The sequence below is a fragment of the Aedes albopictus genome, chromosome 2 (genome assembly GCF_035046485.1).
Source record: "Aedes albopictus strain Foshan chromosome 2, AalbF5, whole genome shotgun sequence".
Taxonomy (NCBI): domain Eukaryota; kingdom Metazoa; phylum Arthropoda; class Insecta; order Diptera; family Culicidae; genus Aedes; species Aedes albopictus.
The window spans coordinates 447,144,595-447,432,952 of NC_085137.1; the positions used below are offsets into that span (position 1 = coordinate 447,144,595).

Here is a 288,358-nt window from a genome sequence, read left to right on the forward strand (position 1 = left end):
GAAACGACTGGTACGACGGCGAATGTGAAAAGCTGAGAAATAAGAAGAATGCAGCATGGGCGAGAATGCTGCAACACCGTACGAGAGCGAATGAGGCACGTTACAAACAGGCGCGGAACAGGCAGAACTCAGTCTTCCGGATGAAGAAGCGCCAGCAGGAAGAACGAGATCGCGAAGCGATGGAAAAGCTGTACCGCGCTAAGGACACACGAAAGTTCAACGAGAAGCTGAACCGCTCGCGTAGAGGCTTTGTGCCACAAGCCGACATGTGCCGAGATAATCACGGGAATATTCTCACGAGCGAGCGTGAGGTGATCGAGAGGTGGTGGCAGCATTACGATGAGCACCTCAACGGCGACGTTGCAAGTACCGAAGGTGGCGTGGTAACTGATCTAGGAGTATGTGCACAGGACGTAAGACTTCCGGCCCCTGACCTCCAAGAGATTGAGGAGGAGGTTGGCCGGTTGAAAAACAACAAAACCGCTGGAGCAGATCAACTACCAAGCGAGCTTCTAAAATACGGTGGAGAAGCACTGGTGAGAGCACTACACTGGGCCATTACCAAGATTTGGGAGGAGGAAGTATTACCGGAGGAATGGATGGAAGGTATCGTGTGTCCCATCTACAAAAACGGCGACAAGTTGGATTGCGGGAACTACCGCGCGATCACACTACTGAGCGCTGCCTACAAGATACTCTCTCAAATTTTATGCCGCCGACTATCACCGTTTGCAAGAGAGTTCGTGGGGCAATATCAGGCTGGATTCATGGGTGAAAGCGCTACAACGGACCAGATGTTCGCCATCCGCCAGGTGTTGCAGAAATGCCGCGAATACAACGTGCCCACACATCACTTGTTCATCGATTTCAAATCGGCGTATGATACAATCGATCGAGAACAGCTATGGCAGATTATGCACGAATACGGATCCCCGGATAAACTGAAACGATTAATCAAGGCGACGATGGATCGAGTGGTGTGCGTAGTTCGAGTATCAGGGACACTCTCGAGTTCCTTCAAATCTCGCAGAGGGTTACGGCAATGTGATGGTCTTTCGTGCTTGCTGTTCAGCATTGCGTTAGAAGGCGTAATAAAGAGAGCGGGGATAAACACGAGTGGGACGATTTTCACGAAGTCCGTTCAGCTGCTTGGTTTCGCTGATGATATTGATATTATTGCTCGTAAATTTGAGACGATGGCGGAAACGTACATCCGACTAAAGAGTGAAGCCAGACGAATAGGATTAGTCATTAATGTGTCGAAGACAAAGTACATGATGCCAAAGGGCTCCAGAGAGGAATCAGCACGCCCGCCACCCCGAATTTATCGACGGTGATGAAATCGAGGCGGTTGAAGAATTCGTGTACTTGGGCTCACTGGTGACCGCCGACAACGACACCAGCATCGTGTTTACTTTGGACTCCGCAGAACTCTACGATCGAATAAAGTTCGCCGTCACACGATATTAACTATCTACAAAACGCTAATTAGACCGATAATCCTCTATGGGCACGAAACATGGACCCTACGTGCAGAGGACCAACGCGCCCTTGGAGTTTTCGAACGGAAGGTGTTGCGTACCATCTACGGCGGAGTGCAGATGGAAAACGGGACTTGGAGAAGGCGAATGAACTACGAGCTGCATCCGCTGCTGAGAGAACCAACCACACTGCGAAAATCGGGAGGCTACCCGACTAAAATGGTTCTCGAGAGTCATCCGACCGGTACAAGAAGACGTGGTGCACAGCGAGCTAGGTGGGTTGATCAAGTGGAGGATGCTTCGGACCCTTCGCAGAGTGCGGATCTGGAGACAAATAGCCATGGTCTGAGTAGAATGGAGACGACTATTACGTACAGCAGAGGCCACCCCGGCCTTAGCCTGATCGGTAAGGCAAGTATGCTTTAAAAAATATTTTGAATGTATAAAAAATTTGAAATTTTCTATGAAGCGTTACGTAATTTATGAAGAATCCCGGAGTGATTTCGACAGAGGAAGAAAGAGTATTAGAACAGAGCGTTATCTAGTGCTAATGAGAGTGGGAGAAAAGCGAAACTAGAAACAAAGAAAAATGGGATTTTTGATACTCCTAGATATCTCTAGTAAACCATAGCGTCTTCTGACAGTCGATTTCTTATTTTTCTTGAGTAGTTTTCCTCTTTTTGACATACTATAAATGTATTGCACCAATATAAATCAGAATAAGGCAATCCATGACGACTTTTCGCGATGGGGGTGACAGCCAAAACTGTAAACACAGTGTGAGTACAACTTAACAAAGTTTCGTCAACTGTCGTCGGTGCTCAACAAATTCCTCTGTGTTCAACTGTCACCCCGATCATCGAATGTCAAAAATACATGGTAAACAAAAAAAAAATCAGCTGAACGCATCTGTCTCATGGATTGCCTGATACAACAAGAGTCGAGAAGCTGTGCTATAATCAGGGAATGAAATTATCATGATCGCGAACAGAGAAAACTCTCTCACACGCATTATCGGCGAAAAAAGACGTGCTATAAATTCAGACCCAGTTTTCTCCCGAGAATGAATTCTCGGTTGATCCGCTGCGCCGAAAATAGATTATCACCAGCAATGAATAGCCGACTGGTTTGTTTTTTGCTCTTTGTTGGCCTTTCCGTATTACCGTCGCCACCGAAAGTAGCAGAAGTTGTTTATAGAGAAAAACGCGAAGACTGAAACCAACGGTTTCAACCTCTATTTTAAATAACTTCTCTGGTTTTTAGCAGCTTGTGTGGCCGAGTGGTTATGGTGTGCGCTAAGACATATTTTTGTGGACGGTCTATATTCGAAACCCGTAGGCGGCACAATTTTTGTTTTTTGCCTTCTGATAATTATCGCGATAACTTTGCCAGCAATAAAGTTGGATAGAGAAAATGAAAAAAAAGGTCATCAGTTTTTGGCTATCTTTGATCGTGAACAACAGCAGCAAGCGATAAACATTTCTCGCAGAAAAAAGAAATTAGAATTGTTTGGTTGCTCGAAAAACGCCGATTTTCGTTTTAATTTGCTGATAATTTCATTCCCTGGCTGTAATGGAACTCGAAAAACTATCAGATGTTGAGTTCCCACATTGAAGATCTTTTTGGAATTACACCATTGAAATCTAATTTTGTCGTGAAATCATGTTTATTGTATTAAAACTTTCCTGATGATAGAGTAGTAATACTAGACGGAAAATAGTAAATTTTTAAAGATATTCCATCTTAAGCAAGCACCCAAAAGGATGTATTCTATCAATCACCAGCCCCTGTAGCACTGGAAATTAAATAATTACGCAAAATTTCACATTTCAATTTTTCTGTGATTGCACTAATGACTTCACATTTTTTCTCGTTTTGCGTATGACATAGACAACCGCATCTAAGCAGTAACTAGCCGAATTGTTTTTCACTTGGTTTTTCATCACTGTTCAATCTTCACTTCGCCAGATTCACTTAATAAGCTGACCTTCAATTCACACCTCACAAAAGCTCTGTGGCATTTCAGAGTTGGATTTCACTGCTGCAGAATGCAGCAAAAGCTTTTCAATTAATTAAATAAATCACTTTTTTTCCGTTGGTAAAATGTAAACAACAAGTTGTCTTTGTCTAGGGAAGATTCAAGTAAATGTCTTCTTCTTCTTTATGGCTCTACGTCCCCACTGGGACTTGGCCTGCCTCGCTTCAACTTAGTGTTTTCTTTGAGCACTTCCACAGTTATTAATTGAAGGGCTTTCTTTGCCTGCCATTGCATGAATTTGTATATTGTGAGGCAAGGATAATGATACACTATGCCCAGGGAGTTGAGAAAATTTTCGCGACCGGAACGGGAATCGAACCCGCCGTCTCCGGATTGGCGATCCATACCCAGTAAACATTTTGGTCCGTATAATTTTTTATATACATCATTATATAAGAACTAAATCATTCGTATAAAATGCACAGAAAAGCTATATACGTACCAAAGTGGAGGCCATATACACACTTCAGCTGACATTTCTCGACTTTGCATGGCCCATAATACGATGTCACATTATTTGTCAAATAAAAAAAAACATGGCAATATACCAGACTCGAACACAAAACCTCGAGATCCGGAGTTCAAACCTTTGCTACTGTACCAGCCACTTCTTCTTGTAAGGTACAGGAAAATAGTCGTTGGTGTTTTTCTATAAACTCTAGCCATCAATTTGCATCCAGGACTCATGCAAATTTGTCTAAGTCATTATGATTTTGTTTCAAACTCCTCTGTACTTATATGGGATCTGTCAAAACAAACGACAGCGTTCGGTAAGGAATTGAAGTGGTGCAGCTTTGAAAATTATCACCAAATCGATCATTTATCGCGAAGAAATTTAGTGCCAGGATGAAAATAATTGAAGTTCCGTCCGAGGAACTGTGCAAACCCACCAAATCCCCCCAGTGACAACGGAAACCGCTACAGCGTGCTGAGGAAGAACCAAAAATAAAGTGCTTCGGGAGCGGGTGCGAATCGCGTATCGCGAATCGCGGCTCAATTTCTGTGTCTGGGAAGGATGAACCAGTTTGTGATCTGTTTTCCGTTACCAGGAAAAGAATTATTACGTAAAATACATGAAAAATACCATCAGAGAATTAAAATTAGTGAGTGAAAGTGATACGCATTGCATTGGAATCCGTAGAGGCAGCAGATAGTTAAAAGTGACCGATGGGGTGTACGGTTGCTGAGCAACACGGATGAGAAAATTACGTCTCGTAATGCTAAGGCAGGTTTCCGGGGCGATTGTTTAAAGATGTTTATGTGTTGCAAAGTGGAGCCCGCAGTCGGTCTTGTTCGAAATGTAAGTTAAACGTTTAAATAAATTCATCATTCTTTGGTACTGTGAGGGGTTTGGTTGAGCTGAGTTTGAATCGCGTTATTTGCGATTTGATTTACCTATAACACGGGTGGTTGTAAATGAACCGTAAAGATGATTTATATAAAATTTGTTTTGTCGTTCCGGCATTCATTGCTTTGTATTATAAAAGATTCCGATTTTTAACGAATGGAAATGCGATTTGCGATGTACATTCATATACGATATGTGGTTTACTGGGTAGCCTTAACCACTAGGCTAACTGGAGGAGCATTTAATTAGTATGAAGCGACAAAGAGAACTCCTATGAAACCCAGTGAAACATCCCCTAAGACCTCATGCAGCCCAATGAAACGCCCCTGAGAGACGCCAAGACTCCATGCAACGCTCCTGAAATACTTGGAAGTCCCCTGGGTCTAAGGGGCTTCCAAAACCCTCTGAGACCTCCTAAAATCCTCCAGAGATCCCTTTGAAAGCCCCTGCGACCTCCTACAACCCCAAACGTCGAAAGTTGAAATGGCGCTTACGTTGTAGTTTGCAGAATTATGGGATCATAGTTCCTACTCTGTAGCGGGCGACTATAGACTATTTCAGAAATTATAAATACACTTTGTTTATTAAATAAAATGAACTGTTCTGATAATATCTACCATTTTCTTTTAGAATACAGCATATCGTGATCCATATTTTTGTGTTTCCTTTCAATTGGTATGATATTTTGAAGAACATTCGAGTTCTCTAACAATTAATTTCATTTTCCAAATTTTAATTTGCACAAAGGTGTTTTTCAATGATTTCAACATTATGTATCATTAAATACCAAATTTTATCTAACATTTTTTCATATTCGCTTTCTAAACAAATTGTCTAAGATATGCGTTCATCAAAATCTGGGAAAAATCGATAAAAGCATTCGCACAACATTTTTTTCTGACATCAAGTTTCTTATTTTTTAAGGTTTGCTACGGAATTTAAGAACTACCGCACAGTTTCTTCGCTTTTCTGAACACATTTAATTTAAACTAATTATTTTTTTCGGTTCATTCAATCCTTCTGATGGCAAAGATCATCATACTATAAAAACGAATGCAGTTAGAAGTAATTAAGGCATTCGTTTGCTTAACGTTTGTTGCTACCTGTGTTGTTGAAAAAAAATGAAACAAAAGTTTTTGTATTGACAAAGCCCGTAATGACTGTTCTTGATCAAATATTCTTGTGGAAATTACTTTAAATAATCGAGAAATGTCTTTTTTTATCCAAACAGTAACTTTCATTGTGTTTGTAATGTTTGTTAGTTAAATATTTTATTTGTGAGATTTTTTCTTCTCTATTATGCTACATTTTTTTACCACTTTGTGCAACTTCAAATTTTAATCATCTAGTTTACAGAGCCCTATCTTTTAACTTTTACAAGAAACATCAACATAGTTGATATTATTTGCTTCATTAGAATGTTTACTATAAGAGCTAGAAGAAATTTTTTTTGGATCTGATGCTCGAATTGAAATGGCAGTCAATCGTTAGTGCATTTATAATTTCTGTAATTTCTGAAACAGTCTATAGATGCATCAAAAGCTTTCACTCCCGATTAACAGTTTGGGGGCCACTTGCTCAAAGACACGATTTTTTGAGAGCCCAGAAAAGTTGACCATACGGTGGCACAGTCTAACTTAGGCTGACACAAATGTCGATTTTCTCTTATGTCAACCAACACTTCGTCTGCGATCCGAATACTTGATTTTGATCCATCCAGCGTTGCGCGTATCAGTCTGATTGGATCCGCCATGTTCTGACATTATCTGCCAAAGCTCATTGCCTTTCACTGATTTTTTTTGTCTGTATTAACGAGATCTCACTGAATATTATGCTGCTTTAAAATCAATGAACAGATGGTGAGTCTGCAAATTATATTCCCGAAATTTAGCTAGGATCGTCGTTGATCGGCCCTCACGAAAACCAGCTTTATATTCCCCGACGAAAGACTCCTTAGGAGGTCTCAGTCTGTTGAACAGGACACGCTACAGTATTTTATATGCCAAATTTCAAAGGGTAGTCCCTCTGTAATTAGAAATCTCTAGTCTGTGCCCGTTCTTGTAGATTGGTCAAATAACACAATGCAAATTGAATTTTGGCTCCGTTAAGCATAAAACATGTTTGAGCCTTGAACTAAATGTACTTGATGACAAAAAAAATACTTCAAGAGTGTGCCTGATGGCATCAATTGCAAATCGAACATCAGCTTCTGAATAATTAACACCTAATTAAATCCGATCCGTGTCTTTTTACAGCCAATTGATTCCCTCACAAGCTAATTTCCATCAATCGAAAATCCCTGCTCAAAGCTTCCTTCCTGCACGAACATGACACGCCGATGCTGCCACACCACACCACTGGGCAACAGGTTGGCAGTGTGTCAAAACCATTGTAGTCCATCATCATCCGTTCGTGCCTGCCTTTGGCCATAAATATTTTATCTAGAGTAGGTATTATACAGCGTCAGGCAGCGTGTGTCTGCGGATGGGGACGATAATCGATTAAACCTGTTGGATACCGGCCCAAACCAGACCATCCGTGCCGCGCGCCGGTGGTGGTGATGCGAATAAATGTTTCGAGCTTTTGTCGGTTGTAAACGGAAAACAGTTTAATCGCATTACATTGGAGGCTTTGGGGATGGAGGAAGTGAGGCAAAAGCTTGTCAAACAGTGCGTTACAGATGCTAACATTCTCTGCTCATAGGTGTTGACATGTGACGTCGTAATTGCGATCGGAAGTAGCTGAAGCATGTACAATGTACATTGTACATATTATCGCCCCCTTAATGCTAGAACTAGGTAACTCGTTTTGGAAAGTACGGGTAAAAATGGCTGGTAAAACTTATCCTGCTACAAAACAAACACTTTGTTGGTCTTAAATGAAGCATCATTATGTGTTTTTGTAGTTTTAATCGACAAACTTTTGTTTATTGTGGTGAACGTTCAGATGTAAACAAATTGCTCGCGATTTCGCAAAACCAGTTACCTAGTTCTAGTATTAAGGGGACGATATGCTATTCAGTATAGTGTACTGAACTAAACCATTAAGAAAACATAGCATAAAAAATATGAATTAAAAAGTAAAATAAAATTAAATAGACTATCAAAATAAAGAAAAACAAGCGAAACACAAATAATAAAAAAAAAGAAATACTTACTGCAAACATTCAGAGAAATAGAACAGAACAAACAGTGCTAATGCTTATAGGTAGAACATTCTGGCACTGGTTCTGGCCCAGTGGAGATGTTAGGCCGTAATATAGATGAAGAAGTTCAAGATAAAAGCACACACACAAAAATTAGTTAAAACTTTCGATTGCGTTTTGAATACATTCGTTTTATTTCAACTGGTACGAAAGGCGGGGTGCCCCGAGGTGGCACATGGGACGTGCCACCACACGAAACAAACATGTCCAGGGTATTAAAAATCAAATTAGATTCAGCGCACACGAATCCCACATCTCGGTCTCATAAACTTCACACTCGGAAGAAAAACACAGCTCTTTGCCAGCAGAAGTCAAAACAGAACGGGGCACTGCGGGATGGAAATACACCATGAGGCGTCATTTTCACACGTCTTTCAGGTCGCTCGGTTCGGTGTTGTGTCGCTTTCAGTTTTCCAGTAACTTGGCTGCAAACGGTGCACGGTTGGTTGCACTTCATCGTGGCTGGCAGCATCAGCATACAGTTGAGGTGGGCTGCTTTAAAATGCGAAAACAACGGCACCAGACAGGTGAAAGAAGGTATGAATGTTCAACTGTAGGATTGTTTGAAAGTTGAGGATGTAATTATTAAATTTACGATTGAATATTTTAAATGAAAGCACAGGCGATGTTAATGAAAGATAAAATATTGAATAAATAACGCAGAAGAAACATGCCAAAAAAAAAAAAACAAAGACAAGATAAACCACATACCACAGAAGGTGAACACTGAAAATAGATGAAAGAACACAAACAACAGACATATGAAAAACTATAAAAGATAGAAAAGATAGCCATCAACAGATAGAAGCAGACGATAGAAAAAAGAGGACAAGAGAACAACAGAAAAAATAATACAAATGATGATAGAGAAAATATAAGGAAGAAGACAATAAATAAAATAAAATACATAAATCAATTAAAAAACAAACTAAAAAATGAAAATAAAAAAGATAGACGATATTAGACAGAATACAGAAAGCAGACAACAAAGTCATAAAACATTAGATAGAAGATCGAAAAGAATGCAAATGACAGAAAAGTGAAACAAAAATCATAAGATTGAGGATTTTTTTTCCTCCCCTGTCTGGGAAATTAAGCCAATAAGTTGAACTATTGTGGCAGAAGATTGAGGATAGAAAACAGAAGAAGTTTGTTTACTGTATAATAAAAAAACGAGGTATGATGAAGATAAAAGGAAAGATAGAAGATCGAAGTCAATAAATGGAAAACATGAGGCACAGAGATATGGACCACAGAGGATGTAAGACTGAAGGTAAGATGGAAGTAAGAAAATAGAAGATACACTAAAAATCAAAACATTAATAAAATAACTCCAAAACCTGAAAGCAGAAAACGAACGATTGAATACAGAAAGCAGTATACAAAGCAGCAATAAAGGATAATATGAAGATGGAAGATAGAAAAACGGTAAACAGAGGACAAGGCAAAGCACAAATAATCTATGTAAATAAAAATGGAATGATGTTTGTATGTCGCGATTTAACCCTTTGAAGCCGGAATTTTTCTAAGCGTTATTATGTTTTTTTTTCTACGTTTTTCTATAGTTTTGGTGGTCAATAGTATAAAACCGGTAGAAAATTATAAAGAATTTTTTTTTCTGGATATCCTAGGTCAATCCAAACTATTCTTGAGTTTGGATCCTTAAGTCTATGGGTGTAACGGCAACTTTTTTCATTATACAAAGCTACGATTTGTAATCTGTCATGCCCAGTAAATCTTCTGAAAGTTCAACAGACAATATCAGATCAGTTGGGATATCCTAGGTCATCCAAACTGTTCTTGAGTTTAGATCCTAAAGTCTAACAATGTAACGGTAACTTCTATATAATTATATAAAGCTGTGATTTGTAATCATCATGTCCAGTAAGTCTTCTGAAAGGTTAATAGACAATATCAGATCAGTCGGGATACCCTCGGTCATCCAAACTGTTCTAGAGTTTAGATCCTAAAGTCTACGGTTGTAACGGAAACTTATTTCAATATACAATGCTACGATTTGTAATCTATCATGTCCAGTAAGTCTCCTGAAAGGTTAATAGACAATATCAGATCAGTCGAGAAATGCTACGTCTGAGTTTGGATCCTAAAGTCTACGGGTGTACCGGTAGCTTCCAACATTATACAAAGCTATGATTTGTATTCTATCATGTCCAGTAAGTCTTCTGAAAGGTTAATAGACAATATCAGATCAGTCGAGAAATGCTACGTCATCCAAACTGTTCTTGAGTTTAGATCCTAAAGTCTACAGGTGTACCGATAACTTCTTTCATTATAGAAAGCTACGACTTGTAATCTATCATGTCTAGTAAGTCTTCTGAAAGGTCCAGTGGTTGTTTTTATTAACTAAGCTCCATAACAGTAAGGAAGCCCAACATATCCCAAAAATATATAACAACGCTTATTTCTTCTCTTACTGCTTTGGTAAGTACAGTGGATTATGTACCACTACTTAACGTAGTGGCAAAAGGTATTATCGCAAATGTAGTCCTGAAGATATGGTCTCCGGAGTGGTGTTGTTGATCTGGAATATCTCAAAACTATCTTAAAATGAATCATGGTAATCTAAGGGGATTACAGATTTAAGTTTAAAGTTCAGTCACAGTCACCAGTCCAGTCACCGCGATTGATTGTGAAACGTTACTCAGTATGTTAGATATAGCTGATGTAGACCTGAAGTTCTGAACTCAAAGACAGTTTGGCTAACCTAGAACATTCATATAGTGTCTCTAAATGACATTTGAGATTTCAAGAGCTTCACGGATCTCAGCAGATTATTCTATGCTTACACATAAACACAAAAAGTTTTTCTAGTAAATTTGAAGGACTTCATTATAGAATAGTTTGGACGTACTTGAATGTCCCAAAGGTATAATAAAAAAGTAGACTTCAGATTGCTCCAGTAACTGCGGTTAATTATGCAGTGTAAAGTACCCATTAGACTGTTTGTCATTATGACAAACTAGCTGTCCCGGCAAACTTTGTCTTGCCGTCTTGTGGTGGTTTGACAACTGTTGAGCTCAAAATAGCACCGCACTCTAGATTGATTTCATTTCGGCCGTGTTGATTTCCTTCCCAGATCACGAAAATCAGTATTTTAGCAATTTTCTTACTTTTCTAGTTTATTTTCATAACTTTTTATACATATAAACACAACCACCATGAATACGAATCGAACCGTGCAAGAGTCATGCTGATCGGTTCACCCGTTCGTGAGTTTTGTTGCCTCAAAGGTACATCAAACTCATATTTATATATATAGATATATAGATATAGATAGATATTTGCCGTTGAAGCCCGAGTCATCCAAGGTTGCTATGATTCACGTTGTGTTGGTCATTTGTTGAGCTTGTTTGACCAAATATTTGTCATCATAACAAACAGTCTAATGACACCTTACTCAGTTTAACATATATGGATACTATTTTGAGTGTAGACCTGAAGTCCTGAATTCCAAGGTAGTTTGACTGAACTGGATCATCCCTGTAGTGTCTTTAAATGACGGATCCCAGCAGATTATGCAATACTTTTAATTATGGCGAAAACACAAAGTTTTTCTTGTAGATATGATGGACTTCACAATAGAGCAGATTGGACGACCCTGAATGTCCCAAAGGTTTATAATAAAAAAGTAGACTTCAGATTGCTCCAGGAACGGCGGTTGATTATGCAACGTTACTCAGTATAGCAGATATGGCTACTGTTACGAGAGTAGACCTGAAGTTCTGAAATCCAAGGTGGTTTGGCTGCCCTGGAATATCACTATTATGTCCATACATGACATTGTAGATGTCAAGAGCTTCTTTATTTATTTATTTATTTGTCTAATCAACAGGCTATATGAAGCCCCAATGATGTTACTTAATTCTAAGATTTAAAGTACAAAACTTACAGTCACATATGAAACTTACATACTAACAATGGATAGTCAATTAATACAATACAAATTATAATCGAAACTACACATACAAAAACAAAAAGCAGCACACAGAATAAACACTAAGTAGACCTTGAAAAAAACAGACTGAATCTCCGACGAAGTATTTGACGAGACACGTTAAAATCAAACAGTGAAGAAACTCTGTTGAAATTACGCTGCAGCCCATTGACACTCCCGAACATGCTGTAGTTCGCCCGGTTCAAAGGCAGCCGCAGCATGTAGTTGTTGCGAAGAGCACGAGGTTGGACATTGATGTCTATTTGACCTAGGAGAGCGGGACATTCGATGCGTCCCTGTAGAATATCTGTTACCAGTAAAGCCCTGGCAGTATCTCTACGGGTCGACAGCGGTTCCAAGTGGATTAGCTGACAGCGGCTTTCGTAACTTGGTAAACGATATGGATTGTTCCAGGGCAAACGTCGAAGAGCGTACCTCAGAAACCGTCGTTGGACGGACTCGATCCTTCCGACCCCATTATTGTAGAACGGGTTCCAAACAACCGAGCAGTACTCTAGTATGGATCGAGATAGGGCACAGTACAAGGATTTAAGGCAATAGACGTCCGTGAACTCTTTAGCTGTTCTGAATATGAATCCCAGTACACTCGAAGCTTTCCCGACGACATAGCTGATATGCTTTTTAAAGGAGAGCTGTTCGTCCAATACTATACCAAGATCTTTGATATGACTAACACGTTCAATTTGGGTACCTGACAAATTATAACTGAACAGTACAGGCCGTTTTTTGTTTGAGAACGATATCGCCGAGCATTTAGATGGGTTGACTTCCATTCGATTTAAGGTACACCATTCAGCAAATGCATCCACCTGTCGTTGAAGGAAATAGCAGTCTTCAATTGAGCGAACACGAAGGTACAGTTTTAGATCATCCACAAAGGATAATCGCGGTCCTTCGATCACCATGTTTACATCGTTGAAATAGATCAAAAAGATCAGCGGTCCTAAGTGGCTGCCTTGTGGGATACCAGATGTTGCGGCAAATGAAGAGGACTGACAATCACCTATAACAACAGACAGGCGCCGACCAGTGAGGTAAGATTGAAACCATTGCAGCAGGGGGCCATGGATTCCCAGCCGATCTAGTTTAGCTACAGCAATACGATGGTGCAATTTGTCAAATGCTGCAGTCAGGTCGGTGTAAACAGCGTCTGTTTGAACGCGCTTCGACATGCTCTCGATGATATGGGAGGTAAGGCACAGCAGATTGGTGGCCGTAGAGCGACCCGGCATGAATCCATGTTGGTCGGAGCTAATATACGGTTTGCAGTGAGCGAATAGCGGGTCCATGATGACGATTTCAAACAGTTTGGCGATGGCACAGAGCGAAGTAATGCCGCGATAATTGCCAACCTCTTGTCTGCTCCCCTTTTTGTGGACTGGAAACATGTGTGCAAACTTCCAGAACGTTGGAAATAGGCCAGTGGTTGCGGAGAGTCGGAAAACATGAAGCAATGGTGACAGAAGGTTGTTGATTTGCATCTTAAGGAACGCTGACGGAATACCATCGGGACCCGGATTGTACGACGTTTTGAGTTTTAAGGCAGCCCTGGCAATCATATTCTCGTCAATGTCAACGCTGCTCAGCGATTGCCCAAACTGTGGAACTGTGCTAGCGGCACGTGCGACGTGATTATCATCCAGCTCCTCGTCGACGAAAACACTAGCAAATTTGTCGGCGAAAAGGTTACATATATCTTGCGGAGAGGAAGCAACTTTGTCATTGAGTGCCATAGAAGCTGGCAAACCAGATTCGCGACGCTGTTCATTCACGAATTTCCAAAACTGTTTTGGATGGGATTTGAGCTTTCTCTGAATGCCGCGTTGGTAACGTAGGAAGCATCGCTTCGCAACTCGTTTATACTCGTAATTGATCCTCACATAGTAGTTCCGGAGTAACAGTGTGCGGTGTCTGGTGAATTTCCTCAGGGCGGCCCTCTTACCAGATTTCAACGAACGGAGCTCACTTGTTTCCCATGGAGGACGCGATGTATGACGGTGTAGCTTCTTAGGAACGTGTCTGTCAATAACGTACGTCAGCACATTGGACAGAGTGCGAGCAGCAGCTTCGATGTCCTCGGTATCTAAGATATCGCCCCAATTAAGACCGGCTAACAGTTCGCTGATGCTGCGATGATCAGCCTTGCGAAAATCGTAGGAAACGGCAATCGGAGAAACAACGAATTCAATTGGCAACTTTGAATTGATGGCTAACAGCAAAGGAGGATGGTGGCGTGTTAATTTCACTAGAGGAGTCGGAGCTTCGCATAAGAGTGGGGCGATGTCCTGTGCACTAACGAAGCAGAGATCCAAGCTGCGGTTGTTTTGGTTGAAAACGTGGTTGATTTGAGAGAGCGCTGCAGCACTGTAGTTGTCCAAAAGGCAAGACGCGGAAGAGTGAATGACGGAGCGGTCTACGTCGGGATAGAGAAAGCCATTGCATGTTCTGCTCCACGTGATTTCAGAGAGATTGAAATCACCCATCACAACAATTTCATCCCTGGGTCTAGCGATTTCCAGAATAGAGAACAATGACTGGCAATGTGATTCCATAAGTGATACTTCACGTTTGCGATCAGGTGGAATATACAGCGCACAGAGAAACAAGGTGCGATCACCCAGCTTGATCGATGCCCACACTTGCTCTAAACCAATCCAGGAGGGGTTATCAACTCTTCTCGCTTTGAGCCTACAATTAACAGCTATTAAGACACCCCCGCCTGTTAGTTTTTTGCTGTTCTCAATGCTCCTATCACACCGGAAAACCTCGTATTCGTCACCAAAAATTTGGTGGGAAAGCGTTCGTGCATCCAACCAAGTCTCGGTGAGAACGATGATGTCGTAGCAACCACCGGAGATAGCAACACGGAAATCCGCGACACTACTGTTCATACCGCCAACGTTCTGATAGTAAACGGTTGTCTCTTGATAACTGCTGGGCGAGGCAGCTCTAGATGACGACGGAGTTGATGTGACGGTTGGACCATCAGTTGGACAACTGGAAACAACACGTATTTCAGTGCATGAGTTGCTCAAAGGGACGTTGTACTTGCCTGCACAAGAGTTTCGGAAGACCTCTTCACCGACACCACACACAGGACCGGGACGGCTGCAGGTCGCTGGCGGGAGGGGCTCGACTGTGGTGGGCGGATTCAAGGCTTCCAAGGTACTGGGAGCAGGCGTGCGTCCCGGTGGCTGGAGCGAGAAGAGATGACGGACGTTGCGCGATGCGGGTGTGCTGGAAACATCATACACTTGAGAGCACGAATAGTTCGTTAAAGCGTTGTACTTGCCTGCGTATGAATTTTGGAAGACCTCATCGCCGACACCACACACAGGACCGGGACGGCTGTAGGTCGCTGGCGGGAGGGGCTCGACTGTGGCGGGCGGGTCTGAGGCTTCCAAAAGGCTGAGGGCAGGCGTGCGTCCCGGTGTCTGGATCGAGGAGGTGCTGTTGGAATCACGTTTTGCAGATGCACTGGAAGGTACATGGATTTCAGGGCGCGAATGGTTGTTCATGGAAGAATGGTACTTGCCTGCATATAGATTTTGGAAGACCTCATCGCCGGCACCACACACAGAACCGGGACGGCTGTAGGTCGCTGGCGGGAGTGGCTCGACTGTGGTGGGCGGATCCGAGGCTTCCAAAAGGCTGAGGGCAGGCGTGCGTCCCGGTGTCTGGATCAAGGAGATGCTGTTGGAATCACGTTTTGCGGATGGTCTGGAAGCTACAGAGATTTCAGGGCACGAGTGGTTGTTCAAGGAAGCGTAGTACTTGCCTGCAAATAGATTTTGGAAGACCTCATCGCCGGCACCACACACAGGACCGGGACGGCTGTAGGTCGCTGGCGGGAGGGGCTCGACTGTGGTGGGCGGATCCGAGGCTTCCAAAAGGCTGAGGGCAGGCGTGCGTCCCGGTGTCCTTTGTGGATCTATTGTCTGTCGAGCAGATTCTTCTCTGCAAACACTCTGACGACTTTCCGTTGGTTTTTTGACTGATTTTCAAACTCCCGAAAATAAACGTTATCAGGCCACGTTTCCTTGGACAGCGCGGTTTCCTTGAGAGTTTTGCTCAATCCAATCTTGAAAGTGACGAAGCTAAGGGTTGCTGGATCTCTATCTTTAGGAACCAGTCTAACCACTTTTGGCACTACATCGGCAGGAAGATTCATACAACTCCTAACGAAGGAAGTGATGTCATCGTCAGAAGTACAAGGGTCGAATGCTGACAAATAGAGCCAAAACAGTTCCTCTGGTGGTGGAACTGTTTTTACCATTTCGGACGCTGCTTTGGAACCACGAATTGTCGATGATCTCTCCTTGGGTAGACTCTCCACACGTTTCCGTTTCGGGGTGTTCGGGACGTTACTCGGAGTAAGCATGCGATTAAAACCGGACCACGGTGTAGACACCACCGGGGTCATCGAATTCCCGTCGACCTTCGAAGACAAAACTCCAACTACCTTCTTCAGCTCGGCGATTTCGTCTTTAAGACTGCTCAGGCTAGTCTCGTCGGATACATTTCCAATAACGCAGCGTGAAGAAATATTGCGGAAGGGGTCGTTTTCAAACAAATCAGAGCAATCATCGCACATCCAATACACGTTTTTTACGTGTGCTCTCTGATGGTCTTGGAAAGAAAAATCCATTCCCACACAGCAAAAATGGAACGATTTTTTACAATAACCACGACAAACAATTTGATCCGATTCGGAGGTCGCATTTTGGCACTTGGCGCAAGCCATCCCGGGCAGTAATCCGTAAAACCGGAAGAAAAACTGTACTGCCGTAGTTTTGAACTGAACGCAAGGTCGAACAAAATGTAATCGCCTATCGGTATACCGCACGCGATACAAGGTGTAACGCTCGATGTTGTATGCAAGAACCAAAAAAAAAAACAATGAGCGCACGGGATGGCGGGAGGTGGGTTCTTTTATTGCCACTGATCACTGAGCAGATTTCTGAAAAATAGCACTTTATCTGGGTGAATGCACAGCAGTTCACAGTTAAAACACAAAGAATCCACTTATCGAACGTAAGCACTGTACAGAACGAATATAAACACGATGGAACACGAAAAAACATAAATAATAATGCGCTCGATATCGTTCACAACCGTAATTGAACAGTGTTGCCAATTATTATTAATTCTTGAATCTCAGTAGGTTATGCAATGCTATTATTTGTGGCGAAAATACATACAATTGTTCTTGTAGATTTGAAGGACTTTACTACATGACAGTTTGAAACACGTAGAACATCCCGGATTATATAACACCTTTTGCTATTCTTGACGAAGGCTAGTTAAGAATAAAAAATTGAAATCAGCAGACAGAAGTCAAAAGACAACAGACAGACAAACGAGAAAACACAAAAGATAGAAAATACAATAGAATACAGAAGACAGAAAACAAATGACAGTGGAGGGAAACTGACAATGTAAGATAGCTAGAGAAGATAGAAAACAGATTACGTAAAATATAAGACATGAAAAAGAATATTGGAGGCAGCATACAGGAAGATAAAAGAGAAACGTCTTAGATTAAAAAAACAAAACAAAAAAAAACAAATAGAGGATAAAAAGTAAGAAAAGATGATGGAAGATAAAATGCTGAATACAGAAAACAAAACATCGTAGTTAAACTGGAAACAAAAGACAGAGTACACTAGATAGTAAAACAGAACTCATAAGACAACAGACAGAGGCTGCAAAAAGAAGAATGTAGAGATAATAGAGAATAAAAATTCGAAGATAAAAGATAAAAGAAAGACAGAAGATAGAACACAATTAGCAGTAGATGGAAACATATAATAGAAGTAATGAGCAGGCTAGATGAGATGGTAGAAAACAGAACTTTCAAGATAGAAGACGGAAGGCATACGGTAAATAAAAAAAAAGTCCAAGAGACAGAAGACAATCAATAGACGTTGATAAAAAGACGTAAAGACGTAAATTAGGAGACAGTTAATAAAATAATGTAAATCGAAGTCAAAATAAAAAGCAAATTACAGACGTCGAAAAGTCGGAAGATAGAAGATAGAAGATAGAAGATAGAAGATAGAAGATAGAAGATAGAAGATAGAAGACAGAAGACAGAAGATAGAAGATAGAAGATAGAAGATAGAAGATAGAAGATAGAAGATAGAAGATAGAAGATAGAAGATAGAAGATAGAAGATAGAAGATAGAAGATAGAAGATAGAAGATAGAAGATAGAAGATAGAAGATAGAAGATAGAAGATAGAAGATAGAAGATAGAAGATAGAAGATAGAAGATAGAAGATAGAAGATAGAAGATAGAAGATAGAAGATAGAAGATAGGAGATAGGAGATAGAAGATAGAAGATAGAAGATAGAAGATAGAAGATAGAAGATAGAAGATAGAAGATAGAAGATAGAAGATAGAAGATAGAAGATAGAAGATAGAAGATAGAAGATAGAAGATAGAAGATAGAAGATAGAAGATAGAAGATAGAAGATAGAAGATAGAAGATAGAAGATAGAAGATAGAAGATAGAAGATAGAAGATAGAAGATAGAAGATAGAAGATAGAAGATAGAAGATAGAAGATAGAAGATAGAAGATAGAAGATAGAAGATAGAAGATAGAAGATAGAAGATAGAAGATAGAAGATAGAAGATAGAAGATAGAAGATAGAAGATAGAAGATAGAAGATAGAAGATAGAAGATAGAAGATAGAAGATAGAAGTTAGAAGATAGAAGATAGAAGATAGAAGATAGAAGATAGAAGATAGAAGATAGAAGATAGAAGATAGAAGATAGAAGATAGAAGATAGAAGATAGAAGATAGAAGATAGAAGATAGAAGATAGAAGATAGAAGATAGAAGATAGAAGATAGAAGATAGAAGATAGAAGATAGAAGATAGAAGATAGAAGATAGAAGATAGAAGATAGAAGATAGAAGATAGAAGATAGAAGATAGAAGATAGAAGATAGAAGATAGAAGATAGAAGATAGAAGATAGAAGATAGAAGATAGAAGATAGAAGATAGAAGATAGAAGATAGAAGATAGAAGATAGAAGATAGAAGATAGAAGATAGAAGATAGAAGATAGAAGATAGAAGATAGAAGATAGAAGATAGAAGATAGAAGATAGAAGATAGAAGATAGAAGATAGAAGATAGAAGATAGAAGATAGAAGATAGAAGATAGAAGATAGAAGATAGAAGATAGAAGATAGAAGATAGAAGATAGAAGATAGAAGATAGAAGATAGAAGATAGAAGATAGAAGATAGAAGATAGAAGATAGAAGATAGAAGATAGAAGATAGAAGATAGAAGATAGAAGATAGAAGATAGAAGATAGAAGATAGAAGATAGAAGATAGAAGATAGAAGATAGAAGATAGAAGATAGAAGATAGAAGATAGAAGATAGAAGATAGAAGATAGAAGATAGAAGATAGAAGATAGAAGATAGAAGATAGAAGATAGAAGATAGAAGATAGAAGATAGAAGATAGAAGATAGAAGATAGAAGATAGAAGATAGAAGATAGAAGGTAGAAGATAGAAGATAGAAGATAGAAGATAGAAGATAGAAGATAGAAGATAGAAGATAGAAGATAGAAGATAGAAGATAGAAGATAGAAGATAGAAGATAGAAGATAGAAGATAGAAGATAGAAGATAGAAGATAGAAGATAGAAGATAGAAGATAGAAGATAGAAGATAGAAGATAGAAGATGATAGAAGATAGAAGATAGAAGATAGAAGATAGAAGATAGAAGATAGAAGATAGAAGATAGAAGATAGAAGATAGAAGATAGAAGATAGAAGATAGAAGATAGAAGATAGAAGATAGAAGATAGAAGATAGAAGATAGAAGATAGAAGATAGAAGATAGAAGATAGAAGATAGAAGATAGAAGATAGAAGATAGAAGATAGAAGATAGAAGATAGAAGATAGAAGATAGAAGATAGAAGATGATAGAAGATAGAGGATAGAAGATAGAAGATAGAAGATAGAAGATAGAAGATAGAAGATAGAAGATAGAAGATAGAAGATAGAAGATAGAAGATAGAAGATAGAAGATAGAAGATAGAAGATAGAAGATAGAAGATAGAAGATAGAAGATAGAAGATAGAAGATAGAAGATAGAAGATAGAAGATAGAAGATAGAAGATAGAAGATAGAAGATAGAAGATAGAAGATAGAAGATAGAAGATAGAAGATAGAAGATAAAAGATAGAAGATAGAAGATAGAAGATAGAAGATAGAAGATAGAAGATAGAAGATAGAAGATAGAAGATAGAAGATAGAAGATAGAAGATAGAAGATAGAAGATAGAAGATAGAAGATAGAAGATAAAAGATAGAAGATAGAAGATAGAAGATAGAAGATAGAAGATAGAAGATAGAAGGTAGAAGATAGAAGATAGAAGATAGAAGATAGAAGATAGAAGATGAAAGCAAAAGATAGAAAATAGACGGCAGAAAACAGAAGTAAGATGATAAAAATGGAATAACAGAAAACAGACGACAGAACCATAACTTCCAGGTTCCATAGAAGATGGAAGACAGAAGCTATAAAACTGAAAATTGTAAAACAGAATAAAAGGTTAAAAACTGAAGATGAAAGATAATGTTTTGTCGATTTGAATTTTATGAATTTTAAAGTCTTACTTTTCTTCCATTCCAGTAGCCAGCGTTACTTTAGGACCACAAATAAAGATTTATTTTCTTAGCAGGCAAAATGGAAGGAGCTTACCCAGGCCGCAGGATTTGAGGAGCAATTAATTTCAACGGCCGGTGTCCCCGCACCGTCGGTCGTCTGTTCGAGGTTCATTATTCGGATTAACACATTCAGACACCGTAGCGAGACCGCCACCAGACAGAGCTTAGCGTACACGTACAGCAATGGAGAGATGATGATGGCGAAGTTAATGAATAGCTGCACCCGGATTAACAAGGTGATGCACTGACGACATACAACAGCCGGTCACTAAGTATGCCTATAAGGGACCGTTCATATACCACGTATACTTTAAGGGGGAAGGGAGAATCTGGTCAAAGTCACATTTGGCAGGTTTTCACATTTTTGTACGGACTAAAGTCTAGCAGGGAGGAAGAGGGGTGGGTCTGAAATGACCAAAATTTGGTCTACCTAGTTTATGAACAATCCGTAAGCGCCTATGAAATTGGTTTCGGTAGCCTAATAAGCGTCGTCGCGTCGGACGAGGGTGAACTTGTTTGCCCAGAGCTGAAGAGGGATATTTCAGGTGGTAACGGAGTTAAACAGTAACACAAAAAATACATGTTTTTAAATTTATGTATTAACTGACTTAGTCACTCGATATTCTAACTGTTGCATTCGTTAGTTATATTCAACGTAACAAAAGCCACATATAAGTTAATTAAAATCTCAGGGTGTAATTAAACAAACAATTTACATACACCATGGAATTTAGTTATCTTTGATACAGTTACAGCCTATCCGGAGACGGCGGGTTTAATTCTAGTTCCGGTCAGCAAAATTTTCGCGACACCCTGGCCATAGTGTATCATTGTACTTGTCACAACAATCTACAGATTCAAGCTATGGCAGGCAAAGAAAGCCATTCATTAATAACTGTGGAAGTGCTCAAAGAACACTAAGTTGAAGAGAGGCAGGCCAAGTTCCAGTGGAAACGTAGAGCCATAAAGAAGAAGAATGATACAGTTATACACGTACGCGCACACCGCCGTGTTCTAATCGAACCAGTAATCGCATTCAGCTGATTTTCCCGGAAAAGGCACCCCGTTTGCTTGCTAGGTAGGTACAGTAAGCAGCCGCCAGAACAGGGAAAAGCCAGAAAACGCACACCCGTGAAAGCGTGTGGGTGTCCTTTGATCAAATTTTACCCTGTTCGCTTAGCAATTTCTTCTGAGTGTAGTAGGGGAAAGTGGGGTAAGATGCCACTTTTCAAACTTTCATCGTTTTCAAAGATTTGTTGCTCATTTGTTAGGCTCTTGAAGTGGTAACAGCAACTACAGTATGCGGCAGGAAAAAATGCGAAAGTGTTTTTCAACTTCAAACCTCATTTTCGTCCATTTGACATTAACCAATCTATGTTTCAACGTTCCATGATCTATAATAGGCTAGTTTTCTGAAAAGTTAATTAAAAAATTTCCCATTTTGGTCACTAACCTTCACAGGGCGGCGCCTGAAGATGAAGACAACCAGAATTTTCAAACCGCAGAAAATCGCACAGGTCGCTAAATTTCGCATCTGATAAAACAAAATTATTGATTTTCTCTACAATATCATCAAATATATGTACTTATTTCATCTGGTATGTGAAACTACATGGCTCTGGATCAGTGTGGTCTGGTTGTTCATCGAATTTGAGCTAATTTTGTTACTGTTATAGTCATTTTGTTTAATGACCATTGGGCGCGCAGTTTATTGATATCCGCTAATTAGGCCTACATTATCACATGTTAAACATCAAATGTGTTCATTTTTATTTTTCAGTGCTAGAATATAGACATTGACAGATACACTGTCATGAAAAAATACACATATATATCCTATATTTAGCGTGTAATAGTGCCTTGAACTTTTCGCATTTTTTCCTGCCGCACCCTGTAGACAATATTTGCTCGATGCTTCAGCAAAAATATTCACTAAACTATTGCATTTTCATCGATTTTCAGCGATTTCAAAAACTGGTTCGTAAAACGGAAGTGGTGCAAAAAGGCCATCTGCCATGGGGTAAGATGCCACTTCATGAAAACATTCAAAAATTACGTCCATTAGTTTTTGAGCATTTCAGACTTCCTTCCTTTCCTCTGTCCCGCTTGTTTCATATACTCAATAAATGAAGTGTCGCCCCCTCCCCGTAAAACGATGGTCGTCATTGTTGGCGCGCCAAGTTGGGCTGGCAACCCTATCAATAACTTAGCGCAAATAATAACTCAGTAGGCACAACAGTGCATTGTTTCGAAGTAGTTTAGCGGAGAAGATCGAAGTAGTTTGTAAATGGTTTGAAACCTACCGGAATAGAAACACTAAGATTTGTAAGTGAATTTACATTAGTTTAGGAGAAATAATTAATGATGAATAAACTTGATTTCAGTTTGAGCTGATCAACCAAACAACGGTTTTATATCTGCTACAAAGAATTAGTGTCGTGATTGAATCACTCCCCGCGCTTCAACAAATTCAAAAAATCTTATTTCAACCACCGCAAAGCATTGTATCGATATGGATTGTAATAAGAACGACACGGCGAAGAACACTCCGAGAGGCGACCCCAGCGATGCGCGAGCAGCGAGGATAATAGAGCTCGAATTGGAATATTTGCAGAGAGAATGTACGATCAAACTAAAAGCCATAGCCGAACGAGAAGCTGTTGAGCTAGCGCTTGCCCGAAAAAGTTATAATCTGATGCGGTCCCGATTACAACTTGAAAATGCCGATGATTCTGATAACGAAACCAGTTGCAGTACGATCACATCAGACGGGGAGGCTGTTCTAGACAGTGCAGATGAAATTTCAGCACCAGCTCCCTTTCAGTTTGTTCCATCAAATTCACCACTGCCGTCGAAATGTTCCCCAACGCCCGAACAGGTATGCGCTCGCCAAGTGATGACAATGGATTTACCTACCTTCGCGGGGAATCCTGAAGAATGGCCTGTTTTCTTCAGCCAATATAGGAATACAACAGCAGCATGCGGCTACAGTAATGCTGAAAATCTGGTGAGGTTACAACGATGTTTGAGAGGGCAAGCTCTGGAGTATGTACGAAGCCGTTTACTACTTCCCGAGTTGGTGCCGAAAGTGATAGCTACGTTGGAAATGTTATATGGGCGCCCTACCGTTATCATAAATTCATTGATAAATAAGACCCGAGCAATGCCGTCTCCTGAGATCGAACGTTTGGAAACCGTTATCGATTATGGAATGGCAATCCAAAATCTAGTGGATCATCTGAAGGCAATGAATCTACAAGAACATCTACGAAACCCAACTCTCTTGCAGGAGCTAGAGGGTAAGCTTCCGAGTGAAATGCGGCTGAAATGGGCAAAATATAAACGGCAGCACTCTCCATCTTCATTGAAGACTCTGAATGAATTCATGGCAGAGATAGTAGAGGTGGCGTGCGAGGTTACTTTTACTGGGTCGAACCTATCAACTGTGCAGGTACAGGACGATGAGTTGCAGCTAGACGCGGCTTCGGAATCGAATTTGGCAACAGAAAATCAGACACGAAAATGTTTCATTTGTAGGGCCCGATATCATAGTGTTCAGGACTGTAACGAGTTTAAGTCGTATGATGTTTGCCGTCGATGGACTCTAGTAGGAGAATTGAAATTGTGTCGATGTTGTTTAGGTCGTCATTCCACTAGAGTTTGTCAAAATGCGTAATGCGTATGAGTGTGGAATAGAAAGATGTCAATTGTTGCACCATCCTTTGCTACATCAAAGCAGAGACCGATAGGGTAACCAGCGATGTGCACGCTCTGGAAATTTGTAGTAAAACTTCATAGAATATGTAGTGTTACGGGGGTGGGAATGTTGGCGCGCCAAGTTGGGCTGGCAACCCTATCAATAACTTAGCGCAAATAATAACTCAGTAGGCACAACAGTGCATTGTTTCGAAGTAGTTTAGCGGAGAAGATCGAAGTAGTTTGTAAATGGTTTGAAACCTACCGGAATAGAAACACTAAGATTTGTAAGTGAATTTACATTAGTTTAGGAGAAATAATTAATGATGAATAAACTTGATTTCAGTTTGAGCTGATCAACCAAACAACGGTTTTATATCTGCTACAAAGAATTAGTGTCGTGATTGAATCACTCCCCGCGCTTCAACAGTCATATTTGAATGACGCCTAACATGGATAGCGTAGATATCAACAACCATGCGCCTCCATGTGTGCCTCAATCTTCTTGGAAACACTTGGCTGATAATAAAATCACCAGAAAACCTTAATTGCAAGCACGGAAAACCGGAAGTTGCCAATTTTCGTTGGGAAATCAAAAGATTTTCCGTGGGTTTGGCGACCTAGCTTCTAGAAGAATGTTTTATGTAAACATATCTTGACACCGTTCACCTATAGAAATGGTCAAGTCCCAAGCAGGAGTGATTTTATGAGTTGGGCCATTTTACCCCATCTTGGCATTTTGGGCTCTGTTCCCCTACCAAGCAGCGCCAGCATTGGGGGGGTTCGAGGCTGAGAAAAAGCTAGGTTCATATTTTGTTGTGTAACATAACATTCCAGGAAGCCGGTGCCAAACCCTTTGAACTCCTAAAACGCAGTGGAACCGGATATGAACACGAAGCCGTTTTTTGTTGTTACGATCATTGCTACTGATGATAACTAGTCTGGGCGATGATGTTTCACGATGAAGGGGGTTCGTACACACAGCGTTTTTAGTTCGATTGGTTGGGTTTTGTGCTTTTTTACTCTCTTGGACCTAGGAGCTATTTACTTGGAGTGCGCTTATTGAGTACGGTTCTGCTGGCTCTGGTACAGTAATCTCCCGTGGTTTGAGGTTTCAACTTGGTTTACTTTCATTACTGATGATTATATATGCACGAGTTGGAAAATGTGAATAACTATGGACTATGTATAACAATAATAATACTTTTTGTTTCATCCTTTTTGATTCCTCCAAAGATTCCTTCAAGAATGAATTTAGGGATTCCACAAAAATTTTGTACAAAAAATCTTTTAGGAGTCCATCCAATTGTTCCTTCAACAAGTAATTAGTCTAAAAATTAGTGCAGATGTGGATTTCTTCAGGTTTTTTTTATCCAGGTATTCCTACAGAAATTCTTCCGGAAATTCGCTAAGAAAACTCTTGGAATTCCTCATGGAATTACTTTCGGGATTCCTCATGGGGTTTCTTCAGAAATTCCTCCGAGAATTCCTCCAGGAATTCACCCGAGAATTCCTTCGGGGTTTTTTTTTCAGGATCTCAAGACTCTCGCGATTATTTTAAAAATGCCCCCAAGCACTCTTTTTGGGACTCCTTCAGCAATTCCTTCTGGAATTCTTTCAAAATCTCCTCCAGGAACTGCTTGAAGATTTCCTTAGGGATTCTTCTTGGCATTGCGTTTGAGATTCCTCCTGGGGTTTCTTCAGGAACTCCTCCAGGGATTCCTTCAGCAATTGCTACAGGGATTCCTCCAAGAGTTCGTCTACGTACTCTTTTCAGGATTCCTTCAGGATTTCTTCAAGAATTCCAACTATTTCTTCAATACTTCCTCCTGGGATTTCTTCAGAAACTCCTTCTCTGGAATTCCCTCAGAAATTGATCCTTAGGTTTCTTCCTGGGATTCCTTCGGGAATTTCTCAAGGGATTGTTCCAGGAATCCTCTGAGAATTCCTTCAGGGATTCGTTTAAAAATTCGTACAGGAATTCGTTCAGGAATCCCTCTAAAAATTCCGCTAGAGATTCCTGTAGCAATTCTGCCAGAGGTTCCTCCAGATATTTCTCTGGAGATACCTCCAGGAATTCCTCTAGGGATTCTACCTGAAAGTTCTCCAGTGATTGTTCAAGAAATTCCTCCAGACATTACTCCAGAAATTCCTCTGGAGATTTTTCAAGAAATTTGTCTAGAGATTCCTCCAGCAATTAATACAGGTATATCTACAGAAATTTCTTCCTCTATGGAATTCTCTAGGAATTCCTCCAAGAATTCTTTTGGGAATACCTTCTTGCATTATATCAAGAATTCACTAGGGATTCCTGCATGAATTTCTCCTGTGAGGAATTCCTCCAAAGATTTCTTCAAGAATTCCCCAGGAAATCCTCCAGGGATTCCTTCAGAAGGAATTGTTCCCTGATTTTTTTTTTCCAGGAATTATTAAAGATATTCCTCCAGGCATTCCATCCAAGCATTTCCTTAGAGACTCTTCCAGGAATTCCACCAAGAAGACCTCTAGAATTGCTACAGCAATTCTTCGGGGATCTTTTCCCGAAAATCCTCCAGGAATTCCTTCAGAAGTTCGTTCAAGAATTTCTTCAGAAACTCCTCTAGGATTTTTTCTAGGGATTCCGCCAGGGTTTCCTCCAGAAATCTACCCAGGAGTTTCTCCTCCAGGAATTCCTTCAAGTATTCATTCAGAGATTTCTCCAGGAATTATTTCACGGACTCCTTCAGAAATTCCACCAGACAGTCCTCCAGGAATTTACCAGTAATTCCTACAGGGTTCCCTGTAATGACTCTTCCAGAGATTCCTCCAGGAATTCTTCCAAAGATTCCTCCAGTAATTCATCCAGATATTCCTCTAAGAATTCCCTTAGGAATTTCTTCAGACATTTCTCCAGGGATTCCTGATATTCATCCAGGAATTATTCTAAGATTAGTTCTGCGGCAGTGATGATGATGGTTTCCATTCATTGTAGCACGGTACAAAGCCCGATAGCAATGGGCTGTCCATCCAATGTGATTAGATCAAGCAGAACATTATAATTATACAACCAAAATCATACAATTATATATAGTGCAAGCTTTTGCATTGGAGGATGCCCCAATGAATGTGAAAAAGAAGAATCTGTCATTCTCCACATAAAAGTTATAATAAGAAGTTGGCATCTCCACTCTTCCCAACCATTATGTTTCGACTGACAGCTCTTATTTCCCTCCACTCTCAAAAATAGTTGTTTTATACCAAATGTTTTATAATATCAAAAAAGTATCATATCATAGTTTTCCCTCATAACCTACCTATTTTTCTCGTTCATGAATGGAATACTTACTTATTGATTGTAAGTATACAAAAACTAAGACCCATCTTATTTTACAAAAAAAGCAAGCACAACAACATAAGCAGGAACGAACTCACCGGAAATAATATATGAAATGCCAAACAGAGGAATAGTTCTGCGGCAGTACCCCAAAAATTTGGCACTACCCCATTTGGCATAACGCTATTTTGCAAAATGCCATTTTGCATAATGCCATTTAGCATATAGGCCATTTGGCATAAAGCCGTTTGGAATCATACGAGGAACAGCCGCCTTGGTAAGAATGTGCATAATCCTTGTTATGCCAAATGGCCATTATACAAAATAGCCGTTATGTCAAATGGATTTTATGCCAAAATGCATTATGTCAAATGGGGTAGAGCCAAAAATTCCTCTAGGGATTTCTCCATGAATTCTTACTGGAATTCCGCCAGGAATTTGTCCAGATCCAGAAGTACCTGCAGGCATTCCTCCAGAAATTTCTTCAGGGATTTCTCCAGGATATTTGTTTCAAGAACTCTCCAGGGATTCTCCCAAGAATTTCACCAGAAGTTTCTCAAAGAATTGCTCCAGACATTTCTCTAGAGGTTTCTTCAGAAATTTATCCAGGGGTTCCTCCCAGAATTCTTCTAGGGAATCCTTCAGGAATTTATCCAGGGCTTCCTCCAGGATTTCCCCTAGGGTTTGCTCCAGGAATTCATCCAGAAGTTTCTGTGATTTGTCCTGGAATTCCTTCAGAGATTTCTCCAGGGTTTCCTCCAGGTATTCCTGCAGCAATTCTTCCAGGAATTTCTTTAGGAATTCCTCCACAGATTCATCCAGGGATTTGTCTAGAAATTTATCGAGAGAATACTCCAGGAATTCGTCCAGGAATTTCTCCAGGGATCACGTCAGGAATTTGTCCAGAAGTTCCTACAGGATTTCCTTCAGAGATTTTTCTAGTAATTGCTTCATGGATTTTTAAAGGAAATCCTCCAAAAATTTCTCCAAGAAATCCTCTACAAATTTCTCCAGGAGTTCGTCCAAAAATTGCTCGAAGGATTCCTCCACAAATTTGTCTAGGAATTCCTCCCGGGATTCATACAGCGATTTCTTCAGAAATTTCCCCAAGGATTCCTCTTATATTTGCTCTAAAGATTCCTCCAGGAATTCATCCAGGGATTCCTACATGTATACTTCCAGAAATTCCTCCAGGAATTCCTACAGGAATTCCTCTAGGGATTTCTCCTGGAATTTTTCTAGGGATTTCTCCTGGAATTCGTTCAGGGATTGCTCTAGGATTTCTTTCAGATTTCTCCAGGCATACCTGTAGTGATTCTCGAAATTCTCTCTGGAAAAACTTTTTCAGGGGCTCGGTCAGATATTTCAGAAATCCGTTTATCTTGTTTTCCAAGGATTCACCCATAAATTTTTCCATAGATAACTGAAGATGTTTTGAATTACCTGAAGGCTTTCTAGAAGAATTCCTCCAGCGATTTGTTTTGGAATACTTAAAGATAATTTTATAGGGATACGGTAGTCTGGAAATTTTCCAAGAAGTTTTCCAGGATTTTATTCACAATTGTCTCCGAGAAATCTTCAAGAAGTTCGTCCAAAGATTTATTTAGGAATCCGTCCATGAATTCCTCCAACAATACCTCCTGTGGCTCCTGCTAAGGAGTTTCTTCAGAAATTCGTCCTGCAGTTCTTTCAGGAATATATCCTGTTATTCTATTATGGTCACTGTGACTTACTTTAAATATATAAGTACTTACATGCTAGAAGCTCTTTCTGACATTTCTTCAGGAAATTTTTCAGGAATTAACCCTGAGAAGACACTTTCGGATTTCTCTCTGAGTTTCCTCCCGAAATTTTTCTAGAAAATGCATCATAAATTCCTCTAAGAATTGATTTTTAATTTCATCCGGACTTTTTTTTATACATTCCAGCTATTCGTCCTGGAATTCCATGAGGTGAATTCTAGGAGTTTTCAAAGAATTCCATCTCTCTAGGGATGTCTCTAGGGATATTCTTTCAGAAATTCTTACAAGGACACCTCGAGGGTTTCCTCCAGTAATAGTTTCAAGGCTTTTACGAGAATACCTTCAAAAATTCTTCCAAGAATCCTTCCGGGAATACGTCAATTGACATTTGTCTAAGATTATTTTCTGAGATGAGTATATAAAACGCTTTTCGAAAAACTCTGGCAAGAATATACTCGGGACAATACAACTGATGGTTTATTCTTAGATGAATAGAGATCCATATCCATTCAAGATTGCTAATAAGACTTGGTATTTATCGGCTTTCAATCGCAGAAAAGCGTTGATTGTTATAGATCATTGCCAACGTTTCGATCCTGTGGTTGAGATCTTCATCAGGGCTCGATGTGAATCAACTTGTTGAGAATCGTGTACACGGTGGAATGTTGTTTTTTGTTTTGCACCGCACTTGTTTCATTGGAAACTAGCACCGCGATTAAAATGGTGGGTGGGTACACAGTTCGGGTCACAATACTTGGCACTTTGGGAACACATCTGTTCGTGCTGGCCGAGATGAAGTTAATTTGTTTGAAAGTTTGGAAGCTGATTCACTTCGAGCCCTGATGAAGATCCCAACCACATGATCGAAACGTTGGCAATGATCTAAAATAATCAACGCTTTTCTGTGACAAAGCCGAAAAATACCAAGTTTTACGCAAACCCATTCATACCCCGTAGAACATTGCTAATAAGCTTACTGAAAAAACTTCAGTTAGTCATAAAAAACATTATGTAGACATTTACAAAAAATCTTCGAATGGGTTTCCACCCAACTAACAATGAATGCTGAAGAGTGAGATTATTAGCTGAACAATATTTGTTTAATGATGTCATAGGCTGTTCAACCTTTTAATCAACAATACTTAGATGGCTGAATATCAAGCTGAATAGTATGTTATTCATCTGGGTAACCAGCTTTGAAACAAACACCAACATGCAGAATTAATCTGAATTTGTTGTTCGACCTTTAATCAAATATTTTTTGACAGCTGACTCAAACATGTTTTCGTGAAGTCCACATCGCTTCTTCTGCCTCAATACAGACTTAATTCAACTTATGTTCTTGACTATTTAGACTCATACATTCCTAAACATCTCTTCTGGAAATAGACGCAGCTAATAGTAAAAATAGGCTCACGAAAGTGTTTTAATTTTATTATAAACAATTAATAAATTTAGCTAATTACTGATTAAGCGCATATCAAGCTTTAAATCAGCTTTCCAATGAACCTCAAATCAGCTAAAGGTTGAATAGAATCACCAAATCTAGATGTTCAGGAGCTGAATAAAGGATTGTTCCTCTTGTGCTCAGCTTTTGTTCAAATGAAGGCTGATTTAAAATAGTTGGAGAAACGTTTGTACAGCATCAAATTTTTACCTGGGCATTGTGTTCTACTGGATAAAATTTTGAAAGAAATCGTGCAGAAAATTCTGGATTAGTCCTAAGCAAAGTCTGGATTAGTCATAACTCAGGTACGGAGAAAAACCGTATCTTGAAAATTTTGCAGAATGTAGCTTATAAAATTTGCTTTCAAAAATATATTTTTTTTTTTGGGAATTTTTCCAGACTTCGAAAATAGTTTTTCCGACTTTTCCTACCGATTTTCCTTAACAGTGAAAAAATTGAGGAAAACAATTTCTATTTTGTATTTTTTTTTAAATTGCTGAGACAATTTGCTTATGATTTCACAAACAAAACAGAAATGTGTCTATGATGCTTTATTCTTGAGTTATGGTTTTCCAAAGTAAGTGGTGTCTGTGGAAAATGTTTGTTTTTAGGCGACCCTGATTTTTTTTTTCAATTTAATTTATGTTCTTATATATATCCCAAGTAACACACTTGTCACCGAAGAGTCACGGCGGCGCAGGTTTTTGTTACGCAGAAGTCACTGTGACTTACTTCTAACAAATGAACTTACTTGCTAGAAGTAAGTCACAGTTACTTCTGCACAACAAAAACCTGCGCCGCCGTGACTCTTCGGTGACATGTGTGTTATTTGGGATGAATCCCACCTATGGAAAAAAAATCATTAATTCTGAGAACCTTCGTACCAATTTGTACGATAGTAAAAAAAATATCCCCACAGGCATTAATTCTGGTTTATCATATTTCCAAACAAAAGTAACAGACTAAATTACATATACCATTTTAGGCAATGATCTTGTGAAGTGTGACTAGTTGAGAATAGTCTCCAATAACTATCAATTGACATGACTGTACTTCGTTTTTGATCAGCGTCTTTGGAATAAATAGCTTTTGTAAAAAAATCTAACTAATTCACCTAGCGGCAATGGCACCTTTTCTCGTGCCTTTAAAAACCCATTTCAAGTGACATGTTGATGAATATCGTGCTTTCCTATGATAAACAAAATCGATTTCATGGCACTAGAAATCACATCGTTCATCTGGCTTTCGATGTTTAGGCCTGAAACTCTTAGAAAAAGCCACAATCTTGAATTTTGAGCCGCCATTTTGGATGCAAGTCCGCCACCTTGGAAATTCTGGTCGTTATTTTTTAACTTGCCCATATCAAATATACCCATATTTCATAGTTTAAGGGCCTAAAACTCCATTGATCAGACACCATCTTGAATTTTGAGCCTCCACCTTGGATTTTAGACCGCCATCGTGGATATTATGGCCACCATTTCATCTTCCTCATACCAAATACACCTATATTGCATGGTTTTAGAGCCTAAAACGCAATTAAGCAGCCTCCATCTTGAATTTGGAGCCGCTATCTTAACCCTCTAATACCCAAATTTTTGATTTTGATCTAAATATCATTTTTCGTCATCTAAAATCGATTTAAATATGTTTTGGAAGATGATTCTTTTTAATTCTCGATTTCGTGAATTTCAGTTTTTGATTTTTCTAATTTTTATTTTTGAACATCCCCACACTTTTATATTTTTCCTGGAAGCCAATTTGGGAAACGGATTTTTTGAGATGAAAACATTTCGAGATTTTATGATTATTGTTGAAATATTATTATTTTAAATTTTTTTCACAGAAAATTTTATTTTCCGTGTAGTTTTAAGGAAAATAATTTTAGAGTGTATTCAATTCCCTTGAACTATTAAACAAGGATAGAATGATATGGGAAAAAATTAAAATATGTTAATTGTAGCGATTCAATACAAAATAAACAATGACTTCTAAACGGTGACTAAAACATCAATTTTTCAATGATTAAAAAAAAATGTAAATACGCTCTAAACTACACCAAAAACCATTTTGAGATATACAGAACAGTCCTAAATATTAGCCAAAAATATAAAAAAAATGGTTTTCCACGAAACAAAAATTACAAAAATGCTCAAACTATACCCCGTCTAAAGGCGGGATTGGGTATTAGAGGGTTAAATATTAGGCCGCCATTTTGAATTTTGGGCCAATATCGTGGAATTTCTGGTCTCCACTGTTGATTCCCCCACAAAATTCGTCAACAATGCTGAAGGTTACACAAATAGCCGCAGTTTGATGGGGCTTGGTTCAGTTTCATATACGATCAGTTCTACCGGTGCTGGTCCAGATCACTGAAACGGCCATAACTCCGGAACGCTTTGACCGATCCGGACCATTTATTTTTAATAGCAAACAATGCGGTAAAATTCCGGTTCGATTCTAGCTGTAATACGAAAAATCGGTCAATGGAAAGTGCCTTAAAAGTGAGCGACTTTTTTGTACACAGACATACATACACACATACACACACATACAGACACCACCTCAATTCGTCGAACTGAGTTGACTGGTATATGTGACTTGACCGTCCGAGCCTTCTATCGAAAATTCTTTTTTTGAGTGAACATGTAGCCTTTCAGTTCAGTACACTTTGGTGTACAAGAGAGGCAAAACGTGTCTCGAAGATAGTTTGACAAACTTTCGACAAAAATATGGTATCTGCATCTGCAAATCTAGAAAATAGATCATTAAAAACTTTAAGTCAAACTTTTCCTCTCAGGAGTTTCTAGTTGAATGCCAACAGAACAAGTGAAATTAAGACTGAGGGAAATTGATGTTGAATCGTGTAATAGAGGGATTTCTGTAGAGGTCCAGTGAGGTGAATACGGAAAATGGTACTCATTGGCGTTTTGTGATCTTCTTCCTTGGTGGATTTTTCTTTTGCCTTCTTTTCTGGCGTTACATTCCAACTGGTACAAAACTAGGCTTTTTGCAATGGAATTTCCGCTAAACTACGTGATTTTGTGTATAAATACCGTGCTGAGGCAGGCACTGGATAAAACTCAACCTCTGCCAGGTCTAGTTGAATAGTTGTACGATTGGCCTGTTTTGGTTATAGACGCCCCTTTTTCCGAAGTTGTGGGATTACCAAGAAACCCAGGAAAATTAACATTGTTGTAATAAATGACCTTATGACTTCGAAGAAACTCTCATGCAAACACTGTACTGGTTCCACCATCCCCTACACCCACACTCACACTTTGAATGTGTGCTCCTTTAAGGTAGGTGCGTACGATACCTTGCGTCTATGGCAGAAAAAATACATCCAAGAGAAACTAGGAACGAGCAAGGAATCTTGGAAGAGCGACCAACCCAACACCATCAGCCAGCCCCCCATCAGCATCTTCATCATCAGCTCCACTTCACCGGGATGGGTTGAATCTCTTATCAGTAGCTAGATGACCGTCGATGAATCTGCATACGGAGCCGCGCTAGTCCCGGTCGGTCGGTCGGTCGAGTGTAAGTTTCGCGAGTGTAGTTCTTCAAGCATAATGATGACCGATAAACTGCGTTATGGGGAAAAGCTCTGTTCCAAGGCGCCACCAGTAGACGGATAATAATCGGGGCGTTGATTAGTTGGCGCGTGACGAGCATAAGTTCTGGGAAGGTTCACCGCAGAAGAAGGGTCGGAGAGTGTGGGAGTTTTGGGCGAATCATGTAGGTAAACAACTAGGCCTCCGTGTGCTTTGATGCGAAACGGGTTCGGCGTATCGGCGTCGGTTGTTTGTTGTACTCATACGGTGATGATGACGATGATGACGGTTGATGATGGTGATCATTGATGATTATGATTTCATGGTGCAATGGCAGTGGCAGTAGGAGCAGCAGCACTAGCGGATTCAGTGATATCTCGTTTATTTGGGATAGAAGATAATTAGATTATCGTGGTGGCCTTCACTTTTTGAACGCGAATGGTAACTTGTGTTGTACTTACGCCCAGTCGGGTGGTGGATAACGTTGCTGGGCAATGTGCGTTGTGTGGATCTTGGAGATGAAAAAAGACAGATGGTTTGAAAAGGGTGTGGTAATTAAGTGAGATATAGTTGACTCGGCAGTGATAATGGTGCTAGTGATTCATTTGAAGATGACTGAATGAAAAAAAAAAACTTTACTCGGATCTCCATTCAAGACTTTGATGAACTAAGGTAAATGAATATTTAGTCATATTTAGTCTAGTATTTAATTTGTAATAGCCAATCGTACTACATAGTATGCACTTTTAATTTGGTTTTGTTGAACTCAAATGGTATTAGGTAGTACGTCTGCAAGTTTTACTTCCAAAATGTGTCCACGATCATTCTCAGGATACAAATCTGATTAGTCGTTGACCAGTCCTTATAAAAATCAGTCTGATATTCGCTGACGAAGAACTTCTAGTTTTATGGACCAAGAGGTCTGAGCCAGAAACGGAGAGAGAAGAACTTCTCAAGTGCAGTGTTGGTAAAATCACACTCAAAGCACACTCATAAACCGCTCCTGCGTGAGTAAACTCGCGCGCGATTCTGAATCATTTAGTATGCCACAATACACGGTTCGTGGCTGCCGCTCTCCATCCTCGGTCGCGCCCGATGCTCGCCAAGTCACGCTCCACCTGGTCCGCCCATCGTGCTCTCTGCGCTCCACGCCTTCTTGTGCCAACCGGATCAGTTTCAAACACCAGCTTTGCAGGGTTGTTGTCCGGTATTCTTGCAACATGCCCTGCCCACCGTATCATTCCGGCTTTGGCCACCTTCTGGATGCTGGGTTCGCCGTAAAGTGCAGCGAGCTCGTGATTCATTCTTCTCCGTCACACACCGTTCTCCTGCACACCGCCGAAGATCGTCCTTAGCACGCGTCGCTTGAAAACTCCGAGTGCTTGCAGGTCCTCCTCGAGCATGGTCCATGTCTCGTGTCCGTAGAGGATAACCGGTCTTATTAGCGTTTTGTACATGGTGCATTTGGTGCGTGGGTGAATCTTTTTCGACCGCAGTTTCTTCCGTAGTAGGCCCGACTTCCGCTGATGATGCGCCTCCGAATTTCACGGCTCACGTTGTTGTCAGCCGTCAGTAAGGATCCGAGGTAGACGAATTCCTCCACCACCTCGAAAGTATCCCCGTCTATCGTAACATTACTACCCAGACGGATCCGGTCGTTTTCGGCTCCGCCTACCAGCATGTACTTTGTTTTTGAGGCATTCACCACCAGTCCGACCTTTGCTGATTCGCGTTTCAGGCGGATGTACAGCTCTGCCACCGTTCCAAATGTTCTTGCAATAATGTCCATGTCGTCCGCAAAGCACACAAATTGACCGGATTTTGTGAAAATCGTACCCCGGCTGTTGAGCCCGGCTCGTCGCATCACACCTTCCAGAGCGATGTTGAAGAGTAGGTATGAGAGGCCATCACCTTGTCGCAGTCCCCGGCGAGATTCGAATGAACTAGATAGTTCACCCGAAACCCTTATGCAGTTTTGCACACCGTCCATCGTTGCTTTAATCAGTCTAGTAAGCTTCCCAGGAAAGCCGTTTTCGTCCATGATTCTCCATAGCTCTGGGATAGCACTTTATAGACAGCATTCAAAATAGTGATCGCCCTGAAGTTCTCACATTCCAAATGGTCGCCTTTCTTGTGAATGGGGCAGATTACCCCTTCCTTCCACTCCTCCGGTAGCTGTTCGGCTTCCCAGATCCTGACTATCAGCCGATGCATACAGGTGGCCAACTTTTCTGGGCCCATCTTGATGAGTTCGGCTGCGATACCATCCTTACCAGCTGCTTTGTTGGTTTTGAGCTGGTGAATGGCATCCTTAACTTCCCTCAGCGTGGAAGTTGGTTCATTTCCGTCCTCCGCTGCACTGGCGTCGTCGTTTCCTCCGTTGCCGTTGGCTCCCGTGCCTACGTTCTCCACGCCGTTCAGATGCTGATCGAAGTGCTGCTTCCACCTTTCGATCACCTCACGTCCATCCGTCAAGAGGCCTCCGTCTCTATCCCTGCATATTTCGGCTCGCGGCACGAAGCCGTTGCGGGATGCGTTGAGCTTCTGATAGAACTTCCGTGTTTCTTGGGAACGGTACAGCAGTTCCATTTCTTCACACTCCGCTTCTTCCAGGCGGCACTTTTTCTCCCGAAAGAGGCGAGTATGCTGTTTCCGCTTCTGTTTATAACGTTCCATGTTCTGTCGAGTTCCTTGCTGCAGCATCGCTGCATTCTTCTCCTCCAAAACCGTTCTGCACTCTTCGTCGAACCATTCGTTCCGTCGATTCCTTTCCATGTACGCGATGGTGCTCTCGGCTGCATCGTTGATGGCTGCTTTCACTGTACTCCAGCAGTCCTCATCGAGCTCGCCCTCGTCTGGCAACGCGGCCTCGAGATTCTGCGCGTATGCTGAGGCGACATCCGATTGCTTCAGTCGCTCTAGGTTGTACCGTGGCGGTCGCCGGTACCGTACATTGTTGATGATGGGGAGTTTTGGGCGCAGTTTGACCATCACCAGATAGAGGTCGGAGTCGATGTTGGCGCCACGATAGGTCCTGACGTCGATAATGTCGGATAAATGCCGTTCGTCAATCAGAACGTGGTCGATTTAAGATTCTGTTTGCCGTGGTGGTCTCCAGGTGTAACGATAAGGGAGGCTGTGTTGGAAAAAGGTGCTACGTATGGCCATATTTTTGGAGGCGGCGAAATCAATGAGTCGTAGGCCGTTTTCGTTCGTCTGCTGGTGGGCACTGAACTTACCAATCGTCGGTCTGAATTCCTCCTCCTGGCCTACCTGAGCGTTCAAATCACCTATGATGATCTTGACGTCGTGGCTTGGGCAGCGATCGTACTCGCGTTCGAGCTGCGCGTAAAATGCGTCCTTTCTTTCGTCGATCGGCCACCAACCGATCACGCGCCTCTGCATATCACCCATCACGATGAAAGCTGTTCCCAGCTCGCGTGTATTGCCGCAGCTCTGGTAGATGGTATGATTACCTCTAAACGTTCGCACCATGGATCCTGTCCAACACATCTGCATCTGGATCCTGCAGCGCTACGATGCCGAACCCGCGGTCCTTCAGTAGATCGGCGAGTATGCGGGTGCTCCCAATGAAGTTGAGAGATCGGCAGTTCCACGTACCGAGTTTCCAATCGCAAGTCCTTTTTGTTCGCTGGGGTCGTTGCCGTTGGTCTCGGTTCGTATTATTCTGTTGCTGATTTTCCATTACAATGGGTTTTTACGGCTGGCTCGTAGGGCCTGACACCAACCCCCTACTTTCCGGAGGACCATAGTGCACAGTTGAGCTTAGAGTCCTTCCCTGGCACTCGGACGTAGATCAGCCGCCCCTAACATGGGGATCAGACGCTGTTGTGAGCCGCTCCTCCTGGAGAACAGACGCTCAGGTTTACCGAAGCAAACCCCCCTTCCCTGTCAGCCTACGACCAAAGTTTCCACCGGGGTTGGTTACCCGATCTTCCCTAAAGTTGCTCATAGTTTCCGGCCGGTACCGCGTGGAGGTAGGGATAGGAGTTGCTGGGCAGAGGCTAGTGGATCACGATGGGATCTGAATTGTGCAACATACCCAGCCTTTACCGTGCCAAGCCTTTACCCGACCAACAAACAGAAAATCAAATCGAACACATTCTAATCGACGGTAAATTCTTCTCGGATATAACCAATGTCCGCACATACCGCAGTGCGAATATAGATTCGGATCACTACTTAGTCGCTGTATGCGTGCGCTCAAAACTTTCGACAGTTATCACCACGCGTCGAAGTCGAACGCCGCGGCTCAACATCGAGCAGCTGCGTAACGTAGAAGTGGCTCAAGACTACGCGCAGAAGTTAGCAGTGGCCCTACCAACGCAAGAGCAGCTTGGCGCAGCTACACTTGAAGATGGCTGGAGGGACATCCGATCCGCCATAGGTAGTACCTCGGCCGCAGCACTAGGCTTCGCGACTCCGAATCACAGAAACGACTGGTACGACGGCGAATGTGAACAGTTGAAAAACGAGAAGAATGCAGCATGGGCGAGAATGCTGCAACACCGTACGAGAGCGAACGAGGCACGTTTCAAACAAGCGCGGAACAGGCAGAGCTCAGTCTTCCGATGAAGAAGCGCCAGCAGGAAGAACGAGATCGCGAAGCGATGGAAGAGCTGTACCGCGCTAAGGACACACGAAAGTTCTACGAGAAGCTGAACCGCTCGCGCAGAGGCTTTGTGCCACAAGCCGACATGTGCCGAGATAATCACGGGAATATTCTCACGAGCGAGCGTGAGGTGGTCGAGAGGTGGTGGCAGCATTACGATGAGCACCTCAATGGCGACGTTGCAAGTACCGTAGGTGGCGTGGTAACTGATCTAGGAGTATGTGCACAGGACGAAAGACTTCCGGCCCCTAACCTCCAAGAGATTGAGAAGGAGGTTGGCCGGTTGAAAAACAACAAAGCCGCTGGAGCAGATCAACTACCAAGCGAGCTTCTAAAATACGGTGGAGAAGCACTGGTGAGAGCACTACACTGGGCCATTACCAAGATTTGGGAGGAGGAAGTATTACCGGAGGAATGGATGGAAGGTATCGTGTGTCCCATCTACAAAAAGGGCGACACTACTGAGCGCTGCCTACAAGATACTCTCTCAAATTTTATGCCGCCGACTATCACCGATTGCAAGAGAGTTCGTGGGGCAATATCAGGCTGGATTTATGGGTGAACGCGCTACAACGGACCAGATGTTCGCCATCCGCCGGGTGTTGCAGAAATGCCGCGAATACAACGTGCCCACACATCACTTGTTCATCGATTTCAAATCGGCGTATGATACAATCGATCGAGAACAGTTATGGCAGATTATGCACGAATACGGATTCCCGGATAAACTGACACGGTTGATCAAGGCGACGATGGATCGAGTGATGTGCGTAGTTCGAGTATCAGGGACACTCTCGAATCCCTTCGAATCTCGCAGAGGGTTACGGCAAGGGCATGGTCTTGCGTGCTTGCTGTTCAACAGTGCGTTAGAAGGTGTAATTAGGAGAGCGGGGATAAAAACGAGTGGAACGATTTTCACAAAGTCCGTTCAGCTGCTTGGTTTCGCTGATGATATTGATATTATTGCTCGTAAATTTGAGACGATGCCGGAAACGTACATCCGACTAAAGAGTGAAGCCAGACGAATCGGATTAGTCATTAATGTGTCGAAGACAAAGTACTTGGTGGCAAAGGGCTCCAGGGAAGAATCAGCGCGCCTGGCACCCCGAATTCATATCGACGGTGATGAAATCGAGGCGGTTGAAGAATTTGTGTACTTGGGCTCACTGGTACCGCCGACAACGACACCAGCAGAGAAATTCAGAGGCGCATTGTGGCAGGAAATCGTGCTTACTTTGGACTCCGCAGAACTCTGCGATCGAATAAAGTTCGCCGTAACACGAAGTTAACCATCTACAAAACGCTGATTAGACCGGTCGTCCTCTATGACCACGAAACATGGACCCTACGTGCCCTTGGAGTTTTCGAACGGAAGGTGTTGCGTACCATCTACGGCGGAGTGCAGATGGAAGACGGGACTTGGAGAAGGCGAATGAACCACGAGCTGCATCAGCTGCTGAGAGAACCAACCATCGTCCATACCGCGAAAATCGGGAGGCTACGGTGGGCGGGTCACGTCATCATTATGTCGGATAGCAACCCGACTAAAATGGTTTTCGAGAGTCATCCGACCGGTACAAGAAGACGTGGAGCACAGCGAGCTAGGTGGGTCAACCAAGTGGAGGACGATCTGCGGACCCTACGCAGATTGCGAAACTGGAGAAAAACTGCCATGAACCGAGTGGAATGGAGACGGCTACTATGTACAGCAGAGGCCACCCCGGCCTTAGCCTGATCGGTTGGTTGGTTGGTTAGTACCCTAAGGAATTCCACTCAAAACATGTAGTAAATGCTACTTTTACTCATACCGAACATGTTCCCCAACTAGGATTTCCTACCAAAATTGTAGAAAACTCGAGTTTACTACTTTTTACTTGTAGGTCCTATTTTGCTAATCGAGGTACCGAGATATCTCGCTGCAAAGATACGATATATACATAGCCAATCTGGGTGTAAAACAAAATCGGAAGGGAGTAGCAATGTGGAACTAGTTGGTTTAGATGCTTCTTAGCCTTGTTCTTAGTGAATTTCACGACATGCCGATCGGTCTTCACTAGACATTTCTAGGTTAGTGTCAAATTGCGTACACCATCTTTAAAAGATTGAACAAAGTTTCAGATTTGCTTCATTATTTAACCCTCAAACGATTTTAGGTTTGGCGCACCGTGCTGGCATAGTACGCGTCTAGCGTGCCTGTCTGGGTTATATTAACCCCAACATCCTACTAGGGTTAAACAAATATTGCCGTGCAAAGTCAATAATTTACGAATTTAAAATGTTGTTGTTTAAAGAGGAAATTGACGTGTGAATTCGTCAGAAGTAGTATGAAATGAGCACATTTTTTTTGAATCCGATTTTTACTACCATCGAAGCACCTCAAGTAACAAGGAAATTTGTCATTTGATTGGAAAAGTAACAAATTACAGAAATGAACGAACATGTGCTGGCTTCCATCAAAGATAGATACCATTATTATACATAAGACTCAAATCGTAGATACCTTAGGCACACATTATATGATTAGGCATCCCAAATTTCTTCTACTATAGTACCTCGATATGCACGAAAGTGATTATGTAAGAGTTCCGAAAAGATGTGTATAGCAAAATCGGTCCAAATCTACCAAAACCGTAAACCGATTCCGTTAATTTAGTGCTAATGAATGTCGTTTCGATATCCAGTTGAACTAACAGAATTCCAATCAGGTGCTAACATCTGCTAAAAGGCATTTAAATAGCCCAATAGTAAATAGGGGCGAACGCGTAGAAGCGTACCGGCTTCCATATCTAAACAGGTTAAGCTAATAACATGCATTTGAAATAAGGTTTAATCTTCTGACGCGCTTTGTTACGGCACCCAAGCGAACGGTCGGACATATTTGTACCTACAACAATCTGTATTTGCACAAAGCTTCAGAATCGGAAATTAAATCACCGTTATCAGTTGTAGAGTCCATGCGCAAACAAATCAGATTGCTTTTATTTACAACTAAAGATCTTCTTCTCTGTGGACAACGGTTCCTCTTATCAGTACTCTCGCCACGGGAAGGTATCTCTCTGTATCTTGGCCGTGAATCTTTGTATACCTCTTTCAAGATATTAGCGACGAATCTGACTGTCATCGGTGCTTCGCGTATCTATAAGTTAAGTACTACACATGCAACTATGACATTTTCCCACCCTGATAAGAATCAACATTTAATCGATCACTGAATGACGACATGCGGAAGCTGGATTCACGAGACAAGATAACGATGGCCAATCAGTGGAAATTGTGACGCTATTAGGTAAGGTACGCGTGGTTCGGAACAGCATACAGAACTGTGAATATTTGGGTATACGAAATATCACAAGCTAAAAGCAGCTTGACAACTAGGCTCATGCTAAACGCTACCACCCGTTTGACGTACACTGCAATTTGTCAGTTGCCTTGCAAGCAACCCGGGTAGAGGAAAAGAGCTCGATAATAGTATATTTTGATATTGAGATCAAAATGTGATATTGGTTTGATTGATATAAGAGATAAAAGATCTGAAAATAATATCTAAAATTTACTCCTGAAACATCATCATCAGATCATAATTAGATCTTATAAGATCTAACCAATAGCAGCAAGCTATTCGCTTGATCTTGGAATATCAAATTTTGATATTGTTCAGATGTTCCAGAAACATTTTTCAGATATCATTTTCAGATCTTTTATCTCTTATATCAATCAAACCAATATCACGTTTTGATTGTCAGTATTTCACCTCTACCCGGGAAAGGTGCTGATTTTTTGAGCAATGTTATTTAGGGGAAACTAGGGTAGGTAATCATGAATTGAACCAAATTGCGGCTTTCTGAAGCAGCGGCACTTTTGATCGATTTTTTCACCCACATGGAAATAATTTACTACGGTAAGGTCTCGGGTATATGAAAGCCACGGGTATGAGCTTTCCGTAAAGCATGAGCATGAGCATGAGCATAGATGACCGCACAATTCGTAGTTGCTACTCCGTGATTGACCAGAGTAATCGAAATTGCACAAGGAACCAATGAATAGGGCTTGGGACTAGCTTACTATTCTCAATGTACACAGGTCGAGAGCTCTCAACTTTAATAAGGTCAATAACGGCGCCGGCCACGTCCTTACGGTCATCGAGGATGGAAGGGAATGTTAGTAAGACAAACGTTGTTAAAAAGACCGCGAATCGCTGCATCTCCACGTTTGTCTCAGGAAGGAATTTTTTGTTAGTAGGGTAAGGTACATTGTCAGTCCGGGAGTCACCTATGGTTGGTGATATGATTTGACAATGGATCAATATACACAAACCGCCGTTAACAACCGACCACTTTTCGACGCAAGAACTAGCCAAAAAGAAAATTCTATCGCGCGTCTCCACTCCACTAGGGAGCAGAAACCTTTAGTCTATTCCACACAGAAATACACTGAACGCGACTCACTTGTCGGCTCCCGGATTTTTTCTCGACCGGCGAACCCGAAGTAACATTTTTCACTCTTTTGTGTAAATGCAAAAAATGAAAGAAAATATTTATTATCAACTAAAAGTGTATTCGAAACTAGCGCCGAAGGGAAGCGAAAAATTCGGAACCGACTCGAACCACGGCGCGCGCACACTCGTCCCGTCGTCGGAGCCCCGCAGAGAGAAGAGAAAAAAAAATCGCAAAAATCTAGTAAAGCGAGCGCGCGAAACTTTGCTGCTGCCGAACTACCGCACACTACTGACTGCTTGGCGTCCCGTCGTCGGAGCCCCGCAGAGAGAAGGGGAAAGAAAATCGCAAAAATCTAGCAAAGCGAGCGCGCGAAACTTTGCTGCTGCCGAACTACCGCACACTACTGACTGCTTTGCGTCCCGTCGTCGGAGCCCCGCAGAGGGAAGAGGAAAAAAAAATCGCAAAAATCTAGCAAAGCGAGCGCGCGGAACTTTGCTGCTGCCGAACTACCGCACACTACTGACTGCTTGGCGTCCCGTCGTCGGAGCCCCGCAGAGAAGAGGAAAAAAATCGCAAAAATCTAGCAAAGCGAGCGCGCGAAACTTTGCTGCTGCCGAACTACCGCACACTACTGACTGCTTGGCGTCCCGTCGTCGGAGCCCCGCAGAGAGAAGGGGAAAGAAAATCGCAAAAATCTAGCAAAGCGAACGCGCGAAACTTTGCTGCTGCCGAACTACCGCACACTACTGACTGCTTGGCGTCCCGTCGTCGGAGCCCCGCAGAGAAGAGGAAAAAAAAATCGCAAAAATCTAGCAAAGCGAGCGCGCGAAACTCTGCTGCTGCCGAACTACCGCACACTACTGACTGCTTGGCGTCCCGTCGTCGGAGCCCCGCAGAGGGAAGAGGAAAAAAAAATCGCAAAAATCTAGCAAAGCGAGCGCGCGAAACTTTGCTGCTGCCGAACTACCGCACACTACTGACTGCTTTGCGTCCCGTCGTCGGAGCCCCGCAGAGGGAAGAGGAAAAAAAATCGCAAAAATCTAGCAAAGCGAGCGCGCGGAACTTTGCTGCTGCCGAACTACCGCACACTACTGACTGCTTGGCGTCCCGTCGTCGGAGCCCCGCAGAGAGAAGGGGAAAAAAAATCGCAAAAATCTAGCAAAGCGAGCGCGCGAAACTTTGCTGCTGCCGAACTACCGCACACTACTGACTGCTTGGCGTCCCGTCGTCGGAGCCCCGCAGAGAGAAGGGGAAAGAAAATCGCAAAAATCTAGCAAAGCGAGCGCGCGAAACTTTGCTGCTGCCGAACTACCGCACACTACTGACTGCTTTGCGTCCCGTCGTCGGAGCCCCGCAGAGGGAAGAGGAAAAAAAATCGCAAAAATCTAGCAAAGCGAGCGCGCGGAACTTTGCTGCTGCCGAACTACCGCACACTACTGACTGCTTGGCGTCCCGTCGTCGGAGCCCCGCAGAGAGAAGGGGAAAAAAAATCGCAAAAATCTAGCAAAGCGAGCGCGCGAAACTTTGCTGCTGCCGAACTACCGCACACTACTGACTGCTTGGCGTCCCGTCGTCGGAGCCCCGCAGAGAGAAGAGGAAAAAAAATCGCAAAAATCTAGCAAAGCGAGCGCGCGAAACTTTGCTGCTGCCGAACTACCGCACACTACTGACTGCTTGGCGTCCCGTCGTCGGAGCCCCGCAGAGAGAAGGGGAAAAAAAATCGCAAAAATCTAGCAAAGCGAGCGCGCGGAACTTTGCTGCTGCCGAACTACCGCACACTACTGACTGCTTGGCGTCCCGTCGTCGGAGCCCCGCAGAGAGAAGGGGAAAAAAAATCGCAAAAATCTAGCAAAGCGAGCGCGCGGAACTTTGCTGCTGCCGAACTACCGCACACTACTGACTGCTTGGCGTCCCGTCGTCGGAGCCCCGCAGAGAGAAGGGGAAAAAAATCGCAAAAATCTAGCAAAGCAAGCGCGCGAAACTCTGCTGCTGCCGAACTACCGCATACTACTGACTGCTTGGCGTCCCGTCGTCGGAGCCCCGCAGAGGGAAGAGGAAAAAAAAATCGCAAAAATCTAGCAAAGCGAGCGCGCGAAACTTTGCTGCTGCCGAACTACCGCACACTACTGACTGCTTTGCGTCCCGTCGTCGGAGCCCCGCAGAGGGAAGAGGAAAAAAAATCGCAAAAATCTAGCAAAGCGAGCGCGCGGAACTTTGCTGCTGCCGAACTACCGCACACTACTGACTGCTTGGCGTCCCGTCGTCGGAGCCCCGCAGAGAGAAGGGGAAAAAAAATCGCAAAAATCTAGCAAAGCGAGCGCGCGGAACTTTGCTGCTGCCGAACTACCGCACACTACTGACTGCTTGGCGTCCCGTCGTCGGAGCCCCGCAGAGAGAAGGGGAAAAAAATCGCAAAAATCTAGCAAAGCAAGCGCGCGAAACTCTGCTGCTGCCGAACTACCGCACACTACTGACTGCTTGGCGTCCCGTCGTCGGAGCCCCGCAGAGGGAAGAGGAAAAAAAAATCGCAAAAATCTAGCAAAGCGAGCGCGCGAAACTTTGCTGCTGCCGAACTACCGCACACTACTGACTGCTTTGCGTCCCGTCGTCGGAGCCCCGCAGAGGGAAGAGGAAAAAAAATCGCAAAAATCTAGCAAAGCGAGCGCGCGGAACTTTGCTGCTGCCGAACTACCGCACACTACTGACTGCTTGGCGTCCCGTCGTCGGAGCCCCGCAGAGAGAAGGGGAAAAAAAATCGCAAAAATCTAGCAAAGCGAGCGCGCGGAACTTTGCTGCTGCCGAACTACCGCACACTACTGACTGCTTGGCGTCCCGTCGTCGGAGCCCCGCAGAGAGAAGGGGAAAAAAAATCGCAAAAATCTAGCAAAGCGAGCGCGCGGAACTTTGCTGCTGCCGAACTACCGCACACTACTGACTGCTTGGCGTCCCGTCGTCGGAGCCCCGCAGAGAGAAGGGGAAAAAAATCGCAAAAATCTAGCAAAGCAAGCGCGCGAAACTCTGCTGCTGCCGAACTACCGCACACTACTGACTGCTTGGCGTCCCGTCGTCGGAGCCCCGCAGAGGGAAGAGGAAAAAAAAATCGCAAAAATCTAGCAAAGCGAGCGCGCGAAACTTTGCTGCTGCCGAACTACCGCACACTACTGACTGCTTTGCGTCCCGTCGTCGGAGCCCCGCAGAGGGAAGAGGAAAAAAAATCGCAAAAATCTAGCAAAGCGAGCGCGCGGAACTTTGCTGCTGCCGAACTACCGCACACTACTGACTGCTTGGCGTCCCGTCGTCGGAGCCCCGCAGAGAGAAGGGGAAAAAAAATCGCAAAAATCTAGCAAAGCGAGCGCGCGGAACTTTGCTGCTGCCGAACTACCGCACACTACTGACTGCTTGGCGTCCCGTCGTCGGAGCCCCGCAGAGAGAAGGGGAAAAAAATCGCAAAAATCTAGCAAAGCAAGCGCGCGAAACTCTGCTGCTGCCGAACTACCGCACACTACTGACTGCTTGGCGTCCCGTCGTCGGAGCCCCGCAGAGGGAAGAGGAAAAAAAAATCGCAAAAATCTAGCAAAGCGAGCGCGCGAAACTTTGCTGCTGCCGAACTACCGCACACTACTGACTGCTTTGCGTCCCGTCGTCGGAGCCCCGCAGAGGGAAGAGGAAAAAAAATCGCAAAAATCTAGCAAAGCGAGCGCGCGGAACTTTGCTGCTGCCGAACTACCGCACACTACTGACTGCTTGGCGTCCCGTCGTCGGAGCCCCGCAGAGAGAAGGGGAAAAAAAATCGCAAAAATCTAGCAAAGCGAGCGCGCGGAACTTTGCTGCTGCCGAACTACCGCACACTACTGACTGCTTTGCGTCCCGTCGTCGGAGCCCCGCAGAGGGAAGAGGAAAAAAAAATCGCAAAAATCTAGCAAAGCGAGCGCGCGGAACTTTGCTGCTGCCGAACTACCGCACACTACTGACTGCTTGGCGTCCCGTCGTCGGAGCCCCGCAGAGAAGAGGAAAAAAATCGCAAAAATCTAGCAAAGCGAGCGCGCGAAACTTTGCTGCTGCCGAACTACCGCACACTACTGACTGCTTGGCGTCCCGTCGTCGGAGCCCCGCAGAGAGAAGGGGAAAGAAAATCGCAAAAATCTAGCAAAGCGAGCGCGCGAAACTTTGCTGCTGCCGAACTACCGCACACTACTGACTGCTTGGCGTCCCGTCGTCGGAGCCCCGCAGAGAAGAGGAAAAAAAAATCGCAAAAATCTAGCAAAGCGAGCGCGCGAAACTCTGCTGCTGCCGAACTACCGCACACTACTCCACGGGTATGAGCTTTCCGTAAAGTGGTAAAAAGTTAACATTTGCACCAAATTTCATTGAGAAATTCAATTATTTGTCAATAGTGATTTTAATCTTAATTTGAACCATCGTAATCATAATTTGAACCAATTTTAATCTAGATTTGAACTAGTGGCGGCAGCAGCTCGAGCAATTCCGCAACAGCCAATTTCATGCTAAACAACTAAAAATTACATGGATCTGCTAATTCTCATAACTATTTTTCATTAGGCAGTGGAATTTCAGCTCAGAATGTTCGGAATCCTTCAGGAATTCGAAAACTAAATTTGGAATTTTCCATCGCCCAAGAGTAAACAAAGCAACCACTAGCGCAGTCTGCAGGCCAACACTGGAAGCTCGCCCCCATTCACTAGTTCAAATCTAGATTTCAAATGGTTCAATTCAAGATAAGATTCTCCAAGTAAGAATTACTTAAATTTGATAATTTTATGGCAAATAATGCGGAATATTATTCGGTTGGTCGATTCTATGATAAATAAGCTTTCATTTGACGTGTTCATATATTGCGTGTGATACAATGCATGAGCTGTACGAGTGCACCGAAAATGTGCTTTCTCTGGGGGGAAATGGGTGGAATCACAGTGATTATTCAATTGCCTGTTTTCCATGACAAAAACGCATTTTTCAATGCTTTTAAAGTCCATGTTATCAGGTTATATTACGGAAAGATGTTTAACATCTTTTTCGGGACAATATTTGCCTAAAAAGTCCGTCGTTTTAATGAATTTCGAAATGGTTCAAATTAAGATTACAATTTGACTAGTTCAAAGTTTGATTTCTTACCCTATGAACTTTTCACATAAAAACAATTTGTTGGGTTTTATTGAAAACCGGACTTAAACTCCCCACACAGAGAAAAAAATGAACCTCTTTGCACCTGTCACACGAAAAACAAAATAAAATATGTTCAATTCTAAAATAGTAAATATAGCTTATTTTGGGTTATGAGAAATTGTTGCTCTCATCGCTGCCACGCGCGATGATCATTGTTCAAAGACCCAATGTAAACAAATCATCATATCAACAACAGTTTCGATTCTCGCGCTTGATCTACTGCTGCGGGCAAACAACTCAACCCTTCACAGAAAACCGGTGGCGCGGTTTCCAATTGAGATTTATTTGCACTCTGCCCGGTGCGCGGATGCTGCCGACTTGTGTTCGATGCACTTATCAATCGGCGTGCACAGTTATTGATTTACATGACGTAAAAATGTTCAACTGCACTCGAGCCGATTCCTACAGATTCAACCAAGTGCATCAATGTTGTTCCCGTATTGCCAACAAATCAGAACCCCCGGTTGAAGTGTGCCGCCTTCTAGCTCTGTTGACGAGGGAGGATCATTCCTTCTCCGTACGGGAGTCTCGGCTCTGACCGGGGCTGTCAGCAGGAGCACCACTTGAGCACTTACTATCAATTACACTTTTCTATTATTCACACAGCCTCTCGGTCTCGGTGGCAGACGAACAGCTACATTCGACTGATTCGATCCGAAGTTTATTCCACACATGCCGTAGCAGTGGTTGTCCAACAGAAGAGCCTACTTGCACAGATCGAGAGAAGCATGATTTTTTGGGACAATGAAACACTAAAAGCGTAAGATTTCCCATCAGGATTTTTTTTTCTGTTACAAATCAAGCATGACTCAAAGCGACGTCATACAACATAACTCAAATTTACATGATAATCATCATGACTGGAACTTTGCATGACGACTACACAATTCATGAAGAGTATGAATATGCTCTGCTTCAATCCACCTAAACCGTCAAAATGACATCCTCAACTTGTACACTTGATTTCGATTCATCCATCATTGACCAATGCAAATTCCTGTGTGGTAGTGGTTTGTGTTCAGATTTCCCGTGTTAATCCATCTGTAAGAACTTTGTAAACATCTTTTGTTCTCACGTATATGGATAGGCTTGCATTAGGTTTCGTGAGACATTTTTTGGACAACTCAATTGCACGATCTGTCTAATTAGCCTCGTTGGAAAACCATGCACTCATACTAGGAACCGACATATTATCGATCTTGAATGAACCTAAGATTTTCCTTCAGAGGGTCTCCTCTGTTTATGGCCTAACATTTCAGAGAAGCCTAAGTTCAAAATATGTTATCGATGAAAAATCAAACTAATGGCGTTTGGAAGATTTTGAACCAATTTACAGTATTTTAGAACATTATTTAAAAGATTGATTTTGCTTAGACGGAGTCTTTAGTGTCTCGTACCTTTAGAATTTATTAGTACAGTGGTTTTTCGATTTTATCACGGTCAAAAAAAAAATTTACCGTGATATAAACGAAACCGTAAATTTAGCGAAACGAGAAATAAATGTAAATTTTTTATCCAAAATCGTTTCGCTGCAAAATATATAAGTCGTAGCTTATATGTTTTCACTGTTTTGGTGGACTGGACCATGCTGAATTGATTTTATATTGATTTCGGAATGTTTTAAAACAAGTGTGATAAAAACGAAATGAAAATCGTGATATAATCGAACAGAAAAGCGTGAATTTGGGCGAGTAGTGATTAAAACGACTAGTGATAAAACCGAAACGCCACTGTATTATGTTGGTATTGTAAACTGAACTACTAAGTTATTACTTTTTGGATTCGAATTTACCTTACTAACTATGCCAGATGCTACATTTATATCTACTCGACGCGGTCGTGCGACAATAGTAGTTTACGCAACAAGGTGCAGAGTGACGATTTTTACAGCACGAGTCGTACATTTATCCAACGAGGCTTGCCGAGTTGGATAATTACAACGAGTGCTGTAAAAATCGAGTTCTGCACCGAGATGTGTATAACATTTTTTTGCAAGTTCATAAATTACCGCTTGAGGATAGTTTTCAACCTTCCGTAACTCGCGCGGTTGGCTACCTGCGTCAGCACCATGCTAATGCTGAGTACAAAAAGCGAGATTTTTTCAACGTGTTGTACAAAATACAACAGCGCGATCGCTCGAAGGTTAACAAAACTTTTTCATTAAACTGCACAGTGCACACTGATGATTATAGCCATGTTTAAGAAAATCTGATCATAGCAGGTTATACTGTGCAGTTGTCAAAATTTTTCAAAACTGCGTCCAGAATAAAGCATCAAGAAGTTTATCAAAACTGAAAACAGTGCTGTAATGGTTCATTACGCCACGCAAATCAGTGCTGTAATGAAACATTACAGCACTGTTAATTTGGTGTGGGAGAGTAGGCCTTTTCCTGTCAGATTTGCGTGAGGTAAAACAGCCTATTACGATGAGGAATTGCTAAAACATATTTTGTCGCTCAGATCTTTAAGTCTTGTTAAACATAACACAACTGCATATAACTAAGTACCGTTTTCGCGACCGATCATGAATCCTGTAGCCGCCTTCTTGGGTCTCTGTGTATTAAGTCCATCATCTGTGTGACATGACCAGGCCAAGAAAGACTGCCCAAGCAACCAAAAGTTCGGATTCCACTTGAAGAACGAACTCAGAAGTTCAAGTTTGGTTCAATTCCGGTTTCGTTGAACTTAATTCTCCAAAAAGTTACTCATGTATTGTTTATGAACTTGAAAGTTCATGTACAAGCTTTTGACTTCTCTTCAAAACGACACTAAAGTAGAAAAGAAGTCCAGAAAAAAATTACTTTGAACTTTTGAGCAGAGTTCAATTAAAATTCACCCGAACTCATGTTGAACTTTTGCTTGACTCTAAAGCTCGAATAAAGTTCAGTTGGACATATTCCAAAAACTTGAAATGTTCCGTTTCGAAATTGTTTCGTACTTGTTTTGAACTTACTACTCAAAGTTCGGAGAAATATTAACCGTACCAAAAGTGTACTTTACTTGAACTTTGGCGACAGCGGAGCTCGGGAGAAGTTCTCATTCAATTAAATCACTCGGAAATCGAGCTCAACAGCCACAGCTTGTGTTAATTTCACAAGTACACTTTGTTTTACTATAATATTTCAACGTATTTACTTGCTTTTAATCAACGTAAAGCATCCGTGTTGTGTGGCTCAAAGGCTGCCCCTGCAGCGGACAACTGTTCCACCTCGAATTCCGCCGGAGTTTTTTTTTTTGGGCTGTGCATAATTTTTTTCCAGCTATGCTGGATGTTTCCAACCCCGTCTCACTTGTCGCTGCAGTGCGCCGGTAATCGACGCGATCGTAGTCACTGGAAACCTTGCTGGAAACTTATAATCTTTCTTGAAAGTCGCCCTAATTTGTTGCTTTACACTGCGAACCACAACAAACTGAAAATGTCAAACTGTGTAAGTTCAAAAGAACTTCCACGTGAACTTCGTTCGAAATTTCGACTTCAAAAAGTATTTCAAGTTCAGAGAATGTTCACACGCGAACCTGATTGAGCTCTACTAAATGATATCAGCACATTGAGTAAAATCCCAAGCGCCTTACAACACATAGATAGAGCAGTGGTTAGGCACCGGCTTTCAACGAGGAGAACCTGAGTTCAAATCTCAGTAAGTAAAAAACATTAAAAAATATTTCAAGGAATTAGTCAATTTGGATTCCACATGAACTTAATATCTCTTAATAATAAATTACTTTTGAGGACTAAACTCATTTTTTTTTCATTTTTCGAAGCTCATTTCTAAGCTGAACAGCGTTCCTTTCAGCGACACAAGTGTACTTTTTGTGAACTCAAGTTCGGTTAATTACTTAAAAAGTGAGCTGAATAGAATGCTATTCATCTTCTTTCGAATAGCTGATTAAGCTAAAACATGCTATTTTATCCGAACTTTTGGTTGCTTGGGTGCCGTGTTTTAGCTCATCGATTACTAATTATTTTCAGTGAATCGCAATCAAATTGAAAAACAGTGCACGACTCAAAATGATATAATGTGATAATGATTGATCATTTTTCAGATATTCGTGCAAAAAATGAGATAAATAACTAGGAGAGTATGGTTCAATTGCTTCGTTTTTGAATCCTAATAAGTTTCAATAAAATAACACTATAGATAACACTATGAACCGAATACAAAACTTCAGTTTGACAATTGTGCAATTATTGTGAATGCTGTGGTACACTTTTGGATGTGCTGCACTGATTTTGAAATACAGAAAATACGATAATCAACGACGGGAAAACAACATAGACTCAACTAGATTACGAAGTGCTCTGAACTACGAAGAAGAAACCATTAAAATCATATTGAAATTTTTCCATGACAACGAGTTGTGAAAAAAAACTGTGTAATGAATTTGTATTGTAATATATCCCTAGGACCGACACGAATGCACACTAATGTGTAAAGTATTGAAAATAAATTACCTAACTAACTTTGCCGAAGAGAGAATTTCAATTTATTACGTATTTTTCAAAGATAATTGACAAAAACAAATTTAAAAACACTACTTTTGAACATTTGTGCTTTAGAACATTTCTGCTGGGCACGATAAAGGCTGGGTATGCTGCGCAATTCCGATGCCATTGTGATACACTAGCCTCTGCCCAGCAAATCCTATCCCTAGCTCCTCGTGGTACTGGCCAGAAACTACGAGCAACCTTAGGAAACATCGGGTAATCAACCCCGGTGGGAACTATGGTCGTAGGCTGACAGGGAAGGGGGGGTTTGCTTCGGTAAACCTGAGCGTCTGTTCTCCAAGAGGAGCGGCTCACAACAGCGTCTGATCCCCATGTTAGGGGCGGCTGATCAACGTCCGAGTGTCGGGGAAGGACTCTAAGCTCAATTGTGCACTATGGTCCTCCGGAAAGTAGGGGGTTGGTGACAGACCCTATGAGCCAGCCGTAGAAAACCATTGTAACGGAAAATCAGCAACAGAATAATACGAACCGAGACCAACGGCAACGACCCCAGCGAACAAAAAGGACTTGCGATTGGAAACTCGGTACGTGGAACTGCCGATCTCTCAACTTCATTGGGAGCACACGCATACTCGTCGATCTTCTGAAGGACCGCGGGTTCGGCATCGTTGCGCTGCAGAAGGTGTCTTGAACAGGACCCATGGTGGGTCTCTTAAATAAAGACAAATCAATCAATCAATCAATCAGGATCCATGGTGCGAACGTTTAGAGGTAATCATACCATTTATCAGAGCTTCGGCAACACACGCGAGCTGGGAACAGCTTTCTTCGTGATGGATGATATGCAGAGGCGTGTGATCGGTTGGTGGCCGATCGACGAAAAAATGTGCAGGTTGATGATCAAGTGCCGATTCCTCAAATTCAGCATAATAAACGTGAACAGCCCACACTTCGGAAGTACTGATGATGACAAGGACGCATTTTACGCGCAGCTCAAACGCGAGTACGATCACTCAGGTAGGCCAGGAGGAGGAAATCAGACCGACGATTGGTAAATTCAGCGCCCAACAGCAGACGAACGAAAACGGCCTACGACTCATTGATTTCGCTGCCTCCAAAAATTTGGTCATACGTAGCACCTTTTTCCAACACAGCCTCCCTTATCGTTATACGTGGAGATCACCACAGCAGACAGAATCTCAAATCGACCACGTTCTGATTGACGGACGGCCCTTCTCCAACATTATCGACGTCAGGACCTATAGTGGCGCCAACATCGACTCCGACCACTATCTGGTGATGGTCAAACTACACCCAAAACTCTCCGTCATCAACAATGTACGGTACTGGCGACCGCCACGGTACAACCTAGAGCGACTGAAACAACCGGAAGTCGCCTCAGCATACGCGCAGAATCTCGAGCTCGATGAGGTCCCTCTAAACGACTGCTGGAGTACAGTGAAAGCAGCCATCAACGACGCAGCCGAGAGCACGATCGGGTCCGTGGAACAGAATCGATGGAACGAATGGTTCGACGAAGAGTGCAGAACGGTTTTGGAGGAGAAGAATGCGGCGATGCTGCAGCAAGGGACTCGACAGAACGTGGAACGTTACAAACAGAAGCGGAAACAGCAAACCCGCCTCTCTCGGGAGAAAAAGCGCCGCCTGGAAGAAGCGGAGTGTGAAGAAAGAGTGTGCTGTGCCGTTCCCAAGAAACACGGAAGTTCTATTAGAAGCTCAACGCATCCCGCAACGGCTTCGTGCCGCGAGCCGAAATATGCAGGGATAAAGACGGAGGCCTCTTGACGGACGGACGTGAGGTGATCGAAAGGTGGAAGCAGCACTTCGATCAGCACCTGAACGGCGTGGAGAACGTAGGCACGGGAGCCAACGGCAACGAAGGAAACTACAACACCAGTGCAGCGGAGGACGGAAATGAACCAACTTCCACGCTGAGGGAAGTTAAGGATGCCATTCACCAGCTCAAAACCAACAAAGCAGCTGGTAAGGATGGTATCGCAGCTGAACTCATCAAGATGGGCCCAGAAAAGTTGGCCACCTGTCTGCATCGACTGATAGTCAGGATCTGGGAAACCGAACAGCTACCGGAGGAGTGGATGGAAGGGATAATCCACCCCATTCACAAGAAAGGCGACCATTTGGAATGTGAGAACTTCAAGGCGATCACTATTTTGAATGCCGCCTACAAAGTGCTATCCCAGATCATCTTCCGTCGTCTGTCACCTAAAACAAATGAGTTCGTGGGAAGTTACCAAGCCGGTTCCATCGACGGCCGGTCGACAACGAACCAGATCTTCACCGTACGGCAAATCCTCCAGAAATGCCGTGAATACCAGGTCCCAACGCACCACCTGTTGATCGACTTCAAAGCGGCATACGACAGTATGGACCGCACAGATGGAAAATCATATACGAGAACAGCTTTCCCGGGAAGCTTACCAGACTGATAAGAGCAACGATGGACGGTGTGCAGAACAGCGTAAGGATTTCAGGTGAACTATCCAGTTCATTCGAATCTCGACGGGGACTACGACAAGGTGATGGACTTTCCTGCCTACTATTCAACATCGCCCTGGAAGGTGTTATGCGACGAGTCGGGCTCAACAGCCGGGGTACGATCTTCATGAAATCCGGCCAATTTGTCTGTTTTGCGGATGACATGGATATTATTGCTGGTAGGACATGGATACATGCTGGTAGGTGGAACTGAGCGAGACAGGATAAGCCTTGGCAGCAATGTTACGATAGACGGGGATACTTTCGAGGTGGTAGAAGAATTCGTCTACCTCGGTTCCTTGCTAACGGCTGACAATAACGTGAGCCGTGAAATACGAAGGCGCATCATCAGTGGAAGTCGTGCCTACTATGGGCTCCAGAAGAAAATGCGGTCAAAAAAGATTCACCCCCGCACCAAATGTACCATGTACAAGACGTTATTAAGACCGGTGGTTCTCTACGGACACGAGACATGGACGATGCTCGAGGAGGACCTGCAAGCACTCGGAGTTTTCGAGCGACGGGTGCTAAGGACGATCTTCGGCGGCGTGCAGGAGAACGGTGTGTGGCGGAGAAGGATGAACCACGAGCTCGCTGCACTTTACGGCGAACCCAGCATCCAGAAAGCCGGAAGGATACGGTGGACAGGGCATGTTGCAAGAATGCCGGACAACAACCCTGCAAAGTTGGTGTTTGCTAACCATCCGGTTGGTACAAAAAGGCGTGGAGCGCACGATGGGCGGACCAGGTGGAGCGTGATCTGGCGAGTGTTGGGCGTGACCGACGTTGGAGCGCTGCAGCTGAAAATCGAGTATTATGGCGGCAAATTGTTGATTCAGTATTATCATGAATTTGATGTTAACTTAATAAATTAAATGATTTCGGATTCACTAAAAGCAAGTGATGCGACAAGATTCAGATTGTGTGAGTGTATTTCAGTAGTACATGTAGATGTGTTGATGTGAGTGAAAGTGTTTTTTATGTTTAAACACAAACGTTGGGAGTGACGTAGCTAAAGGTTTAATAGCCAAAAACATGGAAAGTTCAATAGATCAAGGTGGGGCAAAATTTCGACCCTAGTTGAAAATTCATTTTTTTTTCCAAAAAACCGAAGCTGATAAAAACAAATGAATGCCGTGTGATGATTCTACCATCCATGATCTAAAATTTCGCTGAACAAAGTTACGCCAAATGTCTTTTTAATTTTGAGTTTCAACACTTTTTATATGTGTTGATATGTCTAATTCGAACTTTTGCCCACAACTGGGGCAAAAGTTCGAATCAAGTGTTTGTGGAATTCCGCTTACCGTAGCACACAATTTTGGCACTTTGGTAATAGGAATACTCGAAACCCATATTTGATGTTAGAGCTGGAATACACTTTAAAGTTCGATCTGGACTTTACCCAAATCAGGGTTAACTTTACTACTGCAAAAATTAGTAGTTTTCCGCCAAATTCAGATAAAACAACTTTTTTGTTCAACTTTGATCGAATTTTTTCACTAATTCCGTCATTGTTAGAGATAATATGTACATTTTTCAGAATTTTAGGTTTTTACTTAAAGTTGCCACATGACTCGAACTTTTGCCCCAATATGTGTAAAAAATGATTTCCAAATCTTGTTTGCAAAAAGTTAAACATGGCAAAAGCATCTTCAAAATTCACCTAGTTATGCCCAGAAATAGAATAAGGGCTGCCCCTTTTAAATGACTACATAAGTCGAGATTACTAGAGTTTATCAAGTACTTATAAATCTCCGATCGTTCAAGGACACCACAAGGTCCTCTAGTAATGTTTTTGTTTTGGGTTTGCGCTATCAGTTGAGTCGTTGGACTGTAATCATAGTTAGGGCAAGCCTCTTTGAAGAAAAACACGTTTTACAGAAATTGTTATAACTTTGGGAATCAATACTATTTTTTCATGGTCTCAATCTGATTTAGCACATTAAATATTTTACTTTGCATGACGTAGAAAGAGAATTTAAAAAATATGCCTGCATACTTTTAAAAATATTCAAACTTTTCCTTATTTTCACGCACTTCAACATTAATAATACCCGAATGTATATTTTTGTGAAAAGAACGGATAACTTACAAGACTTTCTGCAAACTTATTGGCAGATATTGGCAGCCACAATCTTCACAGATTGATTCTCCTACTCAAACGTGATCATTTGGTGGCTGACTGTTTCTTTTCATTTGTGGTTAAGATCATGCTTGACAGCTTACAGTAGACGTTCGCTTGGTGCAGACGCTTTAACTTCAATGCTTTTTAACTGCAAGTCCGCTAAGTGCAATAATTTTGCAGTTATCGCATCGCTATCTGTCACACTGAAATGTCAAAAACGATGCGATGTTTTTCGTGTGCACTTTTATGCAGTTCGATGTTTTTTAGTGCACAATGGTTGAATTCAGTTCTATGACACCTGTCAGTTGTTGCATATCGATTTTCATTCGGTAAGTGAAACGTAAGCATGTTGCAGTTATCGAACGTCTACTGTACATGAATTTTTACTATGTATTTAGGCTGACACAAATTTCGATATTCTCTTATGCCCCCGCCCCCTCGGAAAATTTTGGTCAAAATTAAACATTTTGAGGGGGGACAACAATAAATTATTCAAGAAATTTTAAAATTTCAAGGTGAAATTAGAGTTGCACAGAAAATTTCTTAACAAATCCGATGAGATTATAGATTTTGCCAAATTGTTTGGGTATTTCTTCGTCAAATACATTTATTATTTATTGTCCTCCCCCTTAGCGAGCCAACGAGTATTGTGACAAAAGAAGAAAATGAGATTTGCTCCGGCCTTATTCTATTGGCTAAGTCATGCCAAATTGGGTCAAACAAAATATGCGACGGAACTTCCTTAACCTTCCGTAACTCGCGCGGTTGTCCACCACCGTCAGCACCACGCTAATGCTGAGTACAAAAAGCGACATTTTTTTAACGTGTTGTACAAAATACAACAGCGCGATCGTTCGAGGGTTAAAAATAGTTTTTCTGCGTGCTTGGGATCATAATTGATATTGTCGGGCCGCCACCAAACCGGACTTCGCACAATCAAGTCGCGACGCGACCCAACTCGCGACGTTTTTGAATCATGTTAAAAGTAGTGCGCATCCTTCCTGTTGTTGTCAGCAACACAGCGCACTAGATGCGAAACAGATGCGACACTTGTGGTCCAAGGAAATGACCATTTTTGATTGAATGTCTGTCCTGATTCCTACCGGATAGACAATATATAAAAATCGAACATATACTCATGAATTTGAAAATCGTTTTTAGAGCTTTGGCTTATGGTGGTACCGCTCTGCGTTGTCTGATAGTTTTTCAAGTTCATTATAAGTTTAGCCCTATCACGTCGCAACTAACCGTAAAGGCGAAATTTTGCAAACCTTTTCGTAAACTCCGAGATGGCCCGCATAATCCGTCACGCTAATAACCTCTGCTCCAGATTGACTGGGGAGGTGCTGACACTTGTTGGTTGAAGATGCGACTTCCTTGCCCCCCGTACGTCGCGCAACCGTCAAGATTCGATGCGGTAAATATGTGTACACATAAAGCGCGTAGTCAGTCAGTCAGTCAGTGAGTACACTACACGTACTGTGTGCGATAACAGCTTCGGTAAATCACTTAGATCGCACCGGGAGATGTGAAGATTTGCACAAAGCATCAACCAGATGTAGGGTTTATTCAGAAAAAAAATACGATTCTAGCGAAAGTTTGCCTGCAAATTGTTTGCGATGGCTTAGATAAGTGTGTAAGTGGATGTTGATATTGTTCTCTAAATGCTACGACTTACCGGGCGACCGGTGCGGTGTCTGACTGAGCTGAGCTTGGTCACGTTCTCCGAGAATTCAGTTGAGTCACCGGAGACAATTGAATCATAAAAGAGCGCACTACTTCCAACATTGTTAGCTCAACGAGTTGATATTGAATTATTCTAATTCGAGTGGAACGTTTGTTTGGGTGATTGCTGAATTTGAATACCTTAAGAATCTTGGTAATGAAATCTTTTGCATCTTGTGAGAATATTTAAACCCAAACTTTGGGTAATAATACAAATGATTAATTAAGTCTCATTAAACTGGTTCAAATTTGAACCTGGAGCATCCATCGCTGCCGTGATCCTGAGTGTCTGCGGCTTCTACATCATTCAGGTGCTCGTCGAAGTACTGCTTCCACCTTTCAATCATCTAACATTGGTTCGTCAAAATGCCCCCATCTTAATCCAGCATATTTAAGTTCGAGCTATAAAACCGTTGCGGAATGCGTTGAGCTTTTTGAGAACAGTTTAGGAGTTCCGTTTCTTTGTACTTCGCTTCGTTCAGTCGCATTTTGTTTCTCTCGAAAGAGATGCTAGCAGGGTTTCCTTTCGTTTGCATCGTTTTACGTTCTGTCGGGTACCATGCTGCAGTATTACGTCTCTCGTTGCGCTCTTCTCGTCCAAAGCCTTTCAGAACACCTCGTAGAGCCGTTCGATATTGCGTTTCGTGTTTCGCTGCGGCGTTGATGGCAGTTTCGAGTTGATTTTCAGCAATGTCATAGAATTCGAACTTGTTCGACAACGCTGCCTTAAGATTCTTTCGTTTGTAATAAATCATACTTACGCTGATGAATAGAATCATAAATAAGTGTTCTATTTTTTTTTCATATAATTCTGATTATTTCTTTTACCAATATTTTTTTAAAAAACATGGGTTGCGCTCTTCATGGTGAAAATTCACTAGCAAAGCCATTTTTCTCGCCATTGAACACACCAGCTGCTCCTGAATACCTCTATACTCGATGAAGCATAAATTTTTCAGCTGAAAATTCAATTTCAACATTATCCCAACAGAGAGTTCCTAACCACTTGTACGATAAAGGAAAATGGAAAAGGAAGAACTTTGATTTACTTCTCGGTACGTGTGGTTTTTCTCAATCTTCTGGTTGCTCTAGTAGTACCTAGTAGAAGGAGCAAATCGGGGTTGATGGGAAAACACTCCCCCCACCCAAAGTGCAACTTGTGCGAAACTGGTCGAGAAAATCACATCACATTGACTGACTCGTAAAGACACAACTCGTGTCCTGCGTTTTTTTTTTCGTTCCTTCCATTGTCAAGGAGCTGCGGGGACTACCAGTTTTCACTTCATCGAAGTTTTTGTCTCGATCAGCTTTTTTTGCACATTTCACCCGTATATTATTCCACTTCGGTGCAGCATTATCACCCATCTTCGGTCGTAAGTTTCAATCATCTGATATGTGAGCTTGGATTTAGAGGAGAAATGGGTGTGATGTACCCCGGGGTTTGGTAACGAAAAACAGGTGGGATTAGTGATTGCCTTTTTTACTATGAATGTATTCTTTTTTGATTCTTTTCAGTTTTATGAAACAATTCTCTCATTAAAACATAAAGATCAAACATAAAATCTCAATAAAATGTTTGTGAACATTGAAAAGTTCAATCATTCTTCTATATTATATTAAAGTTATATAAAAACTAGTTTGAATATTAAACTAACCTATGAACATGGAGACGCATGGTCATTCATATTGGTTTTCTTAAATGGAAATCTTCGAGTGAAGGAACTTTCAATGACACAGCACAAAAGAATAGCAAAGAACAGTGAAATTTGGGAGACAAATCGGAAAAACTAAACTGAACCGCTCTGCACCTCATTCCCCTACCATGGCAGCTGATCAAGGGCTCATATAGCCGAGGCGGTAAACGCACGGGTATTCAGCATGACCATGCTGAGGGTGACGGGTTCGATTCCCGGTCGGTCCAGGATCTTTTCGTAAAGGAAATTTCCTTGACTTCCTTGGGCATAGAGTATCTTCATGCCTGCCACACGATATACACATGCAAAATGGTCATTGGCAGAGGAAGCTCTCAGTTAATAACTGTGGAAGTGCTCATAGAACACTAAGCTGAGAAGCAGGCTTTGTCCCAGTGAGGACGTTACGCCATGAAGAGGAGAGAGAGGAGAGAGGAGGCAGCTGATCAGTGACTTTTTACCACCCGGTAAAGCTTTCGACGAGTTTTCCTTCCGAGAGACGTTGCCCAAGAACTGAGTATAGTGAACACCATTTTCAATGCGTTGTCGTCGTTGGACGACCAAGTTGACAGGCATCATCTATCCATTGTGTCGCCCTCGTGTATAGGATGAGGGCTCTATTCACCGAGGCAAAAGTTGCTTCTATCAACTTTGGGCAATCACACTGCTCTGTACTGTGTACTGCTCGAGTCGCTTGAAGCTCAAAGCCCCATCACCGCACCGTACCGACGACCGGACCGGGCCACTAAGTGAAGCCTGAGCTGTGAAGTTTATCGTTGGCATCGACTTTCCGGTCAGTGGATTCAATTAATTGGCACAGATCAGAGGCTTATCGCTTTTCGGTTGTCGGGGAAATGTCGTGCTACTTTTGACGTTGGATGGTCATTAGATGTGGGCTGGGAACACATGTTCGTTTTAATGGGGTTGACTCGGGAAAGTCTCTCAACAGACACATATGTTTACGAGGTGAAAGCAAGAAGAATACTCATTATTACATGTTTATTAAAAGTGAAACTAAATAGTATATGAATTAAATGTAATCGTACTGATAAATTACCTTATATTTATAGTCTATGGTATCATTCACAATAGCTAATAAAATCACAGGGTTTATAATTACCTATAATATAAAAGCTTTCCCTGGCCTGAGTGAATTCATGAAGGATTCCCTGGAAAAATGTCTGCTAGTGCTTTTAGCATGTAAGTACCGAATTGTTTAAAGTAAGTCACAGTAACTTCTGCGCAACCAAAACCTGCGCTGCCGTGACACTTCTGGGGATTTTTTTTTTATTACCGTATCTGTTTGGGCCGAAGGGTCTCAGGTTTTCATGAACCTTTTTCCACAGGCAGGGCTCATGGGTATATGAACAAAAAGAAATTGAGAAAAAATCAGGGTCGCCTATTTTCCCGGAAAACTCAGTTGGAAATTGTTTGTTTTCCCCTGACACTACTTACTTTGAAAATTCATAACTCAAGAACGAAACATCGTAGATACAAAGTTTTTTTTAAGAAAATGAAAGCAAATTTTCTCAGAAATCCAAAAAAAAATATGAACTGGAAAAACTTTTCCACAAAATTTTCCACAGTTCAGAAAATTCGTAAAGAAAATCCGGAAAAACTATGCCCGAACTCAGATAAAAATTTTCAAAAACAATTTTTTTCAGAAGATTATTTTATAAGCTTTAATCGTTGAAATTTAAGGAATGTTTTTTAATGAAAACTTAAGCAAATTTTTCCAGGAATCCAAAAAAATATGAAAAAGTTTTGCATACAATTTTCCACAGTTGAGAAAATTCATAAAGAAAAGCCAGAAAAACTATTCCCGAACTCGAGGAAAATTTTCAAAAAAAAAAATTTGTGAAAAACTTTTTTCAGTTCATTTTTTTCTTGGATTTCTGAGAAAATCTGCTTTCATTTTCTAAAAAAAATTTTGTTTCCACTATGCTTCATTCTTGAGTTATGATTTTTCAAAATAAGTAGTGTCAGGGGAAACGAACAATTTCCACGTGAGTTTTCCGGGAAAATAGGCAACCCAAAATTTTTCTCAATTTTTTTTGTTCATATATCCATAAGCACTGCCTGTGAAAAAAGTTTCATGAAAATCTGAGACCCTTCGGCCCACTTTGTACAATTATAAAAATAAATCCCCTTCTGTGACATGTATGTTAATTGGAAGACTCTCTGGAGGACTTATTGTAAGAATTCCAGATATAATTCCTGATGGAATTACTGAAGCATTCTTGAATAAACCCCAGAAAAAATTGTTGGCATCTTGTTGGAGAAATTCCAAGGGATATTTTTGGAGAAATTCCTACACGAAACTCAGGAGGAGGTCCCTGGTAAAATCTCTAAAGGAATCCAAGGATAAGTCTAGAACAATACCTTTGAGGTATTCGCGGGAGAATTCGCGGGGGACAAATTGTTGGAAGAATCCCTGAAGGACTTTCTAGCGAAACACCCTCTAAACATCCCTGGAAAAACTCCTAGAAGAATATCTGGAGGAGTCTTTGAAAAAAGAATCAATGGATAACTTCTTGAAGGATTTTTTTGAAAAACAAATCTCAAGATATATTTCTCTAAGAGTCGCTGACAAGGATGAACTCCCAAACGATTTCTTGGAGATAACTATGAAAGAATTTCTGTATGATTCTTGAAGAATTTTCTGGTTTCTGCCTGCATTATTCTAAAATTTTCCTAAAGAATTCCAATACAAATCACTGAAGAAATCCCTGTAGAAATTCTAGAAGTAATTAAAAAAAAAAAAACTAAAGGTAATCCAGAATAAATTCTTTGGTACATCCCTGGAAAAGACGATTGAAGGATTTCTAAAATTTCAGTTGGAATCCTTGAATAAATTTACAAAAACATTACAGAGGAATTTCTGAACGAATCACTAGAAGAATTCTTTCATCTGGAATCATCTGGAACGCTTTCATCCTGGAAGAATTCCTGGAGCAATCCTTGGTAAAGTTCCTTCGAAACTCCTGGAAAAATTCCTGGATGAATCCCTGATGGAATTACCAAAGGAATTCCTGCAGGAATGCCTGGGGAAACCCTGGAGGAAACTGGAGGAATTCCTAGAGCTTTCCTGGTGAAATTTCTGAAAGTATACCTGAAGGAATTCTTTGAGAATTTCCTGGATAAATTCCGGGAGCAATACCTGGGAGAATTCCTCAAGGAATTCCTGGATAAATTCATGGAGAAATTCCTGGAGGAATTCCTGAAGGATATCCTGAAGGAATTCTCAAGAGAAATTCTGGGAGAAATCCCTGGAAAAAAATTGAGGAAATCTTTTGAGGAATTTCTGCAGAAATTTCTAGAGGAATTTTTGGAAGAATCTATGGAGAAATTCCTGAAGAAATCCTTGGAGGATATTCTGGAGGAATTCCTGGAGAATCTCGGGAGGAATTCCTGGTGAAATATCTTAAGGAACTTCTGGACAAATTCCTGGCGGAGTCCCTGGAGCAATTCATTGATGAATCCTTGAAGGAATCCATTGAGGAATCCCTGGGGGAATTCCTGAAGCAATTCCTTGAGGAATCCCTGGAGGAATTCTGGGGAATCCCTGGATTTTTTTTTAGAATTTTCCCTTGAGAAATTTTTGGAACAATTCCTGGAGGAATGTTTGGAGAAATGCCTGGAGAAATTTCTGGAAGAAACCCTAGAGGAGTCCCTGGAACATTTCCAGCCGAAAATGCAAGGGGAATCTTTAGATGAATCCCTGGAGGAGAAATTCCTGCACAAATTGCTGAAGGAATCGCATAAAAAAATAAATCTTGGAAGAATATCTGAAAAAATCGCAGTGATTTCTGGAAAAAATGCAGAAAGAACTTTGAAAAAATTCCTGGAAGAATTCCTGAAGAAAAACCTGGGGTAATTCCTTCAGACATTCTTGGATAAGTTCCTGGTAAAGTCTCTGGAGAAACTCCTGGTGGAGTCTCTGGAGAAATTCCTGAATCAAATACTAGAGAAATACCTATAGGAATTGCTGAAGGAATACCTAGGTGAATTCCTGGAGGAAATTTCTGGGGAAAACCCTGAACGAATTCCTTATAGAATCCCAAGAAGGGTTCCTGGAGAATTTTTCCTAAAAGTTGTCCCTGAAAGAATCACAGAAGGAATTCCTGAAGAAACCCCATGAGGAATCCCGGGAGCAATCCCATGAGAAATTCCCCAAGAAATCCCAGGAGAGCTTCTTTAACGAATTCCTGGGAGAATTTCCATAGGAATCCTCGGGAAAAATCTAAAGGTATCCTTGTCTGCAGCAATTTCTGGACGACATTTTGAAAAAAAAATCTTAGATGGATTTCTTAGACATTTTTGGTAAATGTTTTATAGGATTTCCCGGATAAGTTTTTGAATAATTTCTGGTAGAAATTTTTGAAATAATTAGTAGGAGGAATTCCCAGAATTCCAGATGGAATTATTGAAGCAATCTCGTCTAGGAATTCTTCAAAGAATATATAGAGAAATCCCCAAAGAAATCTCTGCAGAAATACCTAAAAGGATCTCTGGTGAAATTCCCATGGGAATCATTGGAGAAATTCTTGAAGCAATCGACAAAAAAGGCCATAGAGCAATCATTGGAGAAACTCAAAAGATATCACAGGAGAAATTCCCGGAGATATGTCTAGTGAAATTCTCAGAGGAATTCTTGATGAAATCTCTGGAGGAATTCATTGTGGAATCACTGTAAGCAACTATGGGAAAATTTCTGGAGGAATTAGTCGATGCATCCTTGCAGAAGTATCTGTAAAAAAATATGAAGGAATATTGGAAGAAACTTCAGGAGCATTTCTGGGAACAAGCCCTGAAAAAATCACTATCGGAACCCCGCAAGACGGTCATGGAGGAACTCACAAAAAGAAATTCCAGGAGAAATGCCCTGAAGAATTTCTGAAGGGATTCCTGCAGAAGCTCCTGAAGAAATACTTGGTTGAATTTCTGGATGTGCCATGGAGTTTGTATTGTATACTAGAGAAAATTCGTGAAAACCTCAAAGAATTTCGCCGAGCAAATGGAATCTCCATTGTTCCAAAGGAACTACCAAAACAATTGCAGAAGGAATACCCAAAAAAAAGTTGAGAGAAATTGCTTAAAAATTCGAAACCAATTACCGAAGAAGCTGCCATTTCAAGTTCGAAGTTTGCAAAAGAACAGCCTAAGAAATTTTCAAAGAATTTCTGATAAATTTCCTGAAAAACTCGATGCAAGATTTAAAGGAATTGTCAAAGACATTCCCAAAGAAACTGCAACGGGAATTCTTTAAAAAAAATCTCGTCTCGAGAGTGCTGGAGTTCGTATAGTTTGGTGAGCTTGTTCCTGTATATCGTTTTGGTATAGGATTACGTCAATCTGGATTTAGAGTCAATGATCAGCCCGAAATCTCTTTGCTTTGGTAACGGACAGGAAGGAGACAATTCTCATAAGAGCGATCTGGCACTATACTACCTACGAATCTCAACCTCGTATTTTAATGCTTATACGCTATAAACCAGCTGTGCATTCAAACGATCAATGATCAACTCTGACTACATGTCAATGGTTGCTCCTCCGTGGTTGATCTGAACTGGTACCATGTTACCCGGACAAAACTCGCGGTAATACTACAGCAGCAAGTGACCCTTAGAGCTGTGTCTCATGGTCGGCTTACTACTGGGCAATCGGAGGGGCTTCGCGACCAGCGTGCAGAGTACTGTCACCTTTCTTGGGTTAGGGGAAAACTATGCAAAATTTGAAAGGGAAACTATTGGTGTTTATTGAAAATCTATTGGCATGAATGGTGTGGGTGTAATTTATTAAAGAACTATTGTGGTTTATACGGTAGAGTGGGTAGTTTTATTATGGGTTTTGGGGACGTACCGGTACTGCTGCTGTTGGTGGAGCTCTGCGTAGACTCGATGCCGATGGACGAGCGCTCGCCGGTGCTGCTGCGGGCTGGACGGTCTGTCTGCCGGCGGATTGACGGCTTGGGGTGGTTGAATGGTGGTTGAAAAATGGCTTGGTGGATCGGTGGTAGATCGGCTTGTCAGAATGCGATCTACGCGTCTCGCTGGCGTCTTCCCTCTTTGACGGACATCGACAGAGCCCAGGACAAGGCCGGAGAGACTCTGCCGAGAGGGGTCCTCCTTAACGGTTAGGGCACCTTAGGGCCCGAGGAACAGCTCTATTACGGATCTATAGCTCGCAAGACCAGAGCTCAGAAGATTCCTTTACGTATTAGGCGTAGTGATCAACAATTGACCACTATTTAGGCCGAGTCGTGTACTTGGCCAACTCAAGTTGGCGTTCAAAATGGCGGTAGTGTACCGTAAGGTAACACAAAAGGTCTTGTGAGGGCAATGGTGAGGAATTTTTACAAACCGTACTGCACAATTTAGTCACTAGCTTTAACGTAGGTTTAAGTTAGGTTTAAGACCACTATATAAGTAGAAGCATACCTGAATGAACTTCGTATCTTCTCCCAAATTGTTCAAGCCACTTTATAACAATTTCTTATAGATCCGAAGCACACGAACGCCAGATACTTAATGAGGGATGGCGGATTATCTTTGCGCCTCAATCCTTACAATCCCTTTTCATATTGAGACGGTTATTGTTACACCACCCCTTTTGTGCTGATTCTACGCCCGCCTCATCATGTTGTACCCACTATGCCTTGCGCAACATGTCTGCTCCTTTAACCCCCTATGTGCCGTTGTAACGTTTTACATTATTTAAATTTGAAAATCACTAACCCTACTAACAAACATACAATTTTGTTCTAATTAACCCTACTAATCCAACACCTTATAACCTAAGGGACGTGACAGTATCCAAAATAGACATATAGGGGGATTAGGGGCATAATGGACACCCGGGGCGAAATGGACACCCCTGTTTTCGCCGAAACCGTTGACTTTTATGTAAAACTTTTAATGCATAAGTATAAAGGAACAAGTCATTGTTCTATTTTTCAAAAGTACCATTTATATTTCTTCAAAATAACCAAAATATCATTGAAATTGAAGTATGTTTTTCATATGGTGGATTTCTTATAATTTCGAACAGTAGCAAATAAGGTATTACGAGTGTTTGAGTGTGTCCACCATAGAAACAAGTGAATTGTTAGCTTATCTACTTGTATACACAGATTTAGCAATGGATGAAGTATTATATTTTTGATCAGAACTTACTCAAAATAGCAATTTCAATGTTGTAGTCAATTCGGGGCGAAATGAACACAGGCAATTATATATGAAAGTATGCGCGTTGCATACTGTTAGGCGTTTTAGAGAGTTTGGAAAAAATCAATCTGATTATTTTAGCCTAAAATGTATTTAATTAACTTTGATGTTATGTATACTCGTCTAAGATGGAGTATTATATCTGTGGTATTGATCCCCGTAGGCAAATTACTTAACTGGTCGATATTATCAAAGATACAGCATAAAACATGTAGGGGTGTCCATTATGCCCCGATGGGTGTCCAATTCGCCCCATACCTTTCCTGCCAGCCCCAAAAAACACACGGTTTACAATTCATTATTTCTTCACAATAATGACATTCTTCCTGCTGTAAATGATTGAAATACGTAGGAAACAAGTTAAAGTTGTAAGCCAACTGATAATATGTTAAGTTTTTGTCTGTTATACAGGCCTAATATACTCATTTGCTTAGGGTGTCCATTATGCCCCTAATCCCCCTAGCACATATTAAAAATCCTTAAATCTTGTAACACACGGTTACAACCAATTGCACTGAGATCCAACTGAATAAGGGACTGGGACATTCCACTTATTCTCAAAGTGCAATTGTGGCAGATCATGCATTTTTGATCAATAACGGTGCCGGCCACGTCCTTATAGCCAGCTGGGAAGAGAAAGGAATGTTAGTAGTGGTTGTTGCTACTAAATATCGAGAGCACCTCTGCGTCCCCGCAACCCGCACGGACTGGTTTATTTGTTAGACGGAAAGGATGGGAGATCTGGGAGTCACCGTTGGGTCGGTAATGGGTAGGGGCTTATTTATAGTGTTCGTTAAATGATAGATTGTGTGGTCAAGCGGCACAGTTCGCTTTGGTTGGATAACTTGCAGACGTTATATACACTGTGCTGTGGAAGTTGTAAGAAAGGGAAATGACTTTTTTTTCAATTCGTTTCTGGTTCAAGCGATGGATATGAACGAACATCTACATGAGAAAGTAGTTAGAAAGATACAAAGTAGGAGGAAAGGGACGGGCCAGGGATTGAACCCATGACCTTCTGCATACGAATCAGAAGCTGTAAGCCACTAGACCACCAGGCCCGTCTTGTGCGCTATAAACCAGCTGTGCATTAACCAAAAACTAAAGTAGGTATCATAGTAAGAAAATCATTTTATTGAATTCCATCTTGTGTTGATGTGTAAAAGCTTGCTACTAAAATTTAGCTTCCTCCCTAGGAATTGCAATTCCATGGTTTTGTCCCTTTTGAGTTTTCCAGTTACCTCATCATAACTACAACAACACTTAATTGAAATTCCTGAAGCAAACTTTTTCTGTTTTTCTGCTTTCCGGACTCAATTCTGAGAAAAAAAAGTTGCAACCGACTTTCGAATAACATGCAATTCCTGTGAACATCCACAAAAACAACAAAAGCACCATCATTTGTATACTTCCGGTTTTCTCCTAGGATGCACCAAACTCTTCCCAACCCCCCTTCGAGCTCCATTTACTTCACTCAATCAGCTGCTTCCACTCCCAAGCGATGATGCTTCATCGAGAGAGATGAAATGCCCGGCTAGATGATGCATTCGTGAGTGGCTGAATGACTGACTGTCTGACTACGGTCGCCATGTTTGCATCCACCAGCCAGCAGCAGCAGGATCATGGCATTATGGTAGCACCATACAGCCAGCCAGCCAGCCAGCATCCCGCACAGAGATGACATCATTTATTCAATATGAGTTCCATGTTGTTCCCGGGGCTTCCGGCTTTAAGCTTCCGGTTCTAAGCTGATGATGATGATAACAACAGTGGTGGCGGCCACTACTGTACGACTGGAGGAAGGCACATTTGACTTACTTTTCCGTATTCCGTAAGCTCCCGTTGTGGCCTTTTGACATTGTGACTGCTAACACAGAGGAGTACAGCAGGGTAACGAGAGTGGCTCATTCCATCTGAAAATGCAAGATGCACATTGTCTTGTTGGCTAGTGTAGACTCAACGGTAGGACACTGATGGCTAAGGAAATGGGTCGCTTTTGCTGGGAAGGCGTTCGTTCCGGTAGTTATTATAAGAGGAACATGTGCTGCTTAATAAGACGGTAGTTACGTTGTCGCTTGAGCCGTAAGATGATTGAAGCGCAGTGTGTTTAAGGAGCCTTCGTGATTGAAGAAAAGTACATAATTTTCCAGGATTCAGAGCGATATTTAATCTACATGTAATGTATATCTATACATATAAAATGAATTTCTGTCTGTCTGTCTGTCTGACCCTTATGGACATAATCCAGACGAATTATGCAGGCAGCTGATTTAGTACAACGAGATAGTATTTTGTGCACCTGGACGTTTACTAAACGTATCCTTAGGACTTTACCCGTTCACCTGTGGCCAGGATGGAGTTCTACGTTGGAGATCCAATTGTGAGGCCACCATGCACGAATTATACACCACAGATATCTATTGAAGAAGACCTGCTACCGTTGAGTGATCTCCACTAATACACACCATGGTTCACTGGCGTACAGCAGCACAGATTTCACGTTCGAGTTGAAAACTCAAATACATTTCTTAAACTTACAAAAACAGTTCTCATCTACTTGATCCGTACACCTTGGTGCCGGATCTTGGTTCCGCCATCGGCTGCCATTTGACTACCAAGATATTGGAAGCTTTCAACATTCTCCACTGACTGCCCAGCTGCGGTAAAGCTAGATGGGTTGACCGTGTTTACATTCAACTATTTGGGCTTCTTGACATTGATGGTAAGACCTGCTGTCGAGGAGCGATCGGCAAGATCATCGAGCGTACTCTGTATATGGGTAATTCTCGCTGAGACCGGCCCACTATTTACACCTTGTCTTCAAAAATGTTTAAGGTGCCGATTTTCTGAAAGCCCTCGCTAAAAAAGTAAGAAACATGCATTTGGCTACTCAAATTTATGGACCCCCGTTAGCTAGAGCCACAACCATTTTTGCAGACCCCTCGATTTTGGTCAAACGGTGACTCACTTAAACCGTTATAACTCGAAAGTTTCTCCAAAAACCACCTTAAAACGAATTGTTGTTGAAAAGAGGAAATATAGAGCTACTGTTTACAATAATAAAAATTTGGGTCGGCCTTATTAATTTTGGCCGCCATCTTGGATTTTTATACCAAAACATTTTTTTCACCATGAGGGCAACCACCGATTTTCAAAATTTTTGCATCAATTGAAAGCTGAGGCATTTATACATAACATATCAAAAAGTTAGAGATGTCTTTTTCTTCTTTCAAAAGTTATCTGCGGGTTTGTAAATCATGCTACTTTTGCGCACTGGGCCCGGTGCTGGCTATTTATATAAATGCAGCGTTATTTCGCAGTGTTTACGAACACGAATTTAAATTCTGAACCCACTAATGGAAAGCTGAAGGTTTGAGCTTTTCAAAACACTAAAAAGGTTATGAAAGCAATGCCCGCATCATTGAGAAACAGTCAAAAACGGAAACGAACCACCGATTTGGCCAAATTTTGCGGCACGCGCCTTTGTGTATACATGCGTAAACTCGGATGATGTTGCATGTCGTTGCCGGTGCGCATGGAAATGTATGAGGAAAACGTGGCTTAATTTACAAAACTGCAGATAACTTTTGATAGGAAAAAAAGACATCTTTATTTTTTTGATATGTTATGTATAAATGTCTCAGCTTTCAATTGATGCAAACATTTTGAAAATCGGTGGTTGCCCTCATGGTGAAAAAAATGTTTTGGTGTAATAATCCAAGATGGCGGCCAAAATCAATATGGCCGACCCAACTTTTTATTATTGTAAATAGTAGCTCTATCTTTCCTCTTTTCAACAACAACTCGTTTTGAAGTGGTTTTTGGAGAAACTTTCGAGTTATAACGGTTTAAATGAGCCACTATTTGACCAAAATCGAGGGGTCTGCAAAAATTGTTGTGGCTCTAACTAACGGGGGGTCAATCAATTTGAGTAACCAAATGCATGTTTCTTACTTTTTTAGCGAGGGCTTTTAGAAAATCGACACCTTAAACATTTTTGAAGACAAGGTGTAAATAGTGGGCCGGTCTCAGCGAGAGTTACCCATATAAGAGCGCCGTTAATCTAGGAGAGCAACGTCATCAGCTAGTTCGAAGTCATTCAGCTGCTGCCACAGTAACCCACATAACGTAACGTGAACCAAGATCAATCGCACCTACCAGGATCTCGTTGATTACGTTGAGGACCAGTAACGGTGATAGTATATATCTTGCCTCACTTCAGCACCGCAAAACGGTGAGTCGATAAGGAGAGCGTCTAACATAGCTCTGATCCTCACAAGTTCCTACCTCATGCTTCCACGGGTCAAGCGATGACCAAGACCGCCAGCTAAGAGTTGTGTGCTTAGCTGGTAGTGCAGCCTGGGCACTGTTGTCCTTCTGACTTCAGCTAGATTGAGAAGGTACGTCTCGAGCGTCTGTTCACCAAAGAGGTGCGGCTCAAACAGCGTCTGTTCTGGCATCCAGCGGCTGAATAAGAATGCCCAGTTAGATCCAAGGTGGTAGCCCCATCAGCGTGGTCGTCCCAGTGTTGGTTGGGACGTTAAACAGAACTGGCACGATGGCCCTCCGGCGAGACAGGAGTGTTGGCGTAGGCCCAATAAGCCACCCGTAAAAATCCCCATTGCGAATAACATAGGAGAAAATACGACTCGATACAATCGGCAAAGACCCACGCGACGAAATAAGGACTACGATTGGAAACTTGGAACATAGAATTGCAAGTCACTAAGTTTCGCAGGATGTGACAGGATAATTTACGACGAACTACATCCCCGCAACTTCGACATCGCACAGTGCTGCGCCCCATAGACAAAAGTGAAAAAATCGATTTCAAAATTTTGCCCAATCTAGTATGCCATGCTGTTCATACATGCTTGAAAGATATTGCTCGACCATTATAAGCTTGAAGATCGTGTTTATTATACCAAAAAATCCTAGATTACCAAACAATGTTTTCGTTGTCCATAGAAAAATAATAGTTTATAAAACAGATTCAACTTTGGCCTAGCTCAACATTGGTAAACGTTTAAGTATTCAGTAAAAATCAAAATTCAAGGTCTACAACACATCAGTAGAATCTATTTTTCCGTTTAGCACGGCACCATGTTTTGATACTTGTGAAAATAAAATGTCATAATGTAAGTACTATATGACGTGGAGGAAAAACGACCCCAAAATTCAAATTGATGAAACAAAAAATGACCTCAAAAGACCTCTCTGAATTTTTCACCATGTTTTCTTTATAAATTCCGCTGAATACTGAATTCGACTCCAGCTGCTTTTCTTTGCTAATATGTTAGTAATCGAGCTTTTTCCGAGTGATGTATTTATAGTCAAAATCAAAGATATTTTTGATCAAGAGTTCTTTTCTGATCCATTCAAACGAAAAATGTATCCGTTTATATTGTTCCCTCGTTTCCTTATGAAACTGCTGATTTCTACGAAGAATTTGAGGGTAAACTTTAACGATTTCTCCAGTTTAAGTATGCAACTGAACAAGAAATGGCCAACACACGACCTTCAAGAAACAAAATGTTTGGTGAGAATAAAGTTTGGTGAATAAGTCATTCTTGCAATTACCTTTTTATTATGATCTATATGTTTATACAGTTGCCTAAACTGCATTCTAGAGAACCACAGCAAGATTTAAATAATTTGGCGTTTAAGACACTTAAGCGGTTATGAATTATACATAGGACATTTATGCAAATTGTAGGTTTTATCAAGTTTGTCAACTTCACCGAAGACACTATTGAGAGAAAATGTATGGTACGTTAGTTATGATTTTTGTCCTGCAGTTCCATACATTCGTAGCACTGTGCATCGTGGCGTTGCAGGAACTTTGTTGGACTGGACAGAAAGTGTGGAAAAGCGGGCATCGAGCGGCTACCTTCTACCAAAGCTGTGGCACCAACAATGAACTGGGAACAGGATTTATAGTGTTGGGCAAGATGTGACAACGTGTGATCGGGTGGCAGCCGATCAACGCAAGGATGTGCATGTTGGGAGTTAAGGGCCGTTTCTTCAACTACAGCATCATCAACGTCCACTGCCCACACGAAGGGAGACCGGATGACGAGAAAGAAGCGTTCTATGCGCAGTTAGAGCAAACATACGATGGCTGCTCGCCGCGTGACGTGAAAATCGTTGTCGGCGACATGAACGCGCAGGTAGGAAGGGAGGAAATGTACAGACCGGTAATCGGGCGAAACAGCCTGCACGCTGTATCGCATGATAACGGCCAGCGATGCGTAAACTTTGCAGCCTCCCGTGGTATGGTAGTCCGAAGCACCTTCTTCCCCCGCAAAGATATCAACAAAGCCACCTGGAGATTACCCGACCATCAAACAGAAAACCAAATCGACCACGATCTAATCGACGGTAAATTCTTCTCGGATATAACCAATGTCCGCACATGCCGCAGTGCGAATATAGATTCGGATCACTACTTAGTCTCTGCATGCATGCGCTCAAATCTTTCGACAGTTATCACCACGCGTTGAAGTCGAACGCCACGGCTCAACATCGAGCAGCTGCGTAACGTAGAAGTGGCTCAAGACTACGCGCAGCAGTTAGCAGTGGCCCTACCAACGGAAGAGCAGCTTGGCACAGCTACACTTGAAGATGGCTGGAGGGACATCCGATCCGCCATAGGTAGGCTTCGTGTCTCCGAATCACAGAAACGACTGGTACGACGGCGAATGTGAACAGTTGAAAAACGAGAAGAATGCAGCGAGAATGGGCGAGAATTCTGCAACACCGTACGAGAGCGAACGAGGCACGTTACAGACAGGCGCAGAACAGGCAGAACTCAGTCTTCCGGATGAAAAAGCGCCAGCAGAAAGAACGAGATCGCGAAGCAATGGAAGAGCTGTTCCGCGCTAAGGACACACGAAAGTTTTATGAGAAGCTGAACCGCTCGCGCAGAGGCTTCGTGTCACAAGCCGACATGTGCAGAGATAATTACGGGAATATTCTCACGAGTGAGCGTGAGGTGGTCGACAGGTGGTGGCAGAATTACGATGAGCACCTCAATGGCGACGTTGCAAGTACCGAAGGTGGCGTGGTAACAGATCTAGGAGTATGTGCACAGGACGAAAGACTTCCGGACTTTCAAGGGATTGAGGAGGAGGTTGGCCGGTTGAAAAACATCAAAGCCGCTGGAGCAGATCAACTACCAAGCGAGCTTCTAAAATACGGTGGAGAAGCACTGGAGAGAACACTACACTGGGTCATTACCAAGATTTGAGAGGAGGAAGTATTACCGGAGGAATGGATGGAAGGTATCGTGTGTCCCATCTACAAAAAGGGCGACAAGTTGGATTGCGGGAACTACCGCGCGATCACACTACTGAGCGCTGCCTACAAGGTACTCTCTCAAATGTTATGCCGCCGTCTATCACCGATTGCAAGAGAGTTCGTGGGGCAATATCAGGCTGGATTCATGGGCGAACGCGCTACAACGGACCAGATGTTCGCCATCCGCCAGGTGTTGCAGAAATGCCGCGAATACAACGTAGCCACACATCACTTGTTCATCGATTTCAAATCGGCGTATGAAACAATCGATCGAGAACAGCTATGGCAGATTGTACACGAATACGGATTCCCGGATAAACTGATACGATTGATCAAGGCGACGATGGATCGAGTGATGTACGTAGTTCGAGTATCAGGGACACTCTCGAGTCCTTTCGATTCTCGCAGAGGGTCACGGCAAGGTGATGGTCTTTCGTGCTTGCTGTTCAACATTGCTTTAGAGGGCGTAATTAGCAGAGCGGGGATAAACACGAGTGGAACGATTTTCACGAAGTCCGTTCAGCTACTTGGTTTCGCTGATGATATTGATATTATTGCTCGTAAATTTGAGACGATGGCGGAAATGTACATCCGACTAAAGAGTGAAGCCAGGCGAATAGGATTAGCCATTAATGTGTCGAAGACAAAGTACATGATGGCAAAGAGCTCCAGGGAGGAATCAGTGCACCCGCCACCCCGAATTTATACCGACGGTTATGAAATCGAGGCGGTTGAAGAATTCGTGTACTTGGGCTCACTAGTGACCGCCGGCAACGAAAACCAGCAGAGAAATTCAGAGGCGTATTGTGGCAGGAAACCGTGCTTACTTTTAACTCCGCAGAACTCTACGATCGAATAAAGTTCGCCGTAACACGAAGTTAACTATAAGTATGAAACGCTAATTAGACCGGTCGTCCTCTATGGGCATGAAACATGGACCCTGCGGTTTTTTCGAACGGAAGCTGTTGCGTACCATCTACAGCGGAGTGCAGATGGAAGACGGGACTTGGAGAAGGCGAATGAACCACGAGCTGCATCAGCTGCTGGGAGAACCAACCATCGTCCATACCGCGAAAATCGGGTGGGCGGGTCACTTCATCAGGATGTCGGATAGCAACCCGACTAAAATGGTTCTCGAGAATCATCCGACCGGTACAAGAAGACGTGGAGCGCAGCGAGCTAGGTGGGTCGACCAAGTGGAGGACGATCTGTGGCCCCTACTTAGAGTGCGGAACAACAATTTTCATGTAACCTCTTCAACAGAACTAAAAAACGAAACGAATTTTGCGCATTAAACCTTGTTCAAACACAGCGGTATACATATATTTCTTAAAACGGCTGACCTTTGCCTCACAGTAGGATACAGTGTACGTACCGTTGTTGGCTTTACCTTACCAAGAAATTAAACATCATGCCGTCATCACCCAGCTCTACCGGAGCGGTTTTGAACTGAAAGCCAAATATGCACTAAATTCAGACACGTTCTCTTTACAGGAGTTTCATGAACCGTGGTGGCTGGCTACTGGATATATACACAAAGGCCACACGCTACCTCCATCGTTGTTCATTCCTCCATGTAGATGAGGCGTGTAATCTGTTTCGAAGAAAATGACTTAAACAAAATATAACGCCGAAAAAATTAAAACCTTACCTTAATAAACAAGTAGCAGGTAGCTGCTGCCGTGGAAAGCGCCATGCGGTAAGCAAATCAAGCACATATTCACGCAGCAATCTCTTATTTCGAGGATAAATATTTGCCAACAACGACGACGACGAGTGTGTTCGTTCATATGTGTGCTACTCTGCTACACTTTCGACAATAACGCCGTGGAGATAAGCTGGAGATTTTCACGAGATAATGAGCCGGCTCCTACTTCCTTTCGTTGCCCTGGTCTGGATGGAGTGTGATTAAAACTTGGTGAGATTTGTTTCACAATTGCTTTCGGGGTGGATTATGACTTCATTTTGTGGTGGAACTTTTTTGTGAATTTCAATTGTTTTTATGGGATGTTGAGAATTCTCACGTAATTAGATTATTGCTTCAACCATCAGATGACTCAACATTTGTTCAGTATCGTAGGTTGTGATAAAATTAGTTTAAAAAAGTTCAACAATATTTTTAAAAGCAAGATTTCAACAGTTTTGAATGGAGGTTAGAAGATGAATTCAATCAACGGAAAGTTAGAGTATATTATCCCAAGCTTTATCTTAAAAACCCGTTTTAAAACCACAATGAGTTTATTTTGGCTTAATGGAGGTTTCAACACCCTCATCAAACTCATAAAACTCATTAAACTTTTCACTAAATGTTTAATGTTAAACCTCTATAATAAAAAAAAATCCACTAAGAATTTGCATCCTTTGACAGATACGTGTTTCGACTTCCACTGTAAGGTTGTCTTCAGTGTCTTGTACTTGACTCGACAAGACACTGAAGACGACCTTACAGTTGAGGTCAAAATACGTATCTGTCAAAGGATGAAAATTTTTAGTGGAATTTAAAGGAACAGTACTTAACGTGATTATAGAATGAAGAAACACCTTAAATTTTCAAAAACACAAATTTGAACAACCAAATGTCGCAAAACGCTGAAAAAGTCGATCGATTAGTTAGCCGCTGGTGGTGACCAATCCAACATTTTTTTTTCAGTACAATTCATCATTTGGTTCTTCAGATTTGTGCTCTTGAAAATTCGAGGTGTGGCTTCGTCATATCTTCACCTTTCACACAATTTTCTACCGTATGCGTGATAATGTTTGCACCATCGTACAAATAAGGTACCCATATCACCTGCACACACAATGTCTTGGTTTTTATTGCATGCACGTAAGCTCTAACTCATATCACAGTAGGTTGCGGGTAAAACAATTCGATTTCTTAAGTTTAAAATTTGCACCATGAAGGGCAGCGGTAGTCGGGACTTGTCCATGCGCAAATGTTATAAAATACATTTCAGGAGTGTTCAGGAGAACCGTAAAACGGTCTTAGACCGAAAAAAAGCAAGGGCAACTATTCCCGAAGGTGTTCACTGGTCGTCCAAGGTTAATATGGATTAAGAAGGCTATCGCTGCCACCAAAAAGAAGATTTGGGTGAATTATATGCGCTCAATGAGAAAAATGGCAAAGAAACGCGAAATCAGCGACTTAACGGCATGGCATATCGAAAAGGAAAATTACGGTGGCCTTTATGATCCTTCGACCATAGAAAAAAAAACTTACATTATTACCAATGGCATCCAGGAGCTACGAGTAGCGCCATATAAGAAAGTCTTGAATTTGCCCGAACACAACATCCGTTTTTTTCGATTTCCGAAAAACTATCGATCCGTACCAAATTAATGAATCAATAGTTATATTAACTTTTGTTTGTGTGTCAATGTCTACTCTATTAGGCAATGTCAAAATAAAAAAAAACCGCATTAATCCACCTAGCGGTGATGGCGCCTTTCTCGTGCCTTCGAAACCCCATTTCAATAAAACTCAAGAGAAATGTTGATGTACATCGCACTTTCATACAATTAACAGAAATCCATTTCATGATATCAGAAATCATATCGTTTATCTGACTTTTAATGTTTGAGCCTCAAACTCTTAAGAAAAAGACTATCTTGAATTTGAAGCCGCCATTTAGGATTTAAGTTTGCCATCTTGGCTGTCCTGGTCGCCATTTTTGGCGTCCAGGCATCTTCCCTACGAAAAATATACTTCATTAAACAGCCACCATCTTGAATTTAAAGCCGCCCTCTTTGATTTTGGACCACCATCTTGGATATTTCAGTCGCCATTTTTGGAATCCAGACATCATCCCCATACCAAATGTACCAATAAAGCATTGTTTCAGGCCCTAAAACTCCATTAAACAGCCGCGATATTGAATTCGGGCCACCATCTTAAATTTTAGATCGCCATCTTGGATATCCTGATCGCCATTTTGGACTCTGGAAGTCTTCTCCATACCAAATATACCAATATTGCTTGGTTTTAGAGCCTAAAACTTCATTAAACAGACACCATCTTGGATTTCAGACCGCCATCTTGGATATTCTAGTCGCCATTTTAGGATTCCAGACATATTCCCCATATCAAATATTACCATATAGCGTGCTTTAAGAGCCTAAATCTCTATTAAACAGCCGACATCGTGGAGCTTCTTTGCCGCAATTCTGCAAAGTGACGTAAGCGACATTGAAAGTTTTGGCCCATTTTTTAGTTATGATGCATAAAACTCTTACTTATCCTCTAAGTTTCTTTCCATAGATGATAGATTACGACTAGATCTAGCATTCTAATACAGCAGGAATACCACAGTGTTATTCTTTCCCCAGATATTATATATAATATACCCGAAAATATCGAAATTTTGAATGGCGCTTACGCCACTTTGCAGAATTACGGCAGTTCTGGTCTCCACCGCACAAAACTCGTCAACCATGCTAAAGGTTACAAAAATCGCCGCAGTTTGATTTATTGCATGATGGGGCTAGTTCAGTTTTATATACGGCCAGTTCTACCGGTGCTGATCCGGATCACTGAAATGGCCATAACTCCGGAACGCCTTGGCCGATCTGGACCATTTTTTATAGCAAACAATTCCGGTTCGATTCAAGCTATAACACAGCGTAACAAAACTAACTTTTGGTCTGTCTCAAGAGCAAACTTATGTGTCTCTGACAGATTTTGGGCCGCTGATTCCGAATCCGGGCTCAGATTTGCTCCAGCACGTCACAATTTTAAGACCTCAATTTATAGGGCAAAATATGCGATTTTGGGCTTTTCTGACTGCAAGCCAATAAGCGTGAAAATATTTTTTTTTATGTTGGGTAAGATATTTCCCATACAAGTCACCCTCCAAAAGTTGCATGAAAGTTTACATACTGACATAAAATGCTTAAATCTATCAAATTTGATTAAGTAAAACGAAATGTTTTGCATTAGTCGTTAATTTAGGGGGCGTCCATAAATGACGTAGCTTTTTTTTTACGATTTTTTATACCCCCCTCCCCCCTCGTAGCATTTCGTCACAAATTCAGACACCCCCCTCTATAAATGACGTAGCTTGTTAAACACCCCCCCCCCCCCCTCAACAAAATTTTCATGTAAAAAAACTCGAACTTAGCTCTGATTTCATTTTCAACTTGCATGGTAATAGAATATTATGAGAAAACAACAAAAGCAAGAAACATTGAAAACTGCCAGGTTCAGATCACCGACATTAAGACCATAGGTTCAATCAGTGGAGATTATCACCAAAGCTAATGATTCAATGAACCACCCATCTTTCTGCTACCATATTAGCCTAAAAGCTCTTCCGAAGATATTAGTTTGTTCACTAATAAATCTATTAAGAATATCAAATTGATTTCATTCGAATAAAATTCACCACGACATTCGAAGGATCCTGCAGGAGTTTCTTCTAAAATTCTTACAGCAGTTCATTTTGGAATTCCTAGAGAAGTTTATTTGGGGATTCCCATTTTTGAGAATATCTCCCTTTTTAGTTCCTCCAGCACTTCCTTCTGGGATTTCTCCAAGGATTTTTTTTGGTATTCCATTAGAAAATTCCTCCTTATTGTATTTCTTCAGGGGTTCCTTCAAAGATCCCTCCAAAAATTCATTCCGAAGTTCCTTCTTAGATTCCTCCAAAAGCTCCTTCTGAGATTTCTCCAGGAGTTTTTTTTTTCCTAAGGTTTTTCTAAAAGTTTATACTTGGTTTCCTTCAGGAGTTCTTTCAAGGTTTTTTCTCCTCTCTTCCACCAGCAGTTTCTTTAGACATCTCTACAGGGATTTTAACCGGAATTTCTTTTGAGATTCCATCAGAACTTTTTTCTGTGTTTCCTAAAAAAGTTCCTTTCGGGATTCCTCCTGGAGTTCATATTCGGCTTCCTTCAGGAATTCACTCAGATATGCATTCAAAGATCTCGGTAGGTAACCCCTCCGGTAGTCTTTCAAAACCCTCCCAGGAGTTACTTCTGTGATTCCTCCAGGTGTTCCTTTTTGGATTCCTTCAGGGATTCCTTTCTGGATTATTCTGGTATTCCTCGAGGACTTCCTTCTAAGATTTATCCAGGATTTTTTTTCCCGGGACTCCTTCAGTAACTTTTTCCAGCATCCCTCCATTCACTCCATCCAGGATATTTTAAAATTCTGCGAGGAATCCCTTTACGGATTCCTCCCATAGTTGCTTCTGGAATTCCTCCAGGATTTTCTTTCTTAGATTTTACCAGGAGTTACATCCAGATAATCTTTTGTGATTCCTCAAAAGTTATTTTTGGGATTGCTTCAGAAATTCTTTGCGGGATTCTTTCAATTATTTCTTCCGTGCTTTCTTCAGAAATTAAACCAGGAGTTCCTTCTGACAATCTACAAATATTTCCATCTAAGATTCTTCCAGAAGTTTATTCAAGGTTTCTCCGAAAGCTTCATCTAAATTGCTCCAGGTACTCCTCACGGAATTTCTTTTGAAATTTCTCTATTTCCTTTCATGGTTGTTGCAGGTGTTCCTTCTGAAATTCTTCTTGAAGTTCCTTCAAGGATTCCTGCTGAGATTCCTCCAAAAGGATATGTTTTCAGAAGTTTTTTTTTCTGGGATTCCCAGTAGGAATTCCTGTGGAAATGTTATTCTTCTCCTGTTTGGGAAACCTATGAAGAACACAATGAGAAATTCCTTACAAAGTTGCTAGAGGAGCTCCTTAAGAAATTATTGGATGAATTCTTCGCGGAAGTCCTAGAAACTATATAAGGAACTCTTGGAATCTTTTCGTAATGCCAAAAGCTTGGAAAAAAATTCATTTGTAACCTTAGCGGCGAGCAGTGCCCTCTATATCAAGCAGCAAACTATTGGTCTTGAGCTGCATGTCTTATGAAATGAAGCCGGCATTTATTTCCATTATTTGTTATTTACAATAATGTGAATGAAAAAAAAAATCATGCAATTTTTTTTAATTACTGGATAATAATACTTAATGCAAGTAAAAAGTTTATAATTATATATAATTTTTTTTTCTAAAGCCCTAGTAGAAGGCTACGTAGCATATCACAAACCCCTACCCCCCTATCGTCACACTTCGTCACAAAATCACAAACACCCCCCTCCCCCCCAAAAAGCTACGTCATTTATGGACGACCCCTTAGATGTTAATTGATTGCTTAAAAAATATATTTCCATGCTTAATGGCATGCAGTCAAAAAAGCCCAAAATCGCATATGTTGTCCTATAAATTGAGGTATAGCGCAAAATTGTGACGTGTTGGAGCAAATCTGAGCTCGGATTCGGATTCAGCAGCCCAAAATCTGTCAGAGACACATAAGTTTGCTCTTGAGACAAAAAAATGTTGCGCTGTGAATCCGAAAAATCGGCCAATGGGAAGTGCCTTAAAAGTGAGTGAACTTTTTTGCGCACATACATACATACATACATACAGATATAATCTCAATTCTTTGAACTGAGTTGATTGGTATATGCGACTTGATCCACAGAGCATTTTTTCGAAAAATCGTTTTTTGAGTGAACATATAGTGTTTTAGTACACTAAGTGTACGAGAGAGGCAAACACTGCATCAGAGCTTTTTTGCTTTAGTTATCTAACTAAACCAATAGATCCCAAGATCTTTTTGGTAGCAAATTTAATAATCTTTCAAATGCGATAAGTTTGACCATTTCCAAGTTATAGCCAGTTTGAGACAAGCAAAGTCAAAAACATGTAAAGTTCAATTACTACGTAACGGTTGAGATTTGACCATATGCGTAAAAATTTTTTTCCCCGGTCTGAGCCTGATTGCTTGGTTATCAAAAAATCCTAGGTTTGCTGTGTCGGGACACCCGAAACTGGTTACGGCACTACCGACTGTCCATAATGTGGTCCTAACCTATTTCTTTGATAACCAGTCATCAGGTTATCAGAAAATCCGTTATTTGTTGTATCGCATGCATGGGTTTGGTACTCTTTTATATTTGCCCACATCCGTCAGGACCCCCGGAACCGGTTCCGGACAACTACCGGTTCAGATATGGTCTGATACTGTTTTCCTGCTAACCGTTCATCAGGTTATCGAAAATGCCGCTGTTGATGTGTCGCATGCATGGGTTTGGTACTCTTTTATATTTGGCCACTTCCAGTGGGATATCCGGAACCGGTTCTGGAACACTACCGGTTCAGATGTGGTCTGATACTGTTTCCCTGCTTACCGCTCATAAGATTATCGAAAATGCCGCTGTTTGATGTGTCGCATGCATCGGTTTGGTACTCGTTTATATTTGGCCACTTCCGTCGGAACATCCGGAACCGGTTCCGGAACACTACTGGTTCAGATATAGTCTGATAATGTTTTCCTGCTAACCGTTTATCAGGTTATCGAAAATGCCGCTGTTTGATGTGTCGCTTGGGTTTGGTACTCTTTTATATTTGGCCACTTCCGGTGGGACATCCGGAACCGGTTCCGGAACACTACCAGTTCAGATGTGGTCTGATACTATTTTCCTGCTAACCGTTCATCAGATTATCAAAAAACCCGCTGTTTGATGTGTCGCATGCATGAGTTATGTTAAATTTGATATTTGGCCACTTCCTGCGGGACACCCAGAACCGGTTCCGGAACACTACCGGTTCAGATATAGTCTGAGAGTATTTTCCTGCTTACCGTTCATCAGATAATCGTAAATGCCGTGGTGTGATGGGTCGCATGCATGGGTTTGGTGCATTTTCATGTCTGACCCCTTCCAGGGGTACCGATCCGGAACACCTAAATGGCCATAACTCCGGAACGGCTGGACCGATCCGAACCATTTTCAATAGGAAACAATGGGACCAGATTCCGCGTCGAATGAGCCCTTGGTCGTTAAAATCGGTTGATATTTACTATCTAAAAGTGAGGTGACCTTTTTTTGTACACATACACACACACATACATACACACACACACATACACACACACAGACATCATCTCAACTCGTCGAGCTGAGTCGATTGGTATATGAAACTTGCCCCTCCGGGGGCTCTATCAAGATTTCATTTTTGGAGTGAACATATAGCCTTTCGGTACACCTTGGTGTACGAGAAAGGCAAAAAATACTAAAAAATTGTTAATCTTGACTTTGACACTACCACGGACACTTTTCGACATTTGCGCGTGGACAAATCACGAGCTAGGTTGCCACTTAGTCATTATGCAAGTGTTAAACTAAGAAAATCAACACTTTTTATTCACAGCCTACTATGATATGAGTTATAGCTTAAATGCCTGCAAATAAAACCAATACATTGTATTTACAAGTAAAACTGGAACGTTATTTAACGATGGTGCAAACATTATCACGCATACGGTATTATTCCACTAACCAGCCGAGGTTGATCATCATCAAGAGATGCATGTTATTATTCATCTGCTGAAATTTACTCTTGTATGATCACTACCCCACATGTTTGTTATCTTTTCCGAAAACAATGTTAAATAGACTTAATCTTGCAGTCACCGCTTTGCAGAGTTTAATTTTCTGTGTTAAACATGCACTCCTTTCGCTCTTGAAAAATAAATACTCTGAAATCCCCAGTTATTCCGTTCCCAGAACACCAGCCATTAGACGATGCATGATATTACGCATTTCGCACTTGTGGTTATTTTCAGATGCACCTCTTCTCAATTTTCTCCATAAATATATTTTTTCCTCTTCTCTTTCCAGATCCAACAGAAGACCAATCATCATCATCACCATAATCATAATAATAATAATAATGCAGTCAACGGCACCGCCTTCGGCTTCATTAAACGATCTGCCACGCGTTTTCATCGCATCGTCGCGTCGGGCGGCTTGACCTCTCACATGGCGACGGGACAGCGATCCGGGGATATTTCCAACAACCAACAAGAATCAAACTACATAGTAAGGTTGGGCATCCAAGAGCTGTTGCTCTCTGCGGCCCATCGATGCACCATGGTCCAAATAGGCACTTATGCATAACGTCTAATTGCTTTGACATTCATACACAACAACAGAAGTACAGAGGATGGCCAAAACGTTTGGGATAGGCAACTTTTTTTTTCTCTCACAAAAAAGTTCAAAACGCTGTGACTTTTCATAGAGTGCATCAAAAATTTTCAAATTTTGACTGTTTGTTAACCTACTATATGTGCATTTGGTACAATTTTGAGCTCGATTGGTTAATCTTTCGCGAAGCCAGAATAGTTGTCGTAAAACACTATTTTTTAGACAACTTATTTTTGAACTGTCATATCTCGGAAACCAGTGAACCGAATTTAATGAACTTTTGAACGTTTATCATCAATACATTGATGCTTCTTATGCCATTAATACATAGGGGCTGTCCATAAACCACGTTGTCATGAGGGGGGGGGGGGGGTGGTTCGGCCTATGAGCATTTTGTATGGGCGAATAAAAAATTTTGTATGGACAAATGACCACGCGGGTGGGGGGGGGGGGGGGGGGGGGTGGTTGAGAAGTCCCAAAAAAATTACCACGTGGTTTATGGACAGCCCCATAGGTACTTCTTGAACGTTGAAAAAAGTTATCATGGATTGAAACTTTTGGATCTTTCTTGAAAAAAATGTAAATTTTTTACATCAATGTCATTAAATTTTAGTATTGATATCCAAAGATTTTCTGCTTCTGTTCCCAAGATATCTCTGATAAGATGTATTAGAGCCTATTTGGCACAGTTCACAGTGTATACCGGGCGCGATAGGTCGTGTTTTTCATCACGCTCCTACACTATTCGACGTTTTTACACGCTCACGCAGGATTTTTTTGCGAGTTTTTTACGTGGAATCGACGGAGGACCTGTTCCCCTTCCTGTAGGTATAGGAAGGCAGTTGATTACCCCAAGGGAGCCGTCTGCTGGCGAAGATTAGTTTTGTGTTAGCAGCTGCTTCCTATTAGTAAACACATAAGCTCACTCCATTGTGTGGGGATCCATATGTGCTCACCCGTTTGGGTGCGAAAAAAGGGATGTGAGAAGTGCCATCAAGTCAATATCAACGTTCGCTCAGCGGCTGTGAAAGTGGTCCATCCCTGGGAAGTGTATCATTCTAGGGAAGAAGAGCTCGGAGGAAGAGGTACGTTAATCGTATCGGTGATTTGCTGTGTTCGGGTGTCTCCCTCACCTTTCGCGTGCGGGAAGCCCTTTCGTCGTCTGATTCTTACGTGAGTGAAGTAGCAGATTCTTGTGGACCTGTTTTTGTCCCGGAATTTCTACCGAAAGTTCCCTAAAACAAGGTTCCAAACCCCCGCCTGCATGGCGCTGGCGGCCAATTTCCCGCCCATCATTGGGGACCCTGGGGGCCCTGGAGGAGGCGGAGGACCTACGAACATAATAAACGATGAGTACACTGGCGCTAGATACCCACCTTTTATGGACCCCACAGGCGCTGCAGGACCACTGCAATATCTACGAATGGCTGCTGTCTTCGGAAACATGCTGCAAGACCCTTTTCTGCTCCGAGCGTCAATAGAGAGTGCAATTGGCGGAAAAATCGAAGGGGCGTTTAAGGAGAACAAGGGTATGGCCTACGTTCTCAAAGTGAGGAGCCCGGACCAGTTCAGACGTCTTCTGTCGATGAACAAACTGGCCGACGGAACGGAAATCAAAATCGCTGAGCACCCGACGATGAACCAGCGTTTGTGCGTCGTTTCTAACGCTGATGTCACGGACCTTTCGGACGATTACTTAGCTGCACAGTTGGCTCCACAAGGTATCAAAGCAGTCCGGCGAATTCGTAGGAAGAACGCCACTGGTGACTGGGAGAACACACCAACGATAATTTTGACTGTTTCTGGTACGGTAATCCCTCCGCATGTCGACTTCGGTTGGTCACGTTGCAGGACACGCAACTACTACCCGTCTCCGATGCTGTGCTTCCACTGCTGGGAGTATGGCCACACCGGAAAAAGTTGCCAACAGCCTACTCGTATTTGTGGGAAATGTTCGAAGACACACGCCACCAAATCCAACAACCCTGATGACATCCCCGTGGAAGGCGACAGCGCAAGCAAAACGGACACGCTAAATCAAACTGCCGAAGAAAATCTACAATGTACTGACGCACCATTCTGTAAACATTGCAAGGCAAACGATCATCAGGTTTCAAGCCGAAAGTGCCCTCTCTACCTCCGAGAGGTGGACGTCCAAAGAATCCGCGTTGATGAAGGAGTGTCGTATCCCCAAGCCCGCCGAATCTTTGAGGTTCGGATGAACGCGGCAAGTAGCCGGGCGGCTTACTCAGGTACCGTAAACGCCAGCAAAGACGACGAAATTACTGCGCTGAAGAGAGACAATGCTCGACTCGAGGCCAATTCCAAAGCTATGGAGAAACGCCTTCAGGAGATGGAGAAGGCGTTTAATACAGGCCATGCGAACCAACAACGGCTGGAAAAGTGTAGAATTAGCTATAAGTTAAAATACACATTAATAAAAACAAAAAAAAAAAACGGCTGGAAGTAGCTCGCAATCATGGTACGATTGAGGACCTCATCAGACAAGTTACCAAACTCACGGCTACCGTCGAGCGCTTGGAGAAGGCTCTAGCCAACAAGGACGTGGTAATCGCCGAGAAGGACGCTGAACTGGCTAAGCTACGTGGAACTCGACCCAAAAGAATCGATAGTCCGATTTCACTCATCGACGAATCCTCCTCTGACGAACGCATACTCCAGCTTTTTTTCGATTCCAAGATAATCGAACAAAGGGTAGACTGGTGCGAAACCACCGGAGTAAAGGATGCACAGAACACAAACGGTGAAGACAGCGACCTCGAAATGGATGGAGCGGGCATCAATTCCTGCGAAAGCCGGAACACGCTTCCCTCTTCAGTAACCGATCTGTCCAACAACGGAAAACGATCACTGAAAAAAAAACAGGATCCACAACGGATTCTTCATCTGGCCCTTCAGATGCCAAGTGGAACCCTAAACCCCGCAAAGACAAGAGTGGCAACCGTAATTAGAATCACTTCAATGATTAACCTACACTCAGTCACCTCAACCGCCTATTCACTATGTTCAACTCTCTCCCGCGAACATCTTCCCTCCGAACCCCTCTGTAGAGGGTGAGTTTAACAAAAATCTGACTGAGTGTGGTAACAACCAACCCGAAACGACATACACCACCTGCAAATTGGAAGAAAGAAGAAAGACGACAGGGGCCAAGGCCAGCCAGGGCCCCTCCAGTGCGGACGCTACACCCCAACCGGAACTGGTGGACAACCTCTGGCAACCTAGCGAAACTGTCGTCTCCGGGACGCACAAGGGACTAACCGCCCGTTCCCCGATTATCCCAGAATACCACCCGGGCAGTCAGGGCCCCGCCGGAGCGGAAGTCCTGGTAGTACCGGAACCGGCGGACAACCCCTGGCGTTCGAAGTGGTCTGGAAGAGGGACGCACAAAGAACTTCGGTCCTGTTCCCCTGAGGACTACGAGGGAACCAAGAAAACAAACACAACTAGAAAAGTTCAGAGTAACGAAGTAACTTCAAAGTTGGAGAAGATCGGAACGCCCAATCCTCCGAAGGACGACGTGGGAGCGAAGACCAATCCAAGACGAAACCCCCGCAGATCCTGTCGTGTCTCAAACTCTCCCTTTGGGTTAAACCAGATGCGCTGTAAATCAAATTTCAGACCGAATGACTCTCTCTGCGAGACGTCTGGGCATCCCGGGCACCTCAACCCGGGTTGTAAGTCCCGCCAACAGCTTTCCGACGAGACCACGCCGTTATGTCCACTTGGGCCAGCCGCCTGGAACTCTCAGCTTTACGACCAATTGCACCGCTCCCGCTATGGGCCTCACGCCGCACACTGGGGCAGGATTGAAAATACACGGAAAAAACCTCTAGCTCGTCGAGATGTCGAGATACGCACTTGGTGTCTTCAGAGAAAATATTTCTATGAACAAGGTCGATATTCTGAACGGTAGCATATTTTTCTTACGTTATTCGCATAAAAGTCCTATAAGCCATTTTGGCCATCTTTAAATTTAGCGGTATGGTGTCTTCGGCAAAGTTGTTCGGCTATTTATGCTAAAAAAGTTTGCCGAAGACGTCAAATTTCCAAAGCCTACTGTTCTTAAGATATTAGTCGTTTTATAAAATACCTACCTTAAATCGAGTTTTTTCATTAAATTACGTTTGTAAACAAATTTATTGTCCGTTTTCGAGTTATAATAATGAAAAATACTAAAATAAAACATATGTAAAATAAATTAGTTGGAAAAAACAAAACATGCATTAATTTTTCATAGAAAGTTCCTGAAAATCACGCAAAATGTATATAGGACGTTCTTGCAGTCGGGCAAGTTCGGGCAAGTTTTTTCATCGTCGATCACCTAAAAAATGCATAAGCTTTCATGTAAATTTTTTTCACCGACATGATATTTGATGATATTTTTTAAATAGCATTCAAAGTTTACTGTTTTGTGTGATTTAGTACAACATTTTTGCACATATCTTACCATGTTGTATGTTGCCAAGTGAACCATGAGAAGTATAAATGCAATCCAGTTACAGGTTTAGTCATATTTAAGCTCCAAACAAATTGTAAAACACAAAAATGTCCGAAACGCCAATAAAAGTGAGTTTTTAGATCATTCAACACACAAAAAATAATTCTATTAAATAAAATTATATAAGATAATGATAAAACCAAGGCTAAATGGCGTGTTTAGGACATTTTTGTGTTTTACAATTTGTTTGGAGCTTAAAAATGACTAAACCTGTAACTAGATTGCATTTATACTTCTCATGGTTCACTTGGCAACATACAACATGGTAAAATATGTGCAAAAATGTTGTACTAATTCACACAAAACAGTAAACTTCAAACGCTATTTAAAAAAAATCATCAAATATCATGTCGGTGAAAAAAATTTACATGAAAGCTTATGTATTTTTTAGGTGATCGCCGATGAAAAAACTTGCCCGAACTTGCCCGACTGCAAGAACGTCCTATATACATTTTGCGTGATTTTCAGGAACTTTCTATGAAAAATCAATGCATATTTTGTTTTTTCCAACTAATTTATTTTACATATGTTTTATTTTAGTATTTTTCATTATTATAACTCGAAAACGGACATTAAATTTGTTTACAAACGTAATTTAATTTATAAAAAAACTCGATTTTAGGTAGGTATTTTATAAAACGACTAATATCTCAAGAACAGTAGGCTTTGGAAATTTGACGTCTTCGGCAAACTTTTTTAGCATAAATAGCCGAACAACTTTGCCGAAGACACCATACCGCTAAAATTAAAGATGGCCAAAATGGCTTATAGGACTTTTATGCGGATAACGTAAGAAAAATATGCTACCGTTCAGAATATCGACCTTGTTCATAGAAATATTTTCTCTGAAGACACCAAGTGCGTATCTCGACATCTCGACGAGCTAGAGGTTTTTTCCGTGTATTTTCAATCCTGCCCCAGTGTGCGCCGTGATCAAAGCAGGCAGATCACACGTGCTTCCTGGGAACCTCAACCCCAAAAAAGTTAACAATAGCCAAGCAACTACGCTGTTGGAAAAAATCGGATCGCCCAATCCTCGGAAGGACGTCGTGGGAGCGAACACCAACCCAAGACGAAACCCCTTCAGATACTGTCGTATCTCAAACTCTCCTGTTCGATTGAACCAGATGCGCAGTAAATCGAATTCCAGACCGAATGACTCTCTCTGTAAGACGTCTGGGCATCCCGGGCACCTCAACCCGGGCTGTAAGTCCCGCAACCAACCATCCGACGAAACTGCGCCGTTAGGCCCACTTGGGACAGCCGCCTGGAACTCTCAGCTTTACGGCCAGTTGCACAGCGCTCGCTACGGGCCCTACGCCGTGATCAAAGCAGGCAGGTCGCATGTGCTTCCTGGAAACCTCAACCCAAGCTGTAGTTCATCCGTGCAGAGACTCCACGTTGTTATAGATGCAGATAGAACCCACAACCCAGAGCCAATAACCGAATGTTCTACCTATCGTGCCATACCAGAACCTGGAAACCTCAGCAAGAGCCATACATTCCAACACCGATCCCCCAATACCACTGCCAATCATGACGTAACAAGACGTCGGCCGGGTGGGCATCCCGGGAACCCCAACCCGGGTTGTAAGACCCATCTTCCAGCCCGAAGCCCTCACTAGGTTTTAGCCCTGCAATGGAACATTAACGGCTTCTTCCATAATCTCCCAGACCTGGAGATCCTCCAAGATATGCACGCTCCAGAAGTGATCGCCCTGCAAGAGGTTCACCAAGCAACAACAGAACAAATGAACCGAACTCTTCGAAGTAGCCATCGATGGTATATCAGAACCGAGCAGAACATCTACCACTCGGTTGCATTGGGAAGAGCCTCCGAACTATCCTCGGAGCTGATAGATCTGAATAGCGACCTACCTATAATCGCAGCACGGATCACATGGCCTTTTCCACTATCCGTCGTGTCGTTATACCTGCCAAATGGAAAGGTGCCAGACTTAAAGAAAAAGATTGACGAAGTTCTCCAACAGATTCCAGAACCTAGGCTGATCCTCGGTGACGTCAATAGTCATCATCGAGCATGGGGAAGCAGGACATCAAATCTCCGGGGCTCTATCCTTGTCAACACTGCCAACAAACATGGACTTTCGATCTTGAATGACGGTTCTAATACCTTTGGCCGAGTGAACCGCAGAAGCAAGGAAAACATAATAGAATCGGCCATAGACGTTACTTTAGCATCCACACAGATAATTGAAAAACTGACGTGGGAAGCAGACCCGGGCATGCACGGAAGCGATCACCGGCCAATATTGGTCACCCTCACGGGCAGCGATGTCCCAAAAACTTCCAGGAGGCCTAGATGGAAGTTTGACCAAGCAGACTGGGCTAGCTTTAAAGCGCAGCTTGAGGATCGTCTATGCACCAACCCCCCAGAAGACATACTGGATCTTTCCTCTGTCATTAGAGAGGCAGCGGCGAACACGATACCCCAAACCAGCCCTAATCCAGGCCGGAAAGCTCTCCACTGGTGGACAGACGAGGTAAAGAAATCGGTAAAGGCACGTCGGAAAGCCCTGAGGCACCTGAAGCGGCTCCCGACTGAACACCCGGATTGGGAGAAAATAGTGAACGAATGGCATGAAGCTCGAAACAAGTGCAGGCAGGTCATCCGAGAGGCAAAGGATGCTTCCTGGGCCACCTTCCTAGACCAGATTAACGACGTCCAATCTGCGTCCCAACTTTGGGGACGATTGAATGCTCTGCAAGGAAAAAGGCGACAAAAGGGATTTGTCCTGAAAATACAAAATACCACAACCAGAGACGCAGCAACAATAGCGGTTGCTCTATCCGACCATTTTGGGGGAATATCATCTATCAACCGATACAGTGACGCCTTTATTAAGCGACATCCGACAGCTGCAACAGCCGTCACTGATTTTATAGTGCCGGCGGATCAGGGACAGTTTTTCAACTCACCCTTCTCAATGGAGGAATTAATCTTCGTCCTTCGGAAAACCAAAGGCAAATCAGCCGGCCCAGACAAAATGGGATACCCGATGCTCCGAAATCTCCCCCCGATCGGTGAGAAGCGCCTGTTAGACGCTATCAATAAAGAATGGCTTAACGATACTCTGCCCAGCAGTTGGGGACACGGCATCGTGATCCCAATTCCGAAGGTTTCGGGTCCCACAAACACTGTGGACAACTTTCGCCCAATCACACTTACCAACTTTGGGGCAGCAGGGACGGATGTCCTGGGGCCTGACGCACCCGCCCCGCTTGCGAGTCAGCCGCGTAGTTGCCGGCTAAGAATAGGACTACTAACCCCAATTCAAGGTGTCAAGCGACCCGTGCCGAGGAATGAGTGATCGAGGGGGTGAAAAAGATGCTCGATCTTTAACGGAGCCTGTGGGGCACCTGGGCACCCCCCACAGTAAGCTGTCCCTTACCGCGTTAATGCAGAGCTCTGGCGTGGTGGACATTCTTTCTCGTGCGATTCGTGGGAATTAAATATGAGTAATAACAAACAAATTCAAAAACAAGGTGTAGCAGGTAGTAGTGGTGCGATCAACCCCTTCGCAAGAAGCGGGTTGATGCGGTCTCCAACAAGGAGAAGCGAGGAGTCAGGTGCTGGAAGCTGCTTACGCAGCTCAAGCGTGGGAGCTCCTGTCCACTCCACGGCAAGCCAGCCGGCGGAGGTTATGGACGGAGCTTGGTTGCTGAGGGCCATCAGCCAAGTAGCAGGAAAAGGACGGCCCGCATTGGAGGTAGCTGAGCAGCAGCTTGGCAAAATTATCGACTTCGCGACAACTAAGTCGAATATAAGCAAGGACCTGAAAACGGCCCACAGTGGGATCATTCTGAAAAAAGACGATCAAAACCTCTAAGAGCCGTTAGATGACATTTTAGCATATAGGTGTCTTTGGAAGATATGTTCAGAAAAATCTTCTCTATTTTTATGCATATTCACTGTATGGTAAAACTGTAGGGTGAACCCGAGCAAAAAAATATGTTTTCAAAATATTTTTTTAGAGGGTAGATGTCTTCAGCAAAGTTGTAGAACACGTAATTTCAAATAACTTTGCTGAAGACACCATATAGCTTGGACTTCATTTTTAGGGAGAAAATATAAAAGTTTAAAAAACAACCTCAAAATCAGTTTTTTGAACTTTTCCATGATTATATCGTGAAACTTCAACGTTATATGTTGTACAAGTTTGTAGGTACTAAAATATTCACAAATTTCATACAAATCATTTAATACAAACTGAAAACTCACGAAAATTTTGCGACATTAACATTTGTTAATCAAAATAGTATTCGTGTTGAAATAGTCTACATTTCTAACACTGTGGTTGACTTTACATAGAATATCCGACAAAAATATCGCTTTTTATATTTTTAGATGAGTTAAAAACTCACTATTGAATATTTTTTGAGTAGGCACTTTTTTGCAGCCGTGCTGTCAAAATTACTATGGTTCATTATGCCCAGAATAGACCAAAATTGACTTAACAATCGGGTCTGATAAGGCTCTTTGATATCTTAATAGTAATTTCCAAAGAAAATATTCACAAATCTCATACAACCTTTCGATATTATTTTTAGCTCATCCAAGTAGTAATTCTGAATAAAAAAAGTTAAATAAATGTAGACTATTTCAACTGTTAGTGTCATTTATTTTGAACTACAAATTTTGAAAGACGGAAAAGCCTCTTTGAGTGATTTCCTCATCTACAAAATCTTTCTCAAAAAGGCACAAAACCTTTTTATCTTTTCAAAAAATCGTTATAATATAAACTTAAAACTAAAGGCTCCTCCTGAAAAGTATCCATAATCGAGCCGTGATCTTGATGCGGATTTGTCAAGGCATTTTGAAAATCATGGACAGGAATCGACCTAACGGACGCAGTTCTTGAAAACTGGAAAAAATAAATTTTAAAGAGTATCAAACAGCATAACCAATTTCAATAAAATATCTGTGAAGAATTTTCATCATGACGTAAGATTTACAACCGAGAATATCTCTAACAGATACTGGCTATTTCAATGTGATGTAACAATGTTTCACTAGTTTTATTTTATTTTTTTTATTTTCAACACAAAACTTGTAGAGGCATTCATTATATTTTCGTCATTTTAGTTTTTTAACCGAAATTGTAATGTTAACATAGCAAATGAAAATAAATGTTATCATTGTTTTAGTTGATTGATTAATGTATGTATTTTAACATAAACAAATGCATTGCGAATTACAATAAAAAATTAGATAAAAAACACAGTTTTTAATTGGTGTTAAAACTCATCTAAAAATTTAAAAAGCGATATTTTTTGTCGTATATTCAATGTAAAGTCAACCACAGTGTAAGAAATGTTGACCATTTCAACAAGAATACTATTTGGATTAACAAATATTAATGTCAAAAAGTTTTCGTGAGTTTTCAGTTTGTATTAATTGATTTGTATGAAATTTGAAAAATGACTATTAAAATAGTATCAGAAATCAAAGTGCCTTATCAGAGCCGATTGTTAAGTCACTTTTGGTCTATTCTAGACATGATAAAGCATTGAAATTTTGATAGCACGGCTGCCAAAAAGTGCCTATTCAAAAAATATTCAATAGTGAATATAGTGAAAAATTTTCAAAAAAATTGGTTTGCTGGAGCAGTTTTCAATTTTACAGAGTTGGTGTCTTCGGCAAGATAGTGTATTCCAGTAGTACCTACAAACTTGTAGAACATATCACGTTGAAATTTTACGATATAATCATGGAAAAGTTCAAAAAACTGATTTTGAGGTTGTTTTTTAAACTTTCATATTTTCTCCCAAAAAATGAAGTCCAAACTATATGGTGTCTTCAGCAAAGTAACTTGAAATTACTTGTTCTACAACTATGCTGAAGACATCTACCCTCTAAAAAATTATTTTGAAAAAATATTTTTTTGCTCGGGTTCACCCTACAGTTTTACCATACAGTGAATATGCACAAAAATAGAGACGATATTTCTGAACACATCTTCCAAAGACACCTATACGCTTAAACGTCATCTTACGGCTCTTAGAGGTTTTGATCGTCTTTTTTCAGAATGATCCCACTGTGCGGCCTTGCTTCGGCTTAGAGCGACTGTCGATGAGGCCAAGCAGGAGCACGCGGTCGCGTTGCTGACTGCAGCAGCGGCGGAACCCGCGAAGGAGAAAGCGCCTAAGTTTACACAAACGGAGGCCTTCTCCTTCGCGGGTAGTCCGAAAAGTGTGGAAGCGAATGCTCGTGACAAACGTGACAAGCATTCGCAGAAGCGGGCGAGGCAGCCGTCAGGTGAGGAGCTGTCTGGCGGCGCCCGCAAGGCCAGGCGTATAATAACCCCTAAAGTCGGTATTATGGCCGGAAAGTCGGACCCCAGCCAGGGTTCCCGGAAAGCTGGGAAGGGTGGGCCTGAAAAGGCCGGCCCGTCCCGGAATGATGGGAACAAGGGGTTGCGACCAATGGTGGGCCCTCAGCAGCCACAGAGCAGGGCGATCCAAGGAGAGGACCCTCCTTGGACAAAGGTAGAGCGGAAGAGGAAGAAGAAGGTGAATCCGCAGGCAGAATTGCAGGTCGCCAAGCCAAGGCGTAGGAAGGCAGGTGCCAGGCGCGAAAAAGGCGACGCTATCGTCATCAAGACCGAACAGTTGAAATACTCGGACGTCTTGAAGGCGATGAGGTGCGACGCCAAGCTTGAGGGTCTTGGAGCCGTACGTACGCAGTATCAGACGTACTCGTACGGGCGAAATGATCCTGGAGCTTAAGCGCGAGAAGGATCACAAGGGCGCCGCCTACAAGAGGCTGGCAGAAGAGGTCCTTGGTGATGGAGTGGAGGTGAGGGCTCTTACGCATGAGGCGACTCTTAAGGTCAAAGACCTAGACGAGATCACCGAAGCGGAAGAGCTCGTCACGGCACTGCGGCAACAGTGCGATGTTCAGGTGGCCGCCACAGCCGTCAGGCTGCGGAAGGGGCCAGCAGGGACACAGATAGCTCTGGTTCAGCTACCTGTGGCGGACGTTAAAAAGTCCGTTAAAGTAGGGCGGATAAAGGTGGGCTGGTGCGTATGTCCTTTGACATTCCACGAGCCACCAGAGGTTTGCTTTAGGTGTCTGGAACCAGGACACAAGTCGTGGGACTGTAAAGGCCCCGACAGGCGCAAACTGTGTCGGCGATACGGCGCTGAAGGTCATAAGGCCCAAAGCTGCACGAGTCCACCCATCTGTATGATCTGTACCGGGAAATCCTCGAACAACAGACATACAACGGGTGGTCCAAGGTGCCCGGCCTTCAAGAAAGCCGCAGTGAACAACAAATCACAGTGCAGGTAACGCAGCTGAACCTGAACCACTGTGATGCGGCTCAGCAACTGCTTTATCAGGCGGTTTCTGAGTGGGAGACGGATATCGCCATCATTTCGGACCCATACCGAGTACCCGCCGGCAACGGCAACTGGGTCTCGGATGGGACCAGGAAAATGGCGGCGATATGGACGACGGGTAAATACCCCGTGCAGGAGTTGGTGTCTACTACCTATGAGGGCTTCGTGGTCGCCAAAGTAAACGGGGTCTTCTTCTGTAGCTGTTATGCGCCTCCGCGGTGGCCGATCGAGCAGTTCACGCAAATGCTGGACCGCCTAACGACCGTGCTAACAGGGCGAAGGCCGGTGGTAATAGCGGGTGACTTCAATGCCTGGGCTGTGGAATGGGGAAGCCGTTTCACGAACCAGCGGGGTCAGATCCTGCTAGAAACACTGGCCATCTTAGATGTCGACTTGGCTAACGTCGGTACCAAGAGTACCTATAGTCGAAACGGAGCGGAGTCAATTATTGACGTGACCTTTTGTAGTCCTGGCCTAACAAGTAGTTCGAACTGGAGAGTAGATGATGGCTACACTCACAGCGACCACCTGGCGGTTCGCTACAGTATCGACTACAACAACAGCAGACAGCGGATAGGAGAAGAGGCGACTAGGCCAAGGCCAAGCCCTCGTAGGTGGAAGACATCATACTTCGACGAAGAGGTATTCAGGGAAGCGCTCCGCCGTGAGCGAAACTTACTCGGTTTAGACGGCGACGAGCTGGTAGCGGTGCTCTCACGTGCGTGTGATGCGACCATGCCTAGGCGAGTCCACCCTAGAAATGGGAGGCCACCGGCTTACTGGTGGACCGACGCGATTGCGGACCTCCGCCGCGCCTGCCTACGGGCTAGGCGGCGGATGCAGCGAGCACGATCAGAGGAAGAGCGAAACGAACGGCGGGTGGTGTTCGCCGCTGCAAAAGCCGCGCTCAAGACCGAGATAAGAGCAAGAAAAAAGGCCTGCTTTGAGGGTCTCTGTCAGAGTGCCAATACGAACCCGTGGGGTGATGCCTACAGGATCGTTATGGCCAAGACGAGATGTGTGATGGCTTCTACAGAGCAATCTCCAGAGATGTTGGAGGGGATCATTGGAGGACTTTTTCCGCGTCATGATCCTAGTCCTTGGCCTCCTTTCGTAGGACAGCCGGGGACTGGGGCTGGCGATGAGGAAAGGGTCACCGATGTGGAACTTGCGGGGATAGCTAAGTCCCTTAGCGTCCCTTAGTGGATGTAAGGAATGCATTTAATAGCGCCAGTTGGGCTGCTATTGCCGATGCGCTCTTGCGTCTGGGGATACCGGAGTACTTGTACAAGATTCTTGGAAGCTACTTTCAGAATCGCGTACTAGTATACGACACGGAGGTGGGTCGGAAGTGCTTTCACATAACCTCAGGAGTCCCGCAAGGTTCCATCCTGGGTCCGGTGTTATGGAATGTCATGTACGACGAGGTGTTGAGGTTAGAGTACCCAGTGGGAGTGGTGATTGTCGGATTTGCCGACGATATTACCCTCGAAGTCTACGGTGAAACTATCGAGGAGGTGAAGTTGACTACCGACCACTCGATCAAGGTTGTGGAGGCGTGGATGCGGTCCAGAAAACTGGAGCTGGCTCACCACAAGACAGAGGTGACGGTTGTTAACAACATGCAGTCGGCGCAGCAGACGGAGATCAGTGTAGGAGAGTGCACTATCCTGTCGAAGCGCTCTGTCAAGCACTTGGGCGTGATGATCGACGACAAGCTTACCTTCGGTAGCCACGTCGATTATGCCTGTAAAAGAGCCTCCACAGCTATTGCGGCACTGTCCCGGATGATGTCCAATAGCTCAGCGGTGTACGCCAGTAAGCGCAAGCTTCTGGCTAGTGTTGCTACGTCCATACTTAAGTATGGCGGCCCGGCGTGGGGTACCGCGCTAAGTACTGAATGCTACCGACGGAAGCTGGAAAGTACTTACAGGCTTATGTGTCTGAGGGTTGCAAGCGCGTACCGTACCGTGTCACGCGACGCTCTCTGTGTCATTACTGGTATGGTGCCTATCAGCATTCTTATCAGTGAGGACATGGAGTGCTTCGAAATGCGCGGCACAAGAGGCATACGCAAGACTGTCAGGATGGCCTCTATGGTCAAATGGCAGCGCGCGTGGGACAGTTCCACCAAAGGAAGGTGGACCCATAGGTTGATACCGAGGGTAGATAGTTGGATTAATAGGCGCCATGGGGAAGTTTCATTCCACCTGACACAGGTCCTTACAGGTCATGGTTGCTTCCGACAGTATCTACACCGTTTCGGGCATGCGGATTCTCCCGAATGTCCAATGTGCAATGGTTTAGAGGAAACGGCGGAACACGTTTTGTTCGTGTGCCCGCGTTTTCGCACAATGCGTGACCGCATGCTTGCCACATGCGGGGAGGACACAACTCCGGACAACTTGGTCCAGAGAATGTGTAGGGATGAGATTAGCTGGAATGCCGTTTCAACGGCTATCACCCATATCGTCTGGGAGCTACAGAGGAGGTCGCGCGTGGACTCGGAGAATGGCTTGTCCAGATGCAGTACAAGAGGTGGTCCAGGGGTTCGAAGTCGGCTTCGTAGGTCATACCGGTGCCCTGCGGTCGAGATCGACCCTTACAACGATTAAGTGGCCGCGGAGAGGAAGTCCCGGTAGCGGTGCTGTCGTGGCGTCAGTCTACTGGGTTGGATCTGAGCCCGCGGTTGGAAAGGGGTCCCCGGCAAGGGTCGGGGTAGGTGAGACCCTGCTGTCTGCAACCTACGGATGCATCTGATAGGGCCTGAAGGGTAGTAATACCCTTCCTTTGCGGGCAGGTCAGATCGGGTTGCATGTGGGCATCAGTTCTTGATGTCCGCTCAGCAGTAGGGCGCGAGCGGGGTTGACCCTGCCCGCCTTCCGAGGACAAAGGGAGTGGCGAGGACCACTCGGGAAACTGGCTAAGCGCCAGCACGCTACCGTGATGGACTCTCCAGAGCGAGTCATCGATGTTCGTTGCTGCTAGGCTACGGCAGCTAACCTTGAGGGTGCGATATGCACTAGCCCCTCTCTGAAGCAATACCTTCTTGGTGGTTCCGGAGAGACGTAGGGTTTGGCGACCATAGGAATGTGTTTTAGTGGGTCGAGGAGAGAGTAGTCCTGGCTTCTACCGACATTGTAGAAGACGGCCTTAACCCCACACTACCCTAACCTTCCTGTTAGGGTGTCTGATGAGCAGATTTATCCCCCTATGGTTTAGAAGGAAAAAAAACACTTACCAGCTGCATTGACAAAGTGATGGAACGACTGGTAAACAGACGGCTTGTGCAATCACCTAGAAACCGAAGGCCGTCTGGATCACAGGCAGCACGCCTTCAGAGCTGGCCACGGCACGGGGTCATACCTGGCCGCCCTGGGCCAAATTTTAGACGAAGCGTTGGAGAGAGGAGACCACATTGAGGTAGCATCACTAGACTTGGCCAAAGCGTATAACAGAGCCTGGATGCCGGGAGTCATGCAGCAGCTCGACGATTGGGGCGTAACAGGTCACTGTTTGCACTTTATTAAGCACTACCTTACCAACCGCACTTTCCAAGTTGCCATAGGCAACCATTTATCCAAGCCAACCCGAGAGGAAACTGGAGTCCCCCAGGGCTCGGTAATTGCGGTAACACTGTTCCAGTTCCTGGTAGCAATGAATGGTGTTTTCAACATCTTGCCAGCAGGAGTATACATCCTAGTGTACGCGGATGACATCCTGTTGCTAGTCACCGGTAAACACCCAAAGGCCACACGGAGGAAGCTGCAAGCCGCAGTCACTGCGGTCGCTGGATGGGCGGACAAAAATGGTTTTGAGCTTGCAGCTAAAAAATGTGTCCGGCTGCATATCTGTGAACATCGTCACACGCCTCCCTCAGCACAGCTGAAAGTCAAAGGTGTTCCGATCCCTAATCAAAGAACCTTAGAAGTGCTTGGAATTACACTGGATCGAACGCTTTCATTTTGCAACCATTTTGGCAAGGTCAAGGACCGATGCAAGACCCGATTAAATCTGCTCAGAGCGATATCTGGGAAACGCACGCGTAGTGATCGACAGTCCCGTCTTCGAGTAGCCGATGCTATTATCACCAGCCGAATTTTTTACGGGGTCGAAATCACCTGCCGGGCGACGGAGCAGTTACTGAAAACCCTAGGACCAGTTTACAACGGTGCAATCCGCACAATATCAGGTTTATTACCATCAACACCTGCCCTGGCAGCTTGTGCCGAGATAGGTGCACTGCCGTTTCAACATAAGCTAACCTTGACGATTAGCTGCCGAGCCGTCGGATACCTACAGAGCACAATTGACGATGGGTCCGTTGGCTTCCTCGGCAACCAAGCCAACCGAGCCCTAACGGATATGGCCATCCCTCGGCTTCCCCCGGTGGCTGGTCTCCTCCGGATCGGCCCTAGAAGCTGGGTGGCAGAGAAGCCAATGGTGGACGTAACCATCAAGAGGCATTTCCGCAAAGGCGCAAACCCTCAAAGCGTCAAGGCCAGTTTTGCAAGAAGAGTCTGTGAGAAGTACCGAGAAACGGAAATTATCTACACTGACGGCTCTAAAAAGGATGAGTTGGTTGGCATCGGCATTCATAGTAAAGACTACAACGAGTTTCACCGACTAGGAAGCCTGTGCTCGGTGTTCTCAGCCGAGGCGGCAGCGATATCGCGAGCCATTGCTCACCCCCGCTCTGCCCCACTACTAATCGTGTCGGATTCGGCCAGTGTACTCGACGCTCTGCAGAGCCCTAGTAATAAACATCCTTTCGTCCAGGAGATTCAGGAGTTGCTGAACGAATGCCAAAATGAGGTCACCTTCATGTGGGTGCCGGGCCACTGCGGTATCAAGGGGAACGAAGAAGCTGACAGCCTGGCTTCTCTCGGTCGTGAAGGGGCACTCCTCACCCCGAAGATACCGGGGGACGATGTCAAGATGTGGCTTAGACACAGGATCAGCGAAGCGTGGGACTCTCTCTGGTCGAGGCAAACACTTTTTATCCGGAAGATCAAACCGAGCCCGCAGCGTTGGCCGGACCTGACATCTCGAAGAGATCAAGTTGTTCTGTCTAGACTGCGGACAGGGCATACTAGACTCTCCCATAGTATGGGCGGCGCCGGAAATTTCCGACTTCGTTGCGATACCTGCTCAGAACCACATTCAGTGGAGCATATTATCGCAAACTGCAGAACCCTGGAGGATCTACGTACTCAGTACAATATCACGGACATACAAAGCGCTCTATCTCCAGATGAGGTCCGTCAAACAACGTTGCTTCTATTTCTAAAAGACGCAGGGCTGTACGACCAAATTTAAAACATCCCACTGTCCGTGGCTCGTCATCTCTGCCCCCCGTGGGTTCCAAGCCAGGACTCGCACAGGGTGAAGCCCTGAGCACATCAAGGACACTCTCTTTGAAATTGAACTGCCAATGAAAGACCCAGCCTGACACGGACAACAACAAAACTAACCTGCGACTCACTCATCCCGGTTTCATGTGGATTCCAAACCCGAACTGGCACGGAGAGAGATTCTGAGGCAGACCGCACCACAGGAACTGTATTTGGAACATGCACGGAACTACAAACCAAGAAGACTGACCTGCAACGAAAACGGACCCCGATGGATTATGACAAGACCTACCAAGCTTGATATTATGACAGACCCAGCTAGACCCGGACCAGACAACCCTACCAGTTGCCAGTTATTTTCGCGTTCATACTACGCACAAAAACTCTGTTAAACCCTTTTCCCCTCCCTGACTCTGCCAGGGTTCTCCTCTTTCCCTTCTCAACCCCCGTCATACTTTTAAAGAGATGAACCAGCCTAGGGCTGAAAATCTCTATAATAAATAAATAATAATAATAATAAGCCTATTTGGATTGAAAGAATAACACATTTAGTAATTTTTGAATGATATTGTAAGTTTGACTTATTATCCTCTATATGGGTGAAAATGTCAAACCGGTATAACTTTATTCATCGTATTCATTGTCTAAAAAATTGTGTTTTACCGAAACGATTCTAACTTTGCGAAAGATTAATCAATCGAGCTCAAATTTGTACCAATCATGCACATATAATGGGTGAACAAACAGTCAAAATTTGAGAATTTTTGATGCACTCTATGAAAAGTTACAGCATGTTGAACATTTTTGTGAGAGAAAAAAAGTTGCCTATCCCAAACATTTTGGCCATCCCGCAGTGGTTCAATTTCCCCAATAGAGGTTTGAAAATAAAAACTCCTGAGATGGCTTTGGAGGAATTTGTAGGAGAATTTTATGGGAATTTTTTGAAAATTTAAAGGAAAAAATCCTAGAGAAGTCTCTGATAAAATCCCTGAAGGCATTTTTGAAGAACAGAGATATTTCTGAAGTGAATCATGAAAATGTTTCTGAAGCTATCCTTGAAAACAATTCATCGGGAATTCGTGCAGAAATTGCAGACAAAAGTACTAAAAGAATTCCTCATGAATTGTTCAAGGATGATTTGGAACAAACCCTGGAAGAACTCCTGGAGATACTTCTGGATTCTTGGAAGAACTTTTTGCACAATGTCTGCATGGTATTAATGGATGAAACTTCCTGATACTATTTCCCTAGCAGAACTTGTGAAGCATTTTTATAGGAATCGAAAAAGAAATGTCCTAAGAAGAGATATTATTGAGATATTTCTGGAGAAACGTCAATAAATAAATCCTGAAGTGATTTCTTTAGGCACTTCTGAAAGAGTTTTTGGAGGTATTTTTCAAGGGTCACCGAAAAAAAATCTTGAACAATCCCTGAAGGATGGTTTCTTTAAATAGCTAGAGAAGTTTGCGATTCCACCCGTGGAGTAATATCTGAAGATCTTCCAGGGAGCAGCCCCCCCCCCCCTTGAAGGAACTTCCAGAAACTATTGAAAATTTTCCGGAGGAATTCCTGAAAAAAAAACGCATAAAGGAATCCTTCGAAGAGTTCCTGAAAAGAACCCGAACAGAACTCCAAAAAATCAGATTTTGCCATGACAGCACTTTTAGACCAGTGAGTTTTAGAAAAGAATGTCCTCAGAAAAGACGTGCGACGATTATCGAGAGGAACCCTTTATAAATTTCCTGGTGAACGTACTCAAGGATAGTTTTTTTTATTAATATTTCTTTAAGGACAGACTTGTTTGAATCCCAAAATGGCCGCCACAATGGTCGACTTTGGGACCTACTCACGATTTCGAGGGCACAAATCTCTTCATAAATAAAACCAGCGTACCTGATCTTTTTATTTTAATTTTATTACAAGTGAGCAAGTACAGAATAATGAATTTCACTGTTGTTTGAAGCTTGCTTCTTGAGATTTGTGCCTCTGAAGTTCTGATGCACTGTTGAAGCGAGATCTCAAGACGTTTGTCCTTAAATCTATTAACCTATAAACCTATTCAACCTTTCACACAAAATATATGAAAATTGTACAGGAAATAATTATACTGTATTGATGTTTTTTAGCATTTCAATAAAAAAGAAAAGGTCACGCTGATTACGCCGCCGCCGCCGAATACGGCAAACGGCGTGGCGCCAGCGTCACCGCCGCCGCTGCCTCAAATTACTGTAAATGCCGCCGCCGGTGAAAACTGCTTCGACGCACACGTCTACTTCAAAGATGTTTAAAATCCTTTAAAAAATACAAAAATGTTGAAAAAATTCAGAATTTGAGAAAATATTACGAAACCATATTTTTTTTTAAGAAAAAAAAATAATTGTATTTTTTCAAAAATCTCTCTGGCGGAACCTCCAAATGATGTTTTGGAAGTTTCTGGAGGAATCCCAGCAGGCATTCCTGAAGGATCCGTTGAGAAATTTCTTGAGATTTTTCCAAGGGTTCATCCAGGAGTTCCTTTTTGTATTCTTCCCGAGATTAAAAAAGAATCCTCCGTGATGGTTTTCGCCTAGGATTTCTCTAGTAATCACAGAAAAAAAATGGTTGAGGTATCTCGGGAAAAATCACAGCTGGGATGTCTGGAGGAATTTTGGGAAATATTACTGGATAGGAGACCTTCCAGTAGGAATTTCTGGAGGAATTTTTAGAAAGATGCTAAAAAAATCTTGAGCAATTTTTGAATGAATCCTTACAGAAACTTCTAGATGAGCCCTAGAAGTATTTCATGGATACATTATAGAAGCCATACCAACAGGAATTTCTGGAGAAATCTTCGCAGAATTTCCTGGAAGAATAACTTTCACTTTGTACAGCGCCTAAATGTATTCTATGTATTCTAATTCTACTATTTCGAACTGGTGCCTTTGCGCTGCTTTCACTTTCTACCCTATCATGGTAGAATGATGAGCTCGAGGATGTTGATACATATGTGACAGTTGGCTGTTCCTTTTTCCAGTCCGATTGGGGATTCATTAAAGCTATGTTCATTTAGAATCCGGAATGACAAAATCACGTATATCTTAGGGATGGAATAACAAACATAAAAGGTGAAGCCCTCAAAACAAAGGTTTTTTATTGTACTTTCATGGAAAAATATCATTGAAATTATTTATTTTTATTTTTCACACATTTTCTCACTTTTTCAGTGTTGAACTCTCTAAAAATCTGCACAACGGTGGTAAATTTTAGCAACAACCCCTTCCGCACGTTTGTTCAACAATCAGGTCATCTATGCAGTGTCCTGAGTGCCTTGACTAGTCTGACTAGGATTCCGAAGAAAAATTGCCAAACTTTTTTTTCATTGCGAAATGAGGGGCAATTTAGTCAATTGAGAAAACGCGAAATTTGAGTGTTTTTTCGTTGATAAACACTACCCATCTGTGACGATACCACTGAACGTCTCCGGCTGTCATGGCAGCTCATCAAAATAGGTAAAACCTCTACATATCCCTTGTGTGCGTTTTTGAAAAGCAGCACGCGATTCTTGAGGCTGTCATCCTTGTATGAATTGGTTCTCATCATCTTGTTGCGAAAAAAACATGCCCAGAGTTCGAACTTCTTGCCAAATCTTCAAATTCAAAGCAGATTTATCAATGAACCCAAGCTTTTTTCTTCCGAGAACATTTCCTTATGCCATGGTTAACAACATCTGTGCACATAACACATAATGGTTTTGACGATATTAACATTTTTCGCGACTGTCGTACCTGACCACGCTAAATTTTCAACGTGTTTGTGCGAGATTTTTTTCCTCCTCTTGTTTTCAATCTGAAATAACTTTTCACTCGTTGCAAGAAAATCGATGAAATTTTCATCATTTAAAGAGGATTAGTGTATGATCAGAGTGCTGCAAAGGAATGATGATTATGTTCATTGAGAGCGCCACTAGAAAATGTGACATGATTCCGGATTCTAAGTGAACATAGCTTTATGAGGTGCCGTTCGCCGATTTCCATGTATCCTGGTCCGTTTGAGCCATGGGCTCAGAAGAGGGTCAGTGTCAGCTGCTCTCAGGGGGGAAAAGCAACTATCGAAAGTGCTGGGACTGGGATCGATCCCATGACCATCTGCTTATGAAGCAAACGTGTGACCAATTGCACCACGGGCTCCGGCCTGATGGTTTAATCTTGAATCTATAATATTTTATATCATTTTTATAGATGTTCGGCAGGAATATATGAAAATCGAATAGGTGACAAAACTCAAATAGGGAGCGGATCTGCTGTGGTGGTTAGAACACAAGAATATCACGCCGAGGACCTGGGATCGAATCCCATTCCCGGACATACTCACATAATGTAAGTTCTTCCTTCGGAAGGGAATTAAAGCGTGGGTCCAGAGATGAACTAGCTTAGGGTTAAAAATCTCGTTAAAACAGACAAAAAAAAACTCGAATAGGTGATCAAAATTATTATAATATTACTCGATTTGTTTCTTTCGACCTTTTGGCATTCGATGTTTTGTCCCTAAACTAATTGCGCCTGTTTCAGCTTAATAGTCGTGTAAACTGGGAAAACAATGGAGAAATTTTTATTTGCGATCGAGATAAGAAACAATAGTTAGGGTCTGGGACCATTTGGGCAGGAGCACCCATTTTGGGCACTTGCTGCTATAACTCAGTCAAATTTGAACCGATTGATTTGATTTTTGAGACACGATCAGAAACGCACAGTAGCTAGTCATGTTCAAAAATTCAAGTCAATCGGTTTAAAATTGACTGAGTTATAGCAGCAAGTGCCCAAAATAGGTGCTCCTGCCCAAATGGTCCCAGACCCTATTTGCGATTGATTTGAGCACAATTGTTATAAGTTTCATACCACAATCAAGATTCGTAGAATAGATTCGTAGTAATGTTGACTTGGACCACAGTTCAATGCACAGCACAAGCGACAACCAGCCGGCCGGCCGGCGCAAACCGCGGAGATGCCTGGTGTTTTGTGCTTGTTGAACTGTTTCTTCGCAAACCAGCCGAGAAGAGAGAAGGTACGTTTTCGCTTCGTGGCGCGTGGGGGTTTTGCCTGTGGTCCGCGGTTTTTCGTTGAGACGACGAGACTCGACGGTCGAGGCCGCGCCGATATCGCTGGTGATATCGTGTATCGCGCTCCTTGTGTAAACATCATTTGCTGCTTGCTGTGGATCGGAAAACACGGGCGGCGGGCGTCTAAGTTTCGCGCGACAACGGCGTCGTCGGTGTATGCTCGGGGTGGCGACGAGGTGGGGTTTGTTTGCGTTCAGTTTTGGTGTTTGAAGACGCTGGCGCTGGGAAGTTCGGTGGGTGTGCGATCAACCGATTTGGAGACATTTGTTCCGTTAGTTGTTGAACGGCACGGCATGTGATGCGGTGGATTATGATGTTGGAGAAGTGAATCGTAATATGGCAGCCGGCGCCAAACCAACTGGAAGTTAAAGATGGAAACAACGAAAATAATCGTTAAATTCGTATTACTGCGTAAAGGGCTATGTAAGTAAGAGAAGTCAGCTGGAATGAGAGCAGAAGAAAAGTTATGAAGCATTTGATTGAGAAGGGAGAGTAAACCACGTGGAGAAATTACTTTGCATAATCGGTATACAACTTAGAGCCTTGCTGGGTTCAAATCTGTGTAAATCTATATGCAATAAGATAAGACATAACAAGATGCTGTACTTCCAAAAACTTGAACTTACGGTTGGGGTTTTACCGGTTTTACAACATAATGAAATCTACTATACGAACAAGTAATAGTGGTTCCCTTGGCATGGGTGACTGAACTTTAACGAGTCGAAGCGCTAGCCAGAAACTGTCTTGACCTATGCAACATAATGCGTAGATTGTTTATTTTTTTTTTGGAGGTAATATCAAATGCTCATAAAATTTAGTGTATTTCTCATTTTACGTTCATCACGACATGTTTGCGAAAACCCTGATTAGTAATCGGAAGGGAGATGAGATGATTAGTATATCTGATAAGAACCTTGAAAAAACAGTAAAGAAATCTGCCAAACAACTTAATAAAACATATCTTCGGGATTTTCAGCACAAATTTCGATGATGGTCATAGAACTTTAAAAATGAGTCTACCAATGCCGACGCTCTATGGAATCTTCCCATTATCGTGAATCAATTATTACATTTAGCACTCAAATGGACGCTAAACCAGTTGATTAGGTATTCATGAGCAATTACACGCGTATCTTATCGTTTTAATCAACCAATCAGTTCCGATCCGGTTATAATACGTCTTGTCTGCGTGTGATAAAAATATCAAACCAGTAGGAATAGTGGAAGACAACTGCTTGGCCAGCACGCTTAAGCTACACGCATGTAGATACGTATATGGCACCCGAGCGAAATCTATTCATATTCAAAGAAATGGTCCACGCCACCGTTTGTTTTGATCGGGCGGCAAACCGGTTCAATTACCAATAATCAGTTTGTTGATTGATACATTTTGTGTTAACAACATGGAAAGGGTGTGTAGGGACAGTCTGGTTCTATAGCAAAACAATTTGTTACAATTAAGAAGCTCAATTGTGCTGTGGGAATTTATTGCCATTGATTCATCAGATAAGATAGAAGAAAAGCATGGTCTCATAGTTTACATTTAGGTATGTTTTCCTCTGAAAATCGTCATGTCGCGACGTTTTCTGTTTTCTGCTTTACGTTGATCAAAGATGTGCGATCCACGCGATGGAGCTCATGTTTACAAATAAGAATGCGAGAAAAGCATGTCCCAGATAAACTAGTTTCATTCGACTGTCTGTCTCATGGACTAGACTTTCCTACCATACAGTGTCCGATGGGAAAGGAATACCTAGCTACATGTCTTTTGTAGGGAATACGTCAGAATTACAGAGTGGAAATTTACAAACCAGGGACTGAGAATCGAAAATGTTAGGGAGAAATGCATTTTTTTAAATGCCGGTCTCGTGCAACGCTTTTAACAATATGTATAAGTGTGGTAAGTAGAAGAAAATCGAGTTGAATACTGTTCCTTTTGATTCCACTGTGTGTTTGCATCCTACGACAGATACATATTTCGACCTCACCTATAAGGTCGTCTCCAGTGTCTCGTACTTGACTCGACTTGAGTACGAGACACAACCAGGGGTCGCATACATGTGCACTGGGCCTGTCCACTTTTGTAAAAATGTTCTCTAATTCTCAAGTTCACCCCCATATTTTGATTGGCGTCGTAAAAGAAGTAACTGGTCAAAATTTTAGCCAAATCCATTGAAACTAAGAGATGCATCAAATCAATTTTGTGTTTTCAACTATTTTCAAACTTCAAAAAATCATAACTACACTGAAACTTGTCAACAATTTATTCTTTCAGCATAAATTGAAAGATATACTTGTTTTCTACAAGTTCTCCGAACAACGTATGCCATGGGTTCTCAAACTTTTCCAGCTTGCGACCCACCATTTATTGTAATAGGATCTGGCGACCCATCACCATGAATTTCAATAACATAAGTCATTTTAGAAAACTGAGATTAAGTTTTAAATTGAATAAAACTTATTGCTATTTAAGTTAATTTGTGTTATAAATGTCTGAACAAGGGTTGTGACCAGGGATGCCATATACACTGAAACCTCCATTTAAGTCGATGCATGCCTGATCGAAAATATTTTTTACCGTGCCGGCAATGACTAAACTATACAGTTTTATATTTTTTGACAAATCTCCTTTGTCATGCGAAGTGTTAAAAAATATAAAAGTCTATAGTTTTGTCATTTCTTGCACGGTAAAAATTATTTTCGATCAGCCATGCATCGACTTAAATGGAGGTTTCAGTGTATACAGATTTATCTGTATTGTACAGATTTTTGGGCATGCGTACAGATTTCGTTTTATATGAAATACAGATTTTTTAGGTAGAGGGGTCATTTAATTTTTGTATGGGATACAGATTTTTCTCCCAAATGTTGTATGGGATACAGATTTTAGAAAAATGTGATACAGATTTTTAAAAAAATCATCTGGCATCCCTGGTTGTGACAAGCTTTTTTACAAATGCATGCAATACTTCAGAACGAAACATTTCCACACATTCTTAGGATATATAGTGGTAGTTTTAAATATACTTCGGAATTTTCTCTCATATGGAAGCGTACAGCGTTGTTACTTCAATTAATGTATTTTGTGTTCTCTCGTAACATAGGGTCTGGGACCATTTGGGCAGGAGGACCTATTTTGGGCACTTTCTGCTATAACTCAGGTGATTTCAATTTGGTTGACTTGAATTTTTGATCAAAGCTAGATACTGTACGTATCTGATCGTGTTACAAAAATCAAGTCAATCGGTTAAAAATTGACTGAGTTGTAGCAGCAAGTGCCCAAAATAGGTCCTGCTGCCCAAATGATCCCAGACCCTATACAAATTTCTAAAACCTCTTGGAAATTTCAAACTAATCCTTCAAACGAGCTTATTCTCAACTACTCTAATTTTGGTAAAGTTCCGATTATCGATATTTTAACGAATTTGAGCTTTACTGAAGTTTAATAAAAAAAGAGGTACCGTAAAACGGGGTAACTTTGATAGTGCTGCAGGCATTGTGTAATTTATCTTATAACTATGATTCCTTCAACCAGTTAAGAAAAAGTAAACGTAAATCAATTCTATACATATGAAAGTTCATCTTAGACGTATTTTAATTAAAATCTTGTTTATTTACAACTTTTCGGACAAAAACTAAAAATTGTTGATATTTTTGTCATTTATCAACCCCTTCAAACAATCAGCTATACGACTTCGTTACAACTATTTTTTCAATGAATGAACTCTTATTCTCGATAAATTCATCATAGTCGATTCCAAATCTGGCCTTGTATCTCTTAATGAAGTGTGTTTTTATGAAATGGAAGCAATTTTGTGAATTGGGATATTAATCTCCATACATTGATAAATGCCTAAAAGTATGCAATGCCCTTGTAATTTCATGTAGATAAATATGCGTTGTTCAAAATTTGTTAATAAAACATTAAAAAACTACCCAAAAAAAAAACTAACCATGAATAGCATGTAATCATATATTGATGTACCGTTAAGCATTTATTATTACAAAGATAATGATTTTTTATAGCTAAATTTATTGTGTTTTGCACTCAATACTCCACAAACTCATTTTCATATGTAGAATTAAGTAAAAAATCAATGTTTTGATATAAAAATTCTGTCTAATGTATTCCACAAGCCTTCTCTCATGAGGGGCAGCAGGGACAAAAGTCCTGGGGCCTGACGCACCCCCCCGCTTGCGAGTCAGCCGCGTAGTCGCCGGCTAAGAATAGGACTACTAACCCGAATTCAAGGTGTCAAGCGACCCGTGCTGAGGAATGAGTGATCGAGGGGGTGAAAAAGATGCTCGATCTTTAACGGAGCCTGTGGGGTACCTGGGCACCCCCCACAGTAAGCTGTCCCTTACCGCGTTAATGCAGGGCTCTGGCGTGGTGGACATTCTTTCCCGTGCTACTCGTGGGATTTAATCATGAAGTCAAATAGAAATCAGAATCTAGGTGGAAATAGTGGTGGGATCAACCCCTTCGCAAGAAGCGGGTTGATGAGATCTCCGACAAGGAGAAGTGAGGAGATAGGCGCTGGGAGTTGCGTACGCAGCTCAAGCGTGGGTGCTCCAGTCCACTTCCCGGCAAGCCAGCCGGTGGAGGTTATGGACGGAGCGTGGTTGTTGAGGGCCGTCAACCGAGGATCCAAAGGACGGTCCGCAATAGAGGTGGCTGAGCAGCAGCTTGGCAAAATCATCGACTTTGCGTCCACTAAGTCGAACATAAGCAAGGACCTGAAAACGGCCTTGCTTCGACTTAGGGCGTCGATCGACGATGCCAAGCAGGAGCACGCGGCACTCGCGTTGCTGACTGCTGCAGCAGCGGAGCCTGCAAATGAGAAAGTGCCGAAGTTTACCCAAACGGAGGCTTTCTCCTTCGCAGGAAGTTCGAATAAGGCGGAAGCGACTGCTCGCGACAAACGGGGCAAGCAATCGCAGAAGCGGGCGAGGCCACCGTCAGGCGAGGAGCTGTCTGGCGGTGCCCGCAAGGCCAGGCGAATCATTACCCCGAAAGTCGGTAATAATGCCGGAAGGTCGGACCCCAGCCAGGGTTCCCGGAAAGCTGGGATGGGTGGGCCTGAAAAGGCTGGCCCGTCCCGGAACGATGGGAACAAAGGGTTGCGACCGCTAGTGGGCCCTCAACAGCCACAGAGTAGGGCGATCCAAGGGGAGGACCCCCCTTGGACGAAGGTAGAGCGGAAGAGGAAGAAGAAGGCGAATCCGCAGGTAGTAGCGCAGGACGCCAAGCCAAGGCGTAGGAGGGCAGGTGCCAAGCGCGAGAAAGGCGACGCTATCGTCATCAAGACGGAACAGTCCAAGTACTCGAACGTCTTGAAGATGATGCGAAGCGACGCCAAGCTTGAGGGTCTTGGAGCCGACGTACGCAGTATTAGACGTACTCGTACGGGCGAGATGATCCTGGAGCTGAAGCGCCAGAAGGAGCACAAGGGCGCCGCCTATAAGAGGCTGGCAGAAGAGGTCCTTGGTGAGGGTGTGCAGATGAGGGCTCTGACACATGAGGCGACTCTGAAGGTCAAGGACATCGATGAGATCACCGAAGTGGAAGAGCTCGTCACGGCACTGCGGCAACAGTGCGATGTGCAGGTGGCCGCCGCAGCCGTTAAGCTACGGAAAGGGCCAGCAGGGACACAGATAGCTTTGGTTCAGCTACCTGTGGCGGACGTCAAAAAGTCCGTTAAAGTAGGGAGCATAAAGGTGGGTTGGTGTGTATGTCACCTGACATTCCACGAGCCACCAGAGGTTTGCTTCAGGTGTCTGGAACCAGGACACAAGTCGTGGGACTGCAAAGGCCCTGACAGGCGCAAACTGTGCAGGCGATGCGGCGCTGAAGGTCATAAGGCCCAAAGCTGCACGAGTCCGCCTATCTGCATGATCTGTACCGGGAAATCCTCGAACAACAGACATCCGATGGGTGGTCCAAGGTGCCCGGCCTTCAAGAAAGCCGCAGTGAACAACAAATCACAGTGCAGGTAACGCAGCTGAACCTGAACCACTGTGATGCGGCTCAGCAACTGCTTTGTCAGGCGGTTTCTGAGTGGAAGACGGATATCGCCATCATATCGGACCCATACCGAGTACCCGCCGGCAACGGCAACTGGGTCGCGGATGGGACCAGAAAAATGGCGGCGATATGGACGACGGGTAAATACCCCGTTCAGGAGTTGGTGTCTACTACCTATGAGGGCTTCGTGGTCGCCAAAGTAAACGGGGTCTTCTTCTGTAGCTGTTATGCGCCTCCGCGGTGGCCGATCGAGCAGTTCACGCAAATGCTGGATCGCTTAACGACCGTGCTAACAGGGCGAAGGCCGGTGGTAATAGCGGGCGACTTTAATGCCTGGGCCGTGGAATGGGGAAGCCGTTTCACGAACCAGCGGGGTCAGATCCTGCTAGAAACACTGGCCATGTTAGATGTCGACTTGGCTAATGTCGGTACCAAGAGTACCTTTAGTCGAAACGGAGCGGAGTCAATTATTGACGTGACCTTTTGTAGTCCTGGCCTAACAAGTAGTTCGAACTGGAGAGTAGATGATGGCTACACTCACAGCGACCACCTGGCGGTTCGCTACAGTATCGACTACAATAACAGCAGACAGCGGATAGAAGAAGAGGCGGCTAGGCCAAGGCCAAGCCCTCGCAGGTGGAAGACATCATACTTCGACGAAGGGGTATTTAGGGAGGCGCTCCGCCGTGAGCGAAACTTAATCGGTTTAGACGGCGACGAGCTGGTAGCGGTGCTCTCACGTGCGTGTGATGCGACCATGCCTAGGCGAGTCCACCCTAGAAATGGGAGGCCCCCGGCTTACTGGTGGACTGACGCGATTGCGGACCTGCGCCGCGCCTGCCTACGGGCTAGGCGGCGGATGCAGCGAGCACGATCAGAGGAAGAGCGAAACGAACGGCGGGTGGTGTTCGCCGCTGCAAAAGCCGCGCTTAAGACCGAGATAAGAGCAAGTAAAAAGGCCTGCTTTGAGGGTCTCTGTCAGAGTGCCAATACGAACCCGTGGGGTGACGCCTACAGGATCGTTATGGCCAAGACGAGAGGTGTGATGGCTCCTACAGAGCAATCTCCAGAGATGTTGGAGGGGATCATTGGAGGACTTTTTCCGCGTCATGATCCTAGTCCTTGGCCTCCTTTCGTAGGACAGCCGGGGACTGGGGCTGGCGATGAGGAGAGGGTCACCGATGTGGAACTTGCGGGGATAGCTAAGTCCCTTAGCGTAGGTAAGGCCCCAGGTCCGGACGGAGTTCCGAACCTGGCCTTAAAAGTAGCTATTGCAGAGGCTCCCGAGATGTTCAGGTCTGCTATGCAGAAATGCCTGGACGAGGGAGTTTTCCCAGAAGCTTGGAAGAGGCAGAGCCTGGTACAATTGCCAAAGGCGGGGAACCCACCCGGAGACCCGTCGGCATATAGACCAATATGCTTGATTGACACGGCGGGGAAGGTGCTCGAAAAGATCATCCTCAATAGAATGTTGCGGTTCACCGTGGGCGAAAATGGTCTTTCGAGTAACCAGTACGGCTTCCGGAAGGGGAGGTCCACCGTAGACGCTATCTTGTCGGTTACAAAAACCGCCGAGAAAGCACTCGAGCCTAAGAGGAGGGGAATTCGCTTTTGCGCGGTAGTGACTCTGGATGTAAGGAATGCGTTTAATAGCGCCAGCTGGTCTGCTATTGCCGATGCGCTCTTGCGTCTGGGGATACCGGAGTACCTGTACAAGATTCTCGGAAGTTACTTTCAGAATCGTGTACTAGTCTACGACACGGAGGTGGGTCGGAAGTGCTTTCACATAACCTCAGGAGTCCCGCAAGGTTCCATCCTGGGTCCGGTGTTATGGAATGTCATGTACGACGAGGTTTTGAGGTTGGAGTATCCAGTGGGAGTGGTGATTGTCGGATTTGCCGACGACATTACGCTCGAAGTCTACGGTGAAACGATCGAGGAGGTAAAGTTGACTACCAACCACTCGATCAAGGTTGTGGAGGCGTGGATGCGGTCCAGGAAACTGGAGCTGTCTCACCACAAGACAGAGGTGACGGTTGTTAACAACCTGAAGTCGGAGCAGCAGACGGAGATCAGTGTAGGAGACTGTACTATCCTGTCAAAGCGCTCCGTCAAACACTTGGCGTGATGATCGACGATAAGCTTACCTTCGGTAGCCACGTCGATTATGCCTGTAAAAGAGCCTCCACAGCTATTGCGGCACTGTCCCGGATGATGTCCAATAGCTCAGCGGTGTACGCCAGTAAGCGCAAGCTTCTGGCTAGTGTTGCTACGTCCATACTTAAGTATGGCGGCCCGGCGTGGGGCACCACGCTAAGTACTAAATGCTACCGACGGAAGCTGGAAAGTACTTACAGGCTTATGTGCCTGAGGGTTGCGAGCGCGTACCGTACCGTGTCACACGACGCTCTCTGCGTCATTACTGGTATGGTGCCTATCAGCATTCTTATCAGTGAGGACATGGAGTGCTTCGAAATGCGCGGCACAAGAGGCATACGCAGGACTGTCAGGATGGCCTCTATGGTCAAATGGCAGCGCGCGTGGGACAGTTCCACCAAAGGAAGGTGGACCTATAGGTTGAGATACTCCTCCCGAGGGTAGATAGTTGGATTAATAGGCGCCATGGGGAAGTCACATTCCACCTGACACAGGTCCTTACAGGTCATGGTTGCTTCCGACAGTATCTACACCGTTTCGGGCATGCGGATTCTCCCGAATGCCCAGTGTGCAATGATTTAGAGGAAACGGCGGAACACGTTTTGTTCGTGTGCCCGCGTTTTCGCACAATGCGTGACCGCATGCTTGCCACATGCGGGGAGGACACAACTCCGGACAACTTGGTCCAGAGGATGTGTAGGGATGAGTTTGGCTGGAACGCCGTTTCAACGGCTATTACCCACATCGTCTGGGAGCTACAGAGGAGGTTGCGCGTGGACTCGGAGAATGGCTAGTCCAGATGCAGTACAAGAGGTGGTCCAGGGGTTCAGAGTCGGCTTCGTAGGTCATACCGGTGCCCTGCGGTCGAAATCGACCCTTACAACGATTAAGTGGCCGCGGAGAGGAAGTCCCGGTAGCGGTGCTGTCGTGGCGTCGGTCTACTGGGTTGGATCTGAGCCCGCGGTTGGAAAGGGGTCCCCGGCAAGGGTCGGGGTAGGTGAGATCCTGCTGTCTGCAACCTACGGGTGCATCTGATAGGGCCTGAAGGGTAGTGATACCCTTCCTTTGCGTGCAGGTCAGATCGGGTTGCACGTGGGCATCAGTTCTTGATGTCCGCTCAGCAGTAGGGCGCGGGCGGGGTTGACCCTGCCCGCCTTCCGAGGACAAAGGGAGTGGCGAGGACCACTCGGGAAACTGGCTAAGCGCCAGCATGCTACCGTGATGGACTCTCCAAAGCGAGTCATCGATGTTCGTTGCTGCAGGCTACGCAGCTAACCTTGTGGGTGCGATGTGCACTAGCCCCTCTCTGAAGCAATACCTTCTTGGTGGTTCCGGAGAGACGTAGGGTTTGGCGACCATAGGAATGGTTTAGTGGTTACGAGGAGAGAGTAGTCCTGGATTTTACTTTTGTTGTAGAAGACGGCCTGTCAGACCTACACTACCCTAACCTTCTGTTAGGGTGTCTGTTGAGCAGATTATCCCCCTATGGTTTAGAAGGAAAAAAAAAAGCCTTCTCTCATCATGTTCATACTCCTAAATCTTCAATCTGTGAATATTTTTTGAGATTTGATGTGTTTTAGGGCATTATCAAAGTTACCCCAAAATAAAAATCTGATTTTCGGTTATATGAAAAACTAAAAGTTATCCAAAATATTTCAGATTATCGAATCTTTTAATTGCAATTGATAACTGATACCCCAGTACTTGTTTAATAAATATAAAACTCGGGGAAATACTGTTACATGTAAAAATATTGAGAAAATTCACTGAAAAACTATGAAAGTTACCCCATGTTACGGTAGCTCATTTGGTCGGCGTTAAGTCAGACCGGACCATCTTTTTTCAATCATTTTGAAGAAATGTCCTGCAAGCACTTGGGATATCAAATCAAGCGCATTATTTTATGAAAAACTTTAGTTTTTTTTAGGTAATGACCCATCAACATCGAAGAAACGAAGAAAAATTCAGAAATACCGAATTCCTTCGCTTATCTTTACCTGCCCAAAAAATTGCGTAGTTCACTCTGACTTAACGCTGACCATTTGGTGTAGATAATGTTGGTGTAGATAATGTTCGGAGCTATAACTAAGGCTTATATCACGAAAGTTCAGATTTTTTCAAATAAATAGAAACTTCTTCTAAGAAAAATTTTGCCGATTCGCCAAGATAGTAATTTTAAATTTCGAAAAGGATTTGCAACAAAATCTAACATAAGTTAAGCAAAACATTTAAGTATTACAATATCGTCCAAACTTTCGCGATCCACCAAAAATCATCCGGCGCTTGAGTCAGCTTGAGAAACGCTGACGTATGCTAATAAAATTAAAGGAAACATATGTAATTATCTCATTTGGGGGGTTAGAAGCAAAGGGGTGCACACTGGGGCAGGATTGAAAATACATGGAAAAAAACACTAGCTCGTCGAGGCGTCGAGATCCACACTTGGTGTCTTCAGAGAAAATATTTCTATGAACCAGGTCGATATTCTGAACGGTAGCATATTTTTCTTACGTTATTCGCATAAAAGTCCTATAAGTCATTTTGGACATTTTTCATTTTAGCGGTTTGCTGTCTTCGGCAAAGTTGTTCGGCTATTTATGCTAAAAAAGTTTGCCGAAGACGTCAAATTTCCAAAGCCTACTGTTCTTGAGATATTAGTCGTTTTATAAAATACCCACCTAAAATCGAGTTTTTTCAATCAATTACGTTTGTAAGCAAATTTAATGTCCGTTTTCAAGTTAAAATAATGAAAAATACTAAAACAAAACATATATCAAAGAAATTAGTTGACAAAAATAAAACATGCATTGATTTTTTATAGAAAGTTCCTGAAAATCACGCAAAATGTATATAGGACGTTCTTGCAGTCCTATACAATCAAAATATATGGGTAGACTTGAGAACAAAGACAGAGAACATTTTTGAAAAGGTGGACAGGCTTAATATGCACGCAGTACATAGTTAGCACGTTAAAGGCTGGGTATGCTGCGCAATTCAGATCCCATTGTGATCCACTAGCCTGTGCCCAGCGACTCCTATCCCTCCCTTCTCGCGGTACCGGCCGGAAACTATGAGCAACCTTAGGGAAGATCGGGTAACCAACCCCGGTGGGAACTTTGATCATAGGCTGACGACAGGGAAGGAGGGGATTTGCTTCGGCAAACCTGAGCGTCTGTTCTCCAGGAGGAGCGGCTCACAACAGCGTCTGATCCCCATATTAGGGGCGGCTGATCTACGTCCGAGTGCCAGGGAAGGACTCTAAGCTCAACTGTGCACTATGGTTCTCCGGAAAGTAGGGGGTTGGTGTCAGGCCCTACGAACGGCTGGCTCAAAACCATTATAACGGAAAATCAGCAACAGAATAATACGAACGGAGACCAACGGCAACGACCCCAGCAAAAGACAAAGAGAACTGCCGATCTCTCAACTTCATTGGAAGCACCCGCATACTCGCCGATCTACTGAAGGACCGCGGGTTCGGCATCAAAGCGCTGCAAGAGGTGTGTTGGAGAGGATCCATGGTGCGAACGTTTAGAGGTAATCATACCATCTACAGCTTTCATCGTGATGGGTGATATGCAGAGGCGCGTGATAGGTTGGTGGCCGATCGACGAAAGAATGTGCAGGTTGAGGATCAATGGCCGATTCTTCAACTTCAGCATAATAAACGTGCACAGCCCACACTCCGGAAATACTGATGATGACAAGGACTCATTTTACGCACAGCTCGAACGCGAGTACGATCGCTGCCCAAGCCACGACGTCAAGATCATCATACACGGTCAGAAAATTCACACAAAACTGAGCTAAACTGGAACAGCTCAAAAAATGAGTAAATTGCATTTCCAGCGATAGCGCTGGCTCAAGTGCGAAAATCTCATCATTTTAAGCCGTATTATATTCTTGATGATGTGAAGAATATTATACGGCTTAAACCAGTTGAATTTTTGCACTTGGGCCAGCGCTATCGCTGGAAATGCAATTTACTCATTTTTTAAGCTGTTCCAGTTAAGCTCAGTTAGTTTTGTGTGAATCTTACTCATTTAAGAGTTACTTTTTCTTAGCGCGTAGGAGATTTAAACGCTCAGGTAAGCCAGGAGGAGGAATTCAGACCGACGATTGGTAAGTTCAGCGCCCACCAGCAGACGAACGAAAACGGCCTACGACTCATTGATTTCGCCGCCTCCAAAAATATGGCCATACGTAGCACTTTTTTCCAACACAGTCTCCCTTATCGTTACACCTGGAGTTCACCACAGCAGACGGAATCTCAAATCGACCACGTTCTGATTGACGCACGGCACTTCTCCGGCATTATCGACGTCAGGACCTATCGTGGCGCCAATGTCGACTCCGACCACTATCTGGTGATGGTCAAACTGTGCCCAAAACTCTCCGTCCTCAACAATGTACCGGCGACCGCCACGGTACAAACGAGAGCGACTGAAACAACCGGATGGCCCCTCTAGAGGACTGCTGGAGTTCAGTGAAAGCAGCCATCAACGACGCAGCCGAGAGGACCATCGGATACGTGGAACAGAATCGACGGAACGAATGGTTCGACGAAGAGTGCAGAACGGTTTTGGAGGAGAAGAACGCAGCGAGGGCGGTAATGCTGCAGCAAGGGACTCGACAGAACGTGGAACGTTACAAACAGAAGCGGAAACAGCAGACCCGCCTCTTTGGGGAGAAAAAGCGCCGCCTGAAAGAAGCGGAGTGTGAAGAAATGGAACTGCTGTGCCGTTCCCAAGAAACACGGAAGTTCTATCAGAAGCTCAACGCATCCTGCAACGGCTTCGTGCCGCGAGCCGAAATATGCAGGGATAAAGACGGAGGCCTCTTGACGGACGGACGTGAGGTGAGCGAAAGGTGGAAGCAGCACTTCGATCAGCACCTGAACGGCGTGGAGAACGTAGGCACGGGAGCCCACGGCAACGGAGGAAACGACGACGCCAGTGCAGCGGAGGACGGAAATGAACCAACTTCCACGCTGAGGGAAGTTAAGGATGCCATTCGCCAGCTCAAAACTAACAAAGCAGCTGGTAAGGATGGTATCGCAGCTGAACTCATCAAGATGGGCCCGGAAAATTTGGCAGCCTGTCTGCATCGGCTGGTAGTCAAGATCTGGGAAACCGAACAGCTACCGGAGGAGTGGAAGGAAGGGGTAATCTGCCCCATTCATAAGAAAGGCGACCATTTGGAATGTGAGAACTTCAGGGCGATCACTATTTTGAATGCTGCCTACAAAGTGCTATCCCATATCATCTTCTGTCGTCTGTCACCTAAAACGAATGAGTTCGAGGGAAGTTATCAAGCCGGCTTCATCGACGGCCAGTCGACAACGGACCAGATCTTTACCGTACGACAAATCCTCCAGAATGCCGTGAATACCAGGTCCCAACGCATCACCTGTTCATCGACTTCAAAGCGGCATACGACAGTATCGACCGCGCAGAGCTATGGAGAATCATGGACGAAAACGGCTTTCCTGGGAAGCTGACAAGACTGATTAAAGCAACGATGGACGGTGTGCAAAAATGCGTAAGGGTTTCGGGTGAACTATCCAGTTCTTTCGAATCTCGCCGGGGACTGAGACAAGGTGATGGACTCTCAAGCCTACTCTTCAACATCGCTATGGAAGGTGTGATGCGACGAGCCGGGCTCAACAGCCGGGGAACGATTTTCACAAAATCCGGTCAATTTGTGTGCTTTGCGGACGACATGGAAATTATTGCCAGAACATTTGGAACGGTGTCAGAGCTGTACACCCGCCTGAAACGCGAAGCAGCAAAGGTCGGACTGGTGGTGAATGCCTCAAAAACAAAGTACATGCTGGCTGGTAGGTGGAACCGAAAACGACCGGATCCGTCTGGGTAGTAATGTTACGATAGACGGGGATACTTTCGAGGTGGTGGAGGAATTCGTCTATCTCGGATACTTACTGACGGCTGACAACAACGTGAGCCGTGAAATACGAAGGCACATCATCAGCGGAAGTCGGGCCTACTACGGGCTCCAGAAGAAAATGCGGTCGAAAAAGATTCACCCACGCACCAAATGCACCATGTACAAAACGCTAATAAGACCGGTGGTCCTCTACGGGCACGAGACATGGACGATGCTCGAGGAGGACCTGCAAGCACTCGGAGTTTTCGAGCGACGCGTGCTAAGGACGATCTTCGGTGGTGTGCAGGAGAACGGTGTGTGGCGGAGAAGAATGAACCACGAGCTCGCTGCACTTTACGGCGAACCCAGCATCCAGAAGGTGGCGAAAGCCGGAAGGATACGGTGGGCAGGGCATGTTGCAAGAATGCCGGACAACAACCCTGCAAAGCTGATGTTTGCAACTGATCCGGTTGGCACAAGAAGGCGTAGAGCGCAGAGAGTATGATGGGCGGACCAGGTGGAGCGTGACCTGGCGAGCATTGGGCGCGACCGAGGACGGAGAACGGCAGCCACAAACCGAGTATTGTGGCGTACTATTGTTGATTATGTCTTGTCTTAAATGGCCGGGGTTCTGCTAAACCGAACTAAGCGCCAAAAACTTTATTCCGAGATAATTAGGCTTAAAGTTCAACCACTCACAAATAAACAACAGCTAAGATTATTTGAAACTTTTCCACACACATGTAACTTACAAGCCTTTATTAATCATCAGAGACGAAGAATACATGTAAATTATTTGAAATCATTGATATAATTACAATTAATTTTTCAGTACTTCGCACTCAGTTCACTCTGGCTGAACAAAAACATTGGAATATGGTTTATAGTACAGTGTGGCTGACTGTGTTTCTTTGTTTCATAGAAAACCATTCGGATTGTGAAAAAAAAACTCGATTTTTCATCGTCCATGAAGTTGAAATCGATATCACTCACAATTCTTTACATGAATCAGAGAGAACGCGTTTATTATGGTAGCATGGAGGTCTTAAAATAGTTTGAAATATTTATGAACGGCGGAAGCCCTCCCAGCTCAGCCCTTCCCACCTATGTTTTTTTATAGGCGGTGCATGTGCAGGCACAGAGCAAGAGTGATTATGTAAAATGATGTCTTTGCATGTTCTGAGGTCCTGAGATGTGAAAATGAAGCAATTTGTGTACATCAAATTTATACTGGTCGAAGAAAACCATGAAAATGATCTGCCAAAGTGAACTAAGACAAAAAAAAAATTCGAAAACATCAAAGAGATTCGAACTTGGGTCCTTTAAGTGATAACCAAGCACGTTACCTCTAGGTCATTTTACTTAGCTGAAGGTCGGTCGTTAAGTCTGAATCAAGTTATAAACATTCTTCTCTAGCATGGTTTTCGTGGAAACGCCATTTTTCGATCAGCCAAAGCGAACCAAGTGTTTGATTTTTTTTCAAGCTTTATTATTCTTATTAGCCTTGTTGTTCAATGACGGCTTCTGTGTTAAATTATCAGTATGAGGTGTGTCGACATAACGCAGGTATTTAAAACCAGTTGATTTTTGTATTGTTCTAAAATGCAGTGGATTTGTCATTTATCCAAATCACATTGAGCCAGACCGAACGCTCAATGTGATTTGGATAAATGACGATCAGCACCATCGAAAAATAATTGTATCCTCCAACATCCGTATTCCTAATAACGTGTTCAATTCTCCCACAGATTGTTACTATGAGTCGGTTGGAAGTTAGAAATTTGACGGCGATGAAGAGAACTTGAAATGTTCTTCATCTGGACCAACACTAAAACATTTCACTGATTCTATGGAATGGTTTACAGTTCACTCTGGTTGGATGCAATTTTATTTTTTGTATGTTCTGCCAAACAGAAATTTTCAATTTACTCCACGAAGAGCTGTCAGAATTACTGCATTTTTACATGGAAGGAGGATCATCAGTTTCTTCATCCAATGGTAAAGAAAACTCAATTTTTCAAAAAATTGTCTTTGGTTCGGTTTAGCAGAACCCCGACCAAATGTGATGTTGAACAAATAAATGTATGTATGTAGGGTACTGAAACTTCCCCGAGAGGGTGCAGAAAATTTCCCCAAGACGGTATCGAGAGGGTTACAGAAATTCCCCCGAGCAGGTAAAGAAAATCCTCCGAGAGGGTACTAAAACTTTCCCCGAGAGCGGAACTGAAATTCTCCCGAGAGGGTAACTGCATAAGCAGCACACTTGTTACAGAAGAGTCAAACAAAAGAAATTAAAAAAAACCCAGATTAATCCACCTAGTGGTGATAGTGCCTTTCTCGTCGAATATGTACTCAAGAGCCATAAACCAAAGTGTTCCTGAATTCTGAGAATACCGAGAAATAACACCGTTCAACACTAAATTTTGTTATGGGATGAAAAAAAAATAACAAGGGTTTGGGACCCCAGAAGTGTCATAGTGAAAGAATTTTTGAAAAATATTGGACCGGGCCTTCACAGTTTAAGACCGAAGTTTGTATGGAGAACTTGGGGTGTTCAATTGATATGCGCGTTAGAACGGGCTGTGCATATATTAAGGCGTGAGACAATAACGAAACAAACCTGAATACCGAAAACGCCCAAATATATGCACCATACGTTCTTATGCGCGTATCAATTGAACACCCCAAGTTCTCCATACAACCTTCGGTCTTGAACTTATTTCATTTTTCAAAAATTCTTTCACTATGGCACTTCTGGGGTCCCAAACTTCTGTTATTTTTTTCTTATCCCATAACACCAAATTTTGTGAAATTTTGTCGAGCAGTGTTATTAATGTATTTGATAAAAAAAAATACACAAACAATGAACAATTCCGCTTAACTCATCGGATTTGGTAATAAATTTTCCAGAGGACTCTAATTTAAAATTTAAAAATTTATTGGTTAAGGGGGATTAGAGGCATTATGGACACCCTAAGCAAATGAGTACGTTAGGCCTGTATGACAGAGGAAACCTTAACATATTATCAGTTGGCTTACAACTTTAGTTGGTTTCCTGCGTATTTCAATCATTTATAGCAGGTAGAATGTATTTATTGTGAAGAAATAATGAATGGTAAATCGTGTGTTTTTAGGGCTGGCAGAGAAGTTACGGGGAAAATGGACACCCATCGGGGCATAATGGACACCCCTGCATATTTTATGCCATTTCTTTGATTACATCGATCAGTTAAGTAAGTTGCCCACGGAGATCGATACCACAGATTAAATACTCCATCTTAGACGAGTTTACATAACATCAAAGTAAATTAAATAAACTTTAGGCTAAAATAATCCAATTGTTTTTTTTTCAAACACTCTTAAGCGCCTAACAGTATGCAGTGCGCGTACATTCATTCGTAATTGCCAGTGTTCATTCGCCCCAAATCGACTACAATATTAAAATTTCTATTTTGAGTAAATTCTAATCACAAATAAAATACTTTATCCATTGCTAAATCTACGTATACATGCAGATAAGGTGGCAATTTACTTGTTTTATGGTGGACACACTCAAACACTCGTAATACCTTATTTGCTGCTGCGTTGAAATTATAAGAACTTCACCATTTGGAAAACATATTTCAATTTCAAAGATATTTAGGTTATTTTGGAGGCATATGAATGGTACTTTTGGAAAAATAGAACGATGACTTGTTCCTTTATACTTATGCATTAAAAGTTTAGCATAAAAGTCAACGGTTTCGATAAAAATAGGGGTGTCCATTTCGCCCCGGGTGTCCATTATGCCTCGATCTCCCCTATTTATTTGTGCCCTTCCTCAAAATGATGAATTCCGAATAAAATTTCCAAGGGGGACCCCTCATGACTTAAGAGAAAATCGAAATTTGTGTCAGCCTTATTCAGAAAAGCAACATTATAAAAGCAACATTATTATATCAAAGCCATAATCGAATTTGGAAACTTATTGATGGCTCATATTCCGAAGTTATGAATTATGTTAAACATATAAGCAGAGCTGAAAAATATCAAACCTCTCAGTTGACTGCTTGACATACTTCACTAGCACTGGATGTCGATCATTATCAAGATGTTTCGGCAAATTTTTTTCTGCACACTTTAGCCTATATTTTATTATCATTGATTATAAGATTTATGTAAAATTTGACAAAAAAAGTGCAAGCTAGTGAAATTTCTCATAATAAATCCCATTTAAATTTCAACCGTGTTACAGAGCGCGAGGGCTTAACCAGTTGCATCAAAATTGCGCGTAGTAATTTCAACCACAAAAGGGGATTGATGCTATAAAATTTAAATTTTCTAATACAACGTTGATTCATCCTGCTGTATAATTACGTCTCAGGAATCTGAAATGGTGTGATTTGACAAGATCGATTTAATTTTTATTAAGATTTTGTTTTTTTTACGCATATTTATCGCTTGCATTGATTTTGTTCACCTTCGTAATTTCAGCGATGCATCCAATCCTGATTCTACAACACTGCTGGTAATCTTATGTGTGGTCAGAGACTATTTTCTTGCTGCCCGTTTATCTGGTTATCCAACATTTTTGCTGATTTGATGTTTCATGTGCATGGGTTTGCATGGCACTTTTTTAACTGGCCACTTCCGGCGGGACACCTGGAACCGGTTCCGAAACGCAACCGGTTCAGATATGTTATTTGTGGAATGATTGGTAATTATCGGTGACAAATATCGAAAACAACTTGTTAAGCGTTACGCGTTTCGACCTACTATTCTTCGGTCATCGTCAGATGCATTCAGTTGGGTTCACCTCTTCAACTTCGTCAGTTTATTATACATAAGCGGTTCAGATATGGTCTGAAACTATTTTCCTGCTAACCATTCATCTGGTTATCGATCAAGCAGCTATTTGGTGCGTCACGTGCATAGGTTTGGTTCAGTTTTTTAATTGGTCACTTCCGACGGGATACCTGGAACCGGTTCCGGAACACAACCGGTTCAAATACGGTATGAAACTATTTTCCTGCTAACCATTCATCTGGTTATAGAAAAAGCCACTCTTTGATGTGTCGCATGCATGAGTTTGGTTCACTGTTTTAATTGGTCACTTCCGGCGGGACACCTGGAACCGGTATCGGAACACAACCGGTTCAGATACAGTATGAAACTATTTTCCTGCTTACCGTTCATCTGGTTATCGAAAAAGCAGCTCTTTGATGCGTCGCATGCATGGGTTTGGTTCAATTTTTTTATTGGCCATATCCGGCAGGACACCCGGAACCGGTTCCGGAACACTACCGGTTCAAATATGATCTGAAACTACTTTCCTGCTCACCATTCAACTGGCTATCGAAAAAGCCGCTCTTTGATGTGTCGCATGCATGGGTTATGTTCACTTTTACATTTGGCCACTTCCGGCAGGACACCCGGAACCGGTTCCGGAACACTACCGGTTCAGAAATAGTCTGAGATTATTTTCCTACTTCCCGTTCATCAGATAATCGAAAATGCCGTGGTTTGATGGGTCGCATGCATGGGTTTGTTGCGTTTTCATATCTGGCCCCTTCCTGGGGTACCGATCCGGAACACCTAAATGGCCATTACTCCGGAATGGCTGGACCGATCCGAACCATTTTCAATAGGAAACAATGGGACCAGATTCCGCGTCGAATGAACCGTCGGTCGTTAAAATCGGTTGATGTTTACTATCTAAAAATGAGGTGACCTTTTTTGTACACATACACACACACACACATACATACACACACACACACACACACACACATACATACACACAGACATCATCTCAACTCGTCGAGCTGAGTCGATTGGTATATAACACTTGACCCCTCCGGGGGCTCTATCAATTTTTCGTTTTTGGAGTGAACATATAGCCTTTCGGTACACCTTGGTGTACGAGAAAGGCAAAAAACATTTTTTTTATCTGTATTAACGAGATTTTTAGCCCTAGACTAGTTTATCTCGAGACCCACGCTTTACTTCCCTTCTGAAGGAAGAATTCACATTTTGTGAGTTTATCGGGAGTGGGATTCGATCCCAGGTCCTCGGCGTGATAGTCAAGTGTTCTAACCATCACACCAGGTCCGCTCAAAAAAAAAAAAAAACATTTGAAAAAATCGGTTAAAAAAGTTTAGACCTTATCAGAAGCCAGTCTAGATAAACTTTGAAGAAACTAAGTATGCAAAGTGGCTTTTTAGTCAAGGTCTATACTCTCAGAAAGTTTCATTGTATTCTGAGAGGGTGCTGCCAACTCCGAATACGATTTGGGGTGAAATTCGTCATGTAACAGTGGAAAGGACCTGGTGTGATGGTTTAAGTCCGTGAGACTATCATGCAGAGGACCTGGGATTGAACAATTTTGACATAATCATGAAAATGTGGGTTCTTCATTCGGAAGGTAAGTAAAGTCATGGGTGCCGAGATAAACATAATTGTCATACAGAAAATGTCTCTTTTAATGGATGACCTATTCGAGAAGTATGTACCTAGATATTCTTGGTGCGATCTTTAAGCGAATTTCTGGAGATTTGCGTACGTACGTTGCTTCTTGCTAGACCAACCAATTATTATTTGTTACATTTACAATTAGCAACATTCCCATAAAATCTCAAAAAACTAAATTCATGTTCTCATGAATAAAGAAAAACTTGATTTTCAATGGCGCTAACTCGTGTCCGTCCAGGCGACTGCCATGGACGGCTGAAGAGAGTTTCATCCTTCTGTTCGATGAAAATTGCGTTCGAAGAAAGTTTCACGCGGAAAAGCTATTGACACTGGTCGTCGTCGTCCGTCCATGCTCGTCATCATCGCATCAAAACGTCACGCGTCGCCGTCGTCGTTGCCACCGCCACCGGGTCGAGGATCCATGGAAACAGCACGAGAGCGTCGCTGCCCCGGGACAACCGGGACAACTGCCGGGTCATGGGGTGGCGTGGCGTGCAGTGTGAAGAGGAGGAACAAAACGCGTAGAATTTCGTTTTCCTAGGTCTACCGCGCGGTGGCGAGGCGATACAGTTACGGTTCGATTCAGTTACGATTGGAACAGAAACGCGATTGGACATCTCTGATTTGGGATCGCGAGCGAAGTGAGCGTCGACGAGGAGCCGTGCCGCCCGCCATCGTCGGTTCGGTCGGTGAGCGCGATTGTGTGTTTATGTTATTGGTTAGTTTCCGCGCGCAGATGGAGGAAGATTGAGTTGTTGATCAACGTTTCCATTGAAGGCTGTGACGAGATTAAGCTGGGAACAGGCGGTGTATCATCGAGCTGTGGCGAAATCTTTTTGTATCGAGTTTAAATGCAAATCTTGAAAAAGTTCTTTGCATTGAAGAACAACAGGAGTACATTGATTTATTTGTTTCAAATGTAGTTTTGGAAATATGTCATAGTGATTCCATAATATTCGTGAACACATTCATGAATAAGCATCAGCAGCTGATAGAAGATCTTTTGGATTGGAATTATTTAATTTGTCCATTTTACAAGGCATGAAGTATCCTAAAAAGAAGAAAATTTGATTCGAAGTAAACAATTGTGAAAGTGCTTATTGAAGACCAACTTTATGAAACTAGAAAAAATAAGGCCAAGAAAAACAGAAAAAAATGTGAAAAGAGCAAGAAGAAAATATAGATGGAGAAGAAAATTATGTTAACGAATAAAGAAGAAGCATACGTGGATATAACTAGAAAAAGTTGAAAATATCACACTATGATAAAAAGAATGAAAAAAAAAAACTTGCTGAGAAAATATGCATATCGAAATGATTAGTTTCAATGGATCACAAGAGGCGTCTCTTTTTTCTATCAAAAGTTTCTAATGTTAACCAATTTTTGATACACCACCTAGTATGATTTGTTGCTTTAGGCAGAGATGAATAATAAGTGCAAACGTAAAAGTTCTTCTAAACAAAATATGTGTTTACCAAGCCGGATGAGGCAAGCCACATTAAAATAAACGCCCGAAGCGAAAAGATAGTGAAATGCAACGCAACTGAGGAAGAGTGCGAAACAAGTGATTAGTAGTGATAAGAAGAATTGCTTCAATCAGCGCTGCGGGGTGCAAAGTATCCTCCAGGCAAGAATGAACGACTCAACGTCACCGTCATCGATGGAATCGCTGCTGGCCCTAATGGGTGGCGATTTTCCTGGTTTTGCTGCCGTCGCCGCCGGTAGTGGTGATGGTTTTCCGCCGCAGCTGGTAGTGAACGAAACGCTGCGGGATTTGTGCCACCAGCAGAACGATACCCTGTTTCTGGAGCTGTCGTGTCCACCGTTGTTCGATACGATATCGTGCTGGCCAAGGACACCGCCGGCCACAACGGCCGTGCTGCCGTGCTTTTCCGAGTTCAAGGGAGTGCAGTACGATGCGACACGTGAGTAGAGTATTATTTGTTTAAGTTTAAACATTTAAGTAAATCAAAAATTATTCTGTTTTGGCACAATTTTGCTTACACTTTTTTGTACACTGGAACCTCTTTTTATGCACATGGCTGGGACTGCATAAATGAAAAATGCGCATAAATTAGAAAAGGCATAAAAAGAGGGAAATTTATACATAAATTAAGTTTAGGCTTCAATTAGAGAATATAGTTCGCGAGAACAGGTCTTGCTCCTGGGCAGTTGAGGTGGGGCTAAGGGGGTTTCTAGAAAGTTCCCAGAGAGCCCAAAAAGGGGGTTCCAAGGGGCTTCAGGGGCGTTTTAAGGGGTTGTTTCTGGGGATTTGAGGAGCCTTTCAATTGTGTTCTGTCAAGATTTTTTGGTGTTTTAATGAGATTACGGGGAATTCTGGGGTTTTTCAATAGTATTAAGTGGGTTTCAGGGGCGTTCCAAGTGGCTTTAGGGATCTTTGGAGCCTTTAAAGAGCGTTGTAAGAGATTTGCGGGGCATTTTAAAGTATTTCAGAGTCTGCTCTGAAACTTCCTGAAATGCCTCAAAAATCCCCCTGAAACCCCCCCGGGAATTCCATGTAACGCACCTAAGAGACTTCGAAACCCCTGCAAAATCCTCCGTAACGCTTCCGTAACGCCTTTGAATCCCCCGAAATTTCTTTGAAATGTCTTGAAATGCCTCCAAAATCCCCCTTAAACCTCCTCGGACCCCATGTAACGAACCTGAGAGGCCCCAAAACCCCCGAAAACTTCTCCATAACGCTTCCGTAATGCCTCTGAATCCCACCGAAAAATTGTAAGTTGAATCGAACCACCACAGAACAGGAGCTCCGCCTCTCTGTGGTGCGCAATAAATAGTACCTGGAGTCGAAGTAGTAGTTCGTTCTTCCTCGAGTCCCCCGGGAGAATTATATCACAACCTGGGGCCTTAATCAACCGCTGGACGAAACATTGGTAAAAGTCCTGAAATGCCTCCAACATCCACCTTAGACCCTTCTCGGACCCTATGTAACGCACCTGAGGGGATCCAAAACCTCCGAAAACTTCTCCGTAATGCCTTTTAATCCCGCAGAAAATGCTCTGAAATGCTTTCAAAATCCCCCTTAAACCCCCTCGGACCCCATGTAACGCACCTGAGAGGCTCCGAACCTAACGAAAACTCTTCGTAACGCCTCTGAAGCACACCGAAAATGGCCTGAAACATCCTGAAATGCCTCAAAAAGCCCTCCTAAACCAAAACCCCTAAAAACGCCTCCGTAACGCCTCTCAAAGCAGCCTAAAATGCTGTGAGACTTCCTGAAATGACTCCGAAACCCCCTTAAGACCCACTCGGACCCCATGTTACGCACATGAGACCTTCGGAAACACCCAAAAACGAACCTGTAACCTTCCTTTGCTCTCTTCTGTACATCGGGAGCCCTACATAAACACCGAATTTTCACTGCAGGACTACAGGTCCACGGGTTCGGCATCAGCGTTGCAGGAGATTCCAACCCAAGTATCATTTTTAATAGAACAAAATAGTTTCTCAACACCATCATAAAACTAAACTAAAAGGTATTTGGTTTTATGCTGGTTTTCGAAAATTTCTTCAAGAGTAATTGGTCATCAACAGTTTACTTGGGAAGTAACAATTTGATTTCTGGTTGGTTGTGTTAGAATTAAATCACCAATTATAGTTCACTTATCGTTAGCTTTATACTGATATACTTCCAGTAAGCGCCAGTTTCCAACTTTGGCAGCGAGCGGTGGCGCCTTCATTTGACCAATTTCACCCCAAATCGTATTCGGATTATGGGATGGCAGCACCCTCTCAGACCTCAATGAAACATTCTGGATGTCACATATAGACCTTGACTAGATAGGCCAGGCTGTAGGGATAAACTTTTTACCGATTTTTTCAAATGTGTTTATTAAAAAAAATGACTAATCCTACAGAAAGGTTTTGTATACGTGATAATCGCAAAACAAGTCAAGTTTTAATTACAAAATATTGTCTGTCCATAAGCTATGTGTGGGGATACATAGTGTTTAACATTTCCCACGAGCTTCGAAAATTTTGGTATAACCATATTCACCACATTTGCAGTTCGCTGTTAAAATTTCAGCTCAATCGCTCATTACAGCACAAAGTTACAGCTTGTCAAAGTTGGCCATTTTGCATGGAAAACGGCTATCACTGCTATTTGACACAGTTGTACATTGAAAAAAGCATAAAAATAGGGAACATTGAAAAAAGCATAAAAATAGGGAAAAGCATAAAAATAGGGATCGTTTCGAGGCATTTAATGATTGTTTCAAGGGTGGTTTCAGGAGGCATTCCTCCTGAGGTGCGTTCAGACATTGCGTCAACGATTCCTCCAGGGATTTTTCGAAGAATTCTTCCAAGGGGAATTTGGGATTTCCTCCAGAGGATTCTCTACCCAAGTAACAATTTAAATTCCTTTAAGATTTGTTTATTTTTATGGAAGCTTTATCATAGCATGAAGAATTCATGAAACATTTATAGTTGTTTTTATAAAGAGAAAATAATCTCCGTTCGTATGCGGTTTTTAAGCTTTCTTCAAGTTAATTTTGAAAATTGCGCATAAAACAACTTGATTCCCTAAGGCATTTGATCTTATAATAAGTTTTAAGACGTAATTGAAGTTATTTTCAACACATAACATCAACAAACTTTATTAAAAGTTCATGCTTCGTTTATTCAAGTATAATTCATCTGAGAATAACTCAATAACTTTAAAAACTTCTTAAAGCTTTCAATTCTTGAGCTCGAGCCACTAGTCTGGAACAAGAACTAAAGGAATAATAAAATCTTATTAATTCAAATAATAAATTATGCAATAAATTGGCTTTTTTATGCAAATATAAACACTCAAACATTTTTGCTCACTGTTAATTTTGCCGTTTTGGTGCTCAAAAGTAATCATATCGTCGAAATATTCATTTTATAGCCAATCAAAAATGCGAGTAGCTTGCTGAGGTCGTCCAACCTTCAGCCAGATACTCACACAGGCCACAGCAGCTTGAATCGAAAATGAAATGGGTACTTACTGTGACTCTTCTCGTGCTTATGCTAAATAGTGTAATACTAGTAAGTTTTAGAAATGCACTTATTAAATAGACGAAACTATAATAGAATTGGCACTTCCTGAAGCAAAATGTACAGAAACAACTTTCTAGCTCCAAAACGGTAAACAAACAATTGTTAAAGGCGGTTACTCTTGAATAAAACGAATAAGTTTCATTTAAGACGAACAAATCTGCCTTAAGATCATCACTAGCAAAAACAATCTTCAATAAATGCTGTAGATTTCATGCAAGGCGACTTGGTTCCATCATTGTTTTGAGGTGGTTTGGATTAAAGGTAATAACAATTGTTGGCGGCTGCATGAGTTTTGTTCGCTTGGAACGGCAGCCATGTTTAGATAGAATTGAAAAAGTGGCGTAGCCTTTTGTTTTTATAGGAAATTTATGTCTTCGTATATTAATGAATGATATTATTTTTGAGACGCTTCGTTATTTTCGTATGTTTTGGGTGGCATATCAACGACAAAGTGGGTATGGCACGGAAAATTTTGATTCCCTGTCATCAATGATCTGTCAGGCAATTTTGAAGCATTAGCCATTTCAATTTGATGAAAATTAATTCGCAGTTCAATTAACATTTCATCCATGAAACAAAACTAGTTCGCATCTGCATAATGCTGAGGTAAAAGATTTCATTTATCATGCACTATTAGCATTTTTGAGAAAGACAGCTAAAAGATCAACATGCTTCAAGCTATTCTTGTTAAAGTTTTATGAAGTTCTTATAACCAATCATCAGTGTTAGGACATAAATACAACTAGTTTCAAAGCAGTCTTCAAAACCAGTCTTGAAGATCTCCTGAAGAGTGGGCCAGATTAGTCTTATAGTTTATACCTATTTTATCTCGGATTTGCAGAACAAAGAGCGTTATTGCTAAGTTTTATTATTCAATCTTAGAAATTACTTCAGGATTGCCACAAAAGTATAATTGTTCCTTGGGTAGGTATTCCTGCAGGAATGTATCTAGAAATTTCTTTGGGAATTCCATCACGGATTTCTCTAAGAATTCATCTAGGAATTGCTAGAGTTCTTCCAAAATTTCTATATATTTCCAGATTCCACCAAGAATTTCTTCAGGGATGCCTCCAGGACATCCTCCATTTATTCCTTCAGAAATGTCTCCAGGGATTCCTTCAAGAATTCCTCTAGCGATTACTCCAGCAATTCCTGCAGGTATACTTTCAGGGATTCCCCTAGAGTTTTTTTCATGGATTCCACCAGGAATTTCTCCAGGGATCCCACCAGAAATTTGTTCAGAAGTTCTTCTGGAGATTCCTCTAGGAATTGCTTTAGGTATTTCCCCCCAGGAATTCAAGGAATGTCAATTCATCCAGGTATGCTTTATGAAATCCCTCCAGGAATTCACAGGGTTTGCTCCAGGCATACTTGCTGAAATTCCTCTAAGATTTTTTTTAAGAATTCCTTCAAGGATTCCATTGTAGAGACCTTAAGAAATTGCTTTAGAGATTCTGCCTGGGATTCCTCCAGGAATTCTTTCAGAGATTCTTCTTGAAATTTCTTCAGTGATTCTTCAAGAAAATCCTCCATGAATTCCTACAGGTATGTCTCCAGGGGTTTCTCTAGCAATTTCTCCAGGATTTTTTTTAGCAATACATCCAGACAACTAAAAGTTTATCAATAATTCAGAGTTCTAGAAAAAAATATTAAAAAAACTATTCTAATAATTTGGGTTTTTATCCGCAATGATCAAACCAGAACCCCAGGAAATTGCTTCAAGAATTCCTCTCACGATTTCTTCAGAATTTTTTGCAGATACTTCTGCAAGGATGCAAGGATTTTTTTTCATAGCTTTCTTCTGTGATTCCAGCATGAATTGCTCCATAGAATTTTTCAAGAATTCCTCTATGGGTTTCACCAGACTCCTCCGGGAATACCTCCTGGGATATCTTTAGAGGTTCCTCCAGTGATTGTTCTAGTGCATTTTTCAAGGATTCCTCCAGGGATTCCCAAAGTAGTGTCAACAGAAATTCTTTTAGGTATTTCTGCAAGTGTTCTTTCAGAGATTTCTTCAAGGATTTCTCCATATATTTCTTCATGAATTCCACAAGAGATTGATCCAATAACTCAATCTGGAATAGTTCCAAGTATTTTAGCAGGAATATCTTCCAGAAACCCCAAAAAAAATTTACCTGAGATTAGCTTAAAATTAATTCAGGAGTTCCTTAAAACATTGTACAAAACATTATTTTGGGAGTCCATCCAAAGATTCCAACAATAATTCGTCTAAAAATTTTTGCAGACATGGATTCCTTAAATTTTGTTTTCCTACAGAAGTTCTTCAAGTATTGTTTTGTTTTTGTTGTGTATTTTAACTCTGAGCTAATTCTACACTTGAATCTTCCAGTAATTTGTTCAGAAAGCTTTCCTGGGATTTCCTAAGAAATTCATCATGCGATTGCTTCCGGGATTCCTCAAGAATTTCTCCAAGGATTCTTCCGGGAATATCTTCTGTGTTTCTATTAGGAACAACTCCAGGGATTATTTTGAAAATTCCTCCGAAAATCCCCCCTAGAACACTTTTTAGAATTCCTTCAGGAATTCTTTTGTTTTGGATTTTTTTTATCTGCATTAACGAGATTTTTGGCCCTAGGCTAGTTCATCTCGGGACCCACGCTTTACTGCCCTTCCGAAGGAAGAACTCACAATCCCCAGGGACTGTTAAGCGGGAATCCCTGGAATTACCTCTAGGATTCCTCCTGGGGTTTCTTCAGGAACTCCTGCAGGGATTACTTCATAAAATGCAAGGAGTTCCTCCATGAACTCTTCTTAGAATTCCTTCAGGATTTCTCCAAGGATTCCACTAGCAATTTCTTCCTGGGATTCCTCCACGAATTTTCCCCGAAAACTTCATCCAGGGTTTCCTCCAGAAATTCCTCCACGAATTCTTCTGTAAATTCCTCCAGGAGTATTTCTAGAGATTCCTCCGTTAATCCCTACAGTCATTTTTTTAGGATATCCTCCAGAGATTCCTCTAAAAAAAATTGCAGGGCTTAACTCGGGAATTCCTTCTGTGATTCTTTCTGGAACAATTAATTTTATAAATCCTCCAAAGATTCTCCCAAGAACTTTTCTTAGGATTCCTCCAGGAATTTCTCCTTGTATTTTTTAAGGAACTCCGCCAGGAATTGATTCAGTACTTCTCCATGAACTGTTCAGGGATTCCCTCATAATTTCCTCTTGAAATTGCTTCCGGGATTCCTTCTGGAGTTTCTTCAGGAAATCTTTTCTCCAGAATTCCATCGCAAATTCCTCAAAAGATTCATCCACAAATTTCTTCAGGAATTTTTCAATGGATTTCTCTGGGAATTCTTGCAGGGATTTGTCTAAAAAATCCTCAAGGAATTCAACTAGAGATTCCTCCAGAAATTCCACTAGAAATTCTTCTAGAGGTTTCTCCAGGACTTCCCCTGAAGATTCTTTCAGAAATTCCTACAGGCATTCCTCTAGGATATCATCCAGGGATCCTTCCAAGAATTCCTACAAGATTCATCCAGGGTTTTCACAATGCATTCCTTCAGGACTTTCTCCAGGCATTCCTCCAGAAACTCCTCCAGTAATTGCTTCCGGGATTCTTCCAAGAATTCCTGCAAAAAAAAATATTCAGGAATTCTTTAACGGATACCTCAAAAAAAAATCCAGATACTCCTACTGGAATTTCTCCAAATATTTCTCCATGAATTACTTCAGGGAATCCTCCAAGAATTCCACCAGGAATTCTACTAGGCATTCTTCCAGGAAATTTTCCAGGTATTCTTTCGGGAATTCTTCCTTATAATCTTGCAGATATTTCTCCAGGAAGTTCTTCAGCGATTCATCAAGGAATTCCAACATAAATTATATCGGAAATTCATCCAGCAATTTCTTCGGGAAATCCTTCAGGGATTCCTTCAGAAATTCTTCCAGAAATTTCTCTAGGAATACCTTCTGGAATTTTTTGAAGCATTCCCCAGAAGAATTCTCCAGATTTTCCTCCTGGAATTGCTCCAGGAGTTCCGCTAAAAATTCCTCCAGGAACTTTTTTAGGGATTTCCCACGGATTTCTCCACTAATTTCACCAAGGATTCCCCCAGGGATTCCTTCGTAAATTCCTTCGAAGTTTTCTCCAGAAATTCCTCAAGAAATTTCTCTAGAAATTCCTCCGGAAATTTCTCAGAGGATTTTTTCAGAAATTTCTTCCAGATTTCCTCTAGAGATTCCGCCAGAAATTCATCCAGTAATTGTTGCAAAAATTCCTCCAGGAATTTCTTCAATGATTCCTCCAGCAATTTCCAAAGAAATTTTTCAGAAATTCCTCCAGGATTTTATCCAAAAATTTATCAAGGAACTCCTCCAGTAATTCCTCCAGGAATTACTCCAAGAATTTCTTCAGGAATTCCTCCAGCAATTTCGCTCCTGGACATCCTCCAGAAATTATGCCAAGAATTTCTCCAGGAATTTTTCCAGAAAATCTTCTGAGGATTTTTACAGAAATCTTCTAAGGTTTTTTTTCCGAAATTCTTCCAGGAAACTCTTCAGGAATACCCTCAGGAACTTTCAGGGATTTCTCCAGGAATTTCTCCAGGGATTCCTCCACGAATTCCTCAAGGGATTCCTCCAGGAAATCCTACAGCAGTATCTCTAAGGATTCTTCCAGCGAATGGTCTTGGGATTTTTTTTTAGAAATTCTTCCTGGAAATTTCCTTAAGGAATTTTTCAGGGATTCCTCCGGGAATTCCTCCAGGAATTTCTATCAAGATTCCTCCAGGGACTTCTTCACAAATGTCTTCAAGGACTCTTTCAGGTATTCCTTCGAGGATTTCTCCATGAATTCCTTCATTAATTCCAGAAGAAATTCCTCCAGGATTTTCTCAAAGATTTTTTAAGATATAGATAAATAATAGAATAGAAATAGAAATCTCCCAAAATTCATCTACAAATTCATCCAGTAGCTCTTTCAAGAATTCCTGTAGCAATCCTCCAGGAAATCCATCATTGATTCCTCCAGAAATTCCCCCAAAGAATACCTCTAGGAGTGTTTCAGGCATACCTCCTGGATTTTATCCAGGAATTTCTCCGGGAACTCCTCCAGGAATTTTCCCAGGAATTTCTTGAGAAACTCCTCCAGGAGTTGCTCCTGGACATCCTTAAAAAAATTATGTGAGGAATTCCTTAAGGCATTTCTCCAAAATGTTTTTTCCTGAGATTCCATCAGGAATTGCTTCAGGCATTCCTCCAGAGATTTGTCCATGAATTTCTCCAGGGATTTTCCCAGGAAATCCTCCAGCAGTTCCTCTAAGGATTCTTCCAGGAAATTCTCCAGAAATACCTTCCAGAATTTTTCAGGGATTCCTTCAGGTATTCCCGCAGGAATTTCTCCAGAGGTTCCTCCAGAGATTTCTTCACAAATTTCTTCAAGGATTCCCCCAGAGATTCTTTCAGGAATTTCTTCGAGGATTTCTCCAGAAATGCCTCCAGAAATTCCGCTACAAATTCCTCCAGGAATTCTCAAGGGATTTTTTGTTTCAGATATAGAAAAATAACAGAAATTACCCAAATTTCCGCTGGAGATTCTTCTAGATATTCATCCAGTAATTCTTTCAAGAATTCCTCTAGAGATTCCTCGTGCAATTTCTACAGAAATATCTCTAGGAATTCCTTCATTCATTACTCGAGGATTTTATCCAGGAATTCCTCCTGAAAATGTCTCAGGAATTTCTTCCGGAATTCCCCCAAGAATTTCTCCAGGAATTGCTCCAGGTATCCTTTGGAAATTATGTCAGCAATTCGTCCAGGAATTTCTCCTCCAGGGATATCTTAAGAGATTCTTCCGGGAAATTATCCAGGAATGCTTTCATGCATTTTTCAAGGATTCCTCCAGGCATTCTTCCAGGAATTTCTCCAGAGATTCCTCCAGGAATTGCTTCAGGGATTCCTCCAGGGGTTTCTCCACGAATTTCTCCAGGGACATTCCCAGAGGTTCCTCCAGGGAATCCTCCAGAAATTCTTTTCAGGGGTTCTTCCAGAAAATCCTCCTGGAATTTCTCAAGGGATTTTTTTTCTGAAATTTCTCCAGCAATTCCTCCCAGAGTTGCGCTGGAGATTTTTCCAGGAATTCTTCAAGGGATTGTTCCAAGAATTCATCTAAGAAATTTCTCCAGGAATTCCCGCTGGGTTTCATCCAAGAATTCCTCATGGAATTACGCCAGGAATTTGTTCAGAAGTTTCACCAGGCATTCCTCCACGATTCTCTCTAGAATTTTGCCAGGAATTGCCTCACGGATTCCTTCAGGAGTTTCTCGAACAATTCCTCCAAGGATTCCTTCATAAGATTTCCTCTATGAATTCCTCAAGAGATTTCTTATGATTTTTTTCTAGGCATTCCTCGCAGAATTCCTCCAGGAATTTATCTAAAATTTTCTCAAAGGGATCCTCCAGAAATGAGAAAATCCTAGATAAATTTCTGGAGGATTCCTTTGAGAAAATTTTAGAGAAACTCCTGGAGGAATTCTGCGAGGAATGCCTAGAAAAAAGAAGTTTCACTAGGTATTCATCACATTTTAAAATATAATGTTATTATATTCCATTTCATCGTATTGCGTTTAGTTATAAAGGGTGCTATTCACTCTTTGTCCAGACGCCAAATATTTGACCTCTTTTGACAGATAAATGTTGGCAGGTTGTTTGGCTCTGTTTGTCCCTATTCGTTTTTCGAGAGTGACAAATATTTTTGTTTGCCAGGTACACTTTGGTCAAAATTTAACTGTCAAAAGTGGTCAAATATTTGGCATTGGTTAAAGAGTGTCATACTAGCTAAGCTAGAAGGTAGAAATTTGCTAAGGGAGCTTTCCAAACCCTGACCGAAAACCTGGCTACAACTTCCTTATTAGAACATCATATTGAATTTAGTTTCAAATTATACTTTTTTCCCGTATGAAATAAAAATCTACTACTAATGACTGTAATAGCAGAGTTAGGTTAGATAATACATATGTCACCATGTATTTCTTCTTCCACTTTTTGGGGTTACATCTAAACTGCACATCAGTTTAATTTTCTGTGATTTGCTGTGTAGAAGCGTTCACAATGTTTTTTTTTTTTGATAAATTGATCATTTTAAATAAATTTTCAACGAGTGGCAGGTGCGATATTTTATTCCCAAGTTTGCATTTCTGCTTTTCTTGTAATTGAATAGGTACTGACCCAAATTTATTTTTTTTCCTTCTTAGAAATTCCGTTTAACTTGATGAACTGCTCTCACACAGCCATCCGTTTCCATAAATATTCATTGATTTACCTTCGAAGCGTGTACTGTGATGATTCTATTACGTCTGACTTTCTGCCAAATACTCTAGGTATATATGTTACTGATTCAGGTTCTTTTTTGCACGTGGCAAAGGTCGTGAAAAGATGGGATTTTAATTTTGAGTGAATTTTCCGCTTGGTTTACTTTGAAGAAACCAGCAGGTTGCAATGTTATGTTCTTCTTGCCAGATCATTGAGCATTTGATTCTCAATTTGATGTACACACTTGGCTGGGCATGGTATTACAGCTTTAAGTCATAAACAGATAATAAACGTGTTTTGTGTATTCTTGCTGCTTAACGATTAATATTACTCACTAGAGTTAAGCTCATTTTCTAATCTAAACTGTCAATCTCATCCGCAAAATAAACCACATACTCATTTTAGTGAAATATGCCAAATTGAAAGGAAATAAAACTCAGTGGCTGGTGCAAACAGCCTGTGGAAACCTCCTTCTATTCAAATGGTTGGAAAAGCACCACACTCGCACTCGCACATATCAATTGTCATAAAGCTGAAAGCCACTTCGCCTAACCGCCCACTTTCCCATTCGCGAACTGTTTTGCTAGAGCCGGCGTTGTTGAACAGTTTCCTCACATTTGCTTGTAGGGGTAGGCGGGGCATAATGAGCAGCTTAAGCATTTTGCCATCAAATCCAGTAAATTAAGTGCAACCAATGGGTAATTTTAACGTTCAATCCTCATTTGAACCTTAACTGACAAAAGCTAATCGTTGAAATTCCGAATAAAGTTATAAATATTGTAGAATTTTATGTTTTTAAAAACGTATAAAATCACGAGTTGCGTTTTGGGGGTGGGGCATATTGAGCACCCTAGGTGGGGCAGGATGATCAATATCAGTTTTGTACACAATCAAATGCTAATTGACTATTCTTGTCAATGATAAAGCATACCGGCAACAATCAATGAGAATTTGAAGGGATAACGGGGCTTAATTTGTAGGGAACTGTGGGGCTCCAATGAGTATTCTATTGAGGAATTTTTAAACGGTGATAATATACAGATACTGAAATTTTCAAGCTTATAAATTGAAAATTACAGACAAAACCTTACTATATGCATCAAAACAGAGAAAACCAAAATCAAAATTTGTTTGTTGACGATGTTTACCATTTTCATTATTTTTTCACTAGTTGCTCATTCTGCCCCACCCTAGTACCAACTCTTTGAAGCACATTTTTACAACAAAATAATTATACAAATTTTTGAAAAGTGTTACAAATACATTTCATTGGCCTAGGGAATATCAAGAAAATCGATAGATGCCCACTAAGTTGTGATTTCGAAACCAAAAACCTTATTTTAGGTCACCTGATTCTTATAATATTTTCCCAGTACATGACCACTTTACGCATTTTGATTAATTTTTCAAGGTAAACGGATTTTTTGACTAATGTTTTGTCATCAACTCATTGGATTTTAGATAATAAGGCTACAATCAAGCAATTTGTTTTGTTAATTTGAAGATTTACAGTGGAAATACAAGGTGCTCATTATGCCCCACCTGCTCATTATGCCCCGCCTACCCCTACAGCTGACAGTGGCATTCCTACTGTTCGTTCACTCACCTTCCGCCGAGCCGCACCGCCGCCATCAAGCATCACGCATCCACACCGACCATCTCTTAGTGCTGTCTAGCCTATCTGCGGTTCCCATCGTCGTCAATGTCGTCGGCGTCGATGGAGTGAATTAGTAACTGGTTAGTACCATCATCAGTGCCACAAACCGCGACACCACCACCGACCGTACCGCAGCGCACATAGAAGGGAAATGGCTCTCACTCGCTAAATTGACACTTAGTAATGGCTTGGTTAGGGGAAGGTAGTATTAATTGCACCCGTTGGGTAAAGTAGGTCAATTCATGATGATAATTTTATTCAGCTAACAAACGTACAGGAACTGGATTCTTTAGCGGAGTGGAAAAAATTTCATATTGTGAAATTGTACGCCAAACTGGGCTGAAATTAAGAGATTAGATTGTGAAAAAAATCGGGTTCTAGTGGGATTTGAACCCTCGACTCCATATTCGCTTGACCGGCGCCTTAACCAACCAAGCAACAGAACAGGTAACGATTCTGCGGCTTAAAATGCCAACTGACTCCTAGCCCACACACTTTACCGATCAGGCTAAGACCGGGGTGGCCTCTACTGTACATAGTACCCGTCTCCATTCCACTCGGTCCATGCCTGTTTGTCTCCAGTTCCGCACTCTGCGTAGGTTCCGCAGATCGTCCTCAACTTGGTCAACCCACCTAGCTCGCTGCGCACCACGTCTTCCTTTGCCAGTCGGATGACTCTCGAGAACCATTTTAGTCGGGTTACTATCCGACATCCTGACGACATGACCCACCCACCGTAGCCTCCCGAGTTTCGCGGTATGGACGATGGTTGGTTCTCTTAGCAGCTGATGCAGCTCGTGGTTCATTCGCCTTCTCCAAGTCCCGTCTTCCATCTGCACTCCGCCGTAGATGGTACGCAACACCTTCCGTTCGAAAACTCCAAGGGCGCGTTGATTCTCTGCACGTAGGGTCCATGTTTCGTGCCCATAGAGAACAGACCGGTCGTTTTGTAGATAGTTAACTTCCTGTTACTGTGAACTTTATTCGATCGTAGAGTTCTGCGGAGTCCAAAGTAAGCACGATTTCTTGCCACAATGCGCCTCTGAATTTCTCTACTAGTGTCGTTGTCGGTGGTCACCAGTGAGCCCAAGTATACGAATTCTTCAACCGCCTCGATTTCATCACCGTCGATATAAATTCGGAGTGGCGGGCGCGGTGATTCCTCCCTGGTGCCCTTTGCCATCATGTACTTTGTTTTCGACACATTAATGACTAATCTACGTTTCCGACATCGTCTCAAATTTACGAGAAATAATATCAATATCATCCGAAACCAAGCAGCTGAACGGACTTCGTGAAAATCGTACCACTCGTGTTTATCCCCGCTCTCTTCATTACACCTTCTAACGCAATGTTGAACAGCAAGCACGAAAGACCATCGCCTTGCCGTAACCCTCTGCGAGATTCGAAGGGACTCGAGAGTGTCCCTGATACTCGAACTACGCACATCACTCAATCCATCGTCGCCTTGATCAACAGTATCAGTTTGTCCGGGAATTCGTATTCGTGCATAATCTGCCATAGCTGTTCTCGATCGATTGTATCATACGCCGATTTGAAATCGATGAACAAGTGATGGGTGGGCACGTTGTATTCGCGGCATTTCTGCAACACCTGGCGGATGGCGAACATCTGTTCCGTTGTAGCGCGTTCACCCATAAATTCAGCCTGATATTGCCCACGAATTCTCTTGCAATCGGTGATAGACGGCGGCATAAAATTTGAGGGAGTATCTTGTAGGCAGCGCTCAGTAGTGTGATCGCGCGGTAGTTTCCGCAATCCAACTTGTCGCCCTTTTTGTAGATGGGACACACGATACCTTCCATCCATTCCTCCGGTAATACTTCCTCCTCCCAAATCTTGGTAATGACCCAGTGTAGTGCTCTCACCAGTGCTTCTCCACCGTATTTTAGAAGCTCGCTTGGTAGTTGATCTGCTCCAGCGGCTTTGTTGTTTTTCAACCGGCCAACCTCCTCCTCGATCTCTTGAAGGTCAGGGGCCGGAAGTCTTTCGTCCTGTGCACATACTCCTAGATCTGTTAACACGCCGCCTTCGGTACTTGCAACCTCACCATTGAGGTGCTCATCGTAATGTTGCCCCCACCTCTCGACCACCTCACGCTCGCTCGTGAGAATATTCCCGTGATTATCTCGGCACATGTCGGCTTGTGGCACAAAGCCTCTGCGCGAGCGATTCAGCTTCTCGTAGAACTTTCGTGTGTCTTTAGCGCGGTACAGCTCTTCCATCGCTTCGCGATCTCGTTCTTCCTGCTGGCCGTTCACAGCATGTACACTCCCAGTTTCACAATTCACGGATGAGAAGCTATCTTGAACAACTTTGTACCGTTCTCCCCTGCGGATCGTGACGGTGGAGGCGGTAGACATCGTGTCTGTCTATTTGGTTTAAAATGTGAAAGAACGGGAAATTAGCTCCCGAGCGCGCCGAGAAAGAAAGGCGGTTTTCCTAGCAAAGCCGGGAATATTTGTTGAGTGCATTGTTGGGAGCTTGACTGAGCCGATAGGGAGGGAAGGAAGGTGGCTTCTCCAGCAGAGCTGTCAATGATGGTGTGTCGATTATTAATAGTCTATTTAGATGTCCGATTGCCGTAGTTTATTGACAGCAGAAGGCGTTACAATGAAGTGCAATTTACACAAAGAACATTATGGGGGGTGTTGGATGTTTGAAACAATTGTTGTTCGTTTGTAATAAGCTTCCTACTTCGGTAGCGGAAATAGAAAAGGATAATTGATAAATGTGCATCACAATTGCACATTGCTAACTTAATCCTCCTAATGACTTTCATTCATGCTTTATTTAACTACCTTAATACCAGAAAATATAATCATTTTCGTATCCACTAGTGGATCCATCAGTGGAGATAACTGACACTGAGGAAGATTACAAGTGGTAATCGAAACACGCGTATCTGTCAAAGGATAAGCAAAATAGGGCGGAATTAAAAGGCACGATACTGTTCATACTCATTCGAAGAGGGTATTCTGCTTAGAGGATTCGAAAAGTCGGTAGAAGACCTGAAAGTAATTAACACCGTGTCCAATAAATTCTCATACAAAATACAAATATGGAAAATATAATTTTATTTCACATTTGTGGTTCATATTTTCAAAATGAATGCATGTATTGAAGGGCCACGTAATGCTGATTAAATAAAGCATACGTTTTAGAATCACGTTATTTTCTATTTGTTTTTATAAGCCTAGCAGTACGCTTGGATAAAGGACATTTTTTTATTCTTTTTTTCTTGTGCCAACCAGATGAGTCGCGAACACCAACTTTTCTGGGTTGTTATCCGACATTCTTGCAACATGCCCTGTCCACCGTATCCATCCGGCTTTGGACACCTTCTGGATGCTGGGTCGTCGCAAACTGCAGCGAGCTTGTGGTTCATCCTTCTCCACCACACACCAGTCTCCTATACACCACCAAAGATCACCCTTAGAACGCGTCTTTTGAAAACTCCGAGTACTTGCAGGTCCTCCTCGAGCATGTATTATGTCTGTAGAGGACCATCGGTTTCATTGGCATTGTGTACATGGTGCATGTGATGCGATGGTGAATCTTTTTAGACCGCAGCTTCTTCTGGAGCCCGTATTAAGCACGACTTTCACTGATGATGAGCCTACGAATTTGACGACTAACATTGTTGTCAGCCCTCAATAAGGATCCGAGGTAGACGAATTCCTCCACCATCTCGAGAATTTCCCCGTATATCGTCACATTACTACCCAGACGAATCCGGTCATGTTCGGTTCCGTCTATCTGCACAGCATGTAATTTGTTGTTGATGCACTCACCACCAGTTCAACCTGCTTCGTGTTTCATGTGGGTGTACAGTTCTGCCACCGTTCCAAATGTTGTGGCGATAATGCCCATGTTGTCCGCAAAGCAAATAAATTGACAGGATTTTGTGAAAATCTAAAATGTCATATTGCGTAGTTAGAAACAATAATTGAAAAGCAGTAGAAGAAATTGACGATTCCTTTAATGAAATCCAACGGAAATTTGAGAATATCCCCAGAGATTTCAAAGATTTTTTCAGAGGTGTTTGATGAAAATCCAATAATGGTCCCTTCTGAAACTGCTCCAGGGATTCTTAGGGACTCTTTTAGGAATTTCTTAAGAGTTTTTTTTTCTGTGAATCTTCTAGAAATTCCATCGAAAATTATTGTAAGTATTTTTGTGGCAACTTCGCAAATAAATCCATCAAGATTTCCTTAGAAAGTTCCTCCATGCATTCCTTTGGAATTCTGAACTTTATTCTGGGAATTCCTCCAGAAAATTATTGGGATTTTCTCCAGGACAATTTATAAGGTATTCTTTTAGAGTTTCTAGAACTCTTTCTTGGAAAAATGCTACTAGAATTTCATATTTTTTCAAGAGATTCGTTGATTTTTTTTCCAAAGTTGCTAGGGACTTTGACTAGGGTTTCCTTTGAAATGTTTTTCAATTAATCTTTGGTGGGTTCTTCTATAGGAGCACAGCAGCAGATAGTTGATACAGTAGACGTTCGATAACCACAACATGTTTACGTTTCGTGATCTAAAATGCATTCAAAAATGCATCTCTCTGCAACTGTCGTCTGCTCTGACAGAAATTTGACGGATAGCGGTACGGTAATTGAAAAACTGTTGCACTTACCGGACTTGCAGTTAAAAAGCATTGCAGTTAAAGCGTTTGCACCGAGCGAATGCCTACTGTACTATATTTTTATGTCTTCGGTTCTGATCTTGAGTTGATGGGTCATTTGAAGTGAAATTTTGCCACGAAGCGGTGCAAGTCATATATTGTTAAAAGTATTTAAATGATTAAAATTTCTCAAAAAGTACTTAACAAGCTGTAATTTATTTCCCTGTAAGCATGTTTTTTGTTGGTCGAATTTCGAATCAAAAGTCCCATTATCTGTACCCAACAGAGTGTAAAAAATCGAAGATTCAAAATGCAAATTGACATTTTCGTTTTTGCATTCGTGTTTCGTCACATTCATTCAAGTCCACGAACGGAGAAAATCGAAGGGGAAGTTAGTTGTTCCCATAGCAATTCATACATTGAGCATATTAGAAGCTTGAAAAATTACGGGTATATTTTCACAAATCATCCTCAAAAGTGAGTCATACAAATAGTCCCTAACGAAATTCAGCTGAGGCGCTGAAAATCTCTTTTACATATGTTACATACGGTGTTTGATAACGAATGAATAAGTGACAAAATCCATTCACCAACATGAATTTTATTTTGATCACTCAGTTGAGAATTTTCAAAATTCATATTGATTTCACTCACTGAAAAAGAAAATTTTGAACTCTGGTACGTAAACAACACACTTGTCACAGAAGAGTCGCGGCGGCGCAGGTTTTTGTTGCGCAGAAGTCACTGTGACTTACTTCTAACAAGTAAGTATTTATTTGTTAGAAGTAAGTCACAGTGACATCTGCGCAACAATGACCTGTGCTGCCGGTACTCTTCTGTAAAAAGTGTGTTACTTGGGTAGGTTCTTGACCAGCCAAACAACCTTACCGAAAGCACCAACATTCTAAGTGCTAATGGTTCTGAAGCATATGAAATTGCAATGTCGTTAGTCTGTTTGGGATTTCCATGATACACCTCGTCCTTTTTTTACGTCCATGCTTGGCTAAGCGACAAAAAATTCTACCGCTAAGACAATTAGAAAACTCAACAGTTTTATATTTTTTAAAACATCTTCGTGATTAAGAGAAGTGTACAAAAATATAAAAATGTGTATTTTGATCATTATTTTGGCAGTAGAATTTTTTTTCGCTGAGCCAATAGTGGACGTAAAATAAGGTTTGGGTGTATCAAAGACAAACGTAAGACTAACAAAAGAATAAATCCTCTATGCAGTGCTGAAAATGTCATTTCGACATATCTAAAATCAACCTTCTACAGTTCATTTTAGAAACTGAACCTGAGAATATGGTATATGAAAAACTTGTGCAGCTAGACCAGTTCTACAAGAAATTCATGGAAACACCGCTCTTTATCGAATATTTAAGGAAATTTCATGTACTACCTCCGAAAAATGCCAAGTGATATTCAACAATTGGCTTTTTATGTAACGGAAAAATCTAGGTAAGTTACAGCAAATCTATACCAAAACCGAAAACGTTGAACTGTTGCATTTAAACATCTAAAGCACTTTGTCAAAGACTCCAGGATCTAAATCCAGAACAATAGACCGACACAAATAAAGAAAAAAATGTCTAGAGCAGGTATAGCCAATCTAGACCAAAATCGAAGGCTTGTAAATGTATTACCAATAAATCCAAAACGCTTCTTCAAAGGCTTCAACCTTTCATGATATCTAGAAAATTACATAATCTTATCAAAAGATACAACTGATCTGGATCAGTTTCAACAGATCTAGAGCAAAACCGAAGACGTAAGAATGTAGTACCAACCAATTCAAAGCATTTTATCGAAGATGCATACCAAAAAACACTAGAGCGTCGTATCGAAAGATAAAACTTATCTAGATCAGTTTTAGTAGATCTAGATAAAAAACAAAGTCATTAAAATGTAGTACCAACAAATTCAAAGGAATTTGTCGAAGACTATTATCCTCTAGGATGCATATTGAGAATACTAGAGCGTTATATTGAAAGAAAGAATTTATCTAGATCAGTGTTAGCAGATCTAAATCAAAAACGAAGTCGTAAGAATGTAGTACCCCAATCCAAAGCACTTTGCCGAGGACTCTAACCCTCGGGAATGTATATAGAGAGCACTATTGCGTCGTATCGAAAGGTTAAACTTATCTAGATCAATTTCAGCTGACCTAGATGGAAACCGTAGACTAAGGCCGCTCGCAATGCTGTTTTATTTTGTATGGCGAGTTTTAAAATTTTTAAAACTCGCCATACAAAATAAAACAGCATTGCGAACGGCCTAAGAATGTAGTACCAACCAATCCAAAGCATTTTTCCGAAGACTCCAACCCTCTAGGATGCATATCAAGAACACTAAGCGTCGTATTCAAAGATAAAACTTATCTAGATCAGTTTCAGCAGATCTACCAAACATAAGACATAAAAATCAATCTAGACAACTTTTCTGAAGACCCTAACCCTCTAGGATGCTTAGCAAAAGCACTGGAGCGCTTGTTCGTCGAGAGCCGCAATGGATCGTAGCTAGGGATGTTCAAGATAGTTGCGAACCTTTTGCGTTACCTCTGCACTATGCCTATTAGCAGAAATCACGTTTTGCAGTCATTCTAAGTTGTCATTATGAAAATTTGTTCACATGCGGCAGAGAACGAGCCGCTTAAACTTTTAGTTCCCAAATTGTTTCCTATCACGGTATTTGGAGTGTATAAAAAGCTGCAGATATTCTCATGGGAATTCTTCTAAGAATTCTTTCTGGAATTTCCTTCAGGTGATTGCTTGTTAATCTTTTCTGAAAATCATTGTAAAATTCTTTTTAAATTTATTTTAATGAATGTTTCTCAATGGTTACTTTGTAGAGTTTCTCCGAAGCATCCTCTTTACGGAATTCCATCAAGGATTTCCATTCCTTGGCAAAACTTCTGCAGAGATTTCTTGAAAACCTACTTCTGGGAATCGTTTAAGAATACTTCCAGAGATTTCTTCAGTAATTTAGCTGAGGATTTAACAAATTCCTTCAGGTACTTATACTATCAAGGATTTATCCTGGATAACGTTGAAAAACCATCTTTGGGAAATTTATTCAGTGATTTGTTGCGGAAATCCTTAGATGATTCTTACATCTATTGTACGATTACACCCGATTCTTAATTTGCACGGATTATTTTTGCACGGCCGTGTAAAAGAAATCCATACAAAAAAAAAATTCAAACTCTTATTTTTGCATGATTCGTCGAGAAATCATATTACTTTTTTTGCATGGTTTTTCTTATTTTGAACCTCCAGAGGTCTGAGATCTGAGTAAATCACCCAGGTAACCACTAAGCATTTGAATAAGCCGTGTATCAGCCCGTATTACGCATTTAAACTGCTTGCTGCCCTACATAAGCAGTTCGAATGCATAGCTGCCTTGAGTTAGCATAAGCTGTGCTGCTCAAAAGCTTTCGGCTGTAAATTAGCATTTCAACTGCTTGAAGTGGTTTCACTTGGGAGCATACAGAATGCTTGTCAACTGCTCTTTAAATGCTAGGAGCAAAAAGGTTGGGAGATATGTTACGCATTTGGCAACACATTTTGTCTCTCTCTGCTTCTATTTACAAATTTGTGCATCTTATTTTCCCCTACTCATCCAAAAGCACCAAAGAAACATTTCTGCAGCTGGATTTGATTGGGAACTTGTCCATCAAAAAATCATCAATTATTTATCATTTCGTCGGAAAATATGTGCCGAATAGATGGATGCTTTGGTGGATCATAGGATTGTTTGAAAGAGGGAAGAAAAAATCTTATTCCACAGATATTTAAAAGAAGGGATCGTAATGCTCTACCACAATGAAATACAGTCCCGATTCGTTCGTTGGCGGCTCGTTAGATGGGCTGTCTCGATGGTTGGATGTTCGCTGGTTGGGGCAAAACCCAACAACTTGATCGTCATCGCATCGCAGCTCCTGTATACAGACCGTTTGCGCAAGTATGTGAGTGTTTCGTGACGTATTTCTCGTCACTTGCCTGTGTCTAGAGCATTTTGATCAGTTGTCAGTTGCCCCAACGAACGAACACGATTCGCTAATCGGGGCGCAGTCGTGACCCAACGAGCGAATCCTCACTGTATCTCAATGAAAACAAATTTTGGATGTTGTATCTGAAGCTGTTATCGAATCATTCTTTATATTGGCGATTAAATCAACGCACGCCACCGGGACAGCTTTAGCATCGTGGATCAGGAGCAACAGAATCCGAAGCAGATATGATTAATCAATCTCCGGATCGTAGGTTCAAACCTACATCACTACAAAAATCAGCAAAAAAGTGCCACCTAGCACCGGCTGGAATATGGAACGACGTTGAAGCGGGGAAGCAGGCTGAGAGAACAAGAAGCAGACGTCAATCTATTTTTGTTTTTTTTTTTGCTCGACGAGGCGTTACGCTTCTTTGACATTTCGTCACGACGTTCCTGAAGGGATAGCACTAAGACAGCCCGTTATTTTGCCAAAACCTGCTGTAAGGTAGCACTATAGGCGCATATACGGCTAATTAGCATTAAACGCCTTGTCGTAAAGGCTACTATAATGATGAAGGAATGCTATTTTAAATGCTTACTGGTTACTTGGGCATTAGTATTTTTTACTGAGATTTTTCGGGGAATTCATCTAGATACTTTTTTACGGAATTCACTAAATAGTTCAATCAGTGTTTTCTTAAAATATTCGGGAAATTATTTTAGTATGTTTCGAATTATACCTCCAACAAAACCTAGAAAAACATCTCCAGGGTGTCGTTGTAAATGTTACCATTGATTTTTGCAGAAACTCTTCCTGAGATACCGTCTACAGTTTTTTTTTTGTGCATTTTTAGGTATTCTTTTTGTGATTTTTTGAAAAATCTTTGGAGAATTTCTCCAGGAATTCAAGGGATTCGTAGCATTACTCCAGAGACCCCTTGTGGACCTTATTTAGGAATACTAGATCTCTTGAATTTCTTCAGAGATTCTTCGAGAAATTTCTCCATATATTCTAAAGGATTTGCCAAAACAAAAAATCTTCGCAGATTTTTCAGAGATTTCTGCAGGGATTGAATGCTCGAGGAATTGTTCCAAGCAGTCTTCTAGAAATACCTCCATATGGGATATTTCTCGAAAAATTTCATCTTAAATTGATCAAGGGTTTCTTGAGGGATTCTTCTTACCTATTTCTTTGAGCAATATCTCCAGGGATTCCTAGGCGAATTTTATAAGGAATATGTAGGAGGATTCTTTCCTTGACTCCTTCAGAAGTTCATCCACAGATTTCGTGGGCAATTTATTGCAACAAGGTTTTCTTCAAGAGCATAATTTCTATAAGAAAATCATACAAGAACAGATTTGGGAATTTCTTCAAGGATTTCGTGGAAAACTTCTTGAGAATCGATCGACAGTTTCTCCAAATATGTTGAGTAAGAATTTATTCATAAATTCTTCGGGGGAGCTCTCCAGCGATTTCTTAGGGAGTGTATTTAGAAATTTTTTGGGGAATCCTTTCATGTTCCTTTCTTGGAACATCCGTAACGATTGCATTTGGAATTTGTGCAAGAATCCATTGAAGATTTTCTCCAGAAAATCAGGAATTACATGGACATATCAACGGAAATTCCAATAGATTTTGAAACAATGCTCAGAGCAATATAAAAATCCCAGAATGTATTATTTTGAGATTTCATTTTGAGGTTCTGAATTAATTTCAGAACCATTCCTTGAAAAATAAATCTTGACATATCTCTATTTAACTCTGCGTCGATCGCTGAAGAAACTTCCGATGGTTCCTGGGAAGATAATCTTTGCAAAGATTCTCGAAACAATCTAAAGGTATTTTTTAAAGAATATTTTCTGAAGAATTTAATAAAATATTGTACTTTGGAGATATTTTTGAAACAATTGTGCTCGAGAAATCTTTGGAAGTTTTAAGAGACTCTTTGGTATTTAGGTATTTATTTATTTACGCTTCTTCCAGGTTGTCAGTTCACTAGCCATGGTGCATTCCGCCTTAAAGGTTTTGGCAAAATGGAGCATTGTGCGAAATACTCTTCAATCTGCTGAATGTTGTTCCGCTAAATGTGATTTCACGAAACGTTACCCCGCGAAAAAGAATTCTGGGAAATGGATTTTGGAGAAATGTTATATCTTTGCGCTTATACGGAAAACAGTATCTTTAATCGTTGACAATCAATAACAATCGTTATTTATTGTAACTAAAAACAACATAAATTAGTGCTTTATTCAATAGACTCCTTCCAGCATTTCTTTGTATCAACTTAGTTTCGAGTTGTTACCGTTTTTTTCCACTCGAGATGTCGAGTGGAAAAAATAACATTCCTTACGTGTCACCGCGTTCGTCGACACAGGTCGTCAGTCACTTGTTCACATCATCATCCTTGAAAATGCAACCGCCCGGTTGTTAACGATTCAAAGTGTGGTAAGATCTTATCCAACTTCCATTATTGGTTTTTATGGAGCAACTTACTGACTGGCTCCCAGGAAAACGAGCACGTGAAAAATGAAGGTAAGAAAATCCCGAAAGGCTAAGCCGCCTGAATTACGTCTCGTTTTATCCGTCATCTTCCCGGTTAAATCGTTTAATCTGGAGAGTTTGCTCGCTTGACGCCGACGCCGACCTTTTTCCGCCGTTTTTGGTGGTGAGTGGTGGAAGGATGAAAGCTAAAAATTCTCGAGACTGCAGTTTTGGGAGTTTTAACTGAAGCTGAGCAGTAGGATGACTTCTATCACGATTTTCTCGCCTCCGCACCTGTCGAGTTGGGAGGTAGCCAGTTTTTTTTTCACGCTGCTCTGTTGAGAGGCAGATCATCACGCACCACAAACAGGGCGATGATGAGATGACGAAGGCATGACACCACGCAGGAAGAAACTGTGTCACGATTTAAGTGGTGTTCTTTAACGTGGATTTCCTATTTTGCGAAAAGTGGTGGGCTACGCGGTGGAAAGCATCGCGGAAAATGATGTGCTGTCGAGTGGCAATTTCCAACACTCGTTGGGAGCGTTGGTTTGGTGTGAATAATGATCCGAAAGATGACCGAATAACGTGGTAGGGAAAACTTTTTACACGCTGCTGCGTGATTATAAAGTTGTTCATCCTGTTAGAGATAAGCACCAGCTAAGTTATGATTCGCTTCATTATGATTTTTGCGGTCAAAATGAGAGGTGGAAACTGCTGCATAGAAATTATATATTGGAAGATCTAGAGATTTCTTGAAGGGTCTAGGTAAAGCCAAAGCTGAAAAGGAATTATGTACAGACTTGACGGAATTGGTCAGGAAATGTAATTCATTACCTAACTCGTATCCGCCCAGCGTCTTATACATAGGACAGTACTTCGTATATGTCCTTCTTGAGAATTAAACAGTATCATAGCGTACTGTCCTCGGAGAGTCAGAACGTTCATACTTCGGTGAATTATTGAGTTCAATTTCAGTTGTAATGTAAATTTGTTTTCCTGATATCTTCTATTCAAATAATTTCTTGTTAGAAATTTTCTCAGTAGATGGTGATGTAATATAATTGATTTTATATGATAATATCTGCAATTGTTGTGTTTTCTGTGAATATGTTTCCCTGGCCAAACTTAGTCCGGTAATATAGGGTTATTTGCGTATTATTGAACAATGAGTACTAAAATATTCACTTGTTTTTCCATGCATAATAATTACATAGTAATAGAAAAATATCTAGTAATCGTCTAGATCCAGTCATCAGTTACACTTCCCATTGATTTGGATTTCCCCTAAATTTCATTCTCTTAAAGAAATGAAAACATTTGTACCGGAAATCGGGAACCAAAATGTTGAACGTATCCTTAAGCGAGATCCCAATGTTGACTGATTCTCGTTAATTTTTGTAGGATTCACACTGGTAGTTTACATTTTAAAGTATCTATCACAAATATGGCAGATTTTCGTTTTCAAGTTTCATTGAATTTCAGGAGGGTTGCGGAGGGGCTCCCGAAGGTTCAAGAGAGCGTCTAATGGGAGTTTCAGGCTTGTTTCAGAGGCATATCTTGTTTTTTTTTATGGAGTTTTAGGATAGTTCCGAAGGAATTTCTATTGGATTGAGGAGACTTCACTGAAATTCCCTGTAACACCTTTGCAACTCCTGTAACACCTTTGCAACTTCTAGAACATTCCTAGAACACCACCGAAACCTCCTGGAACCCTCCGAAACATACTTGGTACTTTTCTGAAAACGCTTACAAACGAACTTGACGTAGTATCAGAGCTCCCTGAGATCCCCTGGGGCATTCCTTATACGTTCCTGAAACCTCCCGGAACGCTGTGAAACCCTCTGAAACACCTGAAAACCCCCTTAAATCTTCTGGAAAGTCCGTGAAAATTCCTCAAAAACCCCTGGAACACTTATGACAACCCTGAAACTTCAAGGAAATCTCTGAATGTCTCTGAAATTTCCTGAAGCCCCCAGGAACACCGCTGGAACGCCACTGAAGTTACTTCTAACGCCTCTGAAATGTCCTGGAGGAAGCCACTTGAAACCCCTGAAAACACCCATAACACTTCTTCTGAAGTCTCTTGAAAACATCTGGAACGTCCTTAAAACTCCTTGGTAACCCTTGAAACGCCTCTGAAATACCGTGGAACATCCCTGAAATCCTTAGAACTTCACTGAAACAATTTGAAGCTTCCGAGAACACCATTGAAATCCGTAAAGTGCCCATGAGTCCATTGAATATCTCTAAAAGTACCTCTGAAACTCCTTCAAATCTCCTGGAACAGTCTTGAAACCTTTTGGCAGACCCCTGACACCCCTGAAACGCCACTGAAATCATATGAAACGACTTTGAAACTCCCTTTGAACGAATAGAAATGATCTTGAACTCCACTATAATATCCTGGCACCCTTGGAACATCGCTGAGATTACCTAGAACACCCCTGAAACCTTTTTTAAGATAACTTTCCCATACACATAGTTTCCACAAGAGGGGTCTTTCCAGAAAAATCTATGTCAATATACATGGTATATTTCCTAACAGATCATCCATTACTCAACCACTTTCCATTTCAACATGCAACACATGTTTCCTATCCTAGATTTATCATCAAGTACTGGAGCAAGAAATCAATGCTGCACTTAAAGGTGTTACAACATATTAGCCATACCAACGACCTATTCCCAAAGCAAAAAAACTTTAAGTGGTTTACCATCAATCGGCCCCAGAACCGAAGCGTATGCGAAAGTATCCTATTGCCACACTGTTAACCTAGTTCTTGACGCGGGCGTATAGAATAATTCTCTGACGCCGGTCTCTCAATCTCTCTTCGCAAATAATTTCTCTATCTTCTATATTCACTACTACCAAAGAATAAAAATAGAAAGAATGCCCTCTCTTGCCTTTTTCTATGTAAACGTCAAGCGACAAGACAAGTAGCGCTCTCTAGGCGTGTCAAGGTGGAAGCTATCTGTGACAGGGTTCGTAATTTGTCATAAGAGATGGTGGTGTGCGTATGCTTTGGTATCCGCATACAATAAGTAACGCACACTATTGCATGAAAGTTGAACTTTCATCCGCAGATAGCGCTGCGGTAGTGTCCCCCCGAGCATCAGCGAAGTGGACATTCTTGATATTCTTATTCTTTGCTACTACTAAATGTCTCTATTACACAGTAGTCCCTTGAAAACCCCTGGGACAGTTATGAAATCCACCAAAACACACCTGAACGCTCATGATACCCCCGGAATACCCTTGAAACGCCACTGAAACCACCTGGAATGGATCTGAAATACGTGTAACGTCCCTGAAATACCATGGAACAACCCTGAAGCCACTTGAAATCTCTGAAACCCCCTAGAACACTTCGAATGAGTGTAATCAGTTTCGTACCTTTTAATTCCGCCTTATGGTGCTTATCCTTTGACAGATACGCGTATTTCGACTACCACTTGTAATCTTCATCAGTGTCAGTTATCCACTGGATAACTGGATAACTGACACTGAGGAAGATTACAAGTAGTAGTCGAAATACGCGTAGCTGTCAAAGGATAAGCAACAAGGTACGAAACTGATTACACTCATTCGAAGAGGGTATTATGCTTAGAGAGATCGAAGAGTCGGTACAAAACCCCTAGAACACCCCCAAAAACCTATAAAACACCTGGAATTTTCTTGAAACTCCCTGGGACGCTCTTGACCACACCTGAAACCTCTTGACAACCCCTGAAGCACACATGAAACTCCTGGAACACCCTTGCAGCTCCGTGGAACACCCTTGACACTCCTGGGATGCCACTGAAATTAATTGAAACGCCCCTGAACATCTTAAAAACCCCCGTAATACCCCTGAAATGCCATGGAACAGCACTGAAACCTTTTGAAACGCCAGTGCAATCTCTGAAACACCCTTGCAGACCCATGGAACATCCCTATCAACCCTGGGATGCCACTGAAGTAATTTGAAAGGCTCTTCAAAACCCCTGAAATAAACCTGAAAGCCTCTGGAACACCCTTGAATCCCCCTGAAGCATGCCGATTGCGCTCTTGAAGTTCCCAGAAGTACTCCTGTATTGCTTCTGAAACCTCCTGCAACTCCCTGCAACGCCCCAGAAACTTTTTTATATCCCTTGAAACACCCCTGGAATACCCATGTTCAACAATTGGATAATCGATGCATAGCAAAAGTGTGATAAACAAGAGCTGTTTATGCAACAAGTTGCAAAATGATGATTTTTATTGCAAGAGTCGTACATTTATCCAACGAGGCTTGTCTCTTATGCAGAACTCTTCAATAGTTACCCTATTCAGGTTGTAGGTACATATTGGATTTGCACACCTCTGAGTTTGGTATTCTACAGCTGTTTTCACCTGGTGTGGATGTATCAAAAAGAATTCTTGTTAAAATCTACCGCACTTGATGTGTTCTATCTCACGAACATCTTGATTTACATATACGCTCTTCCATAGGGATTTCTCCCGATAAAGCTTCATAAATTCATCCTAGGGTTTCTACTAGTTTTCATCTTGTAGTTTCTCCAGAAAATCCTATAGGGATTCGTTCCAGGATTTCTACTAAAATCCTTCCCGTATTTCCACTCTCGAGATTCTTCCAAGGGGTACCTTCTGGCATTCCATTTGGCATTGCTCCCGATTTTCTCAGGGATTTCATCAGAGATTCCTTCATTGATTTTCGTTCTCGACGGAATTCTTCAAAAATGTCTCCTGGGTTTGCATCAGGAATTCCTTTTGAGATTCCTTACGGGATTTCTAAGGGTTTCTTTCGGCATTTCTTAGTTTCTTTTAGTGGTTCCTCCCAAGATTCTTTCAGGGATTCTTTCAAAGATTTGTTCCAGGAATTTGTTTGCGGATTTCTTGCACAATTACTTCTGAGATTCCCTCTTTGACTTCCCCCGACAACCCTCCAGGAATATCTCCTGAAAATCCTTTAGGAATTTATGGGATTTTTTTGGCGCTATATCGGTCTTCGGGTTTCTTTAAAAGCAACCGGTTAGATTAAAAGCCGACGTTTCGAATGTTTATTCATCCTTTAGGAATTTCTACCGGGATGTCTCACAGGTTCTTTCATGGATTATTCCCAAGATGCTATCAAGGATTCTTCCTGGCTTTTTTCCCGGGGTTTCTTATTTTAGTGATTCCTCCTTTTGGCTTCCATAAATGGGGCTTTTCAAGAGCCAGTCCATAAACTACTTTTATTTTAAGAAAAGTAAGTGTGTTCGGTCATAGTCTACGGTCCACACAAATGTAGAAAATTTTGTATGGACAAATGTCTGAGTTGACCAAAAATAACTCTACGTAATTTATGGACAGCACCGATGATACTTCTAAAGATTTAAATAGGGATTCTTTCTTCCGGTAATTTCATAGGAGTCTTCTCCCGGATTTTCTTTCGACACTAGTTTCGACATTTCTCATTAGTTTTTTTTTTTCGAGATTTCTGAAGGGATTTCTTCCGAGGCTTCTTCCGCAAGAAATGCATGTGAATCTGTTGAGATTTATTTAAGAATTCCTCTAGTATATTTTCAGGGATCTTCAGAGATATCTTCCGTAGTTCCTTTCTTGATTTCTTATGTGATTCCTGTCAAGGATTCCACCTGGGATTCCATCGTCTCAGAGATTGCTCAAGAGGTTGCTTCTATGATTTCTTTCGAGATTATTTTTGAATTCCTCCCGGGATTCTTTCAGCGATTTTCCCGAGTATTCTTTCCAGGATACGTTAATTAATCTTTCTCTAGATTTCTTGATGGATTTCTTCAGGAAATTTTCCAAGATTCCTTCAGCAATTTCTCCCGGGATTCTTTCAGGGATTTCTTACAGAATTCTTTCACGGATTAGTCTTGAGACTTAGAGGATTCATTCTGCGTTTTCTTCCGAGCTTTCTTTTGGAATTTCTCCCGGGATTTCTTCATTGTTTCTTCTCAAGATTCCTTCAAAGATTTCTGCCGAGATTTGTTCTGGGATTATTTCAAGGATTTTTTCCGTAATATTTTCAACGTTGTTCTGGAGTTTCTTCGGAGATCCCTTTATCACTTTTTTTCGTATTCTTTTTGGCATTCATCTTAGATGCTTTCAACGATTGGTTTATTGGGTTGGTCAGATTATACAGATTTTTGAGCATCTATACAGATTTCTTTTATACCGTATGCGTGATAATGTTTGCACCATCGTACAAATAAGGTACCCATATCACCTGTACACACAATGTCTTGGTTTTTATTGCATACACGTAAGCTCTAACTCATATCACAGTAGGTTGCGAGTAAAAAAATCCGATTTCTTAAGTTTAAAATTTGCACCATGAAGGGGTAGCAGCGGTAGTCGGGACTTGTCCACGCGCAAATGGTAAAAAAGACATTTCAGGAGTGTTCAAAAGAACCGTAATACAGTTTTAGACCGAAAAAAAGCAAGGGCAACTATTCCTGAAGGTGTCCACTGGTCGTCCAAGGTTAACATGGATTAAGAAAGCTATCGCTGCCACCAAAAATAAGATTTGGGTGAATTATATGCGCTCAATGAGAAAAATGGCAAAGAAACGCGAAATCAGCGACTTAACGGCATGGCATATCGAAAAGGAAAATTACGGTGGCCATTATGATCCTTCGACCATAGAAAAAAAACTTACATTATTACCAATGGCATCCAGGAGCTACGAGTAGCGCCATATAAGAAAGTCTTGAATTTGCCCGAACGCAACCTCCGTTTTTTTTCGATTTCCGAAAAACTACCGATCCGTACCAAATTCCAGAATCAATAGTTATTATAACTTTTGTTTGTGTGTCAATGTCTACACCATTAGGCAATGTCAAAATAAAAAAATAAACTCAAAAATTGTTAATCTTGACTTTGACACTACCACGGATACTTTTCGACACTTGCGCGTGGACAAATCACGAGCTAGGTTGCCACTTCGTCATTATGCAAGTGTTAAACTAAGAAAATCAACACTTTTTATTCACAGCCTACTATGATATAAGTTATAGCTTAAATGTCTTCAAATAAAACTAATACATTGTCTTCACAAGTAAAACTGGAATTTTGTTTAACGATGGTGCAAACATTATCACGCATACGGTATGAAATACAGATTTTTGAGCTAGAGGGGCTATTTTATTTTTGTATGGGATACAGATTTTTGAAAGGCGTGATACAGATTTTTCAAAAAATCATCTGGCATCCTTGGTCTGGAGTATCACAGAGCCTCCCGCCTCAGTGGCCTCAGGGTCGGCACGTTCACTAAACAATTACTCACGGGCAGGTAATTCTTGCGCAAAATGTAGAAAACCACAGCACATTTACACGTTACAACAGTTTTTCTTACCACAACTTTCTTGGCTTATTCCTGGAACTTTCACTCGCACTTTCTTATAACTATCTGACTTTATGCTGCGTTTCGGGGCCCCTTTCTCCACGTGCTCCACCACTTCTCCTTCCTCAACTTCAGCGGCGTTTCGTGCGTGGATGTGGATCCTCAGCTCGTTATCCACGAGCTCCAGAGTTGACTTGGGACACGCGCTGCTCCATATTCTGGCCGGTTACTCATCCGGGTCCTTACCGATGTCGTAGTGGAACGGTCTTCGGCCTTTGCCGGAATAACTTCGAACACTCGAAAGTCGTAGGGCACTTCACGGGGTTCTTAAACCAAAAAACGACGGGAAAGGCATTATAATCAGGCCTATTTTGGTGGTTCTAGTAGTCCTCAAGCTTCTTTCCACTTGCACTTCCTTAAACTTCTTTCACTTCTCCAATTTCTGTTTACAACTTGTCTCTGGCTTTTCAAAACTGTCTTGCTCGACGAACTTTTTGTAAGTGATGCTCATGGTCTAGCCATGGAGTCGTCGAGCGCTTGGAGGTCGATGACCTCTTACTCCGGTCATGGCCCCCTCATCCCATTTGCATTTTTCTTAATGGCCTCATTACGCCACCTCTCATGGCCGCCCAAGAATGGTAACCGTCCACTTGTCGGTGGGTTTTGATATTTCGGTGGGTGGATGATGGAGCCTGATGATGGAACCTGATCCTAACTAACCCTATGGCTGTCGGGAGTTATTTATTTAATCAGAAATCGGAGAGTTATTTATTTAATCAGAAATCCTACCAGGGATTCCTCCCGGAATCCCTTTAGAGAGTTTTTTTTCTAAGGTTTCTTCAGTCTTTTCCGGGATTCCTTTCGGGATTCCTTCTGGGATTGCTCCTGGGATTCCTTCAGAAATTCTTTCAGGATTATTCGTTTCGAGATTCATTCGGGGAACACTACCAGACTTTTTACTGATTCCTTTAGGGAATTCTGTCCAGATTCCTTCTTTGAATCCTTCCGTGATTTCTTCATTGAACCTTTTCATGTTTGCTTTAGAGATTCCATCCCAGATTGTTCCCGAAATTCCTTTAGGGAATTCTCTTAAGATGCCTAAGAGTTTCTGGGATTAGGATTTTACAAAAGGGTTTTTAGTTGAGTTTCAATAGAGTTTCTGGGAGGTTTTAAGGAGCTTATGGAGGATTTTAGAGGTTTAAGGAGATTCCAGGGACTTTGTATAGAGCATAGGGGGAAGGGGGGGCTCCAGGAGTACTTGAAAAGGTTTCAAAAAGTTTCAGTGGGTTGCAGAGGCGTTTCAGACAGTTAAGGTGCTTATGGGGGATATTATAGGATTTTGGAAAGATTTCAGAGCTGCTTGAGGGGCTTTATGGTGTTTCATGGAGGTTCCAAAGCAGTTTCAGGAGTATCAAGAGGCTTGACGGAATTTCGGAAGGGACTTCAAGGGACTGCAGGATTTTACCCAAGCAACCAAAAGTTAGGATTCCACTTGAAGAACGAACTCAGAAGTTCAAGTTTGGTTCAAAACCGGTTTCGTTGAACTTAATTCTCCAAAAAGTTACACATGTATTGTTTATGAACTTGGAAGTACATGGTCAAGCTTTTAACTTCTCTTCAAAATGACATTAAAGTCGAAAATAGGTTCACAAAAAACTTACTTTGAACTTTAGAGCAAAGCTCAATCAAAATTTAACCGAACTTATGTTGAACTTTTGCGTGCCTCTAAAGCTTAAATAAAGTTCAGTTGGACATATTCCAATAACTTGAAAATTTCCGTTTCAAACTTATTTCGTACTTGTTTTGAACTTACTACTCAAAGTTCAGATAAATATTAACCGAACTAAAAGTGAACTTCACTTGAATTTCGGCGACAGCTGAGCCCGGGAGAAGTTCTCATTCAATTAAATCACCCGGAAATCGAGCTCAGCAGCCACAGCTTGTTTTAATTTCACAAGTACACTTTGTTTCACTATAATATTGCAACGTACTTACTTGTAATCAACGCAAAGCATCCGTATTGTGTGATTCAAAGGCTGCGGACAACTGTTCCACCCAGGATTCCGCCGTAGTTTTTTCGGCTGCGCACAAAAATTTTCCAGATTTGCTGGATGTTTTCATCCCCGTCTCACTTGCCGCACCAGCGCGCCGGTAATCGACGTGATCGTAGTCACTGGAAACCGAGCTGGAAACTTACAATCTTTTCGGAAAGTCGATACACTCGCACTAATTTATTGCTTTGCACTACGAACGAACTTTGCATGACTTATACTCATGGAAATATTTGGGGCCCAAAGCAATGATTGAACTCATCACTTAACAGAACATAGTTGCAAGAGGCTGCGTGAGCATAAAATTTATTCATGTTTCGTTGTATGTTCACGACTTATACTAGTTAATCCAATATCCTGTGATCAAGTAAATCTTTGGGGACCCTTGATCAGACCCAATGGATCCATATTCCACTTGTTAGTCCCTCTTTTCACCTTGAACACGGTCATTCCCCGTAAATCATCCTTTTGAAACTTCTACAACTTAGAATATAATCAAATTCTATACACTTAACAGTTTGAATAAATTACATGGAACTAATGCAGGACCTTTATTTCCCATCCTCTCCGCAGAAAACGCCACCCGCTACTGCAACATCGATGGAACGTGGAACAGTTTCGCGAACTACGATGCCTGCAAGCACCTGGAACTGCCAACATCGGACGAAACGCTCGAATCGTTCATCGAATTACCGATAGTGATCTATTTTGTAGGATATACCATAAGTTTACTGGCACTATTCAGTGCCGTTACCGTGCTAGTTTATTTTAAGTAAGTATTTACGATTGTTATCTGAAACAGAATTCCAACAACTGAAGGATTTTCGTTTTCAATTCTCAGGGAGCTACGATGTCTCAGGAATACCATTCACGTCAATCTCTTCGTCACCTACATCATGTCGTCCGCCCTGTGGATCATCATACTCTCTCAACAGGTGTTTAGTGGGCGCAATTATGTTTGTAAACGTTTGTCCTTGATAGCCGATTTATGCCGTTACGCTACTTGTTTTTCTTCTTTTCTCTTCTTCTTCCTCTCTTTTCCTATCACGATTGCACTTGCAGTTGACAGCTAAGCAGGGAGTGGTGGATTGTATATTCCTGGTGACGTTATTCCACTACTTTAGTACGACAAACTTCTTCTGGATGTTGGTGGAAGGTAAGTGGGTTTTTGAATCTTGAATTTCTGTCTTTTATCTGTTAGTGTCCTTATCATCTACTTAGAATAATTAGCCATATACATTCATAAACGATGGACAGCCGAAGTGGTAAAAAGATGGATATGTACATCTAAAGATCAATCAAGTTAATTATCGTCAAACAATGACCCTTAATCAAAAGAAACGATTGCATAGGATTAGTGTATGGATAATAACAACCGTAATTCTCTCTTAGCTAGAAATCAACTAACTGAATAATTTCAACATAGTAAACCTTAATTCAATAACCAAGCCCGATCATCTCTAATTGAATTCTAATCATTGCATATTAATTGGCAATAATTTCCATCGCCCAACAATACACCCACCAAACGGCTGGAAATTACACATGTAAACAGATCATTTTGCATGCCACTGGCATATAATCGATTGAAAATTGCACCAACTGCTACAAGCTGCTCCCATTATTCCATTAGTAGCCGGATCAAATTCAATGGCGTTACATTTGGCAACAGTTAAGCCAGCTGATGATTATGGCTGCTGCACGGTTGATCCTAAGTACAATAATGTCCCGCAGTCGGCTGTTCCATCATGGCAATGAATTAACCCCGACAGCAGAAGCGGCTGTAATCTAATAACCTCGATGGAGATCTCATGAATAGCAAATGTGGGCCAATATTTACGATTCCTGGTTATGAGGGGATTTCAACCTCTTCACCTCATCACTTGGAGCTCATTCAGACATTAGATGAAGGTTCTTGGCCAGAAGTGAGCAAACAACCGCTACAGTAAACAAACGAAACGCCCTAGACCCAGCAGACACTGGGACACACCTCCCACTTTACGAGCACTGTAATTAATTCACACAACCAGGCTAATTAATATACACCGTATTAAGTGGGGGCACTTCGTCTTCCGGTAGGAACGAACAGATGAAACACGGCACCAGAAAATTATCGTCATTTGTCGTAGAGCAAATCGGAACGATGTTTCCGCTCCTAGTCTCGGTTAGAGGTCCGTCGTATTTATCATCTAGGTACGAGCATTTGGCGTGTGACCTAAATCAGATATCCCATTTCCTTCGTCGTCGTTGTCGTCGTTCTCCTCGTAGTCGTCTAGATGTGTTCCCTTTACTAATGTTTACATACGTCTCTGTCTTTTTGCAGGTCTATATCTCTACATGCTGGTGGTGCAGACGTTCTCCGGTGATTATCTACGGTTTTGGAAGTATTCCATCATCGGTTGGGGTAAGTTTGCCTTATCGTTTGTTGGAGATCTGTTGACTATGTCGTGGAATATGAATGTTATACACTCCCGTTCAAAAGTTTGGGGTCAGCCCCTCAAAAACATGTCATTTTTTAGGCCTTATCTCCGCCAATTTGCGTCCGATTTTAAAACCCTAGGTTTCATTCAAAAGATAATAGGTCAAAGAAACTTTGAACATGATTTAAAAGAAACTTTTACAAAAAAAAATCGTTTGTAAACTTAACCCAAAGTTGCCAAATTTTCTAAAAAATGAATATAAACTTACGGCAGTGCCGCTGGAAGTTGGGTCCACCAAATTTTAAGATGAGAGCGGTAATATGACCCATTTTCTATTAGCTTTCAACTGCTTTTTACAGAACTTAGCTAAAAAATCTAGAAAAAAGTTATTAAGTAAATTAATCCTTGATATCATCGACCAAAAGTTTGGGGTCACCCCTCAATATGATGTATCAGCCAAAAGTTTGGGGTCACTTTCGTAAAACATGGAAAAGTGATTTGGTGATATCTTCGTCATCTATAGTTCAATTTTAATTATTTTTGGCTTATTTCAAAGATAATTAACAAAATTTACGTTTGATGTATTTAACTTAACGTATTTAACGATTTTTGTATATAAAAATGTTATGTAAAGTTAGCACATTTTACCACGCTTCAAAAAATGAGGCAACTTTACGTTAAGTTTTAGTATGTAGATTTCAACAAATATGTGTGGTTCAATGTCTATGCAGTAAGTATCATTCATTTTGTTTCAAATAAGCCAAGAAGAATTAAAATTGAATGAAAGATGACAAAGATATCAACAAATCACTTTTCCATGTTTTACGATAGTGACCCCAAACTTTTGGCCGATACAGCATTTTTAAGGGGTGATCCCAAACTTTTGGTCGATGGCATCAAGGAATAATTTACTTAATAACTTTTTTTCTAGATTTTTTTGCTGAGTTCTGTAAAAAGCAGTTGAAAGCTAATAGAAAATGGGTCATATTACCGCTCTCATCTTAAAATTTGGTCGACCCAATTTCCAGCGACAGTGCCGTAAGTTTATATTTATTTTTTAGAAAATTTGGCAACTTTGGGTTAAGTTTACATACAATTTTTTTTGTAAAAGTTTCTTTTAAATCATGTTCAAAGTTTCTTTGACTTATTATCTTTTGAATGAAACCTAGGGTTTTGAAATCGGACGCAAATTGGCGGAGATATGGGCCTAAAAAATGACATGTTTCTGAGGGGGTGACCCCAAACTTTTGAACGGGAGTGTATATAAGTCAGTTATATAGTTCAGAATACGCTAAACCCAAATGACGTTCACATTTGGATAAACTATTTGTAAAGTTTCGAGTAAATTTTAAGAAAACCAAGTTAAATATTGTTTCGTTTAGGTAAAGATGAACTATTTTGGGCAAACTCATACCAATTGACGTGAATTTATTAACAAAAACTTAACAAATACATGTTTAAACCTGATAAAAATAATGTTGATACTTTTTCTCCTTATTTTTAAACAGCTTGCACATTTAATGTACACGAAAGTAAAGGGTGTCCACGATTAAATTGGCACACAGAAAATATTGCATAACTTTTGATTGCGTTCGCCAAAATAGCTAATTTTTTGACCATGAATAGTATATTATGTGTAGCTAATACCATACAATTTTCATTAAAATCGGTTGAGTATTGGCGGAGATATCGTTGAAACAAGGGGATTACCACTTGAGAATCTTGTGCAAGCAAACATTTTGGAAAATATCACTTTTTTTGCCGTTTCAACTCTGGCGCCAAAAATACTGAACCGATTTCAAAGAAAATTTTTATGTACGTAAAGTATGTATGTAGAAGTAATTTGTCAAAATTTCATTCAATTTGATCATACCGTTAAAAAGTTATAGCCATGTATGTCAAACTGTTCTTACTTTGAAAGTACTCAACAAAAATGGCTGAAATTTTCACTGTAAACAGTTTAACACAACAATTTTACACTGTCAAAGTTTTATAAAAATCGGGACAGTGTTACCAGTTCTACAGTCAAAATAGTGCACGCGGAACTAAAAATGGTCAAAAAGTACCTAAAATTTACCTTGAAGCAATTTGAGCTTTGGATATTTACTAGAAAAAGTACTGAAGCAATTTCGATCAAATTTTTACCACTTAATTGATAGTGATAGATACTATGTTAAGAATATTAAGTGATTTTTTCAAACGTTTTAATGCGGTAACAAAAAAGTTATAGCCTTAGCAATTTTTTGAAATGAGTGCCCACATTTTCTAAAATCTCATTTTATGATATCGAATATATTTTTAATGAAACTTTTATGGTATTAGTTACACATAATAAGGACTGTTCATTTTATAAAGAGGACACCTTATTTGTGTGATATCTTTTTTATTTTTCAATAAAATCATTACCAGTTTTTTGCATAAACTTCCATAGCTATTCTACAGTGTAGGAAAAATATAACATTATACAAATTGTCCTTAGTGATGGAACTGGAGCGGTTTTCGTTAAAACTCAGTAAAAACCAATTTCTCAAAATTCTACATAACTTTCCACATACATAACTTTTAAATTTTCCTGAACTTTTCAATGTGTTGGGATCTAATACTATTCTACTAAAGGTAGAACGTAATAGTTGGTCAATAATAATGCACCAAGCATTATACAGCTTGATATAGTAAGTTGCCTTGTTATCAATGAAATTGATAAAACATACTTATTTAAGTCCAGTGATGCAATAACACTACGGATTCAGTTCAAAATTTGTCCAGTATAGAAGAGAATCGCATTCTAAATTATACCGAAGAAAAATATGCTTTAAAGTACATTCTTCATTATAAATTTAATCCTTAATTATGGCCATAGTGAAAAATTTCATATTTTTTTGCCCCATAAATGCAAGTTTTCGATTCTAGAGAAGCTTATTATTATTTATTTTCAGCAAGGCTTGATCCTATGTGATTATATACCTTATTTGAAAATAACTACATGTAAAGTTTTATTTTCGACATCATTGTTATGTTGTATTTGCAATGGGCTACATCGTTATTAAGAAGAACCTTCAAAGAACGAAGCTGTTTTTCCTCCGGTAACTGCCATGAAGCACAGTAACCAAGCCAACAATGCTATCAAGAAGCGGTTTTCTGCATTTGAAATTGCATTATTAGTACTTTCGGCTAGATCCATTGAAAATATTCAAAATTTAATATTCTCATATTTTTTGTTTAACAAATAAATTTTGTTCTGAAATTCGAGACCAACTTGTAACTTTAATATCTCAACAACTAATATTCCGATTAGGTCTATATTTTGCCAGAATATGTATCAGTCATACTGCTGCAGTATGGCAAACACTTTTATGAAATTAAAAACGATACACCGATGTTTTACAGTAATTTTGTGTTTATCTTTAGTTTTTGGGGATCGAAAAATTGACCTCTCCCAACACTTTGCCACATTTCTATGATGTCCAACAATTTTAACCCGATTTAATTATAGTTATTATCTGCTTATATAATGTACTGAACAACCAACCAGGGCTGCTCAAATTTGAACTACGCGTTTTCTTTTTATGGCCTTGCAAAGTTGTCCTCTTTATAAAATGAACAGTCCTTATACTATTCATGATCAAAAAAATTAGCTATTTTGGCGAACGCAATCAAAAGTTAAACAATATTTTCTGTGTGCCAATTTCATCGTGGACACCCTTTACTTTCGTGTACATTTAAGCCGTATTTTCCTTGAGTACTTTCAGAGAATCTTTAGCATTTGTGAAAATTCTGTTAACGATTTCTTGAATCAAATTTTGATGATTCTTGTTCATTTTCTTTTTTCAAAAGTGCTAAGTGATATTCTTTTGTTGACTATAGCGGATTATCAACAACACTTTTGGCGATATTCTAAAAAGATCCAAAAAACACATTATCTTATATAACATTGGCATATCTTCTGTAAGATGTTTAGGCAATTTACGTAAGACATTCTTAGTTATCAGAAAGTCCGTTCCAGAGGCATATTATCCTCTATTTGTTGCCAACCTTAGAGGAGTATAATCCATAAAATTTTCTTTCGACATTACTCCAGAAAGTCCATTAGAGAAAACTCCAATAATTTATCCATGATTTCTTATAGAAAACCTTGCTTGCTCAAGAAATTCTTTCAGAAAACCATCCACAGATTCCAGACATTCTTACAGCACATTTTTTGTATGGAACGTCTGAAATTTGTGAATGGGTTCGTGTATACCTTTGTGAACCCCCAATTTCTTAAAAGCGTGACGTAATTTATATTTTTTTTTACAAAGTTATCGAAGGATTATTTCGGAAATTACTCCACTGGTTCCTTCGAAACTTTTTTCATGGCTTCTTCAATCAATTTCTTCATGAGATATCTCCTGGAATTTTTCAAGAATTTTATGCTATTATGATATTGTTTAGAATTTTGGGATCATGATATTTTTTTTAACATTTTTTATAAAGTTTTAAACACACATTAATAAAAATACATTAGTCAGTTGACAGTGTATACCGGGCGCGATAGGTCGTGTTTTTCATCACGCTCCTACACTATTCGACGTTTTTACACGCTCACGCAGGATTTTTTTTTTGCGAGTTTTTTACGTGGAATCGACGGAGAACCTGTTCCCCTTCCTGTAGGTATAGGAAGGCAGTTGATTACCCCGAGGGAGTCGTCTGCTGGCGAAGATTAGTTTTGTGTTAGCAGCTGCTTCCTATTAGTAAACACAGAAGCTCACTCCATTGTGTGGGGATCCATATGTGCTCACCCGTTTGGGTGCGAAAAAAGTGATGTGAGAAGTGCCAGCAAGCCAATATCAACGTTCGCTCTGCGGCTGTGAAAGTGGTCCATCCCGGTGAAGTGTATCATTCTAGGGAAGAAGAGCTCGGAGGAAGAGGTACGTTAATCGTATCGGTGATTTGCTGTGTTCGGGTGTCTCCCTCACCTTTCGCGTGCGGGAAGCCCTTTCGTCGTCTGATTCTTACGTGAGTGAAGTAGCAGATTCTTGTGGACCTGTTTTTGTCCCGGAATTTCTACCGAAAGTTCCCTGAAACAAGGTTCCAAACCCCCGCCGGCATGGCGCTGGCGGCCAATTTCCCGCCCCTCATTGGGGACCCTGGGGGCCCTGGAGGAGGCGGAGGACCTACGAACATAATGAACGGTGAGTACACTGGCGCTAGATACCCACCTTTTATGGACCCCACAGGCGCTGCAGGACCACTGCAATATCTACGAATGGCTGCTGTCTTCGGAAACATGCCGCAAGACCCTTTTCTGCTCCGAACGTCAATAGAGAGTGCAATTGGCGGAAAAATCGAAGGGGCGTTTAAGGAGAACAAGGGTATGGCCTACGTTCTCAAAGTGAGGAGCCCGGACCAGTTCAGACGTCTTCTCTCGATGAACAAACTGGCCGACGGAACGGAAATCAAAATCGCTGAGCACCCGACGATGAACCAGCGGTTGTGCGTCGTTTCTAACGCTGATGTCACGGACCTTTCGGACGATTACTTAGCTGCACAGTTGGCTCCACAAGGTATCAAAGCAGTCCGGCGAATTCGTAGGAAGAACGCCACTGGTGACTGGGAGAACACACCAACGATAATTTTGACTGTTTCTGGTACGGTAATCCCTCCGCATGTCGACTTCGGTTGGTCACGTTGCAGGACACGCAACTACTACCCGTCTCCGATGCTGTGCTTCCACTGCTGGGAGTATGGCCACACCGGAAAAAGATGCCAACAGCCTACTCGTATTTGTGGGAAATGTTCGAAGACACACGCCACCAAATCCAACAACCCTGATGACATCCCCGTGGAAGGCGACAGCGCGAGCAAAACGGACACGCTAAATCAAACTACCGAACAAAATCTACAATGTACTGACGCACCTTTCTGTAAACATTGCAAGGCAAACGATCATCAGGTTTCAAGCCGAAAGTGCCCGCTCTACCTCCGAGAGGTGGACGTCCAAAGAATCCGCGTTGATGAAGGAGTGTCGTATCCCCAAGCCCGCCGAATCTTTGAGGCTCGGACGAACGCGGCAAGTAGCCGGGCGGCTTACTCAGGTACCGTAAACGCCAGCAAAGACGACGAAATTACTGCGCTGAAGAGAGACAATGCTCGACTCGAGGCCAATACCAAAGCTATGGAGAAACGCCTTCAGGAGATGGAGAAGGCGTTTAATACAGGCCATGCGAACCAACAACGGCTGGAAGTTGCTCGCAATCACGGTACGATTGAGGACCTCATCAGACAAGTTACCAAACTCACGGCTACCGTCGAGCGCTTGGAGAAGGCTCTAGCCAACAAGGACGTGGTAATCGCCGAGAAGGACGCCGAACTGGCTAAGCTACGTGGAACCCGACCCAAAAGAATCGATAGTCCGATATCACTCATCGACGAATCCTCCTCTGACGAACGCATACTCCAGCTTTCTCTCGACTCTAAGATAATCGAACAGAGGGTAGACTGGTGCGAAACCACCGGAGTAAAGGATGCACAGAACACAAACGGTGAAGACAGCGACCTCGAAATGGATGGAGCGGGCATCAATTCCTGCGAAAGCCGGAACACGCTTCCCTCTTCAGTAACCGATCTGTCCAACAACGGAAAACGATCACTGGAAAAAACAGGATCCACAACGGATTCTTCATCTGGCCCTTCAGATGCCAAGCGGAACCCTAAACCCCGCAAAGGCAAAAGTGGCAACCGTAATTAGAACCACTTCAATGATTAACCTACACTCAGTCACCTCAACGGCCTATTCACTATGTTCAACTCTCTCCCGCGAACATTTTCCCTCCGAACCCCTCTGTAGAGGATGAGTTTAACAAAAATCTGACTGAGTGTGGTAACAACCAACCCGCAACGACATGCACCACCTGCAAATTGGAAGAAAGAAGAAAGACGACAGGGGCCATGGACAGCCAGGGCCCCTCCAGTGCGGACGCTACACCCCAACCGGAACTGGTGGACAACCTCTGGCATCCTAGCGAAACTGTCGTCTCCGGGACGCACAAGGGACTAACCGCCCGTTCCCCGATTATCCCAGAATACCACCCGGGCAGTCAGGGCCCCGCCGGTGCGGAAGTCCTGGCAGTACCGGAACCGGCGGACAACCCCTGGCGTTCGAAGTGGTCTGGAAGAGGGACGCACAAAGGACTTCGGTCCTGTTCCCCTGAGGACTACGAGGGAACCAAGAAAACAAACACAACTAGAAAAGTTCAGAGTAACGAAGTAACTGCGAAGTTGAAGATCGGAACGCCCAATCCTCCGAAGGACGACGTGGGAGTGAAGACCAATCCAAGACCAAACCCCCGCAGATCCTGTCGTGTCTCAAACTCAAACTCTCCCTTTGGGTTAAACCAGATGCGCTGTAAATCAAATTTCAGACCGAATGACTCTCTCTGCGAGACGTCTGGGCATCCCGGGCACCTCAACCCGGGTTGTAAGTCCCGCCAACAGCTCTCCATCGAGACCGCGCCGTTAGGTCCACTTGGGCCAGCCGCCTGGAACTCTCAGCTTTACGACCAATTGCACCGCGCTCGCTATGGGCCTCACGCCGTGATCAAAGCAGGCAGGTCACACGTGCTTCCTGGGAACCTCAACCCAAAAAAAGTTAACAATAGCCAAGCAACTACGCTGTTGGAAAAAATCGGATCGCCCGATCCTCGGAATGACGTCGTGGGAGCGAACACCAACCCAAGACGAAACCCCTTCAGATACTGTCGTATCTCAAACTCTCCTGTTCGATTGAACCAGATGCGCAGTAAATTGAATTCCAGACCGAATGACTCTCTCTGTGAGACGTCTGGGCATCCCGGGCACCTCAACCCGGGCTGTAAGTCCCGCCACCAACCCTCCGACGAAACTGCGCCGTTAGGCCCACTTGGGCCAGCCGCCTGGAACTCTCAGCTTTACGACCAGTTGCACAGCGCTCGCTACGGGCCCTACGCCGTGATCAAAGCAGGCAGGTCGCATGTGCTTCCTGAGAACCTCAACCTAAGCTGTAGTTCATCCGTGCAGAGACTCCACGTTGTTATAGATGCAGATATAACCCACAACCCAGAGCCAATAACCGAATGTTCTACCTATCGTGCCATACCAGAACCCGGAAACCTCAGCAAGAGCCGTACTTTCCAACACCGATCCCCCAATACCACTGCCAATCATGACGTTACAAGACGTCGGCCGGGTGGGCATCCCGGGAACCCACACCCGGGCTGTAAGTCCCACAAAAACCGGGTTCGTCCTCCAAGCGAGGAACCTGGGCATCCCGGGAACCCCAACCCGGGTTGTAAGACCCATTTTCCAGCCCGAAGCCCTCACCAGGTTTTAGCCCTGCAATGGAACATTAACGGCTTCTTCCATAATCTCCCAGACCTGGAGATCCTCCAAGATATGCACGCTCCAGCAGTGATCGCCCTGCAAGAGGTCCACCAAGCAACAACAGAACAAATGAACCGAACTCTTCGAAGTAGCCATCGATGGTATATCAGAACCGAGCAGAACATCTACCACTCGGTTGCATTGGGAATAGCCACCGAACTATCCTCGGAGCTGATAGATCTGAACAGCGACCTACCTATAATCGCAGCACGGATCACATGGCCTTTTCCACTATCCGTCGTGTCGTTATACCTGCCGAATGGAAAGGTGCCAGACTTAAAGAAAAAGATTGACGAAGTTCTCCAACAGATTCCAGAACCTAGGCTGATCCTCGGTGACGTCAATAGTCATCATCGAGCATGGGGAAGCAGGACATCAAATCTCCGGGGTTCTATCCTTGTCAACACTGCCAACAAACATGGACTTTCGATCTTGAATGACGGTTCTAATACCTTTGGCCGAGTGAACCGCAGAAGCAAGGAAAACATAATAGAATCGGCCATAGACGTTACTTTAGCATCCACACAGATAATTGAAAAACTGACGTGGGAAGCAGACTCGGACATGCGCGGAAGCGATCACCGGCCAATATTGGTCACCCTCACGGGCAGCGATGTCCCAAAAACTTCCAGGAGGCCTAGATGGAAGTTTGACCAAGCAGACTGGGCTAGCTTTCAAGCACAGCTTGAGGATCGTCTATGTACTAACGCCCCAGAAGACATACTGGATCTTTCCTCTGTCATTAGAGAGGCAGCGGCGAACACGATACCCCAAACCAGCCCTAATCCAGGCCGGAAAGCTCTCCACTGGTGGACAGACGAGGTAAAGAAATCGGTAAAGGCACGTCGGAAAGCCCTGAGGCACCTGAAGCGACTCCCGACTGAACACCCGGATTGGGAGAAAATAGCGAACGAATGGCATGAAGCTCGAAACAAGTGCAGGCAGGTCATCCGAGAGGCAAAGGATGCTTCCTGGGCCACCTTCCTAGACCAGATTAACGACGACCAATCTGCGTCCCAACTTTGGGGACGATTGAATGCTCTGCAAGGAAAAAGGCGACAAAAGGGATTTGCCCTGAAAATACAAAATACCACAACCAGAGACGCAGCAACAATAGCGGATGCTCTATCCGACCATTTTGGGGGAATATCATCTATCAACCGATACAGTGACGCCTTTATTAAGCGACATCCGACAGCTGCAACAGCCGTCACTGATTTTATAGTGCCGGCGGATCAGGGACAGTTTTTCAACTCACCCTTCACAATGGAGGAATTAATCTTCGTCCTTCGGAAAACCAAAGGCAAATCAGCCGGCCCAGACAAAATTGGATACCCGATGCTCCGAAATCTCCCCCCGATCGGTAAGAAGCGCCTGTTAGACACCATCAATAAAGAATGGCTTAACGATACTCTGCCCAGCAGTTGGGGACACGGCATCGTGATCCCAATTCCGAAGGGGTCGGGTCCCACAAACACTGTGGACAACTTTCGCCCAATCACACTTACCAGCTGCATTGCCAAAGTGATGGAACGACTGGTAAACAGACGGCTTGTGCATCACCTAGAAACCGAAGGCCGTCTGGATCACAGGCAGCACGCCTTCAGAGCTGGCCACGGCACGGGGTCATATTTGGCCGCCCTGGGCCAAATTTTAGACGAAGCGCTGGAGAGAGGAGACCACATTGAGGTAGCATCACTAGACTTGGCTAAAGCGTATAACAGAGCCTGGATGCCGGGAGTCATGCAGCAGCTCGCTGATTGGGGCGTAACAGGTCACTGTTTGCACTTCATTAAGCACTACCTTACCAACCGCACTTTCCAAGTTGCCATAGGCAACCATTTATCCAAGTCAACCCGAGAGGAAACTGGAGTCCCCCAGGGCTCGGTAATTGCGGTAACCCTGTTCCTGGTAGCAATGAATGGTGTTTTCAACATCTTGCCAGCAGGAGTATATATCCTAGTGTACGCAGATGACATTCTGTTGCTAGTCACTGGTAAACACCCAAAGGCCACACGGAGGAAGCTGCAAGCCGCAGTCACTGCGGTCGCTGGATGGGCGGACAAAAATGGTTTTGAGCTTGCAGCTAAAAAATGTGCCCGGCTGCATATCTGTGAACATCGTCACACGCCTCCCTCAGCACAGCTGAAAGTCAAAGGTGTTCCGATCCCTAATCAAAAAACCTTAGAAGTGCTTGGAATCACACTGGATCGAACGCTCTCATTTCGCAACCATTTTGGCAAGGTCAAGGACCGATGCAAGACCCGTTTAAATCTGCTCAGAGCGATATCTGGGAAACGCACGCGTAGTGACCGACAGTCCCGTCTTCGAGTAGCCGATGCTATTATCACCAGCCGAATTTTTTACGGGGTCGAAATTACCTGCCGGGCGACGAAGCAGTTACTGAATACCCTAGGACCAGTTTACAACGGTGCAATCCGCACAATATCAGGTTTATTACCGTCAACACCTGCCCTGGCAGCTTGTGCCGAGATAGGTGCACTGCCGTTTCAACATAAGCTAACCTTGACGATTAGCTGCCGAGCCGTCGGATACCTACAGAGCACAATGGACGATGGGTCCGTTGGCTTCCTCGGCAACCAAGCCAACCGAGCCCTAACGGATATGGCCATCCCTCGGCTTCCTCCGGTGGCTGGTCTCCACCGGATCGGACCTAGAAGCTGGGCGGCAGAGAAGCCAATGGTGGACGTAACCATCAAGAGGCATTTCCGCAAAGGCGCAAACCCTCAAAGCGTCAAGGCCAGTTTTGCAAGAAGAGTCTGTAAGAAGTACCGAGAAACGGAAATTATCTACACTGACGGCTCTAAAAAGAATGAGTTGGTTGGCATCGGCATCCATAGTAAAGACTACAACGAGTTTCACCGACTAGGAAGCCTGTGTTCGGTGTTCTCAGCCGAGGCGGCAGCGATATCGCGAGCCATTGCTCACCCCCGCTCTGCCCCACTGCTAATCGTGTCGGATTCGGCCAGCGTACTCGACGCTCTGCAGAGCCCTAGTAATAAACATCCTTTCGTCCAGGAGATTCAGGAGTTACTGAACGAATGCCAAAATGAGGTCACCTTCATGTGGGTGCCGGGCCACTGCGGTATCAAGGGGAACGAAGAAGCTGACAGCCTGGCTTCTCTCGGTCGTGAAGGGGCACTCCTCACCCCGAAGATACCGGGGGACGATGTCAAGATGTGGCTTAGACACAGGGTCAGAGAAGCGTGGGACTCTCTCTGGTCGAGGCAAACACTTTTTATCCGGAAGATCAAACCGAGCCCGCAGCGTTGGCCGGACCTGACATCTCGAAGAGATCAAGTGGTTCTGTCTAGACTGCGAACAGGGCACACTAGACTTTCCCATAGTATGGGCGGTGCCGGAAATTTCCGACTTCGTTGCGATACCTGCTCAGAACCAAATACAGTGGAGCATATTATCGCAAACTGCAGAACCCTGGAGGATCTACGTACTCAGTACAATATCACGGACATACAAAGCGCTCTATCTCCAGATGAGGTTCGGCAAACAACGTTGCTTCTATTTCTAAAAGACGCAGGGCTGTACGACCAAATTTAAAACATCCCACTGACACGGAGTGAGATTCTGAGGCAGACCGCACCACAGGAACTGTTTTTGGAACATGAACGAAACTACAAACCAAGAAGACTGACCTGCAACGAAAACGGACCCCGATGGATTATGACAAGACCTACCAAGCTTGATTATGACAGACCCAGCTAGACCCGGACCAGACAACCCCACCAGTTGCCAGTTATTTTCGCGTTCATACTACGCACAAAAACTCTGTTTAAACCCTTTTCCCCTCCCTGACTCTGCCAGGGTTCTCCTCTTTCCCTTCTCAACCCCCGTCGTACTTTTAAAGAGATGAACCAGCCTAGGGCTGAAAATCTCTATAATAAAGAAATAATAATAATAATAAAATACATTAGTGACCCGATTTTGTCAGCCCCTTTTCAGATCACATTTTTTGCTCTCCTCAAAAACCCGAACAGTTTTTCAAACTTTTTATTCCTTTATGTTTTGCATTTAAGCTGTTGTTTGATGATAAACACGAATTAATTGGTTAAAGTTTGACCATAAGATAACGAGAGCAAAAAGTTTGTCGCAAAATGGGGCTGACAAAATTGGGTCCTTACTGTATTAAAAGTTAAGATATTCTTTCAGAGATTTCTGCAGAAATTCGTATAGTGATTTCTTCATGAGTTCCTACAGGCATTCCTCCATATAATTCTCAAGAAATTTGTACAGGATTTCTTCGAAGCATACCTTTAGGAATTTTTACTCGGGTCCTTTAAGATTTTCAGAAAGTTCTTCGAAAATAATTCCTAGCAAGTTTTACAGAAATTTCTTTGGAAATTTCTCATGAGATTTTTCCAGGAATCTTTTCAGAATTGATAGTGTTTTCCCAGGATTTTTTTTCTTGAATTCTTTTGAAAATACGTTCACGAAATCATCCGGAAATTTATTCAGAAAATCCTCCAATAGTTTCGGTTAGAGATGATTTGTCTAATTGGGCATTCCCCCATGGGTTTCTGGGAGAGAGTTTTCAGATAATTCTATTGCAACTTGTTCTAGAATCCCTTCAGGAAATTTCCAGAGATTTTTTCACATAATACAGGGATACAGGGTACTTTCAAGACACAGGATAGAAGATTTATCCAAAAATTCCTACAAGGATTCTTCTAGAACTTTTTCCAAGGTTTTCCTCGAAAACTTCTTCGGGACTTTCTCCAGAAATATCGCCAAAGTCTCCTGCAATAGTTTAAGGTTTTCTTTGCGCATGTCAGCAACTTTGCCATTGATTTTCTCAGAGTTTTCAGAATTAAAAAAAAATCAGCGATTCCTTCGGGAAGTTTTCTAAGGGTTCCTTCGAGAAACTCTTGAAAAAAATTGTCAGAGGTTATCGAAAAAAACTTGAAGGTTTATTTATATAATTTTTCCTGCGATTCCATTAGATATATTCCCAGAGATTGCTTCAAGGATTTCTCATGGAATTCACTCATATATTCATCTACGGGTTTTACAGAAGTATTTATGATATTGTATGAACCATTTTGGAGTAATCCTTCAAGGGTTACCTGAAGGAATTTCTAAAGGGGTTTCCCGAAGAGATTCCTGAATAAAATTCTCTGAAGCAATTTTAAAAGCAATCGTTGGAATAGTTCCTAAGAGAATCCTTGAGGAATTCTAGGAGGAACTCTTTGGATGACTTTGGAGGAATTCCCAGCAGAATTTTGAGAGAAACTTCTAAAGAAATTTATGGAAAAAAAAATCCTGAAAAATCTTCTGAGAAAATGTCTGAAGGGCATTCTTTTGAATTAATGAACTAAACCTCGGATAAATATTTGAAGAAATCCTTGAAAATGTGTGGTATGTGGTAGTCCGTACAGAAATTGCTCACAAAAATACAAGAGGATTTCGTGAATAAATCTCTTATTAAATTTCTGAAGGGATTCATGAAGGATGAAACAAGCCCCAGAAAAAATCGTGGTTATAATTTTGGAGGAATACTTGAAAGAGTTTCTTGCAAAATATCTGAAAGGAATCAGTGGACAACGATCTCTGATGTGATTTCCCTGAATGTTCGAAGGAAAATTTAGCAAATTTGGAAGAATTTTCGGAAGAATCACCAAGAGTAGGTTCTAGATTTTTATTTTACTTTAAATGATGCAATGCATGCAAATCTGGAGAATGCTCTGCAGTAATTCGAAGAAGGGTTTCTTTAGATATTCTTCGATAAGTGCCAAGAAATATAGTCAGGATTCGTTATACTCGGTGACACCCACTTTATTACGCCCACCGTAATTTCTCTGTTGTCTTTCAACCAATTCAGTTCATTATTGGAAAGTAAATCGCTAACGATATGCCGCAGCTACACACAAAAATAAACTCAATCGGATGTAAAGCAATCGAAAAATCGCGGTGGGCGTTAAGTACCACCCACCGTGTATAACGAATCCTGACTGTAAATTCTGAAGTGACTCCTGAAAAAGCTCCTGAAAGAATTCCTGGATTGCTTCCTGAAGGGTCTCCGGAAACATTTATTACAGAAACCCCGAAGAAAGGTGTAAGAAAATCCCAAGAGTAGTGTATTCTGAAGAAATGTCTGGGAGAATCCCTTGAGGAATTACTGAGGGAATAAATAGAGAACTTCATGAAGGACCCTCTTGAGAAACTCCAACCAATACTTTAGAAAGTATTCCTGCAAAAATATCTGAATTTCTAAAATCTAAAGGAATCTATAAAGGAATTCCGAGATAAAAACCACTGAAAATTTTCCTACAAGAATCAATTGAGAAATTACTGTAAAATTAACTGGAGCTGTGTTTGGTGAAACTTCTGAAGGAATCGGTAGAGCAGCTTTATTCCAATATGTTAGAACATATCTGCGGAAATTTGTTTTTTTTTAAAGAACGGCTGGTGGAATATCTGAAGAAAACATCTGAGTATAGAATTGGCTTTAAGGGGTTATTCATGAATTACGCTGAGAATTCAATCACCGAGAAAAAAATCAACAGTTCTTAAATATAAACTGCCTGAAACATCCTTAAACTCCCTAAAGCGACTTTGAAACACCTCTGAAACGTCAAATAGCCCCTTGAAACTCCCTGTACGTATTGATACGCCCCTTAAAGCCCCCTTGAAACACCCTGAAAACCACAGAAGCCTCTGAAACCTCTTTAAGCGCCTCTAAACCCTAACTGAAACGCCCAGTAACTCCTTGAAACGCCCCTGAAGCATCAAAGAATTCCCCGAAATTCCCTTAAACGCCACTAAACCCTCTCTGATTGTTTGTGAAATTGTTCCAATAAAATTGAGCCTCATCAGGAAATTTTTAAAAATTCTTATGAAATTCTTTCATAGAATGTAATTTAATAAAATAATTCTGTAAATATCTGTGAAGGAATATCTCGAAGAATTACTGGAGGAATTTCTGAAGGAATCCCAGAAGATATTTCTGAAAACCCGCACTAGGAGTTCCAAAAAGAAACCTTCAGGTAACCCCGATGAAAATTTCCAAGGGATTCCTGGAAAACCGATGGAATCACTGGAAATTCTCTGAAAATTCTGAAAATTGAAAAAAATCCGTGGATTTTTTTTAGGCGAGCTCTTACTGATATTGATGAAAAATCCTTTAACAGCTGAAGGAGTCTTTAGTGATATTTCTGAAGGAATTCCTGATTATGTTTTAGATGGAATTAAGTGGATTATTTGTAAGAATCCTAATGAATTTTCTGAAGGACTTCTAGGAAAAGTTACTAAATAAATTTCTGGCAACTCTCCCATAAGGAATTATTTATACATATTTAGAAAAAATCATAGAGAAATCTCTTATTAAAATTCATGGAGATTTTTCTGAAACAATTCCCGGAGGCATTCATTTTTTTAAGGAATCTCTGAAAGAATGTCTGGAGAAATACTTAAAACTTCTGTAAAGGTTCACAAAAAAAGCTCATGAGAAATTTCCAAATGAATTTACGTAAAACTTACTAGGAATTGTTTCTGAGAAATTTCTAAATTTCTGAAGGAATCCTAGTAAAAATTCCCAAAGCTACCCTTTAAAGAAATCCAGGAAGAAATTCTGGTGAAATACACGGAGGAATACCTAGAGGAACTCATGAAGGAATCGCTATACGGATTTTTGCAAAAAAATGCTGAACGAATACCTACTAGAATCACTTAACAAAATCATGAAAGAACTCCTGGAAAATTTGCTCCATGAAGTAATTTATAGAAGAAACCCTGAATCAAAAATTCATTCAGGGTTTCTTCTGTACCCTGTAACCGATGGAAGAATTACTGAAACAGTCCTGGGATAATTTTGTAAATATAATTCCTGGAATCATTTCTGAAGGGAGAAAGTTCATAAATTACACCACGCTTTGAGAAGAGGTGGGTTCTGAAATGTGTGATAACCCAAACTCATATTTCAGAGGATGTCCCTGTCCCATACTAAAGGTGTGCCATAGGGGGAGTGCGGAGGGGGTTGATAATAGTAATTTTGTGCGTGATCTGATTAGTGGAATTTCTAAGAAATCAATGGAGTAATCTCAGGAGGTTCTATATATAAATTCTTTGGAAAATTTATGGGGGATCTTAGGTATTTCTGAAGAAATATTTAGAATTCTTTTTTAATCCTTGGTAAAATTTCTGAAAGAATTCTAAGCATTTGAATTACTACAGTGCGAGAAATAAGTATAAAGACAGAGCCGACTCGATTGTTATGGAATTTTGTCTGCAACCTTAAAATAACTAGAATTTTGGCTAGAAATATAAATCATCATCCATGAAAACGTTTATATCGACTTTTCAGATTCAAATAAATATAAAGACACTTATTTCCATATAAAAATGTGTCTTTATATTTATTTGAATCTGAAAAGTCGATATAAACGTTTTCATGGATGATGATTTATATTTCTAGCCAAAATTCTAGTTATTTTAAGGTTGCAGACAAAAATCCATAACAATCGAATCGCTAGAAAAAGAGATTTTGATCCCTAAACATGATTATTTTGTATGGAAAACGGCTCTGTCTTTATACTTATTTCTCGCACTGTAAAGGATCTTGAACAATACCGGGAATGAAACCCAAAATCTCCCTGCAAGATACTAACATACTAGCAACTACAGGGGATACTCAAAATAACTGGGACAGGTAAAATTTTCACTTTTCAAAAAAATGTTCAACTCGTTGTAACTTTTCGAAAAGGGCATCAAATATTCTCCAAATTTTTACTGTAAGTTCATCAACTAGTTGTGTATCAGTGGTTTAAATTTGGAAAAGATCGGGCCATTTTACACGAAGTTATAAAGGTTCTAGAAAAAGGTATGATTATCCGATAGCCAACTTTGAGCTGTTATATCTCTGGATTCAATGAACCGAATGCAATGAAATTTTGATCATTCATGACTAATATAATAAAGTGTGAAAAACAGTTGACTTAATTTGAAATTTTTAATAGGAAAAAAAGTTAAAGTGATTTCATTTATTCTATGATTTTTTAGTAAATTTATCTATTTTTCATATGCATCCCATTACTTTTCCAATCTAATGCCGGCTATTTGGTAGCTTTCCTGTGAAACATATATGTATTCAAGTCAATTAGAGGGAATTTAAATGAACTATAATTACTATCTCGAATTTGGAAACGATGATGATATTTTGGATAAATTGATGTTATATTAGAATTATAATTTTCTTTTGTATAAAGAATTTTAAGTTTAGTCAAAAGTTTCTAAAAGCTTATTATATAAGTCATAAATGATCAAAATTTCATTGCATTCGGTTCATTGAATGCGGAGATATAACAGCTCAAAGTTGGCTATCGTATAATTATACCTTTTTCTAGAATCTTTATAACTTCGTGTAGAATGGCCCGATCTTTTCCAAATTTGAACCACTGGTACACAACTAGTTCATGAACTTACAGTAAAAATTTGAGAATATTTGATGCCCTTTTTGAAAAGTTACAGCGAGTTGAACATTTTTTGAAAAGTGAAAATTATACCTGTCCCAGTTATTTTGAGTATCCCCTGTATGCGTTAACCGGCTGCACTGCATCAGATTTGATTACAGTAAACCGACAGAAGCTGGATTCAATATTAGACTTCTATTTATATCTTGACTATTGTTTAAATAATTGAGTTATAGATCAGCTGACGTCCTTCTATATTGTAATAGCACTTCTTAATATGATTGATTGCTCAACCATTGTAAGCATGAAAGCTTCTCTCCCGTTTGAGAAACCTTTCTATCTCTCAATAGGCAGACACGTGCCCTGTTTGGGTTAACACTCAGCCGACGGAAAAGATAAATGTCTTACAATTTGTAGGACAATACGTCTTCCCACAGACTACACAGATGGTAGCCATATCGGAGGGAAGATGACCTGTATCAGTCCTTTAATGAAGGTGCAAGCAAGGTCTAATGAATGGATGCTTTCAGATATTAATTGTATTATAAAGTGTTCAGCCCTAGCCCAGTAGTGACAATCCCTGCCGAAGCGTCTCCAGTGCTTTTGTTCCATTCGACTTGAAGCTCGTTGTGTTGCTTCGACCTTCGTTGCTACATTCTCGCGAATTTGGAATGCGACTGAAAGCCACTTTTTTTCTTTTTTCTTCCTCAGGAGGTCCTTTAATCTTTGTCGGAGCGTGGGCCATTACCAAGTCCTTCTACCCGTACGACATCATGCCAGAGCAACCGAACAAGGTGAACACTCTTGCGTCCGAGGCGGAGTTGTGGTGAGGGGGAGACTATAGCCCCCGTCCCTCGCTGAATTATTAATGTTCATGTTGTTTGATTCGGAAAATTTATCTTTCGCAGCTGGAAATCGAGTGCTCCTGGATGCGGGAATCTCACATTGACTGGATTATTCAGGGCCCGTCCTGTGCCGTGTTGGTAATCAATCTCATCTTCCTGCTGCGAATCATGTGGGTGAGTTCATTTGGGCCGTTTATGTTCGAATTTCCAATTCAAACTCGATTTTCACTGTCCCATGTAGGTTCTCATCACCAAACTGCGGTCGGCCAATACCGTCGAAACGCGGCAATACCGGAAGGCATCCAAGGCACTGTTGGTACTTATTCCGCTGCTGGGCATCACCTATCTGGTGGTGATTTACGGTCCACACGAGGGCGTTGGCAGCCGGATCTTTGCGGTCACCCGGGCCGTGCTGTTGAGTACGCAGGTGAGTAGGCGGCAGTGGACGACTTCCATTTATTGCATTTTCAATCTATTGCATTTGACATACGTGGGGGCTGGCATGTGAGTTTGTATAGTTGGCGGCATAATGTGAATGGCAATCGGAATGAAAAAGTGAAAACATTCAATGGAGAGATAATATCCGGTTGGTTTGACTCAGGAGATTGGATTTGCCGCAGGAGGAATGCCTTCAACTGTCAATATGTATCCTCTATATGAGCTAAATTTGACCAAGTGCACTCGATTGATTGAAGTGTTAAATATATTGCAATTTATAGATGATACGATGCGCAACAGGTGAGCATCAATTCAGCCAAGCCATTTTGTTAGCCACGTTTGAAACAAGACTTCTTTGAATAGTTTAATACGTGGAATACTATGCTAGGCGTAGTATTGACGAGAAGGGGTCATTTCGCATACAACGTTTCACAGAAGGTTATTTGCCATAATGAATGGCATGGGCATAATGAATATTATGTGCATACTTTAAAGGGCTTCTTTGTTATATGAAATTGGATCATATGAATTTTATATTATGCCAACGTGTTTATACAAAACGTGTTTATGCGAATAAGCCCACTTGCGAAAAAAAGTTGAGAACAAGTGATAGAAGACTGGTTGCAGCAGTTATGTAATATGTGCAGCATCGTGCATGTATTCCTCTAGAATGATGTAGGTTGCGTAATACTTCGAGTACGTAGGTAACTCATTTACTTACTTTCAGTCCTGAGTACCCATGGTGGTGCAGAGGGCCGAATAGAAAGATCTCCATCCTGGGCGATTGCCAGCCTTCGCCTTGACCTGTGGCCAGGTCAAATTTCTTTCGACTTCCTTTATTTTCTTGTTGAGGCTGCGCCGCCATGAGCCTCTGGGTCTGCCTCTGCTGCGGTGTCCTGATGGATTCTAATCTAACGCCTGTTTGCGTGGAGTTTGGACGACCCACCTGCTCTCGAATTTAATCACTATCGGTTTTTGATGACATCGACGAAGTCGGCTTCGTGGTCGCCAAGCCTTTAGTCGCATCGTGCTGAGGAGCGCGGGTTCGATTCCCGCCGCAGCTATCATAAAAAGTTTTCGGCTGTGCCACTGGGCGTTGCATGCTACCCAAGTAACACACATGGTTACAAAACAGTGACGGCAGCGTATGTAAGGGTTGCACAGAAGTCACTGTGACTTACTGCGCAACCCTAACATACGCTGCCGTCACTGTTTTGTAACCATGTGTTTTGCTTGGGTAGTCCGTTAGTGTCGGGCTTCCTTCAATTTGAATTAAAAATTCGGATTTTGATGAGTCGACTGATCTGATTGTTTATTCATACATTCCTAAACTTGCTAAGACAGCCCTCGCATTCTTGATAAGTGCACCTATGTCGATCTTGGTCCCACCAATGGCCGCCTTCTAGCTACCAAGGTATTGGGAGCTTTTGACATTCTCCACTGCTTGCCCTGCTACCGTAAAGCTGGATGGATTTACCGTGTTTACATCCAACAATTTGACCTACAGCCGAGGAGCAATCAGCTATATCAACGAGCTTACCCTGCATATCAAAGCGCCCTTAGGCTAGAAGAGCAAAACCATCAGCTAGTTCGTAATCATTTAGGTGATCCATGGTAATGGGCTGCCACAGCACCCCACGGTTTGGTTCACGATCAATCCGCACCTAATAGGATCTCGCCGAGCCGATTACGATGAGAAACAGTAACGGTGATGGTATACATACAACCTTGCCTCACTCCATAAACGACCCGAATGAGTTCTGATAAGACACCTGTCGTGACCGCAGCAGATTATTCCTCGTACACAGAAGCCGCAGTGAGGAAACTCTTCTAAACCTCACTGCGAGCCAACTGTTGTACGGCATTTTATATTCGGCTGCTGCTATTCGAAGCTCCGAGCGGAGGAAATAATTGCCTTTTCCAGGCGAAGCAGGGTCTGTTGCTCTGTAGCTCAAACACCTCCAATCGTGTCTACAATAGTCTATCAACTGATCTGCTCAGCTCACAGCTCGACTCATCGTTTGCAATGATAAGTCGACAGTCGACATTGCGACTTTGACAGTCGCTCGGACAGTGTAGCATTGGGCGATTTCGCAACATAGAAATGGGAGCTTCTTATTTTTTTTACTTCGATTTTGTTGATATTTAATTCGTACGATACTATATTTGTTTGGAGCAATACTTTATATTTTATATTTTATAATCCCAATCTATTACTCTACAACACCGTTGTGCAGTACTCTGCACGATAATGCCCTCTACTGTGCTTCAATGAGGACGATGATTTTCTAAGGGATACCACAAAAGCAACTCCCACAAAATAGTTCAACATGCTGCAACTTTTCATAGAGTACAACAAAAATTCTCAAACTTTGACTGTTTGTCGACCTATTATATGTGCACTATTGGTACAAAAATGAGCCCGGTTGGTTAATCTTTCGCGAAGTTAGAACCGTTTTGGTAAAACAATATTTTTTAGACAACTTTCCTTCGAAACCAGTATACCGAATTGAAATTTTGAACGTTTACACACTTAATTTTGAATACCGTGTTCGGTAAATTTTTGACGAAAATAGAACAGCTGTATACAGCAATAACGGATTGTTTACCTTTTGCACCCGTTTTTGACAGTTGGTGTACTGAGCCTCAGTAAAATCGATTACCGTAGCTACCGAAAAAGTTCTGCTGTTTTATTTTCGTCAAAAAAGTACCGAACAGGGAATTCAGGATTGAGTGTGTATCAACAATATATTAACACAATTATTTCTGAATTGCCTGTTCGGTACTTTTTTGACGAGATTATAACAGCAGTACGATCTCGGTAGTTTCGGTAATCGATTTTACTGAGGTTCAGTAAAACAACTGTCGAAATTGTATGGAAAAGGTAAACAATGCATTTTTGCTGAACGAGTTCGGTGCTCAGCAGTTTTAATCTCGTCAAAAATTATCGAACTCGGTAATCTAAATTAAGTGTGAATGCTTCACAAGTCTACAAAACATACACACTAAGTAATTTTTACCGTACTCCGTATATTTTATGACGAAAATGGAGCAGCTGAATGTTCGGCGATCGTTTCGGCAATTGAAAAATATGCTGAACATTCGGTTGTTTAGAAATTTTCACAAACTGTCAAAAAGTACCGAACAGTTTAGTATTAGTGTGACGAAGCCTCAGTACTTTTTGCAGATCATTCAGTAAAAAATATGAAAGTAATAAATCCTGAAAAATTTGTTTTCAAAATTAATGTTTATTCAAATTTTACCAAGATAAACACATTTCAAACACTACTTTATTGTCATGTACTTTATTATTGTGCGTTAACATTAAATGGTAGGTTATTTTAATAGTTTCATCATGTCCTTCAATAATATTCACTTCGTTAGTGGATCAACATCCGGGCCTGGACGCCATAATGGTGGTCTTCGTGGAGGCTGTTGAAAAATAGTTGCAGAATATATAATTATCAAGTTAACCCTGAGAAAATGCAAAAACCAAAAACCGACTTACCCTTTTGCACAGTCCTACAATTTCACTTATCTTTGATTGTACCGAAGACGGCTAATAACAAGACAGACAGCTCCCACCCTGTCGTAGGCGACATGGTCAAAACGCCCTCAACGATTCACGGGAACATTAAAACACGATTGTGTGCGTGTACATGCATATTCGTACACGGCAGGTGTGGCATCGCACGCACACTTATTTATGATGTTGTTCCCTGAAGTCGTTTGCGGCGCTAGTGTGCTTGTCGTTGCCAAAGTATTAGGATCAAGAGGGTAGATGTCTGTCTTGTTATTGGCCGTCTTCGGTTGTACCCTAAACTAAACAAAACTAGAAGAATTTTTTTTGCGACGTTTCATTATAGAGAACTTCAAATGGCGGAACCTTTGACAGTCGTTTGACTAGCGGCAGAAGCTATACAATCTGATCAGTAAAACCTAGCAGTATGTTCGGCAGTAAATTGATGTCCATTCAGTAACAAGCAACATGAATGCCGACTGTTCAGTAATATGTTACAGAAAATTTGACAGTTCGTGTTTATCGAACGCTTCGGTACAAACAAATAGCTTTATACAGTAAAAAAACTTGTAAAATATTGAAGTTTCGTCAATCATTTTGCTGTTGTCGTTAAAATTGAGGTAATTGATAGATAAAATTGACGAAGTTATCCACAACTAAAAGTACCGAGGCGAGGATGGGATTCAGTGTGTAGGTACTTTTTGAACGGTGGAAAAAGTTATCATGCGTTGACGCTTTTTGGGTTTTTCTCTAAAAAGTGTAATTTTTTACATTATTAACATTACATGATGAGAATGAGAACCACATGCTTAATAAGGGAATCAATACTCTATCTCCAAAAGGATATATTAGAGCCGGCTTTAGGACATTTGGTCGAATGACATTTGGTCGAATGACGAATGGTCGAATGACATTTGGTCGAAAGTACGTTTGGTCGAAAGGACATTTGGTTGAATGGACATTTGGTCGAAACCCATTTTGTGGAAGAAGAAGCATATGACATTTAGTCGAAAGGCGCTAACCGATGAAAAGAGATTTAAGTGGAAAAAAATATTCTAGATTTGGGTATCTGAATTTATTTGTTTCTGAACTTATTTGGTTGAAAGTATGTTTGGACGAAAAATATGTTTTCACCGAAAAAAATCAACAAATCTCGAAACATAAAATTCAACGGTGACGAAAAACCCCACAAAGAATAGACGATAAGTTGTATAGCAATTTAATCATGTTAATAATATCAAACATTAAACAGCAAATATTTCATTCAAGGGTGTTTATTATTAAGGTAACTTGTTTTGCAATGTAGTTTTCGTTGGCATTGGTGAAGTAGTTGATTTTCCATCGAAGATTTCTCCTTATCTTTAATATTGGCTCTTCTTCCAAGTTTCATAATTTCACTGCGTTTTTGTGTAGCACATACTGGCTTTTCCATCAAAGGTTTCTCCTTCTTTTCAACATATGCTGTTCTTTCAAATTTGTTATTTGTGCTGACAGTGGACATTATGGTTGTGATTTTTTTTATTGATGATTTTTCCTTCTTTTGAACATAGGCTATTCTTTCAAGTTTCGTATTTGTACTATGTTTAAATGTTATGGCTGCTGTCTTTTTCTCATGTATTTTTCCTTCTTTGAAACATAGGCTATTCTTTCACGTTTATTAACTCTCCTAGGATGATCGGTTTTTCACACCACGATGGCGTAATGCACGTTCAGCGTGCCTGTTTGGATCATATTGACCCCAACATCGTTTTCCTGTACGCTGTACAAACTGCTGAATGTTTCATAAGAAATTTTTCCTTTTGAACACAAGCTGTTCTCCATTAGCTGATGCCTTTTTTTAGATATTTTTCCTTCTTTCAAACATAGGCTGGTCTTTCAAGTTTACTCATTTCATTGCGTCATGTATCAACTGCTGATTTTTTTCATCAGTGGTTATACCTTCTGGGGTTTTGTTCAAGTTTCCTGATTTTATGTACTATGTTCATATGTTGAAGATGCAGATTTTTCATCTGATATTTTTCCTTCTTTTTAACATAGGCTGTTCTTTCATGTAGTGTTGCACTTGAACTGAACACGAGTCGAAAATATTTAATATAAATGCTTTCAATGTTTTGATTGAAACGCAGTAGAAATTTAACTTGCGTGTCAGAGCTCAAGATCGCCCGTTCAGATACCGATTCAGCTCCGAACTCATATGTGCTTACTCTATCGATATGTTATGCGAATAAACTGGTCCGGTCACCCGGAGTTTCAGAAAATCCGTCAATACATTGTGGGGTTGAGAGGGGATGAGGTGTAAAAAAATGTTATTGATAGCCATAGACTTTTTGAGATTTTTTTTTCTGGAATAGCCCAACAATGATGACAAGACTGATTGGTTTATTGGTTTATGATCTTTGATGGTTATTGTAGCTGACATGCCGAACATATTCCTGAAAATCCGGATTTTCCGAAAACCACGGTAATCAGACCGGTTCACTCGGATAATCTCCCAATAAAACATAAGTTTCTGAATCGAATCCCAAGATTATTCAAATCTTTGAAAAATGGCAGATATATAACCATTTCAGTTTTGAGGATACCAGGGTATCATGCGTTCCAACTTCCAACTGAAGAATTTTCAAATATGTCTGATCGCAGCGTGCCGAGTTTAAACTTGAACGCGTCACTTTTTTCATGTTATCCTATTATGGTAGTATCATGCACTGCAAGCAAGTATCATCATTCGGGTATCGCTGCTAGGTGTATTTTCGGACATTCTCACGTACGAAGTAAATAGGTACTGCTGATTTGCATTGCTCTAGCAGCGAATGCCACAAGCCGCAGAGCAATATTGTTGGTAACGAGATGATAGTTTTCCAATGACAGGTTCAACAAAAGTTTTTTTTTTCGTTGATCTGCGAATAGTAGCCCCATTAACGTCGGCATTCTGCAGTTCACGAGCCAGGTGCGCAAGACGTGTGGGTTGAATTAAAGTTCTCACGTTCCAAGATTTGATTTTCCAATCGTTATCCGTAAATCGTTGCCTGGTCTGTTGCCGTTAAATCAATCCGTTTTCTCTAGTTTTGCATTTTTTCTGGTAGGTGACGGTTTAAAACAGGCTTCCTTACCGGGGCTGCTCTGCCTACATGGCGCTCAAGGGGCTACCACCTTGGGTACGTACCTCCCTATTGAGTATTCGGAACGTACCTACTCAAGCTGAAGTCGGAAATACAACAGTGCGCGGACTGCCCTACCTGCTAAGCACATAACTCTTATCTAGCGGTTTTTGTCATCGGCTGGTCTAGTATCTTTTCATCAGTTAGTGCCTTTCGACCAGATGTCCATTCAACGAATTGTCCGTTCGATTAAATGTCATATGTTTCCTACTCCATAATATGGGTTTCGACCAAATGTCCATTCGACCAAACGTCCGTTCGACCAAATGTACTTTCGACCAAATGTCATTCGACCAAGCGTCATTCGACCAAATGTCATTCGACGAAATGTCATAGATTCATTAGAGCCTATTCGGATTAACGAAAAAAAAACATTTAGTAATTTTTACTCATTTTCCTCTATATGGGTGGAAATGTTAAACCTGCATAACTTTACTCACCGTAAAAAAATATATTTTATAACGTCGCATCGAGTATCAACATATTGTTGATAAACGTTCAACATTTCATTTCGTTTGGTTCACTGGATTCGGAGATATGATTGTTCAAAAATAGGTTGTCAAAAAAAAGTGTTTTACGAGAACACAAAGTTACAGCATGTTGAACTATTTTGTGGGAGTTGCTTTTGTGGTATCCCTTAGAAAATCATCGGCCTCATTGAAGCACAATAAAGGGCATTATCGTGCAGAGCACTGCACAACGGTGTCTTATCAGAACTCATCCAGTAGCAGCGGTGTTAGACGTTACACGTTCCGCTTTGTCTGTTGGTTGGCACACACGGAATGTAATACCGTATTCCTTCGCAACGGTTCCGTGAAACGACTGTGGGTTTCGGCATCTTGATCATCGTCGATTAATTATCGTGAAAGCTGTGGACAAGAGTGCGGCTGGATTCAGTAAGCAAGAGGACCACACCAATCGTGCTGCCTATTGGAAGATTGTGCTGACACCAACATTTGGTGGCTCCAGTGAGGATGAGCTATGGCCACCAAAATTTGGTGGCTCCAGAGAGGAGCTACTGCTATCAACAATTGTTTGCTCACCAGAGAGAATATACTGCAACCAATAGGGTAGACTGAGGAGACTTGATCCCTGGGGAGACTTGTTCCCCCCATATTTGCTCGGAATCAAAAACATTTTGCTTCTAGCATATTTTTTCCAAAACTGCTCCTGGTCAAACGACTATGTTTTGGCTACAAGTGATTTCGATTGTACATTGCATTATTTTTAAACGGCTGATGGTTTGTTTTCAGTCCTTCAAAAATCTTTTAGGCGATTCCAAAAAATCTGAATAACTATGTGAAAATTGAACCAAATCGTGTCAAAATTTCACAGTACATAGTTTAAATCAAATACTTACAAACTTATTTATTCAAATAAGGCTGTTGTTAACATATTTTAATTAATTCAGCTTAGTATACACAACAGTGACATGTGGAGACTTGATCCCTCGAGGATTACACACACATTATACATGTGAAAAATGAAATTCTATTCGGAAGCCTCTATTTACTTGAAATTCTAGTCTATTCAACGATAAAATGTGTCAGATAATTAAAACTTTTGAACAAACCAAAAAAAGGGGGATCAAGTCTCCCCATTTTGAAAATACGGCATATCCCTAAAAAATTAAGGGAATCTTACAATTTCAAACACTTAATATTCATCGAAAATACAAGAAAATTCGAAAAGAAAATGAATAGGAAGACTCTGGAATGATTTTCCCTTTAAATAAACCATGTGCTGAAAGGGGGATCAAGTGTCACCCATTTTAGAAAAATACATCATAAGACATACCTCCATAAAAACACAGTATCGAAAACTTTAACAATAATTTAAAGGCCTTCTGCTGTGTATTAACTTGCAATACATGTTTACCTGCCATTTTGTACCGAAATCGGATCTGGTTTTGTGTTTTTTTAAGTTTCAGATAAATTAGGAAAAAGGGATCAAGTCTCCCCAGTCTCCCCTACAGTGATTCCTTCAGGGATTGTTGCTGATATGCCTTGAGAAATTACTCTGAGGATTCTTCCTGCGATATCATGTTGTGCAGGAAGCAAAAGTATGTATATATGTTTGTTTCAGTACTGTCATGGTAAAATCAAGGTTTCCAAATTTCAGCGCTCCCTATTTTGGTACGCCCAAATAAAATCACTTCATTTTTGCGCCTTATTCAGAATTACTTTGGGAAAACACCTCCATGCATTATTATTTGACGAAAGCTTGCTCTTATTATCGCGGAAGAGACATTCTTGTTGCAATTTCTTTTTGCAGGAGTTTGTCTTAAAATTTCTAGAAAATTCTCTAAAATTGCCTCCAGAGACACTACCAGAAATTCCGTTAAGGATTCTTTGAAAATTTATCAAAAAACAAAGAAAAAATAACAGAAAGAAATATTTTTCTGGAAGATTCCTCTCACTTTCTCAATTTTCTCAAAAGATTAATCTTGAAAATTGTCCACGGTTTTCCTCAGAATTTTATTCTTAAATTCCTTTCTCAAATAGGCGTTGCTTTGGATTTATTCAGACCTTCCTTCAGAGATGTTTAAAGATTTTTTTTTCGAAGATTCTCTTATCAACTCCTGCAGATTTTTTTCCAGTTTCTATTCCTTTGCATGTATTGTAAGGATTTTTTCAAGAAATTTTCTATGAATATCTACCCCAAGTAACACAACATGTTATACAGGTATGTTCCGTTTTTATCAACACGGTCCGCGATTTTCAGTTGACAAAAACGGAATAGTGATAAAAACGAAATGATTTTCTTTAACAAAATATTTTGCAACATTTTAATACGAATTGGAAGTTTTACTGTAGAACACATTACAAAAGTAAAAATATACAGTTTACTATGAAATTTAAATGTTTTTTAATGTCTTTTAGCACATCTTGGTTGCACAGTTCAAATAACATTTTTTTGACTGTGACGCCGACAAGAGGTTTTCACCACATTTGTGACCACATTTTTGGAAATCAATTTTCGTTGAACGCAAGAATGACACGTATTACAGTTCCAGTACCCGGATCGACGTTTTAAAATATGACATACTTTGAGGAATGATTAATCTCCAGGAACGTAATTTCGATATCCTAACAAAAAGGATATGTTCACATCTTTCCGGAAGGCATTTCTCCACGAGTATTATCTTCACAGATTCCTGTAAATGTTTCGTCTAGGATACTTTTAGGACATCTCCAGGAATTTTTCTAAGCAATCACTTGTAACTTCTCCAGAATATTGGTTTCCTAAGAAGTTCCTCCATAATTCTTCTAGGTTACCTTGTACCATGCTGATTGTTTATCTTTTTAATTCGATAAGAATTTTTAGTGAAATTTCTCCTCGGATCAACCTAGATGTCTCTTTGTAAATTTCTCCTAGAGTTTCTTTGGGGATCCCTTCAAATATTTTACCAGGAATTGGAATTTGTTAACCTTCCTTATGCATTATATTGGGAACACCTCGCTGACGTAGTGTACGGTTTGGGTCTAGAATGGCCCTAATGCACAAGGTGGGCTAAGAAAATCATTCTGGTATTTAACCTAAACACCCTGTTGAAATTCATCCAAGAGTTGCTCTGAAGAATCGCCAGGATTTTACTTTTGAAATACAGGTCGGACTCGATTATCCGGAGTAGGGTTTTGGCGCTTCCCAAAAATATATCTTGCAAACGGTATGCTAAAAGAATCTGAAATATTGACTGATTACTAATCAATGTTGCCTTGACAAAATGTCCATATTTCAGCTTTTAAGAGCATTCTATTCCCCAAACATGTGTTTGAAAAGCATCAGATCCCGGCTCCGGATTATCGAGTCCGACCTGTATAGGAGTTTCTAAATGTCTTTAGAATTTCCTACGGGAATTCTTTCAAGATTACTTTTTGAAATCCCTCCAGACAATATTTCTCCAAAGGTTCTTTCTGGGGTTTCTACTGATTTTTTTCTGTGATTCTTTCAACAGTTTTTCTAGAACTTCATCAGAAGTGTTTTCTTTGATTCTTTAAAGAGTTTCTTATAATATTTTTCCCTGGAATGTCCTCCATCCAAATTTTTTTTTGAAGGATTCCTACATAGCTTTGATTGGGTATTTATGCGTGGTAGAAACACCTACACCTAATGGAACTTTTAGTAGGAATACTTCCCAGAGATTTTCCAAGAGGATTCCATCTTTCATCTTTGTTATTTCCCCATGACTGCTGGATGAATCAGCCTTGGGCTGAAAATCTCGTAAATGAAGAAAATATAACACTAATTCTCCCCAATTTCTTACTGCGTTTACGGGGAATCTCCCAGAAGGGTATAGTAATCTTCCAGGAATCCTGTCCTCAAATCCTAAAGAAGTTTCTTCTGGAAGTCCTCCTGATGTTCTGTATAGAAATCTCGGGGGAGTTATTCCTGAGAATCCTCCAGAAGTTCCTTGTGCTATTGGTAGTGGTCAGTCATTCTCCTGTATGAAAGGCCAAAAACGGTTGTGCGAACCCGCAAGCAGAGACACTTGCACGAAACCCGCGTCAGGGGAAAAGAATCTCCTTCCAGAAAAAAGTTTTCACGAACAACTGCAAAATCAAGCCCTCGATTGACAGAATACTCCCAATAGATGGGGTCGAAGAGCCCGCCCTCAATCCACGAAATGTTAACAACAAGGAGGAGGCAGTTCCAGGCTCCTGTCCGAATCGCTTCAATCGGGTGCCCTAATGGTCCCCCCTTTCCGTACTGGTATATAATATTTTTTAAATGTGAACAGGTATGTGCGATTATATGGACAGAAATCCTGTATAAGTTCTTTCAAGAAATATTCCAATTGTACTTCGAAGGATATTTTCAGAACTGATGGGATTTCTTTAGAATTTATTTTTTGAATTCTTAGTTTCTTCTGGGAACCCTTCAGGAGTTGCTGGAGAGATCCCCAGATTGATTTCCAAGATCCTAGGCTCCTCTTTCCTAGAGAAACTTATTTCTGAAAGACTAATTAACTTAAAGGAATTTCTGAATTATTTCCTGACGATTTCTCAGAAGAAATCCATTATGAAATCTGGAGGAATAAATAAGGTAGAATCACTGGGAATCAGTGGGAATTACTGAAGAAAACCAAGGAAAACAAGAGAGATATCCGGTAGAAATTTAGGCCCCATCGGAAAGAAATAGCGTCCCGGAGGGAAAAATTCAGCACATCGCAGCACATCGAGAAATTTATTTCACTTAAAAAAGTCTTGTAGAAAAGATTTTCGTGTTAAAATTCAGGCAGCCCTAAACAATTAAATTTCTCGAATAACACTTGAAGAGGCAGGCCAAGTTCCGGTTGGTACGTAGAGCCGTAAAGATGAAGAAGAAAGGAGAAGAAGGATCTTCAGAAGGAAGTTCATGGAGGAATACCCAGATGAACATCTTGGAGCAATCCCCGGAAAGGACACCAATTAAGTTAATGAAAAAAAAAAGAAAAAAAAAAGTTCGATTATCCAGTGATTTTTTTTTAATATTTCCGGATAGTCGTGTCCGTCCTTTGATGGTTTATATGCACATCCCATCTATTATTAACCTATAATGATCAGCTACTAATGTTACACTTGGAAAATGATTGAGCCATTCTACAAAACGACAAAATTGTTGATTTTGATATTGATATTCATGTGTTACCTCCTGCCATCTCCTGGCAGATTTTCAATTGTTAAATTAGCTCGGTTTAATTTTTCTAGTGGACTATTGGTTTAATTTTTCTTATGTTCAAATAAAAAGTAAAATTATGCGTGAGAGAAAGCATGAATTAACATTATTTACAGCTATATTTGAAATGTGTTGAAAGCTGCTGTGCCGTATACGTCTTCTATGTCATCATTCGTGATTGCTTCAAATTCATTCATGGATGCATTTCCTCAAGATTAATGTTCGAAGAAACAAATTTGACAAAAACTTGAGTGTTGACAAAAACGGAATGAAATGTTAACGAAATCGGATAGTGACAAAAACGAATATTGATAAAAACGAATAGTGACAAATACGGAACATACCTGTAATAGTGTATATATTACATGTTTCAAACAAACGTCCATGTTTTGTTTCATATATGGGAAACGTATTTTCGTACACTTATATCACCGAAAAAGCGCAAAAAATGGCGGCTTATAAAACATCTTTGATGTTACTAAAGATGTTTTCCTATACATTCTTATAACATATAATTATGTATTGAATGTGCTCCCAGAAACATCGTAAGAACGTTGTTTTTTTTTTTTTTCTAGTAAACACATCAAAATTTATAAAACCCACACTGTGCAAATTAATGTGACACTGGTTGTGCTACTTCGTAATAGCTCACAATAAAATTCCAGTCAGATATTATATTTGTAAATTTCCATCACGATGTTTGGTCACTATGACTTAATTTCATGTGTAATTAAAAATTTATTGTGAAACAAATACATTCACTTCTCATAAATTGATTCGCTTTCCATCGGATTTGAACCAAGAGAGAGGTATTCTTTGATTTCTCTGATTTGTATGTGATTTTGGTACAAATTTTCAGACATGCAACATGGTGGCTTCTGAATACAATACCGTCAGGATGTTTCGGAATGTTATTTTCAATTATGATGTATTTATGCTGTGCTTTTAGAGTGTAAACACTGTTATTAGTAAGGGAATTATTTCATTTTATAATTTTAAACATTTTTCCAGATGAATAATTATTGGGAGAAAAAGTTGTAGATTAACAAACGGCTAGGTATAAAAGTTTTGATATGAAACTTTTTAGCCGGCTCTGTAATTTATCTGGCCTGTTAGAGAATAATTCAAAACATTATTAATACGTTCAAATTACATCTGTTATACATCTCAATACCATGTTTGTTGATTATCACTTGAATCGATTGGTTTACGTAGAAATTATCATCATCGTAACATATTTCAAACATCTATTTCCAAATAGCATACAACGATGAGGTTTTGGATACATGTTTTGAACATTAGTACAACAATAACAATGTGAGAGATCAGTACTTGGAGTGAATATGGCTGAATTAATTTCAAAAATTACGTGGTATAAAAAATAGTGTGAGAACTGGATTTTAAGTGAGATTTAACCGCCATGTAAGTATCTAAAGTGGTTATAAGGTGACGGGAGGCTGACTTTTAAGTGACATTCAACGATGGCTTCCAACTTGTGAGACATTCATGCCTATAGTGACTTTAACAGTAGCCAATCTTGTTTGCGTTTATGCTTATTCCCTTGTGTTCGTCTTTTTACAACCTCGTAGCGAGGTATGTAACCACAAATCATAAAATATAGGTATTGGATGCAATTTTAGTTGCTGTCATAGTGTTTCCAAAATATCGCTTAAGTGAGTGAGAATAGACAGCGACGCGACAATCTCAAACATTAACGTATTTAATACGTAAAAATAACGTATACGCAACATGTTTTATCACATAGGTTATAGCTATGTGCTGCTGATGTTTTACATAACATCTTCAATTGAAAGAAGACCATGGTACAAAAATGTTGTGTAATCAACGTAAAATTTACTTTACTATAACTTGTAGTGAGGTGATAATCATTCTCGGTAGCTTGTTTTTATCGAACATAGATAAACCATAATTTCAACAAAAGATGTTTACAGATACGATTATAGTACTATACTATGACATCTTTTTCAAATTCCATTCCCAAAGATGTTTTCTGTGTTACTTGGGACAGAGGGCTCTCCAACTCTTCTAGGCATTAGTTCAAAGATTTCTTCAAAGATTCTTTAGTTTTTTTTTTCTGCAGTGGTTCTGCAGGTAGCAGTTTCGGGTTTTATGTGTACAAATTCCTTTCGAAATTGTATAAGAAAAAAAAATCTGAGAGCCAGGAGTTCTTCCGAGGATTTCTTGGGAAAATCTTCCAGGGATCCTTCGGAAATTCCTTGAGGATTTTCTTTAAGACTTCGACCGGTACTTGTGTCTGCGATTTCTGCAGGAAGCAGGAATTATTTAAGAGATTCCTTCAGAAATTCCTCTGCGGAACTCCTTCAGTAGTTTCTCAAGTATTTTTTTGCCTTTGAATTCCTCGCAGAGTTCCCTCATAAACTTTGCATGTTTTTTTCTCATGATAACAAAAGGCTGGATTATAAAAGGCTGAATGTGCAAAAGGCTGAACAGGAAAAGCTGAAAATATATAATTGTAACTGTTGCCGCGACCACTGTGTGGCAGCAGCCAATTGAATAGGTGAAACAACCAAGCATTTCTTTCGCACTGATACGTATCCAACAGATCAATTGTAACAGATACAATTCCACACAGAAGGGTTATCCTATTGGTAACAAGTCTACTTCTTTTGTTAGCACTGACAGAATCATTAGTGCTCCTGATGAATTCGGCACGCAGTATGTGCAAAGCAAGTATAGCTATAGCAATTTGTAATTTATTACCCTGAATGCGCTACGGTCAGTGATAGCAGTTTAAGTTAGTCGGTACGGATAAAACAGAAATGTAAGTACATTCAATGTGAATTCTTTAGTAAAGAGTAATGAAAGTAAATATATTTTAGCTTTGAAGCTGTTCAGTAAAACAACTACAAAACTGTTTTCATCCACTCCGTCGTCCACCAAACTGCCCCAACAGTAACATAACCCGAGGAGAAGAAAATATCAACAGCATAAGAAAATATATGATTTTGGCATAATAACATAATAAAATCAGTGATTTTTGTGTTATTAACATATCTTATTATGTTATAAACTTGTCTGTCATAAGCGGCAAAATAACAAAAATCATAACAAAAAAATGTTCCTGGAAGACTAATTCAATAACATGTTTTGTTAGATTCAATAACAACATAATAACAATTGATTTCGCAGTGAATATGAAAACTTGTTATTGTTGTGTTATAGTTCATCACATATTTGTACATTTTCAATAGTACAATAATAACAAAACTTGGTCTACAACAAAGTGTATTATTGAAATGTTATTGAGTGGATGAATCTCAATAACTTGATCATAACAAAATAAGATTACCCGACAAAACATGTTTTGTGCATATTATAAATAAGTTATACTTTGATAAGTTAATAATAACAAATTATGATATAAAAATAGGCTATGTGATTCTGTTGTTATGAATTTGATATTCTTCTCTGCTCAGGAAGGCTGAAATCGCAAAAGGCTGAAAGTACATGAACGCATGAAATGAGTTACAAGTTTTGGTTTAATAAAGAGAATGATGATGCATACCAAAACTACGAATTATCTCTTTCTTGGCATAACGTCTCAATCAGAACAAAGTCCGCTACTATTCCACAAAAGTTGAACTTATTGGACACAGTGGCTTAATTTCCCCAACAAGTGAGGAAAAAAAGCGTCCGCTTCTCAGATAAGTGTTTTATGACCACTTTCACAGATTAACTAAGAGTTTCCTTTGCCAATAACAATTTTGCATTCTATATGGCGGGCAAAAAAAAATCATCACAAAAAGTTCCTGGACTAACCGGGCACCCTCAGCATGGTCTTTCTGAATTCCCGCGAACTTAACGCTTTGGTTATATGGATCACACAGTTACACAAAATCTGACTGGAGTTATTTCAATCGGTTTTTTCTCCTTCTTTAAGCAAGGGCTTATCTTCCGAGTTATGCTGTTGTAGTGATTGTTGAGGATAATAATATAAGGCTGAATTACAAAAGGCTGAATGCAAAAAAGGCTGAATGCACAAAAGGCTGATAACGAAAGGCTGAAACTATAGAATCGTAACATAAGGCTGAAATCATAAGCGGCTGAAAATAAAAAAGAGTGAAAGTACATAAGCGCATTAAATGAGTTTAAGTTTGAGTTTAGTCAAGAGAATAATGGTGTGTACCAAAATTACAAATTATCTTTCTCTTGGCGTAACTGGCCCGCTTCTCAGATAAGTGTTTTACGATCACTTTCACAGTTATTAGCTGAGAGCTTCCTTTGCCAATGACCAATAAAATTTTCATCACGAAAAGTTCGTGGACTGAACGGGAATGGAACGTGGTCTTTATGAATTCCTGCGTACTTACTGCTTTGGCATTATGGGTCATACAATTACATAAAATGTTACTGGTGTTATTTCAATCGGTAATTTCTCCTTTTTTAAACAAGGGCTTTTCTTCCGAGTTTTGCTGTTGAAAGTGATTGTTGGCATTATAGTTGCCAACAATATCAACAGAGATTTTCTCTTCTTTTGAAGGTAGCCTATTCTTTAGAAAAACATTGCCATAATCATGGGCTGATCAATAAAGCAAACCATGGACTTGGCATGATCTTCAGAACGGCTGTTTTAGAATTGACGGCATCAAACTTTTATTATCATTTAAGCTTTTTGTAATTTCAGCTTTTTAATATTGTCAGCCTTTTGAGTTTCAGCCTTTTGTTCTTTCAGCCTTTTGTGTTTAAGCCTTTTGTACGATCCATTGTATGTTTCCTAAGATCTTTAGATATATGACCGCATGACAAATAACCGAGAGAGCAAATGACCGTATACTATTCTAGGTTTTTTTTTAACTTCTTTTTAACATATCTGAACACATCGTGTCAAAAACTATTACCGATAAATGTAAATTGTTTGAGCTACCCTCTCTTTTTTCCAATCTTTGCAGGGTTTAGTAGTATCATTACTGTACTGCTTCCTAAATTACGAGGTACGAGGAACCCTCCGGTTACACTATTACCGATGGCGAGACGAGCGCAACATTCGGCTCGGCATCATTTCCAAACATCGAAGGTAGGTGGCACAGCTCCTCCCATGTAACAACATGTAATCCAATCAATCACCGTGTAGGTTGGGAGCTGCAATCTGGTTTCAAACGTGATTGCCTGAGGCAAGATCAAATTCGATATGGCTTCGATAGCTTCCCAGCTCAATCCTCTCTTTTCCTGGTTCGTTATTACAGCCTTCCTAATTTCCCATTATTATTTATATTTCTCCTACTCGCATGCTGCGCGCGGATTATGTTGCTCGGTTTCTTCCTGGAATTTTCCAACTACGTGGAAAACCATCGTCAACCGAACGTTGATTGCATTTCACGCTGCTCGATTATCTGCACCACCCACTCGAAAACAACAACAACAACAACGTCAACAACCACTGACTGACTCTCTGGATGGACGTCGACGGCTCGGCTGCAACACTCCAACGATGGCGCGACGGAAAACCCATCAATCATCATCGGTTGCGACGCGGGAGTGTCCTGACGTTGGCGATGTATGTCCGTCATCCACGCGTCTCCATTGGGAATAAATTGCAAACCTTCCGTCACTCGTCCGGATAAAAACTGAAACCAGACCGACCATCAGTGGAACTGAAAGTATACGGTTTGTATAGCGTATTCATCGGCTTAATCACGCTTTCATTGCATTGGTTGACTCTCATCGGACATTTATCGCGACTAACAGAATACCTACTATCACTTTGGGTTGTTTGGTAGAGTGGGCCATACGTGATGTATAGGGAAATGAAAGATGCAGCGATCGAACCGAACAAATCGTTTAGATTTCAGTTGAGGTAACAACTCACTGTGCACAGTTTGAGTACGATCGGTTACCTATACGTTATGTGGATCAAGTTTGATGTTTGTATAACATTTTTGCATTTATCTCATGCGAGGCTCAAATTTGTATTGATCTGTGTAACCGAAGACTTAGCTGTTATTCTTATTCATTTACAAAACATAGCTTTTTTAACAAGAATCGCATGCCTTCGACAAAGTTTTTCAGGACACTGCAGACAATACTTTAATATCATCGGTTATGTAGTTTCAGACAAGTGTCAGCCCCTTATGAGAAAAACGCAGCAAAAGGAGTTTCCTACGCCAAATTCCTTGTAAATTTCGATTGCAATGCTCAAAAGGTAAACACAACCGATCGTGATCAAACTTGGCAATTTGCTCAGGAGCCGCAATGGAATTAAAAATGCCTTGATCTGAGAAAACTATCACATTGGCCTAATCTATTTTGTGATAAATGTTGCATTTGTGTACCGTTTTTATTTTTGTCATTCTTAACTGCAGTTTAAATTCTAGCAGAGCATCTGCCATTTTTTGTCAATTGAAATGGAGACGAATTCGGGTTTTGAAAATATCAACAACTGATATGAAGCTGCAATAACAGGCACGAGTACCTGAGTGAAGTTCGGCTGTTGAATTTATTGCATTGAATGCAACTATGTATGTTTTATTGGTGGGCAGTGCCTAAAACGAACTTTGTCAATCGAAACTGAGTTGAATTGATGGATTAACTATTACTATGTGACTAGAAGTGGTTGACGGTGTTGGCTACCGATTCTGATTTGTATGTAGAATGTTCAGGGCTTGATCCCTGGCCGAATATCTTTCTCCAAAACAATTAAAAGCCCATTTATCCGAAAATGTAAACGCTCGAGAGCCAGACTAGAAGATTGTAACAAAAAAAAAAATAAAACATAATGAGAGCATGAACATAGATGACCATCGCAGTTGCTACTCCGTTTTGTTTTAATTTATTTTTATTCGTGAATTTTAACTATAGCTAATTTTTCACAATTGCTACTCCGTGTTTGACGATGGCGAAATGTACATCCGACTAAAGAATGATGCCTGGAAAATCGGATTTGTCATTAATGTGTCCAAGACAAAGTACATTGCAAAGAGCGCTTGGGATAAATTAACGGGCCCGCTACCCCGAATTTCTATCGACTGTGATTAAATCACGGGTTCCCAACCGGTAGTCCGCGGCCCCCTGGGGCAAATTATACCGATTTTTAATTTTGTAACTTTGTTTTGCATTTTTTTTGTCTGTATCGGTAATAAGTAACAAGTGAAAATGAGAGATGAGCACAAACCAGTGATTCCCAGAGTGGGCGAAAATCGGGTTGAGGGGGCGAAAATACTGCAAACGCGGCGATTATTTCAGTAGCTTCAAGAAACATGTCCAGATGTTTTTTCGTTCATAAACATTACATTCCCTAATATATTAGTATTTTTTTCGTTAGGATAATGAACGTTAAAAACGTCTAAGAAATCTACACAATTATGTAGAATTTCAAAGTTGGTACATGTATGAAAACAATTTTTTAGTGTTTCTGGAGACAAAAAACAGTTTGGAACTCGAAAATTTAAAAATATTGATAAGCACTTAATTGATTTTAATTCATAGCATTTTTATTGAATATTCAAGATAAATTTTTACAGAAATTATAAAAAAGGTTTTTTTTTCTGATTTGATAAGAAAATGTTGAAGCATACCCAGAAGCGGGTTTTTTCAGAACAAATATAACCATAAATTTGGCTAGAATACTGCATTTTTGACAAATTTCACCATCCTTACCCCTCGTGGTACCGGCCGGATACTATGAGCAACCTTAGAGAAGATCGGGTAAGCAACCCCGGTGGGAACTATGGTCATAGGCTGACAGGGAAGAGGGGGAGTTTGCTTCAGCAAACCTGAGCGTGTGTTCTCCAGGAGGAGCGACTCACAACAGCGTCTGATATCCATGTTAGGGGCAGCTGATCTACGTCCGAGTGCCAGGGAAGGACTCTAAGCTAAACTGTGCACTATGGTCCTCCGGAAAGTAGGGGGTTGGTGTCAGGTCCTATGAGCCAGCCGTATAAACCATTGTAACGGAAAATCGGCAACAGAACAATACGAACCGAGACCAACGGCAACGACCCCAGCGAACAAAAAGGACTTGCGATTGGCAACTTGGTACGTGGAACTGCCGATCTTTCAACTTCATTGGGAGCACCCGCATATTCGCCGATCTACTGAAGGACGGCGGGTTCGGCATCGTAGCGCTGCAGGAGGTGTGTTGGACAGGCTCCATGGTGCGAACGTTTAGAGGTAATCATACCATCTACCAGAGCTGCGGCAACACACGCGAGCTGGGAACAGCTTTCATCGTGATGGGTAATATGCAGAGGCGCATGATCGGTTGGTGGCCGATCGACGAAAGCATGTGCAGGTTAAGGATCAAGGGCCGATACTTCAACTTCAGCATAATAAACGTGCACAGCCAACACTCCGGAAGCACTGATGATGACAAGGACGCATTTTACGCGCAGCTCGAACGCGAGTACGATCGCTGCCCCAATGAGGTACAGATACAGGTGGCGCAGATAAACATTGCGAACCACTAGTTGTCTCTTTTGTTCTGCCGCTGATCAAATGCAACTCAATTAGTGACGTCACTAATTGAGTTGCATTTGATCAGCGGTAGAACAAAAGAGACAACTAGTGGTTCGCAATGTTTATCTGCGCCACCTGTATCTGTACCTCATTGTCGCTGTCCAAGCCACGACGTCAAGATCATCATAGGTGATTTGAACCCTCAGGCAGGCTTGATAATCCTCCTCGAAATCAAAAGAGTTTTGCAACATGCTCTAGAGCGATGTTTTGCTTTTGCCTCGTCGTGAGGGAGCGAACGAACCCCAAACAGAGAGGCAATAACAACTGAGCGAGGAAGAAGGAAACGAAAAAAGAGCCGACGATTATTTCGGGTTTTTGAGTGCGATTTTCGCCTCGAGAGTCTTTCTTTGTATGGGAGTGGAACTCGCTGGGCTGCAAAACGGTGAGTCGATAAGGAGAGCATCCAATATAGCTCTGGTCCTCACAAGTTCCTACCTCATGCTTCCACGGGTCAAGCGATGACAAAGACCGCCAGCTAAGAGTTGTGTGCTTAGCTGGTAGTGCAGCCTGGGCACTGTTGTCCTTCTGACTTCAGCTAGATTGAGGAGGTACGATCCGAGTGTCTGTTCACCAAGGAGGTGCGGCTCAAACAGCGTCTGTTCTGGCATCCAGCGGCTGAGTAAGAAACGCTGCACCACGCCCAGCTAGATCCAAGGTGGTAGCCCCATCAGCGTGGTCGTCCCAGTGTTGGTTGGGACGTTAAACAGAACTGGCACGATGGCCCTCCGGCGAGACAGGAGTGTTGGCGTAGGCCCAATAAGCCACCCGTAAAAATCCCCATTGCGAATAACATAGGAGAAAATACGACTCGATACAATCGGCAAAGACCCACGCGACGAAATAAGGACTACGATTGGAAACTTGGAACATGGAATTGCAAGTCACTAGGTTTCGCAGGATGTGACAGGATAATCTACGACGAACTACATCCCCGCAACTTCGACATCGTGGCGTTGCAGGAACTTTGTTGGACTGGACAGAAAGTGTGGAAAAGCGGGCATCGAGCGGCTACCTTCTACCAAAGCTGTGGCACCACCAATGAACTGGGAACAGGATTTATAGTGTTGGGCAAGATGCGACAACGTGTGATCGGGTGGCAGCCGATCAACGCAAGGATGTGCATGTTGAGAGTTAAGGGCCGTTTCTTCAACTACAGCATCATCAACGTCCACTGCCCACACGAAGGGAGACCCGATGACGAGAAAGAAGCGTTCTACGCGCAGTTAGAGCAAACATACGATGGTTGCTCGCCGCGTGACGTGAAAATCGTTGTCGGCGACATGAACGCGCAGGTAGGAAGGGAGGAAATGTACAGACCGGTAATCGGGCGAAACAGCCTGCACGCCGTATCGAATGATAACGGCCAGCGATGCGTAAACTTTGCAGCCTCCCGTGGTATGGTAGTCCGAAGCACCTTCTTCCCCCGCAAAGATATCCACAAAGCCACCTGGAGATCACCCGACCATCAAACAGAAAACCAAATCGACCACGTTCTAATCGACGGTAAATTCTTCTCAGATATAACCAACGTCCGCACATACCGCAGTGCGAATATAGATTCGGATCACTACTTAGTCGCTGTATGCATGCGCTCAAAACTTTCGACAGTTATCACCACGCGTCGAAGTCGAACGCCGCGGCTCAACATCGAGCAACTTCGTAACGTAGAAGTGGCTCAAGACTACGCGCAGCAGTTAGCAGTGGCCCTACCAACGGAAGAGCAGCTTGGCGCAGCTACACTTGAAGATGGCTGGAGGGACATCCGATCCGCCATAGGTAGTACCTCGGCTACAGCACTAGGCTTCGCGACTCCGAATCACAGAAACGACTGGTACGACGGCGAATGTGAACAGTTGAAAAACGAGAAGAATGCAGCATGGGCGAGAATGCTGCAACACCGTACGAGAGCGAATGAGGCACGTTACAAACAGGCGCGGAACAGGCAGAACTCAGTCTTCCGGATGAAGAAGCGCCAGCAGGAAGAACGAGATCGCGAAGCGATGGAAGAGCTGTACCGCGCTAAGGACACACGAAAGTTCTACGAGAAGCTGAACCGCTCGCGCAGAGGCTTTGTGCCACAAGCCGACATGTGCCGAGATAATCACGGGAATATTCTCACGAGCGAGCGTGAGGTGGTCGAGAGATGGCGGCAGCATTACGATGAGCACCTCAATGGCGACATTGCAAGTACCGGAGGTGGCGTGGTAACAGATCTAGGAGTATGTGCACAGGACGAAAGACTTCCGGCCCCTGACCTTCAAGAGATTGAGGAGGAGGTTAGCCGGTTGAAAAACAACAAAGCCGCTGGAGCAGATCAACTACCAAGCGAGCTTCTAAAATACGGTGGAGAAGCACTGGTGAGAGCACTACACTGGGTCATTACCAAGATTTGGGAGGAGGAAGTATTACCGGAGGAATGGATGGAAGGTATCGTGTGTCCCATCTACAAAAAGGGCGACAAGTTGGATTGCGGGAACTACCGCGCGATCACACTACTGAGCGCTGCCTACAAGATACTCTCTCAAATTTTATGCCGCCGTCTATCACCGATTGCAAGAGAGTTCGTGGGGCAATATCAGGCTGGATTTATGGGTGAACGCGCTACAACGGACCAGATGTTCGCCATCCGCCAGGTGTTGCAGAAATGCCGCGAATACAACGTGCCCACACATCACTTGTTCATCGATTTCAAATCGGCGTATGATACAATCGATCGAGAACAGCTAAGGCAGATTATGCACGAATACGGGTTCCCGGATAAACTGATACGATTGATCAAGGCGACGATGGATCGAGTGATGTGCGTAGTTCGAGTATCAGGGACACTCTCGAGTCCTTTCGAATCTCGCAGAGGGTTACGGCAAGGTGATGGTCTTTCGTGCTTGCTGTTCAACATTGCTTTGGAGGGTGTAATAAGAAGAGCGGGGATAAACACGAGTGGGACGATTTTCACGAGGTCCGTTCAGCTGCTTGGTTTCGCCGATGATATTGATATTATTGCTCGTAAATTTGAGACGATGGCGGAAACGTACATCCGACTAAAGAGTGAAGCCAGGCGAATCGGATTAGTCATTAATGTGTCGAAGACAAAGTACATGATGGCAAAGGACTCCAGGGAGGAATCACCGCGCCCGCCACCCCGAATTCATATCGACGGTGATGAAATCGAGGCGGTTGAAGAATTCGTGTACTTGGGCTCACTGGTGACCGACGACAACGACACCAGCAGAGAAATTCAGAGGCGCATTGTGGCAGGAAATCGTGCCTACTTTGGACTCCGCAGAACTCTACGATCGAATAAAGTTCGCCGTAACACGAAGTTAACCATCTACAAAACGTTGATTAGACCGGTCGTCCTCTATGGGCACGAAACATGGACCCTAAGTGCAGAGGACCAACGCGCCCTTGGAGTTTTCGAACGGAAGGTGTTGCGTACCATCTACGGCGGAGTGCAGATGGAAGACGGGACTTGGAGAAGGCGAATGAACCACGAGCTGCATCAGCTGCTGAGAGAACCAACCATCGTCCATACCGCGAAAATCGGGAGGCTACGGTGGGCGGGTCACGTCATCAGGATGTCGGATAGCAACCCGACTAAAATGGTTCTCGAGAGTCATCCGACCGGTACAAGAAGACGTGGAGCGCAGCGAGCTAGGTGGGTCGACCAAGTGGAGGACGATCTGCGGACCCTACGCAGAGTGCGGAACTGGAGGCAAACAGCCATGGACCGAGTGGAATGGAGGCGGCTACTATGTACAGCAGAGGCCACCCCGGCCTTAGCCTGACCGCAATGCAACAACAATGGAACTCGCTAGAGCTTTTTGAGTGTGAGTGGACGTGAGAAACACAACAAGCAATTATGAGTGTTGGACAAGCTCCTCGCTGCGCGGCAAGCTCGCGCTCTGTGATGTTGAGGATTTGCGTTGTGATTTCTGAGTTTTATTTGCACTCCTCAGAAAATCGCCAAACTCGCTTCCTCATTTTCTCGCGAGGGAGTTTCTGTCAAGCCTGCGCTCAGGTAGGCCAGGAGGAGGAATTCAGACCGACGATTGGTAAGCTCAGCGAAGACCAGCAAACGAACGAGAACGGCCTACGACTCATTGATTTCGCCGCCTCCAAAAATATGGCCATACGTAGCACCTTTTTCCAACACAGCCTCCCTTATAGTTACACCTGGAGATCACCACAGCAGACGGAATCTCAAATCGACCACGTTCTGATTGACGGACTGCACTTCTCCGACATTATCGACACCAGGACCTATCGTGGCGCCAACATCGACTCCGACCACTATCTGGTGATGGTCAAACTGCGCCCAAAACTCTCCGTCATCAACAATGTACGGTACCGGCGACCGCCACGGTACAACCCAGAGCGACTGAAGCAACCGGTTGTCACCTCAGCATACGCGCAGAATCTCAAGGCCGCGTTGCCAGACGAGGGCGAGCTCGATGAGGCCTCTCTAGAGGACTGCTGGAGTACAGTGAAAGCAGTCATCAACGACGCAGCCGAGAGCACAATCGGGTACGTGGAACGGAATCGACGGAACGAATGCTTCGACGAAGAATGCGTTTAGCATCAGCATGCATGCCCGCAGCACCGCCCATCCATTAGCGAGGGCGGTAATACTGCAGCAAGGGACTCGACAGAACGTGGAACGTTACAGACAGAAGCGGAAACAGCAGACCCGCCTCTTTCGGGAGAAATAGCGCCGCCTGGAAGAAGCGGAGTGTGAAGAAATGGAACTGCTGTGCCGTTCCCAAGAAACACGGAAGTTCTATTAGAAGCTCAACGCATCCCGCAACGGCTTCGTGCCGCGAGCCAAAATGTGTAGGGATAAAGACGGAGGCCTCTTGACGATCCAATAAAAAAAGTATCATTGATCGCCATAAATTCCTCCCACAGTAAATTTCTGGCTACCCCACAGTACTGTAAATTAATTGGGCCGCAGAAGTTTTAAAAATTCTTAAAGGGGGTTGCCACCTCAAAAAGGTTGGGAACCCCTGGATTAAATCGAGGTGGTTGAAGAATTCGTGTACTTGGGGTCACTGGGGACCGTCGACAATGACACCAGCATAGAAATTCAGAAGCGCATTTTGGCAGGAAATCGAGCTTACTTGGGACTTCGCAGAACTCTACGATCGAGCAAAGATCGCCGACACACGAAGTAAATCATCTACAAAACACTGATTAGCTTGGTTGTTCTCTATGGGCACGAAACATGGACTCTACGTAGAGAACAAACATGCCCTTGGAGTTTTCAAACGGAAGGTATTGCGTACCGGAGTACTGATGAGAGACGGGTCTTGGAGTAGGCGAATGAACCACGAGCTGCATACGCTGCTGAGCCATCTTATTTTTTTTTAATTTTCCTGAAACCCCCCCACACAACCACGTGGTTTATGGATGGGCCCAAAGAGAGATAAAGTTGTAAAAGACGGACCCGGTTAGGGTGGTGCTTGGAATCCAGTTTGACTTTCTATTCCGCAGAATTGTAATTATAACTTGCTCTGTAGCTTAGTTGGTTAAAGCGCCGGACTAGCGATACGGAGTCGTGAGTTCGAATCCCACCAAAACAAGTGACAATTTTTTCACAAATTTAACTCTCAATTTACCAGTTAAACGTACTTTGTCTACAAGTACTTCAAGCTTTTACGTCTATTTCAGACATACTGGCCGATTGGTATAGCCGGAAAAGGACAATAAAATGATTGTCAAGGAGGAGTGACTCTTTCCGAATTTTGCGAGGGATTCTTGCTGAATCCCAAACTGGATTTTTTTTTTTCAAAACCATGAGAAACGAAACTTAAGTTTTCTGAGAGGGATTCTCCCAGAATCCTGAGAGAGGTTCTCACATCCTGAAAGGAAATCACCCAGAATTCCAAGAGGATTTTTTCAGAATCATGAGATGGATTCTCCCAGGATTCAAAGATTCTCAGAGTACTCTGAGAGGAACCCACGCAAAATTCGGAGAAACATTCCCTAAAGCCATGAGAAAGACTCTGAAGAAGCCTAGACCTCATAACCTTGAAAGGATTGCCCAATAATACTGAGAGAGATTCTCGCAGAAGAGCGGAATGCTAGGATGGATTGCCAAAGATAGATTCTTTTTTTTTTGTCTAGTTCATTTATTTATGGCTCAATCGCGTGTAATGCTTTACGGAGCCGCAATTCATTATTTGTATTCAGTTACATACAATTTTCTGACTTTCTTAGGTACTCAAGGTTAGTACTGGGAGGAGGCCAGGGTACTCGTGGCTGCTCGAGGTTAGCGGGTCACAAAATTTCGAGGACAGGCATGGTGAGGATAAGGTTTCAGGGTTCTCTGTAGCACATCCGGGTGGTATCTTGGCCTGTGGTGTCGCTTCTGGTGTTGGCATGGGCTTGTCACTGGTTTTCGTCTGCCGGATGGCCAGGAGCATATAACACAAAAAAGACAAACACAAAGAAAAAAAAAGAAGCGAAAAAAAACAGAAGATTATACCTTTATACAACACATGCGAAGAAACTCATAAATGGATCGCATATAGATTAGAACGCGGGTTCCCAACATATCTCTTACTGGAACAAAGGGTTGTCTACCTCGAGCCTCAAGGGTATCCAATAGTAGCGCTCTAGAGGCGTCATTATCCGGGCATTACCAAACTACGTGGTCGATGTCATCATAACCGGAACCGCATTTAGTACAAAGCTTGTCGAGCGCGAGGTTTATTCTATGCAAATGCGCGCCTAGCGAGTAATGGTTGGACATGAGTCTTGACATCACGCGTATGAAGTCTCGACCTACGTCCAAACCGTAACGCCACGTTCGCAAAGAAACATTAGGAATAATAGAATGTAACCACCGTCCCAGCTGGCCATCTTGCCAATCATTTTGCCAACTTTGAAGAGAACTGTGGCGAACAAAATGGAAAAATTCATCGTGTGAAATTTTTCTATCATAGATCTCACCTTCCTGTGCGCCCACCTTTGCGAGAGAGTCCACCTTCTCATTGTCATAAATTGAACAATGTGAGGGGACCCATACAAAGGTAATCTTGTATGATCTTTCGACCAGTGCACCCATCTGCTCCCTTATTTTTGTAAGAAAGTAAGAAGGATGTTTTACAGGTTTCATCAACCGGAGTGCCTCAGTCGAACTAAGGCTATCCGAGAAGATGAAGAAATGGTCTACAGGCATGTTGGAAATCATCCCCAAAGCGAAGTTGATTGCTGCCAGCTCAGCAACATAAACCGAACAAGGCTCCTGAAGTTTGCGGAAGGCGGTGAAATTTTCATTGAAGACACCGAAACCAGTGGATACATTTAGGCGAGACCCATCAGTGAAGAATCTCATACAGGAATTAACATTTTGGTACTTTTCGTTAAAAATGCGAGTAATAGATATACACCGAAGTTGATCTGGTATTCCCTGAACAAATGGACAAATCGTATTTAACAGAGGAACTGTCATTGGTGAAGTGTACACGAGGAGGATTATAACCTGGGAGGCTTATATCAGATGACATGCAGAAAAGATAGATTCTCATGAATTTTGACTGAGTGTTCAGGCTGAGCATTTCTTCGAAGTTTTCAATAACAAGTGTGTTGCTCATTCATTTTCATTTATTTAGGTCACATCAAATTCATGATAATACTGAATCAACAATTTGCCGCCATAATACTCGATTTGCAGCTGCAGCTCTCCAGCGTCGGTCACGCCCAACACTCGCCAGATCACGCTCCACCTGGTCCGCCCATCGTGCTCTCTGCGCTCCACGCCTTCTTGTACCAACCGGATGGTTAGCAAACACCAACTTTGCAGAGTTGTTGTCCGGCATTCTTGCAACATGCCCTACCCATCGTATCCTTCCGGCTTTGGCCACTTTCTGGATGCTGGGTTCGCCGTAGAGTGCAGCGAGCTCGTGGTTCATCCTTCTCCGCCACACACCGTTCTCCTGCACGCCGCCGAAGGTCGTCCTTAGCACCCGTCGCTCGAAAACTCCGAGTGCTTGCAGGTCCTCCTCGAGCATCGTCCATGTCTCGTGTCCGTAGAGAACCACCGGTCTTATTAACGTCTTGTACATGGTACATTTGGTGCGGGGGTGAATCTTGTTTGACCACAGCTTCTTCTGGAGCCCATAGTAGGCACGACTTCCACTGATGATGCGCCTTCGTATTTCACGGCCAGGGCCGGATCTAAAAGGGGGCCGGGGGGGGGCCGGGCCCCGGGCCCCCACATTTTAAGGGCCCCCACAAAACCCTTTTTTGGTTGCTTATAATAACTTTATTTTTCATATTGCTCAAGTACTGTTCGAAAATAAAGAAAAAACATTTTCGCTCCTCTCCCGAGGGGCCCCCATATCCGTTCGGGCCCCGGGCCCCCACAATCCTTAATCCGGGCCTGTTCACGGCTCACGTTATTGTCAGCCGTTAGCAAGGAACCGAGGTAGACGAATTCTTCTACCACCTCGAAAGTATCCCCGTCTATCGTAACATTGCTGCCAAGGCTTGTCCTGTCTCGCTCAGTCCTACCTACCAGCATGTACTTTGTCTTAGCCGCATTCACCACCAGTCCGACCTTTGCTGCATCACGTTTCAGGCGGGTGTACTGTTCTGCCACCGTTCCAAATGTTCTAGCAATAATATCCATGTCATCCGCAAAGCAGACAAATTGGCTGGATTTCGTGAAGATCGTACCCCGGCTGTTGAGCCCGGCTCGTCGCATCACACCTTCCAGGGCGATGTTGAATAGTAGGCAGGAAAGTCCATCACCTTGTCGTAGTCCCCGTCGGGATTCAAATGAACTGGATAGTTCACCCGAAATCCTTACGCTGTTCTGCACACCATTCATCGTTGCTCTTACACTCAAACCTCCATTTAGGTAGGATCCATTTAGGTAAAATCTATTTAGGTCCCTCCATTTAGGTAACGTTACCTAAATAGAATTTGATTGTGTACAGACCAGTTGGAGTACATATGATTAGGTATAAGGTTGGTTTACGGGAAAGAAGTAGTGAGTGGTGTTATGGGGGAATGAGGGGAGGGGGATGCAATGTTGATATATACCCCCTAAACACCCCCCCCCCCCCATGCAGTGTTGAAAAGTGTCAGTATCCAGCGTCATTTCCAGCTGAAATTGAGATAAGCAACCATGCTTTCATCATTCAATTGATATCAGCTCCAGCATTGATGACGTCACACCCGACATCAACCTATCATTCACCTGTTTTTATTTTGGCCACTAAACCCAACATAGACCCAACAGTTGTTCGATGTTAGTCCAACAATGGCCCAACATACGATAAAAATTGACCCGACTTTGACCCGACATTCAATATTTTTTTCAGTCTGGCGGAATTTTGTTGGGTTTTTCGTGTTGTGTGCCCGCTAGTAATTTGAATGACAATTCTGATCTACGACCCTCCAAAACACACGAAAACGCCCCTAAAGCCCCTCCCCTCCTGTAACCCACCCTCTCCCGAAACTCCTTGAAACCCATCTGAAACTCCGCATGACCTACTTTAAATCTCCTAGTAACTCTCCCTTCTTAAACTTTTTTGCAACCTTGTACTCCATTTAGGTAATAAACTGAATCCATTTAGGTAATGAATCCATTTAGGTAAAAATTCTATTTAGGCAGTCCCGACTCATTACCTAAATGGAGGTTTTGGTGTATCAGTCTAGTCACCTTCCCGGAAAAGCTGTTCTCGTCCATAATTTTTTATAGCTCTGTGCGGTCGATACTGTCGTATGCCGCTTTGAAGTCGATGAACAAGTGATGCGTTGGGACCTGGTATTAACGGCATTTCTGGAGGATTTGCCGTACGGTGAAGATCTGGTCCGTTGTCGACCGACCGTCGATGAAACCGGCTTGGTAACATCCCACGAACTCATTTACTTTAGGTGAAAGACGACGGAAGATGATCTGGGATAGCACTTTGTAGGCGGCATTCTAAATGGTGATCGCTCGAAAGTTCTCACACATTAACTTGTCGCCTTTCTTGTGGATGGGACAGATTATCCCTTCCTTCCACTCCTCCGGTAGCTGTTCGGTTTCCCAGATCTTGACTACTAACTGATGCAGACAGGTGGCCAACTTTTCCGGGCCCATCTTGATGAGTTCTGCTGCGATACCGTCCTTACCAGTCGCTTTGTTGTTTTTGAGCTGGTGGATGGCATCCTTTACTTCCCTCAGCGTGGGAGTTGGTTCGTTCCCGTCCTCTGCTACACCAACATAGTCATTTCCTCCGCTGCCTTGGTCCTCCGTGCCTACATTCTCTTCGCCATTCAGGTGCTCGTCGAAGTGCTCACTCCACACTCAATAAGTAACCTTAGCGAGAGCTCCCAGAAGCGGTTCTGGAGAGGTTTCCCCCTTGCCAGGACCTCTAGGCTCGCATTATGCATTGAGTGCATACAGCCAAGGGCAATACGCAAACAACGGTATTGAATTCGTTCCAGTTTTATTAGGTTTGCTGCTGAGTGGAAGCAGAAGGAGCCATACTCAATAACACAGAGAATAGTCGTTTTGTAAAATTTTATGAGTTCTTCCGGGTGAGCACCCCGCCATGTTCCGGTAATTGTGCGTAGAAAATTGATCCTTTGTTGACATTTTTGCACCAAATACTTGATTTGGGTACCCCAAGTGCCTTTTGAATCAAACCAGACCCCAAGGTATTTCGAAGTCAAAGACTGGTCGATTTCTATCCCCAAAAGATTGAGTTTCAGTTGGGCTGGGTTCCGCTTTCTAGAAAACACAACCAATTGATTTTTTTGCGGAGCAAACTCGATCCCCAAATCTCTTGCCCAGATTGACAGATTATTTAGAGAACTTTGCAATGGTCTTTGCAACATTTCTGCATGTGGGCCTTTTAGAGAAACCACAGCATCATCTGCAAGTTGTCTCAGCGTGCATTGGCCTTTCAAACAACTGCCAATGTCTTTCACATAGAAATTATAAAGCAAGGGACTTAGACATGAGACTTGGGGTAGGCAAAGATAGATTCATCAAGTGCCCTGAGATAATTTTTCCAGCAGCCTGTGAAAAATTATGCCACAATCGTGATATAAATGCTCCCAGAATCTTAAGAGAGAATCCCCCATAATCTCAAAAATGATGCATTTAGAATTCTGAGAGAGATCCTCACAGAATTCTGAGAGGAGTTTATCCTAGAATCCTCCAGATTCTTGAGAAGGGTTCTTTCAACATACTGAGAGAGAGGTGTTTTCCCAAAATTTTGTGAGGGATTGTCGCCATTCCTTAACTCTTTCCCTTCTAAATCTTGGTGAGATTCTCGCCTAGAATGCTTAGAAAGATTATGCCAGAACTATGAAAGAGACCTCGTAGTTCGAATCCTGGGAGAAATTTCTGTAGATTTCTTGCATCATCATTCTGTGAGTTATTCTCTTTAAATCCTGGGATGGATTTTTCGAGCATCATGAGCAGCAATGCCAGCTTTTTTTTAAACTCTATTACTTTTTTTTCGAAAATCTGTATCCCATACAAAATTGAGGTGAAAAATCTGTATTCCATACAAAAATAGAATAGCTCCTCTAGCTCATAAATCTGTATTTCACATAAAACGAAATCTGTACGGAACGGATGCTTAAAAAACTATATAATACAGATTAATCTGTATATATGGCATCCTTGATCATGAGAGAGATTCTCCCTGATTTCTGAGAGGGATTCTTCTAGAACTCTGAAAGGATTATTCCAGAACGCCTATCACAGAAAAGTTTCCTCCTGGGATTCTCAAGAAATGTTGAGATGGAATTCCAAAAAGTCTTCTGACGGATCCATCCAGAGCAAAGAGAGGAAATCCTCGAAAAGCCAGAAAGGAATTATTCTAGATTCAGGACATGGAGTCTCAAAGAAGAGAAGTTGTTCCAGAGCCCCGATTAGGATTTCTCAGCACCATAAAAGCACTCCTGAGAAAGTATACATCAGAATTTTGAGAGGAATTCTGGCAGAATATGGAAACAGATTCATTATTTTTTCTTCTTCTTGGTGTCCTCACTTGGACAAAGTCTGCTTCTCAACGTGCCAGAGGCACGTTATCCTCCATTTGGTATAAGGACCATAGAGACCCCAAAACTTAAATCTTAAATTTACTCTCAGAAATAACATTAGGAGATATCTCATGCATTTCTTTGATAATTTTCCCATTTTGGTTGAATGTTTGGCCTATTTTGAGCACGGTAAAAGTTTATGTTTTTCTTATTTCAAATCGAGCCAAAAATGTCAATATTAAGGATTATTATGAGACAGTAGTTTTGTCCACCAGTAAGTGATATTATTCAAAGAGCTGTGATTTTGCTACCGGTTTCATGCTATGGATTAGCAGCCAGTGGACCGCATTTCCTTGGAAATAACGCCAAGCGAAGAGTGAAGACAGCCTGAAAAAACAAACGATGATTGATCACCCGAAATATTGTCCATTGAAAGCCTCCCCTTTTTTTGTGGAGCTTAACCGATGAAGTGGTGTTGCACCGTTTCACGATGCTGGCCAAATGGAAAGGATGCGTGGTTTCGATGCGGATTTATGTTCGGTCCGCAAAGGACTGTTTTGATGGATTAATTTTTCACCAACCGTTTTTGGTTGATTGGATGGATCAAAAAGATTTCATAAATTGTTGCGACGTAGTATTTTCTATTTGGTTATAAAAAAATCTGTTCCCAGAGTAAAAAACCTGCATATGTGTAAACATACACATTTGCCTCGAACTGTATTGATGGAATCAAATGTTGATGGATTTTCAACAAATTTCATTCTACATTTGAAGCGCACGCGTTCATTAAACTTCAATCACAACATTTGGATATTTTAAATTAGGCTACGCCACCCCTTGCGGGCTAAAACACTTTGCCAAATGTTTTTACAGACACGTGGCCACTAAATTAGCATGCGATTAAATTTCAGAGCTATTAGCAAACTACCACATCAATTAGCACTCAAACCGCATCCCCTTTGGTTAGTGGCTTTCCAAGCTCCAAGCAATCTGATACCACACCAGCGACACATGTCATATATAAATTGATCTATCGAAATGAATAGATAAGTTTTAGTATCGGAAAACATCTAATTAAAACATGATGACTTTTTTAATGCTATGGGTTGGGTGGCTAAAACTAACGAGGCTGAAAAACATGGTTTGTACTCAGATTTAAAAAAAAAAATGTTTTATTTCGTCAATTCCGCTTATCGTCCGCTTGTGATTTAATTCACCGATTTTTTTTTTCATTTCTTTTCTTTCTTCCCACTTCCTTTGAGTAGTAGTAGTAGTAGTTGGAAATTATTTCTCTTTAGAATTATGTATGCTCCCTGGACCTGTAGGACGCTACATTGTATCAGTAATGTGGCAACAAACCATTGATAAAGATTGTAGATCTTCAGGTCTTTACTCGTCGAAGTTCTTGGAGGACCTAGAACATCTTTGGAAATTAGTTCCTTACAGAAAAATAGATCATGGGCCTTTAGGATGATACAACGTATCAGTAATATAACAACAAACCATTGATTACGTATATAGATCTCACTCGCCTTTACTCGTGCGAGTTCTTGGAGGACCATAGATCATCTTTGGAAAGTAGTTCCATGGATCTGTAGGATGTTGCATCGAATTGTCATGTAAGAATAATCCATTGAGTACGCTTGTAGATCTTAAGGCCTTAACTTGCGCAAGTTCATGGAAGACCTAGCATATCTTCAGAAATGAAGACTCTTCACTACAATGCTCAATAAACCTCTGGGATGTTACAACGCATCGGTGATGCAGCAAGAAACCATTGGCTATGTTTGTAGATCTTCAGGCCTTTTTACGCGCGGAAGTTCTTGGATATCAAAATTGGAGGTCGTGTTTGAACAATTTTTATTTACAAAACAATGCTCCGTTGACCTGTAGGATGTTGCACAGTATCAGTAATGTAACAACAATCAATCGACGCCGACTCGAACATTCACAACAACATCCAAGCGCTTCGCTTCATCCGTCCTTCTTGCCACTTTCTTCGACGTAGCTAAATACGGGTGGCAGCTCATTTTCACACCGACTGGGCTTCAATTAAAATTTTCAAATTTTCTAAAATGTATGTTTGTTTAATTTTTTTATGGGTAATAGACTATTTCAGTAAAATATGCATAGCATACATTAACATTACACAGATTTGCCGGTTGTTACACTCATTAATTGTGTTATAACAGAGAAATTCATTCGATGTTGAACGAGCGTGCGTGAGATTGTGAGTGCGAAACAAAGTGGCATCTGCGACGACGCAATGCAGTACCGTCGGTTCATCGGTGACAATGACAGTCGGACAGGGCGATGACGACGGCATTTTGTTTCTACTTCATCTGAAAACTTCAATTTAAATAGAAAATTTAGGATCCTGGCCGGTATTCTGCGGGTGTTTTTTTTTTTGCTGGCCACGCTACGGTTAAACAGACGTCATCGTGAATATTAGACTGCCATCATGAGTTTTGGACCGGTATCGTGAAATTTCTAACCTCCAGTGTTGATTTCCGCACAAAATTCGTCAACCATGCTGAAGGTTACATAAATGTCGCATGATGGGGCTTGATTCAGTTTTATATACGGCCAGTTCGTCCGGTGCTGGTCCGGATCAATGAAATGACCATAACTCCGGAACGCCTTGACCGATCTGAACCATTTTTAATAGAAAACAATGCGGTAGAATTCCGGTTCGATTCGAGCTACAATCCGAAAAATCGGCCACTGGGAAATGCCTTAAAAGTGAGTGAAGTTATTTTGCGCACAGACATACATACATCCACACATACATACACACGTACAGACATCATCTCAAATCATTGGACTGAGTCGATTGGTATATGCGACTTGATCCTCCGAGCCTTTTTTCGAAAAATCGTTTTTTTTTTTGAGTGAATATATAGCATTTCCAGTACGAGAAAGGCAAAACACTTCACTATTACTTCATTTTTGCATTTTTTTTTAAATGAAACTATTAAAGAAAAATACAAAAAGGACGAGCAAATTCCTTTTGATTACACTATTTTTCTTAACCGATTAACGCCCGAATTATGCCACAATCACATTAGACGTCTGATTTTTTTCTGGAGTACCTCAACCCCATAAAAAAAGTTATTGCAGTCATTTAAACGGAAATCTGAAATTTTCGTTTTAATACACAGGGGCATATAAACGTGAAACGTTGAAAAAATATTTTTATTTTTTTTTTACGCAGCCACCTTATTTCTATGAGCTATGTACATCTATTTTGGATGCAAGGAAAGTTGATATTCTCTAATCTACAGTTTGAAATGTTCCAGAAAGAGATTACATTAGTAATAACTAAAAAAATCTTCTAGTAGTTTATCAATGGATAGTTTTCAACTGTTTTTAGGCATTGCAATATGCATCATTCTAATAATTTGTATGTATTCGGCATTCTAGTAGTATATGCTGCCCACCGTATCCTTCTGGCTTTGGCAACCGCAGAGCTTAGTGAGCACGTGGCTCACCCTCTGCCGCCACACACCGTTATCTTGTACAGCGCCAAATATTATCCTTATCACTCATCATTCGAAAACTTCAAATGTTTGCAAGTGTCCTTTGAGCATGGTTTTTATAAATGACCAGACCACCTTATTAGCGTTCTGCACATCTCATTCTCATCTATCTCAACTTCTTCCGGAGCTCACATTAGAAACGATTTTCATTGATGATGCGTGATCGTTTTTCACGGCTCACGTAATTTACAGCTGTGGTTGTATGGTCCTGAGTCCCTTATGTAGTTGTAATTTCGAGATACATAAGTTCAAAATTTCTATGAATCGTTGAAGCCGCTTAACGGGCAAACATAAAACCAACCAATTCATCATCGGATAACAAGTCTCCTGAATGAGCACGAAAAAGAGAGGAGAATGGAAGATAGTGCAACATGCTTCATTTTTCACGGTATTAGCAAAACTTACTCATATGTGAATAGACCGTTGGGCAGTCTTCTGGTCTCTAACCAAATTGCTGGGTGCTAATTGAGCAAACTACGTTAAATTTAACCATCTACAGCTATTTTGCATGAAGCCAATTGATCAGGAGATCGGCTCCAGAGGCACGTACGACCCAAACGAGTGTCATTGAGATGAGAGTCACAATCAACCCGAGAAGATAACAAATTGATAGCACATAGCACGTTATCGAAAATTACGTTATCATTAAGTTCAAGTTGATAACTAATTATACTATACTATATTTTGTTCAATATTATATTTAGTTATCAATAGAAATGAGACGGCTGTTTGATACCTAGCTTGTTTTATTATCAATCTGTAGCCATGTAGTTCTATTTTATCATACTTCACCAATATAAGTTTGGAATTTTTGGAGCCCTAGCGGACAAACCTACAACCAACTAGTTCACGATCAGATAGCTCTTAATGTCCTGATCGACCTTGTCGAAGTCAACGAGACGAACCAGCCAAGGGCTGAAAGTCTCTCAAATAAAGATAAATCAATCAATAATTGTCAAAGTCAAATTTCTTCTATGAAGTCCGATTCTTGAGAAACAGAAGTTCAGAATTTTTAGAGATCACTAGCGCTACCTACCGGATAAACCCAGAACCAACTAGTTCACTATCCGTTAGCCCTTGATGTACTGATCAACTTTGCCGACGACAAAATTCTTCTTCGTAGTCTGATTCTCGAGATACAGAAGTTCAGAATTTTTAGGGCTCACTAGCGCCACCTAGTGGATAAACCTGGAATGAACTGGTTAGCTCTTGATGTTCTGATCAACTTTGCTGAAGACGAAATTTTTCTATGTAGTCTGAATCTCTAGATTCAGCAGCTAAGGATTTCTAAAACTAACTAGCGCTACCTAGCGGATAAACCCAGAACCAACTAGTTCACTATCGGATAGCTTGTGATGTTCTGATCTACCTTGCCGAAGATGAAATTTTCTATGTAGTCTGATTTTCGAGATACAGAAGTTCAGAATTTTTAGCGCTCACTAGCACCACCTAGCAGATTTGCTTTGAGCCAACTAGTACACTATCGGGTGGATCTTGATGTCCTGATCGACCTTGTCGAAGACAAATTCTTCTATGTAGTCTGATTCTCGAGATTCAGAAGTTCAAAATTTTTGGAGCTCACTTGCGCCACATAGCGGACAAACCTACAATCAACTAATTCACTATCGGATAGCTGTTGATGTGCTGATCAACCTTTCCGAAGACGAAATTTTTCTATGTCTAACGTCACCTAACGTCACCTAGCGGATAAACCTAGAACCAAGTAGTTCACTATCGGATTGCTCATGATATGCTGATCAATTTAGTCGAGGACACATTTTTTCTATGTAGTCTGGTTGTTAAGAAACAGAAGTTAAGAATTTCTATGACCCGCTAGTGCCACCTAGTAGATAAACCTGGAACCAACTAGTAAACTATCGGGTAACTCTTTATGTCGTGATCGACCTTGCCGAAGATGAAATTCTGAAATTCTTCTATGTAGTCTGATTCTCAAGATACAGAAATTCCGAATTTTTAGAGCCCACTTGCGCCACCTAGCGGACAAACCTACAACCAACTAGTTCACTGTCGGAAAGCTGTTGATGTCCTGATCAATCTCCGAAGACAGAAATCTTCTATGTAGTCGGATTCACGAGATACAGAGGTTTATTTTTTTAGGACTCACTAGCGCCACTAACGGAAAAACTCAGAACCAACTAGCTTACTATCGGATAGCTGTTGATGTCCTGATCAGTGAAGAGAATTGTCAGACAAAAGGGGCACAAAACAAGCAACAAAGAAGCCGCGGCGATGACTCTTTATCCCAACTGGTAACAGATAATGACATGATCTCGAAAATATTTGTTGCAGACAAAGCGGAAGCTGAATTTGTTGCGTACTTTTCAACTCGTGAATAATCAATCATTACCAACCCAAAATCGAACTTTTTTGATGATACATTTTCAGCAGCATTGCAGTGTTTATCGACTCGAAGTTACCGTTCGAAAATCATAATGCACGCCCTAAAAATCTCTAAACTCGTGGTGCACGAACTTTGTCCTGTTTTGTTCAAGTTGGGTCAAACCTATGTCGCATTGGGTAGAATGTCACAACAAATTCAGGTTGCGACATTGTCATTATTGTTGCGCGATGGTTGAATTTTGATTTACTGGTCCTGATCAACCTTGCCGAAGACGAAATTCTTCTATGTAGTCGGATTCTCGAGATACAGAGGTTTTAATTTTTCAGGACTCACTAGCGCCACCTAACGGATAAACCTAGAACCAACTAGTTCATTATCGGATAGCTCTTGATGTCCTGATCAACTTTGCTGAAGACAAAATTTTTGTATGTAGTTGGATTCTCAAGATACGAGCGCGAAAATATTGGCAATGGCTGTTGACGAAACACCTATCAAAGCGCAATGTTTCATGATCACTAGCGCCACCTACTGGAGCGAATGCGTACTAAATTTCGTGCTATCGGAGAGTCCTTGATCCCCTCAACAACTTTGCTGAAGACATCAGTCTTCCAAAATGCTTCATTTCTCCACAGATCATTGGGCGTTCGAGGCATCTGATCTATAAATAGATCACTGGGCGTAAATGGATTAACTTCGAACAGATATATCTATAGGATCAGATAGAATCAGATAAACCTATAGGCCTATTTCATCTGCGACTTACAGACTTCTTCAGCGTCGAGTGCTCGACCTTTCTTGTTGACACCTTTTTTTATTAACAGATAACTCGTCCATTGCTGACAAGAACCATAAATTTGTCCCATTGTATTGTATGTTTGTCCCGTGGAAAGCCTTGTATTTCATCAGCTATGTGTTTCCCATGCTCCAAAAAAGCATTTCGTCGAATTAATTTAAAATGCACCTCCCTCTGTCATACCGCTCCAAACGAGTGTCAATCGTCCCAACCGTTAATTGAATTGTCCCGGCGTCCAAATTAAATATCAAGATGACCATCATCAAGCGCAGAGCATCATCGTCCCCAGTCAATGTGGTTTCGTATTTTTCCTGATCGGTGTCTCCCCATGGCCATTTCATTTTAATTTTCCACAAAACGCTCTCTCTCATTGGGGCTAGGCAGCCAGCAGCAACCACCAACAAACACATTCCACAAACGCGATCAAAATATTTTTCATATTTTATGCAGTATTACCACTACGACAACCACCACAACTACCACATCGGTGCCGTTGATTTAAGTTTGATTGTATCAACCGCAACCGAACGACGACGACGATCTACTGCGCCGAGGTCGGGGCAAACGCGAGCAGAATGGCGATTGAGGCGTTAAAATAGTATGAATACATGTCGACACAAACAACCACCCACTACCTATACGACCAGGTTCCAGGTTTTTCTTTTATAAATCCGGCACATAGCTGATTTTTCTCATTTCCCCCAAATGATCTCTACGTGATGACAAATTCAATGACAACGGCGGTGTCGGTTCGTTGTCGGAGATGACTGGCGACTAATAGAGTGTGTAAGTTTTTTTTTGTTAATTTTGTGTTATGTTTTTCTAATTTCTTTTTATAAAGCGCTATCGTTTGAAAGTATTTTTCGCTTGTTCGCTGGACGGTTAGAAGGAGACCAGCGCTGAGCATATATGAGTATGAGCGCATTTAGCTAAGTGGTCTTGAGCGATGTACTTTCACTTTCTCCGAACGATTACGGTTCTCAGGGCGTTTGTCCAGCGCGTGAAACCATCGTCATCTATACTAGGCTGCTGGCCTCTACCTGATTCTACTGAATATCCAGCCTTCTGAAGTATGCCGTCATTTATTCGTTGCATAATATACGCTTCTTTGTACACTTGAAACAACTAACATGTCATGCGACAGGACCACACACCATTTTCTTGTTTTTCAATGGTAATTATTTGCAACTTTATGCTAGAAATCTCCGAAAGATTTTTGGTTTGCCTGGTGGATGTTTAACCCCTCATGACTGAAGAATTGATATTTTATAAAAGCGAATTTCGTTTGCCTCAAGGGGTTATAACTAGATCTAGATATAAATGATTCTAGACCAAGATGAGAAAAGGGCGGGGCAACTATTACACGCTTCAGCTTCTTTCGTCTCTCCTGGCCGTACTTCAATTTTTGTAAAAGTATACATGTACATTCCCGATCAGAAGTTTGGGGTCACCCCCTCAAAAACGAGTCATTTTTTTAGGCCCATATCTTCGCCAATTTGCGTCCGATTTCAAAACCCTAGGTCTCATTCAATAGATAATGAGTCAAAGAAACTTTGAACATGATTTAAAAGAAACTTTTTCACAAAAAAAAAATGTATGTAAACTTAACCCAAAGTTGCCAAACTTTCTAAAAAATGAATAAAAACTTACGGCAGTGTCGCTGGAAATTGGGTCGACCAAATTTAAATATGAGACCGGTAATATATCCCATTTTCCATTAGCTTTCAACAGCTTTTTACAGAACTTAGCTAAAAAATCTAGAAAAAAGTTATTAAGTTAATTAATCCTTGATGTCATCGACCACAAGTTTGGGGTCACTATCGTAAAACATAGAAAAGTGATTTGTTGATATCTTTGTCATCGTTCATTCAATTTTAATTTTTCTTGGCTTATTTGAAACAAAATGAATGATACTTACTGCATAGATATTGACCCACACATATTTGTTGAAATTTACATACTAAAACTTAACGTAAAGTTGCCTCATTTTTTGAAGTGTGGTGAAATGTGTTAACTTAACAAAACATTTTTATATACAAAAATAGTTAAATACGTTAAGTTGAAGACATCAAACGTAAAGTTAGTTAATTATCTTTGAAATGAGCCAAAAAGAATTAAAATTGAACTATAGATGACGAAAATATCACCAAATCACTTTTCCATGTTTTACGAAAGTGACCCCAAACTTTTGGCTGATACACCATATTGAGGAGTGACCCCAAATTTTTGGTCGATGACATCGAGGATTAATTTACTTAATAACTTTTTTTCAAGATTTTTCAGCTAAGTTCTGTAAAAAGCAGTTGAAAGCTAATAGAAAATGGGTCATATTACCGCTCTAATCTTAAAATTTGATCGACCCAATTTCCAGCGATACTACCGTAAGTTTATATTCATTTTTTTTTTAGAAAATTTGACAACTTTTAGTTAAGTTTACAAACAAAAGTTTTTGAAAAAGTTTCTTTTAAATCACTTTCAAAGTTTCTTGGACTTAATATCTTTTGAATGAAACCTAGGGTTTTGAAATCGGACGCAAATTGACGGAGATATGAACCTAAAAAAATTACATGTTTTTGAGGGGGTGACCCCAAACTTTTGATCGGGAGTGTACATATATGCATATTTTTTTAACGTCATACATAGTGCCCAAGTAACACACTTGTCACAGAAGAATCACGGCCTAGTTTTTTGTGGCGCAAAAGTCACTGAGACTTGCTTCTAATAAGTAAATAGGGTAAAATTTTACTTCGTCCTATGCGCCAATTCTTGTCTCATAAGAGAGAAAATAACTAATCATTTCAGACATTCTGACTTACCTTTGCTAATGCCTCATTAGGTGGATGCAAAAAGATGTAGACTATCGATAACCGGCCTCTTTAGCACTGGAAATAAATTAATTATTTCAATTCACTGCAATTACGACTTCACAAGTCGTAAGGTAGTCGTGTTGTTCTTCATCACCGTACAATTTTCACTTCACCAGATTCATGTGTTGTACCAACCTCCATTTCATACTCCATAAAAGTTCTGTAGCACTGCAAAGTTGGATTTAAGTGTTAACTTATGCTATTGATGGAATAACGACCGTTTGGATGGTAATTAGCAATTACAGGCGCGTTTTCGGTCATCGAGTTACTTATAAAACAACGGTTTTAATTATAGCCGACGTTTCGAGCGTTTATTCACTCATCTTCAGGGCAAACTACAATTTACTTACAAAGTTTGAGTAGTTAAGTCATTTGTTACATAAAACATAAAATTACTCACATTACAGGTTGTTTTTAGGTCAAGTGGGTTTGAACATGGACAATTTGAACGGTTGACAACATTACACTGAAATTATAATCACACATATAAATTTCGGACCTAATGACTTGATTCATTTTTAATTAACAAAACTTTGAACGGAGCACAAACTTACACAGCTTTAACCAAGGCACATCTAAACAGGTTTGAATCAAAATGTCTGTGAGTGGAGACGTCAAAACGAAACAATGGAACAGAAAATACCATTAACAGAAACAGAGCATCACAGCGTGCTTTGACGATGTTCTGCTATCTCTCTCCGTGCGTGATTGAGTTTGTGCTCGGTTCAAAGTTTTGTTAATTAAAAATGAATCAAGTCATTAGGTCCGAAATTTATATGTGTGATTATAATTTCAGTGTAATGTTGTCAACCGTTCAAATTGTCCATGTTCAAACCCACTTGACCAAAAAACAACCTGTAATGTGAGTAATTTTATGTTTTATGTAACAAATGACTTGACTACTCAAACTTTGTATGTAAATTGTAGTTTGCCCTGAAGATGAGTGAATAAACGCTCGAAACGTCGGCTATAATTAAAACCGTTGTTTTATAAGTAACCCGATGACCGAAAACGCGCCTGTAATTGCTAGTTACCTAATGCAGCAAAAATGTTCAATTAATCATATAAATCACTTTTTACCTTTAATCTGATTGCTTATCGACTGTAGGCTTGAACGGATACGGGGATTCTCTCGGCTTTTGCAGTCGGTGACAGCAGCGAAAACAAGTTTGCCTCTGCTTCCGACGGTTTTGGTTTATTTTAAACCTTCTTCAGGGGATTCTAAAATAGAAGGGGGGGGGGTCGTTTGTTTTCGAATAGTTTGGTAATGTTTTTGATGGTTTGTGACTCTAACCCTACTACTTACAAAGGCTTGTTTTCTTGTTAGAATCCATGGAAGCCCATGAAACATTGTCCAACGGAAACGATACGAGCAAAGTGAGTAGTACGACTGTAGAAATCAAAAATGAAAAATTTTAACTCATTGCATTGCACCTATAGCTGAAGGTGGCGCCACCCAAATTCCGTTGGACAATGTTTCATGGGCTTCCATGGATTCTAACAAGAAAACAAACCTTTGTAAGTAGTAGGGTTAGAGTCACAAACCGTCAAAAACATTACTGTGAGAGTGAGTACTTGAATATATGAATAAAGACCCAGTTTGATCTAACTATCGTAAAAGTAAAGACGTGTTTATTTAAGCTTATTTCCGAAAACTACATTCCTTTCAATCCTCGGTCGTAACACTTTCTGGCGACGACGTATAAACGGCGCGAAATTGCGTGCGGTGTAGCGTGAAAAATTGTGAGATTTTATTGCGAAGTGCACGGATCGGGAAAGATCTAAATCGATCAAGGGTTGAAACGTGTCGTGTGAGTTGTTAATAGAATAATGCCTAACCAGTCCGTAGAAGAGGACAATAAGGCAGGGACAATGGTGATGGACAAAAGAACCAAAGGCAGGTTTCCAGTGTACTCACCAGGCCTTAATGTGAATTCTTACCTTCAAACGGTAGAAATCTATTTCGCCCTAAATAAGACACCCAATGATGAAAAAGCTTTAGAATTTATAACCAGTGTGGGACAAGAAACGGCTAATAGAATTATCGGCAGTTTCAAGCCGGACAAAATAGTCAATAAATCCTATGACGATATCATAAAGAAGTTCAAAGTGCTGCATGAAGAAAATAAAAATGTGTTCGCCGAGCGGCATCGCCTGATAACGCTTCGGCAAGAAGATGGCGATTGATCTTCAGAACATAGTTGAACATTGCAGCGTTAGCGTAGAAACGGAGGCTACGCTGGTACAATCCGTTTTTGTTGCTGGTTTGCGAAACGATAAAACTCGGGAAACAATGCTCCGTGATGCCGATGAAAAGCTGAATCTGGCTCAGCTGTTAGAAAAAGCGAAGACTGTGGAAATAGCCGCTTTCGAAGCAAGGAAGATGGCTAAACAGACCGGTGACAGTTTCAATTACGTGGGAAGCAGTAGTTGGGGGTACAGCAGAGGGGTCCTAAGGTCGGCAAAACTAAACGATCAAGCTTGTGGAAAGCAAAAGAATAGTGATGTGTCGAGCCACCGCGGAAATGTTAAGATCAGTGACGATATTGTGTGCTACAATTGTTATAAGAAGGGGCATCTTTCGTATCATTGCACGCTGCCCAAAGCCAAAAAACCACGGCACGGTGTACCGCCAGCGAAGAGAAATGTGTATAGAAAAAGAGCATATGAAGAGAGAATCAATCAACTATCTGCTGCCATGGAAGACCTTAAAATGAGCTTAGAAGAGGACGATGAGGTCTATGATGACGAATCTCCGGCGGAACAGGATACTGAAGAGGATACTCCAAATTGGGTAAACAACATCATGTTGGGTAAGTCCACTAATAATACAACACCTGCTTTTGTGGAACTGATGGTAAACAGTAGTAAACTCTTAATGGAATGTGACACGGGTGCTTGTGCAACGATTTGCTCTTTAGACACATACAATGATAGGTTCAGCATGTGTAAAATATTACCGGATCGAAGAAATTTTTTTGTTATATCTGGCGAAACGGTTGGAGTTCTAGGTAAAATAAATGTTAATGTGAGAGTTAATGGCAGTGTCCTGAATCTCTGGTTGTTAATAGTTAAATCTCCCAAAAGTTTCGTTCCTCTCTTGGGTCGTGACTGGCTCAATATTATTTGGCCGAAATGGAGAGATACCTTCAAACTAAACTCTCTTAAGGGAACTCAGAGAGAGCTTTGGGTAAGAAATACAGTCAAAGACTTAAAAGTAGAATTGGCAAAAGCCTTCGATGATGACTTGACCGAGCCAATAAAAGATGTGGTAGTAGATATAAAAATAGATCCACTAGCAAAGCCCGTTGTACACAGACCCTATACAGTGGCATTCAAACATAGAGAAACTGTAGCTAAACACTTAGAGGATCTTGAAGCTAAAGGTATTCTTGAAAAGGTTGAATATGCCGAATGGGCCTCTCCCGTTGTCGTGGTAGTGAAACCGAATAAAAAAGATATAAGGATATGCATGGATGGCTCAAAAACAGTAAATCCACATATTATTACTCACCATTACCCTCTCCCAGTAATTGAAGAGCTCATAACAAATAAAAGCGGAGCTAAAAAGTTTGCTCTTATTGATTTAAAGGGGGCATACCAACAATTAATAGTTTCAGAAGCCACTAAAAAGCTTTTAGTCATAAATACACACAAAGGTATGTTTGCTTATAAAAGGTTACCATTCGGCGTAAAGCCGGCGGCTACTATCTTTCAATCTGTAATGGATAGAATTTTACAAGGCATTTCTGGCGTGCAGACATACATAGATGACATCCTCATTTGGGCAGAATCAGATGAAGAGCTTCTAGCTAAAATCAAAATAGTACTGAGGAGATTAGCGCAACATAACGTTAAGATCAATTCCGAGAAATGTGAGTGGTTTGTATCCCAGGTGAAATATTTGGGGCACATTCTTTCGGAGACAGGAGTTTCGCCAAATCCGGAGAAAGTGAAAGCGATAACGGCCGTGCCAGTGCCTAAATCGAAAACGCAACTTAAAGCATTTCTCGGAATGATTACGTTTTACACAAGATTCGTTCCTAAACTTTGTGTTGTTCTCTCTCCTCTTTACAACTTGCTCGGTAAGGACAGTAAATGGGAGTGGAGCTCCAAGTGCAATGAAGCATTTGAAAAAAGCAAAAACGCAATTTGTAGCGCAAAGATCCTCACACACTATGATCCATCTAAACCTATTACAGTGACTTGTGATGCAAGTGATGATGGCATCTCAGGAGTTTTAAGTCATGCTATAGACAATAAAGAAATGCCAGTGTTTTTCGTCTCTCGTCGTCTTACAAAAGCAGAGCAAAAATATCCCATATTGCATAGAGAAGCCTTAGCCATCGTTTTCGCCATGGAAAAGTTTTATAAGTACGTACTTGGACAGAAGGTTCTAATTGTCACGGACCATAAACCTTTATTAGGCATTTTCAATAGTAAGAAAGGGGGCCCTCCAATAATTGCTACTAGGTTGCAACGATATTTTTTATGATTATCTATATTCGACTTCACTATCACTCATATGGCAGGTAAGGAGAATCATGTGGCTGACTGCCTTTCAAGACTACCTGTAGGTCAGGATTTGAGTAAGGCAGATTTACTAGAAAACCAATATAGTTCATTTCTTAGTTTGAACTATCTAGTTGAGGATCGGGCAGTAAATCTCAACCCACTAATAATTAGCAAAGAATCTCTAAAAGACCCTTTACTGTCAACCGTAATAGCATATGTTAAAAAAGGCTGGCCAAGTCACGTAAAGGATAGATGTTTAAAAAACTTTTACTCTAAAAGACATGAATTAGATGTGGAATCAGGATGTCTTATTTTCGGTGAAAGAATAGTTGTACCAACTACTCTCAAACTACCGTCTCTTCAGTTACTTCATTCAAACCACCGAGGCATACAGAAGATGAAACAAATCGCTAGAAGATATCTATACTGGGACGGATTTAGTACAGACATAGAAAACTTTGCTAATTCATGTAAAAAATGTTAAATCATGGGAATTGATAGAAGCCCAAGAGTATACGGCAACTGGCCGGCAGCGTACACAGCTTTTGAACGGATTCACATAGATTTTTTCCAAAAATTTAACCGTACATTTTTAATTTTAGTGGATGCATACTCAAGGTGGATAGAAATTCATAAAATGAGTAAAACTAACGGAGAAAATGTTGCACAAGTACTCGATAACATATTCGCTGTATTTGGCTTTCCGGCAGTAATGGTTAGCGATAACGGAGCGCCATTCAATAGTTCCTATTTAAAAAAGTATTGCCTATCAAGGAATATTGAACATCTTTTTTCGCCACCTTACCATCCTGCTAGCAACGGATTAGCAGAAAGGGCAGTGCAAACCACAAAAGCGGTGTTAAATAAACTAATCGAGAAGGATTCTGCTTCGTCTTTACAGATCGAGAATGAAGTAAACAAATTTTTGCATCATCATCGACATACTCCTACAACAGAAGACAAAATAATTCCGAATGAACGCATTTTTTCTTTTTCTCCTCGTACAGAGCTATCAAATATGAAATCTAACAAAGATCTATTCAATTATAAAAACAATTCCCAAATTGAAACAACAAAATTTAATCCAGAAGACAAGGTAATCTATACATATAAATGCAATGGGCGAGCATATAGTTCCGAAGCAGTAGTAGTTAAGAAACTGTCGAAGTTGACGCACGTTATTAGGGGCTGTCCATTAATTACGTAAGGGTTTATAGGGGGAGGGGGAGGTTTGAGAAATCTTACGCGCCATACAAAAATATTTGGCTTTCCATACAAAAAATCTTACAAGGGGGGGAGGGGGTGTCTAAAATTCACAAAAATTCCCTTACGTAATTAATGGACAGCCCCTTAGTATCAAAGGGGATAGACGCACAGCTCATAAAAACTAGTTAAAAAACATTCCACAAAAACCATTTATGTTAAAAAACAACGTAGATGTCAGTCTTTCACAGAAACAATCAGAAAATAAAAACAGTGAAGAAGATCAACTATCAATTGCAAGCAAAAAATCTAGCAAACTGGGAACAAAGCTCAAGCATAAGTTGAATCAGACATTGCGCCGATCAAGTAGAATCAACAATTCAAAATATAGGAGTAATAATATTAAAACGTTCGTTAAGAAAAAGAAATACTGAATTGATAATGTGTATTAGCTTAAACAGAATTTAAATAGTTTAACGCAACGAAAAATGAATTAAAGCAATATTAAACTAAGAAAGAAATTGTAAAAATAAGTGAATTAAAATTTTAAAGGGGGAGATGTGAGAGTGAGTACTCTCATCTCGACACTCATCATTCGATTGGTACTTGAATATATGAATAAAGACCCAGTTTGATCTAACTATCGTAAAAGTAAAGACGTGTTTATCTAAGCTTATTTCCGAAAACTACATTCCTTTCAATCCTCGGTCGTAACAATTACCAAACTATTCGAAAACAAACGACCCCCCTTCTATTTTAGAATCCCCTGAAGAAGGTTTAAAATAAACCGAAACTGTCGGAAGTTGAGGCAAACTTGTTTTCGCTGCTGTCACCGACTGCAAAAGCCGAGAGAATCCCCGTATCACTTTTTACTTGTCGGTAAAATGTAAACAACAAGTTTAATTCATCTAGGGCGGATGCAAGCAAAAGTGTACGTGGATTTTCTGTATATAAACGTATACAGAAAATCCATCGTATTCCACAACCACAGGGAATCATTTCTTTTTTGCACTATGATGGCGTATTTTGATCTGGTGGTCATAAATATAGCGCATTTAGTTCACCACTGGACTATCGCACAAGTTTTCAAGAGTGCGAAAACGTAAATAAAAGTGCGCGATTGCAACAAATCAGCTCAGTGTGTTCAGAGTACTTATTCAGCATAAATCAAAGAAATAGTATGCCGAAGACATCAACTGGGTTTGATGCAATACTTGGAACACATGATTTTGTTTGGATTGCGAAGAATTTGATCGACTCTTCGAATTGTTTACACTTAAGGTCAAATCATAATTTTTGACCCTCCTATGTACCATAGTGTCACGTAGAAAGTGTACCGGGAATTCAATTCAAGTAGTGCCCGAAATAAACGTGGACAAGTCGGAAACATGATTCAAAAAACAATTATTCATTCTTATTATTTTAAGGAAATTGCAGTTCTTTCACAATACTTTTTACTCACATCATGAAGCTAATTTATAACTTAGTAAATGATACAAAATTGGCGAAGAGGTAGGCGAGGTGCAAGAATAAAGTCGATCATTATTTGACAGTGCTTAGGAAGATGGAAATTAGATAAAACCCTATTTATTTGTTAGAAGTATGTCACACTGACTTCTATTCAACAAAAACCTGTGCCGCCGTGACATGTGAGTTACTTGGGTATCATATTCAATGTGTAAAATTAGCTTGTGGTGCTCTTGAACGATGACTGTATCAAAAACTGGTCTCATTTTGCAAACGGGAGTCTTAGAAGAAACTCAAGAAGGAACCCGTGAAAGGATCTTCAGAATTTAAACATGAGGATTTTTCAAAAGGAAATATTCCAGAATTAACTCCTTTACAAATTGTGGCTGAAACTCTTTGAGAAATTGCAGAAAAAAAAACAAGAGAGAGAGAAGGATAATCTAGAAAGAAATTCCCGGATGAGTTAGAATAAGTGGTTGGTGCAATTACGGAATGAGTTTCAGAAGGATCTCCTGATCTAAGAAGAAAGTAATAAGGAAATATAAGAAAATTTGCCACAAGAGAGACATCCTTCTGGGTTTTCTAATCGATTTCTCATAGAACTCATTTCGAAATGCCTCCGCAGATTCCTCCAAGAGCTCTTTCTGAGATTCCTTTTGGAGTTCCTTCCATTAGTGCTGTCAGTCTAAATCAGAACTGGTTACTCAAGGTTCCCAAATTTCAGTGCCCCCTATACTGGTACGCTCCCATGAAAATTACTTCAATATTGCGCCTAATCAAGAATTTTTCCGGAGAAACCCCTCCATGATTTACCTTATCACGAGTTTTTTTTCTGTAGTTATCGAAAACGGGGTATTCTTGCAGGAATTTCTTCTATAGAGACTTCGCAGATAATTCTTTGAGATTGTATTCCTTTCCATGTAGTTTTTAGAATTTTCTCACCAATTGTCTCCAGAGGTACCACTACAACTTCCTTTAGAGATTCTTCACGGTTTTTTTTCCAAAATTTTCCCGAAATTTTTTAGGCCTTTGCAGGAATTTCTAGAATGATTTCGACTTGGTTTCCTTCAAACAAAGATTTTTAAGAATATTTATTATATTTGCATCAATGATATAATTAGGAATGCATTCCTGTTTGTATTTCTTTGAAAATTTCTCCTGGGATTCCTCCAGAGATTCTTTGAGGAGTTCTTCCAGAAATTAGGCTCTTTTCAGGAGGTTTTAAAGTAACTTCTCAAAAGATTGATATTGAAACTAGTACAATTTTTCGGAAATTGCTTTAAAATTTTCTTGTGGGATTCCTACAGGGATTTATAGCGAATTTCTTCAAAAAATATCGCTACAGTATTTGGTGTATGTATTCCTTCATGTGTTTTTCATCAGAATTTACTCCAGGAGTTTTTCTTTGGAATTTTACCAGAAATTTTCCATTAATTCCTGCAAAAGATGCAATTGCAGGAGAAATTTAATCACAAAGGTTCAAAGAATAAATCCTCTAAAATTTTCTTTTAGAAATTCAGAAATTTGCCAGTAACTCTTTCAAAAAAAATTTGTTTGAACTTTTCCAGAGATTCAAGTAGTACTCCATATATATTTATTTATTTAGTAAATTCTCTGCAAAATTCTCAAGAAATTCTTCAGAAGTTCATTCGGGCGTTTCTCCAAAATTCCTACAGATTTACGCAGACCTTTCTTCAGGATTTTTCTCAAAGTTTCGTCCAGTAAGGATTTTGAAAGAATACCTGAGTACCGGCAGAGAGCTCTTAAATCATTCTATTTTTAAGATTCGTTCTAAAAATTATTTTTTTTTCAATTACGTTGTGAAAAGCTGAACATTTCAGTTGGCTGAAGTATGCTGAAATGGTCTACTTTTCATCACTAATGCAAGTGTGATGAAAAGTACTACTTTTCGGCACAAATAGGAGTGCTGAAAAGTAGCACTTTTCGGCACTTTTGCTCGTACGCACTTTTTACTACCACTGTGCCTTCCGTAGATTCAGCCGGAAGCCTCTTTGGATAAATGTAGTTCAGTGGTTCTCTAATGATTTCCTTCAAGATATTTTTTAACATTTCTGCAGAATATCAGAAATTGCATAAGAAATTCTCCGAAGAATTCCTCCAGAGGCAATTCAAAAAGTTCTTTTCAAAATCATCCAGAGAACCCTCAAAGATTTATTGAGGGATTTCTCTAATACTACTAGTATTTTGTGCAGGAATTATTGCAATTTTGTGCAGACATTTTCAAGAGATTCGTTCAGAAATTTTCTCAAGGAATCCCTCCAGAAATTTCTTAATTTTTTCATTGGGCAAACTACCAAAGTACCTCCAGCGGTTTTTTTTTCTAGAAATTAGGGATACATCATAAGAAGTTTCTTCAGGTGTTCTCCCAGGCATCAAAACAGCAGTTTCTGCTAAGATATCTTAATAAATTGCTCCAGGTATTTTTGTTCAATAATTCATAGTCTATTTCAGGAGTTTTTTTGTGGAACACCTTAAGACAATCTTCCAGAGAATTCTTTCAGGAATTCTTTCAATAACTAACTCGTCAAGTGAAATTTTTTGTGCAATTTCTGGAAGAGCTTCTAAAATCATCTCTTTTGTATAATATCTGAAGCAATTCCTGACCGATTTTTGGAGGAATCCCAGGAGATGTTTCGGACGGAACCGCAGGAACAATCCCCAAAAAATCCTTAGAGAAATTTGTAAAAGAAACATTTGGAAGAATTTTCCGAAGGAATCTCTACAGGATTTTTAAAACAATTTTCAGAGGAACATCCGAAAAATTCTTAGGGCAAACTTTCAAGAAATCCCTTATCCCTTATCAATGTTGAGATATTTATAATGAAATTCCTGTAGGAAATATTTCTGAAAGAATTTCTCAAATAATCTGTGGAGCATTTCTTAGAGCCTAAGAGGAAATTCTAAGGAAAGCAGTTGAAGCTTTCCTAGAGAAATTCTTGAAAAAACGTCTCCTCTGAATGTATTTCTGAAGCAATCCATGGAAGATGTTCTTATAGAACATTCAATAACAATGCGTAGAAGAGTTTCTGAAAGAAGTTTCTGGGAGATTATCTAAAGAAATCGATGAAGCAATAATGGAAGGAACACAGTAAAGGTTCTATATCCAAGCAACACGACTTGTTTCAAGGCCAGTAACAGCAACCTTAGTGCAATGTATTCACTGTGCGTATTATAGACGATAGAACACAATTGCTTCTTCTTCGAAACCCAAAAAGTGCAGATTCTGAACCGTTATGCAGTTTGAATGAGAGGGAATGATAAAAAATGGAAAAACGATTTTGTTCAGGCTTGAACCTTAGATACCACCTTACATACTACACACAACGTTCTGTGAGAGAATTGCTGCTCAACACACCATAAAAGCTACTGTTCCAAGTCTTGGTTTTTGTAAGAGAAATGTCCTCTACTTCCTTGGGAATAGGTGCTAACGCCCGTTGTGGTCTTAGACATGCCATTAATTCAAAATTTATTTCAGCCTAACGACTTTGTAATACAGTTATGTTTCAGTGAAAAACGGAAAAACGTAAACTTTATTTTTATACAGTGGGATGGAAGCAATGGTGGCATATCTACATCGAAGGTGTTATTTCGCAGAACAAATGACGTTATACACAGAGTAGCGGTATTCCTGAGTGTCTTTAGGTCAATTCTTTTCAAACATGGTTTGCACAGTTCATCAACTACAAGATTCACAATCTTATTTCTACCTGCCCTGAACCTCAGAAAACCAAGTACGTATCAATTAATCTACTGTTTCCACCATCATTTATTTCCATATGCACCTTGGCACAACACCAAAACTCAAAACAAACGAACTCGAATGGCAACTTTCAACTTCGTCATCCGGACAGCACCCTGGAGTACAGTGTCGTGATAATGAAAAGCTTGGGACCCCCCACCTCGAGGCATCACCATCACCATCATAACCACAATCATCACAACAATCTCGGCAGCAACTGAACACTGTACCTACTAGAGGATCAGATGAACCAAGAGTCCAGCTTCGGGTCAAATTGGACCTCCGGACCAGAGTTTAGGACCGAACCCAACCGGGGGGAATTGTGCAACGAAATAACTTTGTGTAGCTACGGTGAATTACTGTTTGCAGCAAAGAGACGAATGGATGGGAGCGAGACATTTGCTTGCTTGCTGCAATTAAATTGAATTTCAAAACAAACATCGTCGTCTCACGATTGTAACTTTTAATTCAATTCTCCGACGGTGACGGTGACGACAGTGATCTTTTGTGTGTGTGTGGACAATAGTCTAGGAATGAAGTTGAGACGTTGTGGAGTATCATCTATCGGAGTGCGGATGCTGCTTTTTCAAATGGTATGATCACCGCTGAAAATCGAAGTTTTGGGTAATCTCCTCAACTTTGCTTGGTATGGGTTTTTTACGAAATTGTGTATCTGGATCTGTAATGAAATGCAAAATTATTTGACATACGATTTTTTTTTTCAGAATTTATGAGCATTTTTTGTAATTTTTGTCGTAGATAACATTAAGGGGATAAATAAAATGATCGGGACAGGCTACAATTTTATTTCAAACGAAATTTTCAACTACATAACTGAAGTGCGCGCAGTTTTATTTGATAGCCATTTGAGATGCGATAGGATTTTTGTTGTAAAATTATACGTAGAATCTTTTTCTTTTCCTATTCCTCAAAAAATATTTGACTATCCCATTGACTACCTGGCATCTTGTAGAAGTCAGCGTTCTACAGAAAAAATATATCAAAAAAGTCGAACGGTATGGTTTATGAAAAATGGAAATTATAGGATAAATAACATAGATCCGCGATGAATTTTACTTTCAGTGTTTTTTTCGTTAGGTCCTTCAAATATCCTGCAAAATCTTCAAAAACATCATTTCAGTTTTCGAGTTGAAATTTTTGGAAGAAGGATTTTTCGAAGAAATGTAGTCAAAAATGTCTTATTTTTTGTGTTTTGGATTAGAATTATTCAATTAAGAAGTGATCATACCAAAATGGAAAGCAGCAAACAAGTCAATATGTACACAACTAGCGCCATACAATTTGTAACAGTCAGACAGTCCGACAGCAGAGACGACGTGGAATCTCATCCCGAATGAGTGGCCGCCTCCCCCGAGTGGGAGATGTTTGCGCTTCATTTGACGGTTGAAATCGGCTCTGGTGAAAGATCTATCTATGCTGCTGCAGCATTGCGATTTAGGTTTAAATTTGCGGGAAGAATCATGCGGTGATGCGGTTGTAAATATTTACACGTATTCGATTGAAGAGAGTTGGAAGTGAGCGATGGACGTGTGTTTGAATTGAGTTTCACCAGCATGTCAGAATATGTGTATGTGTTAAATAGAATGGGATTTTGACAGGCAGGGTGAATGTAACCGAAATGTACAATCGATTTATATGTTAGGTTAGGTAGTATAGTTCTTAATTATTCAAACGGGTTTAAAGAGAGACCAAACCAAAGCTTACGAATATTGATGTGAATGAAAATGTCTTTTTGTATATATTTGTAACATGAAATCGAAGAATACAGCCATAAGGTTATTTGTAACGTCTTGATGTAAATAGTTGTTCTTATTTTGAGAAAGAAAAATCCAGACCCGTGAAAAGGGGTGCTTGAATGCTTGAAAATCTTCAAAGCTAAGCTGGCGAATATGGGTTGAAGTTTTCGGTATGGGGCTGTCGCTCTCGATTCTCGATCATGACTAATGCTCTTCAGAACACGCTCAACACATAACATAAGTGGAACTCCATGGTCAGAGCGAAGGAAAAAGTTGTATCCTTTTCCAGCACTCGAAACTGTTATATCTAATATAAAAGGCGTCTAACTGTCATTTATTTTGGTAAACAAAAAAACATCTGATCCAACCAGTATTCCAGTTTTGGCAAATAATACAGGAACGAAGATTGGCATCTGAGTTATGCGCAAAACTAGCTGCTGGAAATCCACTTATTCATTTTGTCATAAATTCATTGAAATCTTCGAAATAACACATCCACGTTTCACATATCGATCTCCTTTCATATTAAAAGCCATAAAACGTATTTTCGACTTGAGTTCATAAAGTTTTATTACAATTTATGTCATATTTTTGATCTCCACGTGCTGCCAGTCTAGATCTATGAGGCCTTTGTTTTACTTCACAGCAATGAAAAATGGTATACATGCTGAAAAATAGTATGGCAATAATGTTATAATGCATTTGACATTTCGATGCCCTGTATACCAGCGTACGAACTCGGAAAGGCATCAACTTTTTGAGCCAGAGTTCCACTTAGGGTAATTCATGTATTTTGGACAGGCTGAGGACAACATTGAAAAAATCGTCCCCTAGCTTCCTTAGTAAGCAATTGATTATTTTGCAAAGTTACCAATACGCTTATAGTATGATCGTACTTTGCGTTCCTGGTGACAAAAACCTCAACGAAAGCATTTTATGCTAAGAAAATCACAATTTCCAATCGCCTGTTAGAACAGCATTTTGGACACCGAATATATGTTTTGGACACCCTCAGGTATATATAATTTGGACAGGGCAATTATCTCAATGTTTAGCCATGAATACTGCTAAATCATGGAAGTATCATAAATTAACAAATATTTTCTTACAAATAATCAAATTTCTCCGCTTAACAGGCATCTATTTCGATAACTATTACAGTTTTTGTTATAATCGAGGAAATATCGCCAGACCCACAGAATACGCCTCAAAGTATGCAATCGCACTGCCTACCCATGTAGTTTGTCAGATGACCAAATTTTATTAACAGTAGAAACCATGCAATGTATTTTGGACATATCCTATTTTAAGCGTTCTAGATGAATGTTAAGAGATTGGTTGCCTAATGCTTCTTTATTGAACATGTTTCGTTGCAAAAAGGCTTTCAAATTTCTTACAATTATTAATTCAACCATTTTGAGGTGAATATTGTATGTGACTATGAAGTGTATGTCGTCTTGCATACCTGTGCATTTGAGGGGTTTTAGTGAAATAATTTACATTTTCGATAATTTTGAAGTAAATTTTTAATTGTTAAGCGTATTTTCAACGTGAGTCATCAGAATAGGGTCTATTTGATCCAATAATCGATATTGAGAAGTATCTACTTTTATAAGCTCTCTGGAACAAGGCGTGTATGTCCAAATTATATACATGTCCAAATTATATTTTTTACCCTATGTTATGTGCGCTCAACCTGGACCATCCATATTGATCGCTGCACTTTTCACCTTCTTGTACCAACGGGATCAGTAACTAACACCAATTTTAAAGGGTTTTGGTTCGGCGTTCTTGCAATATATATATATATATATACCCTGCCAACCGTATCCTTTCGTCTTTGGCAATTTTCTGGATGCGACACCGCCGGAAATCATCCTTGGTACACGCGTCGCTCCAAAACTCCGAGTACTTATAGGGCCTCCAATCGCATGGTTCATGTTCCGTGTTTGTCAACCCAGCCCCAGTGTCAGCCGTCAGTAGGGATCCAAAGTGTATGAATTCGTCTGATATCTCTAAAGTATCCCCGTCTATCGTGACATTACTTCCTGGACCACCTAATCCCTTAGAACACCACTAGTCCGTCCTTAGCCGCATCGCGTTTCAGGCGGGTGTGCAGCTCTACCAACGCCAACGTTGCAAATGTTCTGGAGATAATGTCCATATCGTCCTTAATGCATACAAATTGACAGGATTTCGTGAAAATTGTCCCTCTGCTGTTGAGCCAGGCTCTTCGCATTACATCTTCTGGAGCGATGTTGAAGAGTAGGCATGAGAGTCCGTCACCTTGTCGCAGTCCGCGGCGAAATTCGAACGAACTGGATAGTTCACCCGTAACACTAACGCACCGTCCATCGCTGCTTTAATCATTCTAGTCAGCTTTCCAGGAATGCCGTTTTCGTCCATTATTTTCCATAGCTCTGTGTAGTCGATACTGTCGTATGCCGCTTTGAACTCCATAAACAGGTGATACGTTGGAATCTGGTATTCGCGGCATTTCTGGAGGATTTGCCGTACGGTCCATTGTCGATCGACCATCGATGAAGCCAGTTTGATAACTTCCCACGAACTCATTCGTTTTAGGCGACAAACGATGGAATCTGGGATAGCACTTCGTAGGCAGCATTTGAAATGGTGATCGCTGTGAAGTTCTCACTTTCAAAATGGTCGCCATTCTTGTGAATGGGGCAGATTCCCCTTCCTTCCACTCGTTCGGTAGCTGTTCGGTTTCCCAGATCCTGACTAACAACCGGTGCAAACAAGTGTCCAACTTTTCTGGGCTCATCTTGAAGAGTTCAACTGTGATACCATCTTTTCAAGCTGCTTTGTTGATTTTGGGCTGGTTAATGGCATCCTTAACTTCCCTCAGCGTGGAAGTTGGCTCATTTCCACTGTTCCTCTGTTGCATTGGCGTAGTCGTTCCCTCCGTTGTTGTTGTACGATCTCCACGTCATTAAAGTGCTCATCGAAGTGCTGCTGCCGCCTAACGATCACCTCACGTCCGTCCGTCAAGAGGTCCCCGTCTTATCCCTGCATATTCCAAATCGCGGCTAGGAGTCGCAGTACCGACCACTTTTGGTGAGTACCGGTATTTCGGTACTTGGGTTGACAGTACCGGTAGTACCGGTAAAATACCGGTACTGAGAAATTTTCCACTAAAATGAAGAATAACCTATTTTGCGCAGAAAATGTTCAATTCACCAGCAAAATGTTATCCCGGTTTACAGGGATGCCATTGATGCTACTCGACTAGAAAAATCTATCAAGTTTATAACACATTGTGTTCCGATGTTATAATTTTTTTTCTATAACTTATTATGTTATAAACAAGGTGCAGGATGATGTTAAAATAACTAAAATTCTAACAAAAAGTACACCGGTCTAATCAAAATAATAACCTATTTTGTTATGATTCGATCTAGGATTCGATCAATATTATAACAAAATATGATATAAGTTTTAGCTTCAAGAAAACTAGTTCCTATCATATTTTGATACAATTGTACAAAATGGTTTTCTGAATGTCAAGTAATTGAAACTAAATTATTTCACAGTGAGGTAATAAACAACTTTTATAACATAACATGATATAATTGAGATATAATATTTTTGAACCCCAAATATATTAAACTTGATTATATTACAATGAGTTATAAATGTCAGGGTTTGTTATAAAAATGTCATATTTTTGTTGGAATCTTCTAGTCAGGTAACCAGTAAATACATAATAAAACAAAAATATCAAATAAAAATGATAGAAAGAAATGAGTTGTATAAAACTGTTTTTGCAGCTTTTGTTTAGCTTCTACGCAGTTCCACAGGCAGTATCTTGATCAGTCTAAAATGAAACAGGAACACCCTTTGATATACCAAATTCAGATAGACAGCTACAAGGTGAAGACAGAAGAAGATCTAACTAATTTTTCCTTGATGACGCTTTCAATGGATTTTAAAAACTGAAGTAATAACAAGAAACCTTAATCTAACAAGTTTTATTTTAGCCAATAAATCCATTTGCAGAAACGTTTTGCATATATGAAATGTTTGTTTGTCACACTTGGTTTTAAATAAATATTTTCGTTTATTCCCGACTAGAAAATTATATCAAGTGTGTAACATATTGTGTTATGATATTATAAAAATTTTCAATAACTTATAATGTTAATAAATAGATGAAGGACACCCGTAACGTGGGTAGATCACCTTAGAATGGTGCGTTTCGGTGTAAGATCTACCAAATCAAATTTTGATCTTGATATTTACCGTATTTTTAAATATTCCAAGATCAAAGTTTGATGCTCTTTTTTGTGTTTTGTAGTATTTGTGTTTCAATGTACTGCTAATTAACATTTTATTTCAGCAGGATTCAGGTAAATGTATCGTACGATATAAATAATATTTTAAAAATATGTAACTGTGGCGAGCGTATCACTAATATATAGCTTATTTGACGTACGATGTTAATATTATTTTATATTTCAGTTCAGATTATCAACCGAAGAATCTAGTAATTCAACCAAATGCCATCAAGACGACGAGGAATCCAGGATGAATCGGGCAGACAACGGATTCGAAGAAGACTAACAATAGTGTGCATGAACGTTGACCAAGCGTATCATCTGGAGTTTACCCTTCCACTAACAACACCCAAATTCTCGTGACACCTAGGCCTGAGAGATCGTAGATTATTATTATTAATATTTATTAAAGACACTTTACCACTTATGTGGCATTCGTGTCTAGAGAGATCGTAGAGTTGTCTACATTTTTCATAGGTGTCCAAAACTAACCATCCTTTCCCATTCCTCAGCAGTCACAAGGACGTGGCCAGGACAGTGCTCGACCATTGGAGGATTGCGTCAGTCTTGTCTAAGAGTCAGAGATTAGTCCCAAATCTTTGTGCTTTGGTTCGGACGGGAAGGAGGCAACCCTCATAACAGCGGTCTAGGACTGTACCACCTACGAATTTGTGCGACTCGCTTAATGCTAATGCTAATGCTAATGTTAATAAATAGATGAAGGATGATGTTAAAATAACTAAAATTGTAACAAAAAGAACTCTGGTGTAATCAAGAAAATACCTTATTGTATTATGAACAGATCAAAATTATAACCAAACGAGATATAACTCTTAGCTTCAAAATAACAAGTTTCTATCATAATTTGATACAACTTAGTAACAATGCAATCTCAATGCCAAAGAATTGAAACATAAGTATATTACAATGAGTTATGATCAGATTTTATAACATAATGTGTTATAATTGTGTTATAATAGTTATGTACACCCAATGTTTCTGACAGAAGTATAACACAATAAGTTATAAATATCAGGACTAGTTAGAAAAATGTTACATTTTTGTTATAAACTTCTAGTCGGGTTTCCATTGCATATCGGCTATACTAATGATCGGATTAAAAAAGAAAAAAAAATACCGGTCTCCAACATTTCGGAAGAGATTTCACAGTACCGGTACCAAAAATTGGCCGGTAATACCGGTATTTTCGGTACCGGTACTACATCCCTAATCGCGGCACGAAGCCGTTGCAAGATGCGTTGAGCTTCTGGTAAAACTTCCGTGTTTCATGGGAACGGCACAGCAGTTCCATTTCCTCACACTCCGCTTCTTCCAGGCGGTGCCTATTCCACCAAAAGAGACGGGTCCGCTTCTGTTTATAACGTTCCACGTTCTGCCGAGTTCCATGCTGCAGCATTACCGCCCGCACTGCATTCTGTCCATACAAAAGCACTCTACAATCCGCGTTGAACCATTCGTTCCATCGATCCCGTTCCACGTACCCGGTGGTGCTCTCTGCTGCCTAGTTGATGGCTTCTTTTACTGTACTCCAGCACTAGGCCGTACACAAGGGGCTTATTCTTCACAGATGTGGACTACTAATGAAGGAACTACTAAGCAGTTATCGGAAAATACTCCTGAAGGAATCCAGGAAATAAATTTTAGCTAGACAAATGCCGCATAGCAGTAAAGTTCCTCTCATAAAAAAATCAGCTGTTCCTTATGGAAACCACCAAGGAGTTCATTTCAGGCATCCTCCTAGAGTTCCTTCCTGGAATTATTGAGCAGATCCTTCCGGTAATCTTTCAGAACTTTCCTCTGGAAATCCTGCAGGAGCTCCTTTATTATATTTTTTTTTCCGGAGATCCTTCCGGAAATCCTTCATGGGCTCACTCCAGAAGTTCCTTCTGAGAATCCTCCATGAGCTTCATTTTGGAACTATGAAGGCGCAACTTCAGAAAGTCCTCCAAAAGAAACTGCCGGCAAACACCGGGGGCTCCTTCTAAGATTCTTTCGGGAATCTTCCAGGAATATCCTTTCAGCAAATTCTGAAGGAAACACTACAAACATCCCCATATCCCCCCTCCCACCAACACGTTTTGACGGTTCTCAAACGGTTGCAGGAACATAAAATGGTTTGAACGTTTGACCAACCTGGGGGCAGAGTTAATGTTGGCCAAACGGCATGAGTAGTGTGTATAGTGCCTAATGCGTTGCCTGGGCTTTACCATGCTAGGGAAATAATAAATTCTAGCAAGATGAAGTACATGGTGGTGGGTAAGGACAGCGGCAAACCTAATAGTGTAAATATTGCAGTGAATCTGTGACAAAAGTTTGGAGGACAAAAGCTCGAATGGGACAAAACGGTAAATAGACCAAAGGCAAATTGGAAACCATTAGACATTGGTAGCATTAAAACCAGCTCGAGCGAGACACTTAAGGTCTGGAACTCGTCAAGGATTAAAAAAATCACTTTTACCTTTTAAAATGAGTTATTTAAACTTACGAGATCTCTGTGGGTGTATGGCGTGTATCTCGATGCGGCCGGGCGGCGGAAGTGCAGCACGTGGAGGGGTTCCGGACGTTCTGGCGGGGTTTCGGGCTGTCCACGGGTCTAGAACGTCCTCACAGGTTCCGGAAAATTACGGAGGGCCTGAAACGGTCGTCTGGGGCGCGACTTGACGGACGAGTCCAATGCTGGGGTCTTCCAGGTTTGAACCACGGACTCTCAGACTGGTCTTCGGGCGAGGTTCTCTGTAGGCTGAGGCCCTAAAGCACACGCAAAAAAAATGCGTTCCAATATACGTGAACTCTTAGTCACGGCAACGGGAACAAACAGGAACTATGCATAGCAACGATAATATGTAACAATAAGAAATGTACACCGTGAACTAGATATCACGGTTTCTAGAATGCTCATATTGACAGCTGGAACTAGTTCTAGTTCACGGTGTATATTTGCTTGTTCTCATGTTTGCGTTTGTTTGTTCACGTTTATCAGAACGGATTTTTTCACGTGCAGACCTTCAAGGCTGCTTCCAGGGGTTCACCACGGAATTTGACGGTTCGTGGTAGACCTTTAGCAGACCAACGGTAATGGGTCATAGTAATGCTGTTAGAGGTATGGGTATTAGGATGGCTACGTGGGTATCTTGGAGTGGGCTTCGTGGCTGAGCGGCTAGCGGCGTCAGTCGTTTAGGTGTCTCGTAAGCCTCGGGGTGTGGGTTCGATTCCCGCTCCAGTCGGGGAAAACTTTTCGTCGAACGGGAAATTCTCCCCAATGGCCCGGGTGTTATATATGTGTTGTCCGTTGTCATATGTTAGTAATGTTCAGTCTGTAGAGGCCGCAAGGTCGAAGACGGTGTAATTGTCTTTTTAAAATAAAGATGCCACGTATAGCATACATGATTAATCGAATCACTCGCAAATCAAATTCTCCCTTGATAACTGTCGTTAACACTATGGAACTGAATTTGATTTAAACGGTTGATTTGGTTTTTGAGTTGGTGTATTCTTACTTTGAGCTCAAGAATCGAAAAGACTTTAGTTATCGAGCTATTCGACCAAGCAGTCTATCCCATCTTTACCCACTCTCTATCCATGTTACATGTACACATGTTTAAATATCTATATCGTTGGAAGCGTTTGGTACGGGATGTCTACGCTTCCATCTTTCCCCTTGATTTCAAGGTGTAGAATCTTTTCAAATTTTCAAATATGTATTGACTATGTTGAAACCGTTCTATATCTTCTAATCTTCCCAGCGGTACATGCTGCGCAGTTGGCCTGGCCGTTGAACAAAAAAAATGATAGACTTCATTTTTCACAATGCATTCAATTAATGGCAGCGTTAGTGTGAGTTTAGATTAGATTAGGTTAGAATACGCTACAAAAGACACCAAAAACCATTTGAGGACATACAAAACAGTCCGCAATATCAGCCAAAAATATAAAAATTTTGATTGTCTAGAAAAAATATATATATTAAAATGTTCAAACTATACCACGTCTAAAGACGGGGTTGGGTATTTTAGGGTAAAGAGATTGCAATGACATGTGACATGTATAGGCAAGCATGTCGCCTCGAAACATCGACATTATCAAGTTCAGTGAAACTAGTTAACTCGCATGGCATTGTAAATTCTTGTAGAATGATTTCCTAATGCCAAATGGCTTAAAACCTTTCTCGAAGCCGTTTGGGGAAAACGAAGCCATTCAGCGACAGCTTTGCCTCCAACCAATCGGACCGTGCCCATCATGCCATGAATTTTCCTCGGTATCGGACCATTGTAGACGATTTGCGTTCCGAATGGCAGTGGACCAGTGGTCAACCAACAAAAACACTGGTATTTATGCTTTGTTTGCATACGAAACACACCCCAGCTCAGTAAACAGTCATTGAGCGAAATTGATGGCAACATTTCAGCCGAAAACGACATCCTGCCTGGGTGTCGTAAATTAATCGTCGATTGTAAACCGTTGGTTCGTTCCCGCCGTCATCGTTTTGCTCAATTTGGTGTCGGAAATGGGGACCGTAAAAATGGTTGAAATAACAATGCTTGAATGTTGATGCTACAAGTGTGGCAGTAGAAATGATTCGTTTGGTTTTTTTTCGTCTACTACGGAAACATGAAGAATGAGACGTGTATTACAAGAACATATTGGACCACAGAACGCTATATTAAATTTGAAAATAATTACATTCAGAATATCATAGCTTTTTCGTGCATCGAAAATCATCACATGATGGCTTGACAAAAAAACGCTATTTAGTAGTCCTCTCTGTGAAGAGATACGATTCGATACTTAAGGACAAACGTCTTGAAATCCCGGTTAACCAGTGCACCAAAACTTCATATGCATAAATCTCAAGAAGCTAGATTCGAACAACAGAGTATTTTGTTTTGCTCTTGCTCACTTAACAAGCTTAAAAATAAGAAGATCAGGGGCGCTGGTTTTGTTTTTTAGGAGATTTGTGTGCCTAAAATCGTGAGTAGGTGCAAAAGTCGGTCATTGTGGTGGCCATTTTGAGCTTCTAACAAGTCTGTTCTTAGTTTTACAACTGAGAACACATTTATTTATTTATTTACATAAAGTCAACAGGTAATACAAATCACCCCAATGACACTTAACTAACATTTACAGACTGTCGTGGTACCTTACATAATTCACGTTTAAAACTACACTTATTTACCTTGCGTGAAACATTAAAATCAAAAACAAAATAACATTTATTAAACACACGGGACATGCTGCGAATCGGTTCGTGTTGACCGTAATTAGTCCTAGCTGAAGAAAGACGTAAAAATGAGTGTGTTCGAAGATTCCGGCGTCGTGCGTTGATGTTCAGCATGCTCAAGAGTGATGGGCAGTCAATATTGCGCTGCAGGAGGTCTCCGACAAAACATGCTTGAGCAACATTTCGCCTTGCAGCGAGAGGTTCCAAATGTATAAGTAGGCAACGGCTCTCATAACTTGGTAGGTCGTGCTGATTCCTCCACCTGAGGTGGCGTAAGGGTGCTGTTATAGTTACGCGTGAGAGTGAGAGTGCGCGTGTGCGAAGCCGCAAAAAAGAATATCAACAACAGCAAATCCACGAAAATCCTTTGGACGCGCACTCCCACTCTCACTTTGAAGCGGCACTATGTCATCGCCGTAAGGCAAAACGAATAAACTTTCGCTGGATACGCTCAATTCGTTGTACGCTGTTATCATAGTAGGGGGCCCAAACAACTGCCGAATATTCCAGGATAGGACGTACGATTGAGCAGTATAGCAATTTCATGCAGTAAACGTCCTTGAACTTCTTGGAAAAGCGGAAGAGGAAGCCGAGCAGTGACGATGCTTTCCCAACGACATAAGCAACGTGGTCCTTGAATGTCATTTTGGAGTCAAGGAGAATCCCCAGGTCCTTCACTGTCGATACACGATGTAATTGCACTCCTGCCAAAGCGTAATCGTAGCGGAAGGTTGTTTTCTTGCGGCTAAACGAAATGACAGAGCACTTCGACACATTCAGGGACATTCGGTTAACAGAACACCAAGCAGCAAAGGCTTCTAATTGTTGCTGAAGAAAAACGGCATCACGAGGTTCCCTAATCGTGGAATACAGCTTCAAATCGTCGGCATATGACAGCTTCATGCAGTTGAGGATCGAATTGACATCATTCATATACAGCAAAAACAAAAATGGACCGAGGTGACTGCCTTGCGGTACGCCAGATGATACTGGAAACGGGGAAGAGACATGATCGCCAAGTTTCACCTGCATACTACGACCGATTAAATAGGAACGGAGCCAGATAAGGAAGCTGCTGTTCATTCCCAATTTCTCGTATTTGGCGAGTGCGATTTGGTGGTTCATTTTGTCGAAAGCGGCGGATAGATCTGTGTAGATTGCGTCCACTTGATGTCCATTTTCTATTTGACGTATCAAATACGAAGTGAAACACGTCAAGTTTGTGGTCGTTGATCGTTTGGGCATGAATCCGTGCTGGTCCAGCGAGATATGATGGGAAAAACACTGAACCAACCTTTGAAGAACTATCTTCTCCATGAGCTTAGAGATGACACTCAACGAAGCAATTCCCCGGTAGTTTGAGACAGTCATCTTGCAGCCTTTCTTAAAAACTGGAAAAACAAATGACTGCTTCCAGCAATCCGGAAAAACGCCAGTAGAGATGGAAAGATTGAACACGCAGGTCAATGGAGTAGCAAGCGAGTCCACACAACGTTTGATGACTATCGGAGGAATACCATCCGGACCGCATCCCGTAGATGATTTCAGCTCTTTACCAGCAGTAATGACCGCATCGTTAGTGATATCAAAACGCAGTGCGGCTGAAGGAAGGCTTGGAACGTTTCGGGTAGCGTCGTCTATGTCCTGCAGGTTAAGCTGTTCATCAACGAACACCCTACTGAATTGGGAGCGGAACAAATCGGCAATTGAGGCGGTAGTATCGGCTTCATGTAATCCATCAGTCATCGTAGAGGGCAATCCAGTTTCCTTCCGCTGATCGTTTACGTGTCGCCAAAAACTCTTAGGGTTCGATTTGAGGTTGTTTTGTAGGCGAACTAGGTGAGCATTGTAGAGGCGATCATTAAGTTGCTTATAAGCCGTGTTCGCTTCTAGATAACACGTTCTAGTAGAATCCGTGCGATATTTGCTGTGACGTCTCAGGGCTGCCTGTTTCACTCTTTTCAGGTTTTTGAGGTCGGCATTTGACCAAGCGGGTTTTGACGGTTCACGTTTAGACTTTTTGGGAACAAACTGGTCAATAGCATATAGCAACACACTAGACAATGTGCTAGCAGCGAGGTTTACGTCCGAATTACTCAAAATTCCGTTCCAATCGACACGAGCAAGGAAACCATCCATTTCGTCGAATTTTGCTCGGCTGAAATCATACGTGATGCTTTCCGAAGTGTCGTGGAAGCAACGATGTGGTTTCTTTTCCAAATTGATCAACAGTGGGAGGTGATGCCTCCCGATTTTAACGAGCGGCGCAGGAGCTTGCGTGACCATACAGTCGACGGTCAGCTCGTTGCTCACAAAGCATAAATCAAGTGACCGATTATTCTCGTTTTCCACACCAACCATCTGTTTGAGCCCTGCAGTACAATATGCATCAAGCAGCTCGCGTGAAGGTTCGCCAAGTGAAGACCGGGAAGAACATGGAAAGAAAGCTCCGCGGGGATCACGCTGCCAGGAAATCGTGCTCATGTTAAAATCGCCGAGGATGACCACGTTATCTCTGGGAGCCATTTGCGATACAACCCAGTTGAGCGAATCGATGTGACTCTCTATCAAAGATATGTCATTCACTCGATCGGGAGGAATGTACACAATGCAAACATAAATTTCTGCGTCGACTGTAGAAATTGCGACCCACAGATGTTCGACCGATGAACAATTCGGAGGGTTGATCAATCGGGACTTAAACCCAGAGCGCACCGCCAGTAATACTCCGCCCCCGATGCTCTTGTTGCTATTTGAAGGCGATCGGTCCTGTCGGTATACCGAGAAAGAGTCGTCGAACAGCTGGTTAGAGGTGGTATCATCGTTCAGCCATGTCTCGGTGAGGGCGTAGACGTCGTAGCTCCCATCACTAAGAGCCAGCTGATACTCGGCGATTGAGCTGTTGATTCCACCAACATTTTGGTAGTACATCTGGAACAACTTTGATGGTTTTACCAGCGTCAGTCGTCTAGGTGTTCAGTTAGCCTGGAAATGTGGATTCGATTCCCGCTCCAGTAGGTGAAAACTTTTCGTCAAACGTAAAATTCCCCACTGGACCTCTAGGTGTTTCAATAGGGCCCATATAGCCGAGGCGGTAAACGCACGGGTATTCAGCATGACCATACTGAGGGTGACGGGTTCGATTCCCGGTCGGTCCAGGATCTTTTCGTAAAGGAAATTTCCTTGACTTCCTTGGGCATAGAGTATCTTCGTGCCTGCCACACGATATACGCATGCAAAATGGTCATTGGCAAAGGAAGCTCTCAGTTAATAACTGTGGAAGTGCTCATAGAACACTAAGCTGAGAAGCAGGCTTTGTCCCAATGAGGACGTTACGCCAAGAAGAGAGAGAGACCTCTAGGTGTTTCGTGCATTGTCCGTTTACTCATGTTAGCGACGTTGAGTATGTGTAACCTCTGGTTTAAGACGACGTGTTGTCTGTTAAATCCAATGAAGCACCATTTACTAATGCTGTGAACCGCTTAGAGGAATATTCCACTAAGCACATTCAACATACTAGCACTTGGATTCGCAGCTTCCGTTCTCATCATACATATTGCATTTATCATGACCACCACGTCGCCCCGTCGTCGCAACGGCATCCACAAGCGTATTGCAATTGCATCAAATTCACTTCACGTTTCTTACCTCGTAATATGCGAAGACATCCTGCTCGCTAGCATTAGAGGCTAGCAGCGTCACCCAGGTGGATGAAATGATGCATCCACCAGATGCAGGTTTGCACAGGATGCTCTCTTGTTTCATGTGATATGAAATTTTGCGGTTTGATTCTCCGGGTTGTGGATAGTGCATGTCTGATTCCGAGGCAGTCCGACTAACATCAGAAGCTGAATTCTTCTGACTTCATTTTATGGAATTGTGCAGTAGAAAATCGTGTTTAAATTAATGGACGCGTGTTTATAGGTACTCTCTTTCGCAATTATGTACAGGGGATGGCCAAAATGTTTAGGATAGGCAACTTTTTTTCTCCCACAAAAAAATTCAACATGCTGTAACTTTTCATAGAGTGCATCGAAAAATCTCAAATTTTGACTGTTTGTAATAGGTTGACAAACAGTCAAAATTTGAGATTTTTTGATGCACTCTATGAAAAGTTACAGCATGTTGAACTTTTTCATGAGAGAAAAAAAAAGTTGCCTATCCCAAACATTTTGGCCATCTCTTGTATGTATGCTATGCAGCCATTCCATAGAAAATCGATATGGTGTGTCTCCGAATATCGATATATTTGGTGGGTTTGTATTTTATCGATAATAATTAGACCCGCATTTTTTATTTCGTCATTAGAGTGACCAATTTTAATTTTATGACAGGGTGGTCAAAAAATCAAGATTTTTTCAAAACAAAAAAAATGTAACTTTTGAACCAGTTGATTTGAAACTTCTTTCGCTCTAGGTTTTACCGTGGCGGTCGCCGGTACCGTACACTGTTGATGACGGCGAGTTTTGGGCGCAGTATGACCATCACTAGATAGTGGTCGGAGTCGATGTTGGCGCCACGATAGGTCCTGGCGTCGACAATGTCGGAGAAGTGCCGTCCGTCAATCAGAACGTGGTCGATTTGAGATTCCGTCTGCTGTGGTGATCTCCAGGTGTAGCGATAAGGGAGGCTGTGCCCGTGTAGCTGCCGGCTTAGAATAACACTACGAACCCCATGTTCCGTGGGTAAAAGTCCACCAAACAGGGAACCCCAATCCGAGGTGTCAGGCGACCCGTGCTGAGGGATGAATGGTTGAGGGGGTTTAAAACATGCTCGATCTTTAACGGAGCCCGTAACGTGGGTAGATCTCCCTTTTGGGTTGCGTTACGGAGTAAGATCTACCAAACTGAACCCTGGTGACATCCAGCTTGTTAAGCTAGGGTAATGCGTTTTGGTAATAAGGATTCATGGTACAAAGCCCTTCTTACTAGTGACAGCTTTGCGTATCTAATTGCGTAATAACCTACTAAGGACTGATACGTACTGGTGATACAAGGACTCACGTGAATTCTTATTACCGAACACATTCTCTAATTTGACAGCGTTTTGCAACTAGCCTAAAGCCCCGGGTTTTTCAATGTTGTCCTGGGATTAAACTAGAAGCAAGACACGGATGAAGCCAGAGTTTCGATGCATGGACAAATATCAGTTCTACCGTTTTGTTTTTCTCAGAAATATAATCGATTATGTGTGACTAAGGGCGCACTTTCGCTGGGATTTATTTCCCTGTGAAAATGGTACTTTTTCATCACATTCGATTTCTCGAACCTCTGAGGCAGGCCCGTGCACAGAAGTGGCGCCAAGGGAGGGGTTTTCCCAATTTTGGCAAAAGGCGGAGGGGCGCCTAGTGTATGAAGCATCGGTAATGGGGAGGGTTTAACCAACAAACCCCCCCCCCCCCTTGTGCACGGGCTTGCTCTGAGGTAACAAAACAAGATCTGTACAGAAATCGATGCTCCATTGCCTCTCAATGACAATGGAGTAGTACGACATGCACTAAATACTAAGGATACGGGTATTGCCACAAAAGTTCTAAATACTGGTCGCAGTGGCTCACCCGAACAGAAAAAAAGGATGCTGTGTTGGAAAAAGATGCTAAGTATGGCCATATTTTTGGAGGCGGCGAAATCAGTGAGTCGTAGGCCGTTTTCGCTCGTTTGCTGGTGGGCACTGAACGCTCGTCGGTCTGAATTCCTCCTCCTGGCCTTCCTGAGCGTTCAAATCTCCTATGATGATCTTGACGTTGTGGCTTGGGCAGCGATCGTACTCGCGTTCGAGCTGCGCCCTTGTCATCATCATCATCGAGGCGTCCTTGTCATCATCAGTGCTTCCGAAGTGTGGGCTGTGCACGTTTATTATGCTGATGTTGAAGAATCGATCCTTGATCCTCAACCTGCACATTATTTCGTGGATCGGCCACCAACCGATCACGCGCCTCGGCATATCACCCATCACTATGAAAGCTGTTCCCAGCTCGCGTGTGTGGCCGAAGCTCTGGTAGATGGTATGATTACCTCTAAACGTTCGCATCATGTATCCTGTCCAACACACCTCCTGCAGCGCTACGATGCCGAACCCGCGGTCCTTCAGCAGATCGGCGAGTATGCGGGTGCTCCCAATGAAGGTGTCATCGCGATGAGCGATAACGTTGAACACAATTATCGTCATCGGCGATAACGATAATTCATCGATTAACAACCTTGATCCAGAAGAGGGCCAAGGCATATTGCACTGAATAAATAAAATAAAGATCTCCAATCGACGCAATTTATTCTCATACAAAAATTGGCTACCGCGATTAAACACCAAATATAACAGAGGAAAGCAATAACTTACGCCTTTTTTACCAGGAAGACATCTACACCACTGCACCGGCATTGTAGTAGCCCTCTTAGGTACACCTTTGATCAACCGTTTGATACACATTCCATCACCCAACTCTTTATCGACTCCGGCAGTAGAATGCAAATGATTTAACTCACGAGCATATCTCCACCAGAACTGAGCAACGCCGGCAACCACTTGTGGAAAATGCCGCTTTCCGCGCTCTCATTTCCACCCGGAGAATGTTCGAATTTCGAACATAAACAAAAACAACCCTATTTTCCCTCGTTTCTCTCGAATGGTGATGCCGGTCTCCATCAGACAACCACGTGTGTGAGAGTTTTTCCGGAAAAGCGTGAGCGCACCACCGCTCGCTCTGGTCGACAAAACCGGACTCGGTATGAATGCATCCCGTTGGTCGACATCCACTCCAGCCAGCCAGGATGGAGGCGGTGTGGCAAAGAGTGACCCCAATGTTCAACAGTTCTTCGCGAGCGGTCACCGTGCAAACACGTCGGTTCGGATTACGGGCGATCCAGTCAGTGGTGTCATATTGGTTATTTTCATATGCTCTACTAGAGTAGGATGGAAATTGTGGAAAGGAAGTGTCTATTTGCGATCGAAGTGATTTTTGGAAAGTATTGTTCAACGTGGTCGTTTGATTGAGTTAGCAAATGTGAAGGTTGCCAGAAAGCTACCTGCCTCTTGGGAAACCAGTTGACCAGTTTTGGAAATGTGATGGGTGAGGTCGTGGTGGGTGTATAGTTACAAAGCGGAAGTGAGACAGTGGAAGCGGATGATACTTGTTGATTTATTCGGAAGCGAAGAAGAGTTCTGTGTGGGTTGATGGTAAACACTCAAAGTGTTGAATGGAAAGCATGGATTAAAGTGAACGTGCTGCGCTCTCCGGAAATATTACTATCCGTGATGCGGAAGGATTAGTGGTAAGTAATAGGGTATTTGGGTATAATGTGTTAATTGAAGGTGACTGGAAAGGAAATTGAAATACGTGATGTCGGTAAGCAATCCGTTAAAGTAGGGTATATGTGCCATCAGTAATCTCACGCTCCCATATTCATCCTATTCGAAAACAAGCGATTAGGGCACCGATTGATTTCGTTCTTTTTGTTTTCATGGGTGCTCACTTCTAACAAAAAATGCAAAAATAAGAAATAAAATAAACAGCGCTTCAATTCTTTGTTTTTCGTGGGATGAAAATGGGAGCCATATGCTTAATAAGGGAGCCAATACCCTACCAACAAACTAACACGTTATTTTGATTGATAGACTGAAAGCCGAAAAAAAATCCCCTGTTATTTTTTGATTTTTATTTTTTTTAAATTTGATTCAGTTGATTCTTTGGTTTTTCGTTGAAAGTTTTTCAGTTTGCATATTTTTGAGGCTAGTATCCATAGGCGAAACTACCGGGGGTGCCGGGGTTGCCAGGCACCCCCTAGAATTTGAATGCATTGCTGTGAGATATGGGACGATGAATGATGAATGGATGAACTCATGAATATTTGTTTGTATGCACCCCCTGGCAAAAAATCGTAGTTTCGCCCATGCTAGAATCCCTCCTGCTCCAGAAATGTTAGTCATTTATAAGAGGTTTTATTCAAATCATTTAGATTGGTAATCTAAACAATCTTATTGACCTTGGAGCGAATCTGGTCTATTTTCAGTACAATGTTCTACGTTTAACATTACATTGTCCACCCATTTGTTTTCCTAGCTTTAAATTAACCTTTTCTAATTACTCATGATTAGAAACTCATAATTCTGAAGTTTTAACGCTCCCCGTTTTAGACAAAATCAAAATTATTTAAAAAACGAAAAGAATGATGCACCACAGAGTTGTAGGAGTTATGTAGCCACCATCAAAATTTCACAAAGATCCGTAAAGCCATTCTTGAAAAACCGGTAGCCATTCTTGCTACCATAAAAATTTCAACTAAATCAGTTTAGTATTGGCGCAGATATTATCAATATTATAAAATGAGATTTTAGCAAATTATTTCACTTATTTAAAACATTGTGTAGGCTATACATACAATTGTTGTAACTCGTCGAAGCGTCTGAAAATTTGACTCAAAGTTCTTAACATAGTACCTATCAATAAACTGGTAAAACAATCTCAAAGTCAATTCAACACTTTTTTCCTAGTATTCAAAACTCAAATCGCTTCAAGGCATATTTTAGGTACCGTCAAGGCACCATTCACCGTGGATCTAAGAGGATTCGGGGCCAATAAGGGCTGTAATTTGACACCAGCCTTATAAACATTGTAGGTGCCGCTTTTAATTGCCTTCAATATAGGTTAAAATTAAAGCAGTATCCACAGTAGTAGAAAAATTTTCACAAAATTTGGTGATATAGTACAATTAGTAAAGGGTAGTAGGGTCGCCTAATTCCGTGGTAGGTCACCATTCACCGTGGTAGTAGGGACCCATTCACCGTGTATGAGAAATTTTATTCTACTTTGTTTAAAAATGATCAAAACAACCCAGCCAAGGGAATTTTCTTCGTTTAAATTCATTTTAAGTAATAACTTGCAAGATTTTATTAGAAAAACGAATGTTCAAATTTTCGATATTTTTTTCTAGATATATGGGACAATATGGGGCACGGTGAATGGAGACCATTGATTTTTAGGGTACCCATTTACCGTGCCTTTTTGTTTCAATTAAAAAGTACGAGTAATCATACTTTCTTGTTAAACTTACTTCGGTAATGCAAAATACATACCTAATGTGTGAATTTAATTGCTTCTTGGTGGAATAAAAGCGTTACTACAATTAGTTTATCGCTTAAATCACCTTAGCGGAGTTTTCGTTTTTTCACTATGAATGCAGTGAACGAGCAGAAACCCGCTTCATGTAAACACACTTCAGTGTCAAAATGATACTTTTAAATGTTTCTAATGAGCGTTTTGACATGGTAACAATACATTAGTGTTGTTTTGGTAAAATTGAAGGGAAATTGTCATATCATTCAATCATAATATGGAAATAATGAAAAAAATATTCGAAGGCACACGGTAAATGGAGCCCCCACGGTGAATGGCGCCTTGACGGTACTTTTTAACAATTTTATGTTCCGTTTGTCATGACTGTTCAGATTTTTATCAAAATTTGACACTCTGAAACCATTATAAAAATTGTTCTTAGCCAAATATTGAGCCATATCGCTTGAAAGCTTTTCAAGTTATAACTGTTTGAATGTCACGATTCATAAATCATTTCTGCTTTTTGTGACTTTATGGTACATACACTCCCTATTAAAAGTTTGGGGTCCCCCCTCACAAACATGTCATTTTTTCAGGTCCATATCTCCACCAATTTGCATCTGATTTCAAAAGGCTAGGTCTCATTCAAAAGATAATAAGTCAAAGTACCTTTTTTTAAACACATTTATTTGAACTTTATTTATCTAGTCGGATTTTACAAACACGCATTTACAAACAATTTAAAACAAATTCTAACGAATCAATGGAAAGATCTTCGTTGGCATCTAAAATAAAATTTATGTAGGTAATAAATAGCTTTAGCGCCTGATATTTCCTTCTACTGGCAACGTTTGCCAGCTCCGGGAACCGGCGATCGTTAAATGTAATCCTCCTACCTAAAGTTGTTTCCAGCCTTGGTCGAAGCACAAACCATTTGTTGTTCGGCATGTGTAAAATTTATGCTCTAGATCGTCCACGTTGTTTGGGCATTGTTGGCACATAGGACTATCTGCTCGATTCTGCCGATGTAGAAGTAAAGTGTGTGGAATTTTTCCGTTTACTAGCAAGTAGTACATGGATTGTTCGGCTGACGTGAGTCCTTTGGTTCTGATATTCCTCCAGATTGTCGTCCAGTTTAGTCCAGGGTTTTCTTCTGTTACTTTGGGAGTTTTCAGCTTTTCCCGGTTGAAGTTGTGAAGAGTTGCTGTCGAGGGGTTTCTATAAGCTGCTGGGGAACGTAAGCAAGATCCTTGGCAATGGCTTTCATACACGGGTAGAGGGCTGGACTAGCGCGTATGTTCGGTGGGTTCTGAAGATGGTGATTGAACAAGCTAGCGTGTTGCAGATCTTTAAGGAACCTCGTGATGAGCAAGGCTTTGCATTTATGCATTGGTAGATGCAAATTTTGCCCACCCTTATTTTTAGGCAAGGTGAGTTGCTCGATAGGGATCCTGAAGGAGTAGCGTTCCCAGATGAAGCTTCCAATGTGCGATGTTAGCCGTGCCACAGCTTGATTCGGGATGCTGACTACAGATGATAGGAACCACAGCTTTGAAGTAACAAACGTATTAAGCACCACCACTTTCTGCTGCAGCATGAGGTTCCTTGGTTTGAACATCCACATCAACCGTGACGTTTTCCTAATGGTTTCGCCCCAGTTGAAATCGATTATTTTCTTTTGCGAGTTGAAGAAAGTTACTCCTAATATTTTGATTGATTCGCATACTCGTGGCCATACAGAATCTCTTCCTTCACTTTCGATTCCGATATTCACAGCAAACGTCTTGTCGAAGTTCAACAGCGATCCAGAGTACCGTCCAAAGTCCAAAAAAGCTTGCTTAATGGCGATTAGTTTGCGGATGTCTGTTATGACGATGGATATGTCGTCAGCATATGCCACTACCAGGTCCATCGAATTGTTGCATATGGTGCGTAATTTTACTAGGAGGGGATGGAGGTAAATGACAAAGAGATGCATACTTAGCGGATCTGCTTGACGGACTGAGCGTTGGATTGGGAATTTGGGAGTCAGATTTCCATTAATCAGTATGCGAGAGCTTGAGGCGGACATAATCTTCCCTAAAAGTTCCACAAAGTTGGGATTCAAACGAAAGTTCCGCATCACAAGCAGGAGAAAATTTTTGCTAACCCGATCAAAAGCATGATCAAGATCAAACGAGATAAGTTTTCCGGTTATACGACGGCAGTTGAACTCCGCAATTCGGTCTTTGATTGAGTGAATTGCTTCGAAAATAGTGCGGTCGGAGTTTGCACATTTTTGACTGGGAGTAAGAAGTTCGTTCTCAATCATCACTTTTTCCAAACGCTGCTTAAGTATTCTCGCAAGGAGTTTGTAGTCAAAGTTTAAAAGGCTTATTGGTTGGAAGCTTTTTAACGTTTGATCATTTGTTTTCTTCTTGCATAACACAATAACTCCCTCAACTAGTTTCTCAGGAATGTTTCCTCTCAAAGCTTCGTTTAATATCATGTTAAGTTGCGGGTGGATAATGTCAAAAGCCTTTAAGTAGAACTCTTTAGGAATTCCGTCACTTCCCGGTGATTTTCTGGAAGTGTGGGATATGGACTACCCAATTATTATGAACACCCCTGATGATGTGAGTGTCGGTCGTGGATGTCGTTCGTTACCTTTATTCACCCCTGCGTCTAACGATACTCTCAAGAGACAGCCATCATCGGCACTCACTCTCACATTCTCTCGCTCTTCGGTTTGGTCTAAGAAGGCACTTCGATACACACGAAGTAGACTCTGCCCCTTTACTTCTCGGACCATCGAACGGACAGGACGTCAGTGTAAGTAGCTCCCCGAACACACGGAACCTAACTTTCCGGCTTCCCGCCGAAGAATGGAAAGGGGACGCCACATTTTGGTGATCCTGCCAGCGATTTTTCAAAATTGTATGGACCATTCAATGGAAATATATGAAAAGAAACGAATTGCTAAAGAAAATGTGTTCGAAAGTGCCAGAGATGTGTGATTAATCATTTCACTTTTTATTTGTGTGATTCAGTGCATTGGATCGTCGGAGAAGTCCCGTTTTCATGATGCCGATTACCATGCCGGCCATATTGTACAGTAGTGCTAATTACTAGAAGAAAAATGTGTTTTCATTTGCTTGGAGGTGCTTGTGGAAGTGTGCAAAATAATTGAAGTTTCAATCGACAAAGCTCGAGGTATGACAAATGATCGTATTATATCGTCAGATTATGTGCTGCGACAACCACTAGACTTTCGCGGAAAAGCGTGTTGTGATAATTGCTTAGTGAGCTGTGACAGCCACCGGAACGAAATAGCGTGTTGAGTCAACCGCTCGCGAGAGCTGTGACAGCCGCATCAATGAATCAGCATGGCATCCGCTCAGTGCGCTGTGACAGCCACTGCAACAAAATAGCGTGTTGCGACAACCGCTCAGTGCGCTGTGACAGCCACGGTAACAAAACAGCGTGTTGTGTCAACCGCTCAGTGCGCTGTGACAGCCACTGCAACAAAACAGCGTGTTGCGACAACCGCTCAGTGCGCTGTGACAGCCACTGTGACAAAACAGCGTGTTGCGACAACCGCTCAGTGCGCTGTGACAGCGACTGTGACAAAACAGCGTGTTACGACAACCGCTCAGTGTGCTGTGACAGCCACTGTATATAAACAGCGTATTGTGTCAACCGCTCGTATGAGCTGTGTCAGCCATATTGATTATTCATATAGAGTGTGTGACGACAGGTGAGTGCGCTGTGACAGCCAGACCAGTTACCGAACGCTGATGTGAGCTGTCAGCCACATCATTTTATTGGAGCTACGTGTTGCGACTACAACTCCAGTGCGCTGAGACAGCCACATTCAATAACACAGTAATTGCTATATGTACCAGCAATCGTTATATGTACAGCCAATTTTACCAAAAGTTTATGTAGATTTTTTTTGAATTTCAAATTGTTTCTTGTTTACAAGAGAATTGAGCAATGTTTTTAAAATGTCGGCTGGGAGGGTACGTACAGGTTCCATCAGTGGATTCAGTGAATCACTATCAAGACCCTAAGGATGGGTATCTGGACGACATTGATTCTGGCACTGTCGGAGCCACAGAAGAGGTGGAGTTCCAATAACTTGATACCATCTCAAGTAACTGTACTAGATGAATAGCAGTTTCTTCAACTAAAGTTTGCTTAAGAATAGTTTGTTCCACTGTTGTACAGCAAAAATGTTTGCTGGGATGACAAGGACGTTCTGCCTATGAAGGGAAAAGGGCGTAAACCAGAGATTGATTGACCTTCAACTTCCATGCCTGCGGGAAATTGTTCATACGCAGGCGTCCGTTTTGGATAATGCCCCACTATTTCCGAATAACGTACCTACGAGCAGGCTTCAGGAAGAATGGAATCCTTTTTTTGCAAAAATTCGAGATAGCACCATCGCTCTCGAAAATCAACGATCCGGCCCAACTCACAAAGCATTTTTTCATGTGCATGGGAGATCAGCTGCAAGACATTGTTTGCATTGCTAAGCTGCGACTAGCCACAAACGACCCACGATGCTATCGAGCCATGGTCGACAATATCAATGCACATTTGCGTAAATTGACGGACCCTATTACTGAGCACGAAATGTTCAGAAGAATCAGCGCTCGAAGGGCATGTGAGATGGAAAGCTGGCCGAAGATACTGGATAACTGATTAAGCGACGACCCGCGAGAGAAAGGAAAGCTCCAGCGTATCTCGGAAGAAACGTAGAAACATGAGAAGCTTCAGTTCTTTCTTATTTTTTACAGAATAATTACCGATTGAATTGAATACATTTCAATATGATTTTAAGGAGCTGAATTAATTTTTGTTGTTGGATTTCTTGAAATAGTTTTTTTTCTATGGGGAAAGGGGAAGATGTGGGATATGGACTACCCAATTATTATGAACACCCCTGATGATGTGAGTGTCGGTCGTGGATGTCGTTCGTTACCTTTATTCACCCCTGCGTCTAACGATACTCTCAAGAGACAGCCATCATCGGCACTCACTCTCACATTCTCTCGCTCTTCGGTTTGGTCTAAGAAGGCACTTCGATACACACGAAGTAGACTCTGCCCCTTTACTTCTCGGACCATCGAACGGACAGGACGTCAGTGTAAGTAGCTCCCCGAACACACGGAACCTAACTTTCCGGCTTCCCGCCGAAGAATGGAAAGGGCACGCCACAGGAAGCACTGCCTTTGATTGCGAAAAAAATGTCAGCGGTCGTGATTTCATCCATCATGGCATTATTTGTGTTAGAATCTGGAGGGATTTCTAGATTGTTTGGAAAATTGTCGCCACCGTTGAGTTCTTCTGCTGTATACAAGTCTTTGAAATACTCATGTACATGGTTTTCTATTTCATATACATCGGTGAGACAGCGCTCTTGATTTTGAATGGAGTTAATCACTGTTCTTTTACGGTATCTTTCGCCAATCTGGAAAGCAGAGATTTTTTCACCGCATACAAAACGATCATTTAGACGTTCATATGCTTTTGAGAAGTGACTTTGAACTTGCAACATTTTTGCTTTAATTTGGTTCACTCTTGTTAATCCGTTGGGGTTCTGATGTAATCCATCGTATGCATTTTTCAATTGACTATATAACAGTTCATTAGTACTATGAAACTCACGAAACGCTTCATTTGTTTTCCATTTAAAGAAGCTTCGGATTTTTGGTTTAGCGAAATCTAACCACCATGACAACCAACTGTCAAAATTTCGTCGTTCACGCAACCAGCGATTCCACTTGTGCTTGAATTCTTCCAAGTTTTCTTCATTTAAGATATGCGAACGAATTGACCAATATCCTCGACCATGTGGCTTACCCAAATTTGGAAAGCAGCACCGAATCTTGTAGGCTTTATGGTCAAAAAAATATGTAGCAAACAATTCTGAGGTGCGGAGATGCGGAACAAGCGACCTAGAGATATAAATCCGATCTAAACGCGACGCTGTGTTTGAGCGAATAAAGCTATAATCAATTATGTTCCTATGCAAACAATCCCACGTATCTGAAAACTGTAAATTCTCTACCAACTGTTTAAAAGACATGCTAAAGTTACTCGACCCAGTAGATGCCACTGCTGAAGAAAAGTTTCACAAATGATTTTTCTACAAGAAACGTTGATCGATTTGAATTATGGAGACAAAGGGCGACCTCTGGGATTTTTTGTTTGAAAGTGCAACTTTTCCCATAGTAAATCCTATTAAAACTTTGAACCGCTTGCGCTAAATTATAGTTTCACCGATTGCGCTGAAATTTTGTACAGTTCATATGGGACCTAAATGGGATCGAAAAAGTCGACTGGAGTGCGAATTTGATGTTTGCCCTAACGTAGTAGCTTCATCAATTGCTACATGTGCCCGAGCTGATCGTGCAGCATCGTTCAGTTGATTTAGATTGGTTCCTACGAACTCCGGCATAAGTGAGTCTACATTTGAGGCCCGGTTCAGCACGCTGGCGTAGCTCGACTTATTTTGCGCTGCTTTCAGCCTGTTGTTGAGGTCGATCTTTTGTCCCAATAGCTTTTTATTTTCGACACATGTACTCCCAGGGTGTGATGGGTTGGTGCAGTGCTTGCACCACTGTGGCTGATTGCGGTACGAAACGAGAGTCTCTTCACCACAAATTGTCACAAAAGACTTAATGTGTCGTCGTAGAATGACTTTCGCTACTCGCATTCCGGATGATACGCCTTTGAAGGCGAAGTTTTCTCCCCACACTTGCTCCTTGATTGACACTACATCACCGAACTGCTGTAGATATGTAGCAATGTCCTCATTCCGAACGTTTTCGGACAAGTCGTGGATTTTTATCTCCACACCCCCGTCATCCATCGCCAAACGAACTTTGATTTTGATCCTGTTCACTTCAAACTCGTGTCGGTTGTCGTGACCTTCGACCACATCTTGGGCAGTCTTCAAATCACGGCACTTCACATGCGCGCAGTTTTGCGCGTGGTTCATCTGCAAACGCAGCACTTGGTCCACGGTGAGACCAATCGTCTCATGGATGAACCCGTGGATTTCCTCAAAAGAGGGACGTTTGGGAAAGTTCGAGAGGACTACCTTAAAGGTATTTTCACGCGCACGCACGGTGGTCATGGTTGCTAACGCTGTGGATAGCACAAACTGTATAGTCGCTAGCAACACTGACGCGATAGACGTTCTCCACACTGCAGTGGGAGACACAAAGCAAAATCGAAAAAAGCGATACGAAGCGAGATTGAAAACACGTCTGGTCGCAGCAAGAGCTTGAACCTAACTGACCTTTGAACATGATTTACATCAAACTTTTACAAAAACATTTGTACGTAAACTTAACCCAAAGTTTCCAAATTTTCTAAAAAAAATATAAACATACGGCAGTGTCGCTGGAAATTGGGTCGACCAAATTTTAAGATAAAAGCGTTAATATAACCTAGGAGTTTCCTTTAGGATTACTCCATACGAGATTCCTTCAGAGAATGCTTCCTAGAATCCTCTAGGAATTCCTTCCGAGATTCCTCCAGAAGTTTCCCATGAAATTATTCTAGAAGTTCATTTAAAGATTCCATCACGAGTTTCTTTTAAGACTTCTCCAGAAGCTTTTGGAATGTCTTAAGGTTTTTTTTTTCTCTAGGAAGAAATTATTGAAAGAATATCAGAAATCGCTCGTGTAGAAATTCCCTACAAAACTGCTGGAGATATTCCATAAGAAGTTGTTGGAGGAATTTTGAAAGGAACTCAAGATCAAGTCTTGGAATACTTCCATAAAGAATAAATAAACTTCTGGAGTATTCCCATGAGCAAAATTTAAGGAACATCCAAAATGAATTCCTGAATATGGAATCTGCAAGTATTCCAGCAGGAAATACTGCAGGACTCACAGAAGAAGTTCTTGGGGGAACCTTGGAAGGATATCCTGGATGAATTAATGCACAAATCTTAGAAGAAGCTCCTGGAAGAACCTTGACGTATTTTCCAGGACTCTGGAAGTCCTGAAGAAATTCTGGAAAGAACTTTTGAAAAATTCCCGGTCCTGGTGTAATCTTAGAAGAAAATCCTGGAGAAATATCAGAAGGAACTATGAAAGGAACCCATGAAGTAACTCCTAGAGGAGACCTAGAAGGAGATCCTGGAGAAATCCTGGAAGAAGGATTTCCCAGGTAAATCTGAAAAACAATTCCATAGAAATCTCAAAAGGAATTCCTTGAGCATTCACATAAGAAACGCCCACAGAAAATCCTAAAAAGTTCTATTTTAGAAAGCTCTCCAGGACGAATCGTACGATAAATTCTTATAGAAATCTTAGAAGGAACTCTTGGAATAATCCCAGAAGGAATTCCTGCGGGAATCTCCGAGTAAATATACGAGTGATCCCTGGAAAAAAAAATACTTGAGAAATTATTGAAGGATGGTTAGAAAAAACTCCTGGTAGAATCTTAGAAAACACCACTGGAGAAAACTCTTATGGAACTCCTAGAAGATCCCATGCTATTAAAACTTGAAAAAAAGCTTAGAAGGATCTCATGGAGGATTTTTTTATAGAACTTCTCAGAGAAATTTTATGAGATTTCCCGGCGAACTCTTGGTGGATTTCTCGGTGCAACACCTGTAAGAATTTCAAGAAGACTGTCTGCGAAACCCCAAAGAAAAACCTTCGCACGGAATACAAAAGATTCATCCCAAAAAATCCTCCGTGGATCTTCATTAAATTCCCATTACATTCCCCGTGAATCTCTGTCCCAGTTGTTCTTCTAGAACTCCACAACCGTCAGAGTTCCAGCAGGATTCCTCCCACCGTAGTCCGAACTCCAAAATTGCAGAAATTATAATTAGTATCCAACCATAGTTCTCGCTGTAATACCATCAAAAGTTCCCCCAGAATGCCAGCGCAATGTTTCTCATCAGCATTTACCTTGAAACACTTAACCACTCTGTTGGAATCTCACTATCTGGATTTTCCCCAGAAGCCCACTCAAACGTGATAAATTTATAATCATTTTCCTCACACGTTTGCGAAAAAAAAAACATTTCCATTTCAACCACACTTCGTGTGGAAACGAACGCAATCCGAAAAAGAACTCCTGAAGGAATCCCAGAAGCAACTCCTGGGAGGATCTGAAAGAATGTCGGAGGGGTTTCCTGCAGAGATCTCGGGATGAATATCTGAGTGAATTCCTGAAGAAAAACAAGAAGGAACTCCTGGAGGAATCACGAAGGGGACTTCTTTAGGAAACCCAGAAAGAAGTTCTGATGGAATCTCAAAATAAATTCTGGTTGAAATTCCTGAAGAGATCTCCGAAGAAACTGCTGGTGGAACAGAGGAGAAGAAAACCTTGAAAGAACTCCCGGAGGAAACCACGGATAAACTTTAAGAAAAACATTAGAAAAAAAATCCCGGAGAAGTTCCAAAAAGAACTTTTAGTGGAATCTAAGAAGGACTCCGGAAGGAGCTCTTGGAGGGATCTCCGAAGGAACCTCTGAAGGAATACAAATAAGGAGGAAATCTGAAATGGAATCCTAAAGGAATTTTTTGGAGAAATCCTAGAACGAAGTGCTGGAGGATTTTAAAAGGGAGGAATTCTCAAAAAAGTGGAATCCCAGAAGAAACTCCTTGAAGAATTCCAGAATGAACTGCTGAAAGAATTTTAGAAGAAACTCCTTCAGGGTCCTTCAAATGTCATGGTGAATTTTATTCAACTGAAACCAAATCGATATTCTTAACAGATTTATTACTGAGCAAACTATTATCTTCGTAACAGCTCCTAGACTAATCAGGCCAAACATTTCAATAGGTCCTATCTGCATTTGAGAGGCTCTCTTTGTTCACTTTCTCTTTCAATTATTGCAATGTAATGGTACTCTTTTCAACTACTTTTGCAGTACAAATCAAAAGACGATTGTTTTGACCATCGTTCTATGCTAGGAGACAATCGTAATTCAAATAAATAGCTGAGATATTAACGAATGAGAGGGAAACCGGCAATATTTTCTTGCTATTGTTTTTCATAATATTCGTTAAACATACAAGTTATGATTGAAATCAGAATTAAGTTTCTAGTTTTTTTTGCGTTACTTGCAATTCGAAATGAAAATTTTGTTATGGTGTTGTTTAACAAGCTACGTCATTTATAAGGGGGGGGGGGGGGGGGGTATCCAAATTTGTAACGAAATGCTACGAGGGGGAAGGGGGTAGTGAAATCGCCTAAAAAGCTACGTCATTTATGGACGCCCCTTGGTTGAGAAATATAAACAATCATACTTCCTGTCATGAACTCTGCTATGTATCACACAATATATCATGGATTTTGAACATATTAACAACATGTTTCGAGTAAGGTTTGATATTGATAAATTATAGTTGATATTTATTATGTATTATAGAAAATGAGGATACACCGAAATGCTGCCGATCCTAGATATCAAGCGGCAAAAAATCTTATATAAACAATGGCATTTTATTCGTTCTTCTGTATGTAATGTTTCCAGTCTTCTCATGCTACCTATTTGATTTAACACACGGATGTATTATCTAATTGCATTATCCAACAACCTGCCCGAAAGGGTCTTTTCAAAACTTTTGGGCTACTCTCAGCCACTTACCTTAAAGTTTCCTAGCCTTATATCAAGCATCTAAAAGGAAGGCAGCATCGTTCGACTGCCCTCAAAAATATTCCAAGAATCAATCTTCCCAAATCAGAAGTCCCCCCGGTTTACTTCCTGAACTTTCTTTGTCTTCGCTGCACGCGTTTGCCGGTAGACTCCACTACTACCGCCCCGACTTCATTCACGAGAGCCCAAAAGTCCACAGCGCGGTGGCATTCCAAGCTTTTATGTGGTTTCCCTCGAACAGTCGTCGGGTATCTATAAATAGCGAACATAATCCCCAACCATGATATGGTTTGGTTGAATTTTCCAAAGTGGTGGTTGACATTCCTATTTCGAGGGGGAAAACTACGCTTTGGTTGTGCAGCAGTGACAGAACAAGCCAAAACTTGGTGAAACAAAAGACCCATATTGCTAAATCTCTATTTGAGGGACTCATTTGTTCAAATTTAGTAAATCACACGTTATGGCGTTTCTTTCTTTGAATGCCCTTGGAGATTTCCAAGGCGGCTGGCTACTTAATCCGATCTTGCGACTTAGTCTCATGTCCTTATATTATAAGAAGTGTTCCGTTCGTAACTGACTTCAATAGCTCGACTTCTAACGAATTTCTGCTTATTTTCCCCTCTCTCTCTTTCAATTCCAGAATCTAATTACATGAAGCACGCTAACACACATATGGCACAGTCGTGAGTGAGAAAAATTCTGTTTTTCGAGGACAAATCCCTCTGCCACTGACTGTGTGTAGGAAGCTATGACGGTGATGACCATTTTTACAGCCCAATAGAGGCCTCGCGTCATATATCGTCGTCCTTGGCGTCGCATATGCCAAGTGTGCCGCCACAATTGGATGTGATTTGCTGGTACTCAGCGGAAAACGAAACGTATCATCGCCTAAAGGAGGCACGGAGAGGCATAGCATAAGTCGTGCTCTAGTGCAGTTGTGTTGGATCTCCCGGGCTGGTGTCAGCCATCAGCTAATAGGATTTGGGATTAACGTTTACTGGGAGTGTGTGTTCTTGGGAATCGAGAGCTGCGGAATTGTGTGACGGCGGAGTTGAATTCCCGGGATATGAAGGAGAATTGTAACGGCCTGAAGCCGATGATCTGGAAATAAGGTACGGTATCATGGCTGGGAACATTGCGACTGGGGAAAAGTATTAGATTGTTATGATTCAAAGCAACAGTAATTTTGTGATTTTTTTTTAGTTTCGTTTTCAGTCTATGTTTATTTATGTATATTTTTTTTCAAGATAAACTATCAGTAGAAAATGCACTATTTTGTTAAAAAATTCTCATTGCTGAATTAATCGTGATGACATTTATCTAGGATCATTCGCAGGATTATGATCTGGTCCGAAGTTGATCAACCTTCACTACAAACCACCTGATATTCACCAACGAAGGACTGCGCTGTCGTGGTAGTTGAAGAGAACACTCCAGACATCGCCATTAAGCACATCCTTTGGAGTTGGCCTAACATTGATTGGATCGTTTTCATTTCCCTTTTGCCCTTTTGCCACCACACAAGACACCCATAGGCCAATATTGGCCGAACAACAGTTGTGTAGATCCATTTGATATACTTGGGTTTTAGACCCCAAGTTCCCAAGCAACACACTTGGACGTTAATAAGTTCCTTTAATTTAAATGCAACTACATTTAATGTTGTTCCCTTTGTACTAATCATCTTATTAACGACTAAATTGCAACGAAAAAAGCGCAAGAGGTGGAGCCAATATAAAACATCCATCCGTGTAATAAACGGTTTTAATTCGCAACCGATTTACAACCGAGATACAACTCATGGTCGACTTACAAATTGTGACCGATTCGACAACTAGTCAGATAGTCATCACATTCGTCACTGCCAGTGACTATGCGCAGTGTTGGTAAACTCACACTCAAAGCACACTCATGAACCGCTCCCGCGTGAGCAAACTCGCCCGCGATTCTGAATCGTTTTCTCGCGCGCGAGAATTTCATGCAAAATCTCGCACTCACGAGTCAAGCGCCGAAATCTCGTTCGCTTGTAAAACGAATCCAAATCAATTTGAACGGCATTCAATGTTGTTGTACGCTAGATTTGCTTTTGTTCTATCATACAATCCTGAAAACTTCGATGTAAACATTAAGAACACCAAGAAATAAAGAAATGAATGAAATCATGAGTCAACTCATGCATGATTTTTTCGGCGGTGAGTTTGGCGAGTCAAGAATCGCGCGTGAAACAACTCAACCATGAGATTTGAGAATTTGAGTTTTTACCAACACTGACTATGCGTCAACAGTTTCATCTATGTGATTAATAATTGTGTGGGTAAAATTTACCGCAAGAAAAGGCTGAACGAGAACGTAAACCTTTGTGCCGCTCCTGATTTATTGGTAAAGCATGCATTCTGGCTCAGTATTTCCTACGCGCCTCAGTCTACTTATCATTTTGCGAGAGAAAATTTAGACATTTGTTGTAAAAATGTACGCGCCATATTGCTTTGACTGAGTTCATTTCAGCAGCTCATTTAATGCACCCGTAAAATGCTGAAAATTAGTTTAGATTTTTTGCTTGCTAAATCATGTCTAGGACTACATTGTTTCACTTGGTAGGACATAAACAAACAAAAAATGTTAACACTTGGACGTTTACTTCTCGTCGACAATCAATGTCCATTTATACCGTAAAGGAATTTGATCATTTTTTGAACATCCCCACCCCTATTAATTTTTTTTTCGTAGGAAACCCCAAATATTTTAGTACGGACCATAAGATTTCTCATTCCCCCTCTTACCTCATTCTATTACGTAATTTATGGATAGCCCCCAAATACCTGATGACTATTTCTAAATTTATCTAAGTATACTGCTAGCAACTGGGGAAGTGCTTGTAGAACTCCTGTTTCAATGTAATGATCATAAAAGATGATAAAACTTCCGTACCATATATTTCAAAACGGAATGCTGTGTCTGACATTCTGTCTGATTTGGAATCAAAGTTGGTTCGAAAAAATGTCAAAATTTAAGCTAACAGAATGCTGCATCTTTTCGCCAGATATTTTTTGGAAGCTCCAGAACACCACTATCTAGTCCGACTGTAACAGGTATTCAAATCTTTCCAGTGGTACCAGTCATTCTGTACTACGTAAATAGTGCAGAATTTAACAAATGAAGCATTTACCAGTGCTTGTATATTCTTCTTGGTTTGAGTAAGGAAGGGTATAATGTGTGAATTCTTTATTGAGAAATTTACTGATGTTTATGATGTTATTTCAATCTCATATGGAGCAACTATAGTATAATTATGAATCAATTGTTTAGATATGAAAATAAACTTGCATTTTTTTAATGAATCAAAACTGGTTTACCTCCAATTGAATCTTTAAGCACTTTAATTTAATAAAATTATAGAATATGTTGAAACATGTATGAAGAAAATGATACATTTTATTTGTACATGACTTTGTTTTTTTGGAAACATTTAAGTTTTTATAGTGTATTTTATTATTTTTATGATTTCAAAAACTTTTTTTCGCACATTTTGCAGCTTCTTTCCCTTCTGTCAAAATTTTTCGTTATGTTCTAAATTAGTTCCAAGTAAGCATGTTTATAACAATCAGTATCAATGTTTTGGTTGTTTTGGTTTGTAAACGGTCGTAACTAAGATTCGTTGAAACAATCAGATTATACCTCAGTTACAAATTGGTTTCGCAAGTTTCAACTAACGATGACGTTTATTTACATTGCGATAGTTGTTATAAATATGTTATACCTCAGGTTGGTTTTAACAACAGGATTTTAACATCCGTTGTTTCATGAAAACTCAGTTGCAACATGTTATTTTTTTATTTATTTATGGACACATCACATCAACAGGCAAACAACAGCCCCAATGATGTTTAACCTAATCCTAGACTTATTTCTAATGTCTATTTTTAACAATAACTTTGTCATACTTAAAGGTAGAATTACACAAGTCAAGAGTACATAAAATTCAGTTTAAAAAAAAATACACAGCAATTAAACACATCTAACGGGAACTGCTAAAATATCTGGAAAAAGTTCGGCGGAGAATGCGGCGAGGGGTATTAAAGTCAAAATAGGAGGCTACCCGGTTGAAGACTGTTTGGATGCCAACTACGGCTCCATACATGCTATAGTTTGACCGTCTAAGTGGCAAGTGAAGCAGGAGGTTGTTGCGTAGTGCTCTAGGAGCAGCGTACAAATCAATTTGTTCCAAAATAGTTGGGCAGTCAATACGACCTTGCAGAGCGTCCGCTATGAATAGGGCTCTTGCTGTATTGCGTCTTACATGTAAGGGTTCCAGGTCAATAAGTTGGCAACGATTTTCATAGCTAGGGAGACGGAAGGGATTTCTCCACGGTAGCCTTCGGAGCGCAAAACGTAAGAACCATCTTTGCACGGACTCAATCCTCTCGACACCGTTATTGTAGGATGGACTCCAAACTTCTGAGCAGTATTCCAAAATAGAACGCGACAGGGAACAGTATAATGCTTTGAGACAGTATACGTCAGTGAAATTTTTAGCTGTCCTAAAGATGAATCCGAGAATTCGTAAAGCCTTGCTTACAACATATGAGACATGGTGTTTGAATGTTAAGCTTGTATCTAATATTACTCCCAGATCCTTCACGTGATCCATTCGTCCTATTTCGGAACCAGAAAGATGATAGTTGTAACGTATCGGTCTTTTCATCCTCGAGAAAGTTGTTACCGAGCACTTTGCAGGGTTAACAATCATTCGGTTGACAGAGCACCAATCCGTAAAACATTGAACCTGTTGCTGGAGAAGATTGCAATCATCGAAAGATCGAATTTCTAGGAAGAGCTTGAGGTCATCTACATACGACAAACGAGGAACCTTGATTGCCTGATGCACATCGTTGAAATAAAGCAGAAAAATTAGAGGCCCCAAATGACTGCCTTGTGGAATCCCTGACGTAGACAAAAACGAAGGTGATACACAATCTCCGATGACTACTTTCAATTTTCGATTTGTCAAATAAGACTGAAACCATTGCAATAAATTTCCGCCGATTCCTAATCTGTCCAGTTTTGCGATCGCTATTCGGTGGTTTATCAAATCAAAAGCGGCTGTTAAATCGGTGTAAATCACATCAGTTTGAGTGTGGCGATCCATACTGTCCGTAATGTAGGTTGTAAGACACAGCAGATTAGACGTAGTCGACCGTCCCGGTGTGAAACCATGTTGATCTTCGCTAAGTAGCTGCTTGCAGTGGGCTCTAAGGGGTTCCATGATCACCAGCTCAAACAATTTTGAGACCGCACTTAAAGATGTGATGCCGCGATAATTGTCAATATCTCTTCTGTCGCCCTTCTTGTACACCGGGACAACGAGCATCGACGATCATTTCTATTTTAGTTGCAGGTGCTACTTGGGTTGTATCAATGGTTCGCCGGTATTTCACGAAGGCCATACAAGCTTTCTTGATTCTTGATTTTCTAGGAAAGCTTGGAATCAAGAATAACTCCAACGTACTTTACTTTCGAATGAGTGTAATCAGTTTCGTACCTTTTAATGCCGCCCTATGTTGCTTATCCTTTGACAGATACGCGTATTTCGACTACCACTTGTAATCTTCCTCAGTGTCAGTTATCCACTTTGTATCTGTCAAAGGATAAGCAACATAGGGCGGAATTAAAAGGTACGAAACTGATTACACTCATTCGAAGAGGGTATTCTGCTTGGAGGGTTTGAAGTCGGTACACGGTATTTTACCTGTTCAGTCACATCGATTTCATAATCAAAGAGACGCAAAGGTCGAACACCATTACGGTTTCGCTTTTCCGTGAAAAGAACAATAGATGTTTTACTCGGATTAACCAAAAGGCCATATTGACGACACCAACCCTCAACTACCAGGAGAGCGCTTTGCATCAGGTTCAAAAGGGTGCTGATGCAATACCAGCTAACAGTGTTAGATAGTCGTCGACAAAACCATAAGTAGGAAAACCGCTATTATTGAGTTGCCTCAATAGCGTATCTGCTACGAGATTCCACAAAAGCGGTGGCAAGACTCCCCCTTGGGGCACCCACAAACACTCAATTTCCTAATCGCTGCTTGACGCAATGTCGAGAAGAGATGTCGGTTTTTGAGCATTTGATGAATCCAATTGGAAATCATTGGAGATATACCATGACCCCGTGTGGCTTCCAATATGGCATCGAAAGGCACGTTGTCAAAGGCACCCTCGATATCTAAGAAAACACCCAAACAAGATTGCTTTTGAGCGAATGCTTTCTCGATATCGTAAACAACCTTATGTAAAAGAGTCACAGTAGAAGATTGGTAGGCATGTTTGTTCACATGAAGAGGCACGTTGGCCAAATGAACATCACGGATGTGGTGATCCACAATGCGTTCTAAGCATTTCAGAAGAAAAGAGGTCAAACTGATAGGTCTGAAACTCTTTGCTTCTTCATACGACGCACGACCCACTTGCGGAATAAACTTTACAGTAATATCCCGCCATGATTTGGGAATATACCCTGTTGCAAAACTGCAAACAAGTATTTTTTTTCCAAACATGTTTGAAATAATAAAATCCCTTCTGAAGCGAAAAAGAATAAATCCCATCTACCCCAGGAGATTTGAAAGGAGCAAAACTATTTAGTGCCCACTCAATCGATTCTATAGTTACAATACTTCGGGCCGAAGCCAGGGAATCGTAACTACAAGAAAAGTCATCAGGATCATCCGAAGATGTAATATCCACACATCCGGGGAAGTGTGTGCTGAACAAGCATTCTAGAACTTCCTCATCAGAGGATGTGAAATCGCCATTTGGCAAACGAAGTTCTCTCACTCGAAAATCCTTAGATTTTGCAAGGATTTTGTTTAACCGACTGACTTTACTCAAACTGGAAACATTTGTACAAAGGTTTTTCTTGCCGGATCGTTAATCAGACCGAAGAGCTTTTTGGTAGGCCTTGTGAGCCGACCTGAAAGTCTCCGATCCAGCCGAACGTCGTCTGTTCCAACTCGTTCTACATTGTTTTCTGAGCTTGGCCAGATCAGAGTTCTACCAAGGGGTTCCCCTTGTGGTCTTCACAGACCGTAGAGGGCAAGCTTCTTCAAAATCTTCCATGACGAAGGCCGTTGTAGTATCAACGGTATCATCTGAAGCACTTGGAGTGTCAATGGATGGCGAGTATTCATGAAGCCGGGGATTCCTGAAACGCAAAGCTTGCGAAGCTTGCATTTACTTACATTTTCAAAAAATATGTTGCGATGAGATTAAGTTTCTCCAGCTGACACATGCCAATTGGGCAGTTCGTGACTAATTCTACTAGATCAAAGCATTATGTCTAACACTTCCTCTCTAGCAGATATCATGAAGGTTGGGCGGTTGCCTATGTTAAGTAATCAACGATCTGTACTACTTAAGTACTCCATCAAATAGCACATACATCTCTAGTGGTTAATTCAGAGATGTGTGTAGCAACGATTGCGTTGTTAACAAGCACACATGCTCGAGGCATGACACGCGAGTTTGCCATTTCATTTTTTTTTCTGAAAGTAGTAAACACCTAGAGAAACGTTATGTTTTCCGGCCTTGGCAGTCTTTCAGAGCAGCAAGAACAATATTGCTTCAATTTCCGATGGTTTCGGTAATGTATTTTACCATTTTCAAGGAATCTATAAGAATGATCGAATAATTTCTCATTACCAGTCGTTAAGCAATCCTTCCGTAGTAAACACCGGCTTTACAAGGTTTCCCAGATAGAAATTCCCCTTACGAAAGTACCTTACGAAAGTACCTTACGAAAGTACCTTACGAAAGTAAGGTACTTGGGCTAAGACCACTTGGGTTGTACCATTTTGCATAATTGCAGACTTAGATTGGCCGTTGCTGTTCTTTTATGCTGAAGATTGATCTGCATCTGAGTTATCCTAACCGTAGCCACTACCTTGACTGAGCGAGATTATATTCCTAACAATAACAGCACGTAAAAGAACAGCAGCAATAAAACCAGATCGGTATCGATTGGAAAACGCCGAAGGCGAAGGTGCATAGAATACACTGTGTAAATCGCAATGCGATACCACATAAGCGAATATTTAAACTAATCAATGACATCTTCATAATTTCGCCCCTTTCCAGTCTCAAGTTTAGGATTGAAGAGAGGCAACTGATGGTCTCGGAGAAACACAAGGTCTACTTCGATATTGCTCCGGTTAGCACATTAAGGACAAAAAACTTCACACGCTCCGTTTGCGATTAGGTTTTTATTGGACCCTCCATTCATTCCAACCGCATAAAGCCAAGTAACACCACGAATTAGGGGTCACCTGTCTAGCGGAATCCCACCACTGGAACAGGCGGTCCGTAGTGCTATTCTTAGCCAGTTGAACTTAACGCTACCGACAGCTATCTAGGCTGATCGAAAAAAAAAGTTAATTTTGATGAATAACTTAAAAAGCCACCACTAGGTGAGCTTCGTGGCCGAGCGGTTAGCGGCAGTGGTGTCATCGTGGTTACTCCAATTTACTCACTGAGTAACACTAGTCGACAAAATTTAAACTTTTTTCACGCACTTTGACCATTTGTTCCATTTTTAATGGAATTTGGCCCGCTGATTTCGAATCTGACTTCAGAATTCCTGTAACACGTACAGTTTTTGAGAAAAATAGGATTTTATTCACAAAATTTAATATGTCATAGAAAATAAAATATTGGTATTTTAATTTTAAATTTTTCATCTGTTCATTATAACTAATATTTACATTCAATAGATTTTGATCCACTGATTCTCAATCTGACCTAAGAATTTCAGTAACACGTAAAATTTTTTTGAAAATACGGTTTTATTCAAAAAATTTAATATTTTCTATTTTCAATGAGCTATTGTCTTTAAAATTTAATTTTTTTTATCTGCTCATCTTAAGGAATATTAATATTTATTAGATTTTCATAAACTGACTCGGAATCTGACCTAAGAATTTCAGTAACACGTAATTTTTTTGTTGAGAAAAATAGGGTTTTATTCACAAAATTTCATATTTTCATACAAAACAAAATCTCGTCTTTAAAATATTGAATTTTTCATCTGCTCATCATAACCAATAGTTATACTCAATAAATTTTAATCCACTGACTCAGAATCTAACCTAAGAATTTCAATAACACGAAAATTTTGAGAAAATAAGGATTTATTCACCATATTTCATATTTTCATGGAAAATAAAATATTGTCTTTATAATTATATTTTATTTCATCTGCTGATCATAATCAATTTTGATTTTCAATAGATTTTGATCCGCTGATTCAGAATCTGAACAAAGAATTTCAGTAACTCGTGAAATTTTTGAGAAAATAGGGTTTTATTCATAAAATTTCATATGTTTAGAGAAAATAAACTATTGTCTTTATAATTTTCATTTTTTTTTATCTGCTCATCTTAAGCAATATTAATATTTATTAGATTTTTATATACTGACTTAGAATCTTACCTAAGACTTTCTGTAACACGTAAAATTGTTGAGAAAAATAGGGTTTTATTCACAAAAAAAAAGTTCATATTTTCATAGAAGATAAACTATTGTGATTACATTTTTTTTGCCAATCATAACCAATATTTATATTCAATTGATTTTGATCCACTGATTCAAAATCTAACCGAAGAATTTCAGTAATACGAAACTTTTTTGAGAAAGAAGGGTTTTTTTCACAATAAACTATTGTCTTTATTGTTTCAATTTTTTCATCTGCTCTTCTTAACCAATATTTATATTTATTAGATTTTTATATACTGACTCGGAATTCGACCTAAGAATTTCTGTAACTCGTAAAATTTTTGAGAAAAATAGGGTTTAATTCAAAAAAATCATAATTTTGCATTTTTTATCTGCTCATCATAACCAATAGTTACATTCAATAAATTTTGATCCACTGATTCAGAATCTGACCTAAGAAGCAACACGTAAAATTTTTGAGAAAATAGGGTTTTGTGCATCATATGTAATATTTTCATGGAAAATAAAATATTGTCTTAATAATTTTATTTTATTTTATCTGCTGATCATAACCTATATTTAAAATAGTTTTATTTTTTTTTAATCTGCTCTTCTTAACTAATATTTATATTTATTAGATTTTCATATACTGACTCGAAGTCTGACCTAAGAATTTCTGTAACACGTATTATATTTGAGAAAAATAGGGTTTTATTCACAAAATTTCATATTTTCATACAAAACAAAATCTTGTCTTTATAATTTTGAATTTTTCATCTGCTCATCATAACCAATAGTTATATTCAATAGATTTTGATCCGCTGATATAGAATCTGACCTAAGAATTTCAGTAACACGTAAAATTTTTGGGAAAATATGGTTTTATTCATCATATTTCATATTTTCCATGGAAAATAAAATATTGTCTTTTTTATTTTATTTCATTTTATCTGCTGATCGTAACCAATATTTATTTTCAATATATTTTATTCCTCTGATTCAGAATCTGAACAAAGAATTTCAGTAACACGTAAAATTTTTGAAAGAAATGGAGTTTTATTCATGAAATTCATATTTTCTTAGGAAATAAACCATTGTCTTTATAATTTTATTTTTTTTTATCTGCTCATCTTAATCAATATTTATATTTAATAGATTCTCATCCACCGTTTCGGAAACTAACCTTAGAACTTCTGTAACACGTGAAATTTGGTGAAATAAAATAATGATTTTATAATTTTAATTTTTTTATCTGCTCATCATAACTAATATCTATATTCAAAAGATTTTGATCCACTGATTCATTCTCATGATTTTTTTTTTATAAATTCATTTTTTTTCATGTAAAAATGTGTTTCACCTGTTTTTCACAAAAACTGTACGTTTCACAGAGTTTCTGAGCAATAAATCGAAATCATTTTATATGAATTTTTGTTTCTATGAGCAGTAGATTAAAAAAAATAATGACAATATTTTATTTTCAATGACCATATGTGTATGCTGTACCATATGTTGTAAATATAATTCTATTTTTTCTCAAAATCTGTACATGCTACAGAAATTATACGGTATGATAAGAATTCAGCGAATTTTCCTTATGTATTTGCTCAGTCAGGTTTTTTTTCACGCTGGGGATACGTACCGCACTAATTCGTGAACTCAGTCCAAAAACTGTACGTGTTACACAAAATCTTAGGTCAGATTCCGAATCAGTGGATCAAAATCGAATTTAATATTTGTTATGGTTAGTAGATAAAAAAAATGATATTTACAACAGAGTATTTTATTTTTATGAAAATATAAAATTTTGCGAATTAAACCCCGTTTTTCTCAAAAATTGAACGTGTTATAAAAATTCTTAGGTTAGTTTCCGAATCAGTAAATAAAAATGTATTGAATATAAATATTGTTTAAGATTAGCAGATAAAAAGATTAAAATTGTAAAGACAATAGTTTATTTTCTATGAAATTTTATAAATAAAATTCCATTTTTCTCAAAAATTGTACGTAATTGTAAAATTCTTAAGTCACATTCTGAATCAGTTATTTAAAATTATAAAGACAAGATTTTATTTTCTATGAAAATATGAAATTTTGTGAATAAAACCCTATTTTTCTTAGAAAGTTTACTTGTTACACAAATTCTTATGTCAGATTACGAATCAGTGACTCAAAAACCATTAAATATAAATATTGTTCATGATGAGCAGATAATAAAAAATAAAATTATAAAGATAATACTTCATTTTTTATGAAAATTTGCGAATTATACCCAATTTTTCCAAAACGTTATACTCAAACTCTTACATCAGATTACGAATCAATGGATCAAAATCCATTAAAAGTAATTATTGTTTATGATGAGCAGAGAAAATTTTTAATTATAAAAACAATATTTCATTTTTTAAGAAAAAATGAAATTTTGTGAATAAAACCCTATTTCGCTCAAAAACTGTATGCGTTTCAGAATTTAGAAGACAGATTCCGAATCAGTATTCGAGAATCTATTGAATATGAATGTTGGTTAAGATGAGCAGATAAAAAAAAATAAAACTATAAAGACAATATATTATTATCTATGGAAATATAAAATTTTGTGAATAAAAATCCCTTTTTCTCAAAAATTTTACGTGTTACAGTAATTCTTAGGTCATATTACGAATTAGTGGATCAAAATCTATTTAATAAAAAATATTGGTTAAGATGAGTTGATAAAAAATTCAAATTTAAAAAGACAATAATTTTATTTTCTCTGAAAATATAAAATTTTGTGAATAAAACACTATTTTTCTCAAAAACTGTACGTGTTACTGAAATTCTCAGGTCAGATTTTAAATCAGTGGATCAAAATCTATCGAATATAAATATTGGTTGAGATGAGCAAATAGAAAAATAATAATATAAAGACAATAGTTTATTTTTTATGAAAATATGAAATTTTGTGAAAAAATCCCTATTTTTCTCAAAAACTGTACGTGTTACAGCAATTCCGAAGTCAGATTTGGAATCAGCGGGTCAAAATCCATCAGAAATGGAACAAGTGGTCAAAGTGCGTGATCCACTGTCGACCAGTGTAACCAGCTCTAGAGGTCAAATTGTTAAAAAAAACTCCCAGTATGAGCGCCCTCGCAAATATAAGAAAAACAACTCATGTTTTTTGTTCTTCCGTACATGTAACCAGACAGTTTCTCAGGGAGATTAGAAATTGTATCCGCCCTTGGTATTTTTTGGATGTTTTTTGCGCCCTCCTGGCCTGTGTACAGATTTTTCGTATTTTCAGAAAAAGGTGGAGCAGCGCCTTCTATATGGAACTTGGATAATGGGAAAGGTTTAAGGTGAATATATAACGAAGCCACACCTCGAATTTTCAAGAGCACATATCTGAGGAATCAAAAGGCGGATTGCGCTGAAAATAAGCAGTCCTTAAGGTAAAAGCCACAATATATAATTGTCACAATAGATCTAATAACTGGTCGTAGTGACTTAGATACCCAACAAGGAATAAAAAAAGGTAAAAGCTGGGCGCCTTCGTATGAAGAAACTTATGTATTTTCGGAAGTTTTCGGGTTTTTGAAACCCGTTGATCTCAAAGTAGGACTCAAATCTTTTGTGATATTGGATAAGTCTTACGCTCTCTCAAATATTAGAAAATATCCTATTTAGTTTTCCATATGTTTGCGCATTCAAGAACTTACGGAAAATTACCCTTATGAATATTCCAAGCTTGAGCGCCCCCGAAGAGGTGCTCTTTTATGGAATAGGGAATTTGGAACTTTTCTTCCATTTTTCTATTACCTGTTTGATATAATCGATATTATCACGTAAAAGAAAAAAATCCATCCTGATACATAAAATAATGGTTGTGCTCATTGGATAAAGAGCCGCTTTATTATTTTTGAAGGGCAGTAGGAGATGGCCTAAATGTTTGGGATAGCCAACTTTTTTTCTCTCTCACAAAATGTTCAACATGTTGTAACTTTTCATAGAGTGTATCAAAAATTCTCAAATTTTGTCTGTTTGTTCACCTATTACATGTGCATCATTGGATAAATAACGTCAGATATTCTTCCAGGGACTCGTATATACATTTTCTCAAAAATTGCATATGAGATTGCTTGATAAATTTGTCCAAGAATTCGAAGTTCATTGAAAACTTCTATGGATTTCTTCCAAAAACCCCTGGCTATTTTATCAGAAATGTTTTCAGAAATTCTTCAAGAAATTTCTCCAGAGCTTCCTTCAATAATTTTTTTAGTTAGATTTATATGGGTTCCTTCTAAAATTCCACTAGAAAGAGGAGGATTCGCTTAAAAAATCATCGGAAATCTCTCCAAGGATTCCTTCAGAGTTTTCTACGGGGATTAGAAATTGTTTCATTGGTTTTGTAGTAAATTTTCCATTGGTTTCTTAAGAAAATTTCCCAGATGATCCTTCAGAAATTCCAATAGATTTGTTCCGGAATTTTTCTGGAGATTCCATTGAAATTTCTCACAAGAATGTGTTCAGAAACTTCTGAAGAGATTCTGCAAAAACCCTGCAGAAATTTCTCCAGAAATATTTTGGTGTTATTTCCTTCAGTGATTCAGGCAGAAATTTCTATAGAGATTCCTGCAGAAGTTTAAATAGAGATTCCTTCAAAATTTCCGTCAAACTTTTCTCGATGTTTAACCCCAGAAATTTATCCAGCATTTCCTGTAAGAGTGACTCCAATAATTTCTCCACGGATTTTTAAAGAAAGATTTCTGCAAGAGTGCTTTAAGAAGATCCTCCAAGAATATTGTTAAAGGATTTCTCTTCTTTTTCTATAAATTCCTTATTTTTCTAGGAATTCAGTCAAGGTTAAGAAGTTTCTCCAGGAAGACCAGGAGGAAGACATTCCTCCTTAGATTCCTTCAAGAGTTATCCGGGGATTTTTCTGATATTACTTCACAGATTCAAAAGTTCTTCCTATGATTTCTACAGGGATTTTACTGAAGATTTCTTCACTAGCAAAAATACAATCACCCAAATGTGGAGTTTCGATGAAGTGTACTCTTCCGTTCATGGAATGATAGGTTCAAGCTGACACTTCAGGGGAGAGTCCGCGTTCCTGATCACAGAACTCCTCAGGGTTTCTTTCAGATATTCCTGCTGGGATTTGTTCGGATATTTCTCCAGGGATTTTGAAAAGCTCTTCAAAAAATTCCACCAAATTACTAAAAAATTCTAGAAGTAATCCATGAAGGAATTTCTAAGAAATCACTGGATGAATGACTCAAGAAATCTCTAAAAAACTACTAGATATACCTTTTAAAAATGTATTGAAGGAATCCTTGGAAAAACTTCAGGAGATACCTCTAATTGAATTTCTTATACAATTTCTGAAGGGATTTGTACACAAAAATTCCTAAACTACTTACTGGAGAAATTTCTATAGGAAATCCTGCAGAAACTTAAAAAGATTGGAGGACTTCTTAAGAGATACACATAAAAAAAGAATGATTGAGATTAAAGGAATCTTTGAAATAAAACCTGGAAGAACTGAAGAACCCTCTGCAAGAAGATTCTTGAAAAAAATCATGAAAAATTCCAAGGAATAGATTTTGGAGTAATTTCTACAGGAACCCGGGTAGAGGCAAAGAACAAACCAAGGACATGATAATAACAAATTTTGCCGTCATATCTCATTTAATCATTCTTATGTTATTATCGAATAACACTGAATAACTCGCTAAGAACAAAAAATGATAACATTGCAAAATCTGTTATTTCTGAGTTAGTAGGCTGTTACAAATATTTATTTCACTTTTTGTCCCACCACTCTTTGGCTGGTCAAGGGGGGGTGAGGGGCTTTGAAAATAATAAAGCATTTATTCTAAAAAAAATATTTAATTCTCATCGGATTTGTTAATGAATTTTTAGCAACACCCGATAGTTTGATAGATATTTTTTATCTGCCCCCTCAAAATGCAAAATCAATCCAAAAAATTTTGAAGGGGGGCTGGGGGGGTGGTGGTTGACAAAAAAGTCATTATTAAATTTGTATCAGTCTTATTGAATAACAATGTATATCTGTATAATAACAAAATATGCAATCATAGCAAAATAAGTTCTTCTGAACACCCTAAGTAAAATGACATCCCAATGGCATATTTTGCAATCATAACTTATTTTGTTATTAATGAGTTATTTTGTATATATTTTTAAATAACAATATTGATGAAGAGCAAATCTTGTTATTGGTTTGTTGGGAAAGAGCTAAAACAAAAAATAATTCCAGAAATAAAGTAAATAATAACTAATTTTGTTATTATAAGATCAAACCAAGGACAAAACGTTTCTGAACTTACAATACATTTTTCCATTCATAAGAACAAAATTTACAATTATGATGATCTCTTTTGAAAGAACTTATTTTGTACTTACTTTGCCCTCAATAACTAGATAATAACTTATTCAGTTATTTTCCATTTTGAAATGTTTTGTCCTTGGTTTGTTCTTATAAGGATAACATTAGTTATTCTTGAGTTATTTTCCAGAACAAAGTCAGTTATTATTTTTGTTCTTTTAGCTCTTATTCCCAACAAACAAATAACATATTTTGCCATTCAGCTATTCATTTTAATAGCAAATTTTGATCTTCGTTAGTTATTTTCTTCTGCCCGGGAATTGTTGAGAGAATCTTTGGAAAACAAATCTGAGAGAATTTTAGAAGGAAGGTCTGAATAAATCCATAGCAATGCCTGGAGGAATATCTTATATCGAGACGGAGCGCAAAAAATTGAAATCTCCATACAAATGACTCAATTTTGGCTCTCCAGAACTCTTAGATTTCCCAACAAATACAACAATTATTTAACCTCATTTGAAAGAACTACTCTTTATCTTCCGATTTCTAGCTTTGACTACTTAGACAAACCGGGAATTAAAATTATGCGACAGACAAAACTTTTTCATGTTTAACGGTTTTTTTCCCCTTTTTTTTACCTTGTTGTGGTAAATTTCACAGGCAACGTAAACAAAAGTTTGTTTACATACAAACAAGCATAAGTAATGGATGAATTATTGAAACAGTTAACATCACATAAAACAAAGTCTAAACAGGTGATAAAATATGCAAAACTGCTACTGCACAACAGCACAATTGTGCTGGTTCGTCACGAAAGGGATATTGGAGTAGCCCTTGGAGGAATTTTCAAAGAATCTATTGAGTATTTGCTAGATGAATTCCCAAATACATGCCAGAGAAAAACTCTGAATAAATGGATTAACACCGGTAGGGATCTGGGGTGCATTTCAAGCAATAATGTCTAGAAAAGTTTCTGGAATAAAAATTTGAATTTCTAAAGAAAACCCCTAGAGAAAATTTTGAAAGAATCTACGAATCTGTGCAATGTTTTTCCTAGAACTGCATCTTTTTAAGAAACGTGCGAAGGAATTCCTGCAGAACCTGTTGAGAAATATCGGGGAAATCTCAAAGAAAAACTCGTAGTAAAATCCTGGAAATATTTCTGGAGGAATTCCTTCACAAATGTTTGAACAAAAACAAGAAAGAGACAAGCATGTACTAATGCAGCAATCATTTAATAAATTTCTTATAGAGTCCATCATCGAATCCCAAGAGGAATTTCGGAAGAAATTTCTGTGGAAACCCGTCTCAAAAAATTCTAAAAAAATAATTTTAAAGCTAGTAAAAACTAATCTTTTCTAATTTCTTTGAGAAACTCCTGAAGAGATGAAAAATAAAATTTCGTGAAATAAGAATGCATTGAACAGTTTTCTAGAAATAATTCTGAATAAGGCGCAATAGTAAAGTAATCTTGTAGGCGTACCAGTATAGGGGGCGCTAAAATTTGGAAACCAGCTTTGATTTATCATGACAGCACTGGTTAGCGGCGTCAGTCGTTTAGGTGTCTCTCGTTAGCCTCGGAGTGTGGGTTCGATTCCCGCTCCAGTCGAGGAAAACTTTTCGTCAAACGGAAAATTCTCCACTGGGCCACTGGTTGCCCAGATAACCACATATCGCATAAGGATATGCATTCGAAATCGCATTTACTTGCAGTGAAAATCAGGATCGCAGAATATACTAAATCTTGCGGCAAGAAAGTCAAACCAACTTGTATGTAAATCACAATTGCGATTTATTTACAACAATTAGAATTGGAAACACGACATGCCGTAAATAACACAACTCAAAATCGCTGGAGCTGGTTATAACTAATGGATCGCATATTAGATCAAAAAATGTCGAACGCAGTCACAGGGACTTACGGAAAATTGTCATTGTCAACCAAATTCCGGCGCCGCCTTCACCGCGGTACCAAATTATTGCGCAAGCTTTTTCATTAATGTAATAACAGTAGGTACTTACAGATACTTTTCGCTAAAAACGATGAAATCCCCAAATGCACTAGCAGTCGTCCTCAGCATTCTTTTAACTGGTAGCCTCGATCGTCTTCCCCGTTCCCATTAAAATCATTGAACCGGACACTCCCCCCACTGTCGTCTCAGAAATATACGTAACTAATTGCACTCGGCCAGCTGTTTGGCCACAAGCCCCACATCAGCACAAGCATATTAACACGGGATCACTACTTTTGCCCCGGATTTCCACTCTGCGAAACAGCTGGTTACAAAAGTGGGTGACGGCATCCGATCGACGTTTTCCTTCCGACCAAAACAAAGTTCTTCTCGGCAGGCGGGAGCAGTTTTTTCAGCTGGTATTCGGGATACATTCCGTGATTTTTCTGCCACCGATGCCCGCATCAAACGCAGCACTGATTGGAAGATTTTACCCGGTAAATACTAGTTTGCGAGGCCATAATTTAATGTTTTTTTTTCCGCTACGACGCGACGACGTGTACGCGATACGAATATTGTAAACAACACTACCGTGATTCGGATTCGCTACACAGCAAATAATTTTGTAATATCCAGGCGCGTAATTTCTGGTGATGTATTCATTTTCGAACGTTATCTCACTCGGTTACATCGTTTTCCAACAATTATCACACTCACCATGCACACCCTGGTTGGCACCGGAAAGTATCAACAAACCCATTCCAGCAGGTACCTAGAAGCAGTATCATATTTATCACCTTCCTTCTAACTCGGTGAAATAGCTGAGAGGTAAGGGATATGCCTCTCAATCAACGGATCAGTGTACGAATCCATGGCACTATTTTACTTATATATGAATCATCTAAAGATCCGGTTCTAGCGATTGCTAGACCCACTCTCAAGCTGTGGCGGCTAATTTGTTGCATGAAAATGATGTAATTGTTTACATCACTTTTACGACGCGACTGATGTGCAGCGAAAATGATGTGATATCACAAGAATTTTTTTGCTGTGTAGCTGACGGATCATAATAAGATACCTACATCAAATCATAAAAATGTTGCACGGAATCGTTTTCACTTAGGGAAAATTGTCCTCCAGGTTTCATATCCACGTCGATGGAAATATCACAAAGCATTTGTCACCGGTTACGAAGCTTGACTTTATATTGATTAAAATTCAATGTCATTTCAAGACAAGTAAGTTGGCACAGTGGTACGAAGTCAGACTCTTGATCTCGAGGTTGTGAGTACGAAACCGAATGTCGGTTTTTCTTTTATTTTTTTTATCAAATGGGGCGTCGCATTAAATATCATAGAAAGTCAATCATTATCCTTTTTATTGATAATTTGAAGCATCGTATTACTAATTAAATGGAATCGAAAACAGTCGTCAGAAGTACATATATGGCCTCCACTTTGGTACGCATATGGTTGTTTCGTGCATCTTATGCGAGTGATTTGGCTCCTATATAGTGATGCATAACCTAAATTATATAGCACAAAATGTTGACTGGGTGATAAATGTATTGTCCATTGTCGGATGTTAGTAATGTTTAGACTGTAGATTCCGCAAGGTCGAAGGCGGTGTAATTGTCTTATTTTTTTCATTGAGAACGTCTCTATAAAATA

The 288,358-nt window shown here is 41.2% G+C and overlaps 1 protein-coding gene and 1 long non-coding RNA gene across 10 annotated transcripts in view; both read left to right on the top strand.

The window, feature by feature from the left end:
- Positions 1 to 34,327: 34,327 nt before the first annotated feature.
- On the top strand, positions 34,328 to 241,306 carry LOC109409995 (diuretic hormone receptor). Of its 5 annotated transcripts, none has more exons than XM_062853834.1 (12): positions 34,328 to 34,681; positions 130,034 to 130,541; positions 163,666 to 163,864; positions 163,934 to 164,048; positions 164,155 to 164,248; positions 165,416 to 165,496; positions 184,064 to 184,146; positions 184,261 to 184,371; positions 184,439 to 184,624; positions 201,903 to 202,027; positions 202,588 to 202,617; positions 238,074 to 241,305. In XM_062853834.1, the coding sequence occupies exons 2-12, from the start codon at positions 130,250 to 130,252 to the stop codon at positions 238,180 to 238,182; spliced, it is 1,425 nt and encodes a 474-aa protein (XP_062709818.1). In that variant the 5' UTR covers positions 34,328 to 34,681; positions 130,034 to 130,249; the 3' UTR covers positions 238,183 to 241,305. The 5 variants fall into 5 exon arrangements, 3 of the variants coding, with proteins under 3 accessions (XP_062709818.1, XP_019539069.2, XP_019539070.2); XM_019683524.3 differs by having other exon boundaries at positions 34,328 to 34,677; XR_002130100.3 differs by lacking the exon at positions 34,328 to 34,681 and adding an exon at positions 224,600 to 224,935 and having other exon boundaries at positions 129,654 to 130,541; positions 202,588 to 202,610; positions 238,074 to 241,306.
- A 14,506-nt stretch (positions 241,307 to 255,812) lies between these two features.
- LOC134288583 (uncharacterized) overlaps positions 255,813 to 288,358 on the top strand; it is a 280,379-nt gene continuing 247,833 nt past the window's right edge. For all 5 annotated transcript variants that reach the window (XR_009998035.1, XR_009998036.1, XR_009998039.1 and 2 more), the window contains exons 1-2: positions 255,813 to 256,523; positions 269,563 to 270,034. This is a non-coding gene — a long non-coding RNA (uncharacterized LOC134288583). The remainder of the gene's footprint in view (positions 256,524 to 269,562; positions 270,035 to 288,358) is intronic.

Bases quoted from the DNA above. Each gene is read 5' to 3' on its own strand.
- LOC109409995 (XM_062853834.1), top strand. From the start codon at position 130,250: ATGAACGACTCAACGTCACCGTCATCGATGGAATCGCTGCTGGCCCTA. The intron at 165,497-184,063 runs GTAAGTTTGCCT...TTTCTTCCTCAG, and splicing joins GTATTCCATCATCGGTTGGG to GAGGTCCTTTAATCTTTGTC. The intron at 184,147-184,260 runs GTGAACACTCTT...TATCTTTCGCAG, and splicing joins TGCCAGAGCAACCGAACAAG to CTGGAAATCGAGTGCTCCTG.